At 45.0% G+C, this 288,358-nt stretch overlaps 7 protein-coding genes and 5 pseudogenes across 10 annotated transcripts; 9 read left to right on the plus strand and 3 right to left on the minus strand.

Annotated features, from left to right (window-relative positions):
* Positions 1-2,217: 2,217 nt before the first annotated feature.
* H1-1 (H1.1 linker histone, cluster member) lies at positions 2,218-2,879 on the plus strand. The gene has a single exon (XM_048348282.1). The coding sequence runs from the start codon at positions 2,218-2,220 to the stop codon at positions 2,866-2,868; it is 651 nt and encodes a 216-aa protein (XP_048204239.1). The 3' UTR covers positions 2,869-2,879.
* An 8,020-nt stretch (positions 2,880-10,899) lies between these two features.
* On the minus strand, positions 10,900-116,641 carry LOC125352944 (E3 ubiquitin-protein ligase TRIM38-like). Of its 3 annotated transcripts, none has more exons than XM_048348333.1 (7): positions 116,596-116,641; positions 22,312-22,758; positions 19,157-19,252; positions 16,572-16,802; positions 15,625-15,647; positions 15,416-15,528; positions 10,900-12,728 (listed from the first exon to the last, which is right to left on the minus strand). In XM_048348333.1, the coding sequence occupies exons 2-7, from the start codon at positions 22,726-22,728 to the stop codon at positions 12,211-12,213; spliced, it is 1,398 nt and encodes a 465-aa protein (XP_048204290.1). In that variant the 5' UTR covers positions 22,729-22,758; positions 116,596-116,641; the 3' UTR covers positions 10,900-12,210. The 3 variants fall into 3 exon arrangements, with proteins under 3 accessions (XP_048204290.1, XP_048204291.1, XP_048204289.1); XM_048348334.1 differs by lacking the exon at positions 116,596-116,641 and adding an exon at positions 25,203-25,299; XM_048348332.1 differs by lacking the exon at positions 116,596-116,641 and adding an exon at positions 24,834-24,883.
* On the minus strand, positions 99,877-100,190 carry LOC125352946 (ubiquitin-like protein 5). Its single transcript, XM_048348337.1, has one exon. It carries the CDS (start codon positions 100,188-100,190, stop codon positions 99,981-99,983), a length of 210 nt encoding a protein of 69 aa, XP_048204294.1. The 3' UTR covers positions 99,877-99,980.
* A 3,847-nt stretch (positions 116,642-120,488) lies between the features above and the next one.
* On the plus strand, positions 120,489-129,313 carry LOC125352945 (ubiquitin-like protein 5). Of its 2 annotated transcripts, none has more exons than XM_048348335.1 (2): positions 120,489-120,502; positions 128,942-129,313. In XM_048348335.1, the coding sequence occupies exon 2, from the start codon at positions 128,996-128,998 to the stop codon at positions 129,215-129,217; it is 222 nt and encodes a 73-aa protein (XP_048204292.1). In that variant the 5' UTR covers positions 120,489-120,502; positions 128,942-128,995; the 3' UTR covers positions 129,218-129,313. The 2 variants fall into 2 exon arrangements, with proteins under 2 accessions (XP_048204292.1, XP_048204293.1); XM_048348336.1 differs by having other exon boundaries at positions 120,495-120,502; positions 128,949-129,313.
* Positions 129,314-136,009: 6,696 nt separating this feature from the next.
* LOC125353647 lies at positions 136,010-140,720 on the plus strand (annotated as a pseudogene).
* A 1,000-nt stretch (positions 140,721-141,720) lies between these two features.
* Positions 141,721-149,680, plus strand: LOC125353648 (annotated as a pseudogene).
* A 16,379-nt stretch (positions 149,681-166,059) lies between these two features.
* Positions 166,060-167,349, plus strand: LOC125352239 (annotated as a pseudogene).
* A 10,881-nt stretch (positions 167,350-178,230) lies between these two features.
* Positions 178,231-179,904, plus strand: LOC125353650 (pre-mRNA-splicing factor SLU7-like). The gene is given in 1 exon segment (XM_048349316.1): positions 178,231-179,904. A coding segment is annotated over 1 exon segment (1,674 nt).
* Positions 179,905-184,136: 4,232 nt separating this feature from the next.
* LOC125352240 lies at positions 184,137-184,517 on the plus strand (annotated as a pseudogene).
* A 10,524-nt stretch (positions 184,518-195,041) lies between these two features.
* Positions 195,042-199,714, plus strand: LOC125353651 (smad nuclear interacting protein 1-like; the record flags this gene model as incomplete). The annotated part of the gene is given in 5 exon segments (XM_048349317.1): positions 195,042-195,093; positions 195,393-195,760; positions 195,763-196,255; positions 196,258-196,578; positions 199,689-199,714. Coding segments are annotated over 5 exon segments (1,260 nt in total), but the record flags the coding sequence as incomplete, so codon positions are not given.
* Positions 199,715-230,511: 30,797 nt separating this feature from the next.
* Positions 230,512-231,866, plus strand: LOC125352242 (annotated as a pseudogene).
* A 49,422-nt stretch (positions 231,867-281,288) lies between these two features.
* LOC125352243 (E3 ubiquitin-protein ligase TRIM38-like) lies at positions 281,289-286,749 on the minus strand. Its single transcript, XM_048347363.1, has 6 exons — positions 286,345-286,749; positions 285,146-285,241; positions 283,172-283,402; positions 282,546-282,568; positions 282,337-282,449; positions 281,289-281,892 (listed from the first exon to the last, which is right to left on the minus strand). Exons 1-6 carry the CDS (start codon positions 286,747-286,749, stop codon positions 281,372-281,374), a joined length of 1,389 nt encoding a protein of 462 aa, XP_048203320.1. The 3' UTR covers positions 281,289-281,371.
* Between the last annotated feature and the right edge of the window lie 1,609 nt (positions 286,750-288,358).

Raw genomic sequence — 288,358 nt, forward strand, 5'->3', positions numbered from 1 at the left:
TTTTGTGCCTGTGAAATCAAAATTATGAACTTTCATAGTATTGTTCTTGTCCAATACTTAGTTTTAAGACTTAGCTGTTGGGGGGCAAGGAACAAGTGAATGGTGCCCACCGTTCCCAAGAAATATTTATGCTTCCTTGCTGGTTTACACAGTGAAAGCATAGGTCTCTGCCATCCCAGAGGGCCATGAGGAGATAATCACAGGCAGAAGAAGGTTCATAAGGTTTATTAGGGGGGGCCATAGTTCCCACGGGAGAGGGAGCTACTTGGCGTCAGCATCTTATGCAAGTGGCAGCTTCTCTCTCTGGGGGTAAAGGGGAAGTAGTTAGTGAGTAGGAGTGGCTCATTAGGTATGGGTGGATCTGGGGGCTAGTGGGAGGAGCTGAGGACCTGAGACTGGGGAAATGTTAACACACAGTATGGAGACAAAAGCGTTGTCTTTGTCAGGGAACCATCGCTGAAATTTACAAAGTATAAACTCATAGTAAGATTACATGATTGCTTAAAGAACATTTTCTTTGCAGGACATTTTTTAAGTTATATATCCATACTCAACGTTATTAGGTATATCAGCCGTTCTCAAGCTGTTATATTTTTAAAGGGAAAAGGTATATCTTGGCACATGAAAAAATAGCTGGAACTAGCATCACTCAATGACACTTATATGGGCCACATTCAACCAGATAAAAGTTGTCATCCCTGTGATGCAAGGGAGAGACAGCCCAAGAGCCACAACAGTCCAGACAGTAAAGGGAATAATCTTGAGCTGAAAGAGTTTACCGGGTAGCTTTCTCAGACATTAAAATACGATTCTTTTACATTAGCAGGAGGTTTCCCAGACACTACCTTTTGATTGGCTTATTTCCACTTAACTAAGTAGCCAGTAAGAAAGTTGATCTAGGATCCTTCATTTGCATGGACCGTCCATTATGTGTAAAGGCAACAACACAATAGGAAGCAGGAATCTGTTTGAATCTGAAAGCACAGCTGCATTTGGACTGAAGCTTTGCTCATTACATTAAGAATACTCCTAGAACCCTTTTCTGTTTCTCAAAAAGGATTTAAAAATTCTTTGTAGAGCTTTGTCTAGATCCTTGGCGATCGTTCCTGATTTTGTTTGCAATTGCTCCCTTCCAAATTCTTAGAAAGTACAATGACACATTTGGAAACCAATTCTAAATAAAAATGAATTGGAAATGGGCACGAGTCTGGGACTTTGACATTATTTACTTCATAGTTTGTTTAAATCCTCAAACTCAGGTTGCTTAGACTAGTGCGGAGTTGTTTGAAAACCGCAACAATTCGTGGGAGAATAAGCTGTGGTTTCTTGGCATTTGGCACTTAGGACTGTGGATAAGGATGTCCATCGTAGGATTTTATTCGCCCTTTAGTTTGTTGATTCACAATGTGATAGCATGCTATTTGCTCTTAAATGCTCTTTACAGTCATAAACAACTAGAGAGGTGGGACTAAAATCTTGCAATATTGCTCATATCTCAAAGGAACCAAAGTTTGGGACAATGCTGGTCAGGAAAATAATCCAGAGCCTCATAAATCTTTTTTCATACAACAGGTAACACGTGCTGATAGCCAACAGGAAGAAAACATTGTCCATTTGGGACTATAATTATAAGGCGAAACATTAAAAATTGTACTACTGAGCTGGAAACATTTGCTCACTCTTTCCCACATAGTAAGAATGTCAATTTAGGTCAGTGAATCCCGAAATCTTCTATTCACTTTTCTGGCTAAATCATATTAAAAGTTCACCACACCGCTCTTCAGCTTTATCAGGAAAGACAAGAATGGCCTACTGACAATGCCTACAACCACATTTTCCTCTTTTCTTCACTATTCAGGACAATCTCACATTTCCTTTGAAACCCACTAGTGAACATCTCCAAGGGCTTTTCTAAATCCAAGTTAAACGAGGTGTGAGTTGTGGGAAGTGGGATCTTTTGCTGTTACAGTGCAACACGGCTCTCCAAAGATTTTATTTCTCAACAAGTTGACCTGGAGGCTCTGGGGTGCATTTGCGCGGGAAAGCGCCTAAACAATCCTCTAGGGACCTTCAGGAGGCGCGAGTGTGTAGGGGCGGGATTTAAAACGCCCACCAATCACAGCACAACCCCCTCTATAAATATGGCTCACCGCGCTCGCGGAGTCATTCAACTTTGCCAGGTTTTGCTTATTTGCTGAGTTCTTTGCTGCAGCCACTATGTCGGAGACACCACCCGCTACCCAGGCCACTTCCACCGTTGCGGAGAAACCGCCGGTCTCCAAGAAGGCAAAGAAGCCAGCTAAGGCTTCAGCCGCCGCCGCTAAGAAGCCTGCCGGCCCTTCAGTGTCGGAGCTGATTGTGCAGGCCGTTTCCTCTTCCAAGGAGCGGAACGGCGTGTCCCTGGCTGCGCTCAAGAAGGCGCTGGCGGCTGCCGGCTACGACGTGGAGAAGAACAACAGCCGCATCAAGCTGGGTCTGAAGAGCCTGGTGAGCAAAGGCACCCTGGTGCAGACCAAGGGTACCGGTGCTTCCGGCTCCTTCAAGCTCAACAAGAAGCCCGCTTCCGAGTCCAAAGCCAGCGGCACGAAGGCCGCCAAGCCCAAGGCAGCCGGCGCTGCTGCAAAGAAGCCCGGAAAGGCGGCGGGGGCCGCGGCTAAGAAAAGCGTCAAGACCCCAAAGAAAGCCAAGAAGCCCGCGCTGCCCAAGAAGCCCTCCAAAAGCCCCAAGAAGCCGAAGGTCGTGAAGCCGAAGAAAGTCGCCAAAAGCCCTGCTAAAGCCAAGGCTGTAAAGCCTAAGGTAGCCAAGGCGAAGGTGACTAAACCAAAGACCCCTGCCAAGCCCAAGAAGGCGGCACCCAAGAAAAAGTAAGCAGTTTTGGTTGGAAGCTTCTAGTAAACCAACGGCTCTTTTAAGAGCCACCTACACTTGCGCAAAAAGAGCTGCAAGCGCTATGCCACAAGCTTTTGCACTCTAAGCACGTTTGTCCTTTTCCATATTAGACACGTGGAAAACGTTAGTACCCGTAGGGAAGATCCCACACCTGCAAAGCAGCCACCAATCAAAGCTGAGGATTTTGAGATTGCATTTGTGAGTTTAGCACCTACTGGTCACCAAAGGCGGGGTCCCCTAAAGTAATGAATGCTGCGGTGAACATGGAGTTTTTAAGTGACCCTAGAAACTAGGAGGAGGCCAATCCATATTTCCCTAAGCCCTTCTGCTCAGGTGTGGCTGGAGAGGTCCCGCGGGGTCATCACAGATGGGAGCGCCTAACTTGCTGGGACATTGCAGGGACATTGCTGGGACTTTAGGATTCAAGACTGGGCTTGATTGGAGCCATTGTCAAGTTCAGCTGTGGTTTCTCAGCGCTAAAGCTCAAAATTTACTGGGTTTCTCTGTTTAAAGAAACAAGTGTTCTCAATGGATATGAGTGGGTGGTATTTCATCTGAAGATTCTCACCCACTAAATCTAGTGGCCTGTTAGTGGAATGCCCCTTTAGATGGTTGCAATTGTAACTCTGGGATTCAAATACCAATAGCTTTCCCTTCATATTTGATGGAAACACATCAGATGGACACCATATGGGTGAGGCAATTTTAACTTTTATTTTTTTGCCACTCGTGGGGCTCGAACTCAGGGCCTGAGCACTGTCCCTGGCTTCTTTTTGCTCAAGGCCAGCATTCTACCACTTGAGCCACAGCACTTCAGCTTTTTCTGTTTATCTGGTGCTGAGGAATTGAACCCAGGGCTTTAAGCACTCTATGACTAAACCACATTCCCAGCCCAACTCAGTTGTTTTGAAGTTCCATTTTCACATACATGCAAATCAATCCTACTTCCTGGGAAAAAAAAAGGGTTTTTAATCATTGCTTTCTTCCCTCAGTTTGCATACATGCAAGCACACACTTGTGTGTCATACGTGCATGCACACACCTGTGTGTCATATGCGCATGCACACACTTGTGTCATAAAATGTGAACTGGGGGTCTGAGTACTATCCCTGAGCTTTCCTTGCTCATATATATTTCCTTGCTCCACATATATACTTTGAACTTTTTGCTGGTTAATTAGACATAGGAATTGCAGGGACTTTTTGTCCTGGGCTGGCTTGGAACTTCAGTCATCATGTTTAGTGACAAACTAAAACTAGTGAGGGAACAGGTCAGGCTGCTTCTCAATCCTTGTAAAGTCCATAATACAAGCATTTCATGTCATTGCTCCCCTCTCCCAAACTCATATCTCTAACCACATTCATGGTTATTTTTTTCCTGGTTAAGATTATTTAAAAAATAAAGCTGAGAGGTGGGCCGCTTGGTGGCTCATACCCATAATCCTAGCTACTCAGGAGGCTGAGATCTGATGATTGCTGTTTAAAGCCAGTCTGGGCAGGAAAGTCTGTGAGACTTTTATCTCCAATTAACCACCAGAAAACCAAGTCAGGGAGAGTGCCTAGGCCCTGAGTTCAAGCCATCGACTGACAAAAGAAAAAAAAAAATAAAGCTGTGCGCTGATAGCTCACACCTGTAAATCCTAGCCATTCAGGAGACTGAAATCTGAGAATCATGGTTTGAAGCCAGCTAATTCTCTTTTCCCCATTTAGCCAGCAAACAGGCAAAAGAGGAGCTGTAACTCAAGTGGTAGAGCACTAACCTTGTGCAAAAGGGCTAAAGGAGAGCTTACATAAGGCCCTAAATTCAAGCCCACATACACACACAATAGTATCCACATTTCTACATCTTGTTTCTCTATTTTAGCAAAACTAAGAAATCAAGTCTTGTATGGCAGCACAGGCCTTTAAGCTCCAGGCCAGCCTGAATTACATAGTGAGAATGATGCTTCTCAGAAAAAAGGGAGAAAGGAGAGAAGAAAAAAGAAACTGTTGCCACAAATTCTCTGCTCTAGGTGTCAAGATCATATTCCTCTACTCACAGCCGCTAGGCAGACCCTTGTCAGCAGGTTTCTATATGTTAGTGAATCATTCATTCATTCAACAAATATTTGTAGTGCATCTAATCTGAAATAAGTACTTTGCCGACTAACACACTTGCCTACTAACCCAACCTCAGTTTACACAGACTTTCTTACACAGACAAGTATAGTTTAGCAAGCATGTTACTTTGAGTCCAAGAGAAAAGGGAAAAACATACCAAAGTAATAACTACACAGGAGCTTTGCTTACTGTTACTATGCCTGCCTGGCCTGGCCCAAGCCTGGCCCCCTTTCCTGCCTGATCACAAGGGCCAGCATTTATCCTGGACCTCATGGGGTGGAATATTTTTGACAGTACCAATCTTGTTAAGTAAGTGTAATAACTGATGTTATTTTTAGTTTTTGCTTTTTCAAATCAACTTCATTGAAAAGTAGCTTACATATAATGAACTGTACAGAATTTAAATGTACAGTTGAGGAAAAGGTTAAAGTGTTTTTTTTTTTTTTTCTCTTTTTCCCACAGTGTATTTAGTTGAGAAATATTTGTTGAAAAGATCTCCGGTGAGTTTTGGTAAATGTGTATGTACAACCACGTTATCACCAACCAAACCAAGATATGAAATATTTTAAAGACTCCAAAAAGTTTTTTCTGTGTATCACTGAAGTTAATTCTAAGATCTAAATAAATGGAAATATCATGTTCAAATGTTAGAATCCATATTCATGGATTGGTAAAATGCCGACTTCCTTCAAATTGATAACTTTTTAAACAGAATTACAGTAAAAACTAGCTACCTTGGGTTTTTTCTTTGTTTTCTTTAGGTAGAAATTGTCCCCTTGATTTTAAAATATAGAAATGAAAGGACCAAGGAAAACCAAACCAAAGGTCTAAGTAAGGACTTGCTAATTCAATTTTAAGACTTTTTTTTCCCTAAAAAGTGATAGAAATTAAGATAGTATATCAGAGCACATTGATCTAAGAATAAACACAAAGGTCAGTGGAATAGAGATTCACCAAATAGATTCACACATATCTATGGTGAGCTGGTTTTTTAAAAAGATGACTAGGATATTACAGGAAAAGGTCTTTTCAATAGATGTTCTTCAAACATCTAAATGTCCTGTGGAGAGCACAAAAATTCAACTATTGCAACATGTGAAAAATTAACAAGAAAAACCTACCCAATGGACCCAGAAAATTTGGTAAAGGATATTCTCTGGCAATATAAGGATAAGAAAATTGAAGTGCTAAAGAGATTATTTAAAGAGATTTAAATAACATAGTAACAATAATATGGTAACTTTTTAAAGCAAATTTGCCAACATGGGGGGGAAACTGCAATACAAGAATGAGAAATCACTTTACTTCTGTTAGTCTGGCAATAAATTAAAATGTTAAAACTGCAATAGGCATTTTAAGGATATGGGCAGACAGAAAATTCTCAGTCACCGGCACAAGAAGACCAACCAGAGCTGGGCGCTGGTGGCTCACACCTGTAATCCTAGATACTCAGGAGGCTGGGTTCTGAGAATTGCAGTTCTAAGCCAGTCCTGGCCGGAGAAGCTGCAAACTCTTATCTCCAATTAACCACCAGAAAACTGGAAGTGGTGCTGTGGCTCAAGTGGTAGAGCACTAGCCTTGGGCAGAAGAGTTCAGGAACAGCACCCAGGGCCCTGAGTTCAATTCCAACACAGAAGAAAGGAAAGGGAGGGAGGGATGAAGGGAGGGAAGGGAGGGAGGGATAAAGGGAGGAAGGGGAGAGAGAGAGACAGAAACAGAGAGACAGAGAGAAAAGAAGAGAGAGAAAGAATGAATACAGGAATAAGAAACACCACTCTCCAAAAACCACACGTGCAATACACCCTTTAAGTGTTCATCAATGGAGAACATATCAACACATTATCACTTATTCTTCATGAGAGTTCCAGTTGGTGGAAAAGATGCAAATGTGGGTATCTATCTACATAGCTCAAATAAAATCAATACCAAGCCCTCCCCAAATAGGGAAGGAGCTGGGAAGGGCCAAAGAAATGACATAAAAGTCTGTATAAGACAGCAATTGGTAGATACTAATTTACCTGTCCTTAAAAATTCATTTAAATGAGGGGATATGGCATATAACATGTGGGGAACCTTTTAATATCAATAAAAGCAGGCACCGAAAGAATACAATAGATTTTCAGAGGCATGGATGCCAGGATGTCACATTAAACATCATCTGAAGCAAATACATCTGAAGTCACATGTTAACCTTCAAAAATTGGTGGTGGGGCCAGAATACCCATAGTACCACTACATGATTTTTTTTTCAACCTATAGTCTCTCATAGGAAGGCTCAATAAACTGTGGGGTGCAGCTAGGAGGCTGGTAGGGGCACCAGCCTAGCCCCCTCCATTCCTGGCCTCTATTGTCTAGTCTGGTCCACCCACCTGCTGTGACCACCTACTTTACCCCTCGTACCTCTAGCGGACTCACACCTGGGATCCCCATCTCCAGCACCTAGAAATCTCCTCTCCTGGAGCTCTTGCCGTTAGAACTAGTTATAAAATTTGCAGCAGAGACCACCCGGAGCTCCCTTCAGGGTCTCAGATTTTCAAAGCGGCCTATCGGGTGAAAGGACGCTGGTCTGAGCAAAGAAGGCGGCCAATCAGAGGCGCCAGAAGACAAGCTGCTTGGCGGAGTGCGCTGAGCACACGGGGAGTATTGATGCCCATTGGCCCCAAAGCAGCACTGGCGCTGGGTCTGGGTCTTGCTGAGGAGTCCTGACTACTCCTCACCTTTGGGCCCGGGGAGGGCATTTGCTGTGCCCAGACCCTTGCGTTGGGCCTGGGGCAGTCTCTTCTCTTTGAGTTCATTGTGGCGTCTGACCTAAGGCTGCAATCCTATAAATTCTCCTCTGCCTTGGAGCTATATGGCTCTTCCCTGAGCATATCTAAATAGCCAGAAATTTTAGGTTTGAAAGCCACTGAGGCATCAAGGACGAATATCTTTGGAATAAACTTATGACTACGTTGTCCGGAGTAGGCTGGACATCAGTAGGTTAAAGCTCCTTAGACAACCAGAATATGCTGCCAGGGTCAAAAGCTACTGGAGGATGAGCCCTACCCAGCAGCAAATACTCTATCTCTAAAATTGAGTTTTCTAGAGTAATGAAAGGCCAGATAAGAGGCTCATGTATTGTTGATCCTACAGAGTGATGCTGACCCAAGAATTCCTCTTTAACAAAGGTTCTGTATATCAAAGTGCTTTTTCTATCATCTTATAAATTAACAAAGGTTCCTTGTGTTGTGTGCCTTGATGCCTTATCTGTCAAATGGATTATTGGCACAAAATTTACACTTACGAAAACAAACCAGAGTTGTTGTCCCTTGTCCATTCCCAACCACCTGGTATGTGTAATCAGAAAAGAAGCACAGATCTGGTTGTTCCCCAAAAAGGTATTTTGGAACTTAACTCTATTATCTTTAATGGAGCCAGAATACCCAGTGTTTGTGGGGTCCACGGATCAACAGGCAATGAGACACTCAGATTAGAAAAATTAAAAGATTTTATTGAGCAAGAGAGTACTGGTGCGCCAGGACTGCGGGTGGTGATCCCAAGATGCAGTCCCAGTCCATCTTATAAGACTGCTTATATACCCCCAAACTACAGGACTTTTGCTTTTTGCTTAACTTTAGGGGTGTTACTTCCAAGAGACTAAAATCAGATGCTTAGAAGTAGTAAGGTGGAAAGTCCAGCACAATCCTTATAAAGCTTGTGTGTTAAGAGATGTGATGAAGGCAGATACAATGCTAAGATAGAAGACAAGCAGCTCTGATGTCTGAGGACATGGCCTCTACCACCTTGTTAGAATATATTAGACATTGCCAGAAACAACGCAGACATCCAGGTACAGCAGAACAAAGGAAAGGTTTATTGCCAGCAAAGGGGCTGGCAAGACCCCTCCTCACTGGGAGAAGTGAGAAGTGTGGTCTATTGTCTGGGGTGACAAATATAACCTAGGAGGCCTTGGAGGTGGGGACTGTGGTGTGGAAATAGAGACCAGGAGCTTCACCATATCAGGCTAAGATAGATGGCTGGTGTCAAGGGTTTGTCCTGCAGCTGCCTTGACCCTGGAGGTCACTTGTAAGGAGATCTTGTTGCCTTACATGGTCCTAATTGCCCTAAAGGAGTGCCATCTCACAGAAGAGGGGGTGAAGGCTAGTTATTGTCCTTACTAGATGGGCCTAGTGTTGCCTAGGGAAGGAGCATGCTAAAGCTATGGGAGAGTAGGCTATCAGGCTTACACACCTCATTTATGCTTCCTAAGACAGGATGGCTAAAGACTTCTGATTTCCAGAACAAGAGGGTGGAGGGGTTCCTTCTTCACAAAGATATCATTACTTTCCTAGACACACACACACACACACACACACACACACACACACACACACACGTCCTGAGGCTTCAACTCCTGGGCATTCTTCCTGCAGTTTTTGCTCTAACTTAGTGCGCTACCAATTGAGCCACAGCACTACTTACAGCTTTTTGTTCATTGGAGATAGACTTTCCTGTTTGGACTTGGTTTGAACAGTGCTCCTCATATCTCAGCCTCCTGAATAGCCAGGATTTGGGGCATGAGCAACCAGTGCCTGGGTAATGTATCCATTTTATGCAGACATTAGGAGTTAAAGTGATTTTGCAAATTAGAAATTAAATTTCGGGCTGGGGATATGGCCTAGTGGCAAGAGTGCCTGCCTCGGATACACGAGGCCCTAGGTTCGATTCCCCAGCACCACATATACAGAAAACGGCCAGAAGCAGCGCTGTGGCTCAAGTGGCAGAGTGCTAGCCTTGAACAAAAAGAAGCCAGGGACAGTGCTCAGGCCCTGAGTCCAAGGCCCAGGACTGGCAAAAAAAAAAAAAAGAAATTAAATTTCAATAGTGATTGTTTTAATTATCTGAATGCCACTGGACATTTAATATTTATTTAATAATAAAATTAATAATTAAAAATAAGGATGGCAAATTTTAATTGGTTTTTGCATTCTTTTAGTGCTGGCAATCGAACCCAAGGTTCTTGCCTAGTCTAGGCAAATGCTCTTCCATTAAGCTATACCCTTCACTGATGTTTTAAAAAGAAAACTGACCAGTGATACAAAACTGAATGGATTTGAAAAGCAATGACTAACACAATAAGGAAACAAAGACGATGAAAGAATATCACAAATTTAAAGACAGACAACTGGCTGGAATGTGCTATAGATAAAACACCAAAATTGTTTATTGAAAACACTTTTAAGATGTTAAAGTGAATATTAAAAGCCATTTTCTTCCAACATGGTGAGTCTGATAAGGATTTTCCTTCCAAAAGTGTTATTTCCTTGCCTGAAATAATGCCAAATACTCAACAAAAAATTTTAATAGGATATGACTACTAACTTTCACTAGCTATAATATGGATTGAATTCTTGCACACAAAAAAGAGATAGCCAATAGAAAATAGTGTTTAAGATATGGGAACTTTATTACAAAAATTATGAGAAAACTGAAAAATATTTTTGTAAAAACAAAGTTTGAGTCACCGAACAATTGCTATAGAAACCTTCCTAAAAACAGCAAGTATTAGTTCAAAATTTCAAAACTTGAGATTACTTTTCTGTAGCTTTAGAGTAAACTTGTGATAAAAGAGGGTATATTTTCTCATACCTGCAAATTTTCAAAGAAATGCTGAACACAGACACCAACTGAGAAAATGTTTGCTAAAGGCATCTGTTTATTTGTTTTGTTTTGTTGCCAGTCCTGGTGTGTGAACTCAGGGCCTGAGCATTGTCCCTGGCTTCTTTTTGCTCAAGGCACTCTACCTCTTGAGCCACAGCGCCATTTCCAGCTTTTTTTTCTATATATGTGGTGCTGAGGAATCGAACCCAGGGCTTCATGTATATGAGGCGACCACTTTACCACTAGGCCATATTCCCAGCCCCTGCTAAAGGCATCTGACAGAAGACTGTTATCCAAAATATATGAAGAACATGAAAAGAAAATTAGCAACCTAATTTTACAATGGTCTAACTATCTGAACAGTTATATAACCAAAGTAAATATAAAGATGACAAGCACACACAAAAGATATTCAACATCATTTATCTTCAAGGAGTTGCAAATTACAAATATTCTATAACTCAGGAATTGTCTTTCAAAACCAACCTGAGACAAAATAAGAGAGGTTAAGACCTATTATGTATAATGGAGTCATTCTGGATATTAGTTATAATTGAAAAAAAAACACAAATGTATATGTAAGTGTTTGAGTAATGCTAGAGTGATATAAAATCACGTTAAAAAATACTTTGGGAAATTCACACTGAGAATGTCAAGATCTAACATACATGAGGTAGGTGCTTTAATCACATCAAAAATATTTGTCCTTTAGTACAGGAACATATTTTGCAGGACTCCACAACAAGTAGATTAACAACCAGGAAGCTATATGTTTCTGTATTTGCACACTGAAAAAGAACAAGTAACAGTAATGTGGTCTCTGAAACACTGACTAGGACATGACCATGGTTAAAGCAGTTATTAAGATGTGACCTCGGCACCAGAGGTGCCAGAATAGGGAGACTAAAGCAGAGATGGTGGCAAAACCAGTGCTATGTGCATTCTCAACACAGTCACCACCACCATGAGCACCTTGGGCTCAAAGCACCCCACTGGATAAGACTCTTAGGAAACTGTGCTTTAAGCTCTCAGGATTGTTCTTCTGAAGGGCAGTAAGCTGGAGCCGGGTTGAGGGTTCTCTCCTAGTGTTAATTCCCCCTCACTTTCACTCTGCCTAGCTGGTGATCTTAGTGAACTCATCTATCTTCAGAAAAAAAAAAAAAGCCCCAATAAAGAAAAACAAATAGGAAAAGACTGTGTTGAACCAAAAACAAGGGCTTGGTCAAAGGTACTGGGGCCAAAATGATTTTGACATTGCCAAAGAACAGAGAAAGCAATAGAAATTAAAGACCAAATCCCTGAAACCCTCTGAAGAATGATGTGGGTCATCATGACTATGTAGTAACTAGTGAATTAACAATCACTATTATCTTGCTTTTTCCCTCATTGAGACTAACCATCTGTAGGATTATCAGTCTTTATATTCATGAGTCTAAAAAACATTTATTAAATGCCAACTAAAAGCCCAACACTGTTCCAGGAACTATAGTGGCAGCAGTGATGAAAATGGACCAAATTTCTGCCTTTGTGGGAATTACGTATTTTCTCTTCTGGTTAAAGCAAGGAGACTTTGTTCCTTTCCTTACTCATCAGGAGGAGGCAGGAACAAAGGAGAATGCTGATAAACCTGGAAATAGGGGAGGAGAGTATCAGAGAAGGAAACTCTAGGGAAGGTAAACATATGAGAACCAGTAGTCATGTTGTAAAAGGACACCACTCCCGCCTCATAGTCTACAAAAATCCCTACAACCAGGGGCTGCTCATTCAGATGAAGAGGAGTTGGGGGAGAGGTAAGTGCCACAATTTGTTTGCACAATCTAATGGTCCAGAATCCAAACTCAGGCTCCTGCCTCATGTCAGTGCCCCTCTGTACATTTTCCAAGCAAACTCCCAAATCCCAACCAGTTCCTTCTCCAACATCCACTTCAAAGTAGTGTCTTCCTGAAGTGAAGCCCTCACAGCCCAGGACACAGGGAAAGGCAGTAAATCTCTTGGACGAAACCTCAAGATACTCCTTGGAGCATCCGCGAGTCACTTGTCTCCGATCATCAGACAGTAATAGGTCGGGATGTGCAGTGCTTGGATCCAGAGTCACACTGACTGCAAAACAACCACCACCAATCACCAACGGAATAAAAAAATGGTTTTTGAGGCTGAAAACATAATATTTTTCTTTAAAGTGTCTTCCTTGCTACATTGCCTACATTTGTCTTGAACTTACAGACCTCCTATCTCATTTCAGCACACAGGAATGTATCACCCCACCCAACCAAAATTTATTTTAAATAAAACAGTCTATATTTAAAAATCAGGCCTTCCTTCTTACTAGCTATATTAGCTAAGTACCAAGTGAAAATTATATCTATTATAGACAATAGCAGTAAGAACTGGCTTGTAAGTACCTAATTAGAGTTATAAACTTTGGATAATACATATATATATACATGTAACACATATGTATATATGTATATTCACATTTCAGATTTATAATACAAAGTGTTACATTTTACATGTATATATTTTAATAGCTTTACTTAAAAAGCCAGTCTATTATATACTCTACATGTTCTAACACATAATTATAGCATTATAAATTATAATTAAAATATAAACTATAAATAAAAATATGTATATTACATAGAAACATACAATCTATTTTATATATGTCAAAATTTTAATATGAATTCAATAACTGATATAACTCACTCACTGATAAAATATACTATTCAGACATTATTGAGGTCTCCTGAATCTGAAGTCACCATAAAGGAAAATATATCTAAAGTTGGGTCTCAGCTGTTCATTCCTGTAATCTTAGCTACTCAGGAGGTTGAGAACTGGAGGATCATATAGTTTGAAGTCAGCGCAGGCAGGCAGAAAAGTCCATTAGACTCCATCTCTAAATTAACCAAAAAAGCAGGGCTGGAAACATGGTTCAAATGGTAGAGTGCCAACCAAGCAACTGAGAAGCCCTGAGTTTAAACCCCAGTAGCAACAAAATATTGGGGGGGGAAGACTATGTCTACCCTCAATATAAAATTCTATTGACGGAAAAACAGGATGAAATAGTAAAATACCATTCACAAGTCAGGATACTGCCTACGATAAGCACTCAGTAATCAATAAAGAATCTAATAAAAATGTTAATACCACAGGGAATTGTGAGTAAATCACAAAACCCTGAGTGAATGCATATAAAGAAAAAAAACTCAACCTCACCAGTGAAACTATAGATACATAAGTCCATGATTAGTATTATTTGAAGCCTTTAGATGAACATACATTATCAATTATAAACAAAAATTCAGGGAGCTGTATGGTTGGGGGTTTTATGTTGCTGGTATGATACAATTTCAACAACTGTAGTATTTAGTGAAATTATGAGATACATCCCTCATATCTGCATTTTCATATAGGCATGCTACTCTAAAGGGTGTCTACCATATCAGGATATAAGGCAGAGTCCTGTAAGTAAAATGCATCAATATTTCTGCAATAAAACATACACTCAAAAGTGAGACAAAGAAAGACTTGAAGTGATCGCATACCATTGTACTTCAGATTTGGCCACTGTGAGAGACAAACTCCGGGGTGGCCTTCCATGTTCCCTGCCTTCTCATTAAATACAGGCAGAGCCTGAGGACTGTTTCTGACTAATAGACTGTGGCAAAGATGATGGGATATAACTTCTGTGATTTCATTTTATTGGTCAACACACCAGCTAACTAGCAGATCTGTCTTTCCTGAGCTCACTTTGAAGAAAGAACTGGTCACATCAAGAACCCATCTATACTCTAGTTGAGGGCAGGACAGGCTTTAATCAACTGTTAATAAACAGAAAGAGCCCAAAGTTCTATTGCCTTTGGAGAATAATTCTACCATAAACCTAAGTGACCTTAGAAATAAGACTAGTTTCTAGATCAATACCAAATTATAGCATAAGGTTGTCCACTCTATTTCTAAATTCCCAAAACAAAAAAGGTGACAAATTTGTATTATTTTAAACCATAAATCTGTGGTAATTTTTTGGTAGCAACACAAAACTCACAGTCACAAAATAATGTGAAGCTAGTTCCAATATTGAAGACAAATATATCATTATAAAACTTTCTCTTTTCAAAACAGACATAATGGTGCGTGTCTACAGTTCTAGTACTTGAAAAGCCAGCCTTGGATAAATACCAAGATAGAAAACTCTATAAATCAAGAGTATTTTGAATTTTATAAATATAGATAAATTGTGCAAAAGGCCCAAGCACTGATTAACACAAAGAAGCAGACGCTTCAGCCTTAATTTCAGCAAAAATCACTTTTGCTATGATTCTAACATTTACTGAATATTCTCAATTAGGAGCCTAACATGACTTAAAATATGTCTCATAATACTTACATAGCTTGCTTTCATAGCTCTAGAAATTCAAGATATTCACAGTAAGTCTAATCAGGTCTAATAGCATGATGTGTCCCTGATTCAGATGACAGTGACTGTGCTATAGACAACCATTAATGCACTCATTTTTCAGAAGGGGAACCTGCTTGACTAGTATTATCAATAGTGGCATGGTAATCCAAGAAGATCAGGATCTAGAAGGGTCAGCAAAGATAACCAGTATACATAGCATACTAAGTATGGGAATACAGCACAAAGGGAAAGTATATCAGTGCACTGAAAATAAGTAAACATACTATGGTTGAGAGCCTGTCCAGGACAGACTGTGATCCTAATTCCTACTTAAAGACCCTCCTGACCATCCCAGCCATAGCATTTAGGGATTGGGTTCACATACCTTGATAGCGCTTTACTGTTTTCTTCACATCAAAATAAAGCTCAGAGACATTGCACATAGTATGGATCTCCAGGGAAAAGTTCTCAGGGTTTTCCAGCTTCACCGCTGAACTCCTACAAGCAGCAGAGACCACAGACTTCCTCAGTGTTACAGTCCCTTCAGATCCCTATGTCCTCTAGACTCCCTTCCCACAATCCTGCAGGGCTTACCTGACCAAAGTGTCTTTCACACCCTGTTGTGGAAAAAAGAAAAGCAAAACAAAAGGTAAGTGTGTTAACATCAAAAATTCATGGGCTGTTTTCTATAAACATTCCTCCCAAGGAAGGAAAGAGAGCTGCCCAGCCATCAATACTAATGGACACTCAGATGGAATGATCCCCATCCCAGCGTCTGGGCAGACTCAGTAAGAGTCTGTAACCATCTTCTGGAACCCTGTGGGAAACTATTATCTGCAATGAAATCAGCCTATATGCTTTCTAAGAAGGCCAAGAACTTTCTCATCCTCCCTGTGGCAAAATTGGCTTCCAGTGAGCCCCTGTTACAGGTCACTTATCACACAGGTCTTTTTCAGGTTAATTGAGCCACAGCCTGTGAGACTGGGACCCTGAGGTCAAGCAGCAGGTATTGAAGTGTGGGTTTTTAAACAGACATGCTCCATTCTCAACCCTGGAGAGTCACCACCAGTGACTTTTGTGGAGCCTGGATTATGAGTCTCAGCTATTTATATCTTAATAGGACACAATCATGATGCAGTTGCATGAAGCATGACTTCTACAAGTAAATAAGGGAACAGGTCAATCCTTATGTTGGCTGCCACACTGTCACCATTTGTCACCTGGAAGAGTACTTCAGGAATGAGTCTCTGGTGGGAAATCTGAGTGCATGGACCAAGGGGAATATAGTGGCTAGAGTTAGCCCAGGGTTCCAATTGGCCTCTGTACCTCTGCATAATGAACAGAAAGTTACTCTATAGTCTGGTGGAGGCCATCTTGATGATACTAATGCAGCATCCAAAAGAACATTACCTTACTTCCTCAGACTAATGTGCCCTTTTGGTGGAGGTAGGCCTTGCCAAGCCTTCCATGCTTCCTTACCCATTCTCTTACCAAGCCAGTGACACACACCTTCTTTGCCTGCTTTAAGCCCACATCCTTACCTGAAGCATGTTCTGGACTGAGCCTTGACATTTTGCCTCCAGTTCCAGGATATGGCTCTTGAGTTCATTGCTCTTCTGCTCCAGACTGGTCTCACTGCTCCTCATTCTCTTCAGCATCTGCTCTTCTTCTTTTTCCAGCTTCCAGATGTAAGATTTCTCCTCCTCATGCAGAAAGCTCCGGAGGTTCTTGAAGTCAGACCTGATTTTTTGTCTCTTTATGTTTATCTCTTCCTAGAGTCACAAAAGTATGGATGAAAAGTAGAGAAGAATCAAATATCTATTTGGATACATAAAATATGGCACAGAGAATGGATATTCATTCTTAAGAAAGAATGACCCACGCTACGAGGATGAACCTTGATGATATTCTGCTAAGAAGAAGAAGAAAGAAAATAGACAACAAATATTTTAAGTTCTTACTTATGTAAAGTACTAGTAATAGTCAAATTCATAGTCACAGAAAACAATACAGTTGTTAAGGGTATTGGGAGAAAAGCATCATGGGGAAGTTCATGTTTAGTGAAACAGAGGCTCTGTTTGGAAGATGTATAAGTAATGGAGATGCACATGGCAATGCTGAGGAAGACACAAATACTTAATGCCCCTGAGGTGCAAACTTAAAGCGGCAAATTAGCCAGGCGCTGGTAGCTCACGCATGTAATCCTAGTTATTCAGGAGGTTGAAATCTGAGGACTGGGGTTCAAAGCCAGCCCAAGCAGGAAAGTTCATTGAGACTTATCTCCAGTTAAGTAGCCCTCCCCTTTCCCTCCCCCCTAAAAAAAAAAAAGCTGGAAGTATAGTTGTGGTTCAAGTGATAGAGTGGATTTAGGTCCAGAGTTTAAGCTCCAGTACTGGCACAAAAAAATTGAAATTTTGTGTTATGTATATATTTTGTCATACACAGAAACAAAGAAAGGATGTTCTGAGGTATTAACTTCATGTGGAAGAATTTCAAAGTTTCTTGCTGGCACCCAGCAAGAATCTTTCTGATTCTCTATGGTCATGTGATTTCTTTTTTTTCTTTTTAACCAAGATATTAGAAGGTAGGACAAGAATATTTGATAATGTAATTTGGGCCAGACTCAAATACCAGTTCATATACTGACAATCTTTATACATTTGGGACACATTTGAGTTATAAGAAGATGTCTCAGTCTTAGGGTTGTTTTTTTTTAATCATTAGCTGGCAAAACACACTAAGTAGATTTTAAGACAACCAGACTGGTAGAGTTTTTACACAGAGTACTGATATGGTAGACCTGGTCAAAGGTAAGTGGGACATATTCACCACGCTATGGTCCTGTTCATCATCCCTATTGCTGTGTGAGGTTCCCATGGAGACTGAAAGGAAGCACATTCCCGTGAAAGGGAACCATGTCTACAAACCAAAGAATAACCCAAATCGCCCATCTTTTCAAGGGAATGAGTTTTAGTTGGGGTTATTTACAGAGCAATGGGTGACTCTGAACAGCCACTCCACTGACATCTCACCACTCCTTGATTATGTTCTTTGATCTCTGGGCAGTAATATTTGGTGGGAGTGATGACCAAGCAGGGAGGGAGTGGTGACTAATCATCTCTCCTAATGATCATTCCAGGAGGGCAATTGTAACTACCCTATGAAAATGATCAAATCTTAGTATTGATTAGCCCATGATTCATAAACATTATGATCATTATTATGATTCATAAACATTTTGTTTATGTTCTTGCCCTAATGCCAAGATCTTTGGTCTATTATCATGGCAGTTTCTGCCTCAAACTGTGAGATTATGTTAAAAAAAGGATGGCCAGTTTTTCCACCTAAAATATAAAAAAAATCAACTTCATGAGATTTGGTTCACATTCAAGATATTAAAGTACAGTTTCCCAGTGTGCTTTCCAAATCACATAGTATTTTATTGACCATGTTTTTGAGATAGTACAATTATTGACTTAAGGAAAAGTGAATGGTTTAGACAGGAGACAAGTGCAGATCTATACATACATAGTATATGATGGGCTTTCCATATGCATTAAATATAACCAAAGTCTTCCCAGGGCCCCAAATCCAGAATTGAGGGAAGAAAGAGCTTCACTGTCCAACTCAAGTTTTAACATCTACACATAAGAGGTAAGGTTGGACAGGATCCCTTGAAAGGCAAAATGAGGAATCTGACTGCAAGTTAACAGATGGCATACATTTACAGTAAAGGTGTATCTCGGACATGTGGACAATCTCTACCTTCAGCCATGGAAATTGTCTAAAAAAATTGTACCGTATGTACATTCATGCAGTAGCTACAATGCTCCTTATAATCAAATAGATTTCCTTCTATGTGTTCATATAGGTCAACTTGGAGTGATCTTGCTTCCCAATGTTCTCAAAGATTAGTTTCTGATCCTGGAAGCTCTCATAGACATATTCAAACCATTGTATAAAAGCAATGCTTTTTTCTTTGGGTTCTATCTATCTATCTATCTATCTATCTATCTATCTATCTATCTGGTGCAGTGATAGTCAACCATCATTGTGCTTTGTTCCAATCATCCTCTATGCCTAAACTCCACAATAGGAAATACCTTCAGATTCATGAGCTCATTACCTTCCAGTCATTCATCTGCATCGTCACGAACACTTTGTGATTCAAACATTCTTCCTGGAGTTGATTCAAGTTAACCATAGCATTCTGGAGCTGTTCCTGAATGAAAAAACTGGGTAAGTAAAGTTCAAGCAATTAAACTTTTTGTTACCTACCTAACAGTAATCCCTGCACTCCAAGCTATATTCAAATCCCAGGAAACACTTGAGTTCTTAACAAATTTCCCAAGGACTATGCTGAAGGCTATGTATAGTAACACATAGATCATCTGTGCATCCTTCAACAGGTGGTATGATATGTGATATCATTTCTGTGATGTAGAAAATAGGCCTTAGAGAGAGGTTGAATGATACTTCCAAAGAGCTATAAATGATAGGTAGGAAGCTATGGTTCAGTTTCATCTGCTGGCCCAGGACCTGAGTCCTATCTATGACAGTCTTACCAGGAAAAAGCATGCATAGAATATGATACCACCAAAAAAGGAGATTTTTTGAAATAATGTTGACCCAAACACAATATCAGATGTGTGTGGGGGGAGGGGGAATACAAGGGGCTTTTGAAGGGTTAGAAATGAAAGCTGAGTATGCCAGCTGAATTTATAAGAATTCATGAAGGAGAGTTCTCATGAGTTTTGAAGAATGGTATTAAGAAACCAATGAGAAAGGACTCAATATCCTGATCAAGCTTCTAGGATATTTTCCAAAATCATTTCTTATATTCTCATTGGGTGACCTGAAGCTACTCCAAATTTCTCATTGTGGTCAAAGGTAAAAGAACTGGCTCCTGTCTTCTATAAACACAAGTACACTCACTAATTTCCAAGCATTCTCAGTAAAGGGCACAGTGTAAAATGACTTAGCAAAAGACTAAGTTGTCCTTTCTAGATGCCAAGTACTTTATACATTATAATGTCCTTAAAGTTTTTACAACTCCAAGGCCATGTGTGTTAAGAAGGCAGGTGTCTACTATTATCCCCATTTAAGTGGGGTGGACCAAGCATGAAAACTTTAAGTAACCTCACCCAATACTAATAAGTGCCAGAGCTTATTGAGGCTTATAACAATTACTCTGTGCTGTTCTTTTTTCTTATCATTTTGTGGAAAAGTACTGCAAATGGGAACAACCTCATTAGTTATGGAGTCAAAGGAAGAGCCTCAGGTGCTGAGGGGTGATCAGGACTGAAAGATCCTTATGAAAGATTTGGGCCCTTCATAAGAAACAATGTCTGCTTTATGGAAGACAGAACAAAAAACCCCACACTGAGCACATTTCCTTCACATCAAGCAAGGCAGTGAGAAAGATTCAGCAGGGCAATCTTGCCATTGCACAGGTCTCTGGCCTTTAAAAGCTCTCCAGAAAACCCAAATAAACCCTTTAGCTTCCCTTGATCTTAGCTGACTTAAAATAAGTTGATTTTGTCATGACCTCCTTCATGTTGGAGGCCACATAGCTGAGCAATACTTTATTACTTTCCTGGTAGCCTTTGCTAGCAGGCAATGGTAGCAAAACCTTTGCAATGTAGAATATGGTAACAGTTGCAAAGACTACTTCTCAGGGGCCCAAAGGCTGCTTTTTTTTTTTTGAAAACACTGACTTCACTTGGGTCTAAAGATGTCTAATAGCTGAACCTGAACAAGAGGAAAATATTTAACATCTCTGTCTTCATATTATGTGTATGTCTTTTGTTGCCTTATTAATCTCTGGGTCTGATACTATCTGTCTCTGTATGTTGATATGTAGGTCATTTGAGAAACATCTTGTCCTGAACTATAACACAGGGTTACAGATCTCTTCAACTCTTCAGGGCTAAAGACCACTACCAGCCACCATTACTGGAAACACCACATGAAAAAGGAGTGAAAAGAAGTGACATCTAAGCCCTTGAAAAACCTCTGCCTATTTCCAGAAAAGACATGAATATTCATCCAATCTGTCTCCCCAATTATTCCAATATTCCTATTTTGTATCTGTAACCCTTCAACTCCACTGAAGTGGAAAAGCTCCACTATTTGGCAACTAAATAAAGCCTTGCTTCCTCAACACTTATTTCTGCACTAAGTGTTTCCATGAGATGAGCCCCAATACCATGAACTAGTAACAAAAAAGAAACCTATGACTTACCCAAAATGTCTTCTTCCATTTTACTCTCTACAACCCCTAATTTCTAAACCTTTGTGTTATGGTTTGGATATGAAATGTCTCCTGAAGGTTATGTTGAAGGCTTGGTTCCCAAGGCAATGTTCACAGGTAGAGTATTAAAGAACTGATTAGCTCATAATCGCTCTGTACTAAAAATGGATTAACTCAATGATAGGTTCACAATTTGAGGGACTATTTGGAAGTGACAGAAACCTTAAAAGAAAGGACCCAGTTGAAAGGAGTGGGTCCTTGGGGCATGCCCTTGGGGACTCCCCACCCCCCTCATTGCTTCTAGGCTGCCATAAGGTGAGCAGTTCCCTTTAAGACTACATGCTCCTGCTGTCATGAAATCCTGCCATACCTCAGGCCCAAAACAGCTGAACAAACCATGCTTAAGACTGAAACCTCTGGAACAAAGAGTCATGCCAATGGCATGTCTGTAATCCTAATTACTCAGAGGCTGAGATCTGAGGATGGCAGTTCAAAGTCAGGCAGAAAAGTCTGAGATTCTTATCTCCAATTAACCACAAAGAAAAAAAAAAGCCAGAAAAGCTGTGGGTCAAGTGGTAGAACACCAACCTTGAAGGGAAAAAAAACCAAGGGACATTCCCAAAGGCTCTGAGTTTAAGCCACTGTATCAACGCAAAAATAAATATAAATGAAGTAATTAAATAAAATTGTCCTCACTTGATTTCTCTGAGGCACAGGAACAAAAAGCTCACTAGCACACTTTGACTCTCCTAAATCTTGTTTGAAGTGTTTTCCCCCTCTCAGGGAGAATTTTTCTGTGGTAATCAGCCTTTTGTCACAAATATCTGAGAGAAACAATTGAAACAAAGGATTTATTTTGGCTCATGGTTCAGACATGTTTGACCCGGGATGGGCTGGACCTGTTACTTCTGAGCCTGTGGTAAGATTGAGCATTGGTGCAAGAGACAGTGGAACAAATCTGCTGGTCTCTGGTCTTGTGAGCAGCATGAGAGCAGATACCTGACAAAGCCCCAGAACGTCATACTCACCTTGTAGCCCTGGTATACTTCTTCCACAAGAGCTGTGGCATGCCCCTGGTGCTCCGACCGCTCACAGCGCCAGCAGATGAGCTGGCCTTCATCTTCACAGAACAGGTGGAGCTTTTCTCCGTGTTGCTTGCATAGCACTTCCTGGTCCAGCTCTTCCATCTCCTTGATGACTTCAATTATGTTTTCCAGCTCCTTGTTGGGCCTCAAGCTGTTTTTATCAAATAGGCCCCGACAGAGAGGGCAGTCCAACTTTGTTACTGCTGGATGTAACAGGTGCACCCTGTTAAAGAATTCCACTATGCACAACTGGCAGAAGTTATGCCCACATTTGATGCTCACTGGATGAGTCATCAGGTTCATACAGATGGGGCAGGTGGCTATGTCTCTCATCTTCTTGGTGCTAGGAAATGAGGCCATGGCACTTCTTAAGAAGTTCCAACAATACCTCTAGAGATAGAAATAAAGCAGGAAAAATTTTCCAGTGTTAATGCCTGTGGGTAATGGCCTCCAAAAGCCTTGAAGATCTCCCTCTAGAAAGATTGGAATTTAGATGATGCATAAATATCTCAATGGTTTAACAAAGGAACCACTGTAATGTGGGGCTACTTATATTTAACTAACTGAAGATTTAATACAATTTAAAAATCCATGTTGTCACTCTTGATTTCACTTACCTAAAAGCCACATGTGGCTAATGATTACATGAGAGCCCAGACATAGAACATTCCATCCTTGTAGAATGTTCTCTTGAGTCAAGTGCTGAGATTAGAAGGCAGAGTTCCTCACTGAAGTTGTAGCAAGGGCAAGAATTCAGTGAAGGCCTTGCAAATGTGGTTCAAGCCCATTCCTAGCTGTTGGGAAGGCTGAGATAACTGGTCTTGTATTTTGATGCCAGCTTTGGTAGAAACAATGGTTCTCAAAATTCTTTTTGTGTGTGCTGGTATTGGGACTTTGAACTCCGGGCCTGGGTACTATTTCCTAGCACTACCACTTGAACCATACTTCCACTTTCAGCTTTTTGCTGGCTAATTGAAGAGACTCATAGACTTTTCTGCAGAGACTAGCTTTGACCCAGGATTCTCAGATCTCAGCCTCCTGAGTGGCTAGGATTATGGGTGTAAGCCACCAGGGCTGGTCTCAAGATCACCTCTTAATGAAAACTTGGACCCATGGTAGTACATGCCTTCTATCCTACCTAGCAGGAAGCCTAACAGGTGAACTGCATCCAGATGAACACTTCTAAGAACAGGGCTGGAGGTCTGCCTAAGCCATAAGCACACTCACTTAGGAAGCCCAAGGCTTTGAATTCAAACCCTAGTACCATCACCACCACCACCAACAACAAAAAGCCTCAAAGCCTTAAAGTCTCAGTGAAGTATGAAACTCTTTCCTAATTCTAAAGAGCTCAAAAGCAATTAATACCCAAACTATAGCTTTATCATAGGTAGAAACACTCAAGTAAATTGAGGGGTGGATGGAGGATTCCAGCTAGACTACCAATTTGACTCCAACTTGACCATGATTCCCAACCTTACATAGATCACAAGATATCGGGTTAATAAAGTCTCAGTGGTGAGCCAATCAGGAGGAAGGCAAATAAAACAATGAACACCAGAAGAACTGGTTTAGTCTTCTTGTGTCCCAACCGTGAATTGAGGGGAAAGAGGACTATGGAGGAGAGGACACTGTTCCTGGTGAGCACTTATTCTGGGATTCTGTTTTAGCAGAATTAGGGAGTTTTATGTGTCTTCTAAAGACAGGACTATCTCGCAGAAGAAGTGCAGCAGGTTGGAGTCTCTCTGCTATTAGAAAGGTGGGAAGGAAGGTGGGGGAAGTCAGGCCTAGGTGGGATCCTTGTGCTGGGCTCCATCACGTCCACCACTACCTGGCAACCAAACGCGGAGGAGAAGTTGACATCTCCTCCTGCAGTACTTCACCCTCACCTACTCCACCCATCCCACGGCGAGCATTTGGTCTACCAGAAAGGGATAGGAAGTTTGGCCAGTGACTTTTCCTCTGAAATGGCGGTGCCAAGAACTGAAAACGGGAAGTCGCTGGGCGCCAGCCAAACGTAATGTTAGCTATTTTGGAGGCTTGAGATCTGACAATCACGGTTGGAAGCTAGCCCAGACCGAAAAACACTGTGAGGAGAGAACTCATGTCAAACTATTCACTGCTGCCCAGACAGAGAAGCAGAAGTACGGATCAAATGGCAGAGCTCCAGCCTGGAGTGTCAAAGGCTGCGTCCAGGCCCGGAGTTCAATCCCCAGTACGGGACGGACACACGGACACGGACACGGACACACGGACACACACACACACACACACACACACACACACACACACACACCCAAGGCCAGTCTTCCGAAGCCACGAAACCTCCATTTCTTGTAAAGCCTTTGCTTCGGGGCAGGTTATTATTTCCCCAGAAGAACGACCTCTCGAACGCCTCCTCCCCGGGACAAGGCCCTCCCTCACCCCGCTTCGTTGGCTCTCGGCGAACTTTCCCCGGCCTCACCCACCTGGCAGCCCGGCCTTCGGGGATGAGATCGGGAGGACTTCAGAGAGCCCAGAGAGGCCCAGAGTGTGAGGCTAGGGTTCGGTGGCGTCGCTAGGGAAAGTGCCAGGGGCGGGGCCCGGCTCCGAAGCGATCGCTCCGCCCCTCCCGCGCCTCGCATCCATGCACCCACGGTCAACAAGCAGCAGCTTCCCCTGCTCCCCCCCACCCCCCACGCACGACTTTCACCTTCACGGTTGGCGAGGGGCGGCAAGTTTCCCCGCCCCCTCCCCACGCACGACCTTTCACCTGCACGTGCACGCCAGCGAGGGGTGGGGCAATTCCCCCCAACCCTCCCCTCAGGCTGTGGCTTCCCAAAGTTGAACCAACTTACCTCCCAGGCAGCAACTCCCAAATGAAACTATCGCGGGAGGCGGGGCCTCGGGACTTTGGGCCAATGAGCGCCCTCGCGCCCTGCGGGGTCCGGCTGGTCCTGGAAGGGAGGGGAAAGGGAAAGGGAAAGGGAAACGAAACCTGGGAAACGAAACCCGCTCTCCCAAGCGAGCTCTCGAGCTCTCTTTTTTATTTCTTTTTTCTTCTCCCTCCCCTCCTTTTTTTTTTTGGGGGGGGGGGCCGGTTACTGGGACCTTGAACTCAAGTACTCAGGGCCTGGCTGTTAGCTTTTCCAGTTCAGGGTTGGTGGCCACCAATTGAGCCTGAGCCCCACTTCCGGCTTTTGAGTAGCTAATTGGAAAGAAGGGTTTCACTGCCCCGGCTGGTTTCAAATCATGATCTTCAGATCTCGGCCTCCTGAGTTGCTAGGATTACAGACGTGAGTCACTGGCACCCACCCAGGACGTGAGATCTTTACTTTGCCTCCACTTCTGTGAGGGGGTCTATAAGCCTTGCTCATTTATTTGCTCACGGAAAAAAAAAAATAATGAACAGATTGGAAGGATACATTGAACAACCCACAAACCTCATCACCAGATCTTATGGCAAAAGACAGGAGCCACAAGGTCACTCAAGCACTACCCTGTTACCTTCTCTAGGAATACCAATTGCTGAGAGTGTAGCTTTTCCAGTGCAGTAAAACCCCTCAGTCCTCAGAAATGGTTTCCAGTAGGGACTGCACATCAGAATGATGTTTAAGAGGAGAAATTTCTGTTAAGAAATGTATGCCGAGGAGAGGTTCCATTAATGGGATCCCCAGGATGGGGTTTTTGAAGAAGAAGGCAGCCATCTACAGACAGGGTGCCAAATCACCGAAACATTATATTTGTCTTCCTAGACTCTAGAGACTTAAGTTTTGCAAGTCATTATCTATATTTTGCAATAGTACCCCAAACTAAGGTAGTTACCAAATGGATTAAAACACCCCCATGCCTGACTCGCTGGCTATAAAGTTGGCACCCTCGAAGACCTTTTCAAATTCAATAATTCACTAGAATGACCTACAGAACTAAGAGATGAGTTACATTTACCGTGCAGTTTTATGAGGAAAGATACTAGTCAGGACCACTTAAAAGAATAGATCTGCAAAACAGTATCTGTGAGGCCCTGCTGACTTTGTGGGGGTACCCTTCGGGCCTCTCAAAGCCACGCAGTGTGCCTGAGCTTCCTCATCTGAAGATTTTGATTTTTTTTTTCAGTGCCAGTCCTGGAGCTTGAACTCAGGGGCTGGGCGCTGTCCCTGAGTTTTTGTGCTCAGGGTGGGCTCTCTACTACTTGAGCCACAGCTCCACTTCTGGCTTTTTTCTTTTTGGTAGTTAATTGGAGATAAGAGTCTCATAGACTTTCCTGCTCTGGCTGGCTTTGAACCATGATCCTCAGATCTCAGCCTCCTGAATAGCTAGGATTACAAGCATGAGCATCTGATACCCAGATGGTCGGGAATTTTCTTTTTTGCAAGGTCTGTCATGGGGCTTGAACTCAGAGCCTGGGCTCTGTCCCAGAACTCTTTTACTCAAGGCTAGTGCTCTATCACATTGAGCCACAGCACCACGTGCCGTTTTCTGGTGGTTAATTGTAGATAAGTATCTCACAGACTTTGCTGCCAAGGATGTCTTTGAACAACCATCCTCAGACCTCAGCCACCTGAGTAGCTAGGATTCCAGGTGTGAGCCACCAGTGCTTGGCTTGGTCTGAAATGTTGATTGTGCTTTTTCTCTGGGTATGACTGGTGGAGGTGTAGGCGATATGACTGTTTGAACTCTGGGAAGCTGGGTGTCTATCATCTGCCCTGTGGAGGATTCTGGACATCATTGAGTTGAGGAACTGCTCCCTTGGCTGGCAGGAAGTGCTCAACAGAGGTCTGTGGAGAGAATGAAGGACCCCTGTGGGGTGAGTGCTCTTCATCCAATCCAGGGAAAGAGGGTTCTCTAAGGGCTCTTCCGCAAATCAGATCTGTGTCAAGACTGAAGATCTGTCACTTTGGGCCAGAGAGGAATTTCTCTCCGTGCCTCTGAGCCCTGGGGGTGAGAGCTCTTCTGGGCCCCTTTATGTGCCAGGAACTGGAACTACCCAAATAATTTCCAAGATATCTGGGCAACTTTTCTTTCTTTGGGGGAACCTCAATCAGTTATACGATAGTATGTTATTTCAAAAGGTCAGAGTGGAAGAGGAATGTCTGATTCCTAGCACATTCTGGAACTGCAATAGGAAAGAGGAAGTCTAGGTTGGCCCCGATAAGAACTTTCTGGAACTCGGAGAGGAAGTTATAGGACAGTAATAGAGATCTAAAGAGATCATGAATTCCTCGTAATACTTGTATCCAGACACGCACCATCTGTAGCTTAGCAAGCTTGAGGGTGATGGAGGGGCGGTCCATCCCTCTCTTCATCACTAGCTGTGACCATTACTAGTGACAGGCATGTTTGAGAAAAGGTTGCAATCTCTACTTTGTGTTCGTGGATTCCTGAAGCTTCCATGGTTGCATACTGCTTGCTTATCTTGTGTTATACCAAAAAACAGACTGTCCTACTGAAACAATGTCCAACTTATTCAACGGGGTATCTTCAAGGCTTCCTGGAGGCCCCATGTGTGAGCACTGAATAGAGAGCCCCAGAGAGCCCCTGAACTAGTGGTTGCCAAGGCTGAATAAACATTAGAATCACTTTGGAGAAAACACTGCTTGATGCTCAGGGTCTACCCTGTTCCCAGAGATTCAGATTTTAATTGGGTAGGGTAAAGGCTTAGGACTCCATATTTTTAAACATCTTCAAGTGATTCTTATGTACAGTTAGGGTTCAGAACTCTTGATTTTTCCCAGGCTTTATTTCACAGACAGAAAAAAATAACAAACAACTAAGACTTATCAGAGCACACAGACATGCTTAAGGTCTGATTATTTGCTGAACTACACTTGCCAAGTTCTTGTTCTCTTTGGATAACTGTTAACTCCTGTCTTATAAAGAATGAGGGAGATTTGGAAAAGAGGCCCTGGGTTTGGCATGGAGCAGAGACTTTATTTAGGTTGGAAGAAACCAAGGCTTCAAAGTCAGCCATCAATCCAGGGTTCTGGAAGCAGTGACGCAGGAGACCCTACCTGTAGAACACATGTTGAGATCTATGACACACCACAACCACTCAGCCACTGGGTTTCAAGCCTGTGGTAGGTAAAGACAAAGGTTGCCCCCTAGACTGGAGTGATTACACCTGGATCCAAAGCAAAAGGCGGGACTATGGACTCTCAGAGAACTAAGGCTGAAGGGCCCCAGTCAGCTCCACTCCTCCTGAACCTCAGCACCCATGCTGCCTTTGCCTGACACAGTTGGGGTTTGTTCCTATTGCTCGGTTAGGAACCGCAACATAAGTGGTAAAAAGTAAAAATCAATCAATAGAAAAGTAAAATATTTTAAAAATATAATCATAGTTGAGGGTATTCATTATTTGCTTAAGAATAATGTGATTTGCAATAAAATTAACTAGGTGTTTTTTTTTTTTTTCATGTGGGTAGAAAACCGGGCCTAGTAGAGCACACCTATAATTCCAGCACTTGGAGGGTTGAAGTGGAGGATTACAAATTTGGGACCAGCTTGGGGTATAATGACACCCTGTCTCAAAAAAAATTTAAATAAATAAATAAAACCACATCCAAAGTGACAGAGTGGTTACTCAGAGTGTGAGGGACAGGAGTCCTCTTGTCCCTCTGCACATGCAGAAAACTGGTTCCAGGATGGTCCTTGGCTATGAAAAGCCACCGTGGTGCCATCTTTGCGTAAAGCCCACCCACATCCTCTGCAATTTCAAACCAAATACAATGTCAGTGTTACGTAAGTCTATCTTTCTACTGTGTAGCTGAAAGAACAGAGACAAGGAAAACCAAACAAAAAGTCTTTTGCATGCTGAATCAACAGATGCAAATTTTTCCAAATATATTTGATCTGCTGTTGCTTGAATCCACAGAGACAAAAAAGTAAACAATCCAGATATTGAGAGCAGACAATGGGTTTTTTCTTGGCATTACATACTCATAATGATCCCTCAACTTGTCACCAGGTTTTACTGCTCTTCTGTATGTAGGATTCACTCTGCAATTAAAAAACAAACAAACTGTATCATCTCATGTAAATAAACCCACCATAGCGTGGTGCCGACTTATCCTGCATCTTTCTGAAGGTACATTAGCTACAGTACGAAAAAACTCGCTCAGCAAAAATCCTGAAGGGTTAAGATGAACAGTTCTACTTTTATCTGTCTGTTGCAGCTGAACATTGTTTTATAAAATTTAAAAAATTTTAAAAATCAGTTATTTTAGAATATGTCTCTTTCAAAAGTGTTACATTTGATTTTAGATTATCAATCTCTTGTTTAATGTGTACTTAAAATAAAGGTAATCTTAATGGCAAAAAAATGATAAAATAATGGCATTCACAGGGAAATGGTCAGATCTTGAATGAATAATATTGAGCGAGACAAGCCTAGAGCACAGAGGACAAAGGCGCATGGTCTCCCTGATATGTGGTTGTTGGAGGGGGAGGGGAGAACAGTAGAGATCATGTCTGTAAAGCAACAAACTTCTTTTCAAATGGTATTCCCACATATTTTGGTCAGCAACTTTACATCATCTCTCTAAAACCAAATAATTACTAAATAAACATAAAAAGGTATCAACAGCTACATACATATGATTATATAAGATGAGGCTAAGCAAAATGAACTCCAAGAGATGGAAACAGAAGGATTTTACTGTTGTCAATGTTTAATGTACTAGGTGAATTTCCTTTGACGTACCCCCTGTGGTCACTGTATATGATTCTGGTACACTGGATATTATATATATGCTTATCTGAACTGGGGAAGGGAAAGAAAAATGAAGGAGGGTGTAACAAATATGACAAGAAATGTACTCACGGGCTGGGGATATAGCCTAGTGGCAAGAGTGCCTGCCTCGGATACACGAGGCCCTAGGTTCGATTCCCCAGCACCACATATACAGAAAACGGCCAGAAGCGGCGCTGTGGCTCAAGTGGCAGAGTGCTAGCCCTGAGCGGGAAGAAGCCAGGGACAGTGCTCAGGCCCTGAGTCCAAGGCCCAGGACTGGCCAAAAAAAAAAAAAAAAAAAAATGTACTCACTACCTTATTATGTAAATACCCTCTCTGCACATCATCTTATCAATAAAATTTAATAATAATAATAAAAACAATTTTTTAAAATTGATGTATGACTTCTTAAATCTAAACATGATGAGGCATTCGTTAATTTTGTTGGTTGTATTGCACATTTATTAATGTTTCCCTTTCTCTTTCTCTTCCATTTCTCTCTGGCCCTCTCTCTCTCATTTTCTCATGTCTGTCTGTCTGTCTGTCTCCACCACTACCACCAGCACCACCACCACCACCACTTTCCAGTAGCTGTTGTGTCAGTGAGCATGGTGGAATCCGTCTTTACCGCTGATGACACCTGGCAGAAGTTTCCTGTGGTGGCTGTTCCTATGTGTGAACAGGAAGGGAATAGAGTATAAGTGTGTGCTTTTCTGAGAAAGGTAGTGGCTCTAATCTAAAGCACATGGAGAAGGGAATTCTGGGAGATATAGTTCCACTTCTCCAAGACGTACACTATAATGCTACCATGATACCAACACAATATCCCAGGCAACTAGAAATGCATGTGCTAAAGGAGAGAGGTGGGAAACAGTATGATGATCTAGATAGGCAATGGATATGTCTGCTTCTAAAAGTCACTTTACATAAGCCAGCCTTTCCACCCTGGAAAACTGCCATAGAACACATTCTAAGTTACACCTAACCAGCTCTTCCAGCTGGATTTTCTATTCTGTATCTCTGGCTTCCATGGCCTCCGGCCTTCTCTCTAGTTTTGTCCCTAGACTATCTTCATATTGGTGACCTGTTCTTGGTCCCACCCTCTGGCCTTGCTCTCTGGTTACTGGCTTCAGGCTTTCCCACAGGAAAGGATCTCAGAGATGTCCAATTGGCAAAGCACCACAAGCTCCACTCAAACAGCCTTGGTTGGCTACTAACCCCAACCTAGAAAAAGGTGTATAAATGAGTCATGCAGATAAGTAATGATGAAGACACTTAGTGCTAAGTCATTTGTCACTTACGACTTTCCATTTCTTTCTATGCTGAGTCTGGATCAGCAAGAATGAGTTCTGCTGTCTCACAGCAACTCTGGGAAACCTGTGAGTAGGGGGCCCTTGTATGAGTTATGGGTTAAAAAAAAAATCCTGTAGCCTTTCGAGACCCAGTGTGAAAATAGTCCATTCCCACCTCCCCCAAATGGTTTGTTTGCATTTGCTCATTAAACATCTATAAGTACACCTTCAAGTTCTTTTCATTTGCATTTCTGTAATTGAGAATGCCTCTTTCTGGAGATGATTTATAATCTCAATTTCCTTGAGTTGGCATTTCCTTCTTGGTTCTTTTGATCTCTTATTTTGTGGGTTTTAACCTTCTATAGTTTACCAAGGCTTCACATATTTTGGACAGTAAATATTTCTGATTATGCTTCTCAGATATATTTTCTCTTCAATGTTGACTCCTTTCTGATGTCTGTTTTATTGCTTTTTATTGTGAGAAAGTCCTTGGTTTTGTGGGTTTCAATACATCTATCATGGTTCTGATGGTATCCCCCATTTTTTTTTTTTGGCCAGTCCTGGGCCTTGGACTCAGGGTCTGAGCACTGTCCCTGGCTTCTTTTTGCTCAAGGCTAGCACTCTGCCACTTGAGCCACAGTGCCACGTCTGGGCATTTTCTGTATATGTGGTGCTGGGGAATTGAACCCAGGGCTTCATGTATACAAGGCAAACACTCTTGCCACTAGGCCATATCCCCAGCCCTGGTATCCTCCATTTTTAATATTCATAATTTATTTTCTCCCATAGTGGAGATAAATATTCTGTTTTTATTTTTTCTAGGTAAGTTTTTCTATGGGATGGACTTTTACATTTATCTTGCACCCATTGAAGTCTGTAAAGAGTAGTATTAAAGAGTCTGGCCTTTGATGTTAAGAACACATGAGTTCAAATTCCTTTTTTTCTTCATTATCTGCTATGTGACCTTGAAAATAAATCATTTGTCTTCTCAGAAACTTTTCTCAGATTAGCTCACCATACCACCTTTTCTTTCATTAAATGCTTTCAATTAATGAATACAACACACACAAAAAAGACAGAAAATATAAACTCTCACCTTGTTAACTTTTCTAGATTATTTCTACATTGGTGTCTACTCTCCCTTCCAATTGGATTCTCCTGTAAGGTGGAACCCAGGGAATTTTATCACAGGCAGCATTAAACTTCACGTTTCCCAGCACAATGCTCTCACTGTTGTCTTGAGGAATATCAAGAGAGAGTATTTGGAAGACGGATCAGTTAAGATGTCAACTACAAGTGGATCAGAATAGGGGACAAACTCATCATGACAGGATATCACAGCATGAAGGGGTGGGGTGGGGAGAATTTTGAGTCCAAAATTGGGACTTGAAATCCAGTAACTAAAAATCAGAACTAAAAGCACTAGGCAGAAATGATGATGAAAGAGAAATGAAGGAGGCAGAAAGATGTTAAGATTGGTGATTTGGTTTGGGAAAAGCTTCTGAGTTGATGACTCAGTTTGGATACAAAGGTGGTTATAGGTGAGACTTTGGGGAAATGATTGGATGGTGAGGGCTCCAGTTTTTATCAGTTGCTGAATCCCTGGATGGATTCATCATGTGACAGAGGTGCTAGAAATGTTAGGAGCTAGGATCTAGGGTCTCCATTAGATCACTAAGGCCATGTCTTCAAAGGGTATACGTATTATCCCTTGACCCTTCTTCCGTGTCCCTTTGCCTCCAGTCTATCCTGAGCTCAGCCACTTTGATCTTCCATAAAACACCCATCAGGCATCCACTCTCAACAAGACCAGGCCCATAAATAGCTGAGCCAAGCAACTGTGGATTAACACCCCAAAAATGTAGGCCAAACAAGTCCTTCCTCCCTTAAGTTGATTTTTTTTTCTCAGATATTTGGGCATAGTGACATACAATTGGCACAGAGGGCACAGGACTGAGGCTGAAGATGGCCAAGGAAATCTACATCCCTGCTGTGTTCAGTATTCCTAGGCATGAGGTGGCTTTCTGTCTCTGTCTCCGTCTCCGTCTCTGTCTCTCTGTCTCTCTCTCTCTCCCCCCATTAAATATTTACAATGCTATTTGAATAAATCTCTTATGATGCATGTTGCAATTCAATTTTGTTCTTCTTATCATAAATAAACTCTCTGTTTTCATTTTATCTTGTGTGTGCTATTGGTATATAACAACACAATTGATTTATTTTTTTTGAGGCTGCATTTTATACCCCGTAACTTCCAAGATTTCATTTATTGCCTCTTGTAATTTTTTGGTTGATTTTTAAAATTTTTCTAGTTCACTAGTAAAAAGGAATATTTGCCTTCTTTTCCCCCCATTTATTTATGTGTTTCAGAGTCTTTGCTCTCTGGCTGTTCCTGTAAGCTCTGCTGGTACTACATTGAGCAGAGGCGACCTTTGCTTTCTTCCTCTTTTGAATGGGCTTTAAGGAATGTCTCAGTGATTTTCTTTTTCCCTTCCAACTTGTACAATGTATTTTCCATCTAAAACTCAATAGATGTAGGTTGAAATGAGAAAGGTCATCAATTTTAACTCATTAACTTAAATAATCTATCCATGTAATTGTAAATCATTTAATTAACTTAAATAATGTAAAGGATCTATCCATTCAATCTATCAATCCAATTTAAAGAATCTATCTACCTAATTGTATACAAATGGATTTTTTTTGACATGTCAAAGGTTATTTCTGGTCATATTAAGACAACATATTGTCAGTGTCTTTCTAATGACATGACTAATTATATGGAGGTTTTTCATTGCTCTCTGATAGCCTTGAACTCTGTGACTAGACTTGGGTTGGGCTTAGAGAACAAGTCTCTTAAGAGGCTTATTTTATTACATTTTATTTTGGGAATTTTGCATGTGTTTTTCAGTGATTTTTATATTCTTAGAAGTATATAACACTGCCAATGCTAGCGGCTCATATCTGTAACCCTAGCTACTCAAGAGGCTGAGATCTGAGGTTCAAAGCCAGCCAGGCAAAAAAATCTGTGAGATTCTTATCTCCAGTTCATTAGCAAACAGCCAAAAGTGGAGGTGTAGAGCCAGCCGGGGCTGAAAAGTCCATAAGACTCTTATCTCCAATAAACTACTCAGAAAAAGCTGGAAGTGGCACTGTGGCTCAAGTGGTAGAACACTTGCCTTGAGCACAAAGAGGTTAGGGACAGCGCCCAGGCCTAGAGTTCAAGCCCCAGGAATGGCAAAAATAAATAAATAAATGAATGAATAAATAAATGCATGCCAAAGAGAGTATGAGAGGCAGAGTTCAAGTCCAAGGAATGGCTCTCACACACAAAAATTGTACTAAAGTACTCTTGATTTTTTTTGGAAAGTGAAGAAAACCACCTTAGGAATCCATCTAGAGTAGATTCTTTGTATGGGATAAATCTTTAATAATAGCATGCATCATTTCTTATTCAGTTTTTTTTGTTAGTCTAGTCAGGTTCTGTTTCTTTTCATCCTATTTCTTGGAATTAAAAAAATATATATATATTTATATATATGAAGAAGCATGTATCTCCAGTTAAAATATTAACTTTCTTGCCCAATATTTGAGAAAAATTGTCCCAACAAATTAAAACATACAAGAGATAAATTATTTTCTATTTACTGACATTATTAATAGTATTGGGGCCTGGGGATATGGCCTAGTGGCAAGAGTGCTTGCCCCGTATACATGAGGCCCTGGGTTCAATTCCCCAGCACCACATATATAGAAAATGGCCAGAAGTGTCACTGTGACTCAAGTGGCAGAGTGCTAGCCTTGAGCAAAAAGAAGCCAGGGACAGTGCTCAGGCCCTGAGTCCAAGCCCCAGGACTGCCCCCCCCCCAAAAAATAATATTGGAGTTAAAATCTGTTCCTTATGTATGTATTGTTTTTCTGCAGAGTCACATACAATGATATATATTCATCTGGTTTTGATTACTATCACCAAGTGCCTGAGATAGACTACTTTATAAAGAAAAGAAGTTTGCTTTAGTTTACACTTCTTGTCTAAGGACAAGAGGTTGGATCTCATGATGACCTTTCTGCCGGCAGAGTCTTGAGGTATCCTAGGGTACCAGGAGGCAAGAGACGAGAGAGAGAGAGAGAGAGAGAGAGAGAGAGAGAGAGAGAGAGAGAGAGAGAGAGAGAGAGAGAGAGAGAGAGAGAGAGAGAGAGAGAGAGTGTGTGTGTGTGTTCTGATCTCGTCCTTATAAAGCCACCATGATCCAATCAGGAGGACTCTACGTGCCTTATTTCAATCTGGTTACACTCAGGACCTCCAACTGTGCCTCCCACAGTCAGATTCTTTCTACCTTTGAGGTCTCACAAAAAGGACCCATCTTTTACCTTGCTCATGGGGACTAAACATCTGGCAGGGAGCCCACACTGATACCACAGAGAGTACACATCAAACCCATTGTCAGCAATGCATACAGAATGAGGCTCGGTGAGCCCCATTCTGGGGAATAATAAATTGAGTTGGCAAAGTTGTCCTTTTCTCTTTTATTCCTATTCAGACCCATCTTCATCATTTCCGAGTCTGAACAACATTGTCTTGTTTTTAATGATTTCTGGTTTTGTTTTTTCTTATAGACTTCAAAAAAGCAGATTAAGAAAGTAGCACAATTTTTAAAGATAATAAAAAGAATTTAAGCACAGGAAAAATGGATATTCTAAGTGCTGATAATGGCTAGATATTTGCAACAAAATGCTAAAAAACATTCATCTTTATATCTTGTGGTGGTCTCTCATAGGGTGTGCTTAATGTCTCGATGGTGTTCTGTGATTAGGTGTTGATAGGTTCAAAGTGGAAACCCTCCGGCCTCTTCTACAAGCTCTGTGCTTCCCACTCCCTCTAGTTAGCTTATGAGCTCTTGTTTCTCTTGGCTTCCTGGAAAGGTCTCTCTGCTTGAGAGCCTGGCAGAGAGCCTCAACTTCATAATGTATGTAGTAAGTCTGGGGGTGGTGGTGTGTGGAACATCAGCCCCCACAATGCAATTCAGTAATTACTATCTTTCAGTGCACTAAAAACATCAGCATGCATGGGTTTGTCCATTTTTGTATGCAAAAATTATTGTAATGACTTGGCCTTTTATTTGTCTTGAAAACAAAATGTTTTCAGCTTGGTTTTGCTGGAGCCTCTATTCAGTCATCTCTCATGTCCATTTATATATCTAGCAAATTTTAAATAAGAAATTCCTTTCAATGGGTCTGTCGAACAAGAATCCGTTGATCTAAATTGAACACATTTAATTCACCTGAAGGAGCAAATCTAATGTACGCACTTAGCTAAACTTAGTAAATATTCAAACTGTGTTTACAATGTGAACATTTTTATTTCCTCTAAAGCCTTGAAATACATTAGGCTCAAACAAGAGTAACTTCCAAGTGTTTGAACAACTGGAGTGAGCTTGTTAAACATCGTAGGCTAACCTTGGAACGTTACTAAATTTAGTCAAGTGATTTCACAGCTTTCAATTTTAAAATCATAGGACTAAAAAAAAAAATCATGCATTTCAAATTGGTTTCCTTTAACAAATACATTCCAAAGAAGCCAGAGCACTGAACTGGGGATTAAAACTAAAAAGATGAAGGAATTCATCACCATGGGTGGACTTTATGTGTGCCTGATTCAAAACACACACACACACACACACACACACACACACGCGCACCTCATGATATTCATGAGACAATGAGAAATTTGAACACCAATTGAATACTTGATGTTCTTATGAGGACTGCTAAAAACTCTACATAACAGGCCATGTTTTCAATAATTAAATGTGACTTTTCAATGAATTTCTAAGACTACCTAAGAGAGCCTATTTTCAATAAGAATCTAAACTAATAGATTGCAAAATGCATTTAGTGACTCCAAAAGTATGAACGCTAGATTTATCATCATTATTATTATTATTTTATTATTATTTCTTCTAGAACTACTCAGGGTTGGAAAACTACCCACCAAGCAGCAGTTCTGAAGCCTGGACATGGGCAAGGTTGCTTTACAGCCCCCTCCCCAGCAGGGACTCTAACAGGTAGCCCAGGCTGAGCTGCCCTGCATTACCTCCCTGTGGGAAATCGCCCCCAGGGGTTAGCACAGGCTGCAAAGGCTCATCTCCAGGGCCTGTCTCAGGAGTCTGCAATGGTGACAGGTTCCTAGGGACGAACACACTGCTGATTTAGCCTCACCTGGAGAGTTGCTACTTCAGGAGAGGTGGAGTGCTTCTTCAAGAGCATCTGAGTTACCAGGTAGATAGGGCACGCTCATTACTCCCTTATGTAGACTGAAGTTGCTCTATGTCCTGACTGCTGGCTAGACATAAAAACAGTGGCAGCCTGGGAACAAGCATGTAAATGAGAGACTGCTCATGGTTTCAGAAGAGTCCGTCCTTGGACTTGCTTTGTTGCTTTGGGCCTGAGGCCAGGCACAACATCTTGGAAGACAGGGTGTGATGGAACAAAGCTGCTTACTTCACGGTAGCCAGGAAGGAGAAAGACAGACAGAGACAGAGAAACAGTGAGAAAAAGACAGAGATAAAGTCAGACAGACTGAAAGACCGAGAGAGAAAAAAAAAATGGGAAGAAAAAGAGCAAGCAATAAGAGGGGAAGAGCCAAGATTTATCTTTCCATGGTCCCAACAACCTACTTCCTCCAAATTAGGCCCTGCCTCATTTCCCCTACTTCTCCACAGGGCCATCAAATTATGAATCCGCCAATGGATGCATCCAGCGACAGAGCCTGTGCTCTCAGGATCCAGTCAGCTTCCCCAAAGCTCTACCCATGCATACTGCTGCAGGAGCCTTTGGGGGGAACCCTTCCTACCCAAACCATAATGATTGTGAGCAGCAAGTGGCTTCTTCCTATTGACAAGTGGGAAGACCATCTTGGCAGTGATAAAATGTGATAGGTGGATGGAGAGTCAGGACCAGAGCAGCAGGTTATCACTGTAAGCAATGCATGACGACTGGGTGGTTAGAAGACCACTCTGAGATGTAAACATCTTTACATGCTAGCGTATGTGCATTATAGTTTTTTGTCTGAAAGGATTTCATGCTGGTTATATACATGCGTGGAAGTTAAATCTTAAATGTAGAAGGAAGCAGAACAAATAGCAAACCAAAATAGACACAGAGAGAACTTCATACTGGGTCACAAAGGTTCCTTCATTGGCAGGAGATTGGCTGTGAATTTGGCTGCTGACTTTGGAGCAGCCATGGAGACGAGGAGGCTCAATCCATCACTGGATTCACAGAGCTTGTAAGCTGGTTGAGGAGAACACAGCAAGTATTGGCTCCAGAAACAGAGAAATTTCTCACATGGAACCTCAGGGAGGGGAGAGAGAGAGAGAGAGGTGGGGTGGGGTTGATACTCCAAACAAAACCTTTGGTCTCTCAGGGGAATCTTGCTTCTCTGAAAAATGATTCCTTTGGGTAGAGATGAGCAAAGTCAGACAGAAAGACCAGGCATAGTCACCATCTTCTGCCCTTGATGTGAGGACAGGGCAAGCCAGTTTACCAGGCCAGACGATTTTGTAGACTGTTATCTGTCTTGCCAAAGAATTAGTTGGTTTGTTCCTAGAAACATAACTGTAACAAAAAACAAGTTGATTCTGGAGAGAGGAATGATCACTAGCCAGGCAAAGATGGCGAGATTTCACAAGCATGCTCAAAGATAAAAGATCTCTAAGACAGAAGACAGGTGCCTCTGCTGGGGGACTGAGGGCCCAGTAGGAAGTTAAACCAGTGCTCAGGAATCTGCCGGGGTCACTTGTTTGGAGGGTTGTTTAAAAGACTGGAACAGGGGGCTGGGAATATGGCCTAGTGCTTAAAGTGCTCACCTCATATACATGAAGCCCTAGGTTCAATTCCTCAGTACATATATATATAGAAAAAGCCGGAGGTCCCACTGTGGCTCAAGTGGTAGAGTGCTAGCCTTGAGCAAAAAGAAGCCAGGGACAGTGCTCAGACCCTGAGTTCAAACCCCAGGACTGGCAAAAAAAAAAAAAAGACTGGAACAGGGCATAAAACGGGAGTCATTTTGGGGGTTGGATAATGATGAGATAAGCTATCAGTTGGAGCTATATTAGGAGTGATGTTTCTGAGGGAATTTAAGAAGTGGAGTAATAGTGTTATATATAACTATTATATATAATATTCATATACAGTGAATCATATAGAATACACTATTATATATTGCATATATACCATATTAATATATGACATATACACACTACATAATATACTATATATGAAATATATTTTATTATATACGATATATTATATTATATAGTGTCTTAATATTGTATATATTATATATTTTATATTATACATGCTGTATGTATAATACTATATGTAGTATATTGTTGCATATATTGTAAATATATATTGTAATATATGATATACAATATAATATATGGTATACATTAATACACTATATAATATAAATATATTAGTGTATTAGATATTATATAACATGTAGTATATATATTATTAGTGTATATATAGTAATAGTGTATGTTATATATTAGAATATATATACTGCTTAATAGTATATTACATATATTATAATAATGTTATATTATAATAACTATATATTATACATGTATGTTATATATATTACATATATAGTAACACCATGGAGTAATAGTGTTTATTTGAACTGATTTGATTTCTTTTTTCTATTTCAAATAAGAGATCCTGTTTTCTTGGAGCTAGGTCTTCTCTTCTTCCTAGGAGTTTCTGAAGGCATCTACTCCTTTACAGTATTCGCAGATTCTTTTCATAGATAGACATGCTTTTCTATCCTCAAAGGCACCCCTGCTGGGTCACTCACCCATGGTGGCTGGGGCTGCCTTATCACTCAGCTGGGAGCACAGGGGGGAAAGAAGGTGGCAGAGTCCCCTTACACTCTCCCCCTATGTGCAGAAATGGCAACACTCCCCAAATGACAAAGTAATAGATTTTCCCTGACATTTGCTTTCAATTTCCTGTCTGGCCACAGGCCACCCTGATGAGTCGTTAATAAGGACTGGATGACAGATCCCGCTCAAAGCCTGGCCTGTGGGTTGTGTCAGCCTAGAAATCTGTGAAAAGAAATGGAGCTCTTCTTTCATTAATTATCCCTTTGGGGTGTGGGCTCACAAGCCTGCTTTCCCAGGCCCAGTGGTCCAGGCTGGGAAGAAATGTGCCTTTGATTGATGGACTGTGAGTCTCCAGGAGCTGAGGAGTAGGGAGTGCCAGGAAAGCACAGGGACGGTCTTAACAGGGGAGGAGGAGACGCAGACCCAACCTCAAGGGTCCTCTGGGCTTATTTAATCTCTCAAGGCTCAGCCATCCAGTCCCTTCCATCAGCCCCGCAGCTGACCAGAGGGAAGCTGTGGTTCCTCTGGTGTTTCCTCTCCAGTGAGTCATTCATTTTACACAGCTCGGCTGCTGCCTCTGAGGTCACACAGCATGTCCGCTCCATCCTGGCTCCCTCGTGGAACTCCATCCTTTCCTCATAGCTCCCTACCCTCACCAACTCTGAGCCCTCTCACCCTGTTATCTGTCCTTCAGTGTCAGAAAAGCATCAAGAGGGGCTGGGGATATAGCCTAGTGGCAAGAGTGCCTGCCTCGGATACACGAGGCCCTAGGTTCGATTCCCCAGCACCACATATACAGAAAATGGCCAGAAGCAGCGCTGTGGCTCAAGTGGCAGAGTGCTAGCCTTGAGCGGGAAGAAGCCAGGGACAGTGCTCAGGCCCTGAGTCCAAGGCCCAGGACTGGCCAAAAAAAAAAAAAAAAAAAAAAAAGAAAAGCATCAAGAACTGTTGACTAGAGAACTCACAACTTCCAGGACCTTCCAGGATATCACGCCATATTTGCAGCTGGCAAGAGAATGGTCCTTAGGGAATGTTCTCTGAGCCACCTAGACAAATGGCTTCCACGGCCCAAACTTAAGGGTGAAGAAATCATTTGCAAACCTTCACACCCACCTTCTCTTCACTTTCCCCCAGAAGAGCTTGCCTTGCGCTCATAAGGACTTTACTTTGGAGCAGCTCCCGTCGCTGGCATTTTACTCACCCAAAGGAAGTCATGAGGAATCGCTCCCTCTGCATCAGAGAAAATCCTGGAGCATGATGGGACAGGAGCCATGGCAAAGCAACAAACAGCCCCCTGGTTCATGCCTTCTGTGGCACAAGTGTTTCAAAAGCTCATGTCCAGCTCTTTGCCTCTCTAGACCTCATTCCCCCACCCCCCACTCCAGACAAGAAGTCCAGTCTCCTAGGCAAAAGAAATTCTCTCAGGGTCCAGCTGGCTTCCTGGCTGTCCTAGGAATCCCCTAAATATTTATCAGGCAGGGAAGAAATAAGGACAAAGATAAAAGCAGACAAACCATGACCCTCCTTCCCAACTCTCCCTCTTCCTCTAGCACCTGGCAGTGACCTCCAGTGAAGACAGGGTCAAGGCACCTGGGAGGGAAGGAGGGAGATGGTTCATTTTAGTCTACACATCAGTAACAACGGATGCTCTTGTTCTGACATGGCCCCAACCCTTTCACGGGTTCCAATCTGGCTCAGGAGACCTAGACTACCTTTGTAACTCAAAGCATTCCATCCTGCACTATTCCCACTTGTCCCCAACCCTAGGGTCCTCCTTTGCTCTACTTCACTCAGAGGAAGGAGCAAGGTGCCAAGGAAAGGCTGGGTACTGCTGTGTAGTTCATGGGTGGATTTACACTCCTGGGTGTTGAATGCACAGTAGATACCCACAGCAATAAGATGCCAAATATTAGGCAGTCTGTCCTTCCCATTGCTTCTTCTGAAGGAGAACCTCAGAATTACTGTCAAATTGCTCACAGACACTTCTAGCAGCCTGCAGAAAAGAGGACCAAGGGCCCAGCCTGCATGGGAGCCCCACTTGCCCTGTCACATGAAGGGGCCATAATCCCTCACACACAACCCTCTTTACTGCCTGGGCCAGCTGGGCCCCACTGCGCACGTTTAGCCCTTGGCTTGTTTATTACAACTTGAGCAGGACAAATAGATTACAGAATTAGACACGGCTGGTGATACACTGCAAGCCCATATTGCAAACTGGCTGTGCAAAATGATCATGCTCCCCTCTCCCCCCCTCTCCCCCCTCTCTCCCCTGGGCCCCCTGTGCCCCCTCTCCCCCCTCTCCCCCCTCCCCCTCCCTTTTCCCCTCCTTCTCCCCCCCCCCCCCTCTCTCTCTCTCCAGGTCCTCTGCCTTGTAATAGCCTATCTACTCAATCCAGGAGATAAGTGTCCCACAGAGAAACAGAGAGTATTACACAAAAAGCTTGAAATCTGAGGATCCTGGTGCAAACCAGCCTGGGTAGGAAAGTCCATGAGACTCTTATCTCTAACTAACCACCAGCAACCCGAAAGTAATAGAGCTGTAGCCATTAGAAAAACACCTCAAGTTCAAACCTATGACTGGAACTCATGAAAACAAACCTCATGGCCTGGCTCCGTGTCCAGGCTCCCACACCCGGGCTCCGCGTCCTGGGCGGCTGCGCCCACAGGTCATTTGAGGAATCCAACTGGTCATCTGAGGAGGTCTCCCCAGAACCCAACCCCAGATTTCTGTATTCAGAGACCCAGGACCATCTATGGCGTGTCCAAGAGAATATTATCATTACCGGTATGGCCTAGATTTCTGGTGTCTGTGATACTCTGGGATCATTTCAGCCGATTCCCAGCCTGGAGGAGGACCAGGCAGTTCAGATTTTCCACGCTGCTGCAAAAAGAGGCAAGTTCGAATGCAACAAATGAGGAAGTTCTTTCACCTAGAAGTCGGACAGCCCTTCATGTTCATCAGAGAACACACAGGAGAGAAACCTTATGAATACAACAAATGTGGACAGACCTTGGCATGGATAATAGAATTCACACAGGTGAGAAACCTTGTAAACATAGAAAGTCTTTCAACCAAAATTCACACTTTAGCAGGCCTAAGAGAATTCACACATGTGAGAAACGTTAGGAATGTAATAGATGTGGAATGACTTTCACCTGGAAGAAAACTCAGTTTGCATTGGAGAAACCGAACAGGATAAAAACCTTGTGAATGTAAATCCAGTTTTTTTTAAAAAAGAACTCTTAAAACAGGCTCAGATTGTGTGGTGAGCAGCAACCAGAGTAGAGAGAGCTGTGTGGTGAGCAGCAACCAGAGTAGAGAGAGCTAACAAAGAATATTGTTCATAAAGTTTACTTGCACATATGAAAATACAATTATGTTATTAATATGGAGAAGATAACATGACATCCTACATAATTTCATAGAAAAGTCCATTCTGTGCATATTAGGTAACGTAATGAATTCTACTGAATAATCAACAAAAATATTGTCTCTAAAGTAAACATAATTGTCTGCCTACTGAAAAAATAGTCAATATGTTTAATGAACTTAACAGCAAGATAAACTTAGAAATCAGACTACTCAGTAAATTTTTAATTTGTCATTGAAATCAGTTATTTTAGAATATGTCTCTTTCAAAAGTGTTACATTTGATTTTAGATAATCAATCTCTTGTTTAATGTGTACTTAAAATAAAGGTAATCTTAATGGCATTCACAGGGAAATGGTCAGATCTTGAATGAATAATGTTGAGCAAGACAAGTAAAGCACAGAGGACAAAGGCACATGGTCTCTCTGATATGTGGTTGTTGGATGGGGAGGAGAGAACAGAGATCATGTCTGTAAAATAACAAACTTCTTTTCAAATGGTATTTCTACATATTTTGGTCAGCGACTTTACATCATGTCTCTAAAACCAAACAATTCTTAAATAAACATAAAAAGGTCTAGGACAGACCTGCCAGGAGCACAATAGCTCAACAGCTACATACACATGATTATATAAGATGAGGCTAAGCAAAATGAACTCCAAGAGATGGAAACAGAAGGATTTTACTGTTGCCATTATATTTAATGTACTAGGTGAATTTCCTTTGACGTACCCCCTGTGGTCACTATATAAAATTCTGGTACACTGGATATTGTATATATGCTTATCTGAACTGGGGAAGGGAAAGAAAAATGAAGGAGGGTGTAACAAATATGACAAGAAATGTACTCACTACCTTATTATGTAACTATACCCTCTCTGTATATCACCATATCAATAAAATTTAATTAAAAATAAAATAAAATTATATTGGTTATGGAGCTTGATTGAACTCAGGCTCTGGGCTCTGTCCCTGAGCCTCTCTGTGCTCAGAGCTAGCGCTCTACCACTTGAGCCACAGCACCACTTTTGGGTTTTTTTATTTTTAGCAGTTTATTGGAGTTAATAAACTCAAGGATTTTCCTGCCTAGGCTGTCTTCAAATAGCAATCCTCAGATCTCAGCCTACAGAGTACCTAGAATTACAGGCATGAGCCACCAATGCCTGGCTTCAATTCACTTTTTAAAATTCTTTATATCTCCTAATTTCTCTTATAAGCTTTAGAAAATCAAGGTGAATAGCTCCTAGCAGAAAGTAAACCCCAATGAGAGATTTTTCAAAGGGATTGGCTATAAAGGGACAGATAGGCAGAGGGTGGATATAAGGGAAAGCCATGGGCATTGTTTTCTAGCCTGTTGGGATATGGGGTGCCCACCCCCTAGCCATGCTGTGGAATGTGTTCTCTCTTGTTTTCGTGCCAGTCCTAAGGCATGAACTCAGGGCCTGGACACTGTCTCTGGTCTTTCTTTTTGTTCAAAGCTGGAACTCTACCATTTGAGCCACAACCCCACTTCTGACTTTTTCTTTTGGTGACTAATTGTAGATTTTCCTGCCAGGGCTGGCTTCAAACCTCCATCTTCAGATCTCAGCCTCCTGAGTAGCTAGGATTACAGGTGTGAGCCACCTTTGCCCTGCTGCCTTTTCATCCGAAGACTTCTATGACAGTACCACTCCCTTACCTCCCAAGCCTCTCCATACATATAGAGGAGACCCCAAGCCTGAGTTCCTGGAGCATAGAACCATCTCTTCCCCATCACAGGCCTCCCACTGCTGGGTTTTGCTAATTGAAGAGTTAGAATGGAATATTAACCTGTGATCACCATCATTAAATCCAGATGAGCACTTTGTGGTGATGTGTTCTTACATATGTGATTCTATTTGTTCCCCAGATACCTCGCTGCCATCATTATCCTCATCATTCTGAGGACATGGACTCAAGTTGAATTAAGTGATGGGATTGGCTCATGATGGCACAGCCAGGAAGGAGCAGAGCATCCCGGAGGTGCCCTCTCCTCGGGGGTGCCCTGGTCTCCCTGTCTGTCCCTTGTGAGGCTGCCTCCCTTTCTCCGTTACCCAAGTGTATACCATAATGATGCCGTTCTGGGATCCCACAAGGGAAAGCAGAGTTGAACGGGGCACATCGAAAGTCAGAACTCCCTGGTTCTCCTAGGCAATGACCTTGCTACTGGCTGGGGTACAATGAATGGACAAGATCTGGACTTAGAGGGTTGACAATGTCTTTACGAAGTCTGGAAATGTCTGCATCCTGGTTTTTTACAAATAAAGAAAGGAGCTTCCATGAGATGAAGTAACAACTAGCTTGAGGCCTGGCCTCTAGCAAGTGGCAGATGCAAGATTTGAGTCCTGATCACCCAGTTCTCAAGTTCCAGTGACCCATGGCCTCTTGCTGGTGGTAAACAGACTCACTGTGATCAGGAGAGATTTCCTAATGGCCCCCAAGCACATTCACGTCTTCTCTATCCACTCTTGTTTCCAGACTCCAGTGGATTAAGTACCAACCTGGGAGGCCACTCTAGGAAGGATCTGCATAATTCCAAGAAACGAATGGTGTCCTGCTCTCCAGTCTCTGTGTGCTCTTCCTGTGGGTTTTCCAGTATTCTGAACACAGAAGTTTTCACGAGACGGTGTTCCAGCCCCCGGAGCTGTACACATGGCTGGCTTTTCAAAGACACTTCTGTTCTGTCCCCTTATGGGCAAATAAAAAGAAGATGTTGCTGCTACAAATGGGCCCATTTCACATTTCATTTTACTTGAGGAACTGGAAAATATTCGAGCAATACTTGGAGGTCAGCTTCCTCCAGAACGTTTGCACAGTCCCGGCTAACCTGAAACAACCAACTCTTTCTAGCCCTTACTGATTACATTCCAGTCACTCATTTTTCCCCCAAACGTGGCCCAGAGCACCCACAAATACATGCCTGCAACTAGCATCACAGTCCCCTCTGTTTTTAACATGTCAGAGTCAAAAGACCCCAATAGACAAATGGAGGCAAATTGCTCAATCCTAGTGCATTGGCCTGGCCTCTAGGTACCCATTTCTAATCACTTCTCCAAGCCTTGAGCAATACACAACAATAAAATGAGAAAGGAAGCCATTCATTTATACTGTGCCGGGTTTCCATTTTTCTGGTTTCCATACAATTATCTTTTTTTTTTTTTTTTTGGCCAGTCCTGGGCCTTGGACTCAGGGCCTGAGCACTGTCCCTGGCTTCTTCCCGCTCAAGGCTAGCACTCTGCCACTTGAGCCACAGCGCTGCTTCTGGCCATTTTCTGTATATGTGGTGCTGGGGAATCGAACCTAGGGCCTCGTGTATCCGAGGCAGGCACTCTTGCCACTAGGCTATATCCCCAGCCCCATACAATTATCTTTTATGAGCTATAGTAAAACCACATGTTTATACAGACTTTCTCCCTAAGTCCCAAACATTTTAGTAACATTATCTTATGTAACACCTGGGGTTTGAGAAAACAGAGCCTGAGCAGACTGTACTGGCTTATGCAAACAGTTTTGAAATTTCCAGATGTGTCTATTTCCTTTCCAGTTAGCAAAAAGCTGTTTTGGAAGCTAGCTCCCCTCCCCGTGCCTGCCACCCCCAGCCCCTTTCCCCTTTACCTGCAGGTAAAATTTGCATCTAAAAATGAATTTGTGCTTTGCAGTAACAAGTAACTTTTCTGATTTGTTTTTGCAACTCCCGATGAATATCTTTATCTAGGTCTCTGTTATAGAACCAGCTGTTATTGGCTAAAATTAAACCACAAAGTTGCTGTTTTAGTTCACATCCAGTCTGGGATCTGGGGCCTTCTTGTAAGGAACTCTTTTGTCTCCCTCCTCATTTGTTAAATGGCCAGGACCCTCTTCTAGGCCTCAAATGGTTTTGCATTTTTTGAATTCCTATTCAAATGGAAAATTCACAATTGGGAGGTCTTGTCTGGCTCCCACAGCCTCATATGTCAGTCTGTCCTGCACATGATGGCCGTACAAAAATTTTGTCCTTGTCCTCTCCATCCACTGCTCATGGTAAAGCTAGGCCAACTACAGCAAGTGGTGGTGGTGTGGGGTGGGGGGGGGGGAGTCCTTCAGGCTGTTTGTAAATAAAGTTTTATTGGAACAGAGTCCCAGCCATGTATTTACACCTATGGCTGCTGCCCAGTGAACTGCCCTAGCTGACTTCAAAGTCTCAGCCAATCTGGTCCTTTGCAGACAGAATTGTCAACCCCTGATGTACGGTATGAAGTCTGGGTCCCTTCGTCCAGCAGGCAGCTGGTTTGGTTTGACCTGTGTCAGCCTCTGCTGCCTGGTCTCTATGCTAGACTCCCCAGCTGCAGGCTGGCTGCCTCTCTAGTCCCATGCACTGCCAATTGCATGTTGGAGAACTTCCTTCCTTGCTTTGTTCTGTTTCCTCTGCCTGGAGGTCACTCTTGCATATAAGCTCTCAGCTGACACCAATGGCAACACAAGCCACAGCTCTAAATGCTACCACCCCTAGCCTCTCCCTCAGTCAAAGGCTTCCCAGTGAACGCTTACACATTGTTTTCTTTTTTTTTTTTCCACTGAGGCATTTCTCTCATGAAGCACCTGTCAGGATTTAATCCATTTTGACTTTCCAGAGCCCAGCACTGTGTCTGGAATATGGTAATGTAAGAGATCAGAGTGGGCACCCTAGAATATGCCTCTAGAATATGGCATAAAGATGGTTTTGAGCGAGGTATTTTGAGAAGCTGCAGGTATAGGAGAAATAGAAATCAGAGTGGAACTTATTCTTTTATAAAGAGAGCACTAAGATTGTGAAGAAAATCTCCATTTGCTATGGGTGTTTGCCCCAAGAAATTTTATCAGTGGAGACAGCAAAGACTGAAATATGCATAACAAGGTTTGTTCATGTTTGTGGGTCTCCTCCTGATACCCTTAACCATGCCCATGCCCTCCCTTCTTTGTCTCAGTGGTCACTGGTGTTTAAATCAGTCTTAATGGTGTTTATGCCTCTAGGCTAAGGCACAGCTTTAAGATGGATCATTTCTCTCATTCCTGTGTAAGGTTTCCAGTTAATCAGCTTTCTTTTGGTTTTCTCTTGCTAATATTTGTTATAAAAGATCAAATTAAGAGCTCAGAAAAGACAGAGAGAAAACTCACTTGATACCTGTGAGTCAGTGATGGAGAATTTAAAGAGCATACATATGTAATGGATAAAGAGCACACATTCATAAATATCTGCAAAATTGGTCACTAACCACTGAGCAAAATTCAACTGCCATCTCCAGAAGAGACACTTCATTTGCAATATTCTTTTTTAAGGACATACAGAGTTATAAAGTAACTCAAATACATCGTAAAGAACAGAATATAATAACCTGGCAAGTTGTACTGCAATGGTCACTCAGCAATACTCTCTTCACTCCAGAGACATCTTCCACATTTTCATAATCGAAATATATGCCCTGAATCTTAAAATACCCACCTCAGTTCTTGGCACATTTGGGGCACTTAGTACTGGGAAAATTTTCCTTTCTTTTAGTCTGGTCAAATCATAGGAAGAGACTTTAAAGCAAATCTTCTAGGGAAATAGAGATTCCACTGTAATGACTTCCACATCCACCTAGGAACTTGTTCTTGGCAGACAAAATGCAGTCACCTCAAAATCAGGGTCTTTTTTTTCTAGCAGTACATATCCTGGAGAAAATGGTAAGACCACACTACCCCAGGCACATTTCTCTGATCACTTGTCAGCTTCCAACCATGGCCATCTGGCTAGCATCTCTTCCTCAAGTGCACGGAGGTAGATTGCTGGTATTGGGAGAGAGGAATTCACCTGCTGAAAGCCTCAGCTAGTATTTGACCCAGCCAATACAGAACTAAGTCCCATGCTTCAGACTTGGAGAATGACAAATATCTACCCAACTAAGACCCCACTCCTCCCCTCAAGGCCCAAGTTTCTCTCTCTCTCTCTCTCTCTCTCTCTCTCTGTGACTCAAACTCATTTTTCCTGAACAGACATATTTAATTAATTAAATGAATTACATTAGGACTCCTAATCTATTCATCTGTGAAATATCTGCTCATATACATATGCTATAGCTCCTTCTCCAAACCAAACCCATAAGCATATGGATTTTGGAACAACCTGGAACTTGGTGCCTCCAGAATACACAAGGGACAGTTTCAGTGGACAATCCCATGGGAGAAGTGTTGGCAAGGTGCTGGAGACACATGGATTTTCTCCAAGTGTAGAATCCAGAAGCCATCCCAGGCAACAGGCCGAGCAGGAAAGCAGCCTTCACTCCCGGAAGCCCTTGCCCCTGGCCCGTTCAGTTCTTTTCGCATGCCAGACTCTCAGGGTTTTCCTCCTCCAAAGCCTTCCCTCCACCCTTCAGATTGAAACATCTCAGACTCAGGCACGCTCCCAACCACAGCATAACAGGTGCCTTTGCTTCACTGTCTGCTAACACGTGAGCCAGATCATGCCATTTTCCAGCTCGAAAAAATCAAATGGCTTCCCTGTGGCAGATTGAACTTCTTTTTTTTTTACAGATTGTGCCAGGCAATTTAGTGTGCATGATGTGTGTATTTGGGAGCATCACTTTTACATGGCTGGATGGACCTGTTACATCAACCTATGATGTATGAAGAACACGTATTTAGGGGGAAGGATGGACACACACAGGTACAGGGCTTGCTATACCTCTGCCAAGCCTACAAGGACTGTGGACCACTCACCTCAGGGCAGTGCCATGTTTCCATGCCTTCCTAGGTACTTCTCCTTTCATAATCACAAACATTAGCCCAAGCAATGTCATGTCGACAGACAGGACGATGTAGCTTCTGTCTCATTAATTCTCTGATTTCATGTTTCCATGTAAATTAAAAGTTTCTATATTCCTATCTGACAGCTTGAGGAACAATATTAGTTCAATGTATTAAGAGGAAAGTAATTAAATATTTGTTCTGGAGTAATTGTATATAAATTACACGACAATTGAGCCGGTGATATAATTAGTAAATCTTAATTGGAGGCCTTATTTTTCTTTTACAATCAATACTTAATTTACTAACAACTGTTTTGGCTTAAGTGCAAGTGAAACGCTTGTCATTGGCCATTCACACCCATGCTGTTCAGAATCAACCCACTTTCTGGCTGGCTGCAATGGAAACTTGGCTGTTACAAAGCAGCTGTGTGATATCTAGCGCGTAGTACACCCTCTGGGAGCGCTGTTTCAGGATCCACAAAAACAGGCGTTCTGGACAGAATAGCGATCACTTATATCAAGTACATACAATTAGTTGGAAATTGTGCTAAGCACACACAGGTCTGTACAGATGGGTGATGCCTTGAATCCTAACAACAACCCTATATTTAGGTGCCTCTTTATAACTCTCATCTTAGACAAAAGAAAACTGAAGCACAGGGTAACTGGTCCAAGACACCAGAGGAAAATGATTTGATGCCAGAGCCCATCATTTTACTGGGTACTACCTCTCATTCACTCACTGTAATTTTTATCCCCAGTCTTTTAGAAACCCACATCCCTCCTTCTTGGTCTCTGTCTATCTGTCTGTATCTGCATGCTTGTCTGTCTGTTTGTCTTTTTGCCCTCTATCACAGCTGCATCGCCCATCAGTATAAGCTATGTCATGGTAGGGGAACAAAGGCCCCAAATATAAATGGATTGTGACAGTTTATTTCTCACCCAAGCTTCAAATCCTGTGCTGAAACTCATGGGAGTTATGAACAAATGTCATGCTGGGTTTACTGGAATTTCCATTGTCTACTTCTGCCTTGGCTTCAAGTTGTCTTTACTCTAGAAACCAGTAGTATCCTGAGTAGAAGACTTAGAGGAAAAAAATAGAGAGCTGGTTCTAAAAGCACATGCTTAGAAGTAAGGCAGGAGAGCTTGATGCTCATTTAAAGGCTTAGAGCAAACATGCACCTGACTCTGAATCTAATAGAGAAGGGACTTTCACTTCTCTAGAGGAAGCAGTACCCCAAGTCATACATCCAAGTCCATCCTGTTGTAAGGACTTGCTTCCCCCAACCCCCAGGGGTGTGCAGCTAATATCCCACACAATGATAGAAACTGCCACTTCAATTGTCAACCTGGCCTCTGCCTTGAACTAAATCATTATCATCTTTCCACTGAACCTCAGCAACTCTGCTCCAGAGCCTAAAATCCCTTCCCTGTTCATTGCAATGCTATCTGAAAGGCATAGGGGATAGACCAGATGTCTAGAAAACAGGGCAGAATGTTCCTTTACAATTCTAGCATCAACCTGTACAATTTTGTATAAAAAGACCTGTATCTTCCCCTTTGGCCAGCCACTCTTTTCTACCTCCTTCCTGACCTCAAAACCCTTGTGCTATTCTTCCAAGGCTCTGCATAATCAAGGCTGAGTTCTTTGTTCATCTTGTAGAGGTCTCAGTGTTTGTTACATTTACCTAGGGGCAACTTCTGGACCATCAGGGATCCACAGAGAATCACCTGTCAGTGCATGGATGTCTATCTTGACGATCTCTCTCTCTCTCACGCAGCAGAACAAACTTCCTGTATAGTAGTGGTCACTTCATCTTTATCTCCATTCCTGCTCACCACACTGGGAGTATATAGAGGATAATTGGGCGAGAGAATTCTGCCACCTATTCTTAGCTTCTCTCCTCACCCCAATCAGGAGTTGCCATATTCCTCCACTACTCCTAATTTCTCTTTCATCCACCATGGTTCTTCCCATCTTTGCCTGCTTCCTCTCACTCCCTGTATTCCTTGTTTAGTCCTCATAACTTCCCTTCCACCACCATCATCATTTGCTTGCTTTTGTCTCTGACTTTATGATTCTTGGAGTTAGAATAGCAGGGGAGAATGGGTTTCAGTCCTGGAGTGAGATACTGAGAAAGTCATCAGGGATGATTTTAGATCTGCCTTGCACCTGCTACATCCCAGCACTGGCCTGGTACACAGTAGGTGGTCAGTACATAGTAGGTTATCAGTAAGATGCTCAGCCATTGTTTATTGAATAAGTAAGTATCTGGAATGGTAAACTTCCCTCTAAAAAGCAAGAGCCCTCTGATATCTGAGATTCTACAACTCTATGTGATTCGATAAAACCTCCACTTCCAGACTGTCCTTTGGGACCACCAGGGCAGAGATACTAACTCTAATGGCAGTAGATGTGCAAGAGATTTTATACCTAATTCACAAACTAAATGTAGATAAATCACTAGGATCAGATGGCACCTGCCTGAGAGTAGTGAAGGAATTCAAGGGTGAAATTGGGGAATTGTTGGCCAAAACATGCAAGGCTCATTACAACAGAATGCAGCAATGTCAGTGCACTAGAGATGTGCCTGTCACAAGGCCTTGGGGACTGCTGATGGGGGATGTTGGCTGGGAAAATGGGCTAACTGGCCAAGTTTAGAATAAAGAGAACCACCTCTAGCAAAACCACTAACCAGAGAGGGGGGCTGCTAGCTTGGATGATGAAATCATGGCCGTCTCAGTACTCCAGAATTATATGTGGAAAGAGAGCAGATTGTAGCATGGAAGTAATCAAAGTTCTCGAAGCCATACATTAAAATCATTAAGAAATGCAAATCATCTGAGACTTGCCTTTGAAGAAATTTTGGATTTAAAGCTAAGAAACCATAAAGGACTAAGAAGGATCTTTAATCACAAAGACTGCTTCAACTTCTTAGAGATACTGTGGGAAAGGCATCTGTACAATACTACAGCATTGGCAGAAAAATTTTTTAAATTAGTTATCCTCCGATAATTGAAACAGAAAGTAAATGACTTGTCCAGCTCACACAAACAACAGGCAGAATATCTTAAAACTAGTTTCCTAACTTCCTATTATATGATCTTCTAAATGAGACACTTAAGAGCGTGATACCCACAGATCATCTTTATGAAACATCTTTACTAATCATTTGAGGAAGTTGATGCATTGATGATCCATTGCCTAAATCATGGTATGGAACAATCAGCTTCAAAAATAGAGGCAATGGCATATGCCTATGCAATGAAACAGCCACTCCTTTGTTCACATGCAATGGGTCAGCTGAAAGTCTTTTGTCTTGACTGAGCCCAGCTGGCTCAATGCTGCGCTATTCCTCGTGTCTCTCATGATCTTCCTGGAGCTAGCAGGTAGGGGACATGTTCTGTGGGTGAGAGCAAAGGCATTATATAGAAACACACAAAGCTTCCTCAAACTTAACTGTACCACTAGCACAGCATTGTTTCTGTCTCATTCTCTCAGGGAACCTATGCTACATGGTCAGTCCCAAGTCAAGGGTAGGACAGTTCATCTTGCCCACATAGGAAGGCCACTGAAATGTTACATGGGAAAGGACATAGACTTGGGTCCACTGCCACTTGCCACTGCCAATCACAAAGGGTGACTGTAGTAGCACCTCTGAGCATGCGCAAGTTAAATGTTAAGCAGTCAGGCCTATTTCTCAGGATGTGTGCCTCCGCCTGCACACGTAGAGAAGAGACAGACAGCTTCAGCCTAGTTTCATCTGCTGGGTTTAGGTTTAGCAAAAAAAGTAATGAAACAATCTTAAGTGACTGACTTAAGCAAGACAGTTCTTCCTCCCATTAAATGGGGCTGGCACAGTGGCTCTGCCTTGCAAAGCTTCTGTGCTCCTTCAGTTATCTGTGTCACCATCTCTGGGATGCAGATACTGATACAATAACACCCAATGCTCCATCGCCTTGTCATTTGTGTCAGGAAAATGCCACTGCCATTACAGCCTTACATCCATTCGGAATGGAAGGGCTTACTATGCACCCAGAATCCTAGGTGCAAGGGAGTCTATACCAGAGTTCTAAGGTTAAACTCTCAAAAATATCCAGAATTAAGAATGAGTAAGGAGAGTCAATTAACCATATGCACCACACTTTTTTTTAAAGGGGAAGGAAATTCCCAGTGGGAGAACATTATTTACAAAGGACAGGGTCACAAAAGGACATCATACTTTTGGAGAATCAGGGTCTCTTGGCAAGGTTATGGCATGGCAAAGACACAGGGAACTGTTGCTTTCTCTGCCCCCTTTTCTCCTCATTCCCTTACTGAGAACAGTCACCTGTTATTCATGCTCTGTGAGCTATCCAGAGAAGAGAGGCTCAGTGAGATAAAGAATAAGAAATTTTGGAAATCTATCATGATCTTCCTTAACCTGCCCACGTGGGTCCTCAGAGAGGAGCAAATAAATACAGTGGCATATACACTAAGTGTAATTACATTGTTACTTATAGGTTCAATTAAATATTCTGGACATTTTTATAACATAATTTGAGGTGTGAGGCAGACAGCCACAGCATTAACCTTTAATCATAGTTCTTTCCCTTCAAGATGCAGTAATGATCCTATTAATTAGTAATGAAATTATTACATATGAGTAGAAGCCATTTAATGATGATTCCCCTCATTGGGTCCTCTCCCTAGATTTAAATGTAGCCTTTTGACTTTCCTCCCCCAAAAGAAATGAATCTCCAGATGTGTGTGCTTGGGTGGGGTATAGAAGAGGAGACAGCCTCTCCTCTGCAGAGACACAGAATAGAAATATGGATAAGGTAAGCTTCAGGTGATCTAGGTCAGGCAGAGCTTCATTGAAGGATTTTTGTCTGCCCCTTTATGTACTGACAATTGTTCCTCCTAGAGACCTAGAGGTAGTGATGTTGAATGATAGACATTCTGCCATTCTCAACAGCACTAGGGCTTCTCCAAGATCACTTTAGGCCTGACTGTCCTTCTCTCGTGCCTCCTTCTGAGGTCTCCATGGGCTGGTGGAGAATGCAGTCATCACCCATTCTGTGTAGCATCTAAGATGACACACTATGCTGTCCTTTGCCATGCGGTTGATGGGACTCCTATGTGTCAGGAATAATGGGATTGCATGGAGGGAATGATGCAGAATCTGCTACCTTTAGGGATCCCTGTTAGATTCAGTCACATAGTGTGCTAGAAAGGATTGATAATTACCACACGAGAGAACACAGGGCCTAGGGGAAGCTTAGAGGAGAAGGCATCCAATTCAGCCCACAAGCAGCATCAGGGAGGCCTGTCTCCCAAGCACAGAACCTCTCACAAAGAGAGCAACAGCATTCCTTCACATGGCAAGTCCGTTACAGAGCCATGTGCACTGCTGTGTGCCATGTAGCTCAGCTGTGCTGACCAGTGAGCTCAAACCAGATCCTGCTCGCTCAGCTGTGCCATACCAGGTGCTAACTGAGTTCTGGCTTGGGTTTATTATCATACACTGGCCTTTGTGGCCTGGGGACCTGAGGCCTCAGGTTAGGAACCCATGGTTACCTTCAGTGGTTTCCATAAGGTTCTCCACACTGGTTTCCTCTGCTTTGTACACTGCTCTCCTCTTGCCCCTGTCCTTTTCAGCTCCATCTCTATTTTTTGCCACCGTTTAAAATGAGACCACACCAATATATAAACAGGTGTGGATGTGCCTGCAGATACATGTGCGCACACACACGTGTGCACACACGCACACTCCCAGCTTCCCTTCTATACCTGTCGCCTGGTATAGGAGGAGGAATCCTTGGCCTGGTATATCCAGAGGGTTCATATTTTCCTTCCACTCCCACAGGGATAGTTAACCTTACAGATTTAGATTAAAATACAAGTTTGGCTCTTTCAATGGAGAGGGTGAATAATAATGGTTCAGACAAGGCAAACATTTATTTTCCTCTCACCCAGAATCTCAACAATATGGTGCTGGGTTCGTAACTTTACCATCACTAGGAGCCCAGACTCCCTCTGTCTCTGTCCTGCCAGCCTCTCCAGGACCCAACATGGCTGCCCAGCTCCTGCCCTTCCAGGAAAATGCAGAGCCATGTGTCTTTAGGATATGATTAGCAACTCACTCATACCACTCAGCTCACATAATACAAGTGCTCACTCATAAGGTGCATGGGGGCTGGATAATATATTTTGGTAGTCATTTATGTCCAATCATACATTGTATACACCCAGGGAATGAAGGAAATCTGGGGGGGAATGTAATAGATTCTGCTATAATCTTTAAAATCGTCAGTGTGTAGTTCCCAAGAGAATTGGCCTTTTCCTGTAGCTTTCCTCCCTCCTTTTCCTTTTTCAGTTGTTCATTTATCAAAATATATGCAACAAGCCTGAGGGTGGAGCTCAGGGCGCTTGCCTAGCAGGCAGGAGACCCTGGGTTCAACCCTCCACAAGGCTAAAAAAACAACAACCACTAAATACAAAACAAAGTCTATTGATTAGCTACCAAGAACTAGGCCCCAGGCTTGGTAACTGAAGACACAGAATTTACCCCATGATTCATTGTTGAAAGAAGAGGCTTTGGATGTCACTGCTGGGAATGTTCATTTAAAATGCATTACAGGGTGGGATGAAGGAAGGGCTGCAGGAATTCCAAGCATGGGGAAGTTCCTCTAGAAGCCCCTCACTGAGGGGCAGTGGCACACCGGGCCCTGGGGGTGGAGCTTGGGTTGTAGACATATGCCAGGGAAGAGCTGACAAGTCACTTTTCTCATCTTTGCTCTCAGCAAAAACTGCAAGCACCTGTCTTATCTGCACCTGAGAAGCCCATCATAGAAGGACAGGAAAGAGGGCAGCAGGTGTCCCCTGTAAGCTGTCGACACTGAAGGGGTTCTGGGGAAATCACAGAAATTGGGTTCAATCCTGCACTAGGCTCTCTGAGGCCCCACACAGAGGCCTGGTCTCAGGGTGTTTCTATAATTTCCGTAGGATTTAGAACATCAGGGGATAGTCATCAACTCTTCTTACCCATGGTCATGGAGGAGATGTAAACCAGGAAAGAATTGCTCTAGGCAGTCAGTAAAAGGCATGGGTGCCTGATTCTGATGGCTTTGTATGATGGGATACATTTCAGATGGCTCCGAGAGCTGGTGTCTCCGTGTGGTTTCAGTTGTGAATTAGTACAGTACCACAGTCTGATGTGCTCATTTACAGGATGTAACCACAAGAGCTGTGAGGCCCTGTTTGTGCAAGTGAAACCTCCAGATCTGTGCATCAGGACTGGACCGCCCTGCCACACCTGGTGGAAGGGGCTCAATTCTTCCTCAAGCACCAGCACCAACTTATAAGGAATGCCTCTGTGGCCCTCATCTCCCCCCATCCCTTGCCTGAGGCTCCATCAGGTACAAGCTCCTTGGAGGCAGTGAGCTTCAGACAATCCTGCCTGTAAATAAAGGTCAAGTCTGCTACTGCCTGGACCTGAGCCTTTCTGCAAAGCATACCTTTCTCAAACTCAGATCCCTTATCACACAATGATTTATTGAGCACCTACCTACCAGGTACCAACAATCCTCCATTCTAACCAGTTTTGTAAACCTTTTTATCTTTTACTGTCTTTTGACAACGTAGGAAACAGACTCATGGAGGTGAAGTGACTTGGGCTGAAAGTCACAGGGCTCAAAAGGTTGGATGGCATAGATCAAAATCAAACCCTTGTCTGTTTGATGCAAAAGCTGTTCTCTCAAACTCTCCATAGGCTCCAGACAGAGGCATACAGGACTCTCGACTTCTCCATGAACGTCCAGCACCACTCTTCTTGGTAACAGACCTGTTGGCTGCTTATCTTTGGAAATCTCGCTTGTCACTTGGTGGGAACCCATGCACAAGGCTCACTTCTATCTGCCCACTTCACTTTCTCTCTCCATTCCTTTCTTCCACATAGCCTCTCCCTCTTGCATTCACCCCCCTCACAAAACAAACCCTCCCTTTGCCCTCTAATTCTGCCCATTTCTGTCACCTCCCCCTGTCTTCTCCCATCCTCCTGGCTCATCTTCGCACTTGCGGGGCCATGCTCCTCAGACATCTCATTAATGTAGTTGTTGATCTGAATACCTATTGCAATGCATCTATACTTATGCTCCACAGGAGACCCAGGGAAGGGGTGGGGGGAAGAGGATTCAAAGCAGACTCTTAATCTATTCCACATGAAGCAAAAACTCCCAAGAAAGCAGTTTAATGATCATCATTAGTGGAATGTTGCTAGGCCAGCCACGGGAGATGGCACTGCCCACCTCCCTGGCATCAGCTCAGAGACATCAAAAGTCCTCTCCGAAATGAGTAGGGCTTTAGGGTCTAATTTCCTTTTCCTAGTTTATTAACTGGATGAGGAAAGAGCTGGTGAATTCTGAGAGAAGGGCTCCCTTGTCCATGCTCTCTGTCCTCTGGGCACAAGCCCCTGCTCCCACTTCCCTCCCCCATCAAGCCTGGTGAGCTTTGGTTTGACTTTCAACTCTCAGAGCAGGGTCAGCTCTAGTGAGAGCTATGGGTTGTGTCTATTTACCTGGGTTAAACCGAGCCACTGGCAAAGGCAGAAAATGCCCTTTCTCTGCCTCAACATCTCCTACCAACCTCACAGCTCTCCCATCCTTCTTCATGTATGCTGGGAGCTCGGAGTCCAGGACAGCACTGCCATCGGCATGAGTCATGCTCAGCTGCACACTTGATGCTGAGCTGCAACAGAAGCCTGGGTGCTGACACCCTCAACAGTATCCCCTGAGTTAAGGGCTTTTCCTAGAGACCACCTGGAGGGCGATCTGAGGACCCTTATGGACAGGTCTGTGCTAGTTGAGCTCATGCAGAGTCTATTATTTCACTGGTTTGCAAAAAATCAAGCATCCAACTTGGGGTGCTGATGCATGCTGGTCATCTCAGCACTCCAGAGGCGAAGGCAGGGCAATCATAGGATGGAGGGCAGTCTTGGCTACATAGCAAGACTCTGTCTCAATAAACACTACCATCATCTCAAAGGGCAGATTGAAGCCAGGTCTCTAAATCTGAGACTCAGATGCTCTGAGTCTGAGAATCTGCATTTCTTAGGAAAGTTCTCTGCCAGGATTCTCCACATGAAGAGAATTGTTTATGAAAGCATCCACTCTGGAACAGCAGCACAAGCCCTTCTCTGGAAACGCACAATGCAGGCAAAATCTCAGGCCCTGCCCAGATCAGTCAGTCAGTCTGCCGTGACTCTCAAGGGAAGTCACGAGAGCAGGAATGGGAGCAACAGGGTTTGGAGGAATGCCCTCAGGATTCCAGGTAAACGTGGAACTGGAGACAGGTGGAGAAGAACCAGTGCCTTGAAGCTGCCAGAAACATGGCAGGAAGGAGACCAGTGTCTTCCTAACAGCCTCCTATCGCTCTGCCTTAGCTACCACCATCTCCACATTCACATCCGACTAGCACCGTGAGGACCTACTTACCCTTCACTACCAGAGCCCCGACATGGGGGGGGGGGTGTGTGTGTGTGATTCCTAGAGTATTTTGCTAGGGGAGCAGACCCTGCCTGCTGCCCTGAGGCTGACAGTCATCACTTCTGTCCCCCAATGCGTTCTCATGTGTGTCCCCCAGCTCACTTCCTCACATGTTCAGCTATTATCACCCCTTTGGCTTGAGAAATCTCAACCTAATGCGAAACAGGGAAGATAGTTTTGTCTTACTGTTATCACACCCTGGCAGCCTTAATGAAAAGCCATTATGCACCACAGTCAAAATTAATCATTTCATAATCTATGTGATTTCTTCCTCAGCAAGGGAAGAAGTCATCTTTCCCAATCACAAGGAACAAAAACACGGGCTGGGAATATGGCCTAGTGGCAAGAGAGCTTGCCTCGTATACATGAAGCCCTGGGTTCGATTCCCCAGCACCACATATACAGAAAATGGCCAGAAGTGGTGCTGTGGCTCAGGTGGCAGAGTGCTAGCCTTGAGCAAAAGGAAGCCAGGGACAGTGCTCAGGCCTTGAGTTCAAGGCCCAGGACTGGCAAAAAAAAAAAAAAAAAAAAAGAAACAAAAACACCAGTCAACTTTCACATCCTAAGCCACATGAGGCCCTCGTGTCTTGTGTCTTCAGTGTTCTCTCCCTCAGAGCAACCTGACCTAAGCCAGGTATGGAGAGGCAGGGGCTCTGTTAATAGGTAAACAGCCATTTCCAGGTCCTTCTTAATTTGCAGCATTTCCCGGTGTGATTCTCTCCTGCCCCCTTAGGCTCTGGTTCACATCTGTGCTGGATTTACTTCTCCAATTACAGTTAAGTGAAACCTTATTAAACTATGTATTATTTAGTCAAAAATAGTATAGCCAAGACTAATTATGTCAGCTAAACATAACTTTATACTATGTGCCAGTCACTGTTCTGTGTTCTACAAGTTTAGTCATCTAAACCTTATCGTAATAGTTGTGGTTGACAAGGCCTTTTATCACCACTAATTATCCCCCCCATTGACCTACAGAGAATCTAAAGGCTAGATACACTGGATTATTCACATAATGTACAAGGTCACATAAGGTCATATAGTTAGCAGGCCACAAGACCTAGTATGAACACAGAAACTGCAAGTTTAGCATATTGAGACACTGTAGGATTCCAGCTCCCAAAGACTCAAAGTTTAAACATAACTAACAGTGTCAGGTAAGGATTCACATACTCAGGCAAGAAGAGGCCTAGCTCATGCCCCAAATCTTTCCCCTTATCACTTGGCCCTTCTCGATCTTTCAGGCCAGCGTTATGAAATTGGAAGCGTTTTTAGAGCCCCAGGAGTTCCAGAATTTACTACCACATCATCAACAGATGCAACTTAAGGCTCCAGATAAAGCCCTGAAGGAAGAAGAATTTGATTTTTTTGCGGCCATCTTCCTCTTCCTCCTCTTCCACTTCTTCTGTCTCCTCCTCCTCTCATCAAAGTATCCACGGATTTGAGAAGCATATAATACATTACCACATTCTGGAGTTGAAGTTATCCTCCCATCCCTCTAGAAACTTACAACATAGGGTCACAGACAAATGTAACAGCAACTATCTGCCAGGCAAACAGAGGAGATGTCAGGAGAAGGCACATGGAGCAAAGCTGAGCACCATTTCCTTCTCAGGGTGTGATTGACCATCCTGTGGCCAATCATTGCTGTTTAGAACATCCTTCACACTTGCTTGGTGAGCAGGAGCAATCACACTGGGAAATCAGAGCAGGATTCTACAGACTGAAGTAACAGTATTTTCCCCTGTGGCAGTTTTGGTTGGGGAAACCTGGGGAGTAAACACAGAAGCCAGACACATGAAGGAAACCTGGAGAGAAGAGTAAATTGATAGTGATTTGGGTTAGGAAGTAAGTGATACTTGTAGAATTGACTTTCAAACTACTACCATGCACAAGAAAAAGCAATCAACACCCCAAGTTTGATGTTTGTTCTTTCATGAAATTTCTAGGTAGAAATCTGCAGGTTACCCTGCCACAGATCATGGGGCCCAGAAAGCCACTCTCCTGCTATCCTGAGTACCCCATGTTCTGTGACTCCTAAGTCACCCTTTTCCTCCCAGATCCTGAAACTTTCTAATCCCACATCCCTGCTTTGCAAGTTTCTGCCCTGCACTGCCACCTTCCCAGGCTAGCAAAGATCTGAAGCTAAGCTAATAATCTCCAGGTGAGACTGCAGATAGAGTGCCTGGTGCACACCTGAGGTTCATTCTGCTGTGGAGGTCAGCCACCAGTTTGCTGCGAAAATAAGGACTAGGAATCCCTCCACCCCTACCCTGTTGAACCTACACAGCATTTGTGGGAGGGGATGGTGGTGGAGGATGAGAACGGAGGGCTTCCTCTCAAATCCAGAAAAGAACTGCGAATGTGAATGTTGGGATACACATAGCAGGGTAACCAAAGTAATTTCATAGACAAAAACTTTTGAAACTCAACATGGTAGCATGACACCAACTTCCCTGAAGTCACAAGCGTTGAAGATCTTTCTTGAAACCATAGACTAGGACTTTAGTCATCCTTTCCTGGGAAGAACCTAGATGACACAGGAGGGGTAGTTACAGGCACCTCAGAGGATTCCCAACTCCAAGAAAGCTAAATGAACACAGAGATGGTTAAATATTCTTTTCATAAAGAGGTTGACCCTTGTTTTTCAATTATATCACCATGAGCAGTGAGAAGTCACGTGTTTTGGCTGGGGTATGGGGTGGTCAAGCTAGAAACATCTGGCACTAAAAGGCTTCACTTCTGTTGCTCCCATTGGTTGACAGACCAGGAAATACGTCTAGGGAAGGCGGGAGTTAGCGCTGACGGGAGAGGGAGAGTGCCAATGAGATGTCAGAGGCACAGGTGTTCACCCAGAAGGCTTTGGGGCATGAGGGTGGGGTCCTAACCTCCAGTCTATAAAACCTGGGGTGTGAGGTAGAAAAGACTATTTTACTGCTTGAAGCCTGAAGGCAGTTTGTGGCCTTCCAGAAGAAGGGGAAGGGAATGGGTGCTGAGTTAGAGGGAAGAAGATGGGTGGGACTTGGAGGGTGGTGACTGCAAGACTTCCACAATAAATTGTAGAAAAAGGGAGGAAAGAATGGGAAGGAAAAGGGGGGTCATCGTTGAAAGCTAGGCTTTTCCTCTGTAGACACTCTGAAGTACCTATTCTCTGAGAAGCACATTCCTCTGCTTGCCTCTTTTATGTGTGGCCACTTGGTTGCAGCCAGCCAGTTGGCTAATGCTTAAGAGGCAGGGGCCTTTATAATCTCTCAACCTGTCCTTTTTCTGCTTGATTGGTTGTCAGAAAGTGAATTTTTCTGCATTGGTTTCCCTCGTAATTAGAAAAAGTGCCTACAGCTCTTCCATAGCAGAGGCAAAGCTTTAGTCTTTCAGAAAAACTCTCCAGGAATGACTTCTGTCTGAGAGGCTTGTGGTAGGAATGTAGTAGCCTTACTGGGGCCAGTGGTGGAGAGGATAGCTCTCCTAAAGTTGTCTTGTACAAATGAGCCTGAATTGGACTCCTGGGGTCTAAGGATAACTTGTCTTCCAGCTTACTAGTAGGATACCAGTTCCTGACTTCATAAGCTTCATATATAGATGTGCTTTCATGTGTCTTATGTTGAGGAAAGCCCTTCTGTGGGTTCTAAGACTAGCACTTCATCAAGATGGTGGTGCTTCTTGTTCTTTAGATCTAAGTCTCACTTGTTTCCAGGAAAAAGTTGCAAAACAAGAGCAGGTGTGCTATGGCAAAAGCTGATAAGCAATGTGAACTCAATCTGGCAAAGTCTCTGAAAAGGAAACAGTAGCAACCCATGTGTTTTGTGTCTTCAGTGGGAGGGAATACAAGTTGCTGTGTTGGGGCATCGGGTGGGCGTAGAGTACCAGGCTTGATGTGTTTTTCTCTCATGGGTGTGTCACTCAAGTCAAGACTGGACTGTCAAACTTGATAGGAACCATGGCTCTGAGAAGCTCTTTTGCTCTGTCATTTTTCTCTCACCCAAGGAAGAGGAACCTAAGGAGCTCTTATTATAGTACAGCTTCAACTAGTGCATTTTCAGCATTGTGGTTAGGCTTGGCTATGGCTATTGTGAGCCTCTTTTCAAGATGTATGAGAAAGTGCTGTCTGGGAACCTCTAGGAGCTTGCCTTGAAGTGCAGGTAGAGACAAACGCAGGTACAGAAGGGATCTAAATGCTGACTAGTCTGAGAGCCTAGGTTCAAACAAACTGCACAGAGCTCTAGAAAAACAAATGCAAACTGTGTGCCCAAATTGAGGTGTTCTAGGGTGCTGACCACCCATAGCGCACAGGGTGTAGGTGGCCTGAGAAAGCCAGAGGCCTGAAGATCGCTCCCCCCCCGCCCCAACTGGGGAAAGGGAGCAAGAAGCTCTGACCTGACTTTGAAAACTGAACAAGGTTAATGAAGGTGGAGTCTGCCCACATGAAGCAGTTGTCAGCCTGGTGACTGAGATCTTACAGCCTCTGTGAGGGTAGCTTCCAGGGCTTCAGGAGTTATGAATTCTGTTCCCTGAGGGAGGTGGGAGTGCTGTTTAAAGCTAGGAGAAACAGCCCTATGGCGTCAAATAATAACCTCCTGGAAGAAAATGCTTAGGATGGGAAGGTGGCTGGGGATATAGGCTTGAGCTCAGCTGGGTCAGCCTCTGTCACTAACTCAGCCTGAGAGTTACTGATGCGTGGACAAAGGTTTGGCCTGGAGTTTGGGGATTGCATAATGCTGGCTACACAACACTGCTCATCACTTGTGTTCAGGGAATACAAGTTGCTGAGTCTCTTCTGAACTCAGAACCTAAACTTGGGTTCTATTTCAGTCATTGCCCATTAGGCCTAGATTTGGGGTCCCCAAAAACCACCACGGAGCCGATTCCAATGCAAATGCATTAATCTTTATTGCAAGCTCCAGCCTGGACTCAAAAGTCACCAACACAGCAGAACTGGATTGAGAGCCCCGCCCCTTCATTTAGTAGGGTTTATAAAGGTCAAAGCTTAACACAGATGTAGGGGCTTGACAGGGGGTAGTGTAAGCAACAAACAAGCCATTTACGGAAGCAGAATTTTGGGGTCAGGTTGATCTAATAATCAAGATGGAGTCAGCTCTATTCCAACATTTCCTACCATGTTTTCCTAATCAAGATGGAGTAAGCTCTACAACAGCCCATCGCTTACTCTTGCAGCATTAGTAGCTTCTGGTTTTTAACCTGTTTTAACTTCATGTAGTCTTGCCTTCCTTTGTAAGCCACGGTGCTTTCTGGTTTGTGTATCTTTCTAGTCCTACCTATTCAGGTAGAGTTCGCATCTGAATTATAGAAGCCTGTATCCTTGATCAGTCGCTTCATATACTAAAACAATGGATGAGAAAGGTTTTTTTTGAGACCAAAAAGCATGATGAAGGAATATTACAGGGTCAGAACCTGAGCCCATCATGTAGAAAGGGTCTCCGAATGTCTCTAAAGACTAAAACTGAATTTGTAGGTTGAGGAATGACTGGCTAAGTCTATAGCTACCACTTGTTGCATCTCAATGTGCTTAAGTCCTCCCCAAGACTGTGGGGCTGTCACAGTTCATGATGGGCAGGAAGACACCCATGATATCTAAACATGACTAGAGCTCAGATGAATCTCTTGGGTCTGGGGAGAAGGGGAAGGGCAAACTGACAGGCAGCAATGGCTGAAACCCTTGATCAGCTGAGTACAACAGGCCCCTCAGGAGCTGCATGTGTGAAACCAGTTTGAGCTGCGTGGCACTGAGTTCTGTGCTGAGTGAAGTTCATATTAGGTGTTAAGGTCCAACGAGGGCTTACACCTGCTCAGTTGCTCTACCATGAGCTCAATTTTGTGAGCTTTGTCTAAGATTCAGCACCTTTACTGTGTGGTGATGTTAATGTCCCATCACTTTATTTCGTGCTTCCAGGTTGGGGGGGCTCCTCTGAAATCAATTTGTTGGGAGTTTGAGTCACTAATGGATACAGGTTGAAATTTGGTTCTGATGACTGGGCAGTGCCTTCAGTCCATGTTCAGCTAGCTCCATTGTTGGCTTCTCCTACAGCAAGACTAAAATAAGGATGCAGTGCAATCCAAAGAAAAGCTGATTGTCTCTGGGAAGCCAGGAAGCTGACTCCTGATCTTTTGGTTTCAGTTAAACTAGTCTTTGGCTTCGTGCTCTCGTCACAGCGTTTAGAAGTGCTGTGCTTACAGTAGGAAAGCTGAACAAACTTGACAGCTTTCATCCTCAAAACTAGGGGTAGGGGAGAGCGTCTTGTAGTATACTTGCCCTGGAAACAAAGGTCCAATAGTTCTCTGTATGAGAACCACAGCTTGCCAACACTAGAAGCAATGGCTACAATCTGAACTAGTAGAAATGCTTACGTTATTGATAAACTTGTCTACACACAGCCTCTGGTGACTTGGATTTGAAAAACCAAGCTAGTTTTAGACCTCCCTCTATATCTAATGTATAAATGTGTGCCCGCTGTGTAGGGGAATGATCCTGAGTCTTTAAGAGAATTGGGATTATGTTTACCCTCAACCTCCTAGATAATATTGTAGATGAGAGCCAAACGCTGTCCATAGGGAAAGGTAGGAAAAAGAAATGCCTGCTGGAGAATGCCCATTAGCCCCACTCGGCCTTATTTTGTCTGACCATTGCACACAGCTGGGCTTGGATTTGCAGAGCCCAGTAGGAGTGTCTAAATGCTCTTGTAAAGGGCTACTAAACTGCTTTCTCCCTTTGGTCCTCATGGTTCATCAGAAGTGGGCCTGAATACATGTATTTTTTTTGATGGGATATGAAAGATGCTGGAAAGATCTTGAACAAGATTCTTCAACCTATCAAATTCACTTGAGTCAACCCTTGTCTTTTGAATGAATGAGTTGTGAGAGGGAGGATAGAAACTAGTATACGAACTCGCACTTTTTCAACCGATGTCTCTGGGTCCTGAGCTTCCACCTCCAAGCTGCTCTGTAGGGTCTCATGGGGTTATCCCCTTTCCTTTCCTGACCCAAAATGCCTTTTACTCTGTAGAACTTGGAAAGTGAGCTAGCTGAAAACTTTCCAGACAAACCAGTCCAACAGCTGTTCCAAAGACAGACCTAGCTGGAATGCCATGCACTTTGTCATGGCTCAGAAGAAACAAGGAAGTTGAAAGGTTGAGATTAAAGTCGAAGGTGAAAATGACAACTTCTGCTTCCTTCTAACAATAGAAAATTCCCATTTATGGGGATACTGTGCAAAAGAGGCAGCATAGGCCAGGAGCCAAACCCATCAGATTGGGTTCTGGGATGTTCTGTGTGGAGTCCCAGATGAGGTTACCACATACCTAGGCTCTATATTTCTCGGCTTCTAAAACCTTTGAAACTTAAGGAATGACTTTTTTGCCCTTCATAGGTAAGCTTATCTCTTGAAGCTCACTTTGGATCACGTTTCAGGTTGTGTTAAGAGAAACGATGCATGTCTTCAGGTCTTTGATTCTTTTTTTCTTTGTGAAACTCAAGATGAGTCACTCAAGAGTATGTATACTCTGTTTCATGCAAGCGTTTGTGTGAAGAAATGGAGGTAGACACTATAGGCTCGTGTTCTTGCCCATGCATGTAACCTATGAAACACCTCCCTACTTGACCTTTGCCAGGCGAGCGCCTCCCGCTATAATGAACTTGAATGCAGAACTTCTCTTTCTTGGGAAGTTCTCCATGCAGACTCCTCGTGACTGGATCATGTCCCATGTCTCCTGAAGATCTGGGCTTTTCCTCTGTGGATCACCAGGGACAGACAAGCTGGCAGTTTTTGGATATGGTCTTGTGCAGTGGTCTTTTCTCAGCCTGCTTGTAGGCAGACAGATACAAGTTGAGATGTTCATGAGGCCAGGCCTAGCTGTGCCCTTCCAGCAGGGAGGACTACAGTTCCCGCTGAATCCTGCTGTCCTCTCTGCCCTTGGGTGCCTTCCCATGGTGTGGGCTCTCTCGACTTCCCCTCGCTTGGGGGGGGGGGGAAGGGGCTTGTCCGCCCCTTCCTGGGTGGCCCTTTATCGCTCTCACGTGGGAGCTATGGCCACAGGTAGCCTCGTCTCTATCTCAACTTCCCCTGGCTTGGGGGGGAAGGGGCTTGTCCGCCCCTTCCTGGGTGGTCCATTATCGCTCACGCGGGAGGGATGGCCACGGGTAGCCTCGGTGGCCTGTGGTCGCGGGGTGCCCCAAAGCCGCCAAGAACGACACGGACGCGTGGGTCCCTGAAGAAAACCTGTAGGGCTTCTGTTTATTCAAATGAGGAGCCTCCCAGATATACTCCAAAGGCGGGCACAAGAGAGGGGCCCCTGATTGGTCCCAAGGGGCTGTCCCTCAAGTGATGTCAGACTTCCTTCTCTTCCTGTTAAAAGACAGGAAGGGGAGGGACAGGCTGAGGTCAGCTGTGGCCTCTAAAAGGTGCAGCTGACCCCAACACCATGGGTCCTGGGTGTGCCCACTGTGGCACCCTTTCTGACTATTCATAATCCATGTATCTGGACTCTTCCTCCTGCCTTTTCCTTTGCTCTCAGGGGATTGGCCACCACAGGAAGCTCCCCAGGGTTGTCCTGCACCGTCTTCCATTGAATTCTTTTTAAAAGGAAGTTTATTAAAATTGGTACGTAATTAGCTGTGAGCAGTGTTTGCATGTAAGCATGAGCTCGCAAGGCGGCTATGGACACTGTGCCAGAGTTCTCAAGGGTCAACATGTGGGTAGATCTGCCTGGACTTTATCAAAAGATCACTGGACACGAGTTACTGAACACTCCTAAAATAGTGGTGGTAGAGTTGTAAGAACAGTGAAGGAAGAGGCCAAGTTGACCAAAAGTGGAGGTGAGGCTCATTGGAAGTATCCAGCTCCAACTGTTGAAGAAATTTTTAGTACCAGTGGAAGAGTATCAGGCAATACAGCCATCTATGTTCATGGGACTAAAAGGATAGCATGAACTTGTTTAGCCAAGGGAATCACTTCTCAAGAGATGGCTACTTCTGAAGCAGACTCAAGACAAAACTCCAATGTAAAAGTAGAGCTCAGAAGCTGAGGAACAGGGCAGATGGGGGGCAGGGGCTGAAAGTCTGGGGAAAAATTTTCAGCTGCAACTACACAAATCTCTGTGGCTATCCAGCAGGGATATTAGCCTTGTTAGTAGGGTGGCAAACAGATCTCCTACAAGTGAGGGAACTGCACTAGTAGAGACATTTTAGATCACTCAGATGTGTTCTCATAAAAAGCGTTGGAGGCCTCAAATTCAGGAGTTTCCTGTATTTTTCTAGACTTAAGATGCTGGGAAAGTTGGGTTTGGCTACAGAATGGCTCAGGCTACTGTTGCTCCTTCCACCCACACTTGAGATTCATGTACCCCACTGCTGGCCAGACATCTATCCCTACTCTTAGGAGCCTTCTATTTTAGCCTCTACTCAGAATTGCTATCTAGTGATGGATTTCTCTAGTTGGTCTGATAAAGGGAACACTATTTCAACTTGAAAGAATAGAAAAGTGGCTGTCGGAACTAGAAAGTAACAACTAGCTATATCATTTAAACATGGCTTGTGAGATTCTTTCTGAGGAATAAATTCTTTGAAGCTAGCTGTATCCAGGCATGCTTTTGACCTCTTTCCTATGAATTCCCTCAACCTGAATCTGCTCTGGACTTGAATATATTTTAAGGTGGTTCAAGCCTGAAAAATCCAAGTCTTTGCCCATTCTGTGCTTCTGTAACAGTAGATATGCTGCATCAAAGAACAAAAGTCTTGGTTCTAAGGGTGAAAGACAAGTACAAGACCACAGTGTGCTAAGCCCTCCTTATCACTCCTTGGCAAATGGTGCGAGGTGTAAATGTATCCACTCATAAGGAACGTGCTTATGTGATGGATGCAGTCTCCCATTTGAAGAGCTGTTATTACCACCTCTCCTAGTGATGGTCCCTCCTCCCAACACTGTTGTATTGGTGGTTGCATTTTCAGCACAGAAACTTTGTAAGTACAAACAGTACCAGCCCTTGAGATCTCTTCTGGACACTCGGGGTGAACTCACCAAGGGTGCCCAGTGTCCTTCCACAAGAGGCACTCCAGCATGTATTAAATGTCATAAGACTGCCAGCCTCAAGATGATGAATGATGTGCTCCATAAACTGATGTGAGGCTGTTTTCAAGGTCAATGATAGAACCTGGGTGGGTAGGGTTAGAGTTGAGTCCTACCTTGTATGTGCAAAGGATTGCATTGCATACCTTAGGGAAACTTTGGACTTTGTAAAGTGCTGATGCCAATTCTACGTAAAGGAACAGGTTACATTTAACTAAAGAGAAGGTATGCTGTGTCTGATCATGCAAGATGCTCAATTCTCATCCTGGCAATGTTCAGATGAGATACTGAGTTCATTCCCTGATGACACGCATCATTTTTTTCTCTACTGTGTACTTTCATCTGGTGAAAAATGCTAGAGGCCAAACAGGAAACTTTCCCACATAAGTGACATTCACTGGGCTTTTCTCCAGTGTGTGTTCCCTCATGTGTGGCACATTAAGATGGTGGAGTGAAGGCTTTCTCACAGAAATGACATATGGCTTCTCTCCAGTGTATTCTCTCATGTGCGGCACTGGACTGAGCTTAAAAGGATGCCTTGAGTGGTGTTCCTAGGACAACTGAACACTGGTGAGCTCCACAGGGGAGAGGGTCCTCTTCTCTGCTTGCCCCGTTGGTGAGAGCTTTTTGTTCAGATGAGTAAAACATGGCAAGTTCTGTCTTCAAACCAAAATAAACTGCCTCACATCCCCAGACAGCTGGTGAGGATGAGTGAGCTGGCTTGATCCTTGTTCAGTGGGCTCCAGCTTAGGCTCATTCCTGAAGGCATGGGTGCAACAGGGGCACACATTAAAGCTGCATACAGATCATGGGCTTGATGAATTTCATGCCAGCTAGATCCCTAGTTAATGCAGCTATGCTCTGCAGGTTTCTTTCCCCTGTTTCTCCCGATGACACTGTGGTACAGCTCCTCTAATTGCCCAACCTGAACATGTGGTTCAAAACCTGCAAATGACAGTTGTGCATTAGAAACGGCTGCTTCCCAAGGGTTACAGGGCCCAAGTTCAAGGGGGCCTTTGATTCTAAGCTGTAGAAGCACAAAAGCACGTGCTGACAGGGCCAGCATTTATCCACTGCCTTTCTCCCAGGGATCTCTCTGGATTCAATAATCTTTGTTTCCTCCAGCGGCTCTGTTGGTCTGTGCCCAGGAGTCTGAATAGCCTGGTCTGCTTTTCCTCGTCACCATGAAGTGGAAGCACCTGTCTCTATCCACATGAAATGCTTGCTCTCACAACTGATTTCGGGGCCATGGATGATGCTCCGAAGGAGCAGGGACCACAAGATGTAGCTGGTCATCTCAGACCAGACCCCCATCTGTCCTCTCAGGCTTTATGGGGATGTATTCATAATCCCTTAAATTGTCAGCCAGGGAATTAAGTGGCAGAGGCTCTGGATTGTGTGCTATACCCGCTGAGGGGACCATTTTCATCTGCAAAGGATTTCTAATATACTGGCCTTGAGTATGAGAATGTACAAAACAGGTCTAGATTCATGGTCATGATTTGTCAGTCTTAATGTCCTGCCCCTGTTAGGGTATGGCAACAATATAAGCTACTTCTTTGCATGCCTTCATGGTTCCATGTTGGCAAAAACATTGTTCTACTTATGATGGCATGTCTACCACATGGCGTCTTTGTCACTGGGATTTGGGAGTCTTAGGGCCTATTTTGATGTGGGGAAGGAGGGGCTGGGTGTACTGAATCTTGGATCTGCTACAGAGCCCTTGTGCACTAGGCTTCACTCAAAACTGGAAGCCTTCTGTGCTACTCAGCTGAGGAGTAGCATTTCCAAGTGAACTATACTCTGCTCAAATCCAGAGAGACTTGCCAAAGCATAAGATGTGCGAGGTGTAATAACTATGCTTGGAGTGGGCTCCCCTGCAAGCCACAACTCTGCAATAAACCATTGCCAATAAAAGGTTGCCACTTGTTGGCACACATGTGTTTGTGAAGGCACTGACAGGTTGAACATTTTTTTGCCATTGATAAACGTGGTAGGATGGTGGTATAGGGCAGCTCAGTTGAAAAGAGCCTCTGCTTAAAAAGGCCAAATTGAGTCTTCATTGGAGAACTGTTGAATTGCTGGTAGACTTTTGTCTCAAGACCAGCAGCCCTGAATGCAGCTAGCACAAAGATCTATGGAATTTATCCTAAAACAAAGCAGCAAAGACAAGGAGAACCGGAAGTACACTAAATCATGGTGTTAAATATAAGCAAAAAACAAATCAAATGTGGACACAGTGAAGGGAAATCGAGGACCAGTTATCAAAAGTAAGACTTTACTGGAACTTTACAACTTAAGAGTGGCCTCTACTAAGGCATATTCCTTAGACCCAGTGTACTTACTTGAATGGGAGTTGTTAGAATCCTAAGGCTATAAAAGTCATCTCAGCTTTTCTGGCTCTGCCATCACAATCTTGTGGAACTCAAGGATAAGGTGGTGAAACTTCTCCAAGGTTAGTGGACTAAAGACTCCCTGATCAGGACTGAGGAATGTATTCTCCTGGCCAGTAATTTCCAAGTGACTAACTTGGCTGCTGAGTACTTAGGCATCATAGTTGGCCCAGTGTCTGACTTTTGGCTAACTTTGAGATCAAACACGAAGAGATTCATCTCACTTCTTGAAGGAGACACTCTGGTAAATTGGAGGCTAGGCTCCTGTGCCATTTTCTATTTCCCATGTGAATAGCACCAGACGTATTCTTGGCTCTGGAAGGAAAGAGGAAAATGCTAAGGGGATTCTTAGTATTCCTACGCTGATGACTTTTGCTTATTTGGTCAAGGACTCTGAAAGTTCTCGGGGTGTACGTTCATCCTGATCAGATACTTGGCAACTAGGAAAATGACCACAAAGGTCTTATAGATGTTGAGCCACTAGGAGGGCCCTCATTCTCTGCTACAAACACCTTTTTTGTTCCTCATTCTATCAAGCTTGAGATCCCCTTGACAACGGTAGTAGTTCAGTCTCTCTAACGAGTCTATATTCCCTTCTGCAGTAGTGCAGTCACCCAAGGAAATAAGTCCCTGTCAGAGAGTGGGGAGCATTGTTGGACATTACAGTTCCTTTCATATATCTGCTCTAAGCTCTGTCTAGGAGATAACAACCAGACAAGCTTCACAAACAAACTGTATAATGATTGTAATGGGCTAGGCTATGTATGTACTGTCAACAACAGTGAAACAAGGTGGAAATACCTGTAATTGTGTGATCTCATACAAGCTTCTCCATGTGAAGTTTCTGGCCTACTAATCAGTACACTTGGTCAGTGGGTCAAGTGAACTGTCCTCGTTGTATATATTCTATTTTCTGGCTTGGCATACATTAGGAAAAGAAACCTACAAACTAGGTTTGTACATATGCAAGTAGAGAATAGGTGTTGTGGTTGCATGCAGCATTAACTAGGGGAAACACGTGAAAATGTTAACCTGGAATGGATGCTCAAATATTAGCTGCCACCAGAATAGGAGCATCAGTCTTGCCATCCTTCCTGGACCAGTCTTAAGATGACTTGCTTTAGCTTTTCACTTTTCCTACATGCCTTACGCATCCTTGTACAAACAGGCCATTGATAAATGATTGTTGTATTCAATGCTATGGATGAGTTCTAGTAGTCTCTTGCCAGTACTCATGACGTGTCTATAGCAGTAAAACTCTGGCTTAACTTGATGGATGCAGACTGATTTAAGTGTGACTAAGTAATGCTTCAATAATTTGTGACTCATCGTTTCTATTGGATTTTAGTTTTCCAGCCTAGAGCCCTAAAACCATCTTAGCGGAATGAGAGATCTGCTTTTTCACTTCTTATTGTTGAAGCCTATCTTGGCAAAAGACTTTGAGATTCCAGGCAACTTTAAGCATGGAGCATGATCTACTGCAGCTAAAGAATTTATGTGGACATTGAATAGTACCATGGCCTGTAGTATTAACTTCCATCCAGGTGGGTAGTAATGCCTACCCATTCCATTCAGTAGGTTTCAAGGAGGTCTTGTGGGTTTTCTGGGGTGTCTTGGAATGTATAGAAACTCAGAAGCTGGTGCATATGGTATAGAAATGACTATAGCCAAGAGTTAACACTTGTGAATTTGACCCATCGCTGCTACTTAGCAGCAAAGCATTTATACTTCTATGTCTACTTGTAGTCCAGAAGTGCCTCTCTTTTGAGGAATTCTGATACTAGGTTAAACATCCCCTTCCCAAAGATAAAAGTATTAGGAAAGAAATGTTATTGTAAAAGATTTAGAAAAATAAAGCAGAGAAGTTAACTTGATGGCCTTTAAAAATGTAAAGATGCCATTAGTGGATGAATGCTTAAACGAAATGTTGGATCTGCACTCACTGAAGCATCATTCACTATTTACAAAGGAAGGAAATAGTGTCATGTGACAATGAGGCTGAATCTTTCCTCTATTTTTCATGTATATGTGAACTTTTATGCTCATTGCTTACTGTTCTTGAATATAATGTTCATCACAGAGGAAGAAGGAAAATGGCAGTCAAACAATAGATAATTGCCTCAGTTTCTCTAGCCAAGTGGAGATTTGGGGTCCAAGCAGAGAGTTCTCCAAGAGCATACAGTTCTCCCCAAGTGATTGACAACAAATATGTGAAAAAAGTTTGAGAGTTGCAGGAACTGAAAAGGTTCATAACTTATACATGTAAGGACAGAAAATCATGAAAAGCCCTGTGCCATTCCCTCATCCCTGCCAGAAGCCCACAGGAGCTGCCCCATGCCTGCCTTGGACTTTAAGACCCACTGGAGTGGGCTGTAGCATTCTGATGCAGAGCTCCTTTTTTATATAAACTACGAGAAGCATCCCTAATCAACTGAGCAAAGGATTTAAGTTGTGGCTATTACTAGGTAGCAACCAATCAAGCTGTTTGGGTATCTTTAAGTTGAAGGAAGGAGTTCTTATAGTCTTGGACACATGTTCGATATTCATTTTGGAAAGGTCTCAACACTAGCTTTTGGGCACAAAAACACAGGGCAGTTTTTGAACAACTCTTATGGATTGATTAAGAGCCTATAGACAGAGATAGGCATGTGGTCAAGAGTAATGACCAGCTTCTCACCAGGGTGGCTGCAAGTTTTTTTGTTTTGTTTTTTTTCCGAAATGGCAAAATCAAGGCAAGGCTTTATTCAAGCGAGCTGCAACTCAGGCCTCGTCCTACCCACCAACACAGTGGAGGTTAGGAGGCAGCCCTGAGCTGCAGTTACACAGGGCTTATAAAGGCAAAAACAAAGTTACAGCAATCAGGTGTTCAAGCAAGCAAGATTAGGACACAGGTACAAATCTGATTGGCTCAGGGCTCGAGGCATTCTGGGGGCAGTCAGTTAAGCATTCTCAGCGGTTAGTTATTGACCGGCTGAACCCTAATAAGCTTGCCCTGGGTCTGCTCACAGGGCCTGCTTATCTCAGGTTCACGTGGTAAAGTGGGGCCTGACATCAAAGTCTGGCACTTCATTTCCCCTTTTTTTCTTCGGTACCTTGGGAGCCAATCATGACTCCATTCTGTCCATTTCAATGGCTTGCATGTCTAGGGGATGATAGAGATAAGGCATGGGCCAATAGGGCCCAAAGTAGTAACCAAAGGGCCTGTCACCATTTCTCACAAGTACAGTCTCTGTACCTCTGTTTTGCATGCCTCTAGTTTATCCTGCCTCATCTTCCCAAAAACGACTCTGGTCCCTCGGTTTTAAAGGGGGGCTGATGGGTGAAGATCATCCATCTTCCGTAACTTCTTCAGGCTGACTCAGGGGCATTGACCTTACCTAGCCAGGAACCTATAACCTTAGTCTACTTTACCAAGGGACTGCACACATCAAACTGGACAGGACTCCTGCTCATCACACTTGGGGTAGTCGCTTATTCAGGTTCGGGTCCAAGTGATCTGGCACATCCCTGTTGCCTGTGGCCAGATCACATAAGTCTACTACTAAGTCTGGCCACCAGGTTCATAAGGGGGCTTCCTTAGTTGCTAAAATAAGGGGGTCACCCCACTTTGGAATGAGCTGCCAAAATAATTGGAAAGGCTGGTGAGGGTTAACGTCAACATTAGCCAGGGTAGCAAGGAAAGAAGACAAAAAGAAAATTATGACAATATTCAGTCTAACTTTTCTTGAGGCGAAGGCAAAGCGGCTGAGTCGGGTGCTTGGAGACCTCCCATGTTCCATCACGGTAGTCATCGTCCAGGGCAAAGGGGTCAGCTGGCCTGGCGTAGAAGCAATGAACCCAAGTGGTGACGCCGTCTAGGGTCCCTTCCACCGTGGTTCTAAGGATTTGGGGTTATGCCTTCGGACGAACACCCAGTCCCCTGGTCTGAATAAATGGGGGGTAGAGACAGAAGCAGAATCATATAATGCCTTAAGTTGGGGTCACATATTCTTGTGCATGAGCTGCAAATAATCAAGTTTACACAAAAATTCAGCATCCAAATCAGCAAGAAATTCAGTCTGAAGGCTAGGGATAATGGGCGGGGGGTACCCGTACATTATCTCAAAAGGTGTAAAGCCAAGCTGATAGGGAGATTTTCTTCCTCTAAGCAGAGCAAAAGGAAGGAGTGACACCCAGTCTGCGCCAGTCTCTATGGCCAATTTAGTTAAGGTCTCTTTTAGAGTCCGATTCATTCTATCTGTCCTGAACTCTGCGGTCTATAAGCACAATGCAATTTCCAATCCGTCCCCAGTGTGGCGGCTATTCCCTGACTTACTTTTGAGATGAAGGCCGGTCCGTTGTCCGACCCAATGGTGGATGGGAAGCCATACCTGGGTAGGATTTCTTCCAGGATCTTCTTAGCCACTACATTCGCAGTCTCATGCTTTGTTGGATAAGCTTCAACCCATCCTGAATAGGTGTCTACAAAAACTAGCAAATATTTATATCCAAATTTTCCAGGTTTAATTTCTGTGAAATCTACTTCCCAAAACATGCCTGGCCTATCCCCACAGAGGCGAGCTCCTTTAGTAACTTGTTGATTGGGGGCATTGGTAAGCTGACAGGCCTTGCAATTTTTAACAATATCTTCAATAAGTTGATCTCCTTGTCTAATTTTCACTTTGGAGTGTCGGAGCAAGTCCTGCATTCTTCGGGTTCCCATGTGAGAAGCTCGGTGGATTCTCTTAAGGATCCCCTTACCCAGCCCTTGTGGCAAGATAAGTTTCCCTTCACAAGTTTTCCACCAGTCATTGTTTCCTTCTCTGTTCTGGGTTTTGTGGGCCATGGGATTTTCCTTTATCCATTCCAAGTCTTCTTGGGAATAATGGGGCACAGGAGGCAAAGCTTGTGGCCCTGGGTCACAAGGAAGTGTTTAAACTCTGTGGTGAAGGGCTAGTTCATGCAAAGGAAGAGGTACTACCAAGTTCATGCTTAATGAAAGGCATATAAAGATCATCTTGTTTGGAGTTCAACATGCGTTTTTGAGCTTCAATGGTATAAATCATGTAATTCCTTGCGGAGGTTTATGGTACATAAGACACTGGTTTGTTTTCTCTACCAGATGGAAATGGGGTTCAAAATGAAGGCAAACCTGTGACCTGTGTATTTTGATGACTGGCTCTACTGTCAAAACCGTGCCATCTATCAGACTTACAACACAGCAGCATTCTGTGGTGGTGCTCGGGGTGTGCATGTACTTGAGAGGAACAAAATGAAATTAATAAGCCCATTGCACTAGAATTGGCACTACTGAACTCATTTTTTAAAAAATGATGCCAGCCTAGGCTGGCTGCAATGCGGTCATCTAAATGGAATGGCTCTGATTCAGCAAGGGTGGGCTGGGGTAAAATGATTATGCAGGTCGGAGGTGTGTTTAAGAAAGCTTTTGTTTGCTGTTGGATAGCAGAAGGACTCATTACCAGGCAAGGATACCACCAGGTATCAGGTAATGGCTCCTTGTCAGCCTCATATCTGCTTTCCTCTAGGCTTCAGTCACATCTTTGGTTGTATAGCTTTGTTTAGACCCCATGTACGTACTTGTGGCCTATTCCTTTCTACGAATTGTGGCTCTCCATGCTATATTCCCATAGCAATTAAGGCCTCAAAACAAAAAAATCCCAAGATCAGATGTCCAGAGTTAGTCTTACAATTTAACTTCTCCAGATAATAGACTTATAAGTTCTATGTATCTAGGTTTGTACTTAAATTCTTTATGGCTTGGTCATTTTGTGTGAATTTAGAATAACAGCCCAGCATGGAAATCCTCTAAGTAGAATTCCCAGGGGATGATTTGGGTATTTCCAATTTCTTTGGCCAAAGGCTACTTAAAAGTAGCATATATATTTAAAGTATGCTTTCATCTTTTGCAGTAGGTGCTTTATGACTGATGGGACTGTTGGGCCTAGATAGGGTGGGTGGGAAAATGACTTAATGAGCTTGCTATTAGTGAGGTCAGCCAAAAAGAATGAGCAAGCAGCATACCTGGGAACAAGGCAACTATAAGTAGGACATTTCTCCCACAGGCAGAATGCTACTTAACTGATTCTATGGCCCAGGCTGAACAACTGAGCTATTTGTAGTGAGCAGACACATACCTCAGGTGAGCCAATGTTGGCCGTGCCACCTAGAATTTTCCTTTGACATCATAGCTAAATAGTAATTGCTTCGAGTTGGTCCAGGTCTCCTGAATACCTCCATGTACTGATTGATATCTGGGGCTGATGTTAGCTCCCAGTGGACCTGGGAGTCCCTTGAATAAACAATAGTTGCTTCCTTGTATTGATATCCAGGTATCTCTGGACTCTTAAGCAGCCTGGACTGAATTTTTTCTACATATAACCTAAAAGCCTAGACCACTGCACAGAAACAAACCTAAAGCCTACAAACAGATGAGGAAACCAATTTCTTGAGAGGCCAGAGATAATTGAAGTCAAGAGAAACGGGTAGCTGTGTGGTCAATGAATTTTACTGAAATTTGGTTTGAAGTTTCCATGGGCTGGGATTACATTGGCTTTCAGGATAAGGGAATATGATGTGTACGGAAATGTTAGTCATGTCCAAATGACAGAGGGATCTGAGAAGAGATAGGTAAACACTGCCACTCTCTCAAGGAAGGGGAGTCCCATTTTAATGATACTGGTCTGAATATTATAGAATATTTTCCTCCATTTCTGGAAACCCTACATGAAGGAAGCTTGGCTAGCCTGAACCTTAGGTGAAAATGTTGAGGTAAATTTAAGGGCGTCTAAGTCAGAATTGAGGTCAAATACTTCTGAAGGGTAGGAATGATGTGAGCTTTATCATTTTTTTACCTGGGTAGCTGACTTTAGTCTCACACATAGAAGCATAACTCCATTTTATCAAATTCTGATTTGGGGAAAGTTTTGGTGTATCCAAACACTCGAAGGTAATACCTTAAAGGGACAGTGTTTGTTGGAAGAACCATGCCCAAGAAATAGGGTCAGAAGAGAATAAAACATTCCACTTTTCATCTGAGTTAAGTCCTCCTAACATCATCCTATCACCTTTTTAATCTTATTTACAAGTATGTGGACCTATTCATAGGTTCACCTATTGGACGGAGGCATTTCAATCTTAGATTTGTTCTCACAACAGCTGGCATTTCCCAGGAGCTGATTCAGGCATCTGCTTACCTCATGCTGGCATTGCTGGTGGAAGTGTACTCAGTTTCATTATTGGGGTCAACATCTGGCTCCTGCAATGGCTTAGGATAACAAATAGGCTATGGCCACAGTTTGCATTCCTAAGAATGGGGGAGAGGGTAAGCAGGAAGGTGTGGGGGAGGGATAGAGGGGAGGTAGAGCCATGGATAGGAATAGTCTGATACAATGCCTTGTGTCTCGGTGGCCAACAGATAAATCCTCCAGTATTATGTACAGAGCATATCAGAAAGGTTGAGCATAAAAGGCCAAAGCCCTGCTGAAGAAATGGTATACCTCAATCATAGTACCCATTGTGCTTAGAATCAAGTTCAAGTGCCTTAAGAAAGCCAAAATGGCCATCATGGACTTAATTGATTGCAAAGAAGTTGTTTGAATTATGGTCCATTGTTTAGACAACCCTAAGGGAAGCCAGACTTGAGGGCCTGGCCCTGATGGTCCATGTGTCTTGTAAGTAGTTGGACATTCATTAGCTATGGTCATATGAACCATCTTCTGTATGGGGTGACATTTCACTCTAAGATCTGAGTAGTGCAGCAAACACTTGCTCTGCGGAGAGGTTGAGTTACCACCTACTTGGGGTCTCTATGTACATTCTCACATGTCCTCCTGGGGCAATTAATACTTAGTGCACAATGGGGCAGCTCTTCTGAAGCACCCAGATGATCACACTGTAGTTGAACTCAATAGGGTCAACTATTGGATACTGGGAAACTGCTCACAAAGGTCTTGAGCCACTGGAGGTCAGCGACAGATACTACCAAATCCTTAAGTTTCTCAAAGGTATAAGATTCGGCCTTCACAGCAGCCAAGATACTTTTAAACAAAGGCAACTATCAGTAGCTTAAAGGGGAACTTTTATTTCCTCTGTTCTAATTGTCCAAGCATGTGCAATTTTCATTCTAGCTGTAAGACTCTTATACATTGAGAGGGTCTAGACTTCAATTGCTTATAGTTCATGGTTGCAAGGGGGAACCCAAAGCATATGACTTGAAGGTATTGTCTCAAGTTTCCATGTATACTTTCTCATCTTAAAGTGCCTAGTTGTGTGTTTATAGTTGCAAGACAGGCAAGGAAAAGTCATTGACACTACTTTTGTGCCTAGAGGAACTTAGTTCTGGTAGCTGCATCAGTGTCAAGCTCTTCCAGAATTTCTTAGAGAAGGGAATATTTGCTTTAAATGGCTAATGGGTGAGATTCAGGCTTCTCTTCAGAGGTTCTGTCCTGAGCTGGGCATAAATTTGAGACGTTGTTTGATGCACAAGAAAAACGTTTACATCCTAAGGTAGAGACAGACTGCTGATTAAACTCAGATTTCAGAGTTTCTAAATGATTGCTTGATAAGGATGCAAAGATAACATGAACGTTAAGTTGCTTTACTCACAACGTTGAGTTTATCCTTGGCTAACTCAATCTACTAGGTTTCTAATGTGACCCAAGATTCTTTAATGCTTCTGAGGGAACATTGGAAAGTCAAGTCTTGGCTCGTGATGGTTTTGCCTCTAATTAGATTTGTACTGATAAGAGCAGAGAAACTCATGATCCAAACTCAAATATCAGCAGGCGATGTGCTGTGATGTGCTACATCCTCTGAACCAACGATGGTGCTACTTCAGACCAATCTGAAGGAAAAGCAAGGAGGAGAAAGTGATGTATAAAGAAAGCCTGACTTGGGCTGGGGATATGGCCTAGTGGCAAGAGTGCCTGCCTCATATACATGAGGCCCTGGGTTCGATTCCCCAGCACCACATATACAGAAAACGGCCAGAAGTGGCGCTGTGGCTCAAGTGGCAGAGTGCTAGCCTTGAGCAAAAAGAAGCCAGGGACAGTGCTCAGGCCCTGAGTCCAAGCCCCAGGACTGGCCAAAAAAAAAAAAAAAAAAAAAAGAAAGCCTGACTTAAGCAGCTTTCCATGCATGCACAGTAAAACATAATCTAATGGTCGCAGCATCCCATTGCTAAACCCTTATGGTGGTAACAAACATTTCTACTTTCAACATGGACTTGATTAAGCATCAGGTCAAAAACTTACGCTTTGCCTATTGTTTTAATTCTTACATAGGTCAGTATTACAATTTGTAACCTAATAAACTTAGGAAACAGACCTAGGAAGCTGACATTCATTTAAAAAAATTGGAACTGTGACCTTGAGGATCCATGGAGTTCAGACTTGTTTGATAGCACTAGAACAATCTCTAGTTTGAGATTGGAATGACCCGTCACATGCTTGAGTCTAGAACATGGAAATAGGGAAACGAAAGGATTTGCCACAGGAGTTGTGAATGGTATGCATAAACATTGCCTGCTGATGAAATTTTATCTTGTGGTGATAAATGATACTCATTTTCAACCTATACTCATTTTCAACCTATGCTATCTTTCCCTTTATCTTCTGCCAGAAGTTCCACTGGTCTGGGTTAGTTGCCTATGGGGATAACCCAATGGCATAGGCTACGGGCTCCTGAGAGTGCTAAAGTTGACTGAGTAGATGAGGATCATCTACCCAGTTGTCCAACAAGAGGACAATCAAGTGTTCCATGTGTTCATTCTGACCTATTCCCATGATACGGTGGCAACCCTAATAGTGAAGAGACATTCCTGTCAATCTTCTTCCTTTGCCTGTGGTTTCCACAGTGAGTTCAGATACTGGTAGACATTCCTCCCCTTCGAGGAACTAGAACTTTGGGTCATCCAGGATGACAATGAAAATTGCTACTCTGCACTTTCTAGAATGGCCGTTTGGAGGCTGGATACCATGACAGCCATGTATACCTTTTTCTGAAGGACTGTGCCAATATCGTTAGAACTACCGAGGTTGTTTCCTTGGTATCTTTTAAGACAATTGTAATATCTAGCCAACTTACCTATTTCTGGTAATCTGGTAGGAACAGGAGCTTCCTTAGTCACACACATCTGATGGGTCACAGTCAAATGGATTTCTTAGTCTGAGACAGTTCACTTAAAAGATGCTCTTTAGCTGAAATTATCAGCAAGAGTAGCAAGACAGTAATGGGCACAAATCTCTAAGGCAGATAAATAGCTCTTCCAGGGTAAGAAAAGAATCTGCTATCCAACTTGTCCCCAAGTGGCTGGTCAATTGTCTTGATGAATGATAATCAAGTTCATTATGAAGATACAAGTCTTGGTGCTTGTGGGCCATGTAGATAGACAGGTCTGGGTGAGAAAGTTTGTGCTGCTGAGTCTCTGTGACCTCCATTGGTACCTCCATTTGAAGAAGCATTATATATCCAAAGATTTGGACTTAAGATGGACAAGAATCTGTTGCCCTTGGTGTCTTGAGTCCTGACATCCAGATCTTTTTTGTGATGCCTTACAATAACTCCACCCACATGTCTCTTGAGAGATCTCTATGCATCTAAGAATCAATCTCCTTGTTGGGCATCTGGCCAGATACAAAGCTATTTGCTTGCAAATCTTCAGATGACTTTCATGACTGCCCCTCACTTGATGACCACTTCTAGTCATAACCACGTGCCATCCAAAACAAGGCCCCGAGTCTCTCAGATATAGGGCTCACAAATAAAGAGCGTGACTTGCTCATCGCTTGTTCATGTCTCTTTGGTATAGCTCAGAGAATCACTGGTTTTCTTGAGTCACATCGACAACAGTGGTGAAGCAGCTGATATCACAGCGTGAGTATCCTGCACTTCTATTTTTTTTTATAGGAGACTCATGTAAAAAAAATAAAAAGGCCATCTACATAACCTAGATGTGCGAGAGCAATGATTTTTCCAAGTGTGAGGTGTCTTGCCTGGATCAAATGAACATGTCACCCACATTTTGTATTCCTTTCTCCATAGCAGGGGAGGAGGGAGGCAAGATGCAGAACTTTGCTTTCTACCTTAGAGGTGACCCCATTGCCGCCGTGAGACTACAACCCAGAAATCCTCATGTGAGAGCACTACATGCTTGTTTCCTCCTCTTCATCGTCATAATGGAGGTTTTTGTCTCCTGGACTCAATTTATGAGTAACAAGAGCAGAGTTCTAGAAATGTTTATCCTGCTGTACAAAATGAGGAAAATAATGCACACTGCTATCTTGAAGTACATCCTTCAGTAGAGTGGGAAAGGGCACAGACATTTTTTTGTTTTCAAAAGTGAAGAGGGTTTTATTTACAGAGGAATTGGATTGCCATTCTCAATCCCATAACCAGAGGAGTCCATTCCTGTGGTAAATACGCAACCATACATGTTCTAGGTTGATGACTCCAGGCCTTCACCTGCCAGGCCCAACAGCAGCTCCCGCAGCACCTCCTCCTCCTTCTCCTTCTCCTTGCAGAGCTGGTGGACATGCTCTTTCTCCTGATGCAGCTGATCCAGGGTTGCTCTTCACAGGCAGTGATGGACTCTTGCATGGCTGTGTTGTGCTCTGACAGCTGGCTGCATCGATCCTGCAGGTCATCTGCTTGATTCTGGAAATCGCCCTGTCAGGCAGGTCAGGGATGAAGCAGACTTGCAGCTTTGTCTTAGGCACTTGTTGTCCTGCCTCCTCTTCTCAAACAGGCCATGGCTCCGCCTGGTGGCAAAGAGTGCCTGGTGCTCCAGCTTGGTCTGGCACTGGGCTACCAGGTTGGCCAGGCCCCTGCAGCGGGCCTGCTGCTCCTGCAGCTGCTGGCTGAGTTTTACATTTGTAGGTTCAGCAGCTGAGAGTGCTTGGCGGTGAAACTCCCTCAGGACCTGAGGGTTCTCTACATCCTCAGGGACACGCATGTGGAGTGGGCTTGCCTCCTCCCCATTTTCTTCCCTGGTGCTCACTCCTTCCCCTTCTCCAGGGAAAGCCAGGAAGCCATGATGGGCCTGTGGTTGCTCCTTCCTTTGCCTGGTTGCTTCTAGGCACTTCAGAGTGCCCTGCGACTCTTCACTTTCCATCTGGACCAGCAACTTGCTCTCTACTTGGCTCCTGCTTCAGCTGCTCCAGCAGCTGGGTCTGCCTCAGCACATGCTGCTGCAGGGCCTCCTTCTCTGAGATCAGCTGCTGATTGGCAGCTGTGTGCCGATCACAGGTGGCTCTGAGATCCTGCAGCTGGGTCAGGTAGTGGTCGTGTAGCTCCTGCAGATCCTCAGCTGCTTGGCTCGCTGTCTCAGCCACCTCTTTCCATTCTTGTAAATCCTTCTCTTGCCGCTCAAGCTTCTCCTGCAGATGTTTCTTCAGGTGCTACTCTGACATCAGGACGCAGGGCACAGACTTTTAAAGTCCAGCTGCAGAAGTTTCTAGATGCAAATGGTGAGGCATGACTTGGGGCTTCTGCCCTGATGTACTGGCATTACTCTCCAGAGCTGTTTTCTTGTTGTCCTGAAAAGTTCCTTTGCTCCTGTGGTTGCAAGAAAGACTGTGCTTGACTCTTCAGGGGGAGATGGAAAAGACTGCATTCCCTCAGGTGGGATGATTTGGATAATGGAAAGAAAAGGAAAACTTGCCCTAACAAATCCGTGTAACTGGAAGCAATGCTGGTCTCATAAAATTGAGTTATTGGGCTAAAGCAAGTATGAGAATAGGTGTCCCCGTTACAATTTGGCAAGTAGATATTTTTCAGGACAGCCAGCGAGCTTCCTGTTTATGCGCCTACCCCATTTTTTACCAGAGCCAGTTAACATGGTATCACCAGTAAGAAAGGGTTAGATTGGTGGTGTTGCATGGTGTGTGAAAGCAATCCACAACCTCTGTAAGGTAAACAGCACCAGAACAGGAGTTTAACATTTGCAAGCCTGGGTGATATACTCGCTCCCATGGAGATATGAACTGTCTTTGTATCTTATAACGGATTGAAATAAATATATGTTCTGACTCTTCAGAGCACATATGTAGTATTTGGTACTAAAGATAGCTATCAAAGCAGCTATGTTTGGAGATAATCACAGAGAGTGATGGTCTTCAGAAATTTTTAAACTCGGGGTTCAGAAGACAATGCTTGGTGTCATCACAACTCTGCCTTTTAAATCCACTGGACTGATGGTTTTGAACTGTGACTTTCTGACCCTTGTCCTGTGGGACTGATAGGGTCTCTTCCTATGCATTTGGGTAGTATAAATGACCACCGACATCCCTAGAAGCTTAGAAATACTACTTATTGTACACGTCCAGACAAACTCTTTAAACTCATAAGAGTTTCTTTCAATGAAATTTACACTCTTGGAGCAACAGGTTCTTTCAGGTTCTGAAATGTGGTATGGATCTAGAAGTCACATAAAGGATGATGATTCATTGATGTGGCTTCCTCTATCCTTCCCACTAACTCTTGATTTTGTCCATGCCATAGTCTAGAAGCCAACCAGTCCAGCTAGCGGCCCTTCTTTCTCATCCCCAGGAAGGTAACTTGCACATGAGCCATCAGAGGCCCCCTATGGGCCAAGACACGCTGGTGGCGACATGAGACTTGCTGTCATAACATTCGCTGAGCCTCTAGAAGTTGGCTTGGCCATCTCTATTACTATGGACACTAGGACGCCTGGTTCTATAGCATCTCCTAATATCATCCTGGGCCTACAGTGGACGGACACTGCTGAGCTTGTAATTGGTGCTTCACTAGTCCCTTACTCTTCGTGAGTCTGCTTTACTAAAGAAAACTTAATACTAGACAAGCATCAAAGAGTAGTCCAGCGCCATTTCCAGGAGTCCTTCCCAGAATATGAAATCCTTAACCATAGGATCCAACATCAAAGTGTCCTTCCCTGGTGATGTTAGGTCACATGACCTTTTTTCCTTGAATGAGCTGTTTAAATCTGGTGTTCTATTTTCATCTTGAAGCTGCACTGGGAATGGGCCCTAGACATTTAACCTTAAAAGAGGAAAGATGTTAAGTCGGCACACATATTAGAGAAAGGCTGTGAAGATCCTTCCTCTGGCTCAGGGAAGGAGCAAAGATTTGCATGGTTTCTCCATGCCACAATTCACTCACCAACAGTTCCTGGATGGAGTCCAGATTCACAACCAGCAGAGCCTTCTGGATTTCAGAGATGGAGTGGGACAGAATCTGCAGCTCCCTCAGGCACAGCTGAATGTGTCCTTTTCTCTCCTAGGCCCACTGGAACAAGAAGGCTTGGGAATAATTCTGGGAACCATTCATGTCGATGGTGATCAAGGGATGCTCTTCTACCATCCCTGTACAGGGAGTTAATATTAACTTGTCTGGCAAGAACCCTAGATAGGCAATTTGGGCCATGGCAGGGTACCTCTGTGTACAGATAGCTGGGTGTGCACCCCGCAGATCAAGCACTTGTAGTTTCTACTGACTGTGCTCCTTCTTGGCAAGTAGCAGATTGAGCCCATCCAGGACAGCCTTGAAAGTTTCCAGGTCTGGTGACTGTGCAAGGCCTCCCAGGGGGAGGCAGGGACGGGCCAGGCCTGAACTATGGCCTTCAGCACCTCTCTGGACCCCAGTATAAGCTTCCATGAAGAGTGAAAGGAACAGCAGCACTGGCAGATTGTCCAGGGCAGAGATGGCCTGGGCCGGGTTGCTCCAGACTCTGCATGGTGAGACACTGGAGGGATGGTGCGGTCCTGGCACTCATCTTGCTGGAGGAGATATGGATCAGGTGTGCAGGGCTCTCTCAATCCCAGCAGGGATTCTCTAGCTCCCAGCATCTTAATTCTCTACCTCGAGGAGTTTAGCATTCCCTCAGACAATGAGCAATGGCTCTCCATTTGCAGAAGGTAGGGGCTTGCTTTCACTAAGTGAATTTGAGTGAATTATCAGAGTCCTGAGTTCATCTGCATAGACTGACTTTCAGTATTAATCCTTATTGGGTCCCTGACTTTATCGTGGAGACCTGCTAGCACTGTATTTTGCCTTTTATTGTAGCTCTGCTGTGTTTGAAGTCTAGAACCTAAAACTCTTTAGTGTTAAGATTTGTTTATGGGCTGGGGATATAGCCTAGTGGCAAGAGTGCCTGCCTCGGATACACGAGGCCCTAGGTTCGATTCCCCAGCACCACATATGCAGAAAATGGCCAGAAGCGGCACTGTGGCTCAAGTGGCAGAGTGCTAGCCTTGAGCGGGAAGAAGCCAGGGACAGTGCTCAGGCCCTGAGTCCAAGGCCCAGGACTGGCCAAAAAAAAAAAAAATTTTGTTTATGCTTGAGGCTAGTTTGGAGACCTTCTGGCAAATGTGGTTGTCTTGAGTCCATTGGGCATTGGCCAGTCAACCTTTGCTGCACATTGTTGTATTCCAAGAGCAAGAATAATCCATCAAGGAACAACTTAAGGTGGGAAGGGTTTTATTTATAAAAGGATTTTATTTACAATCTAAAACTCAGAACCAGAGGTGTTGGGATCCATCTTTCCCCTTGATGGAAGGGGCTTGATTCCCCTCCCCTAGCCCTGGGGAATGCGGCCCTGCTACCCTCTCTGGATCCGAATCCAGAGAAAATGGTTGGGCAAACAGCCCCCAACCCTCTAGCCAGCTCGGCGCCTACCAACCCCGCCCTGGCTCGGAGCGCTCGAGTGATGTTAGCCCTTGGGGGTCAGATGATACCTTTCAGCCTATCGACATCCTGGCCAAACCCCTCCCTCGGAATCATCTCCCATTGTCCTTGTCTCAATAAAGTTAGTTCACTCTAAGAAGCTAGCCCCGTTGCATGTGTACATCAGATTTCTAGCGATAAGGAGGCGGGCACACATCTGTGGCAGATCACGTGCGCGACAGGTCAGAGCTGACTCCCCCATTGCCCTCTAGCTTATCTGCAGGTCGGATGACTAGGGGAGAGGGCGTGAAAGGGAGGGTGGAAAGAAAGAAGTAAGAGTCCAAGCCGGGAGGGGCAGAAAAGCCCAACACAGAGCCACCTTCCACCTCCTAATGCTTGTCTGTGACTACCTTGTCCTCGGTTAGTAACCCAGAACCCACACCTGAGCCCTGTCTTGACCTGAACTCCAAACTTCCACCTTCATTTCTTTTTTAAAAAAAATAACTCTTTAATCATATGCAAATATGGGAAACTAAGGGTAGCACCAGGCTGACTGGGGAGAAGGAGCCAAGTATTCTCCATTTGGTACCATGTCTGCTTGGTACAGTTCTGCGATCACACACACAGTGGGGTACGTTGGAAGTAGAGTAAGAGATGGGACTGAAGACACAAAGGCAAGGGGAAGAGGCAGGGCTTGCAGTAGTCTCAATCAGTGGACTCCAACACAGATTCACTGAGTGCGAGGTCCCAGTAGTGTTCAGCTCCATGCTTTTTGAAATGCTCTCAAGCCATGTTCTCTGTGAGGCACTGTTTAAACTTCATCTCTCAAACTCTGGTCTTTGGCTGTACCCTCCCAAACAAGTATACATTTGTTTTCTTCACAGCTTCCTCATCAGACTCTTCATCTCCCTTCCTGTTAGATATCTGTTCATCCCACTGTATCCGATGCAGCATGAGTGTTTCGACTTGTTGATCTTGGCTAGCTTGAAAGCAGAATGTTAGTACAAAGTGGTCTGTTTGGGGATTCATTTCCACCGAGCAAGAGTTAAGGGAGTTGAGCTGCACAATGGAGAGGACTGTGTGAGATAGAATTCACTTTCCTGGGCAGTGGGAGCTGCATTCCACTGACACCTCCTGGTTAGGAGGTGGGTGAAGGCCTCTTGTCTCACTGACAACTGGAAACTCAGGAAGCAGGGGCAGTGACCTAATGAGATTTTAACTGGTAGGCCATTGCTTCTAAGATTTTTGCCTGTCATCTATTAGGATATTATAGTGGAAGGAAAACTAGGAGTTTTTTTTAAAAAATTCATTCTGTTGCTTTCTACCTCAGTTTTTATATGTTGGCTCCCAGGAAACTGTTGGAAGCTCTGCTCACTCTCAACCTTGTTCACCTTCTAGCATTTACCTTTCAACAGACTGGTGCTGTTGTAATTAAACTAAGTTGAAGACTCAGTAATTTGCTCCAGGGAAGCCTTTCCACTGTGTTGGCTCTGTGCTGCTTCTCAGGCCGTACTTTTCTGGTCAGTTTGAGTTTCCAGGAAGTCACAGCTGAAACTGAACCGGGGAAGGTATATACAGGCTACCCAGGTTGGACTTGAACCCAAGACCAAGTCACCAACAGTCAATTGGAGAACTCTTGAGCTTCAGCAGGGCTGTTTTTAAAGGCAAAACCCACGTGCAGATGGCAGTGTACATGAAAGCAAGCAGGTGTACTAAAGCAGAGCTGGCAGTTAGTGAGTCCCAATTTCAGGTTGAATTGATACTGATGAGAACACATTCCAAGTTTACCAGGCTTTACCAGAGTTTTACTATTTTCTGAGTTCCAGTAACTGGTGTTGAACTCCCTAAATTTAAGTATTTCTAGCATGTTCCTCACCCCCAATGGGTCTTTGTATATGGGCCAGTGGTGGGAATGGGGAGAGGTGATTATTACAGTCTGAATGTCACAAAGAGATCACATGACAACAGACATCTGAAACATCCTGCTATAACTGTTCACTAAAAATACTTGGATTTTGAGAGGCCACCTCGCAGTCTTTTTGTTTCAAGAACTTTGTGTTGACAACCCCAGATAAGAGGCCTTTCTTCATACATGGAAGATGTTACGTGGCTATTTGAATGCTATAACTATTACAACAGAGCTATTTACAGACAGTCTTCAGTATGCATGTAAGTGGAATCCTGAGACCACTGAAATTGTGATCTAAGGCAGCCTTACTAAGGAGAATTGAAGTAGTATGTTCAACATGTTCCTGTCCTCTCTTTAACTGAAGTATTTCTATACATACTTTTTTAATTAGTGGAAACTGTGGAATTGATCCTGCCAGTGCCACGCGTAGAGTACTTACTAGATGAAGTGCCAGTGCATGGAAAACCTCCTTTGAGATTGGCATATTACCTTTTAACATGTTTGTTTCCGTTGTAAGGAAACTCAGTTGAAAGAGGCCACCACTTGAAAGGCCAGAGTGTGAGTATTTATTGGAGAGCTAGTGGACTGCTGCTGGGCTTTGTCTCAAAGACCAGCAGCCCCGAATGCAGCTAACACAAGCTTATAAAGCTCAAAAACCACAGCAGGTTTATGGAATTTATCCTAACAAAAGTAGCAGAAGAAAACCAGATGAGGACACTTAAGAAAGGTGTTAAAGAATAAGCAAATCAAATGTGGACACAGTGGAAGGAAATGGAGGACCAGTAGTCAAAGGGAAGTAAGACTTTGCTGGAACTTAACAACTTGACACACTTGTAAACCAAAGAATGTCCTCTTCCCAAGGCATATTGCTTCGACCCAATCTCCTTACTTCCGTTCAATAGAGACTTACCCAAAGGCTCTTAGCCTCAATGTTACCCAAAATTTGTTCTTAATGGCTACACTGGATTCATTTGGTGTCAGCTTACAGTAGAAAGAGGCCTTACAACCTACAAGATAAATCTTCAAGATTCTGAGGTCTAAGAGCCTCTGCTGACTGCCTCTTTGTAAATTTCATCTTTCCATTCTCATAGGGTAGGGTGTTCTTCTGTGAACACCTAAGATGCTGAATAGGTGGGACAGCAGGGCAAGGAAAGATCAGAGGGACTTAGGGGACACTTCTGTGTTAGCATTTCCCTAGCCTTAGCTCCTCAGCTCCTCCCATTAACCCCCAGATCCACCCAAACCTGAATTCCCTACCCTAGAGCTATAGTGGGCCACTCCCACTCACCTTTCAGACATACCCACTTCCCCTTTAGTCCCAGAGCAATATAAACTTCCACCTGGATAAGGTGCAGATGCCATGTAGCTCCCTCTCCCATGGGAACTATGGCCCCACTAATAAACTTCCTTATGAACCTTCTCTTCCTGCCTGTGATTATCTCCGCATGGTCCCCTGGGATGGCTGGGACATATCTGTTCATCCTGGACTCTTGCTACCTCTAAGCTCTGCCTTCCCAGTCTGATCCTTGCTCACTGAATCCACTAGCAGGGGAGTTGATATCTCAAGGTACAGTTGCTTCACAGCAGAGTGCCCTATTTATCAGCTGTCCATGTGTTTCTGGGGGCAATATACTCTTGTCTCAGAGCTAAGCAGAGCATTCCAAATAAGAGTGCAAGCTTACATTTCTGGAACAAATACCGAGGTCAATAAAGGCTGTAGCTATCATGTTAAGATTCTTTTTCCAGCCACCTTGTGTTAATGAAGTGCTAGTGTACACTATAAATAATCTTTAAAGCAGTTTTAAAATGGAGATCCTGGAAGACGACAGTGGAGGCCTGCCCTTGGGCCTAGGCTCTAAGATGGAAAGCACGTTCAGGGCCTTGCTTCTTTCTCTTTTCACTTGGTAGTGGCAGTGGGTACCAATACCCATGTCAACCCTGCAGCCTCTTCTTCAACTTCCTGCTTTCACAGGGCAAATAGACATTTTGTACATGTAAATACGAATTTTACATGATTTATTTGACTTGTTGCACTGGCTTTGGCCTCTCATGCAATGGGTAGATATGATGAGATACACTGCTGCCTCATTGTGTAATCTTGGGGGGCAAAGATGTTACGATGAATATTTTGAGTGGCAAGCTTCTACAAGCCAAGGGTTTCCTTTTGTATTCCCACTTTGTGCTGAACCACTGCATAAATATTAAACCCAACCTGTCTTGTCCTTGAATGTAGTGAGGTGATGTCTAGTCTACTAGGTATTCCTGGAATAAATTCCACATGGGCATGCTGGTGTGAGTGCCCTTGCTGGGCTTGGCTTGCTGGAAGCTGATGGATTTTCTTGCAATATCTAGGTAGACAAGGCATGTGGGCACGGTTTCACTTAGTTTTAGGTAATGATGTTGGAATTACTGAATCATCAAAACAAGTTTGGGAACCTTATCTGAAATCTTAAGATCACTGAAGCATTCAATGTATAAGGAATTGTATAAACTTAGGATATGTGATAATCAAAGTCCTGCAAGATGTGAAAACTAAGCATGCAGTGAAAGTTTTAGGGGAAACACTAAGAGGAAGATGGAAAGGATCCTAGAATCTGAGAGCTGTCAGCAACCTGTGACTATCTCTGTAGCTAGAGCAATGGAGACAGAAGAGCTGAACAGTGAGTGAGTGACTGGGCAGGAGACTCCTGGCCTGCAATACAGTTTTAAGGAAGTTCTCAAACCAGAGGTCAGCAGGAGGCTCACACCTCCAAGGAACATCCTTGAATCAGTATTTATGCCATGTTTGTTTTAGTCAGTAAGCCATGAGAAGTTTGGCCCCAAGATGAAGCAGTGACTTCAAAACCCAGCAGCAGGAGACCTTGCTTTCACGTGGGCTATAGTCCCATACTTGACACAGATGACTCTTTATACTTATGTCAGGCTTGTCTCAGACATAGCTTCAGACCTAGAAGGGAAATCTGCATGACACTATCCTAATTCTTTAGGCTACCTGCTCCTGATGAACTGGAGCAGATTTCCTTGGAAGTGAGACAGCACTGATGAATACAGCATTGTGCTTTCATGCTGGTCACTGCTGCCACTGTTCAGGAATGAACGCCTCGTCTCCTGGGTTTTAGGCTGGTGTGGGGCTCCTATGTTCAGAGCTGTGTTGTGCTGATGCATTGAGGAAATGGATGGCCCAAATGAGGGTGGGGTTCTAGGAAATGGGGAACTAGCACTGAGCAACCTGCCTCAGGCAAAGTGGCCTTGTTGGGTAACCCAGATTGTGCATCCTACTCAGACCTGACATCAACACCCATCTGCTATAATTCGTTGGAACAGAAAGTACATGGAGTTCTTGGGCTTAAGGACTCATGTGTTACCATTCCTGATTTGAAGGAGCATGGCCACCATCTTCAGGGCACTAAGTGCTCAGGCTCTGTGCAATTAAGAGACAGCTGGAGAAAGAATGCAGCCACAGGTGCCACATTCAGTCTTTAATCCTCTTGAGTGGCCCTTGGTCAGGGCTGTAGTGTATCAGAGAAGAGCTATTCTCCTCTTCCTGCAGTGTGATCCTGCATTACTCCTGGCACTAGGATATCCCACTGATACTGGACTTGAACACAGCTAATCTTAATCTTTCTCCAAGGGCTACCATAATTTTGTCTTACCTGGAGTTATTATCTTGGCCAATGGCCTACCTTGAAAGATAAGTTGACTCCCATAATAGATGCAAGGTGAAGTCAAGGATTTGACTCATTTCTCCTTCAGGTTATCTATCAACACCAATCTTAAAAAAGATGTCCAAGTACGGAGTATATGAAATCTTGGCACATGCAAGATTCTCCCAGGCGTTTGCAATCATACTTAATTTCTGGAAGGAAACTTGAGATGGGTTTATACTTTTGTCATGTTCACCATAGAAGTCTTGGAGGTTCTGAGTCTTGATTAAAATCCTGAACCTCTCTTGAAGTTGGGGCCAATGAACAGCAGTTACTACTTCATGTCCTGGAGGAAAGCTCTCCTCTCCAGCATAGACATAAAGCAGGACTAACTTCGTCAGCTACTATTTGCTGATGGAAAGGATTTTTATCTTCAGGTGTAGTGTTGTACAAGGTCTTAGGCTACAGCTTGATTCTTTTTTTTTTTCTTGGTTATTTAGCAATAACAGGGGAGAAACTTGTGTGGGGCATCTTCAAAAATGAGTACTTGTGGCTCAAGCTTTGTCCTCTTGATACATTTCACCCAAAGTAGATTTTGATAGTGGCAAGAATTGATGGCAAGACTGAATTAATTGGGTGGGATGATGGAACTCAAGATTTTGGTGTGATCATGCCAGAAGATTTCTATAGCACTTATGGACTTTTGTCCTCAGGTATGACTGGTAGTCAAGTCCAGCTTGACTTAAATCTCAAAGATGCCCATCAAACTTGGGTAATGACATAGCTCTCATCCTAATTATGCATCATTGAACAGTTACAAGACCATTGGCCTGACTAAGGACTATGTAGAAACCTTAGGAATATACCAAGTTCCTGGATGAGAGGTTCAAGGACTGGGATCTGAAGATGTAACCACTGGACTAGGTTTTCTGGAATATGTCTTTGTCTCTATATGAGAAATCATTTACACAAGTCATATTCCCCATTCCATAGGCTTGTTTTGATATTGGCTCATAATCTTTAGGAAAAGGATGATTATGGCATGGAAGTTAATTCAATCTAGGATATACTACTGATGAACTTCAAGTTGGTAAGAACCTTCTGCTCCGAAGTTTGTTCACTTTGATGAAGACTCAGCATAGGTGACAGTGGTGAATGCTCACAAGCCAACTGTTAGAACATCTCTACCTCTGAATAAGAGGTGGAATTTGGTTCTAGAGTTAACTGTGGTGTGAATAACTGACAAAAATAAGATTGCCGAGACATGCCATCTACATAGAAATGAGCTTGTTGTTCCTCTGCCTAGAAAGAGGCCTTATTAGCAAGACTTAAATTCTATAAAATACCTTGGCTTTTACTGAGTTTTTATGTGGTGGCGATGTGGGGTTATCAAGTATCATAAAGCTAAAATACTTTTTCTCATTGACACATGACAGGTGACTAGGCAAGTGTTCAGATTCCAGAAAGAACTTAACAAGGGTGGCGATTCACTACTTAAAATCGAATGTACACACTCCCCACAGTAAGTGAAACGTTATATGGGACCATATTTAGGTCCCAGACCTGAGCACTCTTCCCCTTGATGCAGAAGGCTATATAGGGATTTCTAATTTGATGTGTGCAGTGTAATTTTCAGAGATAAAACTCTGCATATCTTCAGGGTAATGCCTCTAAATCTGATGTATTGTCACCCCAGGACTCTTTAGCAGGTTGTAAGGCTGTGCCAGGTTATTGCTATAGAAAAGGCAGTCTCTCTGGACCCCCAGGGACAAGTACTCACTGAAGTTCTGTGATCATCTATTGGTAAGAACTCATTGTTGGCCCTTACAGGATGGAAGGGGCCTAGTAGAGTTAACTGCCCAATAGCTGGTCCCAATTGCTGTTATGTCAGCTGCTCACTGTCAGTTTCCTAGGACTTGGGGATTATGCTTTCATGGCTTTGCATAGCCATTATCTCTGCTACTGTGACAGCTAAACCCAGGTTTAACCATCAGGGTAGTTCTTTGGTGATCAGTAATGAAGCCAATACCAAATGGTCAAGAGACTTTTACCTGCTGGATTACGTCTACCAGGAGGCCTTATTCAATAGTGTATCTGATGAGGGACCATTTTATAACAAGGACCATCTGAGTATGAATGGGACATACAAAATAACGAGTGAGGCTGATGCCCACCAACAGCTGATAAGAGGCATACATTATTTGTCCCACTGCATACCAAATGATTGAGTGGGCTAGAGACAATCCACAGGCCACATGTCCCCTACCCTGTCAGGCATCTGTCAGGACTCTTTTGCCTATGATAGTTCAGTTCTCACCTTTGTAATGCCTGACAAGTCAGGGAAGAACTTGAAGCTGCCTTGAAGGCTCTATTTTTTTCTAAAGATTACTTCCTTCCAGGGTGTGTGGATGAGTCTTCCATTGGGGGAAAATTTTCCCTTGTCTCTATATTCCAAAGCCCTCCTCAGTGTATCTGTTATACTAGATCTGTGAACTAATGTAAGTGGATGCTCTATCTGGCAATGCACCTTGTAGTTTCTCTCATAACTGGCCATAATGGGCCCCCAAGTGTCCATAGATATAATATCAATGAATGACCGTGAGGGAAGCAATGTGGGTGAAATGGAAAACCCAGCATTTGTGTCTTGGTCCCTCTGGTATTGCTTGGGTTGTTTGGATTTCACCATTTTTATCTCTAAAAGATAGATCCTGGGTTTGGCTCAATTTGATGTCCAGGGTCTCACTGCTCCTCTGGCATGTAATGGAAATTTTCAAGCCTGTAGTCTCTTGACATGATGTGGTTTAGGCTCCCATTTGGCAGGCACTAGTGGGACTTGAACCATTTTAAAAGACTTGTCTACTGGTGGTAGCTTGTGACTACTGGTGGTCTTGAGCCCCAGGATATTTTTCAAGTTTCACTGAGGCCTGAAAAGTTCCATATTGAGACTTCCACCATTTAGTCATTCTTTAATATGTGATCCATTTTTTTCTAAATGAAATTCCTGGGAAGTCTCAACTTTTTCATCAAACAAAAATGTATCATTGGTTTCCCTTCGTATTGTTCTGGATATTTCACGGATGTTTAGAAGCAGAAGAGATGGGAAAATTACAACAGTTGTAATCACAGTTATTGAGCAATTTATACTCCCAAAGAAAACACTTTGGCAGTTTCATCACAAAATGACAAATGTTTGAGGGGATGATCTGTACCAGGTCATAAAATGGCATCACAATAGTATGTACACTTCTTGTTTATCTCAGTTAAAAATATTTAAAAAAATGTATGAATAAATTGAACATTGAAAGCTGAATGATTATCTCCAAAAGGAGTACAGCTACTATGCTAATGTTCATGAGAACAAACTACCAAAATAATTATGAATACTCGGGGTAATATTTAAGTTACTAGCCTGTCTTTTCAAAGATGCCAGTAAACCAAATTTCCTCATGGTGCTGGTGCATGAATTGAAATATGATCAGAGATCATCGATTTATCTTTCTATATTAACTTTTCCTGGAAAGTAGAGGTCAGATTCACTTGCCTAGATGGGCAGAAAGGACTGGGAGTCGGCCTGGAATTAATTCATGTACCACTTGGAGATGCAGTGCCGAAACTCATGAGCCATTGATTCCATGCAGGAGCTCACTCAAATTTTTATTTTTTTTATCCCTAGAAATGGAAACCAGAGCCTCATGCATACTAGGCAAGTTCGTCTACCACTGAGCTAGAGCTGAGCCCCATTTTTTAAATCCATTTTTGAAAAGAGTGAGGAAGTTTTATTGGGGATTAATCATGCATATGGAAATAGGTTTCCTGAGTGACTGCTCATTTCCAGGTGTGAGAATTCCAACTCTTTAAAGAGAGACCACTAAGAATCTGTACCTTAAGACACCTGACCTACCTTTCCCTCTCCAAAATGTTCCCCCCTCAGAGTGCAAGAGTCCCCAAGGACAATGCTCAGATAAGTGAGGATCACAGCCTCATGATATCCCCACTGTCAGAGGGTAGGAAATGAGATAAACACATACTTCTGGAAGAGTCTAGTTCAGTGTTGTCTCACTGCCTCCAGTTCAACCATGTTGTTCTAAAAGCCTTCATTATAGTTTCTCTAGGAATGTCTTTAGGACTAAAGTGGGGAAATGCTGGTTAATACTTACCATTCTCTCGGGTGCCTTCCCACATTTATGGATGGGATTACAAAGTAGTCTCTGTTCAAATTCCCTTCCAGCCTGAATCTCTGTATTTGGGAAGGAAAGGGGAGGAACACAAAAGCCAAAAGGTACCAAGGTCACTGGGAGCAGAGTTTCCTCCTTTTTCTTTTGATACGGAAACCTGGGCATCCTGGGAAGTTTCCTAACCACTAAGAGGTCAACACAAGGCTTGGTGTCTAAACCTGAGGAAGATGAACTGCAGTCCCTGCTCTCAAACTCTGCATCTTCGTCTCCATGGCTGTATTCAAGAGTTGTGTCCTTCACCCTCGTCTCCATATTCCTTCACTCTGGATCTCTGAAAACAATGAGTTGACACAAATGACTGACTCTACCCTTAGAGCACTGATGCTGTGGTTCACACGCCCTGGTAAGATCTTAGCTAGTGAACTTGAGCATGTGGGCCTGGTGTCATGGCCACATTCTTAGCATGGGTTGCTTCTGTCACCTCAGGAACATGCTGTGTACAGAGGCTGACTCCTGAGCCAGAGATCCAGGTCCACAGGGCACTGCCATGAGCTTCTAGCTTGTTCTTTTCAATGTCTAGGTTCTGCAGGATGCTTTGCCTACATCTGACAGTTACTACTGTAAGGGATGACCTGAAAACTGGAGTAACTAAATGTTTTAGTGTTAAAATTATAACACCTTCTAAACTCTGGTGATGACTCCATGATAGAGGGCTGCACCCCCACTCATGAGACTAGTTTATTGTTTGACATTAAAAAATGTAGGGAGCACTTGTTCACCTCTACCTGGGTAGCAACCATGATAACGGACAGTAAAAAAATGATCTTAGTCATAGACTATATAAATAACTACAATAGTAATAGAAATGCCATGGTAACTGTCAGGTTGGTTTACTTATGATTGAGTATTGGATTGTTTTAACCCACTCAAGCTTGCTTAGTGGTAATGGGAAAACATGGTCGCAATTGTTAAAATAAAGTTGGTACTAGGTCAGCCTGACCACATATTCTGCTTCTGTAAATGGCTTGCTTAACCCATTTGTGACTTGCTCTACCCTCTGTACTAACCCCCTGCGTCAGTGCTACGTGACCACCTGTTATCAATTCCTGATATTGAGGCCAGTTCCCGATATCAAAGCACAAATAGATAACTGAAAGGGTAGATAGCCAATAGAAGTAGGCTAAGACTTGCTTGCTAAATGCCATCCAATCAAGTATCTGCCAAGTTGGCAATACCCTGACCCTGTTATAATCACAATAAAAATCCTGCCTATCTGAGGGTCGGGGCTCTCAATTCAGATCCACTGTGTCTGTGACGGTTGGGAGTCCAGGCTAGAGCTTGCGATAGACTCTTGTGCGTTTGCATCAGTATCAGCTCCTTTGGGAACCGGAAATCTGGCATAACACTACCAGGATGAAATGTTTGGCCAAGAATCTTGGTGACATTTGTAATACCTGCTTATAAAAGGTCTTCTTGGGGCTGGGGATACGGCCTAGTGGCAAGAGTGCCTGACTCATAGACATGAGGCCCTGGGTTCAATTCCGCAGCACCACATATACAGAAAATGGCCAGAAGTGGCGCTGTGGTTCAAGTGGCAGAGTGCTAGCCTTGAGCAAAAAGAAGCCAGGGACAGTGCTCAGGCCCAGAATCCAAGCCCCAGGACTGGCCAAAAAAAAAAGGTCTTCTTGGATTTTGCAAAGAAGTTTCACTTTCTGAGGGTTGCTCAGTTTCAGGACTTTACAACTGACCTCCTGTCTAGCAGGAGAGGAGCATTAAAAGGGGGACATCCAGGATTTTAAAAGGCCATCCTATAAAAGCAAAACCCTCAATGATAGGTTTTTGTTCCAGTCATGCTCCCAGAGGAGAGCTAGGGTACTGCCTTCCTGGGAGGAGGGGAGGATATAGAACTTGAGGGAAAAAGTACAGCAGTGAGCTGATGGCGGGGGGAGATCACAGAGAGTTGAGATTGCCATAAGTGGGTTGTACTGAGGTGCCCTGCACAAGTGGATGCTCCTGAAATGCAGATGTCGCACCAAGAGCTCCAGCAGAGGACAGCACTGAGCTTGCAGGGATGGCGAAGGCCCCTTTTTACAGATATTTTGCCAGTTGTCTTTTTTTTTCCCTTTTAACATGTAAATCTTTATTAATGTGAGTTTTTAAAAACAAGCATCCATAGCAATGGGAGAGGTGAAGCTAGGGGATGAGGAGAGGACAGAAGGAGGAATTCTTCTCTACTGGTAGTAAAGTTCCGGGTTCATTCCACCATGGATTTCATAATCCCCCAGAGACACACGATCCTTGAAAACCATGTACCATTTGTTAAGGACAATCTTGTTCCAGCGGGTGCCAGTTAGGGCAGCAATCAGCTTCTTAAGGTCCCTGATGGTTTCGTCAGTGTTGCACTTCTTCCCCAGGCGGTCCTTGCAAACAACCTTGATCATCCTGGCAGGAGGTCGAATCTCCTTGAACCTTCTCCCAATGAGACAACCTCCTCACTGGAAAATACTGAGAAACCAGAGGTGGAAGTTGCCTGACAGAAGCTTCCTCCACCTGTGAGTCCCAGTAGTTTTTTGTTTGTTTTTTTTTGCGCCAGTCCTGGGCCTTGGACTCAGGGCCTGAGCACTGTCCCTGGCTTCTTTTTGCTCAAGGCTAGCACTCTACCACTTGAGCCACAGCGCCACTTCTGGCCATTTTCTGTATATGTGGTGCTGGGGAATTGAACCCAGGAACTCATGTATACGAGGCAAGCACTCTTGCCACTAGGCCATATTCCCAGCCTATCCAGTAGTCTTGATTAAAGGCATGCGTGTCCTCACAGCCCATAAATCTGCTGGTTTCTTTGACCTTACACAACCTATCCACTCTACGGTGCCCACCTCTGTTCAGAGGTCTTTCTTACTGAGGAGTTCAATTCTAAGCAGGTAAAAGTGCCTATGAGCACCCACTGTTATATTCTGGGAGAGAGAATAATCCATCAAGGCACAACTTAAAGGGAAGGGGTATTATTTACAACCTAAAACCCAGAACCAGAGCAGCCCTCCACCTCCAAATGCTAGCCTGGGGCTACCTTGTCCTAGGCTAGTTACCCATAACACAGACCTGAGACCTGACCTGAACTCTGAACTTCCACTCCTTAATCTCCAGCAACCTCAGCCTTCAAACCTCTGGAGGAGCAAGCTTCCTTCCTGTAGGCCTCTCCTCTCCTCAGGCTTTAAGCCTCAAGCCTCCCCACAGGCCATAGGCTTCTCTGTGGTTCTCAGGCTCCGGACTCTTCCTCAAGCCTCAGGCTCCAGACTCTTCCGCTGGCCTTAGGCTCTGGACCAACCCTGGCCAGCCTGGTGAGGCTCTGCTCAGCTTCACTCACCTCCTACTCTCCTCCTCCTGCTCTTCTTTCAACCCCCACCCCTTGCAGCCTAGGCAGGCAGTATATGATGTACTGAAAGGAGTAGGATGGTCTGGAGCCTTCAAACAAGAAGTCTTGGAATCCAGTTGTAGAAGGCCCTCGGAGGTCCTGTTGTTACTTGCTATTTTCTTACTGGTTTCATAGGACACCAGGGCTTGAGGAACATACAAACTCTTCAGACACAGTAGGAAGTGTTTATCCTGGATTAAAGACAATGAAGAACCCCAAAGGCACACAATAGCCTAGGAAGAGTCCTTTGAGGGAGAACGATCTTGAGAATTGTATGTATAGCAGTAGCAGTAGCCATGAGACCAGGAAACTACATAGGCCAGATGGAAGAAGATACAATGACGTTAGACAAACAAAGTTTCTCATGGCCCTTCACTCTAAAAAAAGGACTGCATGATGATCCACTTTCTTAGTGATACTGTCTACTTGTATGGATAGAAGCATGGCTATGCATGACTTGGAGGTTCTAGTCGAAGGAAGAGGTTATGTCCTTAAGATTGTAAGTATGTGTCTCAAGCCATCTTATTCCTGGACCATAGAAAAGGCAACCACAAGAGCAATTCTTCCTTGTGCTAGATTTATATGGAAGCCTGCACTAATGCTGAGTTAGCTGGCAAGTAGTGATTACTAGAATGAGTACAGTCATAGGTTTGGTGTTAATGAGTTTTCTGGCTGCTAACTGGAGTAAATGACAATATGTAACCTAACTTCTGAGAGGAACAATTGCAACAGGCATGAGCATTAGAGCCATGCCTTAGCCTTCAGGAGTACAGTTTCCTCATACCTGCTTGTTGTTGAGACTAGAAACTGGCTTGAGGAACAAGAGTAATTTCTAGAGCTTCACAAGTGAAGGAGCCTCTCTTACGGAGAATTACTCCATTGCTGGGCATTGGGAAAGGCATCTGGAGAAGGCTTAAAGTAGGATGCTGTCTCTGTACACTTGACTTCAACCTTCTTGTTTTTAGTAACAAGCATCCCCTTGTCAGAGGGATAAACTGACTGCTTATTATGTCTAATTAACAGGTTAAGCTGCTTGATGTCCTAGATATTTACTTGCTGTTTATGATTAATGGTGCATTTATTAAGATGCCTCCAAGTGTCCTGTGTGCTGAACATTGACCCCTGCCAATTGAAAGAGATAACAATGTGATGGCTTATTGTTACAAATAAAACAGCTGAACAATTCAGGTCCAGTCGGGAGAGTGGGGTCAGGCTAATTAGTTCAACATAAGGAACTTACTGTGGGTGATGGGCTACCAAGCTTTTAAAAGCTAGAGGTCAACTAGGAAATGCTGAAGAAACCCATATAAATGGTAGAAGCTACTTCTGAAGAAGCTATGGTGCTGCTACACTGAAGATGTATCCCAGAAGTGGGCTCGGGGAGATGATGGTCCTTTCAGAATGTACCTGGAGGATCCTGGGAGGGAATTTCAGAAGTACCATGGCCGCTGTAGCCGACTCTGCTGAGGTGGGAGAAGATGTGGTTCTGAATTCCTGTTGGCCTCCAGTTCTCCATGTGTCCCACTAGCCAAATCTAGCCTAGAAGCCTGAATGACAGCCTAGGAAATGGAGGTCACTCTTAAGTTCCTCTGCCTTACATTTTGTAGCACGTAGCAGATTTTTATCTGGACTGTGCATGAGGTACCACGGGACTAGGACAGCACCTGAACGCTTAGAGAAGACTCCTACTAAAACTTGTCTATTATGCAGAGGGAAGCATGCCCTCACCTTCTCTCCTCCTGCTTCATTTGAGAAAATGGATTGCCCATGAACTGGTACAGTTTTTATCACAAGATAGTGTGATACTGTGGGTTGACCATCGGTGTGAAACACCAGGAACCTGGTAGTCATGAAGAGCTATTGAAAAGCGGATCCCATAATAAGCAGCCACACAATGGATTTCTGCATTCTCCTGTTTTACAGTAGCAAGATGCTGAACTCGGCGGGCATTAGCTACCTATGGAGAAGTTGAGTAATTCAGCTTTGGGAGGCAGCACCAAGAGCCCTTACAACTCCAGAAATGAGCATGGCTAAATGTCTTAGTGACAATGGCATACATCATTTTTTAATATTCTCTAATTTTGGAGTTCATCTCAATAAGTGTTGTGTATGATCAGCCACACATAGGCACTGTGGCCTTTCTGTTCCTGTAAGAGCATCCTCCTCTGGTCTCACTGTGTGAATTCCTAGAGATCTACATAAATATGTCCCCATGTATTTTAGGTCTAGCTTCTCCATATGAGAGAACATGCACCATCTGTCTGAGCTTTGCTTACTTAACATTGCTATGGGGTCCAGGGAAAGGTATCCCAAGTGGGACTTGAACCCACATCCCTCCAAAGTCCACCACATAGAGACAGTCTCAAGGATGGATTGATTGGGGAAGTAAAAAGCGAGCTGATCTGCTACGGACACAGCACAGGCTCAAGAGCTGAAACTGCCACCACAAGGCCACTCACGCAGGTGGCCAGTGGGGTTACAACATGTCACATAGTATCTGTTTGAACTAACCATATAATTGTGGTCCAAATGGTGCGCGTATCTTGTTTGGTAAACAAGTGTTTGCAGGGTCCCCTCACAAAGGGAGCGGATATGAGAATTGTTAAGCCACAGCTATTGACCTTACTCATGGGGAAGGGGGGATTAGGCTGCTCCTTCCTGGAAGGGCAAAGGTGGCTGGGCTGCTTTACTATTGCTTATCCCTAACATTCCCTCCTTTTATGTCCCTGAATCAAATCTTTGATTCATGGTCTTCCTGATGATGAAGGGGGTAGTATTTGGCCCTTAAGACCCTTAGTTTTATGGATCCAATTCTCTCCTTCTTGCTTTGTTATATTTTTACCAAACTCTAAGCTTTTTAATTTTTTTTTTCACAGTTGAGGTGCACCGATGTACACTCTTTTCCTTTTCGTGTGTGCCAGTCCTGAATTCAGGGCCTGGGCTCTGTCTCTGAGCTTCTGCCAGATGCCATTAATTATGGATGTGATCTTAAAATTATTCACTTGGAATGATTTCTCCCTCGATAGGCCCCTTTCAATTTCCACTTTTTTGTCACATCCAGGAATAGATGCAATTAAACATCAAAAAAAGTGGGAGTTAGTTATGGGAAAGGAAAGGTAAACTGAACATTAATCACTTAAAAAAATTTTTTTAGTCCTAAATTAGCGGAATTGTGTGGATGACCAGGAAGCAGCCAGAGACGATGAGAGGACCAGCCTCATCTTCTCCATCTCTTCTTCCTTCCGGTCTCAGGGCATGCTTCCGGAATGCCCCATTCTGCTGGGAAGGAGGTGGCTGTTGCTTTCTTAGGCCGGCTCCCCCAGAGTAGATAAGGATTGAGGACTCACTGAGAGCCATGTGTTTAAGAAGTGGGAAGGGAGTGGGGAGCAGGGTAGGAGGCCCCAGCCTCTGCCTAGTCCCGGGGGGAGCCCTGTGCATGGCTTACAGCGCAGCCACTGGAAGACTCGGGTGGGACTGTCCAATGGGGTACATATCAGTGGTTTGACCACAGCCGAGGCGGGTAAACTCCCAGATGTCCCCTGCCTGCAGACCCAAGGGTAGACAAAGCAGCTGTAGGGATGGAATGAACAGGTCCTCCAGTGAGCATGAGGCCAGAGCAAGGAGGCGGGAAGCTGTGGATTCTGGGGTCCCAGTGTGATGCCCACACCTATCAAAGGGATCCAGATAAAATCCAGTAGTCGACCCTAAAGAGAGGAGTTGCACCGCCAATGCTGGTGGCTCATGCCTCTTATCCTAGCTACCCAAGAGGCTGAGATCTGAGGACCATGGTTCAAAACCAACCTGGGCAGGAAACGTCCATGATGCTCTTATCTCCAATGAACCAGCAAAAGGAACAGACAGGAGGCATGGCTCAAGTGATAGAGCACCAGAGCACAAGGCCCCAGGTGCAAAGCCTGGGTAACCAGCACATATACCCCAAAATATCAAGCAAATGAAACCATCCTCCTATCTCCTTGTTCATTTGAGCCTTGAAATAGGATCCTGGGGTGGTTTTAAAAACTACCATTTTCCATGTCAGAAAAACTGATGCTTTCTTCTGCACTATTCACTATAGCCAAGTTGTGGAAACAGCCCGGAAGCTCTGCAACAGGCAAAGGGATCCAAAAGTACGTGGTACCTATACACAATGGAATTTTACACAGCCATTAGAAAGAATAGTATGTCATTTGCAGGGGAGTGAATGGAAGACTGATCATATTAAGTGAGGCCAGCCAAATTCAGACAATGCAGATGGCACGTGTTTTCTAGCAGAAGCTAGATATAAAGTATTGGGCCCTAGTGACATACAGGTCTGTAGGCATTCACACACAGTGAGACCAGAGGAGACTCCTAGGAGAGGACCACAAAGGCGCAAGGCCTCTGTGCCTCTGATCATACAAAATAATATTTATCAAAATGAACCCCAGGAAATGGAAACAAGAGGGAATTTTTTCTTTATTGCTGCTTGTTTTTCTTTTCTTTTGGTCTTGTATGTTCATTTATCTTTCTTTGTGAGGGTAAGAAGAGGCATAGAAATGGACAAAGGGTGAACAAATGCAGCAGTGGCACTCACTAGATACTGTGTTGAAAATGAACTACACAGCTTGTGGGTGGGGATGGGAAGGGAAAACTGGGAGAGGGTAAGGCAAGGGGTGACACTGTACCAAAACAAATGTACTCTTTGCCTGGCTTATGTTACTGTAATCCCTCTGTATATTGCAATAATAATAATAAAATTTAAAAAAAAAACAACAGGCTCAGAAAAGTGATAGGATAGACTTCGACTTGCCCTGGCTGCTCAGGTGCAGTAGGTCAAACCTGAAGGGCCCAGTGGTTGGCACGCGTGCATGCCCAGTTTCACCCAGCGGTCCGAGAGACAGCAGCCATGAGTCTCAGCGATATTGAAAAGCCACAACACACCTGATTGGATCCTTTGTGTCCCTGTTCTCAAAGAATGCTGTTTCATACACATCTCTCTCCCTCTGTGTCTGTGGAGTCAAAGATTCCATGAAGGAAAAGATCAGCAGAGCTCCCTCTGTCTGGGAGGGGTCCTACAGGAGGGCGTGGTATGGGGTGTACTGTGCCATGGTTAGCGGATAATGTGTCTCCAGGACAAACCAGGAAAACTCTGGTGATCATCCAACTGAATGGCCCAGGGCCATCTCCACTCACAGGCCTGATCCATCAGAGCTTCCTCCTCACTCTTCCCCAATCCCTCCAGCCCCCCTGACTTGGTGCCAGTTTCAGGGCGCACCTCTGGGGTCCCATCTGTCTACTGCCTGCATGCAAACTTTCCAAGGAAGATTGTGCGCCCCTGGCGTGCTGTGGGGGAGGGGGAGGCTTGTGTGGCTGCTCAAGCCCATGGTGAGGCCATGTCCAGGGCTCAACATCCCCGCCCCCACGGACTGCGGAAGACCACTTCTGTGTGCAGCGGCCGGGGGTGGGGGTGGGGGAGGGCTCTGAGCTGATGAGGCAAACCAGCTTTGTCTCTACTCTCCTTAAAGCTAGCAGTTACATGTCAGCTGCTGACTACTGCCGGAAGACAGGGGGCCAGTGTCTGTCGTAGCCCAGATGGTCCCTTGTTGGTCCCAGTGACTGCTCCTGTCATCACACTGTCACCAGAGGATCAGCAGAAACCCTGGCTCCAAACACCTTTGAAGACAATGCGCTGCTCAAAGCAGGATTCTGTGGCGCCAGGAAGGACTTGGGAGCCACACTCCACAGCAGAGGGCCAGACACCTTAAGGATCTTCCCTCCTCTCCTCTTCCCCAGCCCTGCTGGACCTACTGAGTCACACACTAGGGGTGGCAGGCAGGGGGAGCCCCTCCCCTCCACCTCTGGGGTTGATTCAGACCTAGGCCAAAGGAAGAAGCCCCAGTGGGTGGCGTTTTGCCAGGGTGGTGGGTGGATCTGAGCCTTGGGAAAAGCAGGGATGAAGGTTTGGGAAAATGTCTAGGACAGGTGTGTGTGAGGGGAAGAGGGGAGACCCCCAAGATCTCTTCCCTTTGGAGCATATCCTTTTCTGTTCAAAGCAAAGTAGGGATCACAAGAGCTGGGCCAGCTCCACATGGCGCCTCCACATCTCCTCCACACTGGTGTCTGAGCAAGAGAAGGTGGCAGGAGGGGCTGTGGAAAAACTTCCCAGACCCAGGACTTGCCATGAATGAGGCCGGGTCAGGAGGGTCTCCTTCCCTGTATGAATTCATTCTCTCCAGCGGACATCTCATTTTCTCAATGGTAACCTGTGGCACCTGGCTCCCTGCCTCCCCAATTCACTTTCTCCCTCCTTCCCTCCCTCTGGCCAGTCAGGAAATAATGAGGCAGCCAGAGCCACTGCAGAGCCTTCTGGTCTTTGGAAAAAATAAACCACTCCCTCTGCCCCACCCCCTTAATTATGGGCCCCACCTATAATTACAAAGCTGAGAAAGGGAGGGGAGGCCCCTGATCGCCCACCCCCCCTGCCTGCACCACCCCTCAAGGTTCCATGCTCAGATCAGTGCAGCTATCTTTCCTTCCACTCACTGTACTCTTCCCACTGTATTAATTAATTCATTCAACATTTATTGGTGGAGCGCATCCCAGCTTCAGGTACAGTATGATGGTGGGAACCAAAGCTCTGGACAGCTGCCCGTGACCTGAAAAACATACTTGGCAGGCAGAGCTGAGCCCCAACAGCTTTGACCAAGCCGCCTAGGCATAGGGTGATCAGGAAGGAAGCAAAATCCATGGTATCAACTTAGAAACTGGTTAAATGAGCAGATATGTGCAGAGAACTTCATAAGGGGTTCAAGCCAGGCAGCCCATGTTCCTACCTTCCAATCTTGGGGTTCCAGACAGAGGGAGGGGAACCCCAGTGGAGTTCTCCCTGTGTTTTCCAGGAGGCACTGGAAACATTGTATATACATATCTGTCAGTCTATGTCTTTATCCATCTGTCTATCTGCCTATGCATGTGGACAGCTTTGGGGGAAAGGAAGAAAACAGCAAGTGCTGTCAGAGGAGAGGCTACTGATAGAAACAGGTAGAATTTATCCACAGTGGAAGGCAGAGGTTGGGGTGGGGGAAGGGATAACCACCATGCAAAGGCCCTGGGATAGAATGTGTGTTAGTAATGGAGAGGAGGGTGGGTCCCCAGACCCTCAGGAATTTTTCTATTAGCTGCTGGTTCAAGACAGGCATTGGTCCACCTTGTCTTCTGTGCAGGTGTTATTGATGGTGACATAAAAAGGAAAGGTGGTAACAGTCCAAAGCCCGCCCTCCCTGGTTGTGTTGGTGTGTGTTTCCTGAGGTCTTTGGTGGGCACAGGTGAGGTGAGGGGCTTGCCACCAGCCTGCTTTCCTCGATGGCAGGATTTACACTTTGGGAATAGATACCATTGTGTCAGGAGGGACGATGAGGCTGTTCCCGGCAGAGGAAACAGCCTTTGTAAAGGTTCCAGGGGCAGAGGAGAATGGCGTGGCTTTCAGGCCATGTCTCCAGAACAGACAAGGAAAACTCTGGTGATCATCCAACTGAATGGCCCAGGGCCATCTCCACTCCCAGGCCTGATCCATCAGAGCTTCCTCCTCACTCTTCCCCATCCCTCCAGCCCCCCTGACTTGGTGCGTTTCAGGGCGCACCTCTGGGGTCCCATCTGTCCAGCGCTCGCATGCAACCTTTCCAGGGAAGATTGTGCGCCCTTGGCGTGCTGTGGGGGAGGGGGAGGCTTGTGTGGCTGCTCAAGGCCATGGTGAGGCCATGTCCAGGGTTCAACATCCCCGCCCCCACCCCAGACTGTGCCAGGCCACACTGGAGATGCAGAACCTCTGTGGGCGGCATGGCGGGGCAGCTCTGATATGACGACGCAAACAGGCTCCACACGTATCCAGATGGGTGGCTTTCTTCACATCTTCACCAGCTCTGGAGAGGCCAAACCTTCAGATGCTGCTAAAGGGTAGCTTGGCAAAAAATAGCTGATTGTTAGTGTTGTGGTGGAGTGACTTAAGTCCCAGAGCACACAAACTTGGGCTCAGACGTGTGAGACAGGAAGCCTGGCTTGGTGCAGGCCTGGGACTCAGCATTTCCCCCACATGTGTCTCTAGCAAGACTGGGTAATCGGGGCTGATGACATGGTGTCAGGGGGTGGGGATGGCTGCGAATGACAGTCTGGACGTGCTCTGTGGTCACTGGGAATCTGCTATCCTGGTCAATCTCGGAGGAGTAGTGGATGTGCTGCTACCCAACGTCCGTTGTAAGAGCATCTATGCACGAAGTTCCCCCAGAATGACAAGTTGCTTTTTCTGAATTTTGAGCAGAGACCACCTGCTTCATGGGGGGTGGGGGGTGGGGGGGAAGGACTCTGTCTCCAAATAAGCATGCTTGCCTGCTTTTATCTGCTACTGTGTAACCTGACCACTGGCGTCTGGGGGTAGAGGGTGGGGGGCTGTGTCCTGTCATTTCAATGTGACTCCACGTAAAGAGATGCAGAATGCAGGAAGGCCCCAGTGGAAATTTCCATTGAAGCTTCTAGCAGTCATTCTTCCTAGAGAAGAAAAATATACTCCCGGACAAGATGATAGAAAGCTTTTTGTTTGCCTAGAGTCTTAAAGAGAAGACTGCTGTTGAAAGAAGCCCAGGGGCTCCCAGTTTCCCTAGGGTTCTGGAGGTTTGGAGGATGGTAATGGCTCAGATTCCTCTGTGAAGAAACAGGAGCGCTGCTGGTGTGGGAACCCACATCTCACAAACGAATGGAACAGATGGAGTCGGGTTTGAGAATTACAGGGGAACCACAGGAACCAACGTGTGCACCCGGAGTGCACCCATGGTGAAAATACAAGGTGTGTGTGGGCGGGGGGGGGGGGGGAGGGTGAAGTCTGAGTATAGAGGGCTCCCTGCCTAGGGAGAGAGGTGAGCCTTTTGCACATCCTATTATTAGGGGTTGCTCTTCCCCAAATTATAATGTCTTCCTTCCTTCCCCATTCTTTTCTTTTTCTTCCTCCTTCCTGTCCTTCCTCCCTCCTTTCCTCCTCCTTTTCTCCTTCCTTCCTCCCTCCCTTTCTTGCTTGCTTCCTTCCTTCCTCCCTTCTTTGTGTCCTTTCTTCCATTCCCCCACCCCTCAAACTAGGACTTGAACTCATGGCCTTGCATTCCCATTGGGCTTTTTTCACTCTTGGGCAGGTGTTCTACCATTTGAGCCAGTCACCCACTTCTGGCTTTTTGCTAGTTGATTGGAGATGAGAGTCTCATGGACTTTTCTGCCCAGGATGACTTCAAACTGAGCTCTTCGGGCCTCAACCTCCCAAGTTGCTAGTATCACAGGTGTGAGCCATGGCACCTGACTGTATTTTCCTTTGTGCTTGGGCCTCTGGGGCATTCAGAGGTAATATTCATGTTCTGTTGGTAACCGGACATAAATCTATCCAGATACCTGACACATCTATTTCTTGGTAGTTCTTCCTTTGGTCCTTGTTAAGATTGTGCTAAAGAAAGAATACAGACAATGCACAATACCAAAAATGTAAGTGTACTTCAGAATAGATACCTCTACCTTCAATGGGTAACTCTGATGTTGTCTTGTTGTTTCAGAAAACAAAGGAAAGCAAAATAAGACAAGTGGGGATATAGGAACAAAAGGAACCCTCACATGCTTTGTGTGGGAATGTAAACTAGTACAACCATGATGGAAATCAGTGTGGAGATTCTTCAAAAAGAACCCCTGCATACCACTGCTGTACATTTATCGGAAAGAGACAAATCCATGTACAAATATCTGCACACCTATGTTCACTGCAGCTCAGGGCACAAATGCTAGAAATCAGCCAAGGTGCTCAACAATGTAATTAAAGAGCCTATGGTATAACGTGTGTGTGTGCGCGTGTACACACGCGTGTCCCGGAAAATTATACAGACATATAGAAAAATGAGAACACATCATTTGCAGGAACATGGATGGACTTCTAGGCAACCATGTTGAATAAGCTAAAAGCTCATTTCTAAAAACATCTCATGCTTTCACTCACAGAAACTAGACCTGTGGGACAAGCACACTGGATTCACAATTCAGCCACGCACCTGTCCGCCCATCCATCCATCTCCCTCTCTCTCTCTCTCTCTCTCTCTCCCTCTCTCTTACCATCCACCCTCTTAACCAACATTAAGCATTTTCCTTTTATCGGGAATGGAGCCCTAAGAAGCTAGCACCTGCCTCCCAGAAGCCTTTACAAGGAGGAGGGGCTAAGATTCGTCGGTAGGCAACTGGAAAGGTGTTCAAGGACAGTTGGAAGAACCATCGCTACAGTCCTCAGACCACAAAGGAATCCCAAATTCCACTCAGAATCCCAAATCCTTATTGTCCCGTGCATAGCTGGGTGACTCATCTCACCCTGGAAGGTAGAAACCCACGCCCCCGCCCAACATACACACACAGTGATTGCTCATCCCATCCTATCCTAGCATGCGTGACAAAGTCCCTGCGCCATTTCAAGCCAGGTCATTATTTGGGGGCCAGTGATTAGAACTGGGCTGTTTGCTTGGTGCCATGTCAGGAGAGTGCCCGCCCTACCATTGCCCCTCTACCATGGCCTCTCCCTACCATGGCCTCTCTCTACTATGGTCCCTCTCTCTGCCTTGGCAATCCCAGTCCTTTTTGCTTTTCTTGTTCTTGTTTGGGTGGGACTTGAATTCAGGGCCTCATGCTGGTGAGGCCACAACTATACCACCTGCGCCACACTCCCAGCCCTCTTGTGTCGTAGTTGGCTCCTCAGAGAGCATCTTGCACATACTTGCCCCACAGTAGTGTCCAAGTGCAACACATCTGACCCCCCAAGTAAACTGGGCAATCGGCATGAACCACGATGCCCAGCTCGTTTGTTGGGAAAGGAACTCGCTCATCTTTACCCAGGTTGTTGTTTACTGAGCTCCCCTTCTCGGCACCTCCCCAGTTGCTATAATTATAGGCATGTACCACCATACCCCTCCTCATTTTTACATTGTATATGGGGCTCCCAAGAAGCCAATCCCCAGAGATGGGAGTGGAAATTGCTGGTCTCTAAACGCGCCTGCTCAGATCTGTCTACCCCAGGCTATGAGGAGGGAAAGCACGGGCCCTGGAGTGGAGGATGGCAGAGCAGCCCCCTCTCCCTCCTGTGAGGATGGAAGAGAGGCACAGGCGTTCTTACAGGTGCTATGATGACACGCAGAGGGGACAAGCTGATGGCGTGAGAAGCAGCAATGAGGACCGGGGTCCCGGCTAGGTGGGATTCCCACAAACCCCCCTCTATGGTGGCAGTGTCCCCATTTTTGTGAGTTGCTCCCAGAAACCACCCAGGCAATAGATGGGAAGAACCTGCAACCGATTCAAAGCATCCACAGTTCTCAACCCGGTCCAGGATGACCCGAAATACCCTGGGGGGACACGCAGAGGGATGGGGAGCCCAGCTCTCAGCACTGGGGGGATCCTGGGCTCATGCCTCCCCGAATGTACAGATAAGCAGAGTGGGCACCTGCCCGCTGTCAGCTCAGCCCCACCCCCCCCCCACCTCGGCCCCTTCCTAATTAGAAGGAGCCATTTCGACATCTTAGCAGAAAATGGAGCTTTTCTTTCCTTGATGCCGTGATCTGACTGGGAGTGAGGAAAGCATCCGTACAATCAGAAATGTCTACTTTAAAAAATATATAATAACATAAAATCCAAGGCTCTCTCTGGATCTGGCCCAGGGCTCCCCGCTTCCTCGGTGGGGGGGGGACATAAAGGGCTTTCATGCGTGTCCTCCGCCTGCGAACGAGGCTCGCTTCACCATCTCTGGTGATGGCTTGGCGGTGCCAAGCATTTTATCCATTGCCAGTAACCGTTCCTGTCTTTTTAATGGCTTCTGTGGGAAGCAGTCACAGTGGACAGGCAGAACACTGGCTGAGCAAGCCTGGGGAGGAGGGTGCGGCAATGGGGCAGGTGCAGCCACTGTGTGCTCACAGCCTCACTAGGCCTTTTATGTAAATGACCTTCCCAATCCTCACCGAAGAGGTGGGGGGGGGGGGGCGAAGGTTGCTTCTATCCTCTTTTAGAGTTCAAACACTTGGATCCCAGAAAGGTCATGCCCACAGGGTGCACAGTGCTGAGATGTCCAGGCCAGCGTTGCTGCTGGAAGCTGTGCTTTCTCCCCTACAGGGAGGACTTTGGGGTCTCTACCAGCTCCTGGCCGTGGCCCTTCACCCCATGACTAACTTCCATACCGAGGAGGGTCCTGGACCTCAAGCAGGTGTCTTGGGTTTCCAGAAGAGAATGGGGCTCCCCAAGGTTCCTGGACAGCCCTCCCCTGCCCTGCCCTCAGTTCAAGGGCGCAGCCCTTCATTTACCTGGCTGCAGATTTCCCCCGCACTTGTCCTCACAGGGAGGCAGGCTTATGGCTGGGGCCCTTTCCGGAGCCAGGTGCTATTCTTGTCCTTCACCCAGATTCATTTACCCCACACCACTACCCCTGGAGGCAGGTGTGGACGGAAGCCTAATGGACAGAGGATGACAGACGCTAGGCGGTCCTGGTGCTTCCTCCAGGATCATGGGGCGGGTACAGGGCTTTGAGGAGGCAGATGCTCACATGTGTCAGCTTTCCTGGAGGTGAGTGCCAGGCAGCTGGGACACCTCTGCCAGCCACATGGAAGGAGCCTGCTGGGATGGACAGCTGGAGCTCAGTGTGAGGAGGCCAAGGCGGGCAGGTCCCTGTTTCCACTGTGCTAAGCCACTGGCAGACGATGAGCACAGGGGAGACAGTGGGGCTCAGCCATTGGCAGACAATGAGCGCAGGGGAGGTAGAGGTGCTCAGCCATTGGCAGACACTGGGTGGGGGGGCGGCAGAGGTGCTCAGGCATTGCCAGAGGCAGAGGTAGCCCCTGCAGGTGCGAGCTCTGCTTCCCACATCTGAACAACCTCCAGGGCCAGCCATGCAGCTAGCCAGTGAACCAGGATCCAAACTCCAGTGGCCTGGTGCCACGTGTCTGAGCACTCAACCTTTGGTGGACATGGAGCCTATGCTAGGATGGGGTATGGCTCTGGTAGGTATTGAACAAAGATGGGTTCCCTCAGGACCCCTCAATGGAGTATGGAGGTCCCAGAACAGGAAAGATGGGGCTGGAGGAGCTCCAGAAAGCCAGCCTTGGGTCACTGAGTCTCCATGACTAGGACCAGGACATAGCCCTCTTCGAGAGAATGAATGGGACCACGTGAATGTAGACATGGGTCCAGTGGCCAGCCAGCTCCCTCCCCACCCAGGTGACCCACTCCATCCCTGAGCTGCCTCCCCAGGGAGCACCCAGGGTGCCCTTCCTGCCCTCCCTGCAAGGAGTCGGGGTTGACAGGCAGGCAAGCAGGGCAGGAAGCATTCATGAAGCAATAGAAACCCATCTGTTTATGGAGGAGTCCCAGGGAAATCAGTACTGTCCTTTGAAAAAGTCCCTCACCCAAGAATTCCCTCAGTCCTTCCCTCAGCTGGCCACGTTCCTATCTATGACCTTGAAGAAGCCCCTTATCTTGCTGCCAGTGATGACTAGGAAAATCTATGCTCAATTACACAAGCCAATGTCCCTCTCGCGCTTTTCACTTAGGCTGTCTTAAATAAGCTCCGGCTGCACCTACAGGCAGAGACACAGGGCTCTTGGCTGTGTTTTCCATCAGGCTGAACATTGTCTCCCCCTAGCACACCTTTCGGGGCCCGCTTATTAAATCAACAAGACCTCTGTGCTCCCCAAATGAACTCCCGATGATGCGATAATAGCAATTACCGTGGAGAATTCCAGTTGGTGCAAATCACCAGGAAATGTCAACAGCAGCAAGCATCCGGGCTAAAACAGCCCAACAGGTAATGTGATGGTTTATCACCACAGAAGGTAAGAAAACACCAAGGGGGCCAAGTAGCCAATGGGAAACTTGACAGAAAATAGTTTCCCTCGCCTCAGCTAGGGCACTTCCATGCTGTAGATTCTCTCTAGCCATCGTTAGCTTGTGTAGAGGAAAACAGAGGCAGCCTTGTATATCTGCAGGGTGCGTATCCATGGATTCAACCAAACCTCACATAGAAAATATTTGAAAAAAACAAGAAAAAACCTCGCATCTGAACAGAGAATGTACAGGTTGTATTCTCCTGTCATTATTCCCCAAACAATATCTACAACAACTATTTATGTTTGTTGAGGATAAAGTCAGTGGTGTCCATGTTCAAGGCAAAACGAGACTCTGGATGAAAATTACCAAGGAGCTTGCTTACCCAATGACGTCACCGTGTATCAAAAGGTTCAGGTGAGCTGGGCCCCAGTGGCTCATGCCTATCATCCTAGCTACTAAGGAGGCTGAGACCTGAGGATCAAGGCTCAAAGCCAGCCCGGTCAGGAAAACCCGTGAGGCTCTGATCAATAAACCACCAGAAAACCAGAAGTGGCGCTGCAGCTTAAAGTGGTAGAGCATTAGCCTCAGAGATACTATTCAGGTCCCGAGTTCAAGACCCACAAACAACAACAAAATGGTCATGCACCTAGAAGCACCTAGACAAATAGAATAGGCAAATGGAACTTTAGAAGGGACCAACTCGCACAAGAGAGGGTGGACCAGTGAAAAATAAAGAAAAAACTATACTCGCCAGGATGCAAAAGCCTTCCTGTCACAAGAGAAGAAAATGTAGACAACCAAGACCCCCTTCTGAGACTCAATCAACCCCAGAGGTGCACATATTAAAACTGCTGAGTAGAAAACATTGATTCTTAGGTGACGTCTGGGAAGATTGTACACCCTATAGTACGTAGCCAATCAGGGACTGGGGAAAGGGGCTTGAACATTGGGGGATAAGAAGCACTGGCTGGACCTTCGCAGTACATACATAGCCTTGCTTTCTCAGTGCTTTGTAAGAGTCCATTCTGGGGCTTGGATGGAGGAGTATGCTGCTCCCAGGTTGTGCTGGTGTTATACTGGGTATAACCAGAAAGGGATAGAAGTTTGGCCAGTGACTTTTCTTCTGAAATGGCAGTACCAAGAACTGAAAACGGGAACTCGCTGGGCGCCAGCCAAACGATTACGTTAGCTATTTTGGAGGCTTGAGATCTGACAATCACGATTTGAAGCTAGCCCAGACCGAAAAACCCTGTGAGGAGAGAACTCATGTCAAACTATACTTCTGCTTCTCTGTCCCGGCTGCAGTGAACAGATCAAACGGAAGAGCTCCTGTATCCAGGCCTGGAGTTCAAGCCCCAGTACGGGACACACACAGGCACGCGCGCGCGCGCGCACACACACACACACACACACACACACACACACTTCCCAAGCCAGGAAGCCTACATTTCTTGCAAAGCCTTTGCTCCTGGGCAGGTTATTATTTCCCTGGAAGCAGGGCTGGAGAGCCTCCTCCTGGGGACAAGGCCCTCCCACTCCCCTCTTCTTCGGGCGGCAGGCGGCGGAAGGTCCCTGGCCTCACCCACCTTGCAGCCCGGGCCTTCGGGAATGAGGTGGGGAGGACTTCAGAGAGCCTGGAGAGGCCCAGAGTGTGAGGCTAGGGGTTCGGTGGCATCTCTAGGGAAAGTGCCAGGGGCGGGGCCCGGCTCTGAGGCGATCGCTCCGCCCCTCCTGTGCCTCCACATCCAGGCACCCATGGTCAACCAGCAGCGGCTTCCCCTGCTTCCCCCCACTACACAGGACCTTCCACCTTCACGGTCGGCGAGGGGCGGCAAGTTCCCCCACCCCCCTCCCCAAGCACGACCTTTCACCTGCGCGTGCACGCCAGCGAGGGGAGGGGCAACTTCCCCCAACCCTCCTCAGGCTGTGGCTTCCCAAAGTTGAACCAACTTACCTCCCAGGCAACAACTCAGAAATGAAACTATCGCGGGAGGCGGGGCCTCGGGACTTTGGGCCAATGAGCGCACTCGCGCCCTGCGGGGTGTGGCTGGTCTTGGAAGGGAGGGGAAAGGGAAAGGGAACCCGCCCTCCCAAGCGAGCTCTCGAGCTCTATTTTTTCTACTCCCTATCTTCCGATTTTTATTTATTTATTTATTTTTTGTGCCGGTTACTGGTACCTTGAGCTCGAGGACTCGGGGCCTGGCTGTTAGCTTTTCCAGTTCAGAGTTGGTGGCCACCAATTGAGCCTGAGCCCCACTTCCGGCTTTTGAGTGGCTAATTGGAAAGAAGGGTTTCACTGCCCCGGCTGGTTTCAAATCATGATCTTCAGATCTCGGCCTCCTGAGTAGCTAGGATTACAGACGTGAGCACTGGCACCCACCCAGGACATGAGATCTTTACTTTGCCTCCACTTCTGTGAGGGGACTATAAGCCTTGCTCATTTATTTGCTCAAGGAAAATAGAGATTGGAAGGATACATTGAACAACCCACAAACCTCATCACCAGATCTTATGGCAAAGGACTGGAGCCACAAGGTCACTCAAGCACTACCCTGTTACCTTCTCTAGGAATACCAATTGCTGAGATTGTAGCTTTTCCAGTGCAATAAAACCCCTCAGTCCTCAGAAATTTCTCCTCTTAAAGCATCATTCTGATGTGCAGTCCCTACTAGAAACCATTTCTGTTAAGAAATGTATGCCGAGGAGAGGTTCAGTTCCTGAAGAATGGGATCCCCAGGATGGGGTTTTTGAGGAAGAAGAAAGCCATCTACAGACAGGGTGCCAAATCACTAAAACATTGTTTGTCTTCCTAGACTCTAGAGACTTAGTTTTGCAAGTCACTATATTTTGCAGTAATACCCCAAACTAAGGTAGTTACCAAATGGATTAAATTATTTTTTTTATTTGGTTGATCCTGGCACTTGTACTCCCAGCCTTGCACAAGCTTGGCAAGTTCTCTACATTTTCACTACACTTGAGACATGCACCAGCCTTTGTTTAGTTTTGCAGAAAGTCTGTCTTTGTCAAGGCTGGCCTAGAACCATGATTCTTCCATCTTTGCTTCCTGAATAGCTGGATTGCAAGCATGTACATACCACTCTCAGCTCTTTTTTTTGAAGTTTTTTAGGTTCAAGGCTTTTGTTTCTTCAGTCTATTAATGAGGACAATTTACATATCTGAGCAGAGATTATTAGATGTCTAACCCGCTGCCTTTTGTCACCCCTCAATAGGAAAATCTAATTTTTAACTTGCCACCCTTAAATGTTTGTCAGAACTTTTAGTTGTAGTTAAAGACTAAGTTCTTGCTAATGTATGCACAAGGTAGAATGGTAGGTTGGAAGAAGTTACATTGAAAGCTGGCTGGGATACTATTGATTCAAATTCATATGCTGTAAAAATAAAAGAACTTAATCTGGAACCTTAGGAATTTAATTCAGAAGATACAGGTTCAGGCACCTTAAAATCAGTGTTCCTAGGCAATCAGAAAAGTAGGAGTTCATACAAAAAAATTGAACTTTAAGATGGGACAGAAGCAAATGGCAGAAGATTGAAGAGTATATGAACAGAATGGAAATATCCATCAAACAACAGTGCTGCAAATGCTTGATAAGACTTTACACTCATTGTATTTTTATAGGTTTTCTGTATATGTGTGTTAGTACTGGGGTTTGGACTCAGGGCCTCTGCGTTCTCTCTTAGCTCAAGACTCATGCTCTACCACTTGAGCCACACCTCCACTTCCAGAATTTTGCTAAGTTGAGATAAAATTCTACTGGATTTTTCCAGCTTGGAACTAGAATCCTACATCCCAGCCTCCTGAGTAGCAAGGATTACAGGCCCATGTCTGCAATCCTATACTGTAAAGGTATGTTTGTAATCCACATACTCTAAAGATATCTATCCCCCAAGCAGGTCTGAGATCTGGATTTTTACTACGTATAGGATATGAAGAAGTATGTTATGTATGCTGTCATAAAAGCTTTTCATTGCAAAGGGAGATTTTCAGGAATTAGTGCTGGGAGCCAAATGGCTGTCATATTGTAACATGAAAAATCTATAGGGCTTAACTGAAAAGAATGTTTGGTTCCTGTGATATCTCATCCATGCAGGTTGGTCAGTCTTTTTTTTTATTTATTGTATTAATTGAACATAAATTTTTTTACAAGGTGTTGTGCAAAGAGGGTGCAGTTACATAGTAGGGCAGTGTGTACATTTCTTGTGATATCTTACGACCTGTTTTTCTATCCCTTGTCTAGGTCAGGTAGACATATATGCAATATACAATGTATCAAGAACATATACAGTATTCACAGACTTGGTCTCTACTGTCTCTCCGTCTCCCTTTGTTAACAGTCATATATCAGGGAGATCATGCCCCTTTGTTTTCTGTGTTCTAGGCTTGTCTCACTCAACATTATTTGTTCGAGTTCTGACCATTTCCCTGCGAATAACAATATTTCACCATTCCTAATCGCTATGTAGTATTCCATTGTGTATAAGTACCATATTTTTTGGATCCATTCGTCTGTGGAGGGGCATCTGGGTTGTTTCCATATTTTGGCTATTGTGAATTGTGCCGCGATAAACATGGAAGTACAAATGTCTTTTTGATATCTTGGGTTTTGCTGTTTAGGATAGATGCCTACGAGTGGTATGGCTGGGTCATAGGGTAGGTCTATATTGAGCTTTGGAGAACAGTATGGAGGTTTCTCAAAAAGTGGTTGTACTAATTTGCACTCCCACCAACAATGGAGAAGGGTTCCTCTTTCCCCACAGCCCCTCCAGCATTTGTTGTTTCCTGAGTTCAGAGTATAGGCCATTCTAACTGGGGTGAGGTGGTATCTCAGGGTTGTTTTTATTTGCATTTCCTTTACTAGCAGGGATGTTGAGCATTTCCTCATGTGTTTCTTTGCCATTTTTATATCTTCTCTTGTGAAGTCTCTCTTTAGCTCTTTTGCCCATTTCCTAATAGGTTTATTGGGCTTGGAGGGGCTTAGTTTTTTGAGTTCTCTGTAGATGACCGATATCAGGCCTTTGTCTGTTGCTGTGCTGGTAAATATCCTTTCCCATATTGTTAGCTGTCTTTCTATTTTGGTGGCTATGACCTTAGCTGTGCAGAAACTTTAATTTGTAGTAGTCCCATTTGTCGAGTCTTTCCCCTATTTGTTGTGCCACTGGGACTCATAGAACTTTATTCAGGAAGTTCCTTCCTGTGCCTAATGTCTTTCCTACTCTGTCCTTCAGTAGTTTCAAGGATTCAGGTCTGATGTTGAGGTCCTTGATCCATTTTGAGTTGATCTTGGTGCATGGTGATAGGCTTGGGTCTACTTTGAGTTTTCTGCATATGGCTGCCCAGTTCTCCCAGCACCAGTAGTTGAAGAGGCTATGTTTATTCCATTGTATGTCTTTAGCTCCTTTGTCGAATATCAGTTGGCTGTAAGAGTGCGGTTTTATTTTTGGGTCTTCAATTCTAATCCATTGGTCTTCCGATCTGTTTTTATACCAATACCATGCTGTTTTTGTTATGATGGCCTTGTAGTAGAGCTTGAAATCTGATATGGTGATACCTCCTGCACTATTTTTTTTGCCTAGAATTGCTTTGGCTATTCTAGGTTTTTTGCTGTTCCATATGAATTTATGGATTGGTTTCTCTATTTCCGTGAAGAATGTGGCTGGGATTTTGATAGGTATTGCATTGAATTTGTATAACAATTTGGGCAATATGGCCATTTTCACTATATTGATTTTGCCTACCCATGAGCATGGGAGGTCTTTCCATCTCCTTGTGTGTTCTTTGATTTCCCTTATTAGATTTTTGTAGTTTTCATTGAATAGGTCCGTCACGTCCTTGGTTAAGTTGATCCCTAGGTACTTTATTCTTTTTTTGGCTACTGTAAACGGAATTGTTTCCATAATTTCCTTTTCCGTTTGTCTATTGCTGGTGTACAGAAAAGCTGCTGACTTTTGTGGGTTGATTTTGTATCCTGCTACTTTGCCAAATTGGTTTATTAGGTGTAGGAATTTGGGTACTGAGTTTTTTGGGTCCATCAGATATAAGATCATGTCGTCTGCGAATAGGAATAACTTGATTTCTTCCTTGCCGATGTGGATCCCTTTGATGTCCTCCTCTTGCCTTATTGCTATGGCTAGGGATTCCAGCACTATGTTGAACAGAAGTGGGGAGAGTGGGCATCCTTGTCTTGTTCCTGAGTTTAGGGGGAATGATTTAAGTTTCCCTCCATTTAATATGATATTAGCAGTTGGTCTGTTGTATATGGCTTTTATTGTTTTGAGGAATGTTCCATCTATTCCTGTTCTCTCCAAAGCTTTTAATAGGTATGGATGTTGTATTTTGTCAAAGGCTTTTTGGGCATCGACTGAGATGACAATGTAATTCTTAATTTTAGATCTGTTTATGTGGTGAATTACGTTGATTGATTTACGGATGTTGAACCATCTTGTGACTGAGGGATGAAGCCTACTTGGTCATTATGTATGATATTCTTTTTTTTTTTTTTTTTTTTTTTTTTTTTTTTTTTTTTTTTTTTGGCCAGTCCTGGGCCTTGGACTCAGGGCCTGAGCATTGTCCCTGGCTTCTTCCCGCTCAAGGCTAGCACTCTGCCACTTGAGCCACAGCGCCGCTTCTGGCCGTTTTCTGTATATGTGGTGCTGGGGAATCGAACCTAGGGCCTCCTGTATCCGAGGCAGGCACTCTTGCCACTAGGCTATATCCCCAGCCCCAATGTATGATATTCTTGATCAGTTTCTGGATCCTGTTAGCTAATATTTTATTGAGGAGCTTTGCGTTTGTGTTCATTAGTGATATTGGTCTGTAGTTCTCTTTTTTTGTTGGATCTTTGCCTGGTTTGGGAATGAGTATGATATTAGCTTCGTAGAATGAGTTTGGGATTTCTCCCTCTGTTTCTATTTCGTGGAAGAGTTTGAGGAGTATTGGAATTAGCTCCTCACTAAAGGTTTTGTAGAATTCGTTGGTGAATCCATCTGGGCCTGGGCTTTTCTTAGTAGGGAGGTTCTTGATTACCTCCTGCATCTCACCGTAAGTTATTGGTTTATTTAGTTGATTTATTTCTTCTTGGTTCAGTTTGGGCAGTTTGTACTTCTCTAAGAATTGATCCATTTCTGTAAAATTATTGTTTTTTACTGAGTAGAGGTTTTGGAAATAGCTCCTTATGATTGTTTGAATATCGTGGGTACTTGTTGTAATTTTTCCGGTGGAGTCCCTGATTTTACGTATGAGTCTCTTCTCTTCTTTTTTTTTGTAAGTCTTGCAAAGGGTCTGTCAATTTTGTTTATTTTCTCAAAGAACCAGCTTTTAGTCTTATTTATTTGTTGAATGGTCTTTCTATTTTCAATCAGATTTATCTCTTCTTTAATCTTTGTGATCTCTCCCCTCCTAGTCGTTTCAGATTCTGTCATTTCTTGTTTCTCCAGTTGTTTTAGTTTCATCGTGAGGGTATTCACCTGCTGTGCTTCCATTCTTTTAATGTGGGTGCTGAGTGCAATGATCTTGCCCCTCAGTACTGCCTTAGCTGTGTCCCATAGGTTTCTTTGTGATGTGTTTTCTTTGTCATTGTGGCTTATGAATTCGTTGATTTCATCTTTAATTTGGTCTGTGGCCCAAGTGTTGGATAGCAGCGTGGGGTTTAGCCTCCAAGAGTGTGTACAGGCTCTGTGGTATCCTTTGTTGTTGAGGGTTACCTTTAATCCACTGTGATCAGATATAATATATGGGATGACGTCAATACTTTTGTATTTTCTGAGGTTCTTTGTGTGGGCTATGACGTGGTCTATTTTGGAATATGATCCATGGGCTGCTGAAAAGGTGTATTGGGTCTCTGTAGGGTGAAAGGTTCTATATAGATCTGTTAGATCCATTTGGGAAATGGTGTTATTTAGGTCCTCAGCTCCCTTACTAATCCTCTGGGTGTTTGATCTGTCTCTTGGAGAGAGAGGAGTATTAAAGTCACCTACTATGATTGTGTTTGCGTCTATCTTGCTCTGTAATTCTTTGAGAATTTGCTTGACATATGTCGGGCCTCTTTTGTTCGGTGAGTATACATTTATCACCATGATGTCTTGATTCTGGATTTTTCCTTGTATTAATATGTAGTGTCCTTCTTTGTCTTTTTGAGTGGACTTTAAAGAGAAGTCCAGCTTGTCTGAGATCAGAATGGCTACACCTGCCGTTTTGGTGGGTGCATTTGCTTGGTAGATCTTGCTCCATCCTTTCATTTGAAGCCTGTTTTTGTCCCTTGCTGTAAGGTGGGTCTCTTGTAGACAGCAGATGTCAACTTTTTGTTTGTGAATCCATTCTGCCAGTCTGCTCCTCTTTATCGGGGAGTTTAAACCATTTATATTTAAAGAGATCAAGGATAAGGGTGTTTTTTCTCCTTCCATTTTCTTGTTGGGCTGTTTTTTCCTCTTTTTTTTTCTTGTCTTTAGTGAGCTGGTCTTTCTGCTGGACTTTGGCTATTGAAGTTTCTTTCTGATTCTGTGTCTTTTACGATCTCTGTTGGGTGGGGTTCCCCTCTTAATATTCGCTCTAGGGCTGGTTTTTTATTCACATACTCCTTTAGCTCTTTGGTGTGGAAAGATCTGGTTCTCCCTTCGAATGTGAACTCCAATTTCGCTGGATATTTGATCCGAGGTTGTAAATTGTTATTCTGGAGTACTTGGATGGTGTTCTTCCACTCACTTCGAGCTTGGTAAGTTTGTGTAGATAAGTCGGATGTTATTCGAATCCTCTTCCCATTGAAAAAAGTTTCCTTCTTCGCTTTGGCTGAATTCAGAATTTGCTCTTTAATCTTGAGGTCTGTAGTCTTGAATATTATGTGCCTTGGGGTGGCTTTCCTGGGGTCTGGCCTGCCAGGTGTCCTATAGGCTTCGGTTACCTGGATGGGGTCCCCTGTGAGATTGGGGAAGTTTTCTGCAATAACTTTATTGAGAACATGATTAAGCCCTCTGTTCTGGTATTCTGCTCCTTCTATTCCAATTATGCGCAGGTTATATCTCTTGTCTTTGTCCATTAGCTCCTGAATTAGTCTTCCCTGAAGCTTCACCTTTTCTTGGAGTGTGGTCATTTTCTGGTTGTTGTCAGCTGCTTCATCGTGCAGGGGAGAGATTCTGGATTCTATATGGTCCACTCTTTGTGTTATGGTTTCAATTGCGGAGTTTATGGATGTCAGAGAGCTATTTATGGTTGTCATATCAGCTCTGATCGTGGAAATTTCTTCCTTTAAAGAGTTGTATTTTAAATATTTTTTCATGCATTTCAATTCTCAGGATGTGGAGATTTTCCTTAAAGGTGGCTTGCATTGTATCCATTTTTGCTTCCATTTCTTTAAAGCAGGCTTGCATTGTATCCATTTTTGCTTCCATTTCTTTCTCGGCTTCCTGGGTGTCCTTCCAGATTTCCGCTCTAAACTCCTGGAATTGTTTTCTGATTTCATTTCTGACGCTTTCGATCATTCCTGTTAACATGGCCTCATTTACTTTTTTAGTCTCCATCTCCTCTTCAGTCGTGCTGCTTTTTGGAGCTGGCGAGTTGGCTTGCCCTTTGATGAACTGAGTTATGTTTCTTTGTGATTTGCGCATCTGGAGATCTGTGGATAGCTTCTCAGGTTTGGTTTGTAGCTCTTTCCTCCCTCCTGTGTAGGCGTGTCTACGGCAGCAGGTGCTGCCGCTGTGGCCCCGCCCACCAGTGCAGGGTATGCCTACCAGAGCGGGCGCTGTCGCCGGGGGCCCCACCCTCCTGTGTGCTGTGCGTCCACTACTACAGGCACTTCAGCGGGATATGCCTCCCAGAGCAAGTTCCGGGTTGTTGCCCTCCCGCGAGTCCGTTGGGGGGGCGGTATGTGTGGGGCCCAGTGGGATCGACTGTCCGGGTGTGGCTTGGCACCCTCAGACCTCACCTCCGCTGCGAGGGGGGGACGTGATCAGGCTCAGGTGACCCTGCTGGGCTGGTATTGCCCACCAGCGCCTGTGATTTTAGTTGTAAGAGTCTGCGAGGTCCAGGTGCCTCGGGTGGGGCTTGCACTGCAGGCCGTCTCCCAGCCCCTGTTGGGAAGGGGGCGGGGCCGGTTCTGCCAGTTCAGGAACCTGTGGGGTGTTGGGGCTGCTCTGCCCTTCCCCTTCTAAACTGACTTCCCAGCGCCTGATGGGAGCTCCCCCGCCTGATTTGGGGGTTCTTTGTTCCCTCGGGGGGTGGGGAGGGGGAGGGAGGGAGATCTAGCTTCTTTGTCGGGCTTGGGTCTCTGATAGCTGGTCTCCCGTTGGGGGAGGGGATAATGGGGGACTCACTTTTGCTGCTTTGTGTGTGTGTCCCGCGCAGCCATTGGCCCTCCAGGGGTTGGCGAAGTGTCGTGGTGGCTTCCCCGGTTCCCTCTTTCTGCCGCGCTGGGTTCCCTTGTCCGAACCTGGTGTGGACCCGAATTTCTCGTCGCTGCCGGTGTGTGTCTTGGTCTGCACCCTGCCTTGTGTCCGTGGGGTCTCCTGCTGTATGTATTCTGCGCTCCTGGCAGCCTGTCTACCGATCGCCGGGTTCCCCTTTCCCAGCCTGACCCTGTTTGGGCCAGGGTCGGCTGGTGGGGGGAGGGTGCCCCGGTGAATCTCCGGCTCCGTGTAGGTTTTCGGTTCTTCTTTTTTGCTCCTTTTTGTTTTCCTGCGTTTCTCCACTGCTTCTGGCTGCTGGTTTTGCTGGGTTCTTGATGGGGTGTTGGGTGTTGGAGTTCCCAGCTCACTATTCAGTTGGAGCGAGTCGGGGTGCCTCCCTATTCTGTGGGCGCCATCTTTCCTCGGGAGGTTGGTCAGTCTTGATATCCTGCTTGGCAGTACATACAACCCTTCATTGAAAATCACCCACCCATAACCTTCTTGTAATGTACATTTTGGAGTTTAGTAACCTAGCAACCTAATGGCCCTGCTTATGTTAGTTACCCTTTGCTAATCACTATATAAGCTGCCGTGCAAAAAATAAAAGTTTGAGACCTTGATCAGAATCATGTCGGTCTCCTTCCTTGTGTCTGGTTTGTCTCTCATTCAGGTCAATTCCCCCTCGGGCTCCTGTTGACAAAACCCTGCCGGCCAAGGCAAATTAGAGTGCCAACTTTTTCCTCCCTAATATTTATAATCCTATTTCTCATAGTGCCTTTGGATGTGATTGTTTATAACCTAGGGTCATCTCAAGTGTTAAAGTGACATCAGAGCAGATGGAGCCCTCTGGAGCCATGCATAGACGGTTGGGAATATATGTGATTTGAAGGTCGGCAGCTAGAAGTGTGTGCTTGTCTGGATTCAGCCTTTGGCTTTTGCAAGCAAGCAGTGTTTCACAGACAGGACAGCAACTGGCTATTCCTCTTTTCAATAGCTCTTCATGACTACCAGGTTCCTGGTGTTTTGCACCCATGTCAACCCACAGTATCACACCATCTTGTGATAAAAACTGTACCAGTTCATGGGCAATCCATTTTCACAAATGAAGCAGGAGGAGAGAAGGTGAGGGCATGCTTCCCTCTGCATAATAGACAAGTTTTAGTAGGAGTCTTCTCTAAGGGTTCAGGTGCTCTCCTAGTCCCGTGGTACCTTGTGAACAGTCCAGATAAAAAATCTGCTACATGCTACAAAATGTAAGGCAGAGGAACTTAAGAGTGACCTCCATTTCCTAGGCTGTCAGTCAGGCGTCTAGGCTAGATTTGGCTAGTGGGACACATGGAGAGCTGGAGGCCAACAGGAATTCAGAACCACATCTTCTCCCACCTCAGCAGAGTCGGCTACAGCGGCCATGGTACTTCTGAAAATTCCCTCCCAGGATCCTCCAGGTACATTCTGAAAGGACCATCATCTCCCTGAGCCCACTTCTGGGATACATCTTCAGTGTAGCAGCACCATAGCTTCTTCAGAAGTAGCTTCTACCATTTATATGGGTTTCTTCAGCATTTCCTGGTTGACCTCTAGCTTTTAAAAGCTTGGTAGCCCATCACCCACAGTAAGTTCCTTCTGTTGAACTAATTAGCCTGACCCCACTCTCCCGACTGGACCTGAATTGTTCAGCTGTTTTATTTGTAACAATAAGCCATCACATTGTTATCTCTTTCAATTGGTAGGGGTCAATGTTAGCACACAGGACACTTGGAGGCATCTTAATAAATGCACCATTAATCATAAACAGCAAGTAAATAGGACATCAAGCAGCTTAACCTGTTAATTAGACATAACAAGCAGTCAGTTTATCCCTCTGACAAGGGGATGCTTGTTACTAAAAACAAGAAGGTTGAAGTCAAGTGTACAGAGACAGCATCCTACTTTAAGCCTTCTCCAGATGCCTTTCCCAATGCCCAGCAATGGAGTAATTCTCCGTAAGAGAGGCTCCTTCACTTGTGAAGCTCTAGAAATTACTCTTGTTCCTCAAGCCAGTTTCTAGTCTCAACAACAAGCAGGTATGAGGAAACTGTACTCCTGAAGGCTAAGGCATGGCTCTAATGCTCATGCCTGTTGCAATTGTTCCTCTCAGAAGTTAGGTTACATATTGTCATTTACTCCAGTTAGCAGCCAGAAAACTCATTAACACCAAACCTATGACTTTACACATTCTAGTAATCACTACTTGCCAGCTAACTCAGCATTACTGCAGGCTTCCATATAAATCTAGCACATACAAGGAAGAATTGCTCTTGTGGTTGCCTTTTCTGTGGCCCAGGAATAAGCTGGCTTGAGACACATACTTATAATCTTAAGGACATAGCCTCTTCCTTTGACTAGAACCTCCAAGTCATGCATAGCCATGCTTCTATCCATACAAGTAGACAGTATCACTAAGAAAGTGGATCATCATGCAGTCCTTTTTTTAGAGTGAAGGGCCATGAGAAACTTTGTTTGTCTAACGTCATTGTATCTTCTTCCATCTGGCCTATGTAGTTTCCTGGTCTCATGGCTACTGCTACTGCTATACATACAATTCTCAAGATCGTTCTCCCTCAAAGGACTCTTCCTAGGCTATTGTGTGCCTTTGGGGTTCTTCATTGTCTTTAATCCAGGATAAACACTTCCTACTGTGTCTGAAGAGTTTGTATGTTCCTCAAGCCCTGGTGTCCTATGAAACCAGTAAGAAAATAGCAAGTAACAACAGGACCTCCGAGGGCCTTCTACAACTGGATTCCAAGACTTCTTGTTTGAAGGCTCCAGACCATCCTACTCCTTTCAGTACATCATATACTGCCTGCCTAGGCTGCAAGGGGTGGGGGTTGAAAGAAGAGCAGGAGGAGGAGAGTAGGAGGTGAGTGAAGCTGAGCAGAGCCTCACCAGGCTGGCCAGGGTTGGTCCAGAGCCTAAGGCCAGCGGAAGAGTCTGGAGCCTGAGGCTTGAGGAAGAGTCCGGAGCCTGAGAACCACAGAGAAGCCTATGGCCTGTGGGGAGGCTTGAGGCTTAAAGCCTGAGGAGAGGAGAGGCCTACAGGAAGGAAGCTTGCTCCTCCAGAGGTTTGAAGGCTGAGGTGGCTGGAGATTAAGGAGTGGAAGTTCAGAGTTCAGGTCAGGTCTTAGGTCTGGGTTATGGGTAACTAGCCTAGCTAGCCCCAGGCTAGCATTTGGAGGTGGAGGGCTGCTCTGGTTCTGGGTTTTAGGTTGTAAATAAAACCCCTTCCCTTTAAGTTGTGCCTTGATGAATTATTCTCTCTCCCAGAATATAACAGTGGGTGCTCATAGGCACTTTTACCTGCTTAGAATTGAACATCTCAGGAAGAATGACCTCTGAACAGAGGTGGGCACCATAGAATGGATAGGTTGTATAAGGTCAAAGAAACCAGCAGATTTATGGTCTGTGAGGACACGTGTACATTTAATCAAGACTACTGGGACGCACAGGTGGAGGAAGCTTCTGTCAGGCAACTTCCACTTCTGGTTTCTCAGTATTTTCCAGTGAGGAGGTTGTCTCATTGGGAGAAGGTTCAAGGAGATTCGACCTCCTGCCAGGATGATCAAGGTTGTTTGCAAGGACCGCCTGGGGAAGAAAGTACGAGTTAAGTGCAACACTGACGAAACCATCGGGGACCTTAAGAAGCTGATTGCTGCCCTAACTGGCACCCGCTGGAACAAGATTGTCCTTAACAAATTTTACATGGTTTTCAAGGACCATGTGTCTCTGGGGGATTATGACATCCATGGTGGAATGAACCCGGAACTTTACTACCAGTAGAGAAGATTTCCTCCTTCTGTCCTCTCCTCATCTCCTAGCTTCACCTCTCCCATTGCTATGGATGCTTGTTTTTAAAAACATTAAGATTTACATGTTAAAAGGGGAAAAAAAAAGACAACTGGCAAAATATCTGTAAAAAGGGGCCTTCGCCATCCCTGCAAGCTCAGTGCTGTCCTCTGCTGGAGCTCTTGGTGCTACATCTGCATTTCAGGAGCATCCACTTGTGCAGGGCACCTCAGTACAACCCACTTATGGCAATCTCAACTCTCTGCAATCCCCCCCCCCCCCCATCAGCTCACTGCTGTACTTTTTCACTCGAGTTCTATATCTTCCCCTCCTCCCAGGAAGGCAGTACCCTAGATCTCCTCTGGGAGCATGTCTGGAACAAAAACCCATTATTGAGGGCTTTGTTTTTAAAGGGTGGCCTTTTAAAATCCTGGATGTCCCCCTTTTAATGCTCCTCTCCTGCTAGACAGGAAGTTAGTTGTAAAGTCCTGAAACTGAGCAACCCTCAGAAAGTGAAACTTCTTTGCAAAATCCAAGAAGACCTTTTATAAGCAGGTATTTCAAATGTCACTAAGATTCCTGGCCAAACATTTCATCCTGGTAGTGTTATGCCAGATTTCTGGTTCCCAAAAGAGCCGATACCGATGCAAATGCACAAGAGTCTTTATCGAAAGCTCGAGCCTGGACTCCCAACCGTCACAGACACAGTGGATCTGAATTGAGAGCCCCGACCCTCAGATAGGCAGGATTTTTATTGTGATTACAACAGGGTCAGGGTATTGCCAACTTGGCAGATACTTGTTTGGATGGCATTTAGCAAGCAAGTCTTGGCCTATTTCTATTGGCTATCTACCCTTTCAGTTATCTATTTGGGCTTTGATATCGGGAACTGGCCTCAATATCAGGAATTGATAACAGGTGGTCATGTAGCACTGATGCAGGGGGTTAGTACAGGTGGTAGAGTGTTGGGATGGGTCTTTCACCTTGATGGAAGGGGCTTGATGCCCCTCCCCCAGCCCTGGGGAATGCGGCCCTGCTACCCTCTCTGGATCCGAATCCAGAGAAAATGGTTGGGCAAACAGCCCCCAATCCATCCTAGCCAGCCCGGCGCCTACAAGCTCCGCCCTGGCTCCGCACGCTCGAGTGACAATAGCTCTTGGGGGTCAGGTGATACCTTTCAGCCTATCGACATCCTGGCCAAACCCCTCCCCTCGGAATCATCTCCCGTTTTCCTTGTCTCAATAAAGTTAGTTCGCTCTAAGAAGCTAACCCCGAGGCATGTGTATGTCAGACTTTCGTGGTAAGGAGACGGGTGTACATTCTCGGCCAGGCCTCATGCAGGACAGGTCGGTGCTGACTTCCCTGCTTCACCCTAGCTTATCTGCAGGTCTGATAACTAGGGGAGAGGGCGTGAAAGGGAGGGTGGAAAGAAAGTAAGTAAGTACCAGAGCCGGGAGAGGCTAACGAGCCCAACAGTAGAGCTAGTCACAAATGGGTTAAGCAAGCCATTTACAGAAGCAGAATATGTGGTCAGGCTGACCTAGTACCAACATTAACAATTGCGACCATGTTTTCCCATTACCACTAAGCAAGCTTGAGCAGGTTAAAACAATCCAATACTCAATCATAAGTAAACCAACCTGAGTTACCATGGCATTTCTACTACTATTTTGGTTATTTCTATAACCTATGACTATGATCATTTTTTTACTGTCCATTATCATGGTTGCTACCCAGGTATAGAGGTGAACAAGTGCTCCCTACATTTTTTAATGTCAAACAATAAGAAACTAGTCTCATGAGTGGGGGTGCAGCCCTCTATCAGGAGTCATCACCAGAGTTTAGGAGGTGTTATAATTTTAACACTAAAACTTATAGTTACTCCAGTTTTCAGGTCAGCCCTTACAGTAGTAACTGTCAGATGTAGGCAAAGCATCCTGCAGAACCTAGACATTGAAAAGAACAAGCTAGAAGCTCATGGCAGTGCCCTGTGGACCTGGATCTCTGGCTCAGGAGTCAGCCTCTGTACACAGCATGTTCCTGAGGTGACAGAGGCAACCCATGCTAAGAATGTGGCCATGACACCAGGCCCACATGCCCAAGTTCACTAGCTAAGATCTTACCAGGGCATGGGAACCACAGCATCAGTGCTCTAAGGGTAGAGTCAGTATCCTGGGGCTCAAGACCACCAGTAGTCACAAGCTACCACCAGTAGACAAGTCTTTTAAAATGGTTCAAGTCCCACTAGTGCCTGCCTAATGGGAGCCTAAACCACATCGTGTCAAGAGACTACAGGCTTGGAAATTTCTATTACATGCCAGAGGAGCAGTGAGACCCTGGATATCAAATTGAGCCAAACCCAGGATCTATCTTTCAGAGATAAAAATGGTGAAATCCAAACTGAACCCAAGCAATACCAGAGGGACCAAGACACAAATGCTGGGTTTTCCATTTCACCCATATTGCTTCCCTCAGGGCCATTCATTGAGATTATATCTATGGACAGTAGAGGGCCCATTATGGCCAGCTACTAGAGAAAATACAAGGTGCATTGCCAGACAGAGCATCCAATTACATGAGTTCACAGATCTAGTATAACAGATACAATGAGGAGGGTTTTGGAATATAGAGACAAGGGAAAATTTTCCCCCAATGGAAGACTCATCCACACACCCTGGAAGGAAGTAACCTTTAGAAAAAAACAGAGCCTTCAAGGCAGCTTCAAGTTCTTCCCTGACTTGTCAGGCATTACAAAGGTGAGAACTGAACTATCATAGGCAAAAGAGTCCTGACAGATGCCTGACAGGGTAGGGGACATGTGGCCTGTGGATTGTCTCTAGCCCACTCAATCATTTGGTATGCAGTGGGACAAATAATGTATGCCCTTATCACCTGTTGGTGGGCATCAGCCTCACTCGTTATTTTGTATGTCCCATTCATACTCAGATTGTCCTTGTTATAAAATGGTCCCTCATCAGATACAATATTGAATAAGGCCTCCTGGTAGACGTAATCCAGCAGGTAAAAGTCTCTTGACCATTTGGTATTGGCTTCATTACTGATCACCAAAGAACTACCCTGATGGTTAAACCTGGGTTTAGCTGTCACAGTAGCAGAGATAATGGCTATGCAAAGCCATGAAAGCATAATCCCCAAGTCCTAGGAAACTGACAGTGAGCAGCTGACATAGCAGCAATCGGAACCAGCTATTGGGCAGTTAACTCTACTAGGCCCCTTCCATCCTGTAAGGGCCAACAATGAGTTCTTACCAATAGATGATCACAAAACTTCAGTGAGTACTTGTCCCTGGGGGTCCAGAGAGACTGCCTTTTCTATAGCAATAACCTGGCACAGCCTTACAACCTGCTAAAGAGTCCTGGGGTGACAATACATCAGATTTAGAGGCATTACCCTGAAGATATGCAGAGTTTTATCTCTGAAAATTACACTGCACACATCAAATTAGAAATCCCTATATAGCCTTCTGCATCAAGGGGAAGAGTGCTCAGGTCTGGGACCTAAATATGGTCCCATATAAGGTTTTCTACAAACTCACTGTGGGGAGTGTGTACATTCGATTTTAAGTAGTGAATCGCCACCCTTGTTAAGTTCTTTCTGGAATCTGAACACGTGCCTAGTCACCTGTATGTGTCAATGAGAAAAAGTATTTTAGCTTTATGATGCTTGATAACCCCACATCCCCACCACATAAAAACTCAGTAAAAGCCAAGTATTTTATCGAATTTAAGTCTTGCTAATAAGGCCTCTTTCTAGGCAGAGGAACAACAAGCTCATTTCTATGTAGATGGCATGTCTCGGCCATCTTATTGTTGTCAGTTATTCACACCACAGTTAACTCTAGAACCAAATTCCACCTCTTATTCAGAGGTAGAGATGTTCTAACAGTTGGCTTGTGAGCGTTCACCACTGTCACCTATGCTGAGTCATCATCAAAGTGAACAAACTTGGGGGCAGAAGGTTCTTACCAACTTGAAGTTCATCAGTAGTATGTCCTAGATTGAATTAACTTCCATGCCATAATCATCCTTTTCCTAAAGATTATGAGCCAATATCAAAACAAGCCTATGGAATGGGGAATATGACTTGTGTAAATGATTTCTCATACAGAGAAAGACATATTCCAGAAAACCTAGTCCAGTGGTTACATCTTCAGATCCCAGTCCTTGAACCTCTCATCCAGGAACTTGGTATATTCCTAAGGTTTCTACATAGTCCTTAGTCAGGCCAATGGTCTTATAACTGTTCAATGATGCATAATTAGGATGAGAGCTATGTCATTACCCAAGTTTGATGGGCATCTTTGAGATTTAAGTCAAGCTGGACTTGACTACCAGTCATACCTGAGGACAAAAGTTCACAAGTGCTATAGAAATCTTCTGGCATGATCACACCAAAATCTTGAGTTCCATCATCCCACCCAATGAATTCAGTCTTGCCATCAATTCTTGCCACTATCAAAATCTACTTTGGGTGAAATGTATCAAGAGGACAAAGCTTGAGCCACAAGTACTCATTTTCTAAGATGCCCCACACAAGTTTCTCCCCTGTTATTGCTAAATAACCAAGAAAAAAAAAAGAATCAAGCTGTAGCCTAAGACCTTGTACAACACTACACCTGAAGATAAACATCCTTTCCATCAGCAAATAGTAGCTGACGAAGTTAGTCCTGCTTTATGTCTATGCTGGAGAGGAGAGCTTTCCTCCAGGACATGAAGTAGTAACTGCTGTTCATTGGCCCCAACTTCAAGAGAGGTTCAGGATTTTAATCAAGACTCGAACCTCCAAGACTTCTATGGTGAACATGACAAAAGTATAAACCCATCTCAAGTTTCCTTCCAGAAATTAAGTATGATTGCAAACGCCTGGGAGAATCTTGCATGTGCCAAGATTTCATATACTCCGTACTTGGACATCTTTTTTAAGATTGGTGTTGATAGATAACCTGAAGGAGAAATGAGTCAAATCCTTGACTTCACCTTGCATCTATTATGGGAGTCAACTTATCTTTCAAGGTAGGCCATTGGCCAAGATAATAACTCCAGGTAAGACAAAATTATGGTAGCCCTTGGAGAAAGATTAAGATTAGCTGTGTTCAAGTCCAGTATCAGTGGGATATCCTAGTGCCAGAAGTAATACAGGATCACACTGGAGGAAGAGGAGAATAGCTCTTCTCTGATACACTACAGCCCTGACCAAGGGCCACTCAAGAGGATTAAAGACTGAATGTGGCACCTGTGGCTGCATTCTTTCTCCAGCTGTCTCTTAATTGCACAGAGCCTGAGCACTTAGGAGTGCCCTGAAGATGGTGGCCATGCTCCTTCAAATCAGGAATGGTAACACATGAGTCCTTAAGCCCAAGAACTCCATGTACTTTCTGTTCCAACGAATTATAGCAGATGGGTGTTGATGTCAGGTCTGAGTAGGATGCACAATCTGGGTTACCCAACAAGGCCACTTTGCCTGAGGCAGGTTGCTCAGTGCTAGTTCCCCATTTCCTAGAACCCCACCCTCATTTGGGCCATCCATTTCCTCAATGCATCAGCACAACACAGCTCTGAACATAGGAGCCCCACACCAGCCTAAAACCCAGGAGACCAGGCGTTCATTCCTGAACAGTGGCAGCAGTGACCAGCATGAAAGCACAATGCTGTATTCATCAGTGCTGTCTCACTTCCAAGGAAATCTGCTCCAGTTCATCAGGAGCAGGTAGCCTAAAGAATTAGGATAGTGTCATGCAGATTTCCCTTCTAGGTCTGAAGCTATGTCTGAGACAAGCCTGACCTAAGTATTAAGAGTCATCTGTGTCAAGTATGGGACTACAGCCCATGTGAAAGCAAGGTCTCCTGCTGCTGTGTTTTGAAGTCACTGCTTCATCTTGGGGCCAAACTTGTCATGGCTTACTGACTAAAACAAACATGGCATAAATACTGATTCAAGGATGTTCCTTGGAGGTGTGAGCCTCCTGCTGACCTCTGGTTTGAGAACTTCCTTAAAACTGTATTGCAGGCCAGGAGTCTCCTGCCCAGTCACTCACTGTTCAGCTCGTCTGTCTCCGTTGCTCTAGCTACAGAGATAGTCACAGGTTGCTGACAGCTCTCAGATTCTAGGATCCTTTCCATCTTCCTCTTAGTGTTTCCCCTAATACTTTCACTGCATGCTTAGTTTTCACACCTTGCAGGACTTTGATTATCACATATCCTAAGTTTATACAATTCCTTTTACACTGAATGCTTCAGTGATCTTAAGATTTCAGACAAGGTTCCCAAACTTGTTTTGATGATTCAGTAATTCCAACATTATTAGCTAAAACTAAGTGAAACCGTGCCCACATGCCTTGTCTACCTAGATATTGCAAGAAAATCCATCAGCTTCCAGCAAGCCAAGCCCAGCAAGGGCACTCACACCAGCATGCCCATGTGGAATTTATTCCAGGAATACCTAGTAGACTAGACATCACCTCACTACAGTCAAGGACAACACAGGTTGGGTTTAATACTTATGCAGTGGTTCAGCACAAAGTGGGAATACAAAAGGAAACCCTTGGGCTTGTAAAAGCTTGCCACTCAAAATATTCATCATAACATCTTTGCCCCCCCAAGATTACACAATGAGCCAGCAGTGTATCTCATCATATCTATCCATTGCATGAGAGGCCAAAGCCAGTGCAACAAGTCAAATAAATCATGTAAAATTCATACTTACATTTATAAAATGTCTATTTGCCCTATGAAAGCAGGAAGTTGAAGAGGAGGGTGCAGGGTTGACATGGCTGTTGGTACCCACTGCCACCACCAAGTGAAGAGAGAAAGAAGCAAGGCCCTGAACGTGCTTTCCATCTTAGAGCCTAGGCCCAAGGGCAGGCCTCCACTGTCGTCTTCCAGGATCTCCATTTTAAAACTGCTTTTAAGATTATAGTGTATGCTAGCACTTCATTAACACAAGGTGGCTGGAAAAAATCTTAACATGATAGCTACAGCCTTTATTGACCTCGGTATTTGTTCCAGAAATGTAAGCTTGCACTCTTATTTGGAATGCTCTGCTTAGCTCTGAGACAAGAGTATATTGCCCCCAGAAACACATGGGCAGCTGATAAATAGGGCACTCTGCTGTGAAGCAACTGTACCTTGAGATATCAACTCCCCTGCTAGTGGATTCAGTGAGCAAGGATCAGACTGGGAAGGCAGAGCTTAGAGGTAGAAAGAGTCCAGGATGAACAGATATGTCCCAGCCATCTCAGGGGACCATATGGAGATAATCACAGGCAGGAAGAGAAGGTTCATAAGGAAGTTTATTAGTGGGGCCATAGTTCCCATGGGAGAGGGAGCTACATGGCATCTGCACCTTATCCAGGTGGCAGTTTATATTGCTCTGGGACTAAAGGGGAAGTGGGTATATCTGAAAGGTGAGTGGGAGTGGCCCACTATAGCTCTAGGGTAGGGAATTCAGGTTTGGGTGGATCTGGGGGTTAATGGGAGGAGCTGAGGATCTGAGGCTAGGGAAATGCTAACACAGAAGTGTCCCCTAAGTCCCTCTGATCTTTCCTTGCCCTGCTGTCCCACCTATTCAGCATCTTAGGTGTTCACAGAAGAACACCCTACCCTATGAGAATGGAAAGATGAAATTTACAAAGAGGCAGTCAGCAGAGGCTCTTAGACCTCAGAATCTTGACCATTTATCTTGTAGGTTGTAAGGCCTCTTTCTACTGTAAGCTGACACCAAATGAATCCAGTGTAGCCATTAAGAACAAATTTTGGGTAACATTGAGGCTAAGAGCCTTTGGGTAAGTCTCTATTGAACGGAAGTAAGGAGATTGGGTCGAAGCAATATGCCTTGGGAAGAGGACATTCTTTGGTTTACAAGTGTGTCAAGTTGTTAAGTTCCAGCAAAGTCTTACTTCCCTTTGACTACTGGTCCTCCATTTCCTTCCACTGTGTCCACATTTGATTTGCTTATTCTTTAACACCTTTCTTAAGTGTCCTCATCTGGTTTTCTTCTGCTACTTTTGTTAGGATAAATTCCATAAACCTGCTGTGGTTTTTGAGCTTTATAAGCTTGTGTTAGCTGCACTCGGGGCTGCTGGTCTTTGAGACAAAGCCCACCAGCAGTCCACTAGCTCTCCAATAAATACTCACACTCTGGCCTTTCAAGTGGTGGCCTCTTTTAACTGAATTTCCTTACAACGGAACCAAACAGTCTGTTAAAAGGTAACATGCCAATCTCAAAGGAGGTTTTCCATGCACTGGCGCTACATCTATTAAGTACTCTTTACGCGTGGCACTGGCAGGATCAATTCCTCAGTTTCCACTAATTAAAAAAGTATGTATAGAAATACTTCAGTTAAAGAGGACAGGAACATGTTGAACATACTACTTCAATTCTCCTTAGTAAGGCTGCCTTAGATCACAATTTCAGTGTTCTCTTAGGATTCCACTTACATGCATACTGAAGTCTGTCTGTAATTAGCTTTGTTGTAATAGTTATAGCATTCAAATAGCCACGTAACATCTTCAGTGTATGAAGAAAGGCCTCTTATCTGGGGTTGTCAAAACAAAGTTCTTGAAACAAGACTGTGAGGTGGCCTCTCAAAATCCAAGTATTTTTAGAGAACAGTTATAGCAGGATGTTTCAGATGTCTGTTGTCATGTGATCTCTTTGTGACATCCAGACTGTAATAATCACCTCCCCTCCCCCACCCACCACTGGCCCATATACAAAGCCCCATTGGGGATGAGGAAAATGCTAGAAATACTTAAATTTAGGGAGTTCAACACCAGTTACTGGAACTCAGAAAATAGCAGTAAAACTCTGGAAGAGCCTGGAAAACTTGGAATGTGTTCTCATCAGTATCAATTCAACCTGAAATTGGGACTCACTAACTGCCAGCTCTGCTTTAGTACACCTGCTTGCTTTCATGTACACTGCCATCTGCACGTGGGTTTTGCCTTTAAAAACAGCCCTGCTGAAGCTCAAGAGTTCTCCAATTGACTGTTGGTGACTTGGTCTTGGGTTCAAGTCCAACCTGGGTAGCCTGTATATACCTTCCCCGGTTCAGTTTCAGCTGTGACTTCCTGGAAACTCAAACTGACCAGAAAAGTACGGCCTGAGAAGCAGCACAGAGCCCAACACAGTGGAAAGGCTTCCCTGGAGCAAATTACTGAGTCTTCAACTTAGTTTAATTACAACAGCACCAGTCTGTTGAAAGGTAAATGCTAGAAGGTGAACAAGGTTGAGAGTGAGCAGAGCTTCCAACAGTTTCCTGGGAGCCAACATATAAAAACTGAGTAGAAAGCAACTGAGAATGAATTTCTTAAAAAACTCCTAGTTTTCCTTCCACTATAATATCCTAATAGATGCCAGGCAAAAATCTTAGAAGCAATGGCCTACCAGTTAAAATCTCATTAGGTCACTGCCCCTGCTTCCTGAGTTTCCAGTTGTCAGTGAGACAAGAGGCCTTCACCCACCTCCTAACCAGGAGGTGTCAGTGGAATGCAGCTCCCACTGCCCAGGAAAGTGAATTCTATCTCACACAGTCCTCTCCATTGTGCAGCTCAACTCCCTTAACTCTTGCTCGGTGGAAATGAATCCCCAAACAGACCACTTTGTACTAACATTCTGCTTTCAAGCAAGCCAAGATCAGCAAGTCCAAACACTCAGAATTAGCTATCTAGGACTTCTTCCTCCTGGCTCAATCTCACCCCACCCCCACTGCACACCACCTCAAAGCTCAGGACCTCACAGTGCCTGGGACTGACCCCCGCTTCCATCGCACTGCCAGGCAACAAGGCCCCCAAGAATTAGCTATCTAGAACGAGGGCCATTTGGTGGCACCAAGCATCTCAGTCCTGAAGATAAAAGAGCAGCGATAACTCCCATGAAGTGGCACCATGCTATCATGTTACCCACTGAAAAGGAAAAACCTGGGCACTGGGCCAAGTTTTACTCAGGTCTGAGTTCTGGGTAACTACTCCAGGACAAGGTAGTCGCAGGTAAGCATAAGGAGGTGGAGGGTGGCTCTGGTTCCGGATTTTAGATTGTAAATAAAATCCCTTTGCAAATAAAACCTCTTCCCACCTTAAGTTGTGCCTGGATGGATTATAATACATAAACAGCCATGTCCAATGGTAATCAAGTTTTGGGGAATACTTGCTAACCATGGAAATGAGTGCTAATGTGTGTAATAACCTGAGGGGCAGAAGCCCCTCCCCAGGTTGGCATAATTGCCACACCCCACTGTGGAATGAGGAGATCCCGCCCCCACGTTGAGGGGACCGGAAGCTCCACCCCTGGACAGCCTGGGCAGAGAGATAAAAAGAGGAAGACTTCCAGAGAGGGGGATTTGCTGGGTCTATGCTACTGGAGGAAGGAGGGGAAGGAAGAGCCAGAGCGCGGGCCCGAGGAGGCACAGGAACGGAGACGGGGTGAAGATGGCACCGGCTGTGGTGGTGAAGCAGGAGCACCTCAGCCCGGAAGCCATGCCACCAGTCCCTAGCTGTCCCGACCTCGCCAGCCATGGCAGCCCAACCTGCCACCCGGCAGCCACTGTGGGAGCCGAGCCCAGAGAACGAGCTGGTCCCCATCAAAAAAGAAAATCAAGTCCTCAGGGAGAAGCAGCAAGTGTCTTGGAACTAAGAGAAGCCGCAGTCCTCCCCACTCAATAGTCAAGGTGAAGGAGGAATGTGAGTGTCACCCCCAGAGAGGACTAGAGGACCAACCGCACCCGGACCCATCACCCCAGGAACACAGGAGATATAGAAACAGTGATGGAGACAAGCATGGTGACCACTCATGCCAGAGGAGGAGCTATGATGAAAGGCCTGAAGGTGGCCGGCATGGAGGTAGCCAGGACTTGCAGGCTCTAGAGGAGGAGCGGGAGTTTTATAATGCCAGGCACCAGGAACACCGCTTGAAGAATGAAATCAGTGGTTGCAACAGCAGAAGCAAGGAAGTGCCCATTAAAGAAAAATCAAGCTTCGAACTTTCTGGGACTCTTCTTGAAGACACTAACACCTTTTGGGGTGTGGTCACTAAGTACAGTGAGCCCCTAGAAGTGCATATCCCCAAGAAATGCTGGTGTGTATACCCCTTTAAAAACAATGAGGTACTTCGTCATGTACATTCATCGACAGAGTGCCTATCTTTTGTGTCGACACCAACGCATTGCACACATTCCCATTGATCATCCCTCTTGTTCAAAGCAGCATGCACATGTCTTTCAGTATCCGTTTGTAGAGTACACCTGTGCTGATGGTACAGTTGGCCGGAGGGTAAAGCCCTACATCATTGATCTTGGCTCAGGAAATGGAACCTTCTTGAATAACAAGGTATTGAGCCACAGAGATACTATGAACTGAAAGAGAAGAATGTACTTAAGTTTGGAATTAGTAGCAGAGACTTTAGTAGCAGAGAGTATGTCTTGCTCCATGTATCATCGGATACCTCTGAACTACACAATGCTATCATGCATCTTTGGGTTTAAAGAACAGGCTACACTTTCCAGAGCGTCCATGCGGCCGTGCAGCCTGGCTCCTTGGACAGTGAGTCAGGAATCTTTGCTTGTGCTTTTGACCAGTCAGAACCTCGGTTACTGACAGCGGAAGTAGATAAAACCATTAAAGTGTACAGACAAGAAACGGCGACAGAAGAAAGACATCCAGTCAACTGGAAACCAGAGATTATCAAGCGAAAGAGATTTTAGTGTGACTTTGTATACAGGGTGGTTTCCTTTCATTTTTAAGCTTGACATTGATAAGAATGTCCAGTTGTTCTGTGTGGTGGTTAGGAATATGAAGCTGAAACTCAACTTGCTAGAATTGTGGCTGCTTTGTGTTGTACAATAAACTGTCCCTTGCCTCCACAAAAAAAAAACAACAAAAAAACCCAGAAAATAAAAAATTAAAGTGGAGGTTCGGAGTTCAGGTCAAGACAGGACTCTGGCTTGGGTTCTGGGTAACTAACCCAGGACAAGGTAGTCGCAGGCAAGCATTAGGAGGTGGAGGGTGGCCCTGGTTCTTGGTTTTAGATTGTAAATAAAATTCCTTAGCAAATAAAACCCCTTCCCACCTTAAGTTGTGCCTCGATAGATTATTCTCTCTTGGAATACAACAATGTGCAGCAAAGATTGAGGGGCCAATGCCCAACAGACTCAAGACAACCTAGATCAGCAAGTCCATTCAGAATTAGCTAGCTAGGACTTCTGCCCAGCTCAATCTCACCCTACCCCCACCACACACCACTGCAAAGGTCAGGACCTCACTGGGGCCGGGACTGCCCCCACCAGTCACCTGAATTCAGGTAGGCCAGCGCACTGCCAGCCGACAAGTCTCCCAAGAATTAGCTATCTAGAATGAGGGCCATTTGGTGGCATCAAGCATAACAGTGCTGAAGATAAAGAGCAGTGGTAACTCCCAGGCATGGTACCCACTGAAAAGGAAAAACCTGGGCAATGGGCTATACATTCATATAATACATAAATAGCCATGTCCAAAGGTAATTGTAATGGGGTCCCCCCAAGGGAGGGGACCACAATGTAATAGGATCTGAGGGGGATGAAGTTCCCCCATCCCTGCAAGAGTCTACCACTCAGTCAGTCTCAAGTAAAAAGATGGATTTATTGGGGAAGTAAAAAAGTATACTGACTATTATGCCAAGTTGCAAGAAGATCACCAAGAAGGCCACCAAGACTCAGACGTTCCGAAATGCAAAAGCAAGGCAAGGCTTTATTCAAGTGAGCTGCAACTTGGGCCTTGTAGTACCCACTGACACAGTGGAGGTTAGAAGGAAGCCCCGAGCTGGGATTGCACAGGGTTTATAAAGGCAAAAAACAAAGTTACAGCAATCAGGTGTTCAAGCAAGACAAAAAACAAAGTTACAGCAATTGGGTGTTCAAAAAAGCAAGATTAGGATACAGGTACAAATCTGATTGGCTCAGGGCTCAAGACATTCTGGGGGTGGTTAGAGTTAAGCATTCCCAGGCGGTTAGAGTTCTTGACTGGCTGGGCCCTAATATGCTTGCCCTGGGTTTGCTCATAGTTTAAACAGACAACAAAACGTGGGCTGCCTGAAAATGGGTTTACTTTAATTCTTCATTCCCCCCTTTACTGACCAGCCAGGGTCACGGCCCAGCAACCATAAAAAGCAGGCTGGCTGGCCAGGGCCACAGCCCAGACTCAGGAACTGGGACTGGGTGCCCCAGGCTGTGCTCAGGGTTAGGTTAGAAAGGCAAACACCACATCATGCCAGGTCACATGCAGGTGGCCAATGGAGTTACAATCTGCCTCATAGCAACTGTTTGAACCAACCTATCATTTTAGTTGGATTTGGCGGGGCTCACATGATGTAGCTGGAAACGCCTACTCAAGGGAGGGCACAGGATTAACCTTGAACATTCCACTACTCAGGTGGTCAGTTTATACAATCTTATCAAAGCAAAGGGGAACTTCCCTGGATAGGATGGGGAGATCTTACTGAAGATGGAACCAGCATCTACTCTCTGAGATGGAGTCAATCTGACACCCCTCAACAGCCAATGATGGCGCTGGCCAGATCTGACCTCCATATTACAGTAATCAAGTTATGTGGAATACTTGCTAACCATGGAAATGAGCCCTGATGTGTGTAATAACCTGAGGGGCAGAAGCCCCTCCCCAGGCTGATGTGATTGCCACGCCCTACTGCCGAAGCAAGAGGAGATCCAGCCCCACATTGAGGGGACTGGAACCTCCACCCCCAGACTGCTTAGGCAGAGAGATAAAAAGGGCAGGACTTCTGGAGAAGAAAAAGGAGAGGGGGAGAGGAGCAGGAGCAGGAGAAAGGAGGTGACCATCCAGCCGGAGGAGCAGAGCAGAGAAAAGCAGACAGGCCAGAGGATTGGGGCGGAGCCAAACCAGACCAGAGGAACTGAGCCGAACCAGGCAAGAAGAGCTGAGAGCCAAATGGGGCCTTACAACAGAGAGAATTGAGAGCCTAGGGTCTGCAGAAGGGTCCCAGGCCTAAGGGAGAGTTCAAAGCCTTAAGGCCTGAGGCCAGCAGAGAAGCCTAAAGCCTGTGGGGAGGCTTGAGGCTTAAGCTGGAGGAGTGGCTAGGACTACAGGAAGGAAGCTTGCTCCTCTGGAGGTTTGGAGGCCAGGAGGCTGAGGTGGTTAGAAATTAAGGTGTAGCAGAGGCTGAAGTGAGTTTCTTTTAAGGTATATTGAGTCGTAATTGAGCTACTACTGTTCTCCTTTTCCTGAAAGATGGCACTAAGAGGGAGCTGGATGAGCTGAAACCACGGATAGAGAAGACAGTCAAGAGAGTGCTAGGTTTCTCAGAGCCCACCGTGGTCACAGCAGCGTTGAACTGTGTGGGGAAGGGCATGGACAAGAAGGCAGCTGACCATCTGAAACCTTTCCTTGATGATTCTACTTTCCAATTTGTGCAAATTGTTTGAGGCTGCAGTGGAAGGCCGAATCTAGGCATTCCAAGTCCAGCAGTGACAGGAGCAGAAAACGAGAGTTCAAGGAGGTGTTTGGTGATGACTGAGATCTCCAAGGAATCATCAGGAGTAAAGAAACGACAAATACCTTGTTTTGAGGAGGTAGAAGAGCCACAGATGATTCTTGCGCTTCCATCAGAAGGCCCTGGCATGTTGACTAAACTTCAAACAGATGATGGAAGCAGCAACACGACAAATTGAGGAGAGGTTAAAAAACAGTTGAGCTTCATTAGCCCTCCTACTTCTCAGCCAAAGATTACTTCTTCCTCCCAACCAGAGCGACTTCCAATTGGCAATAATATTCAACCCTCCCAGGCTGCCACTTTTATGAATGATGCCATTGAGAAGGCAAGCAAAGCTGCTGAACTACAAGCTCAAATTCAAGCTCAGTTGGCATGGAAGCCTGGGCTAATTGGCAATGCCAACATGGTGGGCCTTGCCAATCTCCATGCCATGGGCATTGTTCCACCGAAGATAGAGTTAAAAGATCAAACTACACCTACACCACTGATCCTGGATGAGCAAGGTCGAACTGTAGATGCCACAGGCAAGGAGATTGAGCTGACACATTGTATGCCTACTCTGAAAGCCAATATTCGTGCTGTGAAGAGGGAACAATTCAAGCAACAGCTAAAAGCAAAGCTACCCGAAGCCATGGAGTCCAATACCTTTTTTGACCCCCGAGTCTCAATTGCTCCCTCACAGTGCCAGTGACGTACTTTTAAATTTCATGACAAGGGCAAATTTGAGAAGATCGCTCAATGATTACGAACAAAGGCTCAACTGGAGAAGCTACAGGCAGAGATTTCAGAGGCTGCTCGAAAAACAGGCATTCATACTTCAACTAGTCTTGCCCTCATTACTCCTGAGAAGGAACTAACGAAAGGGGATATCCCTGAAATTGAGTGGTGGGACTCTGACAATTCTCAATGGCTTTGACCTTACAGAGGAAAATCCCAAGAGAAAAGATTATTTTGGAATCACAAATCTTGTTGAACATCCTGCCCAACTCAATCCTCCAATTGACAATGATACACCAGTTACTCTGGGAGCATATCTTACCAAGAATGAACAGAAGAAACTTCAGAGACAAACAAGGAAGGAAGCACAGAAAGAACTACAGGAGAAAGTCAGGCTAGGCCCGAAACCTCCTCCAGAGCCCAAAGTGAGAATTTCTAATGATGCGAGTATTAGGAACAGAAGGTGTTCAAGACCCTACAAAGGTGGAAGCCTATGTTAGAGCTCAGATGGCAAAAAGACAGAAAGCGCATGAAGAGGTCAACACTGCCCGGAAACTTACAGCAGAACAGAGAAAGGTCAAGAAAATTAAAAAGCTTAAAGAAGACATTTCACAGGGGGTACACATATCTGTATATAGAGTTCGAAATTTGAGCAACCCAGCCAAGAAGTTCAAGATTGAGGGCAATGCTGGGCAGCTGTACCTGACAGGGGTGGTGGTACTGCAGAATGATGTCAATGTGGTAGTTGTGGAAGGGGGCCCCAAGGCTCAGAAGAAATTTAAACACCTCATGCTGCATCGGATAAAGTGGGATGAACAGACACCTAACAGGAAGGGAGATGAAGAGTCTGAAGAGGAAGCTGTGAAGAAAACCAACTAATGTGTACTAGTTTGGGCAGTTACAGCCAAAGAACAGAGTTTTGGAGAGATGAAGTTTAAACAGTGCCTCACAGAGAACATGGCTTGAGAGCATTTCAAAAAGCATGGAGCTGAACACTACTGGGACCTCGCACTCAGTGAATCTGTGTTGGAGTCCACTGAGACTACTGCAAGCCCTGCCTCTCCCACTTGCCTTTGTGTCTTCAGTCCCATCCCTTACTCTACCTCCAACGTACCCCACTGTGTGTGAGATCGCAGAACTGTGCCAAGAATACATGGGAGCAAATGGAGAATACTTGGCTCCTTCTCCCCAGTCAGCCCGGTGCTACCCTTAGTTTCCCATATTTGCATATAATTAAAGAGTTATTTTTTAAAAAAGAAATGAAGGTGGAAGTTTGGAGGTCAGGTCAAGACAGGTCTCAGGTGTGGGTTCTGGGTTACTAACCGAGGACAAGGTAGTTGCAGACAAGCATTAGGAGGTGGAGGGTGGCTCTGGTTCTGGGTTTTAGATTGTAAATAAAATCCTTTTATAAATAAAACCCTTCCCACCTTAAGTTGTTCCTTGATGGATTATTCTTGCTCTTGGAATACAACAATGTGCAGTAAAGGTTGAGTGGCCAATGTCCAATGGACTCAAGACAACCACATTTGCCAGAAGGTCTCCAAACTAGCCTCAAGCACAAACAAATCTTAACACTAAAGAGTTTTAGGTTCTAGACTTCAAACACAGCAGAGCTACAATAAAAGGCAAAATACAGTGCTAGCAGGTCTCCATGATAAATTCAGGGACCCAATAAGGATTAATACTCAAATTCAGTCTATGCAGATGAAAGCCTATGCAGATGAACTCAGGACTCTGATAATTCACTCAAATTTACTTAGTGAAAGCAAGCTCCTACCTTCTACAAATGGAGAGCCATTGCTCATTGTCTGAGGGAATGCTAAACTCCTCGAGGTAGAGAATTAAGATGCTGGGAGCTAGAGAATCCCTGCTGGGATTGAGAGAGCCCTGCACACCTGATCCATATCTCCTCCAGCAAGATGAGTGCCAGGACTGCACCATCCCTCCAGTGTCTCACCATGCAGAGTTTGGAGCAACCCGGCCCAGGCCATCTCTGCCCTGGACAATCTGCCAGTGCTGCTGTTCCTTTCACTCTACATGGAAGCTTATACTGGGGGCCAGAGAGGTGCTGAAGGCCATAGTTCAGGCCTGGCCCTTCCCTGCCTCCCCCTGGGAGGCCTTGCACAGTCACCAGACCTGGAAACTTTCAAGGCTGTTCTGGATGGGCTCAATCTGCTACTTGCTAAGAAAGAGCACAGTCAGTAGAAACTACAAGTGCTTGATCTGCGAGGCATACACCCAGCTATCTGGACGCTGAGGTACCCTGCCATGGCCCAAATTGCCTATCTAGGGTTCTTGCCAAAAAAGTTAGTATCAAGTCCCTGTACAGGGATGGTAGAAGAGCATCCCTTGATCACCATTGACATGGTTCCCAGAATTATTCCCAAGCCTTCTTGTTCCAGTGGGCCTAGGAGAGAAAAGGACACATTCAGCTGTGCCTGAGGGAGCTGCAGATTCTGTCCCACTCCATCTCTGAAATCCAGAAGGCTCTGCTGGTTGTGAATCTGGACTCCATCCAGGAACTGTTGGTGAGTGAATTGTGGCATGGAGAAACCACACAAATCTTTGCTTCATCCCTGAGCTAGAGGAAGGATCTTCACAGCCTTACTTTCTCTGTGTGCCGACTTAACATCCTTCCTCTTTTAACCAAGGTTAAATGTCTAGGGCCCATTCCCAGTGCAGCTTCAAGATGAAAATAGAACACCAGATTCATAAAGCTCATTCAAGGAAAAAAAAGGTGACCTAACATCACCAGGGAAGGACACTTTGATGTTGGATCCCATGGTTAAGGAGTTCATATTCTGGAAAGGACCCCTGGAAATGGCGCTGGACTACTCTTTACACATATTCTTTAGTGGAGTAGACTCAAGAGTAAGGGACTAGTGAAACACCAATTACAAGCTCAGCAGTGGCTGTCCACTGTAGGCCAAGGATGATATTAGGAGATGCTATAGAACCAGGCGTCCTAGTGTCCATAGTAATAGATTAGAGATGGCCAAGCCAACTTCTAGAGGCTCAGCGAATGTTATGACAGCAAGTCTCATGTCGCCACCAGCGTGTCTTGGCCCATAGGGGGCCTCTGATGGCTCATGTGCCAGATACCTTCCTGGGGATGAGAAAGAAGGGCCGCTAGCTGGACTGGTTGACTTCTAGACTATGGCATGGACAAAATCAAGAGTTAGTGGGAAGGATAGAGGAAGCCACATCAATGAATCATCATCCTTTATGTGACTTCTAGATCCATACCACATTTCAGAACCAGAAAGAACCTGTTGCTCCAAGAGTGTAAATTTCATTGAAAGAAACTCTTATGAGTTTAAAGAGTTTGTCTGCAGGTGTACAATAAGTAGTATTCCTAAGCTTCTAGGGATGTCAGTGGTCATTTATACTACACAAATGCATAGGAAGAGACCCTATCAGTTCCACAGGACAAGGGTCAGAAAGTCACAGTTCAAAACCATCAGTCCAGTGGATTTAAAAGGCAGAGTTGTGATGACACCAAACATTGTCTTCTGAACCCGAGTTTAAAAATTTCTGAAGACCATCACTCTCTGTGATTATCTCCAAATATAGCTGCTTTGATAGCTATCTTTAGTACCAAATACTACATATGTGCTCTGAAGAGTCAGAACATATATTCATTTCAATCCTTTATAAGATACAAAGAGTTCATATCTCCATGGGAGCGAGTATATCACCCAGGCTTGCAAATGTTAAACTCCTGTTCTGGTGCTGTTTACATTACAGAGGTTGTGGATTGCTTTCACACACCATGCAACACCACCAATCTAACCCTTTCTTACTGGTGATACCATGTTAACTGGCTCTGGTTAAAAATGGGGTAGGCACATAAACAGGAAGTTTGCTGGCTGTCCTGGAAAAATATCTACATGCCAAATTGTAACAGGGACACCTATTCTCATACTTGCTTTAGCCCAATAACTCAATTTTATGAGACCAGCATTGCTTCCAGTTACACGGATTTGTTAGGGCAAGTTTTCCTTTTCTTTCCATTATCCAAATCATCCCACCTGAGGGAATGCTGTCTTTTCCATCTCCCCCTGAAGAGTCAAGCACAGTCCTTCCTGCAACCACAGGAGCAAAGGAACTTTTCAGGACAACAAGAAAACAGCTCTGGAGAGTAATGCCAGTACATCAGGGCAGAAGCCCCAAGTCATGCCTCAGCATTTGCATCTAGAAACTTCTGCAGCTGGACTTTAAAAGTCTGTGCCCTGCGTCCTGATGTCAGAGTAGCACCTGTAGTAACATCTGCAGGAGAAGCTTGAGCAGCAAGAGAAGGATTTACAAGAATGGAAAGAGGTGGCTGAGACAGCGAGCCAAGCAGGTGAGGATCTGCAGGAGCTACAGGACCACTACCTGACCCAGCTACAGGATCTCAGAGCCACCTGTGATTGGCACACAGCTGCCAATCAGCAGCTGATCTCAGAGAAGCAGGCCCTGCAGCAGCACGTGCTGAGGCAGACCCAGCTGCTAGAGCAGCTGAAGCAGGAGCAAGTAGAGAGCCAGTTGCTGGCCCAGATGGAAAGTGAAGAGTCGCAGGGCACTCTGAAGTGCCTAGAAGCAACCAGGCAAAGGAAGGAGCAACCACAGGCCCAGCATGGCTTCCTGGCTTTCCCTGGAGAAGGGGAAGGAGTGAGCACCAGGGAAGAAAATGGGGAGGAGGCAAGCCCACTCCACATGCGTGTCCCCGAGGATGTAGAGAACCCTCAGGTCCTGAGGGAGTTTCACCGCCAAGCACTCTCAGCTGCTGAACCTACAAATGTAAAACTCAGCCAGCAGCTGCAGGAGCAGCAGGCCCGCTGGAGGGGCCTGGCCAACCTGGTAGCCCAGTGCCAGACCAAGCTGGAGCACCAGGCACTCTTTGCCACCAGGTGGAGCCATGGCCTGTTTGCGAAGAGGAGGCAGGACATACAGGTGCCCAAGAGGAAGCTTCAAGTCTGCTTCATCCCTGACCTGCCTGACAGGGCGGATTCCCAGAATCAAGTGGATGACCTGCAGGATCGATGCAGCCAGCTGTCAGAGCACATCACAGCCATGCAAGAGTCCATCACTGCCTGTGAAGAGCAAATGGAAACCCTGGATCAGCTGCATCAGGAGAAAGAGGAGCATGTCCACCAGCTCTGCAAGGAGAAGGAGAAGGAGGAGGCGGCGCTACAGGAGCTGCCGTTGTGCCTGGCAGGTGAAGGCCTGGAGTCATCAACCTAGAACGTGTATGGTTGCGTATTTACCACAGGAATGGACTCCTCTGGTTATGGGATTGAGAATGGCAATCCAATTCCTCTGTAAATAAAACTCTTCACTTTTGAAAAAAAAAGTCTGTGCCCTTTCCCACTCTACTGAAGGATGTACTTCAAGAGAGCAGTGTGCATTATTTTCCTCTTTTTGTACAGCAAGATAAACGTTATTTCTAGAACTCTGCTCTTGTTACTCATAAATTGAGTCCAGGAGACAAAAACCTCCATTATGACGATGAAGGGGACGAAACAAGCATGTAGTGCTCTCACATAAGGATTTCTGGGTTGTAGTCTTTCACAGTGGCAGTGGGGTCACCTCCAAGGTAGAAAGCAAAGTTCTGCATCTTGCCTCCCTCCTCCCCTGCTATGGAGAAAGGAATACAAAATGTGGGTGACATGTTCATTTGATCCAGGCAAGACACCTCACACTTGGAAAAATCATTGCTCTCGCACATCTAGGTTATGTAGATGGCCTTTTTATTTTTTTTACATGTCTCCTATGAAAAAAATAGAAGTGCAGGATACTCATGCTGTGATATCAGCTGCTTCACCACTGTTGTTAATGTGACTCAAGAAAACCAGTGATTCTCTGAACCACACCAAGGAAACATGAACAAGCGATGAGCAAGTTACGCTCTTTGCTTTATTTGTGAGCCCTATGTCTGTGAGACTCAGGGCCTTGTTTAGGATGGCACGTGGTTATGATAGAACTGGCCATCAAGTGAGGGACAGTCATGAAAGTCATCTGAAGATTTGCAAGCAAATAGCTTTGTATCTGGCCAGATGCCCAACAAGGAGATTGATTCTTAGATGCATAGAGATCTCTCAAGAGACATGTGGGTGGAGTTATTGTAAGGCATCACAAAAAAGATCTGGATGTCAGGACTCAAGACACCCAAGGGCAACAGATTCTTGTCCATCTTAAGTCCAAATCTTTGGATACATAATGCTTCTTCAAATGGAGGTAGCAATGGAGGTCACAGAGACTCAGCAGCACAAACTTTCTCACCCAGACCTGTCTATCTACATGGCCCACAAGCACCAAGACTTGTATCTTCATAATGAACTTGATTATCATTCATCAAGACAATTGACCAGCCACTTGGGGACAAGTTGGATAGCAGATTCTTTTCTTACCCTGGAAGAGCTATTTATCTGCCTTAGAGATTTGTGCCCATTACTGTCTTGCTACTCTTGCTGATAATTTCAGCTAAAGAGCATCTTTAAAGTGAACTGTCTCAAACTAAGAAATCCATTTGACTGTGACCCATCAGATGTGTGTGACTAAGGAAGCTCCTGTTCCTACCAGATTACCAGAAATAGGTAAGTTGGCTAGATGTTACACTTGTCTTAAAAAGAACCAACCTCGGTAGTTCTGATATTGGCACAGTCTTTCAGAAAAAGGTATACATGGCTGTCATGGTGTCCAGCCCCCAAACGGCCATTCTAGAAAGTGCAGAGTAGCAATTTTCATTGTCATCCTGGATGACTCAAAGTTCTAGTTCCTCGAAGGGGAGGAATGTCTCTACCAGTATCTGAACTCACTGTGGAAACCACAGGCAAAGGAAGAAGAGTGACAGGAATGTCTCTTCACTATTAGGGTTGCCACTATATCCTGGGAATAGGTCAGAATGAACACATAGAAGACTTGATGGTCCTCTTGTTGGACAACTGGGTAGATGATCCTTATCTACTCAGTCAACTTTAGCACTGTCAGGAGCCTGTAGCCTATGCCATTGGGTTATCCCCATAGGCAACTAACCCGGACCAGTGGAACTTCTGGCAGAAGATAAAGGGAAAGATAGCATAGGTTGAAAATGAGTATAGGTGGAAAATGAGTATCATTTATCACCACAAGATAAAATTTCATCAGCAGGCAATGTTTATGCATACTGTTCACAACTCCTGTGGCAAATTCTTTCGTTTCCCGATTTCCGTGTTCTAGACTCAAGCATGTGGCGGGTCATTCTAATCTCAAATTAGAAATTGTTCTAGTGCTATCAAACAAGTCTGAACTCCATGGATCCTCAAGGTCACAGTTCCAATTTTTTTAAATGAATGTCAGCTTCCTAGGTCTGTTTCCTAGGTTTATTAGGTTACAAATTGTAGTACTGACATATGTAAGAATTAAAACAATAGGCAAAGCGTAAGTTTTTGACCTGATGCTTAATCAAGTCCATGTTGAAAGTAAAAATGTTACCACCGTAAGGGTTTAGCAATGGGATGCTGCAGCCATTAGATTATGTTTTACTGTGCATGCATGGAAAGCTGCTTAAGTCAGGCTTTCTTTATACATCACTTTCTCCTCCTTGCTTTTCCTTCAGATTGGTCTGAGGTAGCACCATCGTTGGTTCAGAGGATGTAGCACATCACAGCACATCGCCTGCTGATATTTGAGTTTGGATCATGAGTTTCTCTGCTCTTATCAGTACAAATCTATTTAGAGGCAAAACCATCACTAGCCAAGACTTGACTTTCCAATGTTCCCTGCAGAAGCATTAAAGAATCTTGGGTCACATTAGAAACCTAGTAGGTTGAGTAAGCTAAGGATAAACTCAACTTTGTGAGTAAAGCAACTTGCATCCTTATCAAGCAATCATTTAGAAACTGTAATCTGAGTTTAATCAGCAGTCTGTCTCTACCTTAGGATGTAAACGTTTTTCTTGTGCATCAAACAACATCTCAAATTTATGCCAAGCTCAGGAGAGAACCTCTGAAGAGAAACCTGAATCTCACCCATTAGCCATTTAAAGCAAGTATTTCCTTCTCTAAGAAATTCTGGAAGAGCTTGACACTGATGCAGCTACCAGAACTAAGTTCATCTAGGCACAAAAATAGTGTCAATGACTTTTCCTTGCAACTACGAACACACAACTAGGCACTTTAAGATGAGAAAGTATACATGGAAACTTGAGACAGTACCTTCAAGTCATATGCTTTGGGTTCCCCCTTGCAACCATGAACTAAAACAATTGAAGTCTAGACCCTCTCAATGTATAAGAGTCTTAAAGCTAGAATGAAAATTGCACATGCTTGGACAATTAGAACAGAGGAAATAAAAGTTCCCCTTTAAGCTACTGATAGTTGCCTTTGTTTAAAAGCATCTTGGCTGCTGTGAAGGCCGAATCTTATACCTTTGAGAAACTTAAGGATTTGGTAGTATCTGTCGCTGACCTCCAGTGGCTCAAGACCTTTGTGAGCAGTTTCCCAGTATCCAATAGTTGACCCTATTGAGTTCAACTACAGTGTGATCATCTGGGTACTTCAGAAGAGCAGCCCCATTGTGCACTAAGTATTAATTGCCCCAGGAGGACATGTGAGAATGTACATAGAGACCCCAAGTAGGTGGTAACTCAACCTCTCTGCAGAGCAAGTGTTTGCTGCACTACTCAGATATTAGAGTGAAATGTCACCCCATACAAAATAAAGTGGTTCTTATTACCATAGCTAATGAATGTCCAACTACTTAAAAGACACATGGACCATCAGGGCCAAGCCCTCAAGTCTGGCTTCCCTTTGAAATCAATTAAGTCCATGATGGCCATTTTGGCTTTCTTAAGGCACTTGAACTTGATACTAAGCAGGACAGGTACTATGATTGAAGTATACCATTTCTCCAGCAGGGCTTTGGCCTTTTATCCTCAACCTTTCTGATATCATGTTCTGCACATAATACTGGAGGATTTATCTGTTGGCCACCGAGACACAAGGCATTGTATCAGACTATTCCTATCCATGGCTCTACCTCCCCTCTATCCCTCCCCCACACCTTCCTGCTTACCCTCTCCCCCATACTTAGGAATGCAAACTGTGGCCATAGCCTATTTGTTATCCTAAGACATTGCAGGAGCCAGATGTTGACCCCAAGAACTAAACTCAGTACACTTCCACCAGCAATGCCAGCATGAGGTAAGCAGATGTCTGAATCAGCTCCTGGGAAATGCCAGCTGTTGTGAGAACAAATCTAAGATTGAAATGCCTCAGTCCAATAGGTGAACCTAAGAATATGTCCACATACTTTTAAATAAGATTAAAAAAGTGATAGGATGATGTTAGGAGGACTTAACTCAGATGAAAAGTGGAATGTTTTATTCTCTTCTGACCCAATTTCTTGGGCATGGTTCTTCCAACAAACACTGTCCCTTTAAGGTATTACCTTCGAGTGTTTGGATACACCAAAACTTTCCCCAAATCAGAATTTGATAAAATGGAATTAGGCTTCTATGTGTGAGACTAAAGTCAGCTACCCAGGTAAAAAAATGATAAAGCTCACATCATTCCTACCCTTCAGAAGTATTTGACCTCAATTCTGACTTAGACGCCCTTAAATTTACCTCAACATTTTCACCTAAGGTTCAGGCTAGCCAAGCTTCCTTCATGTAGGGTTTCTAGAAATGGAGGAAAATATTCTATAATATTCAGACCAGTATCATTAAAATGGGACTCCCCTTCCTTGAGAGAGTGGCAGTGTTCTACCTATCTCTTCTCAGATCCCTCTGTCATTTGGACATGACTAACATTTCCATACACATCATATTCCCTGATCCTGAAAGCCAATGTAATCCCAGCCCATGGAAACTTCAAACCAAATTTCAGTAAAATTCATTGACCACACAGCTACCCGTTTCTCTTGACTTCAATTATCTCTGGCCTCTCAAGAAATTGGTTTCCTCATCTGTTTGTAGGCTTTAGGTTTGTTTCTGTGCAGTGGTCTAGGCTTTTAGGTTATATGTAGAAAAAATTCAGTCCAGGCTGCTTAAGAGTCCAGAGATACCTGGATATCAATACAAGGAAGCAACCATTGTTTATTCAAGGGACTCCCAGGTCCACTGGGAGCTAACATCAGCCCCAGATATCAATCAGTACATGGAGGTATTCAGGAGACCTGGACCAACTCGAAGCAATTACTATTTAGCTATGATGTCAAAGGAAAATTCTAGGTGGCATGGCCAACATTGGCTCACCTGAGGTATGTGTCTGCTCACTACAAATAGCTCAGTTGTTCAGCCTGGGCCATAGAATCAGTTAAGTAGCATTCTGCCTGTGGGAGAAATGTCCTACTTAGAGTTGCCTTATTCCCAGGTATGCTGCTTGCTCATTCTTTTTGGCTGACCTCACTAATAGCAAGCTCATGAAGTCATTTTTCCACCCACCCTATCTAGGCCCAACAGTCCCATCAGTCATAAAGCACCTACTGCAAAAGATGAAAGCATACTTTAAATATATATGCTACTTTTAAGTAGCCTTTGGCCAAAGAAATTGGAAATACCCAAATCATCCCCTAGGAATTCTACTTAGAGGATTTCCATGCTGGGCTGTTATTCTAAATTCACACAAAATGACCAAGCCATAAAGAATTTAAGTACAAACCTAGATACATAGAACTTATAAGTCTATTATCTGGAGAAGTTAAATTGTAAGACTAACTCAGGACATCTGATCTTGGGATTTTTTTGTTTTGAAGCCTTAATTGCTATGGGAATATAGCATGGAGAGCCGCAATTCGTAGAAAGGAATAGGCCACAAGTACGTACATGGAGGTCTAAACAAAGCTATACAATCAAAGATGTGACTGAAGCCTAGAGGAAAGCAGATATGAGGCTGACAAGGAGCCATTACCTGATACCTGGTGGTATCTTGGCCTGGTAATGGAGTCCTTCTGCTATCCAACAGCAAACAAAAGCTTTCTTAAACACACCTCCGACCTGCATAACCATTTTACCCCAGCCCACCCTTGCTGAATCAGAGCCATTCCATTTAGATGACAGCATTGCAGCCAGCCTAGGCTGGCATCATTTTTTAAAAAATGAGTTCAGTAGTGCCAATTCTAGTGCAATGGGCTTATTAATTTCATTTTGTTCCTCTCAAGTACATGCACACCCCGAGCACCACCACAGAATGCTGCTGTGTTGTAAGTCTGATAGATGGCACGGTTTTGACAGTAGAGCCAGTCATCAAAATACATAGGTCACAGGTTTGCCTTCATTTTGAACCCCATTTCCATCTGGTAGAGAAAACAAACCAGTGTCTTATGTACCATAAACCTCCGCAAGGAATTACATGATTTATACCATTGAAGCTCAAAAACGCATGTTGAACTCCAAACAAGATGACCTTTATATTCCTTTCATTAAGCATGAACTTGATAGTACCTCTTCCTTTGCATGAACTAGCCCTTCACCACAGAGTTTAAACACTTCCTTGTGACCCAGGGCCATAAGCTTTGCCTCCTGTGCCCCATTATTCCCAAGAAGACTTGGAATTGATAAAGGTAAATCCCATGGCCCACAAAACCCAGAACAGAGAAGGAAACAATGACTGGTGGAAAACTTGTGAAGGGAAACTTATCTTGCCACAAGGGCTGGGTAAGGGGATCCTTAAGAGAATCCACCGAGCTTCTCACATGGGAACCTGAAGAATGCAGGACTTGCTCCAACACTCCAAAGTGAAATTTAGACAAGGAGATCAACTTATTGAAGATATTGTTAAAAATTGCAAGGCCTGTCAGCTTACCAATGCCCCCAATCAACAAGTTACTAAAGGAGCTCGCCTCCGTGGGGATAGGCCAGGCACGTTTTGGGAAGTAGATTTCACAGAAATTAAACCTGGAAAATTTGGATATAAATATTTGCTAGTTTTTGTAGATACCTATTCAGGATGGGTTGAAGCTTATCCAACAAAGCATGAGACTGCGAATGTAGTGGCTAAGAAGATCCTGGAAGAAATCCTACCCAGGTATGGTTTCCCATCCACCATTGGGTCGGACAACGGACCGGCCTTCGTCTCAAAAGTAAGTCAGGGAATAGCTGCCACACTGGGGACGGATTGGAAATTGCATTGGCTTATAGACCCCCGAGTTCAGGACAGATAGAATGAATCGGACTCTAAAAGAGACCTTAACTAAATTGGCCATAGAGACTGGCGCAGACTGGGTGTCACTCCTTCCTTTTGCTCTGCTTAGAGGAAGAAAATCTCCCTATCAGCTTGGCTTTACACCTTTTGAGATAATGTACGGGTACCCCCCGCCCATTATCCCTAGCCTTCAGACTGAATTGCTTGCTGATTTGGATGATGCTGAATTTTTGTGTAAACTTGATTATTTGCAGCTCATGCACAAGAATATGTGACCCCAACTGTTGGGGTCCATCTTCCCCCCTAGATGGAAGGGGCCTGATGCACCTTCCCCAGCTGGGGAATGCGGCCCTTCCATCCTCTACATTGGAATCCAGAGAAACCGGTTGGGCAAATAGACCCCCGACTTAGCTGGCAGCCAGCCTGGCGCCTACCAGCCCCGCCCTGGTTTGGCGCGCTCAGAGTGACGTAGCCCCTTGGAGGTCAAGTGACCAGCCCCTTGGAGGTCAAGTGACAGCCTTTTGGCCTATGGGAATCCTGGCCAACCCCCTCCTTCGGGATCATTTCCCCTTGACCTTCTCTCAATAAAGTTAGTTCGCTCTCAGAAGCTTACTCCGTGGTCTATGTACGCTAGCTCCCAGGGTAGGATAGCAGTCACATTGCCATGCGGGTCGCGCGCACGCCAGGCCGGAGCCACCCCTACGTCTCACCATGACAGACCTGCAGGCCGAGGGTTAGGGGAGAGGACGATACGAGGGTAATAAGAGAGAAAGGAATAAGCATTTGAGCCGGGTCAGAGAAAGCAGCCCCGACACCCAACTTAAGGCATTATATGATTCTGCTTCTGTCCCTATCCCCCATTTATTCAGACCAGGGGACTGGGTGTTCGTCCGAAGGCATAACCCCAAATCCTTAGAACCACGGTGGAAGGGACCCTAGAAGGCGTCACCACTTGGGTTCATTGCTTCTACGCCAGGCCAGCTGACCCCTTTGCCCTGGACGACGACTACCATGATGATACATGGGAGGTCTCCAAGCACCCGACTCAGCCACTTTGCCTTCGCCTCAAGAAAAGGAAGTTAGACTGAATATTGTCATAATTTTCTTTTTGCCTTCTTTCCTTGCTACCCTGGCTAATGTTGACGTTAACCCTCACAAGCCTTTCCAATTATTTTGGCAGCTCATTCCAAAGTGGGGTGACCCCCTTATTTTAGCAACTAAGGAAGCCCCCTTAGGAACCTGGTGGCCAGACTTAGTAGTAGACTTATGTGATCTGGCCACAGGCAACAGGGATGTGCCAGATCACTTGGACCCGAACCTGAATAAGCGACTTCCCAAGTGTGATGAGCAGGAGTCCTGTCCAGTTTGATGTGTGCAGTCCCTTGGTAAAGTAGACTAAGGTTATAGGTTCCTGGCTAGGTAAGGTCAATGCCCCTGAGTCAGCCTGAAGAAGTTACAGAAGATGGATGATCTTCACCCATCAGCCCCCCTTTAAAACCGAGGGACCAGAGTCGTTTTTGGGAAGATGAGGCAGGATAAACTAGAGGCATGCAAAACAGAGGTACAGAGACTGTACTTGTGAGAAATGGTGACAGGCCCTTTGGTTACTACTTTGGGCCCTATTGGCCCATGCCTTATCTCTATATCATCCCCTAGACATGCAAGCCATTGAAATGGACAGAATGGAGCCATGATTGGCTCCCAAGGTACCGAAGAAAAAAAGGGGAAATGAAGTGCCAGACTTTGAAGTCAGGCCCCACTTTACCACATGAACCTGAGATAAGCAGGCCCTGTGAGCAGACCCAGGGCAAGCTTATTAGGGCTCAGCCGGTCAAGAACTCTAACCGCTGAGAATGCTTAACTCTGACTGCCCCCAGAATGCCTCGAGCCCTGAGCCAATCAGATTTGTACCCGTGTCCTAATCGTGCTTGCTTGAACACCTGATTGCTGTAACTTTGTTTTTGCCTTTATAAGCCCTGTGTAACTGCAGCTCGGGGCTGCCTCCTAACCTCCTCTGTGTTGGTGGGTAGGACGAGGCCCGAGTTGCAGCTCGCTTGAATAAAGCCTTGCCTTGCTTTTGCCATTTCGGCAAAAAAAAAAAAAAAAAACAAAAAAAAAACCTTGCAGCCACCCTGGTGAGAAGCTGGTCATTACTCTTGACCACATGCCTATCTCTGTCTATAGGCTCTTACATCAATCCATAAGAGTTGTTCAAAAACTGCCCTGTGTTTTTGTGCCCAAAAGCTAGTGTTGAGACCTTTCCAAAATGAATATCGAACATGTGTTCAAGACTATAAGAACTCCTTCCTTCAACTTAAAGATACCCAAACAGCTTGATTGGTTGCTACCTAGTAATAGCCACAACTTAAATCCTTTGCTCAGTTGATTAGGGATGCTTCTCGTAGTTTATATAAAAAAGGAGCTTTCTGAATCAGAATGCTACAGCCCACTCCAGTGGGTCTTAAAGTCCAAGGCAGGCATGGGGCAGCTCCTGTGGGCTTCTGGCAGGGATGAGGGAATGGCACAGGGATTTTCATGATTTTCTGTCCTTACATGTATAAGTTATGAACCTTTTCAATTCCTGCAACTCTCAAACTTTTTCACATATTTGTTGTCAATCACTTGGGGAGAACTGTATGCTCTTGGAGAACTCTATGCTTGGACCCCAAATCTCCACTTGGCTAGAGAAAGCTGGGACAATTATCTATTGTTTGACTACCATTTTCCTTCTTCCTCTGTGATGAACATTATATTCAAGGACAGTAAGCAATGAGTATAAAAGTTCACATATACATGAAAAATAGAGGAAAGATTCAGCCTCATTGTCACATGACACTATTGCCTTCCTTTGTAAATAGTGAATGATGCTTCAGTGAGTGCAGATCCAACATTTTGTTTAAGCATTCATCCACTAATGGCATCTTACATTTTTAAAGGCCATCAAGTTAACTTCTCTGCTTTATTTTTCCAAATCTTTTACAATAACATTTGTTTCCTAATACTTTTATCTTTGGGAAGGGGATGTTTAACCTAGTATCAGAATTCCTCAAAAGAGAGGCACTTCTGGACTACAAGTAGACATAGAAGTATAAATGCTTTGCTGCTAAGTAGCAGCGATGGGTCAAATTCACAAGTGTTAACTCTTGGCTTTAGTCATTTCTATACCATATGCACCAGCTTCTGAGTTTCTATACATTCCAAGACACCCCAGAAAACCCACAAGACCTCCTTGAAACCTACTGAATGGAATGGGTAGGCATTACTACCCACCTGGATGGAAGTTAATACTACAGGCCATGGTACTATTCAATGTCCACATAAATTCTTTAGCGGCAGTAGATTATGCTCCATGCTTAAAGTTGCCTGGAATCTCAGTCTTTTGCCAAGATAGGCTTCAACAGTAAGAAGTGAAAAAGCAGATCTCTCATTCCGCTAAGATGGTTTTAGGGCTCTAGGCTGGAAAACTAAAATCCAATAGAAACGATGAGTCACAAATTATTGAAGCATTACTTAGTCACACTTAAATCAGTCTGCATCCATCAAGTTAAGCCAGAGTTTTACTGCTATAGACACGTCATGAGTACTGGCAAGAGACTACTAGAACTCATCCATACCATTGAATACAACAATCATTTATCAATGGCCCGTTTATACAAGGATGCGTAAGGCATGTAGGAAAAGTGAAAAGCTAAAGCAAGTCATCTTAAGACTGGTCCAGGAAGGATGGCAAGACTGATGCTCCTATTCTGGTGGCAGCTAATATTTGAGCACCCATTCCAGGTTAACATTTTCACGTGTTTCCCCTAGTTAATGCTGCATGCAACCACAACACCTACTCTCTACTTGCATATGTACAAACCTAGTTTGTAGGTTTCTTTCCCTAATGTATGCCAAGCCAGAAAATAGAATATATACAACGAGGACAGTTCACTTGACCCACTGACCAAGTGTACTGATTAGTAGGCCAGAAACTTCACATGGAGAAGCTTGTATGAGATCACACAATTACAGGTATTTCGAACTTGTTTCACTGTTGTTGACAGTACATACATAGCCCAGCCCATTACAATCATTATACAGTTTGTGAAGCTTGTCTGGTTGTTATCTCCTAGACAGAGCTTAGAGCAGATATATGAAAGGAACTGTAATGTCCAACAATGCTCCCCCACCCTCTGACAGGGACTTATTTCCTTGGGTGACTGCACTACTGCAGAAGGGAATATAGACTCGTTAGAGAGACTGAACTACTACCGTTGTCAAGGGGATCTCAAGCTTGATAGAATGAGGAACAAAAAAGGTGTTTGTAGCAGAGAATGAGGGCCCTCTTAGTGGCTCAACATCTATAAGACCTTTGTGGTCATTTTCCTAGTTGCCAAGTATCTGATCAGGATGAACGTACACCCCGAGAACTTTCAGAGTCCTTGACCAAATAAACAAAAGTCATCAGCGTAGGAATACCAAGAATCCCCTTAGCATTTTCCTGTTTCCTTCCAGAGCCAAGAATACGTCTGGTGCTATTCACATGGGAAGTAGAAAATGGCACAGGAGCCTAGCCTCCAATTTACCAGAGTGTCTCCTTCAAAAAGTGAGATGAATCTCTTTGTGTGTGATCTCAAAGTTAGCCAAAAGTCAGACACTGGGTCAACTATGATGTCTTTTAAGTACTCAGCAGCCAAGTTAGTCACTTGGAAATTACTGGCCAGGAGAATATATTCCTCAGTCCTGATCAGGGATTCTTTAGTCCACTAACCTTGGAGTAGTTTCACCACCTTATCCTTGAGTTCCACAAGATTGTGATGGCAGAGCCAGAAAAGCTAAGATGACTTTTATAGCCCTAGGATTCTAATAACTCCCATTCAAGTAAGTACACTGGGTCTAAGGAATATGCCTTAGTAGAGGCCACTCTTAAGTTGTAAAGTTCCAGCAAAGTCTTACTTCTTTTGATAACCGGTCCTCGATTTCCCTTCACTGTGTCCACATTTGATTTGTTTTTTGCTTATATTTAACACCATGATTTAGTGTATTTCCGGTTCTCCTTGTCTTTCCTGCTTTGTTTTAGGATAAATTCCATAGATCTTTGTGCTAGCTGCATTCAGGGCTGCTGGTCTTGAGACAAAAGTCTACCAGCAATTCAACAATTTTCCAATGAAGACTCATAATTTGGCCTTTTTAAGCAGAGGCTCTTTTCATCTGAGCTGCCCTATACCACCATCCTACCACGTTTATCAATGGCAAAAAAATGTTCAACCTGTCAGTGCCTTCACAAACACATGTGTGCCAACAAGTGGCAACCTTTTATTGGCAATGGCCATGTTTGGTTTATTGCAGAGTTGTGGCTTGCAGGGGAGCCCACTCCAAGCATAGTTATTACACCTCGTACCTCTTATGCTTTGGCAAGTCTCTATGGATTTGAGCAGAGTATAGTTCACTTGGAAATGCTACTCCTCAGCTGAGTAGCACAGAAGGCTTCCAGTTTTGAGTGAAGCCTGGCGCACAAGGGCTCTGTAGCAGATCCAAGATTCAGTACACCCAGCCCCTCCTTCCCCACATCAAAATAGGCCCTAAGACTCCCACATTCCAGTGACAAAGACGCCATGTGGTAGACACATGCCATCGTAAGTAGAACAATGTTTTTGCCAACATGGAACCATGAAGGCATGCAAAGGAGCAGCTTATATTGTTGACATACCCTAACAGGGGCAGGACATTAAGACTGGCAAATCATGACCATGAATCTAGACCTGCTGTTTTGTACATTCTCATACTCAAGGCCAGTATATTAGAAATCCTTTGCAGGATGAAAATGGTCCCCTCAGAGGGTATAGCACACAATCCAGAGCCTCTGCCACTTAATTCCCTGGCTTACAACCTAGGCTTTATGGGGATTTATTCATAATCCCTTGAGAGGACAGATGGGGGTCTGGTCTGAGGACCAGCTACATCTTGTGGTCCCTGCTCCTTCGGAGCATCATCCATGGCCCGAAATCAGTTGTGAAAGCAAGCATTTCATGTAGATAGAAACAGGTGCTTCCACTTCATGGTGACGAGGAAAAGCAGACCAGGCTATTCAGACTCCTGGGCACAGACCAGCGGAGCCGCTGGAGGAAACAAAGATTATTGAATCCAGAGTGATCCCTGGAACAAAGGCAGTGGATAAATGCTGGCTCTGTCAGCATGTGCTTTTGTGCTTCTACAGTTGGAGCTGGATACTTCCAATGAGCCGGACCTCCACTTTTGGTCAACTTGCCATCTTCTTTCACTGTTCTTACAACTCTACCACCACTCTATTTTAGGAGTGTTCAGTAACTCGTGTCCAGTGATCCTTTGATAAAGTCCAGGCAGATCTACCCACATGTTGACCCTTGAGAACTCTGACAGTGTCCATAGCTGCCTTGCGAGCTCATGCTTACATGCAAACACTGCTCACAGTTGATTACGTACCAATTTTAATAAACTTCCTTTTAAAAAGAATTCAATGGAAGACTGTGCAGGACAACCCTGGGGAGCTTCCTGCGGTGGCCAATCCTCTGAGAGCAAAGGAAAAGGCAGGAGGAAGAGTCCAGATACATGGATTATGAATAGTCAGAAAGAGTGCCACAGTGTTACACCCAGGATCCATGGGAAGGCGCCCAAGGGCAGAGAGGACAGCAGGTTTCAGCGGGAACTGCAGTCCTCCCTGCTGCAAGGGCACAGCTAGGCCTGGCCTCATGAACATCTCAACTTGTATCTGTCTGCCATTCACAATACAAGCGGGCTAAGACCACTGTACAAGACCATATTCAAAAACTGACAGCTTGTCTGTCCCTGGTGATCCACAGAGGAAGAGCCCAGATCTTCAGGAGACATGGGACATGATCCAGTCACGAGGAGTCTGCATGGAGAACTTCCCAAGAAAGAGAAGTTCTGCATTCAAGTTCATTATAGCAGGAGGTGCTCGCCCAGCAAAGGTCAAGTAGGGAGGTGTTTCATAAGTTACATGCATGGGCAAGAACACCAGCCTATAGTGTCTACCTCCATTTCTTCATACAAACGCTTGCATGAAACAGAATATACATACTCTTGAGTGACTCCTCTGAGTTTCACAAGGAAAAAAAGAATCAAAGACCTGAAGACATGCATCGTTTCTCTTAACACTGAACCTCAAACATGATCCAAAGTGAGCTTCAAGAGACAAGCTTTCCTATGAAGGGCAAAAAAGTCATTCCTTAAGTTTCAAAGGTTTTAGAAGCCGAGAAATATAGAGCCTAGGTATGTGGTAACCTCATCTGTGACTCCACACACAGAACATCCCAGAACTAACTGCCTATGGCCATACTACCCTGAACATGGCCGATCTTGTCTGATCTCGGAAGCTAAGCAGGGTCGGGCCTGGTTAGTACTTGGATGAGAGAACATCCCAGAACCCAATCTGTTGGGTTTGGCTCCTGGCCTATGCTGCCTCTTTTGCACAGTATCCCCATGAATGGGAATTTTCTATTGTTAGAAAGAAGCAGAAGTTGTCATTTTCACCTTCGACTTTAATCTCAACCCTTTAACTTCCTTGTTTCTTCTGAGCCATGACAAAGTGCATGGCATTCCAGCTAGGTCTGTCTTTGGAACAGCTGTTGGACTGGTTTGTCTGTGGAAAGTTTTCAGCTAGCTCACTTTCCAAGTTCTACAGAGTAAAAGGCATTTTGGGTCAGGAAAGGAAAGGGGATAACCCCATGAGACCCTACAGAGCAGCTTGGAGGTGGAAGCTCAGGACCCAGAGACATCTGTTCAAAAGTGAAGTACTAATTCGGACACTTTTCTATCCTCCCTCTCACCACTCATTCATTCAAAAGACAAGGGTTGACTCAAGTGAATTTGATAGGTTGAAAAATCTTGTTCAAGATCTTTCCAGCTTCCTCCATACCCCCCTCAAAAAGAATCCCTGTATTCAGGCCCAGAGTTAAGGAGTCAGGCCATACTTCATTCTCTTTCAAAACACATTAAGTCTGCACACCAATGTCTAACTTTAGAACTCTGCTGATGTAGAACTCTTATTGTATCTCTCCTCTCCTCTACCACTTCAGAAAGAACAGTTTCCAGAAGAGAAGGAATTTAAGGTCTGGGGTTTGGTTCCAGGGGTGGGTGCCTGTCCAGAAAGTGCCAAGCCCTGAGTTTTAAGCTCAGTACTGCCACAAAAATAAAGAAAATGAATAACTGAACTGTGCGGGAAGCACGTGTACCAGAATGAATCTGAAGGCTTAAAATACGATTGGGGGTTCGAGTGGGGCCAGGCCTCCAGGTTTCCGCCTCGGGCCTGAATTGCAGCTCCATCAGGTGAAGGCATCCTGTTGTATTCTAGGAGAGCAAGAATAATCCACTGAGGCACAATTTAAGGCAGGAAGGGGATTTACAAAGGGATTTTATTTACAATCAGACCCCAAACCAGAGCCACCTTCCACCTCCTAATGCTTGCCTGCGACGACCTTGTCCTGGGTTACTTACCCAGTACCCAGACCTGAGACCTGACTTGACTTCTGACCCTCCACCTTAATTTCTAACCACCTCAGCCTCCGGTCCTTCAGATCTCCAGAGGAGCAAGCTTCCTTCCTGTAGGCCTTGCCTCTCCAAGTGTAAATCCTGAAGTACCCCCACCCCTCCCCCCCCAGGCTTTATGCTTCTATTCTGTCCTCAAGCTTCACAGTCTCCCTCAGGCCTCAGGTTTCAAATGCTTCCACAGGCTCAAGGGCTCAAGGCCTCGGGCCTAAGACCCTCCCTCAGCGCTCCGGCTTCACACCCTCCCTCAGGCCTAGGGCTTCGGTGGGTTCTGCCCCTTCCTCCGGCCGGTCTGGTCCGGCTCAAGGCTCCACTCCTCCATCTGGCCCGGTTTGCCTCACCACTACCCAGCCTCTCCTCCTCCCGCTCTTTTCTTCCTCTGACCGGCTGGGCTCTGCCGCTCCCCTCGTTGCCGGTCCGGACTCGGGCTTCTCACCTTTCCTCTTCCTTTCTTTCCTTCCTCCTCTCCCCAAGTACTCCCCTCAATGTCCCTGCACCCGCAGTCCGGGGTGGAGCTTCCTGTCCCCCCCAGGTGGGGCGGGATCTCCTAGTCCTTCCGCAGTGGGGCTGGGCCTCTGCTCCTCAGGTTGTGACAATCCTATTCCTTCAAGTTTCCTATTCACTCTATTGTTCCTCCCCGGCTGCAAAACTCAAACTGGTGAGACTTTTCATTCCAATCTTGCCAGGCCTTGCCTAAGCAATCCCCTCCTTCCCAACGAGGAAATTGGCGATCTAGCCAACATGCAATCCTCGCGCGATTGAGAACCCAAGGACCGCCAAGGCACAGGCGCATAAGTAGCAGTCCCACCGTCCTCGGCTCACACACTGCCGGCCTGTCTAGCTCGGGCATAGGTCATCTCTGCCAGCTGCGCAGTCGGGTCGGAGTTACTGAGGAAAGCGGGTTTTCTTGCTAGTGGTCGTTGTGCCTCGTTTGGGATTCGTCGAGTTTGGGGAAGCACTGCGGCTGGGGTCGACATGTCGATGCCAAGCGCGCTCATGAAGTGGCTTCCTCTCCAGTTGACAGCTGGGGCCGTTCCGGCTCGCAATGAGAAAGGTGAGATTTCTATGGAGAAAGTGAAGGTGAAACACTATGTATCCGGAAAGAGGCCAGACTACGCCCCTATGGGGTCCTCAGATGAGGAGGACGAAGAATGTGTTCCTAAAGCAAGCCAGAGAACAAGCAGCAGAGCCTGAGGAGCAGGACGAGGACTAACCTAGTAACCCTCGTGGGCTGCGCTTACAGAAACGAATCAGTGAAGATGTGGAAGCCAGATTGGCTCAACATCGGAACATAGTGGAACCTGAAGTTGTAGGAGAAAGTGACACCAAGTAGGAGATGCTTGGCGGATGGAACGAGAAGAGCAGTGAAGGAGAGGAAGAAGAAATTGATGAGGAAATAGAAGGCGTCGTGCCATGATGCACCAGCGAGCACAGGTAACAATGAAGAGATGGAAGTCATGGAGGTGGAAGATGTAGGACGTTCTGGGGAAGAGTCAGTCTGAATACGAAGAGTACACAGTCAGTGAAGAGCAGATGGAGCCTCGCCTGAAGCCAGTCTTCATTCAAAAGAAGGACGGAGTGAAAGGTCAAGAGCTTGAGGCTGAAGCCCCAAAACAGAAGGAGTTCGAGCAGGAAGCTAAATGCTTGGCTGAGGAGAGGCACAAGTACACACTCCAAGATTGTCGAAGGGGAGACCAAGAAAGAGCTGGAGGAGAACACACGGGCCCTGGCTGCACTGGACGCTCTAAACACTGATAATGAAAACGATGAGGGAGACTGAGGCGTGGAAAATTCGAGAGTTCAAAAGAATCAAGAGGGACCAAAAAGTCGGAGCAGCACTTGAAAAGGAAAAAGCAGAAATTAAACGCATGCAAAACCTGACTGAGGAAGAGAGGCGAGCTGAGCTCCGGGCAAATGGGAAAGTTATCACCAACAAAGCTGTGAAAGGCAAATACAAGTTTTTACAGAAGTATTATCACCGAGGTGCCTTCTTCATGGAAGAGGATGAAGAACTATACAGGAGAGATTTCAGCACACTGACCCTTGAGGATCATTTCAACAAAACGATCCTTCCTAAAGTCATGCAGGTCAAGAACTTTGGACGTTCTGGTCACACCAAATACACCTTGTGGATCAAGACACCACTTCCTTTAACTCAGCATGGGGTCAAGACAGTGCCCAGAACACAAAGTTCTTTTAACAGAAGGCAGCTGGAGTAAGATGTTATTTGAACTTCCATCAGCCCAGAAGTGGAAAATGACCTAAGATCCAACTATATTCCAATTGTGGACACACGGATTCAACATCTGGTCCTTGGTTTCCTTTTACTACCGTTTAAGTGGTTCTTGTATGCAGCCTATTGAAATAACTGCCACCCCCCCTCCCCCGCCTGCTTCTGGGCTGCCCAGTCTTTGAAGGTGTTTTGTGAGGTCTGGACTCATATTGAGAAACCCACAGAAAAGTACTATCCGGATAGGCTTAGAGTCTTACAACTTGAGAAATGTTAGGTTTCTCTGTGTGATTTCCCAAATTTACTTGGGACCGTTTCAGGTTTCTTTCTCTAGCACCTTCACTTGGGTTAGTGAGCATGCAAGTGGACAGTGTATTACTTCTACCTGAGGGTTAGGAGTACTTATTAATCTCTGCTCACTGAAATCTGTTCTGCATTTTTGGGTAGAGTTAACTTTTCTAAGTGAACGTACTTTGTGATTCATTTCATGTATATATGTGTCAAAAACTCAAACATTAAAAAAAACAACACATTAAGCACAGTGTAAAAAGTCTGCCTATAAAGAAGCTATGTCAGCTCCTGAGATGACATAGGTCTGCAGGTGACCAAGTCAAGGAATGTCCAACATCCTGCAGACTTAAAAGCATTTTGAACTGAGAGCCAGGAAAGGAGTGTTTATTCCTGGTGACAAAGTCCTAGTCACTGAAGACTCATGCCCTGCAGTCTACCCAGATTCTTGTAGAACTGGAGGGGAACAACTCAAAGATTAGGGAACCAACACAAGGTGACTGCTGCTCTCAGGAAAAATCAGAAACCATCTCTACTTTCCACTTGCAACCAAGGCAGAAGTGTGAAGGTCACCAACAGATACTAGATACAGTACTGATGACCCATGAGGGCCAAAGGGAGAAAGCACTTTAGTATCCCTTTAGGAGAGCATTTAGACACTACTACAGGGCTCTGCAAATTCCAGCCCAGCTGTGTGCAATGCTCAAACCAAGGCCGAGTGGGGCTACTGGGCGTTCTCCAGTAGGCATGCCTTTTTCCTAGCTTTCCCTATGGTCAACGTTTAGCCCTCATCTAGTTCAAGATTATCTAGGAGGGTGAGGGGTAAACTTATACCCAATTCTCTTAAAGACCCAGGATCATTCTCCTACACGATGGGCACACATTTATAGATTAGGTATGGAGGGAAGGTCTAAAACTAGCTTGGTTTTTCAAATCCAAGTCACCAAAGGCTGCTTGTAGACAAGTTTATCAATACTACTAACTCAGATTCTAGCCATTGCTTCTAGTGGGCAAGCTCTTCTTGGAGGCTTATGCCTGTCTCCCAGAGGTTAGGAAGCTGGGTTTGTTGCTGGAAGGCAACAAGAGCTAGCTTAAGCCTTTCTCACTAGGAATTCTAAGGCAGAGAAGCAAGTTATTTTGCCTACATTTATACATGAGAAAGATCCCCCAAAGCAATTCAGCTTTGAGAAAGCACCCAAAATGTGATTCTCAGGTGTTTTAGTTTCCTGGCATGTGACTTTCAATGGCTGGAATCTCTGTAGTATTGTCTTACATGCTAATGAGATGACTGGGGCATCTACATAGGCTCTGGATGGGGAGTGGTCACTGGAGACTCCAAGACATTAAGATTGGGGCTTCCAACATCCACCCGCCCCCCCTCCCCCCAAGAAAAATATGAGGTGAGAAGGTTGGGGAAGTTACCACTGGCTAATAATTGGCCATCCACTATAATGAAAGCTCAGTTAACTCAGAAAAGCTTGCTTCCAGATCACCGAACACAGAGAACTTCCTGGAGACACAGGTACCCCCAAAAGGGCCCCTTTCCACAAGCCTACATTTGCCCTGCATCTCTCCATCTTGCTGTTCATCCTATAGTTCTATTTACTACAACAGAGCAAGTGACTTCTGAGAGGCGTGATAGCAAATCAAATGAACTGGGAGGCGATATGGACCCCGATAATTGTCCATTTCTAGTGTAGGTGACCACCTACGACTTGCAATTCGCATCTAAAATGAGACGACTCCCAGGACTAGGACTAACTCACAGGATAGATGCGGTCATCAGACAAACCATCAGGCTGAACTAAAACCCTGAGCCGGTGTTCAATGGAGAACACACCCCTGGTGTCAAATACTTTTTACATGGAGGACAGCCACTTTTCCGGTAGCTCACTCCTAAGTGCCAACCGCTAGCTCTTCCATGCCAACACGGAGGACTTCTAAATTTGAAGGAGTGAAAAATATTAACTGACATTAACCGCATATTCTGCTTCTGTAAACCTGCTTGCTGTCCCCTCGATTCCCCCACTTCCCCTTTTCCCTAGAAGCAAATAATACGGTTCCCATAGCTGGGTGACAAATACACTTAGAAACCCTTCCAGAAAGAGCCTCTGGCTGAGTTCAGAGTTTCGAGAAGAGCAATAAAACTTCCTGACAACTACCCCACCTGGGAACATTCCAGAATGCTGTCAAGTTGCCTTAGAATCATAAGAACCAGTAGTCAGGAACAAACAGATGCTGGCAAACAGATGCGAGTCAAGATAGGGAAGCAAGAGACCCCCTAGACTTCCTAACCAATCATATAAGGGAGTATTCTCCAGTAAGCAATCCTGTAACACCAAATGCCTATGAACTCATGCGACCCTTGCTTATGATTTTTTGTCTTTAAAAATCCCCTGCTTTGAGAGTTAAGTGCCGCTCGTCCACACCCACTATGCCGAGTGCTGGCGGACGGCCCAAGCTCCAGCTTGGTCGCGTTACTCTGAGGGTCGTCACGGGGGTCTCGAATTCAGGGCACTTCAGTGTCTCCCCATTAGGATTCTGGCTCAGTTTCCCAGAAGCTCTGAGGATGTGAAGCAGTTCATTTTGGTTTGGAGACAGAACTTGCCATAATTTACTCATCCAATAAAAGTAAATCTCTGCTACTGCTGGGGCAAGCAGAGGTGAAGAGCTCACCAATGTTGAGCTGTCCTAGGAACATTCTATGGGGCATCCTAGTCCAGTCACCTCAGGTCCTTCCAAGAACAAGGGTGGCCTCATTTAGTCTTGTGTTTATATTCGGCAGCATTCACTAGCAGCCAAGCATTTGGGCATCTTTCATGATCAGACACAGCATACCTTCTCTTTAGTCAAATGCAAACTTTCCTTTTACATAGAATTGGCATCAGTACTTTACAAAGTCGAAGGTTTCTCTATTGTATGCAATGCAATCCTTTCCACACACAAAGTAGGACTCAAACTCAAACCCTACCCACCCAGGTTCTATCATTGACCTCGAAAACTGCCTCACATCAGTTTATGGAGCCCATCATTCATAACCTTGGGGCTGGCAGTCTTGTGACATTTAATACATGCCGGAGTGCCTCTTGTGGCAGGACACTGGGCACCCTTGGTGAGTTCAGCCTGAGTCTCCAGAAGGGATCTCAAGGGCTGGTACTTACAAAGTTTACTTACAAAGGTCTGTGCAATCGCAGCTCGGGGCTTTCCTCCTAACCTCCGCTGTGTCAGTGGGTAGGACAAGGCCCGGGCTGCGGCCTGCTTAAAGTCTTGCTTTGCTTTTGCCATTTTGGGATGTCTGAGTCTCAGTGGCCTTCTTTGTGGTAGTTTTGTGACTTGGCATAACATCGACAGCCAGTTTTCTATTCTTTCAAGTTGAGAGTGTTCCCTTTATCAGACCAACTAGTCAAGAGAAATCCATTGCTAGATAGGAGCCTTCTATTTTAGCTTCTACTCAGAATTACTAAGAGCAGGGACAGATGTCTGGCCAGCAGTGGGGTACACAAATCTGAAGTGTGTGTGGAAGGAGCAACAGGAGCCTGAGCCATTCTGTAGGTAAACCCATCTTTCCCAGCATTTTAAGTCTAGAAAAGTACAGAAAACTCCGCAGTTTGAGGCCTCCAAGCCTTTTTATGAGAACACATCTGCTTGATCTAAGATGTCTCTACTAGTGCACTTCCCTCACTTGTAGGAGATCCGTTTGTCACCCTACTAACAAGGCTAATATCCCTGCTGGAGAGCCACAGAGACTTGTGTAGTTGTAGCTGAAGAGTTTTCCCCAGACTTTCAGCCCCCTCCCCCATCTGCCCTTGTTCCTCAGCTTCTGAGCTCTACTTTTGCATTGGAGTTTTGTCTTGAGTCTGCCTCAGAGTAGCCATCTCTCAGAGAAGTGATTCCCTTGGCTAAACAAGTTTATGCTGTCCTTTTAGTCCCATGAACCTAGATGGCTTTTTGCCTGATACTCTTCCACTGGTATTTAAAATTTCTTCACCAGTTGGAGCTAGATTCTTCCAATGAGCCTGACCTCCACTTTTGGTCAACTTAGCATCTTCCTTCACTGTTCTTACAACGCTACTACCACTCTATTTGAGGAGTGTCCAGTAACTCGTGTCCAGTGATCGTTTGATAAAGTCCAGGCAGATCTACCCACATGTTGACCCTTGAGAACTCTGGCACAGTTTCCATAGCTGCCTTGCGAGCTCATGCTTACATGCAAACACTGCTCACACCTAATTACAGACCAATTTTAATAAACTTCCTTTTAAAAAGAAGACTCTGCAGGACAACCCTGTGGAGCTTCCTGCGGGGGCCAATCCTCTGAGACCAAAGGAAAGGGCAGGAGGAAGAGTCCAGATACATGGATTATGAAAAGTCAGAAAGGGCGCCACAGTGGGCCCACCCAGGACCCATGGGAAGGTGCCCAAGGGCAGGAGGGCTGACTTGCTCCACAAGGGCAGAGCAGACAGCAGGATCCAGTGGGAACTGTAGTCCTCCATGCTGGAAGGCCTCGTCTCACGAACATCAACTTGTATCTGTCTGCCATTCACAACACAAGCATGCTGAGAAAACCACTGGACAAGACCCTATCCAAGAAAAGCCAGCTTGGCTGTCCCTGGTGATCCACAGACAAGAGCCAAGATCTTCAGGAGACACAGGACATGCTGCAGTCAGGAGTCTGCATGGAGCACTTCCCATGAAAGGAAGTTCTACATTCAAGTTCATTATAGTGAAGCGCACAGCACACCAACATCAAGTAGGGAAGTGGTTTATAGGCTACATGCATGGGCAAGAACATCAGCTTATAGTGTCTACCTCAATTTCTTCACACAAAAGCTTGCATGAAACAGATGAGTTATCACTCAGGAGTATGTATATTCTGAAAGACCTGAAGACATGCCTCGTTTCTCTTAACATTGAACCTCAAACATGATCCAAAGTGAGCTTCAAGAGACAAGCTTACCTATGAAAGGCAAAAAAGGTCATTCCTTAAGTTTCGAAGGTTTTAGAAACTGGGAAATATAGAGCCTAGGTAGGTGGTAACCTCATCTTTGACTCCACACAGAGAACATCCCAGAACCCAATCTGATGGGTTTGGCTACTGGCCTATACTGCCTCTTTCGCACAGTATCCCCACAAATGGGAATTTTCTATCGTTAGAAGGAAGCAGAAGCTGTCATTTTCATCTTCGACTTTAATCTGAACCCTTCAACTTCCTTGTTTCTTCTGAGCCATGAGAAAGTGCAAGGCATTCCAGCTAGGTCTGTCTTTGGAACAGCTGTTGGACTGGTTTGTCTGTGGAAAGTTTTCAGCTAGCTCTTTTTCCAAGTCCTACAGAGTAAGAGGCATTTTTGGTCAGGAAAGGAAAGGGGATGAGCTCATGAGACCCTGCGGAGCAGCTTGGAGGTGGAAGCTCAGGACCCAGAGACATCTGCTCAAAAGTGAAGTGCTAGTTCATAGACTAGTTTCTATCCTCCCTCTCACCACTCATTCAAAAGACAATGGTCGACTCAAGTGAATTTGATAGGTTGAGTGTATTACATTCTAAAATTGGTACAACTCATGTGGTTCAGAGGAATCTTGTTCAAGATCTCTCCAGCATCGTCCATACCCCCTCAAAAAAAAAAATGCCTGTATTCAGGCCCAGTACTGATGATCCATGAGGGCCAAAGGGAGAAAGCACTTTAGTATCCCTTTACGAGAGCATTTCGACACTCCTACAGGGCTCTGCAAATGCCAGGCCGGGTGTGTGCAATGCTCAGACAAACCAAGGCCGAGGGGGGCTACTGGGCGTTCTCCAGCAGGCATGCCTTTTTCCTAGCTTTCCCTATGGTCAACGTTTGGCTCTGATCTAGTTCGAGGTTGAGGGGTGAACTTATACCCAATTCTCTTAAAGACCCAGGATCATTCTCCTACACGATGGGCACGCATTGATTGATTAGGTATGGATGGGAGGTCTAGAACTAGCTTGGTTTTTCAAATCCAAGTCACCAGAGGCTGCGTGTAGACAAGCTTATCAATAACATAAGCATTTCTACTAGCTCAGATTGTAGCCATTGCTTCTAGTGTTAGCAAGCTGTGGTTCTCATACAGAGAACTATTGGACCTTTGTTTCCAGGGCATGTATGCTACAAGACCCTCCCTCACTCCCAGTTTTGAGGATCAAAGCTGTCAAGTTTGTTCAGCTTTCCTGCTGTAAGCACAGCACTTGTAAATGCTGTGAAGAGAGCAGGAAGCCAAAGACTAGTTTAACTTGAAACCAGAAGATCAGGAGTGAGCTTCCTGGCTTCCTGGAGACAATCAGCTTTGGTCTGGATTGCACCTCAGCCTTATTTATGTCTTGCTGTAGGAGAAGCCAACAATGGAGCTAGCTGAACATGGACTGAAGGCACTGCCCAGTCATCTCAGTGCCAAATTTTAGCCTGTATCTGTTAGTGACTCAAACTCCCAACAAATTGATTTCAGAGGAGCCACCCAACCTGGAAGCACGAAATAAAGTGATGGGACATTATCACCACACAGTAAAGGTGCTAAATGATAAGACAAAAATCTCACAAAATTTTACTCAAGGTAGAGCAACTGAGCAGGTGTAGGCCCTCGTTGGACCTTAACACCTAATATGAACTTCACTCAACACAGAACTCAGTGCCACGCAGCTCAAACTGGTTTCACACATGCAGCTCCTGAGGGGCCTGTTCTACTCAGCTCATCAAGGGTTTTAGCCATTGCTGCCCATCAGCTTGCCCTTCTCCCCAGACCCCAGAGGTTCATCTGAGCGCTAGTCATGTTCAGATATCATGGGTGTCTTCCTGCCCATCATGAACTGTGACAGTCCCACAGTCTTGGGGAGGACTTAAGTACATTGAGATGCAGCAAGTGGTAGCTATAGACTTAGCCAGTCATTCCTCAACCAACAGATTCAGTTTCAGTCTTTAGAGACATTCGGAGACCCTTTCTACATGATGGGCTCAGGTTCTGACCCTGTAAGATTCCTTCATCATGCTTTTTGGGCTCAAAAAACCTTTCTCATCCATTGTTTTAGTATATGAAGCGACTGATCAGGACACAGGCTTCTATAATTCAGATGCGAATTCTACCTGAACAGGTAGGACTAGAAAGATACACAAACCAGAAAGTGGCTTACAAAAGGTAAGACTACATGAAGTTAAAAGACGTTAAAACCAGAAGCTACTACATGCTCCAAGAGTGCAAGCAATGGGCTGTTGAAGCTGACTCCATCTTGATTAGGAAAACATGGTAGGAAATGGAATAAAGCTGACTCCACCTTGATTACTAGGTCAACCTGACCCCAAAATTCTGCTTCCATAAGTGGCTTGTTTGTTGCTTACTCTACCCCCTGTCAAGCCCCTCCATCTGTGCTACACTTTGCCCTTTAGAAACCCTGCTAACTGAAGGGGCGGGGCTCTCAATCCAGATCCTCTGTGTGGGTGGCTATTTGAGTCCAGGCTCCAGTTTGCAATAAAGACTCATGCATTTGCATCGGAATCGGCTCCGTGGCGGTTTTTGGGGACCCCAAATCTGGGCATAACAGGCAAGACTGAAATAGAACCCCAAGTTTAGGTTCTGAGTTGAGAAGAGATCCAGCCAGCAACTTGTGTTCCCTGAACACAAGTGATGAGCAGTGTTATTTAGCCAGCATAATGCAATCCCCAAACTCCAGGCCAAACAGGGGCCCAGCATCAGTAACTCAGGCTCAGAGTTAGTGACAGAGGCTGACCCAGCTGAGCTCAAGTCCATATCCCCAGCCACTTTCCCATCCTAAGCATTTTCTTCCAGGAGGTTATTTGACATCATAGGGCTGTTGCTCCTCACTTTGAACAGCACTCCTACCTCCCTCAAGGAACAGAATTCATAACTCCTGAAGCCCTGGAAGCTGCCTTCACAGAGGCTAAAAGAGATCTCACCAGGCTGAGACCTGCTTCTTCTGGGCAGACTCTACACCTTCATGAACCTTGTACAGTTTTCAAGGTCAGGTCAGCGCTTCTTGCTCCCTTTTCCCAGTTCAGGGCGTGGGGGGGAGGAGGAAGCTATCTTCAGGCCTCTGGCTTTGTTTCCTAGGCCAACTACACCCTGTGGGCTGTGGGCAGTCAGCTCCCTAGAACACCTTGATTTGGGCACACTAAGCCTTCATTTGTTTTTCTATGGCTCTGTGCAGATTGTTTGAACCTAGGCTTTCAGGCTAGTCAGCATGTCTCTACCTGCACTTCAAGCCAAGCTCCTGGAAATTTCCAGACAGCACCTTCTCATACATCTTGAAAAAAGGCTCAATAGCCATAGGCCAAGCTTAATCACAATGCTGAAAATACACTAGTTGAAGCTGTATTATAAGAGCTCCTTCTCAGAGCCTTGGTTCTTATCAAGTTTGACAGTCCAGTCTTGACTTCAGTAACACACCCATGAGAGAAGCACATCGAGCCTGGTACTCTACCACCTGCTGCCCCAATTCAACACAGCAACTTGTATTCCCTCCCACTGGAGACAAGAAACACATGGGTTGCTACTGTTTCCTTTTCAGAGACTGCCAGATAGCTCACATTGCTGATCGGCTTTTGCCATAGCACACCTGCTCTCGTTTTGCAGTTTATTCCTGGAGACAAGTGAGACTTAGATCTAGAGAAAGTAAGAAGCACCACCATCTAAATGAAGTGCTAGTCTTAGAACCCACAGAAGGGCTTTCCTCAACACAGGCACGTGAGAGCACGTCTATAGATGAAGCTTGTGAAGTCAGGAACTGGTAGCCTACTAGTAAGCTAGAAGACAAGAGTTATCCTTAGACTCCAAGAGTCCAATTTAGGTTCATTTGTACAAGACTGCTTTAGCAGAGCTAGTCCCTCCATCCCTGGCCCCAGTAAGGCTACTACGTTCCTACCCCAAGCCTCAGACCGAAGCCATTCCTGGAGAGTTTTCCAAAAGACTAAGGCTTTGCCTCTGCTATGGAAGAGCTATAGACACTTTTTCTAATTAAGAGGGAAACCAATGCAGAAATTCACTTTTTCTGACATAACCAAGCAAGCAGAAAAAGAGGACAGAACTCTCAAGAGATTATAAAGACCCCTGCCTCTTAAGCATTAGCCAACTGGCTGGCTGCAACCAAGCGGCCACACATATATGAGGCAAGTAGAAGGAATGTGCTTCTCAGAGAATAGGTCCCTAAGAAAGTTTACAAAGGAAAAGGCTAGCTTTCCACGATGAACCCCTCTTCCTTCCCATTCTTTCCTCCCTCTTTCTACAATGTTTTGGAGAAGTTTTGCAGTCACTGCCCTCCAAGTCCCACCCGTCTTCTTCCCTCTAACTCAGCACCCATTCCCTTCCCCTTCCCCTTCTTCTGGAAGGCCACAAACTGCCTTCAGGCTTCAAGCAGTAAAATGCTCTTTTCCACCTCATGCCCCCAGGTTTTATAGACTGGAGGTTAGGACCCCACCCTCCTTCCCCCAAAGCATTCTGGGTGAACACCTGTGCCTCTGACATCTCATTGGCTGTCTCCCTCCCCCATCAGTGCTAACTCCCACCTTCCCTAGACTTATTTCCTGGTCTGTCAACCAATGGGAGCAACAGAAGTGAAGACTTTTAGTGCCAGGTGCTTCTAGCTTGACCACCCCCACTCCCCAGCCAAAACACGTGACTTCTCACTGCTCATGGTGACATAATTGGAAAACAAGGGTCAGCCGCTTTATGAAAATATTTAACTATCTCTGTGTTCATTTAGCTTTCTTGGAGTTGGGAATCCTCTGAGGTGCCTGTAACCACCCCTCCTGGGTCATCCGGGTTCTTCCCAGGAAAGGATGACTAAAGTCCTAGTCTGTAGTTTCAAGAAAGATCTTCAACGCTTGTGACTTCAGGGAAGTTGGTGTCATGCTACCATGTTCAGTTTCAAAAGGTTTTGTCTATGTGTATCCCAACATTCACATTCAGTTCTTTTCTGGATTTGAGCCCCATGTTAGTGCCGCTTGCCCTAGGATTAGTATCCTTTATTTTTACAAGTCCTGACTTGAACACTCGTGGTTATTGTAGTAGCCAGAGAGATGGGCCACTTGCACCTCATTCTGAATCTGCCTTGGAAAGCAAGTTAACCAACAGATTCCAGCTACAGCCAGTTGGGATTTGCCAGGATTATGACTATGCTGGAGGCTACTTTGGATCTGCTGAAACTAAGATTTGGAGGGGGGGGGGGGCATTCCTTCTTTGATAACCTCCCCACTCCTCTGAGTTGACTGGAGTTGACTAGCTCTATTAAAAAACTGGATATTGTAAGAGATTTTCAAGTAGACAACTGATTATGGAGAACTCCATCTGGAGAGAGAACTTTATTCCATGGAACTGCTGGCCTGCTGCTAAATCTAAAGCACAAGTGGCAGGCTAGAGAGTCACTCCCAGGCGATGATGCCTGGGGCGGGAGGTGTGTCCAGGTGTATTAGGGTGTGTCTGAATGGATTAGGGTGTGGCCTCAGAAGGGAGGGAGGTAACTGCCTCCAGGTGTGCCAGCAACCTATATAACTGGAGAGGTTTAAACAGGTGGGAGCACCTGCTTGGAGGAAGTGGGCCTCACAGGTATCATTGGCCAATCTTAGGCACTTGGAGGCACAGGAAACAAACTGGAGAAATCCACTCTCAAGATGACTCGAGAGGACTGGAGGAAGAAGAAGGAGCTCGAAGAACAGCGGAAACTGGGTAACGCTCCTGCAGAAGTGGACGAAGAAGGAAAAGCTATCAATCCACACATCCCTCAGTATATTTCGTCAGTACCTTGGTACATTGACCCATCAAAAAGACCCACCTTAAAGCATCAGAGGCCACAGCCAGAGAAACAGAAGCAGTTCAGTCCATCTGGAGAATGGTACAAGAGGGGTGTAGAAGAGAATTCCATAACCACCAAGTTCCGCAAAGGCGCCTGCGAGAACTGCGGGGCCATGACACACAAGAAGAAAGACTGCTTAGAGAGGCCCAGGCGCGTCGGCGCCAAGTTCACCGGGGCCAACATAGCTCCAGACGAGCACGTCCAGCCTCAGCTCACGTTTGACTACGACGGGAAGAGAGATCGCTGGAACGGCTACAACCCAGAGGAACATGTGAAAATTGTGGAAGAGTACGCCAAAGTTGACCTGGCGAAACGAATGCTGAGAGCCCAGAAACTACAAGAAGAATTAGCCTCAGGAAAACCAGTGGAACAAACGAATTCTCCCAAACATTAGTGGGGAGAAGAGGAGCCAAATTCTCAGACAGAAAAAGATCCCAACAGCGAGGATGAGGATAAATATGGAGATGGTATGGACATGCCAGGGCAGAATTTTGACTCTAAAAGGCGAATTACAGCCCGGAATCTAAGGATTCGAGAAGATATTGCAAAATATTTGAGAAACTTAGATCCAAATTCTGCCTACTACGATCCAAAAACTAGAGCGATGAGAGAAAACCCTTATGCCAACATGGGGAAGAATCCAGACGAAGTGAGTTACGCAGGAGATAACTTCGTCAGATACACAGGAGATACCATTTCGATGGCTCAGACACAGTTGTTTGCCTGGGAGGCCAATGACAAGGGCTCCGAGGTGCAGCTGCAGGCCGAGCCCACAAAACTCGAGCTGTTGTACAAGTCCTTCAAAGTGAAAAAAGAGGACTTCAAAGAACAGCAGAAGGAAAGCATCCTGGGAAAATATGGCGGCCAGGAGCACCTGGATGCCCCTCCAGCCGAGCTGCTCTTAGCCCAGACGGAGTACTACGTGGAGTACTCTCGGCACGGGGCGGTCATCAAGGGGCAGGAGCGGGCCGTGGCCTGCTCCAAGTACGAAGAGGATGTGAGGATCCACAACCACACGCACATCTGGGGATCTTACTGGAAAGAAGGCCGATGGGGTTACAAATGCTGTCACTCTTTCTTCAAGTACTCCTACTGCACCCAACAGGCTGGGAAGGAGACTGCTAACTCTGTGGAGCCTGTGGGAAGTTATAAGACTGGAGAAGAGTCGGTGAAGAAACCGCAGACATTCGTGGAGATGCACCAAGAAAAACTAAAGGAAGAGAAGAAGAAGAAAAAGAAGCAGCAGCAGCAGCACTGGAAGAGCAGGACCAACCGTGATGATGAAGAGAAGAAACATGAGAAGTTGAAAAAAGCACTCGACACCGAGGAGGCCTGTCTGCTCCATGTCAAGATCGTGCAGATTGACGAGAGAAAGCGGCCGTACAACAGCATGTATGAAACTCGGGAGCCCACGGAGGAGGAAATGGAGGCCCACAGGAGGAAGCGGCAGAGGCCAGATGACCCCATGGCCTCTTTCCTGGGCCAGCAGTAACTAGCCAGAGAAGGTAGTCCAGGGGACATAGAGTCCAGTGTGCTCCTGCAGCTTCCCATTCATCATAGATAGGAAAACCCTGACCTGTCCTTGCTGCCTGACTTTAATAAAGCTTCCAGAAGTCACAAAGTTACTTCATTCCTTTCCACAGTAAGAAACAAAAGGAAGGGATTGGAGAACGTGGTGTGGAAAGAAGCCTCAGCACCCTACCACGTGTCTTCTCTAAGAGCTGAGTGCGGTGACGCATGCTTGTAATCCCAGTACTACCGAGTTTGTGGTAGGAGGATTGGAAGTTCAAGGCCAGCCTGGGCTACATAGGGAGATCCTGTCTCAAAAAAGCAGAAACAAGCCAGGCACCGGTAGCTCATGCCTGTAATAGTAGCTAGCTACTTAAGAGATTGAGATCTGAGGATTGCAGTTCGAAAACAGCCCAGGCAGGAAAGGCTATGAGACTCTTTTTTAAGTCCAATAAACTACTCAGACAAAGCCAGAAGTGACACTGTGGCTTCAGTGGTAGAGGGCTAGCCTTGAGCAAAAAGAAGCTCAGAGACAGAGCCCAGGCCCTGAGTTCAGGACTGGCACACACAAAAAGGAAAAGATTGTACATCCGGTGCACCTCAACTGTGAAAAAAAAAGAAGAATTAAAAAGCTTAGCATTTGGTAAAAATATAACAAAGCAAGAAAGAGAGAATTGGATCCAGAAAACTAAGGGTCTTGAGGGCCAAATACTACTCCCTTCATCAGGAAGACCATGAATCAAAGATTTGATTCAGGGACATAAAAGGAGGAGGGAATGTTAGGAGCTAGCAATAGTAAAGCAGCACAGCCACCTTTGCCCTTCCAGAAATGAGCAACTTAATCCTCCCTTCCCCCATGAGTAAGGTCAATAGCTGTGGCTTAACAATTCCGCTCCCTTTGTGAGGGGACCCTGGAAACACTTGTTTCCCAAACAAGACACGTGCACCAATTTGGACCACAATGATAGGTTAGTTCAAACAGACACCATGTGACATGTTGTAACCCCACTGGCCACCTGCGTGTGGCCTGGCCTGACTATGCGGTTTTCTGTGTGTGTTGTAACCCCACTGGCCACCTGCGTGAGTGGCCTTGTGGTGGCAGACTCAGCTCCAGAGTCTGTGCTACGTCCCTGGCTGGTCAGCTCGCTTTTTACTTCCCCAATAAATCCATCTTTATTTGAGACTGTCTCTGTGCGGTGGACTCTGGAGGGATGTGGGTTCGAGTCCCACTTGGGGTACCTTCCCCTGGACCCCATAACAATGTTAAGTAAGCAAAGCTCAGACAGATGGTGCATGTTCTCTCATATGGAGAAGCTAGACCTAAAATACGTGGGGACATATTTACCTAGGTCTCTAGGAATTCACACTGAGACCGAAGGAGGATGCTCTTACAGGAACAGAAAGTGCCTATGTGTTGCTGATCATACAAAATACTGATTGAAATGAACTCAAATTAGGGAATGTTTGAAAAAGATGTATGCCATTGTCACTAGGACATTTAGCCGTGCTCATTTCTGTAGCTGTAAGGGCTCTTGGTGCTGCCTCCCGAAGCTGAATTACTCAGCTTCCCATAGGTAGCTAAAGCCCTGCGAGTTCAGCATCTTGCTACCGTGAAACAGTGAGAATGCAGAAATCCACTGTGTGGCTGCTTATTATGGGATCCTCTTTTCAATAGCTCTTCATGACTACCAGGTTCCTGGTGTTTCACAGCCATGTCAACCCACAGTATCACACCATCTTGTGATAAAAACTGTACCAGTTCCTGGGCAATCCATTTTCACAAATGAAGCAGGAGGAGAGAAAGTGAGGGCATGCTTCCCTCTGCATAATAGACAAGTTTTAGTAGGAGTCTTCTCTAAGGGTTCAGGGGCTGTCCTTGTCCTGTGGTACCTCATGCACAGTCGAGATAAAAATTCTGCTACGTGCTACACAATGTAAGGCAGAGGAACTTAGGAGTGACCTCCATTTCCTAGGCTATCAGTCAGGCGTCTAGGCTAGATTTGGCTGGTGGGACACATGGAGAACTGGAGGCCAACAGGAATTCAGAACCACATCTTCTCCCACCTCAGCAGAGTCTGCTACAGAGGCCATGGTACTTCTGACATTCCCTCCCAGGATCCTCCAGGTACATTCTGAAGGGACCATCATCTCCCTGTGCCCACTTCTGAAGAAGCTATGGTGCTGCTACACTGAAGTAGCTTCTACCATTTATATGGGTTTCTTCAGCATTTCCTAGTTGACCTCTAGCTTTTAAAAGCTTGGTAGCCCATCACCCACAGTAAGTTCCTTCTGTTGAACTAATTAGCCTGACCCCACTCTCCCCACTGGACCTGAATTGTTCAGCTGTTTTATTTGTAACAACAAGCCGTCACATTGTTATCTCTTTCAATTGGAAGGGGTTAACGTTCAGTACCCAGGACACTTGGAGGCATCTTAATAAATGCACCATTAATCATAAATAGCATGTAAATATCTAGGACACCAGGCAGATTAACCTGTTAGACATAACAAGCAGTCAGTTTATCCCTCTGACAAGGGGATGCTTGCTACTAAAAATAAGAAGGTCGAAGTCAAGCATACAGAGACAGCATCCTACTTTAAGCCTTCTCCAGATGCCTTTCCCAAGTGCCCAGCAATGGAGTAATTCTCCGTAAGAGAGGCTCCTTCACTTGTGAAGCTCTAGAAATTACTCTTGTTCCTCAAGCCAGTTTCTAGTCTCAACAACAAGCAGGTATGAGGAAACTGTACTCCTGAAGGCTAAGGCATGGCTCTAGTGCTCATGCCTGTTGCAATTGTTCCTCTCAGAAGTTAGGTTACACATTGCCATTTACTGCAGTTAGCAGCCAGAAAACTCATTAACCCAAAACCTATGACTTTACTCATTCTAGTAATCACTACTTGCCAGCTAACTCAGCATTCCTGTAGGCTTCCATATAAATCTAGCACACACAAGGAAGAATTGCTCTTGTGGTTGCCTTTTCTATGGCCCAGGAATAAGATGGCTTGAGACACATACTTACAATCTTAAGGACATAGCCTCTTCCTTCGACTAGAACCTCCAAGTCATGCATAGCCATGCTTCTATCCACACAAATAGACAGTATTACTAAGAAAGTGGGTCACCAATGCAGTCTTTTTTTACAGTGAAGGGCCATGAGAAACATTCTGTCTGTCTAACGTCATTGTATCTTCTTCCATCTGGCCTATGTAGTTTCCTGGTCTCATGGCTACTGCTACTGCTATACATACAATTCTCAAGATCATTCTCCCTCAAAGGACTCTTCCTAGGCTATTGTGGGCCTTTGGGGTTCTTCATTGTCTTTAATCCAGGATAAAAACTTCCTACTGTGTCTGAAGAGTTTGTATGTTCCTCAAGCCCTTGTGTCCTATGAAACAGTAAGAAAATAGCAAGTAACAACAGGACCTCCGAGGGCCCTTCTGGATTCTTGTTTGAAGGCTCCAGACCACTCTACTCCTTTCAGTACATCATATACTGCCTGCCTGGGCGACAAGGGGTGGGGAATGGTGAAAGAAGAGCAGGAGGAGAGAGGAGGTGAGTGAAGCTGAGCAGAGCAGCACCAGGCCGGCTGGAGGAGCAGGGCAGAGTTGGTCCGGAGCCTGAGGCCTGAGGAAGAGTCGGGAACCTGAGAGTCTGAAGCTTGAGGCCCACAGAGAAGCCTAAGGCCTGTGGGGAGGCTTGAGGCTTAAAGCCTGAGGAGAGGAGAGAACTACAGGAAGGAAGCTTGCTCCTCCGGAGCTTTGAATGCTGAGGTGGTTGGAGATTAAGGAGTGGAGGTTCAGAGTTCAGGTCAGGTCTCAGGACTGGGTTCTGGGTAACTAGCCCAGGACAAGGTAGCCCTAGGCTAGCATTTGGAGAAGGAGGGCTGCTCTGGTTCTGGGTTTGGGGTTGTAAATAAAATCCCTTTGTAAATAAAACTCCTTCCCATCTTAAGTTGTGCCTTGATGGATTATTCTCCCTCCCAGAATACAACAGTGGTTGCTCATAGGCACTTTTAACTGCTTAGCATTGAAGATCTCAGGAAGAAAGACCTCTGAACAAAGGTGGGCACAGTAGAGTGGATAGGTTGTGCAAGGTCAAAGAAACCAGCAGATTTGTGGTCTGTGAGGACATGTGTGCCTTTAATCAAGACTACTGGGACGCAAACCGGGAGGAAGCTTCTGTCAGGCAACTTCCACCTCTGGTTTCTCAGTATTTTCTTTAGTCCGAGAATTAAGCATTTCCAGTGAGGAGGTTGTCTCATTGGGAGAAGGTTCGAGGAAATTCGAGCTGCCGCCAGGATGATCGAGGCTGTTTGCAACGATCGCCTGGGGAAGAAAGTGCGAGTTAAGTGCAACACCGATGACAAAATCGGGGACCGTAAGAAGCTGACTGCTGCCCAAACTGGCACCCATTGGAACAAGATTGTCCTTAAAAATGCTACATGGTTTTCAAGGACCGTGTGTCTCTGGGGGATTAGGAAATCCACGATGGAATGAACCCAGAACTTTACTACCAGTAGAGAAGAATTCCTCCTTCTGTCCTCTCCTCAGCCATCAACCTCACCTCTCCCATTGCTATGGATGCTTGTTTTTAAAAAACTCACATTAATAAAGATTTCCATGTTAAAAGAAAAACAAAAAGACTACTGGCAAAATATGTGTAAAAGGGGCCTTCACCGTCCCTGCAAGCTCCGTGCTATCCGCTGCTGGAGCTCTTGGTGCGTCATCTGCATTTCAGGAACATCCACGTGCGCAGCACAACCCACTTACGGCAATCTGCACCCTCCCCTGCCCCCCCGGCCCTGCTCTCACTGCTACACCTTTTCCCTCGAGTTCTATATCCTCCCCTCCTCCCAAGAAGGCAGAACCCTAGATCCCCTCCAGAAGGGTGACTGTAACAAGAGCCCATCATTGAGGGTTTTTTTTTTTTTTTAAAAGGATGGCCTTTTAAAATCGCAGATCTCCCCCTTTTACTGCTCCTAGCCTGCTAGACAGTTCAGACGTAAAGTCCTGAAACTGAGCAATCCTCAGAAAGAGAAATTTCTTGGCAAGGTCCAAGAAGACCTTTTATGAGCAGGTATTACAAATGTCACCAAGATTCCTGGTCATACATTTGCTCCTGGTAGTAACGTCAGATGTAAGCAAAGCGTCCTGCAGAACCTAGACATTGAAAAGAACAAGCTAGAAGCTTCACGGCAGTGCCCTGTGGACTTGGATCTCTGGCTCAGGAGTCAGCCTCTGTACACAGCATGTTCCTTAGGTGACAGAGGCAACCCATGCTAGGAATGTGGCCATGACACCAGGCCCACATGCCCAGGTTCACTAGCTAAGCATCTTACCAGGGTGTGGGAACCACAGCGTCAGTGCCCTACAGGTAGAGTCAGAGTTGTTTGTGTCAACTCATTGTTTTCAGAGATCCAGAGAGTGAAGGAATATGGAGACAAGGGTGAAGGACACAACTCTAGAATATAGCCATGGAGATGAAGATGCAGAGTTTGAGAGCAGGGGCTGTAGTTCATCTTCCTCAGGTTGAGACACCAAGCCTTGTGTTGACCTCTTAGTGGTTAGGACACTTCCCAGGATGCCCAGGCTTTCCTATAAAAAAAAAAAAAAAAAGGAGGAAACTCTTCTCCCAGGGACCTTGGTACCTTTTGGCTTTTGTGTTCCTCCCTTTTCCCTCCCAAATACCAAGAGGTTCAGGCTGGAAGGGAATTTGAACAGAGACTACTTTGTAATCCCATCCATAAATGTGGGAAGGCACCCGAGAGAATGGTAAGTATTAACCAGCATTTCCCCACTTTAGTCCTAAAGACATTCCTAGAGAAACTATAATGAAGGCTTTAGAACAACATGGTTGGGCTGGAGGCAGTGAGGCAGCACTGAACTTCCTGAAGTATGTGTTTATCTCATTTGCTACCCTCTAACAGTGGGGATATCCATGAGGCTGTGATCCTCACTTATCTGAGGATTGTCCTTGGGGACACTTGCACTCTGGGGGGTGGGAGGAACATTTTGGAGAGGGGAAGGTAGGTCAGGTGCCTTAAGGTACAGATTCTTAGTGGTCTCTCTCTAAAGAGTTGGAATTCTCACAACTGGAAATGAGCAGTCACTCAGGAAACCTATTTCCATATGCATGATTAATCCCCAATAAAACTTCCTCAATCATTTCAAAAATGGATTTTAAAAATGGGGCTCAGCGCTAGCTCAGTGGTAGACTAGCTTGCCTAGTATGTGTGAGGCTCTGGTTTCCATTCCCAGGGATTAAAAAAAAATGAAAACAATTTATTTGCGTGAGGTCCTGCATGGAACCAATGGCTCAGGAGTTTGGGCACTGCATTTCCAAGTGGTACATGAATGAATTCCAGGCAGACTCCCAGTCCTTTCTGCCCATCTAGGCAAGTGAATCTGACTTCTACTTTCCAAGAAAAGTTAATATAGAAAGATAAATTGATGCTCTCTGATCAAATTTCAATTCATGCACCAGCACCATGAGGAAATTTGGTATACTGGCATCTTTGAAAAGATAGGCAAGTAACTTAAAATATTGCTCTGAGTATTCATAACTATTTTGGTAGTTTGTTCTCATGAACATTAGCATAGTAGCTGTACCCCTTTTGGAGAAAATCATCCAGTTTTCAATGTTCAGCTTATTCATACTTGTTTTTTAGGTTTTTTAAAAAAATTTTATTGTCATACTGATGTACAGAGAGGTTACAGTTCCATACATCAGGCATTGGATACATTTCTTGTACTGTTTGTTACCTCCTCCCTCATTCCCCCTTTTTAGGTTTTTAACTGAGATTAAACAAGAACTGTGCATACTACTGTGATGCCATTTTATGACCTGGTACAGATCATCCCCTCAAACATTTGTCATTTTGGGGTGAAACTGCTAAAGTGTTTTCTTTTTGGAGTATAAATTGTTAAATAGCTTGGTGATTACAACTGTTGTCATTTTCCCATTTCTTCTGCTTCTAAACATCAGTGAAATATCCAGAACAATACTAAGGGAAACCAAGGATACATTTTTATTTCATGAAAAAGTTGAGACTTCCCAGGATTTTCATTTAGAAAAAAATTGATCACAAATTAAAGAATGACTAAGTGGTGGAAGTCTCAATAAGGAACTTCTCAGGCCTCAGTGAAACTTGAATTACCATCAGTAGTCCCACACTACCACCAGTAGACAAGTCTTTTAAAATGGTTCAAGTCCCACTAGTGGCTGCCAAATGGGAGCCTAAACCACATCATACCAAGAGACTATAGGCTTGGAAATTTCCATTACATGCCAGAGGAACAGTGAGACCCTGGATATCAAATTGAGCCAAACCCAGGATCTATCTTTCAGAGATAAAAATGGTGAAATCAAAACTGAACCCAAGCAATTCCAGAGGGACTAAGACGCAAATGCTGGGATCTCAATTTCACCCACATTGTTTCCTTCAGGGTCATTGAGATTATATCTATGGACACTTGGGGGCCCATTATGGTCAGCTAAGAGAGAAACTGCAAGGTGCATTGCCATTCACACTAGTTCACAGGTCTAGTGTAACAGATACACTGAGGAGGGCTTTGGAATATAGAGACAAGGGAAAATTTCCCCCAATGGAAGACTCATCCACACACCATGGAAGGAAGTAACCTTTAGAAAAAAAAAATAGAGACTTTCGGGCAGCTGCAAGTTCTTCCCTGACTTATCAGGCATTACAAAAGTGAGAACTGAACTATCATAGGCAAAAACGTCCTGACAGATGCCTGACAGGGGTAGGGGACATGTGGCCCGTGGATTGTCTCTAGCCCACTCAATCATTTGGTATGTAGTGGGACAGATAATATATGCCTCTTATCAGCTGTTGGTGGGCATCTGCCTCACTGGTGATTTTGTATGTCCAGTTCATACACAGTTCATACTCATTGTCCTTGGCATAAAATGGTCCCTCATCATATACCATATTGAATAAGGCCCCCTGGAATACATGTAATCCAACAGATAAAAGTCTCTTAACCATTTGGTATTGGCTTCATTACTGATCACCAAAGAACTACCATGATGGTTAAACCTGGGTTTAGCTGTCACAGTAGCAGAGATAATGGCTATGCAAAGCCATGAAAGCATGGTCCTCAAGTCCTAGGAAACTGACAGTGAGCAGCTGACATAACAGCGACTGGGATCAGCTATTGGGTGATTAACTCTACTAGGCCCCTTCCATCCTGTAAGGGCCAACACTGAGTTCTTACCAATAGATAATCGCAGAACTTCAGTGAGTACTTGTCTCTGGGGGTCCAGAGAGACTGTCTTTTCTATAGCAATAACATGGCAGAACCTTACAACTTTCTAAAGAGTCCTGGGGTGACAATACATCACATTTAGAGGCATTACCCTGAAGTTATGCAGAGTTTTATCTCTGAAAATTACACTGCACACATCAAATTAGAAATCCCTATATAGCCTTCTGCATCAAGGGGAAGAATGCACACAGGTCTGGGACCTAAATATGGTCCCATATAACGTTTTTTACCAACTCACGGTGGGGAGTGTCTACATCAATTTTAAGTAGTGAATCACCACCCTTGTTAAGTTCTCTCTGGAATCTGAACACTTGCCTAGTCACCTGTCATGTGTCAATGAGAAAAAGTATTTTAGCTTTATGATACTTGATAACCCCACATCCCCATCACATTAAAAACTTAGTAAAAGCTAAGTTACTTTATAGGATTTAAGTCTTGCTAACAAGGCCTCTTTCTAGGCAGAGGAACAACAAGCTCATTTCTATGTAGATGGCATGTCTCAGCAATCTTATTTTTGTCAGTTATTCACACCACAGTTAACTCTAGAAGCAAATTCTACCACTTATTCGGAGGTAGAGATGTTCCAACAGTTGGCTTGTCTGCGTTCACCACTGTTACGTACGCCAAGTCCTCATTGAAGTGAACAAACTTGGGGGCAGAAGGTTCCTACGAACTTGAAGTTCATCAGTAGTATATCCTAGATTGAATTAACTTCCATGCCATAATCATCCTTTCCTAAAGATTATAAGCCAGTATGAAAACAAGCCTATGGAATGGGGACTATGAGTTGTGTAAATGATTTCTCATACAGAGACAAAGACATTTTCCAGAAAACCTAATCTGTGGCTACATCTTCAGATTCCAGTACTCGAACCTCTCATCCAGGAACTTGGTAAATTCCTAAGGTTTCTACATAGTTTTAGTCAGGCCAATGGTCTTGTGTAACTGTTCAATGATGATAATTAGGATGAGAGGCTATGTCATTACCCAAGCCTGACAGGCATCTCTGAAATTTAAGTGAAGCTGGACTTGATTACCAGTCATATCTGAGGACAAAAGTTCACAAGTGCTAAAGAAAGCTTCTGGCATGATCACACCAGAATCTTGAGTTCCATCATCCCACCCAATGAATTCAGTCTTGTCATCAATTCTTGCCACTATCAAAATCTACTTTGGGTGAAATGTATCAAGAGGACAAAGCTTGAGCCACAAATACTCATTTTCTAAGATGCCCCACACAAGTTTCTCCCCTATTATTGCTAAATGACCAAGAAGAACCAAAGAAAAATCAAGCTGTAGCCTATGACCTTGTACAACACTACACCTGAAGATAAACATCCTTTCCATCAGGAAATACTAGCTGAAGAAGTTAGTCCTGCTTTAAGTCTATGCTGGAGAGGAGAGCTTTCTTCCAGGACATGAAGTAGTAACTGCTGTCCATTGGCCCCAACTTCAAGAGAAGTTCAGGATTTTAATCAAGACTCAGAACCTCCAAGATTTCTATGGTGAACATGACCAAAGTATAAACCAATCTCAAGTTTCCTTCCAAAAATTAAGTATGAGTGCAAACCCATGGGAGAATCTTGCATGTGCCAAAATTTCATATACTCTGTATTTGGACATCTTTTGTAAGATTGGTGTTGACAGATAGCCTGAAGGAGAAATGAGTCAAATCTTTGACTTCAACTTGCATCTATTATGGGAGTCTACTTATTTTTCAAGGTAGGCCATTGGCCAAGATAAGGTAAGACAGAATTATGGTAGCTCTTGGAGAAGGATTATGGTTAGCTGTGTTCAAGTCCAAGGTCAGTGGGATATCCTAGTACCAGAAGTAATATAGGATCACACTGGAGGAAGAGGAGAATAGCTCTTCTCTTATACACTACAGCCCTGACCAAGAGCCACTCAAGAGGATTAAAGACTGAATGTGGCACCTGTGGCTGCATTCTTTCTCCAGTTGTGTCTTAATTGCACAAAGCCTAAGCACTTAGGAGTGCCCTGAAGATGGTGGCAATCTATAGTTCATGCTCCTTCAAATCAGGAATGGTAACACATGAGTCCTTAAGCCCAAGAACTCCATGTACTTTCTGCTCCAAGAAATTATAGCAGATGGGTGTTGATGTCAGGTCTGAGTAGGATGCACAGTCTGTGTTACCCATCAGTGCCCACTTTGCCCGAGACAGGCTGCTCAGTGCTAGCTCCCCGTTTCCTAGAACCCCACCCTCATTTTGGCCATCCATTTCCTCAATGCATCAGCACAACACAGCTCTTAACATAGGAGCTCACACCAGCCTAAAACCTAGGAGACTAGGCGTTCATTCCTGAACAGTGGCAGCAGTGACAAGCACGAAAGCACAATGCTGTATTCATCAGTGTTCTCACTTCCAAGGAAATCTGCTCCAGTTCATCAGGAGCAGGTAGCCTAAAGAATTAGGATAGTGTCATGCAGATTTCCCTTCTAGGTCTGAAGCTATGTCCAAGACAAGCCTGACATAAGTATTAAGAGTCATCTGTGTCAAGTATGGGACTGCAGCCATTTGAAAGCAAGATCTCCTGCTGCTGTGTTTTGAAGTCACTGCTTCATCTTGGAGCCAATCTTCTCATGGCTTACTGACTAAAACACACATGGCATAAATACCGATTCAAGGATGTTCTTTGGAGGTGTGGGACTCCTGCTGACCTCTGGTTTGAGAACTTCCTTAAAACTGTATTGCCCAGTCACTTACTGTTCTCCATTGCTCTAGTTACAGAGATAGTCACAGGTTGCTGACAGCTCTCAGATTCTAGGATCCATCTTCCTCTCAGTGTTTCCCCTAATACCTTCACTGCATGCTTAGTTTTTCACAACTTGCAGGACTTTGATTATCACATGTCTTAAGTTTGCTTCGGTGATCTTAAGATTTCAGAACATTTTCCCAAATTTGTTTTGATGATGCAATAATTCTGACATCATTAGCTAAAACTAAGTGAAACCGTGCCCACATGCCTCGTCTACCTAGATATTGCAAGAAAATCCATCAGCTTCCAGCAAACCAAGCCCAGCAAGGGCACACACACCAGCAAGCCCATGTGGAATTTATTCCAGGAACACCTAATAGACTAGACATCACCTCACTACATTCAAGGAAAACAGGTTGGGTTTAATATTTATGCAGTAGTTCAGCACAAAGTGGGAATACATAAAGAAACCCTTGGCTTGTAGAAGCTTGTCACTCAAAATATTCATCATAACATCTTTCCCCCCCCCCCAAGATTACACAATGAGGCAGCAGTGTATCTCATCATATCTACCCATTGCATGAGAGGCCAAAGCCAGTGCAACAGGTCAAATAAATCATGTAAAATTCATATTTACACATACAAAATGTCTATTTGCCCTATGAAAACAGGAAGTTGAAGAGGAGGCTGCAGGGTTGACATGGGTACTGGTACCCACTGCTACCGCCCAGTGAAGAGAGAAAGGAGCAAGGCCCTGAATGTGCTTTCCACCTTAGAGCCTAGGCCCAAGGGGAGGCCTCCATTGTAGTCTTCCAGGATCTCCATTTTAAAACTGCTTTTGAGATTGTTTATAGTGCACACTAGCACTTCATTAACACAAGGTGGCTGGAAAAAGAATCTTAAACATGATAGCTACAGCCTTTACTGTCCTCGGTATTTGCTCTAGAAATGTAAGCTTCCACTCTTATTTGGAATGCTCTGCTTAGCTCTGAGACAAGAGTATATTGCCCCCAGGAAAACATGGGCAGCAGCCAACTAGGGCACTCTGCTCTAAAGCAACTCTACCTTGAGATATCAACTCCCTTGCTAGTGGATTCAGTGAGCAAGAATCACAATGGGAGGGCAGAGCGTAGAGGTAGGAGGAGTCCAGGATGAACAGATATGTCCCAGCCTTCCCAGGGGACCATGCAGAGATCACAGGCAGCAAGAGAAGGTTCATAAGGGCCATAGTTCCCATGGGAGAGGGAGCTACATGGCACCTGCACCTTATCTAGGTGGCAGCTTATATAGCTCTGGGGCTAAAGGGGAAGTAGGTATGTCTAAATGGTGAGTGGGAGTGGCCCATTATAGCTCTAGGGCGGGGAGTTCAGGTTTGGGTGGATCTGGGGGCTAAAGGAAGGAGCTGAGGACTTGAAGCTAGGGAAATGCTAACACAGAAGTGTCCCCTAATTCCCTCTGATCTTTCCTCGCCCTGCTGTCCCGCCTATTCAGCACCTCAGGTGTTCACAGAAGAACACTGTGCCCTATGAGAATGGTAAGACTGAAAGTTACAAACAGGCAGTCAGCCAAGGCTCTTAGCCCTCAGAATCGTGACCATTTACCTTGTAAGTTGTAAGGCTTCTTTCTATTGTAAGCCTACACCAAATGAATCAAGTGTAGCCATTGAGAACAAATTTTGGATGACATCGAGGCTCAGAGCCTTTGGGTAATAAGTCTCTATGGAACAGAAGCTAAGGAGACTGGGTTGAAGACATATGCCTTGAGAAGAGAGGACATTCTTTGCTTTACAAGTGTGTCAAGTTGTTAAGTTCCAGTGAAGTCTTACCTCCCTTTGACAGCTGTGTTATGCTCGCGTTCAGGACTCCCGGAAAGACCACCAGAGACCAAGACCGATGTAAACAGCAAAGAGGCATTTATTGAGAGCTAGCTTGGACCTCCGCTGATAACACTCAGAGGTCCCGAGTCACAATCTAGCAGTCTTTTTATATCATGAAACAAACAACTCTTAAGCAATCTGGAGAAACTTCCACACAGTCAGGCATATGTTTGATTAACAATACATCACACTAAGCAAGTAGTGGGAAATAGGCTAATCTTATCTGTAGTTAACTTTGTTAGCAGAGGGCCATAGTTAACTCTGTTAGCAGTGGGCTATAGTAAAACTTTGTTAGCAGAGGGCTAAACCTCATTCCTAAAGTTAAACTTCAATCTCTGTTTATATCTAATACATACATCCTCCATTTGAGACATTCAGCAGTTTTTCTCAAAAAATGTTTTGTGCACGCTTTCTGTGTAACCTCCTGATTTAGGGGTGAGCAAGCTTAGATTTTTAAGATGGAGTCACTTAGGCCTTTTCAAACTGGTCCTCCAATTCCTTTCACTGTGTCCACATTTGATTCGCTTTTGCTTATTCTTTTAACACCTTTCTTAAGTATCCTTATCTGGTTTTCTTCTATTTTTGTTAGGATAAATTCCATACACCTGCTGTGGTTTTTGAGCTTTATAAGCTTGTGTTAGCTGCACTCGGGGCTACTGGTCTTTGAGACAAAGCCCACCAGCAGTCCACCAGCTCTCCAATAAAGACTCATAATCTGGCCTTTCAAGTGATGGCCTCTTTCAACTGAGTTTCCTTGCAACAGAACCAAACAGTCTGTTAAAAGGTAATATGCCAATCTCAAAGGAGATTTTCCATGCACTGGCGCTTCATCTAGTAAGTACTCTTTCACTCTTGGCACTGGCAGGATCAATTCCTCAGTTTCCACTAATTAAAAAAGTATGTATAGAAATACTTCAGTTAAAGAGAGGTCAGGAACATGTTGAACATACTACTTCAATTCTCCTTAGTGAGGCTGCCTTAGATCACAATTTCAGTGAAGTCTCTTAGGATTCCACTTACACACATACTGAAGGCTGTCTGTAAATAGCTCTGTTGTAATAGACATAGCACTCAAATAGCCAATGTAACACCTTCCATGTATGAAGAAAGGCCTCTTATCTGGGGTTGTCAAAACAAAGTTCTTGAAACAACAAGACTGGGAGGTGGCCTCTCAAAATCCAAGTATTTTTAGTGAACAAGTTATAGCAGCATGCTTCTGATGTCTCTTGTCATGTGATCTCTTTGTGACATCCAGACTAATAACCACCCCCTCACCCCCACCACCGGCCCATATACAAAGCCCCATTGGGGATGGGGAAAATGCCAGAAATACTTAAAATTAAGGAGTTCAACACCAGGTTACTGGAATTCAGAAAATAGCAGTAAAACTTAGGAAGAGCCTGAAAACCTTGGAATGTGTTCTCGTCAGTATCAGTTCAACCCGAAATTGGGACTCACTAACTGCCAACTTTGCTTTGGTACACCTGCTTGCTTTCACATACACTGCCGTCTGCATGTGGTTTTCGCCTTTAAAAACAGCCCAGCTGAAGCTCGAGTTCCCCAATTGAGTGTTGGTGACTTTGTCTTGGGTTCGAGTCCCACCTGGGTAGCCTGTATACACCTTCCCCAGTTCAGTTCCAGCTGTGACTTCCTGGAAACTCAAACTGACCAGAAAAGTATGGCCTCAGAAGCAGCACAGAGCCCACACAGTACTTTGCCTTTCCAAAGGGAAGCCTTTCCACTGAGTCTTCAACTGAGTTTCCTTACAACAGCACCAGTCTGTTGAAAGGTAAATGCTAGAAAGTGAACAGGCTCTTGAGAGTGGGTGAGCAGAGCTTCCAACAGTTTCCTGGGAGCCAACATATAAAAACTGAGATAGCAAGCAATTGGGAATAAATTCTCTTAAAAAAAAAATCCTAGTTTTCCTTCCACTACAATATCCTACTAGACTCCAAGCAAAAATCTTAGAAGCAATGGCCTACCAGTTAAAAATCTCATTAGGTCACTGCCTGAGTTTATTCTGCTTTCAAGCAAGCCAAGATCAGCAAATCCAAACACTCAGAATTACCTCACAGGGCTGCCCCCCACCTCCACTTCCAGCACGCAGCCAGGCAACAAGGCCCTCAAGAATTAGCCATCTAGAACCAGGGCCATTTGGTGGCACCAAGCATCTCAGTGCTGAAGATAAAGAGCAGCGATAACTCCCAGGTAGTGACATGTGGTGGCACCACGATATCATGGTACCCACTGAAGAGGAAAAACCTGGGCAATGGTCCAAGTTTTACTCGGGTTTGGGTTCTGGGTAACTAATCCAGGATAAGGTAGTCACAGGTAAGCACCAGGAGGTGGAGGGTGGCTCTGGTTCTGGATTTTAGATTGTAAATAAAATCCCTTTGCAAATAAAACCCCTTCCTACCTTAAGTTGTGCCTCGATGGATTATAATACATAAACAGCCATGTCCAATGGTAATCAAGTTTTGGGGAATACTTGCTAACCATGGAAATGAGCGCTAATGTGTGTAAAAACCTGAGGGGCAGAAGCCCCACCCCACGTTGGCATGATTGACATGCCCCACTGTGGAAGAAAGAGGAGATCCCGGAAGCTCCACCCCCGGACTGCCTGGACAGAGATAAAAAGGGCAGGACTTCCGGAGAGGGGGTGTTTGCTGGGTCCCAGCAGCGGGAGGAAGGCAGGGGCCGGAGGAGGCACCGGAACGAAGCCGGGGTGAAGATGGCACCGGCTGTGGTGGGGAAGCGGGAGTGCCTCAGCCCGGAAACCCCGTGCCATCCCGACTTCGCCAGGGGCGGCAGCCCCACCCCGCCACCGGGCCGCCACCGCGGGAGGCAAGCCCGGGGAACCAGCCAGTCCCCATCCAAAAAGGAAATCAAGTCCTCAGGGAGAAGCAGCAAGTCCCCTGGAACTAAGAGAAGCCGGAGTCCTCACCACTCAACAGTCAACAGGTGAAGCAGGAAGGGGAGGGTCGGCCCTGGAGAGGACGAGAGGACCGACCGCACCCAGCCCCATCACCCCAGGAACACAGGAGATCTAGAAACAGTGATGGAGACAAGCATGGTGGCCACTCACGCCACAGGAGGAGCTCTGATGCAAGGCCCGCAGGTGGCCGGGATCGAGACAGCCAGGACTTGCAGGCTGTAGAGGAGGAGCCGGAGTTTTGTAATGCCAGGCACCGGGAGCACCGCCTGAAGAATGCAATCAGTGGCAGTGCTAATGAGGCTGGAGAGACGGCTCCTCAACCTGGTGGCAACAGCAGAAGCAAGGAAGTGCCTGTTAAAGAAAAACCAAGCTTTGAACTTTCTGGGGCACTTCTGGAGGACACTAACACCTTCCGGGGTGTGGTCATTAAGTACAGTGAGCCCCCAGAAGCACGTATCCCCAAAAAACGCTGGTGGCTATACCCTTTTAAAAACGATGGGGTACTTCCTGTCATGTACATCATCGACAGAGTGCCTATCTTTTGGGTCGACACCGGCGCATTGCAGACATTCCCATTGATCATCCCTCTTGTTCAAAGCAGCATGCCGTCTTTCAGTATCGGCTTGTGGAGTACACCCATGCTGATGGCACAGTTGGCCGGAGGGTAAAGCCCTACATCATTGACCTTGGCTCGGGAAATGGAACCTTCTTGAATAATAAGCGTTTGGAGCCACAGAGATACTATGAACTGAAAGAGAAGGATGTACTTAAGTTTGGATTTAGTAGTAGAGAGTATGTCTTGCTCCATGAATCATCGGATACCTCTGAACTAGACAACCCCACCATGCATCTTTGGCATTAGAGAAGAGGCTACAATTTCCAGAGAGTCCATACGGCCATACAGCCTGGTTCATGGTACAGTGAGTCAGGAATCTTTGCTTGTGCTTTTGACCAGTCAGATACTCGGTTACTGACAGTGGAAGCGGATAAAACCATTAAAGTGTAAGGAGAAGAGGAAATGGCTACGGAGGAAACACATCCAGTCAACTGGAAACCAGAGATTATCAAGCGGAAGAGATTTTCCTGTGACTTTGATACAGGGTATTCCCATTTTTCCTTTAAGCTTGACATGAGAATGTCCAGTTGTTCTGTGTTGTGGTTAGGAATATGAAGCTGAAACTCAACTTCCTAGAATTGTGGTTGCTATGTGTTATACTGAAGTGACAGACTTTGAAGTCAGGCCCCATTTTACCACGTGAACCCCACTTTACCACGTGAACCTGAGATAAGCAGGCCCTGTGAGCAGACCCAGGATAAGCCCATTAGGGCCGAGTCAGTCTAGAACGCTAACCGCTGGGAATGCTTAACTCTGACCACCCCAGGGGTGCCTTGAACCCTGAGCCAATCAGATTTGTACCTGTATCCGAATCTTGCTTGCTTGAACACCTGATTGTTGTAACTTTGTTCTTTGCCTGTATAAGCCCTGTGTAATCACAGCTCAGGGCTCCCTCCTAACCTCCGCTGTGTTGGTGGGTAGGACGAGGCCCGAGTTGCAGCTCGCTTAAATAAAGCCTTACCTTGCTTTTGCATTTCGGAATGTCTGAGTCTCGGTGGTCTTCTTGGTGGTGGTTTCGCGACTTGGAACAACAGTACAATAAACTGTCCCTTTCCTCCAAAAAAACAAAACAGAAAATAGAAGAAATTAAAGTGGAGGATCAGAGTTCAGGTCAAGACAGGTCCCAGGCCTGGGTTCTGGGTAACTCACCCAGGATAAGGTAATCGCAGGCAAGCATCAGGAGGTGGAGGGTAGCTCTGGTTCTGGGCTTTACATTGTAAATAAAATCGCTTTGGAAATAAAACTCCTTCCCACCTTAAGTTGTGCCTCAATGGATTATTCTTGCTCTCGAAATACAACAATGTGCAACAAAGGTTGAGTGGCCAATGCCCAGTGGACTCAAGACAACCAAGATCAGCAAGTCCATTCAGAATTAGCTAGCTAGGACTTCTTCCACTCAGCTCAATGTCACCCCACCCCCACCACACACCAGAGCAAAGGTCAGGACCTTACAGGGGGCCAGGACTGCCCCCACCAGTCACCAGAATTCAGGTGGGCCAGCACGCTGCCAGCCGACAAGGCCCCCAAGAATTAGCTATCTAGAATGAGGGCCATTAGGTGGCACCAAGCATAACAGTGCTGAAGATAAAGAGCAGCGATAACTCCCAGGTAGTGACGTGGTGGTACCATGATATCATGGTACCACCTAAGGGGAAAAACCTGGGCAATGGGCTATACATTCCTAGACTACATCAACAGCCATATCCAATGGTAATTGTAATGGGGTCCGCCCAAGGTAAGGGACCAGAATGTAATGGGGACCGAGTGTGTGTGGGGGAAATCTATCCCTCCAAGAGTCCACCACTGAGACACAGTCTCAAGTAAAAAGATGGGTTTATTGGGGAAGTAAAAAGTATACTGACCAGCCAGGGTCATGGCCCAGCAACCTGAAAAAGCAGGCTGCCTGGCCAGGACCCAAGCCTAGACTCGGGCCCCAGGTCACACCCAGGGTTGGGTTCTAAAGGCAAACACCATGTGGTCAGTGACCTTACAACCCTTACAGAGCATGCCAGGTCACATGCACGTGGCCAATGGAGGTACGGTGTGCCTCATAGCAACTGTTTGAAGCAACCTATCATTTGAGTTAGGACTTGGGGCATGGATTTGCCGGGGCTCACGGGATGCAGGTGGAAACGCCTACTCAAGGGAGGGCACAGGTTTCACACTACTCAGGTGGTCAATCAGTTCACACAATCTTATCACAGGAAAGGCAGACTTCCCTGCATAGGGCTGGGGAGATCTTAGCGAAGATGGAGTGGGCTTCTGGCTCTTTAACTGAGATGGAGTCAACATGACACCCCTCAATGGCCATTGATGGTGCTGGCCAGATCTGACCTCCATATTACAGTCATCAAGTTTTGTGGAATACTTGCTAACCATGCAAATGAGCACTGATGTGTGGAATAACCCGAGGGGAAGAAGCCCCTCCCCACATTGGTGTAACTGCCACGCCCCAGTGGGAAAGAAAGAGGAGATCCTGCCCCACCTTGAGGGGACCGGAAGCTCCGCCCTCAGACTGCCTAGGTGGCAAGATAAAAAGGGCAGTACTTCCAGAGGAAAAGGAGGAGGAGAGAAGAGAAGAGCACAAGGAGGAGGAAGGAGGTGACCAGCCAGCCAGACAGCCAGCCAGCCAGCCGAGGGAGAGTGCGGAGACAAGCAGACCAGCCAGAGGAGAGGGCCGGAGCCAAACCAGGCCTCTGGAGGTTTGGACGCCAGGAGGCTGTGGTGCTTAGAAATTCAGGTGGATCCGGGTCTGAGGAGCTGTCGCTCTAGCCATCATGTGGCAGGAGGAGCAAGAGAGGAAGTTGCGAGCCTTCTCAGAGATGGCGCGTGAACAGCTGAAACGGTTTGATGAACAGCAAGCACTGAAGCGACAGAAAGAATTACAGGACTTGCGGGAAGTCATGGAGAAGAATACTAGACAAGCCCTGAGCCAGCAGGAGAAGCTCAAAGCTGAGCATCGCCACAGAGCCGAGATTCTCGACCTGAAGCTTCGGGAGGCAGAGCAACATCGCAGGAAACAGGCAGAGCTGGAGCGGCTGCAGGAGGAGGAAGGCCAGGTGCGGCTTCGGAGCCTTTTCGCCCTCCAGGAGGAGGTGCTGCGGCTGAGCCAGCAGCTGGACGCCTCTGACCAGCAGCACAGGGACCTACGGGTGGGCGGCCTGGCTGCCTTCCGCACCCGGGGCAACCAGCTCTGCAGCCTGATCTCTGGGATCATTGGTGCTGCATCAGAGAGTGGCTATCCCACGGCAGAAAACCAAGCTGAGGCTGAGCGAGCCTTGCAGGAAATGCGGGATCTTGTCAGGAACTTAGCCCGGGAAATGACCAGGGCCTGTGAAGACAAGAAACGGCAGGATGAAGAGGAGGCCCGACTCAAGCTGCAAGAATGGCAGATGCAACAGGGGTCGTGGGCCCCCACCCCATCCCCAGTCCCCAGCCAGGACCCAGGAGGGACACAGAACGAAGAGCTCCAAGTGAACGGTGAAGACAGTACCATGCAGTGGTACCAACAGCTGCAGGAGGCCTCTGCTCAGTGTGTGTTGTCCTTTGAAGGCCTGAGCAGCAGCAAGGACAGTCAGATGAAGAAACTAAAGATGGACCTGCACAAGGCCGCCACTATCCCAGTCAGCCAAATCTCCACGATTGCAGGCTCGAAACTAAAGGAAGTCTTTGACAAGATCAACGGTCTGCTCTCTGGAGAGCCGGTGCAGTCTGCTGGGCGCTCTGTGTCAGTCACCCTTCACCCACAAGCTCTGGACTTTGTTCAGTACAAACTGGCAGAGAAGTTTGTGAAACAAGGCGAGGTGGAGGTGGCCTCTCACCATGAAGCAGCGTTCCCCATGGCAGTGGTGGCGTCTGGGATCTGGGAGCTTCACCCTAGAGTGGGAAACCTCATCCTCGCTCATCTCTATAAGAAGTGCCCTTTCTCGGTTCCATTCTACCCTGCTTTCAAGGAGGGCATGGCTCTCGAGGACTATCAGCGAATGCTTGGCTACCAAGTGAAAGACTCCAAGATGGAAGCGCAGGACAACTTCCTGAAGCGCATGTCTGGCATGATCCGTCTGTATGCGGCCATCATCCAGCTCCGCTGGCCATATGGAAACCAACAAGCAATTCACCCTCATGGCTTAAATCATGGCTGGCGCTGGTTAGCACAAATCTTAAACATGGAACCTCTAGCAGATGTGACAGCCACCCTCCTTTTGGACTTCTTGGAGGTGTGTGGGAATGCCCTCATGAAGCAGTACCAGGTCCAGTTCTGGAAGATGATACTTCTCATTCAGGAAGACTACTTCCCCAGAATTGAGGCCATCACAAGTCCAGGACAGATGGGTTCCTTTGTACGTCTGAAGCAGTTCTTGGAGAAATGTTTGCAGTGCAAGGAGATTCCTGTCCCCAGGGGCTTTCTGACTTCTTCCTTCTGGGGCTCCTGATCTCACTGTGTCACTATCCTCACCGTAAGGTTGCAGAGAGGCAACAGCAATGCAACTGAAGACAGCTGTATCTGGAAGAAGTCATGTCTGATTTAGAATTTTAGTGTGCTTTAATACCTGCACTATGTAACTAGAAGAGGTTTGCATGGGCTACAATATCTTGGCTGTATCTTTGCAGGTTCAGTAACTGCTGAAGGTGTCCACATGATTGACTCAATAGAACTGGCCTTGCTTAGTTTTGCAAAAGTTCTCAGAAGAGGTTTTAGCAGTGTGGGACACGCCCAGGTCACATGGGAGAGGAAGTCAACTAGCTGGCTCTGCCTGTTTCCCAGCCCTGGGGCCACGTGTGGCTAAGATGGCATCTGACAGTGAAACTGGAGGGGCGGTTCTGTGGGCTGTGATGAAAAATCAGGCCGCCTCAAGGGTTGGTCTCCAGACATGCTCAGGCCTCCCCTTGCAGTCCCTAGATAGGTGCAGTACACCCCTGCCGATCTTTGACCCGATTGGCTCCTGTGCCTTGTATTAGTTACACGTGTTCCCCCCAATAAACGAGATCTTGCACCGACTTGACTCCGACTCGTCTGATTGTCCACCGGTGAGGGAGGGCTGGGTGGGTGTGGTCTGTTGGCCCCTGCCTTCCTTGGCTTGTATGGTGGGGGGCGTGCCTTCCCCATCTCTTCCGCAGGTCTGGGGAGCCCGGGGTGGGGGGAAGGGGGGCTTGGGGGGGAGCTAAAAACCCCTACAAGCACTTGATCAATTTTATCTCTATTGTCTCTTCCTTGTTGTCCAGTATGTTTCAGAAAGTTGGATACTTTAGTCATTTCTCTGAGCTGGTCTTAGGCCACAATTTTTACCTCTCTCCCTCCATCGCACCCCTGTTCAGATAAATTCCCCAAACAAGAAAACCCCATAAGATCCCCTTTAAAGTATGCAAAACCAGGTGTCCCTGTCTCACACGTGTACACCTAGCTACTGAAGCTGATCTGAGGATAGAGCATCCAGCTGTGCCCAAGGGAGCTGCGGATTCTGTCCCACTCCGTCTCTAAAATCCAGAAGGCTCTGCTGGTTGTAAATCTGGACTCCACCCAGGAACTGTCGGTGAGCAAATCGTGGCATGGAGAAACCACGCAAAGCTTTGCTCCTTACCCGAGTCAGAGGAAGAATCTGCACTGCCTTCCTTTCGCTAATATGTGTGCCCACTTCTTAACATCTTTCCTCTTTTAACCAAGGTGAAATGTCTGGGGCCCATTCCCACTGCATCTTCAAGATGAAAATGGAACAGCAGATGCACAAAGCTCATTCAAGAAAAAGGTCATGTATCCCAACAAGGACACTTTGATGTTGGATCCCATGGTTAAGGATTTCATATTCTGGGAAGGACTCCTGGAAATGGTGCAGGACTACTCTTTGAAGCTTGTCTAGTATCACGTTTTCTTTTGTGAAGCAGAGTCACGAAGAGTAAGGACCTAGTGAAACACCAGTTACAAGCTCAGCATTGGCTGTCCTCTGTAGGCAAAGGATGACAGTAGCAGATTCTATAGAACCAGGCTTCCTAGTATCCATAGCAATTAGAGATTAGAAATGGCCAGGCCAATCTCTAGAGGCTCGTCAAATTTTATTAGGACAGCAAGTCTCATGTTGCCACCAGTGTGTCTTGACCCATAGGGGGCCTCTGATGGCTCATGTGCCAGCTACCTTCTGGGAATGAGAAAGAAGGGCTGCTAGCTCCATTGGTTGACGTCTAGACTATGGCATGGAAAAAATCAAGAGTTAGTGGGAAGGGTAGAGGAAGCCACATTGATGAATCATCTTCCCTCATGTGACTTCTAGATCTATACCACATTTCAGAACCCGTTGCTCCAAGAATGTAAATTTCATTGAAAAATCTCTTGAGTTTAAAGAGTTTGTCTGCAGGTGTACAATAGTATTCCTAAGCTTCCAGGCATGTCAGTGGTTATTTATACTACACAAATGCACAGGAAGAGACCCTATCAGTCCCACAGGGTCAGAAAGTCACAGTTCAAAGCCATTAGTCCAGTGGATCTAAAAGGCAGAGTTGTGATGACACCAAGCATTATCTTCTGAACCCCGAGTTTACAAATTTCTGAAGACCACTCTCTATGTGATTATCTTCAAACATAGCTGCTTTGATAGCTATCTTTAGTACCAAATACTACATATGTGCTCTGTAGAGAGAGAACATATGTTCATTTCCATCCTTTATAAAATACAAAGACAGTTCATATCTCCATGGGAGAGAGTGTATCACCCAGGTTTGCAAATGTTAAACTCCTGTCTGGTGCTGTTTAGACTACAGAGGTTGTGGATTGCTTTCACACACCATGGAACAACACCAATCTAATCCTTTCTTACTGGAGATACCATGTTAACTGGCTCTGGCTAAAAATGGGGTGGGGGAGAGGCAGAAACAGGAAGTTCGCTGGCTGTCCTAGAAAAATATCTACATGCCAAATTGTAACAGGGACACCTATTCTCATACTTGCTTTAGTCCAACAACTCAATTTTATGAGACCAGCATTGCTTCCAGTTACAGATTTGTTAGGGCAAGTTTTCCTTTTCTTTCCATTATCCAAATCATCCCACCTGAGGGAATGCTGCCTTTTACATCTCCCCCTAAGAATCAGCACAGTCCTTCTTGCAACCACGGGAGTAAAGGAACTTTTCAGGACAAGAAACAGCTCTGGAGAGTAATGCCAGTACATCAGGGAAGAAGCCCCAAGTCATGCCTCAGTATTTGTATATAGAAACTTCTACAGTTGGACTTGAAAAGTCTGTGCCCTTTCCCACTCTACTGAAGGATGTACTTCAAGAGAGCAGTGTGCATTATTTTCCTCATTTTGTACAGCAAGATAAACATTTTTTCTAGAACTCTGCTCTTGTTACTCATAAATTGAGTCCAGGAGATGAAACCCTCCATTATGATGATGAAGAGGAGGAAACAAGCATGCAGTGCTCTCACATGAGGAGTTCTGGGTTGTAGTCTCTCATGGCGGCAATGGGGACACCTCCAAGGTAGAAAGCAAAGTTCTGCATCTTGCCTCCCTCCTCCCCTGCTATGGAGAAAGGAATACAAAATGTGGTTACATGTTCATTTGATGCAAGACACATCACACTTGGAAAAATCATTGTTCTCGCACATTTAGGTTATGCTGAAGGCCTTTTGTTTTACATGAGTCTCCTACAAAAAAAAATAGAACTGCAGGATACTCAGGCTGTGATATCAGCTATTTCACCACTGTTGTCGACGTAACTCAAGAAAACCGGTGATTCTCTGAGCCATACCAAGGAGACATGAACAAGTGATAAGCAAGTCACACTTTTTTTTTTGTGAGCCCTATGTCTGAGAGACTCGGGGCCTTGTTTTGGATGGCGAGTGGTTATGACTAGAACTAGCCAAGTGAGAGACAGTCATGAAAGACATCTGAAGATTTGCAAGCAAATAGCTTTATATCTGGCCAGATTGATGCTTAGATGCAAAGAGATCTCTCAAGAGACATGTGGGTGGAGTTATCATAAGGCATCACAAAAAAGATCTGTATGCCAGGACTCAAGACACCCAAGAACAGATTTTTGTCCATCTTAAGTCCAAATCTTTGGTTACATATGCTTCTTCAAATGGCTGTTCATGGTGGTACCAATGGAGGCCACAGAGACTCAGCAGCATGAACTGTCTTACCCAGACCTGTCCATCTACATGGCCCACAAGCCCCAAGACTTCTATCTTGATAATGAACTTATCATTCCTCAAGACAATTGACCAGCCGCTTGGGGACAAGTTGGATAGCAGATTCCTTTCTTACCCTGGAAGAGCTATTTATCTGCCTTAGAGATTTGTGCCCATTACTGCCTTGCTACTCGTGCTGATAATTTCAGCTAAAGAGCATCTTTCAAGTGAACGGTCTCAGACTAAGAAACCCATTTGACTGTGACCCATCAGATGGAGCTACTGTTCCTACCAGATTACCAGAAATAGGTAAGTTGGCTAGATGTGACAATTCTCATAAGATTACCAAGAAACCAACCTCAGTAGTTCTGTGATATTGGCACAGTCCTTCAAAACAAGGTATATGTGGCTGTCATGGTGTCCAGCCCCCAAATGGCCATTCCAGAAAGTGCAGAGTAGCAATTTTCATTTGTCATCCTGGATGACCCAAAGTTTTAGTTCCTAGAAAGGGAGGAATGTCTCTACTTGTATCTAAACTCACTGTGGGAACCACAGGCAAAGGAAGCTTGGCAGGAATGTCTCTTCACTATTAGGGTTCCCACTATATCATGAGAATAGGTCAGAATGAACACATGGAACACTTGATGGTCCCCTTGTTGGACAACTGGGTAGATGATCCTCATCTACTCAGTCAACTTTAGCACTGTCAGGAGCCTGTAGCCTATGCCATTGGGTTATCCCCATAGACAACTAACCTGAACCAGCCGAACTTCTGGCAGAAGATAAAAAGGGAAAGGTAGCATAGGTTGAAAACCCTGCCGGGCCAGCCGGCAGGGGAACAGAAATCCTGACTGAGGGGCGGCAGGGATACGGAAAAGGAAAAATAAGGCAAGAGAAAAAAGACAAGAGACAAAGATGGGGTACGGGAGGTCTACAGCCGTAAGGTTGAACCTCAAGACTGCAGCAACAGTTTATTCTTAACTTCCAGCTTATATGCAGTTTTGGAACCAGGGAATAGCATAGGGTTGTTAAAATTCCAGAACACAAAGAGGCTTTGAAGTTTACAACATTTGATTACAGTAAACACAAGGTAACAAAGCAATTCCGGACAATGGCTGTGAACAAATGTCCTTGCCTTTAGCATATCCTGGCGGTAACAGCACAGCCAGAGGTGATAACGAACCTAGCTGCAGGTTTTGGCTCCCGATGTCTGGCGACATCGGCACAGCCAGAGGTCAGGATGAGCTTAGCTGCTAGCTTGGCTCCCGACAATTCCCCCGTCTTTTTATTAAAAGAAGCGAACCCGCCTGTCTTAGGTGGGGTGAGTACCTCAGCCTGCCTTACCCGTCTTAGGGAACAACTTCAGAGCAGTGCTGAAGGCCCTGTCTTAGGTCGGTCTAAGGCTGGTACCGCCTCATACCCGTCTCTGGCTGCGGTTCCTCTTGGGGGAAATTCATTTACTTGGAGCTTGACCTTATGCAGCTGGCTGGCTAAACTCATGAGTTTTCCAATATGCGTACAATGCAAGGAAGACATAGGCAAGCCATCAGCAAAAGTATCCCTGGGCCGAGCAATGTCATTAGCAGCCCCTTAACATTAGATAAGGAAGGGACATACTGTTGAAGTTGTTTAAACAGTTCTTTTGCTGTTTCTGCCACGTAAAGTCCAAAGGTGGAGCTTGTTCTAGTCCGGCTATTTGTCTATGGAGTTGAAAGAGATCTAAGGACAAGTTATTATGGTGCAAAATACCATTTAGATGTGCTACAACTTGTTCCCAAGGATAGCTCGACCCATTATACTTATGGAGGGTCACACAAATAAAGTCAAACCCAGCATGACAGCGCACCCGTTGCAAAGTTTGTAAGGCACGAATTTGTTCTCCCAGAGACAACAAGGAGTCATATAATGCTTCTAACTTTTGTTCTACCTTATCATCAATCCTGCCTTGAAAGTGCAGGGCTCGCGTGGTATTATGAGCAAGCTGATTAACATGGTGAGCTGTCTGCACATTTTGTGTTAAAGCCACAGTAGCCGCTGCAGCAGAGGCAGCTAAGGAAATAAAGGCTAAAATACCTGCTATTAATAGCCCTACAAATCGTCTAGGGCACATAAGTTCTTTTAAATGTTTTAACACTTGAATACCTGTTTCTTCATACCAAGCTTCAGATAAGTTTACAGGAAGCATAACAAATGGTGGTTGCTTAATAATAATTACAGAATCAGTAAGACCACTATACAAGCAATTTGTAAAAGAACAGTTAGTGCAGGTAACATCAAAGTACATGGCTCCTATAGAATTAAAAGGTCCATACATAATAGCATAAGGGGGTGTTACACAACTCATATTTTTTAAAGAAGTAGAAGTGGGCCAGGAGATATTATTCAGAGCAGCCACTAACATCCAGACATGGCGTTGAGGGCGTCCATTCATCCACCACAGACCTGGGTTGAACTTATTGGTGAGATTAGCTCCAGACCAGTCCATCAGCTGAGAATTAGTTCCTGAAATATTGGTTATAAAAGGGTGATCATGTCTACACTTTACGGGGTGCAGTTCTCCCGTGGATTCTACAATTTGAGAGGAGTTGATGCAGCGAGGTATCATGAAGGACGAGGTAGAATTGGCATGTACAGGAAACCCAGTAGGCAATGAAGTCATTTGTATATTATATACTTGACTATTATCAGGAATCCAAATTCTATATTTTATGGATTGCATTACAGTACAGCCTGGAATATAACTGTTGGAGTCAGTTGTAAAGCATAAAGGGGTTCCAATGCCAGAAGCTGCAAAGTCTCCCATTTTAATGTGTTGGACAAAAGGGTCTGGAGCTGTACCGTACGCTGATCTGTTGACATGGACGAACACCTCAGCTTCCTCCCAGGTCGCAGGGTGCACAATCGGTGGATCTGGCACATAAGCCCAATGGGTCAGCGCTTGTACCGTTCTGATGAGTTTCCACGATGCGAACACAACTCTCAGGTAGCCAGCGGGCATGATTTTCATCCTGTGAAGAAACACAGACATGTCCTCGACCCCATGTCAGTACCGGATCGGGCCTGTGCCAAGCACTTGTTAAAGGATCTTTCCACTTAACTTGAGCAAAAGCTCTTTGCTCTCTCTTTTCCCAGAACCGCTGTGCTGCGGAGTGGCCATTGCAATCCAAATTTAAAAAATTTAGTATGAATAAAGTATAAGAAAGTATATTAACAGGAGAGAAGGGGTATAGTTTCCCCCCCCTTTTAATTTAGAAATTAGGTGTTTTAACAAACCGTTGGCCCGTTCGACAATTCCTTGACCATGAGGGTTATAGGGAATTCTTGTAGAGTGAACAATTTGGTAAGATTTGCAAAAAGTTTGAAAAGCTCGTCCAACATATCCCGGACCATTATCAGTTTTAATTTGTTTAGGAAGTCCCATAGTAGCAAAGCAGCGTAAGGCATGGGAGATACAATGTTTGCCAGCTTCCCCGCTAAGTGTCTATTGTAACATGGACAAAGCGGAGCCGTCCAAAGGAGGGGATGTGGGTAACATCCATTTGCCACACATGGTTAGCGATTAATCCCATTGGGGGGCACAGGCAGGAAGGTAGCACAGTTGGGACAAGTTTTTACAATTTGACGAGCTGCCTCATGAGTAATATGAAATTGTTGACGTAAGGCACGACTGTTTTGATGGTGGGCAGCATGTGATTGCTTTGCCAAGTCAATTTGAGAAAGAAAAATTTGGGTAGCCTCATTTGTAATAGCATTGTCCTCACTTAATGGTGAGAAGAGGCAAAGTGAAGTAATTTGTTGGAGGGACAATGATGTGAAATTGTGCCCACAAAATTGGCCCAAGCAATGGCTCAGGAATCACAATGAGTATAAAGCCATTCTTGTTGTTGTAAAGTATAGGGGATATAAATAACCTGTGGATCTCATCCAAGATACTTACAAGATTCCACACGGCACATATGGACTAAGGTGGCTACCAATTCATAATAAGGAGTTAACACTTTTGAAGGAGTAGCAGGCAAGGAAAGCCACAAAAGGGGTCCCTTCTGCCAGAGGACCGCTGTTGGAGAATGAGATATAGTTAAAATATAAGCTTCCCAAGGGGCTGAGTAATCAATATAATTTACATGTTGGGAAAAAATGGCAGAATTTACTATGCTTAAGGCTTCGGCTGCTTTAGTTGTCATTTTTCTGGGAGATGTAGGGTCAGGGTCCCCCTTCAACAGACCAAACAGAAGGAAAATTTTGGCGAGTAGAAGAGAGCCCATGCTACAAAGCTTTGACGCAAGTTGGGGCTATTCGCCATGCCTTGGGGTAACACTAGCCAGTGGTACCGTTTCATGGGTTCTTTAAAATTAGTAGAGGGGACAATAAATGCAAGGTGTTTGTAATCTTGAGGAGCAAGAGTTATGGCATAAAAACAATCTTTTAAGTCAATTATAATTTTGTATGTATTTTGAGGAATTGCCATAGGAGAGGGCAAGCCTGGTTGTAATGCCCCCATAAGTTCCATGGTGTCATTCACTCGCCGGAGATCCTGTAGGAGTCTCCATTTGCCAGATTTCTTTTTAACAACAAAAATAGGTGAATTCCATGGGGAAGTAGTAGGAGCAATGTGGCCCAAGTCCAGCTGTTCCTGCACCAGCTGTTGGGCAACAACAATCTTTTCAATTGATAGGGGCCACTGATCCACCCACACCGGAGTGTCTGATAACCATGTGATAGGATCGGCATGAGGGACAGGACGAGCAGCAACCCCCGTTAAAAATATCCCAGCCCTTGTCTAGGAGGTCGGGGCTGAGGTTGAATAGGTTCTCTAATTCCTTGCTGATGGCTTCCCAATCCTCCTGAAGGCAGTAGCCCTTGACTTAGGAGTTGACGAATGACTGCGTCACTAGGGCTAAACAAATAAACTCCCATCTTTTCCATAATATCTCTGCCCCACAAATTTATGGGCAAATGATCTGGAAAGTCCCAAAATGCCCCTCACCATCTCTCCAGTTAAGGATGGCACTGCTTTGTTGGGTGTCTGTGGCATGGCCAATCCCCTACAAGGATGTAAGAGACGCAGTAAGAGGCCAGTTGGAAGGCCAATGTCTCTTGGCTATCACAGACACATCTGCTCCTGTATCTAGCAGACCTCGGAAGGGCTTTTCTTGTATATAAATTGTAAGCTCGGGCCTTTCCCAGTTTATGTTTTGAACCCAAAATATGTCTGAGGACCCAAAACTCCTTTCTCATCTTTTAATAGATCAAATAAGGGTTTTAATTCAGCTGTGGACAATTTAAGATAAGGGCGAAGCCAATTAATATCTCCCAGAAATTTTTGAAAATCATGCAAAATACGCAAATGAGAAGTCTTAACCTGTAATTTCTGACTAGTAAAATAATAAGGACCCAAAATATGACCAAGAGGGATTTTTATTTTTCTCTGCCTGGGCTGGCTTTGAACTATCCAAAGAGTCTTAGCCATAAAAGCCCTTTTTATTTCCAATTAGAGCAACAGGAGAACAAAAGGAGTTTACCTGTAAGTTGCTAAGAATTGACCACCAAGTAGTTGCCAGAGTTTTGCTGTAACACTTAAAGAACGGCAGACTGAATGGGGTCCAAGTGTCATTAAATCTAGTCATATTATTTAACCTTACCTTACTGGCACGTGAAAGAGAAAACAAATGAATAACAATAAGTCTCAGCTTCAGTGGATCTGAAGTGGCTGTGTCTTCCATCCCAAATTAGCAGGCCAGCAGGAGAGATGGTTTGCATCTGGATAATTCTGTAGTAGAGTTTCCTGGATAGGCTGTCACATTTCCTGCTTGTTGCCTGTAAATTTCTACACAGACTGGTTAAGGGCATTTTTAAACAGATTTTAGAAGGCTTGGGCCTTTAACCATCTTTCTAGTCACAAAATCCACACAGATTGAAGGCCGACCAAGTCTGCTCTCTGTAGCAGCCAGGGCAGTTTCTAAGTCACAAACAACTCCCAGTTTGGAAGCCGACTGTGGAGGCAGCTTTCTGTAGCCATAGACTGCCACGGTCCACTCAGCTAGCACACATGTTAACCTGTATCCTATAAAGCAAAATGTTAATTTGGGGTCCGGAAAATTTAGGTTAATAGTCACACCTGTGCAGTTATTTCAAAATGACTCTGGTCCCTTGATCTTAAAGAGTTTATGAAAGCACAACGAAAAAAGAGAAAAAAAATGGAGAAGCAAAATCTTAGTCTATACCAAAGAATTGTCAGGATTAGATGTACACTTGACTCTTAGCATAGATAGACATAAAGAATAACATACTGGTTGTACATCATTGCACTTATATCACGTGCTGTATATTAAAACCTTTTGGAGTTTTTCTTAGACACATTTGTTTGCTCCCAAACATATCAGTTTAGGCTTAAAACCTGTTTTTTGTTTTGTTTTTAAGTTTTACCAACAGACAGACATAGACATAGACATAGACATACATACACATACAGACAATGTGCACACGTTTTGGGGCGCGCTTAGAATTGTTCTTTAATTGGCCATGTAAGTTTTTCTGGAATTCCAGTGGCAAATGATATTATTTTGCCTATATTCTAGAACCACGTGGTTAGATAGTAAACAACAACAAAAAAATCTTTTCAGCAAACCAAAATTTTCAGATCATCTGAGAAGCCAAATTTTGAGAAACAAGTTTAGCTCACAAAGGGAGCATATGGGAGACAGGGTATGAACACAGACAGTGAGCTCACAGTAAGACACCTTCATCTTGCAGCATTTGAATTGTAAGGCACCTTTGAAATGCAAGGCCACAGGACTCCAAGTCCCAGCCTCCAGGAATTTGGCATGCTTGTTACCTGGGGGATGGGCAGGCTTTCACTCCATCCAATCCTATTGTCTACCATGTGCTCAATGCTAGAGAAAGTTTATGATTTAGCCAAACAAGCAGAATTTAACTGAGTCTCCAAAACTTAAACATCAATAACAAGAATAGAAAACCTTTCTTTGAGTCTTTTAAAGCAGATGTTAAACAAATATCAATACCCATTCTATGTCACAGGCAGGCAGGCAGAGTTTAGAGGGAGACAGAAAAAGACAGAGAGAACTTCATCTGCCTGAGCGCTCATAGAAGTTAGGTAATTCCTGCAAAATATTCCAAATATATATGATTGGGCTCAAACTTGAGCAGCTTTCCTGAAACAATTTAGACTTGAGGAGCAACCAGCTGAGCTGAACTAGAGATCAGTTATCTCCAAACACCCACAATTGCTGATCTCCTTGACCTAGCCCAGTGGATTTATGGAAAAATATAAGCTCCAGGCTAATGGTCACTCACCCTGGTTGGGGTTTCAAATCTGTCCTGGTGAATGGAAATAGAGCGCTTGGTCAGGAGAAGTTACCTCGGTGGTGTTAGCATTTCCCTAGCCTCAGGTCCCTTCCCCCTGCTAGCAGCCTGCACCTAGGAGAGCTGTAAGTCTGCCAGGACTCCCTTTAAAGGAGTTTGTTGTTCTGGATGAAGCTGTGACAATAGAGCTATAACTGATTTTAACATAGTCTCAACATAGGTCAATCTATCTTTAATAGGCTCATTGCATAATTTCTCCTCAGAGTCTGAGCCATCTGAGTCTTCCTTAATGTCTAGCTCAGTGGGTTCATGTCTTGTTAATTTTCTCAGCTCTTCCCAGGCAGCAGCATACGCTCCCAGAGCTGGGCAACACTCATCAGGTCCCTGTTCAGTTTCTCCAATCGACTGATCGAATTTAATCTGTTCATGTCTAAGATCTAAGCAATCTCAGACCAGATACCAAAGAATAATAGCATCCACTGAGGTTTTCTCAGGGCCAGTTGCATCATAATGTTCCCTTTTTTTTTTTTTTTAATTTTTTTTTTTTTTCAATTTTCTAGCAAGTTTCTAAGTTATTGGTTCCTTCCTCCAGGAACTGGGGGCATGCTTTCTCAATAAAATAAAAGAAACGTTCTAAGTTACTTTGGCCAACTTTCACTGCCCGGGCATTAAGCATGCCTTTGGGGGCCTGCATGTATAGCATGCGGCTATTACCTTGTCCCATAATTTATTACTCCCGACAATACACTCTCTCCTCCCGCTCTCCTTCCCAAGCATTCGGACGTCCTTACCTGAGCGGGGGTCACCTGCCGTCGGTCCCAGGCCTTCAAGTCCCTGTTCCAGGCGCCAAACCTGCCGGGCCAGCCGGCAGGGGAACAGAAATCCTGACTGAGGGGCGGCAGGGATACGGAAAAGGAAAAATAAGGCAAGAGAAAAAAGACAAGAGACAAAGATGGGGTACGGGAGGTCTACAGCCTTAAGGTTGAACCTCAAGACTGCAGCAACAGTTTATTCTTAACTTCCAGCTTATATGCAGTTTTGGAACCAGGGAATAGCATAGGGTTGTTAAAATTCCAGAACACAAAGAGGCTTTGAAGTTTACAACATTTGATTACAGTAAACACAAGGTAACAAAGCAATTCCGGACAGTGGCTGTGAACAAATGTCCTTGCCTTTAGCATATCCTGGCGGTAACAGCACAGCCAGAGGTGATAACGAACCTAGCTGCAGGTTTTGGCTCCCGATGTCTGGCGACATCGGCACAGCCAGAGGTCAGGATGAGCTTAGCTGCTAGCTTGGCTCCCGACAGAAAACGACTATCAATTATCACCACAAGATAGAATTTCATCAGCAGGCAATGTTTATGCATACCATTCACAACTCCTGTGGCAAATTTTTTGGTTTCCCTATTTCCATGTTCTAGACTCAAGCGTGTGGCGGGTCATTCCAATCTCAAAGAAGAGATTGTTCTAGTGCTATCAAGCAAGTCTGAACTCCATAGATCCTCAAGGTCACAGTTCCAAATTTTTTTAATGAATGTCAGCTTCCTAGGTCTGTTTCCTAGGTTTATTAGGTTACAAATTGTAATACTGACATGTGAGAATTTAAACAAAGCAAAGCATAAGTTTTTGACCTGATGCTTAATCAAGTCCATGTTGAAAGTGGAAATGTTTGTTACCACTGTAATGGTTTAGCAATGGGATGCTGAGGCCATTAGATTTTGTTTTACTGTGCCTGCATCGAATGCTGCTTAAGTCATGCTTTCTTTATACAACTCTTCTCCTGCTTGCTTTTCCTTCAGAATGGTCTGAGGTAGCACCATTGTTGGTTCAGAGGATGTAGCACATCATAGCACATCGCCTGCTGATATTTGAGTTTGGATCATGGGTTTCTCTGCTCTCATCAGTACAAATCTAATTAGAGGCAGAACCATCACAAGCTAAGACTTGACTTTCCAGTGTTCCCTGAAGAAGCATTAAAGACTCTTGGGTCATATTAGAAACCTAGTAGATTAAATGAGCCAAGGATAAACTCAACTTTGTGAGCAAAGCAACTTAACGTTCATGTTATCTTTGCATCCTTATCAAGAAATCATTTAGAAACTGAAATCTGAGTTTAATCAGCAGTCTGTCTCTACCTTAGGATGTAAACTTTTTTCTTGTGCATCATACACAGTCTCAAATTTATGCCTAACTCAGGAGAGAACCTCTGAATAGAACCCTGAATCTCACCCATTACCCCCTTTAAAGCAAATATTCCCTTCTCTAAGAAATTCTGGAAGAGCTTGGTAATGATGCAGCTACCAGAACTAAGTCCATCTAGGCACAAAAATAGTATTAATGACTTTTGTCTTGCAACTATAAACAAAAATAGGCACTTTAAGATGAGAAATGATACATGAAAACTTGAGACAATACCTTCAAGCCATATGCTTTGGTTTCCACTTGCAACCATGAACTAAAAGCAATAGAAGTCTAGACCCTCTCAAAGTATAAGAGTCTTAAAGCTAGACTGAAAATTGCTCAGGCTTGAACTATTAGAACAGAGGAAATAAAAGTTCCCCTTTAAGCTACTGACAGTTGCCTTTGTTTAAAAGCATCTTGGCTGCTGTGAAGGCCGAATCTTATACCTTTGAGAAACAAGGATTTGGTAGTATCTGTCGCTGACCTCCAGTGGCTCAAGACCTTTGTGAGCAGTTTCCCAGTATCCAATAGTTGACTCTATTGAGTTCAACTACAGTGTGATCATCTGGGTGCTTCAGAAGAGCCGCCCTGTTGTGCACTAAGTATTAATTGCCCCAGGAGGACATGTGAGAATGTAGACACAGAGACCCCAAGTAGGTGGTAACTCAACCTCTCTGCAGAGCAAGTGTTTGCTGCGCTACTCAGGATCTTAGGATGAAATGTCACCCCATACAGTGTAAGGTGGTTCATATGACCATAGCTAATGAATGTCCAACTACTTAAAAGACACATGGACCATCAGGGCCAAGCCCTCAAGTGTGGCTTCCCTTAGGGTTGTATAACCATGGACCATAATTCAAACAACTACTTTGAAATCAGTAAGTCCATGATGGCCATTTTGGCTTTAAGGCACTTGAACTTGATACTAAACAGGGCGGGTACTATGAGGTGCGCCATTTCTCCAGCAGGGCTTTGGCCTTTTATTCTCAACCTTTCTGATATCATGTTCTGCACATAATACTGGAGGATTTATCTGTTGGCCACTGAGACACAAGGTATTGTAGCAGACTATTCTTATCCATGGCTCTACCTCTCCTCTATCCCTCCCCCCTACCTTCCTGCTTACCCTCTCCCCCATTCTTAGGAATGCAAAGTGTGGCCATAGCCTATTCATTTGTTTTCCTAAGACATTGCAGGAGCCAGATGTTGACCCCCAAGAACTAAAAACTGAGTGCACTTCCACCAGCAATGGCAGCATGAGGTAAGCAGATACCTGAATCAGCTCTGGAAATGCCAATTTCTGCAGAGCCCACCCAGACCTTCATAGGAAAGCATGCGTTAGCTCTCCCAAAGAAGGGAGCCTCTGGACATTAGTGTCCTCCAAAAAGCCTACTTTTCTCCACAACACCTGTCTCTTACATTGACTCTCCATATGATTGTGCTTCCAGACCCGTGTCCAGCAACAATGTGATTACAAAACATGTCCTCAGAAGGTCAATGGAAAAACTAGGAACAAGGCTGGAGCCATTTTATCAAGTCATCCTAGGAGTCTTATTCTAATTGCAAAGAGAGGAGCAAAAGCCTATATATATATATGCCAGGAATCCACTAGAGGACGTGACCCTAGGAGAGGAGCACAGGTAGGCACAGCAGGATGGCTGGTCCCAGTCTGCATCGTTGAGATGGCATTTCTGTGTAGATTGGCAATAGGTAGCTCCTCCAGCGGAAATACCTGAGAAGCCACATAGAATGTTATCTCTCGCCTTGGGCAGATAGATGGATGAATTATTCATGGCTTTTTAAGTCCCTCATTTAATCAAGTTTGTCCCTAGATGCTATTACCCCATATTTCCCATTTGTTTGGCACGAGAGCCCAAAGGATTGCCTCTAGTAATGCAGGTCTCCAGAAAATACCTAACATTAAGAGATAATGGATATGACGCTCAGGTGAGAGGCCACTGGTTGGTAAGTACCAGCAGCTCACAAAGCAGCAGCACCAAGACAGAGAGAAGGGGAACAGCCCAGAAGGAAACCCAGATTCATAGTAAGGCACCCAAATCGCAGATCAGGTCAGGTTTCAAGTATCACAATGGATATTTCAACTCAGAGGCTAGCAGGTTTTGCTTTCAGAGGAATCCCATGTGACCAGCAGTGATGGAGGAGAAATGGACATGAGATTACTGCATTCATAATGTATCTGGGTAAGCCCATAGCTTTTAGCTGTGACAATCAATGGGCATTGACTTTCAAGAAAAAGGAAGTCATAGGTGAGGTCAAGTCTATGTTTCAAGGTATGAGAATTGTCACAACCTTAAATACAAGCTATAAAAGGCCTGAAAGATTCACTAGTTCAATATGCACAGGACTTCATGCTTTAGAAGGTGATGCCATTATTACCGTAGCGTTCCAGTGTGGCTTGTGAGCCTTAGCATGATTCTCCAGTCAGCACACCATGTTTTATTCTCTTCTGCAGAAATTTTGGTCTTTACCAGGGTCAACAGTCAAACCCTTCCAAGTGGAAGCTAAGATGGATTGAATAAAGATCACCCATTCGGGAAAAGGTTGTCTCACAGATGCTTCCCACTATTCTTAGAAGACTTGGATCAAGTTTGTCTCATCCTAGACAGTGAATGCCAGCTGCTGTGAGAACAGGTCTAATATTGAAATACCTCAGTCCAATAGGTGAACCTATGAATAGGTCCACACACTGTTAAATAAGATTAAAAAGGTGATAGGATGATGTTATGAGGACTTAACTCAGATGAAAAGTTGAATGTTTTATTCTCTTCTGACCCAACTTCTTGGGCATGGTTCTTCCCACAAACACTGAACCTTCAAGGTATTACCTTCAAGTGTTTGGATACACCAAAACTTTCCCCAAATCAATTTGATAAAATGGAGTTATGCAATTTTAGTTAATAGGCTTCTATGTGTGAGACTAAAGTCAGCTGCCCAGGTAAAAAAATGATATGGCTCACATCATTCCTACCCTTCAGAAGTATTTGACCTCAATTCTGACTTAGAAGCCCTTAAATTTACCTTAACAGTTTCACCTCAGGTTCAGGCTAGCAAGGCTTCCTTCATGTAGGGTTTCCAGAAATGGAGGAAACTGTTCTACAATATTCAGACCAGGATCAGTAAAATGGGACTCCCCTTCCTTGAATGAGTGGCAGTATTCTACCTATCTCTTCTCAGATCCCTCGGTCATTTGGGAATGACTGAAATTTTCATACACATCATATTCCCTTATCCTGAAAGCCAATGTAAACCCGGCCCATGGAAACTTCAAACTAAATTTCAGTAAAGTCCATTGACCACACAGCTACCCATTTCTCTTAACTTCAATTATCTCTGGCCTCTCAAGAAATTGGTTTCCTCTTCTGTTTGTAGACTTTAGGTTTTATCTGTGCAGTGGTTTAGGCTTTTAAGCTTATATGTAGAAAAAATTCAGTCCAGGCTGCTTAAGAGTCCAGAGATACCTGGATATCAATATAAGGAAGCAACTATTTATTCAAGGGACTCCCAGGTCCACTGGGAGCTAACCATCAGCCCCAGATATCAATCTGTACATGGAGGTATTTAGGAGACCTGGATAGGAAGGAACTAACTCGAAGCACTTACTATTTATCTATGGATGTCAAAGGAAAATTCTGGGTGGCATGGCCAACATTTGCTCACCTCAGTTATGTGTCTGCTCACTACAAATAGCTCAGTTGTTCAGCCTGGGCCATAGAATCAATCAAGTAGCATTCTGCCTGTGGGAGATGTCCTACTTATAGTTGCCTTGTTCCCAGGCATGCTGGGACACTTGCTCATTCTTTTTGGCTGACCTCACTAATGGCAAGCTCATGAAGTCATTCTTCCATCCACCCTATCCTGGCCCAACAGTCCTATCATTCATAAAGCATCTGCTGCAAACAGATGAAAGCATACTTTAAATATATATGCTACTTTTAAAGTAGTCTTTGATCAATGAAGTTGGAACTACCCAAATCATCCCCTGGGAATCCTAGAGAATTTCCATGCTGGGCTGTTATTCCAAATTCACACAAAATGACCAAGCCATAAAGAATTTAAGTGCAAACCTAGATACATAGAAATTACAAGTCTATTATCTGGAGAAGTTAAATTGTAAGACTGACTCAGGACATCTGATCTTGGGATTTTTTTGTTTAGAGGCCTTAATTGCTATGGGAATATAGCATGGAGAGCCACAACTCGTAGAAAGGAATAGGCCACAAGTACGTACATGGAGAGTTAAACAAAGCTATACAATGAAGGATGTGGCTGAAGCCTAGAGGAAAGCAGATACTGGGGCTGACAAGGAGCAATTACCTGATACCTTGTGGTATCTTGGCCTGGCAATGGAGTCCTTCTGCTATCCAACAGCAAGCAAAAGCTTTCTTAAACAGACCTCAGACCTGCATAACCATTCCACCCCAGCCCACCCCTGCTGAATCCGAGAACCATTCCATTTAGATGACAGCATTGCAGCCAGCCTAGGCTGGCATCATTTTTAAAAAAATGAGTTCAGTAGTGCCAATTCTAGTGTAATGGGCTTATTAATTTCATTTCGTGGCTATCAAGTACATGCACACGCCGAGCACCACCACAGAATGTTGCTGTGTTGTAAGTCTGATAGATGGCATGGTTTTGACAATAGCCAAACTACACAGGTCACAGGTTCACCTTCATTTTCAACCCCATTTCCATCTGGTAGAGCAAACAAACCAGTGTCTTATGTACACCAAAAACCTCCACAAGGAATTACATAATTTATACCATTGAAGCTCAAAAGGCATGTTGAACTCCAAACAAGATGACCTTTATATGCCTTTCATTAAGCATGAACTTGGTAGTACCTCTTCCTTTGCATAAACTAGCCCTTCACCACAGAGCTTAAACACTTCCTTGTGAAACTTGCAGCCACCCTGAGAAGCTGGTCATTACTCTTGACCACATGCCTATCTCTGTCTATAGGCTCTTACACCAATCCATAGTTGTTCAAACACTGCCCTGTGTTTTTGTGCCCGAAAGCTAGTGCTGAGACCTTTCCAAAATGAATATCGAACATGTATTCGAGTATAAGAACTCCTTCCTTCAACTTAAGATAGCCAAACAGCTTGGTTGGTTGCTACCTAGTAATAGCCACAACTTAATCTTTTGCTCAGTTGATTAGGGATGCTTCTTTTGTAGTTTAAGACCCACTGGAGTGGACTGTAGCATTCTGATGCAGAAAGCTCCTTTTTATATAAAGTCCAAGGCAGGCATGGGGCAGCTCCTGTGGGCTTCTGGCAGGGATGGGGGAATGGCACAGGGCTTTTCATGATTTTCTGTCCGTGTGTGCATAAGTTATGAACCTTTTTAGTTCCCGCAACTCTCAAACTTGTTCACATATTTGTTAATCACTTGGGGAGAACTGTATGCTCTTGGAGAACTCTATGCTAGGACCCCAAATCTCCACTTGGCTAGAGAAAGCTGGGGCAATTATCTATTGTTTGGCTGTCATCTTCCTTCTTCCTCTGTGATGAATGTTATATTCAAGGTCACTAGGCAATGAGCATAAAAGTTCACATATACATGAAAAAAGAGGAAAGATTCAGCCTCATTGTCACATGACACTATTTCCTTCCCTTGTAAATAGTGAATGATGCTTCAGTGGGTGTAGATACTACATTTCGTTTAAGCATTCATCCACTAATGGCATCTTTACATTTTTAAAGGCCATCAAGTTAACCTGTAACAGAAAATAGCCCTTCAGATCTTCAAATATTTCTCTGCTTTACTTTTCTAAATCTTTTACAATAAAATTTCTTCCCTAATACTTTCTTTGGGAAGGGGATGTTTAACCTAGTATCAGAATTCCTCAAAAGAGAGGCATGTCTGGATTACAAGTAGACATAGAGCAGCAAACCATTTATGCTTCTAAGTAGCAGCGATGGGTCAAATTCACAAGTGTTAACTCTTGGCTATAGTCATTTCTATACCATATGCACCAGCTTCTGAGTTTCTATACATTCCAAGACACCCCAGAAAACCCACAAGGCCTCCTTGAAACCTACTGAATGAACATGGAACAGGTAGGCATTACTACCCACCGGGATGGAAGTTAATACTACAGGCCATGGTACTATTCAATGTCTACATAAATTCTTTAGCTGCAGTAGATTATGCTCCATGCTTAAAATTGCCTGGAATCTCAAAGTCTTTCTTTTGCCAAGATAGGCTTCAACAGTAAGAAGTGAAAAAGCAGATCTCTCATTCCTCTAAGATGGTTTTAGGGCTCTAGGCTGGAAAACTAAAATCAAATAGAAACGATGAGTCACAAATTATTGAAGCAAATACTTAATCACACTTAAATCAGTCTACACCCATCAAGTTAAGCCAGAGTTTTACTGCTACAGACATATTATGAGTACTGGCAAGAGACTACTAGAACTCATCCATAGCATTGAATACAACAATCATTTTATCAATGGGCTGTTTGTACAAGGATGCATAAGGCATGTAGAAAAAGTTAAAAGCTAAAGCAAGTCATCTTAAGACTGGTCCAGGAAGGATGGCAAGACTGATGCTCCTATTCTGGTGGCTGCTAATATTTGAGCATCCATTCCAGGGTAACATTCTCATGTGTTTCCCCTAGTTAATGCTGCATGCAACCACAACACCTATTCTCTACTTGCATATATACAAACTTAGTTTGTAGGTTTCTTTTCCTAATGTATGCCAAACCAGAAAGTAGAATATATACAATGACAGTTCACTTGACCCACTGACCAAGTGTACCAATTAGTAGGCCAGAAACTTCACATGGAGAAGCTTGTATGAGATCACACAATTACAGGTGATTTCAAGCTTGTTTCACTGGTGTTGCCAGTACGTACATAGACCAGCCCATTACAATCATTATACACTTTGTCTGTGAAGCTTGTCTAGTTGTTATTTCCTAGACAGAGCTTAGAGCAGATGCATGAAAGGAACTAATGTCCAACAATGCTCCCCCGCCCTCTGACAGGAACTTATGTCCATTTCCTTGGGTGACTGCACTACTGCAGAAGGGAATATAGACTTTGTTAGCGAGTCTGGACTGCTACCATTGTCAAGGGGATCTCAAGCTTGATAGAATGAGGAACAAAAAAGGTGTTTGTAGCAGAGAATGAGGGCCCTCCTAGTGGCTCAACATCTATAAGACCTCTGTGGTCATTTTCCTAGTCCCCAAGTATCTGATCAGGATGAATGTACACCCCGAGAACTTTCAGGGTCCTTGACCAAATAAGTAAGAGTAGGAATACCAAGAATCCCCTTAGCATTTTCCTCTTTCCTTCCAGAGCCAAGAATATGTCTGGTGCTATTCACATGGGAAGTAGAAAATGGCACAGGAGCCTAGCCTCCAATTTACCAGAGTATCTCCTTCAAAAAGTGAGATGAATCTTTTCATGTGTGATCACAAAGTTAGCCAAAAGTCAGACACTGGGCCAACTATAGTGTCTAAGTACTCAGCAGCCAAGTTAGTCACTTGGAAATTACTGGCCAGGAGAATACATTCCTCAGTCCTGATCAGGGAGACTTTAATCCACTAATCTTGGAGTAGTTTCACCACCTTATCCTTGAGTTCTACAAGATTGTAATGGCAGAGCCAGAAAAGCTAAGATGACTTTTATAGCCTTAGGATTCTAACAACTCCCATTCAAGTAAGTAGACTGGGTCTAAGCAATATGCCTTAGTAGAGGCCATTCTTTGGTTTACAGATATGCCATGATAATTGGGTCCTCCATTTCCCTTCACTGTGTCCACATTTGATTCGGCTTATATTTAACACCATGATTCAGTGTCCTTCCGGTTCTCCTTGTCTTCGCTACTTTGTGTTAGGATAAATTCCATAGACTTGCTGTGGTTTGGGGACTTGAAGCTTTGTGCTAGCTGCATTCAGGGCTGCTGGTCTTGAGATAAAAGTCTACCAGCAATTCAACAATTCTCTAATGAAGACTCATAATTTGGCCTTTTTAAGCAGTGGCTTCTGTTTCAACTGAGCTGCCCTCTACTACCATCCTACCCCATTTATCAATGGCAAAAATGTTCAACCTGTCAGTGCCTTCACAAACACATGCATATGAACAAGTGTCAACCTTTTATTGAGGATGGCCATGTTTGGTTTATTGCAGAGTTGTGGCTTGCAGGGAAGCCCACTCCAAGCATAGTTATTACACCTCGCACCTCTTATGCTTTGGCAAGTCTCTGAATTTGAGCAGAGTACAGTTCACTTGGAAATGCTACTCAGCTGAGTAGCACAGAAGGCTTCCAGTTTTGAGTGAAGCCTAGCGCACAAGGGCTCTGTAGCAGATCCAAGATTCAGTACACCCACCCCCCTCTTTCCCCACATCACCATAGGCCCTAAGACTCTCACATCCCAGTGACAAAGATGCCATGTGGTAGATGCATGCCATCGCAAGTAGAACAGAATGTTTTCGCCAACATGGAGCCATGAAGGCATGCAAAGGAGCAGCTTATAGTGTTGCCATACCCTAACAGGGGCAGGACATTAAGACTGACAAATCATGACCATGAATCTAGACCTGCCATTTTGTACATTCTCATACACAAGGCCAGTATATTAGAAATCCTTTGCAGGATGAAAATGGTACCCTCAGAGGGTACAGCACATAGAATCCAGAGCCTCTGTCACTTAATTCCCTGGCTGACAACCTAGGCCTTATGGGGATTTATTCATAATCCCTTGAGAGGACAGATGGGGGTCTGGTCCGAGATGACCAGCTACATCTTGTGATCCCTGCTCCTTCAGAGCTTCATCCATGGCCCTGAAATCAGTTGTGAGAGCAAGCATTTCATGCTGATAGAGACAGCTGCTTCCACTTCATGGTGACGAGGAAAAGCAGACCAGGTTATTCAGACTCCTGAGCACAGACCAATGGAGCCGCTGGAGGAAACAAGATTATTGAATCCAGAGAGATCCCTGGGAGAAAGGGAGTGGATAAACTTGCTGGCTCTGTCAGCATGTGCTTTTGTGCTTCTATAGCTTAGAATCAAAGGCCCTTAACCTACCTTGAACTTGGGCCCTGGGACCCTTCGGAAGCAGCCGTTTCTAATGCACAACTGTCATTTGCAGGTTTTGAACCACATGTTCAGGTTGGGCAATTAGAGGAGCTGTGCCATAGTGCCATCAGGAGAAACAGGGGAAAGAAACCTGCAGTGGATAGCTACATTAACTAGGGATCTAGTTGGCACGAAGTTCATCAAGCCCATGATCTGTATCCAGTCTTAATGTGTGCCCCACCTGTTGTAGCCACACCTTCTGGAGTAAGCCTAAGCTGGAGCCCACTGAGCAAGGATCAAGCTGGCTCACTCATCCTCACCAGCTGCCTGGGGATGTGAGGCAGTTTATTTTGGTTTGGAGACAGAACTTGCCAAGTTTTACTCATCTAAACAAAAATCCCTCACCCACAAGGCAAGCAGAGGAGAGGACCCTCTCCCCTGTGGAGCTCACCAGTGTTGAGTTGTCCTAGGAACACCACTCAAGGCATCCTTCTAAACTCAGTCCAGTCCCCTCATGTCCTTCCCAGAACAAGGCTAGCCTCCTTTAGTCTTGTCACTAGGAGTTCAGCTACTTCTGTTTTCAAATCCTAACTGAGGTATTAGAGCCCCTCCCCCCCCCACTTCCCACCTTGGCCCCAGCTCAGGCTCTCAGCTTGAAAAAAGTATTGTGTTGGAGACCTGAAAAGACAGCTACCCCAGAGATTTGGTTCTCTCAGAAGTATACAGAAACATTAGACAACCCCATGTTGTGTTTTATCCTCAGCTTGCTTTCAGATGAGCAAGTCACTGGGATTTAAGAGTATTATGCATGGATGCTACAAAGATTATCAGAAAGGTGCTTTGGCAAGAGGGAGGAAAGAGGGATATTGCCTGACCACTATTACATTGTACAACTTAGCCACACACTGGACAATTATATCAGAGAGATGACACTGAGGAATGCCACAAGTCCCGTGTTGCTTGGAATGTAAAGGGATCATCTGGCAGGCCCTACACACTTGACCACTTGCTATAGCGCATGTAAACTAATGAGCCTGAATGGTACCTCACAAACTCACATGCTCAGGATTTCCCCCAGGGCCTGGATGCAATGCAAGCCACAAGTTACTTGGGAATACAGCCACTCGGCATGAAGCTGTAATCCTCTGCATTCATCTTTGGTACTCATGGTACATTCCAGTAGCTATGGATATCTGCAAGAACCTGCTGAGCTTTAAAAACTTGAAATAGGTCTTTAAGAATAGATCCTTCAAGAAAAATCTCTAGGGCACCTGGAAAAATCCCAGATGCATTTTGAATGCAGGCAGGTTGACAGTCTGAGAAAATACGAAGGTAATAACCATACAGAAGTGAGCCTCTGAATAAGGAAAAAAGTTGATGCAAAAAGAGCATCTAATATGACAAGGCCAATGATATAACAGCATTGAGCTCCGGCTATGGCGCACACTAGTGATACCCACTGTCTGGGCCACATACCTCTCAATTATTCCACGCACTTATCTGTAAGGCTGTCTTTAGGCAATCTAGACTAATACAGGGTTATTTCCTATTCAGCCAAATTAAGACACAAAACACATCACCTTGAGTTAGTTGAATAGAGCTTGAGAATCATGTGATGTGTTTGGCTCCACACAAAAGGCAACTTAGTATCCATCTTGAATGACATGCTTCAGTCACCTATCAGCAACATAACATTGTGTGAGCCCAGTTAACATAAACCTCCCCAAGCATAAGTTTTAAGGGTGGCGGCCAACAGTCATCTATAGCACCACAAGGGTTAAAACATGGCCTGATTCACCACACCAGGAATATTTGTCTCATTCTAGCTTCTTGTTCACTGCTTCATTAGCTTGCCTATGTCTCAACCTCCAGAACACAGTTTCTTCAAGTGCCATTTAGGATGCCTTTTCAGAGTAGAGTGGGATGGATGGGGAAAAAGATGAGCCAGCTCTTCTCTGGGAGACAGGCATAAGCCTCCAAGGTTAGGAAGCTGGGTTTGTTGCTGGAAGGCTAATAGAAGAGCTAGCTTAAGCCTTTCTCAATAGGTATTCTAAGGCAGAGAGGCAAGTTACTATGCCCACATTTACACATGAAAAAGATCCAAGGAATTCAGCTTTGAGATAGGACCCAACCTGTGATTCTCAGGTTTCTTCATTTCCAGACATGTGACTTTCAATGGCTGGAATCTCTGTAGTATTGTCTTCTATGCTATTGAGATGACCGGGGCATCTACATTGGCTCAGATTGGGGAGTGTTCACACTGGAGACTCCAAGACATTAAGATTGGGGCTTCCAACATCCACCCCCACCCAAGAAAAATATGAGGTGAGAAGGTGGGGAAGTGATCACTGGCTAATAATTGGTCATCCACTATAATGAAAGCTCAGTAACTCAGAAAAGCTTGCTTCCAGATCACTGAACACAGGGAACTTCCTGGAGACACAGGTACCCCCAAAAGGGCCCCTTTCCACAAGCCTACATTTGCTCTGCATCTCCATCTTGCTGTTCATCTGAATCCTATAGTTCTATTTACTACAACAGAGCAAGTGACTTCTGTGAGGCGTGATAGCAAATTAAATGAACTGGGAGGCGATATGGACCCCGATAATTGTCCATTTCTAGTGTAGGTGACCACCTACAACTTGCAATTCGCATCTAACATGAGAAGACTCCCAGGACTGAGACTAACACATAGGATAGATGCTCTCAACAGACAAGCCTGATGGCTGAACTAAAACCCCCAGCCAGTGTTCAACGGAGAACACACCCCTGGTGTCAAATACTTTTTACACAGAGGACAACCACTTTTCCAGTAGCTCACTCCTAAGTGCCAACCACTAGCTCTTCCATGCCAACACAAAGGACTTCTAAATTCTTCCCATTAGGATTCTGCCTCAATTTCCCAGAAGCTCTAGGGATGTGAAGCAGTCCATTTGGGTTTGCATACAGAACTTGCCATAATTTACTCATCAGAAAAAAGTAAATCTCTGCTACTGCTAGGGCAAGCAGAGGTGAAGACCTCACCAATGTTGAGCTGTCCTAGGAACATTCTATGGGGCATCTAGTCCAGTCACCTCAGGTCCTTCCAAGAACAAGTATGGCCTCATTTAGTCTTGTTTGTATTCGGCAGCATTCACTAGCAGCCAAGCATTTGGGAACCTTTCATGATCAGATACAGCATACCTTCTCTTTAGTCAAATGCAAACTTTCCTTTTACATAGAATTGGCATCAGTACTTTACAAAGTCGAAGGTTTCTCTATTGTATGCAATGCAATCCTTTCCACACACAAAGTAGGACTCAAACTCAAACCCTACCCACCCAGGTTCTATCATTGACCTCGAAAACTGCCTCACATCAGTTTATGGAGCCCATCATTCATAACCTTGGGGCTGGCAGTCTTATGACATTTAATACATGCCGGAGTGCCTCTTGTGGCAGGACACTGGGCACCGTTGGTGAGTTCAGCCTGAGTCTCCAGAAGGGATCTCAAGGGCTGGTACTTACAAAGTTTACTTACAAAGGTCTGTGCAATCGCAGCTCGGGGCTTTCCTCCTAACCTCCGCTGTGCCAGTGGGTAGGACAAGGCCCGGGCTGCGGCCTGCTTAAAGTCTTGCTTTGCTTTTGCCATTTTGGGATGTCTGAGTCTCAGTGGCCTTCTTTGTGGTAGTTTTGTGACTTGGCATAACATCGACAGCCAGTTTTCTATTCTTTCAAGTTGAGAGTGTTCCCTTTATCAGACCAACTAGTCAAGAGAAACCCATTGCTAGATAGTAATTCTGAGTAGAAGCTAAAATAGAAGGCTCCTAAGAGAAGGGACAGATGTCTGGCCAGCAGTGGGGTACACAAATCTGAAGTGTGTGTGGAAGGAGCAACAGGAGCCTGAGCCATTCTGTAGGTAAACCCAACTTTCCCAGCATTTTAAGTCTAGAAAAGTACAGAAAACTCCGCAGTTTGAGGCCTCCAAGCCTTTTTATGAGAACACATCTGCTTGATCTGTCTCTACGAGTGCACTTCCCTCACTTGTAGGAGATCCGTTTGTCACCCTACTAACAAGGCTAATATCCCTGCTGGAGAGCCACAGAGACTTGTGTAGTTGTAGCTGAAGAGTTTTCCCCAGACTTTCAGCCCCCTCCCCCATCTGCCCTGTTCCTCAGCTTCTGAGCTCTACTTTTGCATTGGAGTTTTATCTTGAGTCTGCCTCAGAGTAGCCATCTCTCAGAGAAGTGATTCCCTTGGCTAAACAAGTTCATGTTGTCCTTTTAGTCCCATGAACCTAGATGGCTGTATTGCCTGATACTCTTCCACTGGTATTTAAAATTTCTTCACCAGTTGGAGCTAGATTCTTCCAATGAGCCTGACCTCCACTTTTGGTCAACTTAGCATCTTCCTTCACTGTTCTTACAACGCTACTACCACTCTATTTGAGGAGTGTCCAGTGATCGTTTGATAAAGTCCAGGCAGATCTACCCACATGTTGACCCTTGAGAACTCTGGCACAGTTTCCATAGCTGCCTTGCGAGCTCATGCTTACATGCAAACACTGCTCATAGCTAATTACGGACCAATTTTAATAAACTTCCTTTTAAAAAGAAGACTCTGCAGGACAACCCTGGGGAGCTTCCTGCGGGGGCCAATCCTCTGAGACCAAAGGAAAAGGCAGGAGGAAGAGTCCGGATACATGGATTATGAAAAGTCAGAAAGGGCACCACAGTGGGCCCACCCAGGACCCATGGGAAGGTGCCCAAGGGCAGGAGGGCTGACTTGCTCCACACATGGGCAGAGCAGACAGCAGGATCCAGTGGGAACTGTAGTCCTCCATGCTGGAAGGCCTTGTCTCACGAACATCAACTTGTATCTGTCTGCCATTCACAACACAAGCATGCTGAGAAAACCACTGGACAAGACCCTATCCAAGAAAAGCCAGCTTAGCTGTCCCTGGTGATCCACAGAGAAGAGCCCAGATCTTCAGGAGACACAGGACATGCTGCAGTCAGGAGTCTGCATGGAGCACTTCCCATGAAAGGAAGTTCTGCATTCAAGTTCATTATAGTGAAGCGCACAGCACACCAACATCAAGTAGGGAAGTGGTTTAGAGGCTACATGCATGGGCAAGAACATCAGCCTATAGTGTCTACCTCAATTTTTTCACACAAAAGCTTGCATGAAACAGATGAGTTATCACTCAGGAGTATGTATATTCTGAAAGACCTGAAGACATGCCTCGTTTCTCTTAACATTGAACCTCAAATATGATCCAAAGTGAGCTTCAAGAGACAAGCTTACCTATGAAGGGCAAAAAAGGTCATTCCTTAAGTTTCAAAAGGTTTTAGAAGCTGGGAAATATAGAGCCCAGGTAGGTAGTAACCTCATCTTTGACTCCACACGGAGAACATCCCAGAACCCAATCTGATGGGTTTGGCTACTGGCCTATACCGCCTCTTTCGCACAGTATCCCCACAAATGGGAATTTTCTATCGTTAGAAGGAAGCAGAAGTTGTCATTTTCATCTTCGACTTTAATCTGAACCCTTCAACTTCCTTGTTTCTTCTGAGCCATGAGAAAGTGCAAGGCATTCCAGCTAGGTCTGTCTTTGGAACAGCTGTTGGACTGGTTTTTCTTTGGAAACTTTTCAGCTAGCTCTTTTTCCAAGTTCTACAGAGTAAGAGGCATTTTTGGTCAGGAAAGGAAAGGGAATGAGCTCATGAGACCCTGCGGAGCAGCTTGGAGGTGGAAGCTCAGGACCCAGAGACATCTGCTCAAAAGTGAAGTGCTAGTTCATAGACTAGTTTCTATCCTCCCTCTCACCACTCATTCAAAAGACAATGGTTGACTCAAGTGAATTTTATATGTTGAGGAAATCTTGTTCAAGATCTTTCCAGTATCTTCCATATCCCCCAAAAGAAAAAAATCCCCGTATTCAGGCCCAGATTTAAGGATCAGGCCATACTTCATTCTCTTTACAACCACATTAAGTCCGCACACTGAGGTCTTCAACTTTGGAACTATGCTCCTTTAGACATATGCTCATTGTATCTCTCTACCACGTCAGGAAGAGCAGTTTCCAGAAAACAGAAGAATTTTAAGGTCTGGGTTTGGCTCCAGGGGTGGAGTGCCTTTCCAGAAAGCGCCAATGCCTGAGTTTTAAGCTCAGTACAGCCACAAAAGTAAAGAAAATAACGGACGGAACCACGCAGTTAGCACGTGTACCACAATGAATCTGAAGGCTAAAAGTAGGACTGGGGGTTTGAGTAGGGCAAGGGTCCAAGTTTCGGCCTCAGGCCTGAATTGCAGGTCCTTCATCAGGTGAACGCATCCTGTTGTATTCCAGGAGATCGAGAATAAACCACTGAGGCACAAGTTAAGGCGGGAAAAGGATTTACAAAAGGATTTTATTTACAATCTGAGACAGGGAACCACCTCCTAACGCTTGCCTGTGACTACCTTGTCCTGGGTTAGTTACCCAGTATCCAGACCTGAGTCCTGACTTGACCTCTGAACTTCCACCTTAATTTCCGACCACCTCAGCCTCCCGGCCTCCAAACCTCCAGAGAACCAGCCTGTAGGCCTCCCCTCTCAAGTTTTAAGCCTCAAGCCCCCTCCCCAGGTTTCCGACCCTCCCCCTCAGCGCCCAGGATTCCGACCCTCCCCCTCAGCGCCCAGGATTCCGACCCTCCCTCAGCGCCCAGGATTCCGACCCTCCCTCAGCGCCCAGGATTCCGACCCTCCCTCAGGCCTCAGGCCTCGGACGCTTCCGCAGGCCCAAGGCTTCGGTCGGTTCTGCCCATTCATTCCTCTGGCCGGTCTGGTACGGCTCCGCTCCTCCTCCAGCCGGCCTGGTTCGCCTCACCGCTCTACCCAGCTTCTCCTCCAGTCTCCTCCTCCTGCTCTTTTCTTCCTCTGACCGGCCGGGCTCTGCCCCTTCCCTCATTGCCGGTCCGGACTCGGGCTTCTTCCCTTTCCTCTGTCTCCTTCCTCCTCCTACCTCCAAGTACTCCCCTCTGATTTCCCCACACCGGCAGTCCGGGGGTGGAGCTTCCGGTCCATCAACAGAGGGCGGGATCTCCTCCTTCCGCAGTGGGGCGTGGCCATCACGCCAACGTGGGGCGGGGCCTCTGCCCCTCAGGTTATGACCATCCTAGTCCTTCAAGTTTCCTATTCACCATCGTTCCTCCCCGGCTGCAAAACCCAGACAAACGGCTGAGACTTTTCACTCGAGTCTTGCCAGGCCTCGGGTAAGCAATCCGTGTCCCCCTCCCATCACGTGGAAATTGGCGATCGAGCCACCTTGGAAGCCTCGCGAGACTGAACGCGAGGACCGCCAAGGCACAGGCGCATAAATAGCCGTCCCTCCGTGCCGGGCTCGCATACTGTCGGCCTGTCCAGCTCGGGCGGAGGTCCGGAGCGGGTGTTCTTGCTCGTGGTCGCTGCGCCTCGGTTGGGATTCGTGGAGTTTGGGGAAGCACCGCCGCTGGGGTCGACATGTCGGTGCCGAGCGCGCTCGTGAAGCCGCCTCCACTCCAGTGGGCGGCCAGGGCCGTCCCGGCTCGCCATGGGAAAGGTGAGCTTTCGATGGAGAGAGTGAAGGTGAAACGCTATGTATCCGGAAAGAGGCCAGACTACGCCCCTCTGGAGTCCTCAGATGAGGAAGAATGTCAGTTCCTAAAGCGAGCCAGAGAACAAGCAGCAGAGCCTGAGGAGCAGGACCAGGACTCATCTAGTGACCCTCGTGTACGGCGCTTACAAAACCGAATCAGGGAAGATGTGGGAGCCAGATTGGCTCGACATCGGCAAAGAGTGGAACCTGAAGTGGTAGGAGAAAGTGACTCCAAAGTGCAGGGAGATGCTTGTCAGATGGAACCAGAAGACAGCCGTGAAGGAGAGGAAGATGAGGAAATAGAACGGCGCCGTGGCCCGATGCGCCAGCGAGCACAGGAAAGAAGAAGAGATGGATGTCATGGAGGTGGAAGAGGAAGGACATTCTGGCGAAGAGTCCGAGTCTGAATATGAAGAGTACAAAGACAGTGAGGACGAGATGGAGCCTCGCCTGAAGCCAGTCTTCATTGGAAAGGAGGACCCAGTGACAGGTCAAGAGCCTGAGGCCGAAGCCCTGAATCAGACGGAGTTGGAGCAGGAAGCTAAACGCTTGGCCGAGGAGAGGCCCAAGTACATGCTCAAGATTGTCCAAGGGGAGACCCAGAAAGAGCTCGAGGAGAACACACGGTCCCTGGCCGCACTGGATGCTCTAAACACTGATGATGGAAACGATGAGGATGACTATGAGGCGTGAAAAGACCGAGCAGCACTTGAAAAGGATAAAGCAGGAATTAAACGCATGCGAAACCTGACTGAGGAAGAGAGGCGAGCTGAGCTCCGGGCAAATGGGAAAGTTATCACCAACAAAGCTGTGAAAGGCAAATACAAGTTTTTACAGAAGTATTATCACCGAGGTGCCTTCTTCATGGAAGAGGATGAAGAACTATACAGGAGAGATTTCAGCACACTGACCCTTGAGGATCATTTTGACAAAACGATCCTTCCTAAAGTCATGCAGGTCAAGAACTTTGGACATTCTGGTCGTACCAAATATACACACCTTGTGGATCAAGACACCATTTCCTTTGACTCAGGATGGGGTCAAGACAGTGCCCGAAACAAAGTTCTTTAAACAGAGGGCAGCTGGATTATGAGATGTTATTTGAGTGACCATCAGCCCAGATGTGGAGAACGACCTAAGATCCAACTATATTCCAACTGTGGACACAAGGACTCAACATCTGGTCCTTGGTTTCCTTTTAACATCCTTTACGTGGTTCTTGTATGCAGCCTCCTGGAATAACTGCTCCCCTGTGCTTCTGGGCTGCCCAGTCTTTGAAGGTGTTTTGTGAGGTCGGGACTCCTATTGAGAAACCCACAGAAAAGTACTATCCGGATAGGCTTAGAGTCTTACAACTTGAGAAATGTTAGGTTTCTCTGTGTGATTTCCCAAATTTACTTGGGACTGTTTCAGGTTTCTTTCTCTAGCACCTTCACTTGGGTCAGTGAACATGTAAGTGGACAGTGTATTACTTCTACCTGAGGGTTAGGAGTACTTATTAATCTGTGCTCACTGAAATCTGTTGTGCATTTTTGGGTAGAGTCAACTTTTCTAAGTGAACATACTTTGTGATTCATTTGATGTATATATGTGTCAAATAAAAGTCAAATGTTAAAAAAAAATAAAGCACAGTGTAAAAAGTCTTCCTATAAAGAAGCTATGTCAGCTTCTGAGATGACTTAGGTCTGCAGGTGACCAGGTCAAGGAATGTCCAACTTCCTCCAGACTTAAAAGCATTTTGAACTGAGAACTAGGAAAGGAGCGTTTATTCCTGGTGACAAAGTCCTAGTCACTGAAGACTCATGCCCTCCAGTCTACAGATTCTTGTAGAACTGGAGGGGAACCACTCAAGAGATTAGGGAACCAACACAAGGTGACTGCTGCTCAGGAAAAATCAGAAACCATCTCTACTTTCCACTTGCAACCAAGGCAGAAGTGTGAAGATCACCAACAGATACTAGATACAGTACTGATGACCCATAAGGGCCAAAGGGAGAAAGCACTTTAGTAGCCCTTTACAAGAGCATTTAGACACTCCTACAGGGCTCTGCAAATGCCAGCCCAGCTGTGTGCAATGCTCACAGACTAAACAAGGTCGAGTGGGGCTACTGGGTGTTCTCCAGTAGGCACCCCATTTTCCTAGCTTTCCCTATGGTCAACGTTTGACTTTCATCTAGTTCAAGATTATCTAGTGTTAGGTTTTTTTTAAAGTAGGTAGCCGGTAAAGGTTTTTTTAAAGTAGGTAGCCGGTAAAGGAGAACGCACGCGGTACTCAGGCAAGAGAGAAAGTGTATTACCGAACTGCTGGCCTGTGGCCAAGATAATCCATGGCCAGAGAGAAGGGAGAGAGGAGAGCGACCCCCACCCAGCCCTGCTTTATTTAGGGCAGGGGCAAGGGGTGTGGCCAGGTGGATTAGGAGGTGACCTCAGGGAAAGGGGAGGTAACTGCCTCCAGGTCTGCTGGTTACCCAGGTAACTGGGTGGAGACTTAATGAGGTGGGGGCATCTGCATGTAGCCCTCAGGGAGAGGACCTAACATCTAGGAGGTTGAGGGGTAAACATACATAATTCTCATAAAGACCCAGGATCATTCTCCTACACAATGGGCACACATTTATAGATTAGGTATGAAGGGGAGGCCTAGAACTAGCTTGGTTTCTCAAATCCAAGTCACCAGAGGCTGCTTGTAGACAAGCTTATCAATAACTACTAGCTCACAGATTCTAGCCATTGCTTCTAGTGGGCGAGCTCTTCTAGGGGAGACAGGCATAAGCCTCCAAATTTAGGAAGTTGGATTTGTTGCTGGAAGGCATATAGAAAAGCTAGCTTAATCCTTTCTCACTAGGTATTGTAAGGCAGGCAGGCAAGTTTCTTTGCATACATGTACACATGAAAAAGATCCCCCAAAGCAATTCAGCTTTGAGATAGCACCCAACCTCTGATTCTCAGGTTTCTTCATTTCCTGACATGTGCCTTTCAATGGCTGCAATCTCTGAAGTATTGTCTTATATGCTAATGAGATGACTGGGGGGCATCTACATAGGCTCAGGATGGGGAGTGGTCACTGGAGACTCCAAGACATTAGGATTGGGGCTTCCAACATTCCCGCCCCCCCCCCCAAGAAAAACGTGAGAAGGTTGGGGAAGTGACCACTGGCTAATTGATTACTATAATGAAAGCTCAGTAACTCAGGAAAGCTTGTTTCCAGATCACTGAACACAGGGAACTTCCTGGAGACACAGGTACCCCCCAAAGGGCCCCTTTCCACAAGCCTAGCCTTGTCCTGCATCTCTCCATCTTGCTGTTCATCTGAATCCTATAGTTCCATTTACAACAGAGCAAGTGACTTCTGTGAGGTGTAATAGCAAATTAAATGAACTGGGAGGTGATATGGACCCTGATAATTGTCCATTTCTAGTGTAGGCGACCACCTACGACTTGCAATTCACATCTAAAATGAGAAGACTCCCAGGACTGAGACTAACCCATAGGACAGATGCTCTCAGACAAGCCATCAGGCTGAACTAAAACCCCCAGCCAGTGTTCAACAGAGAACACAGCCCTGGTGTCAAATACTTTTTACACTGAAGACAGCCACTTTTCCAGTAGCTCACTCCTAAGTGCCAACCGCTAGCCAACCGCTAGCTCTTCCATGCCAACAGAGAGGACTTCTAAATTCACCCAGTTAGGATTCTGGCTCAATTTCCCAGAAGCTCTGGAGATGTGAAGCAGTCCATTTTGGTTTGGAGACAAAACCTGCCATAATTTAATCTGAGAAAAAAAAAAAAAGGAAATCTCTGCTACTGCTGGGGTAAGCAGAGGTGAAGAGCTCAACAATGTTGAGCTGTCTTATGAACATTCTATGGGGCATCCTAGTCCAATCACCTCAGGGCCTCCCAAGAACAAGGGTGGCCTCATTTAGTCTTGTATTTGTATTCGGCAGCATTCACTAGCAGCCAAGCATTTGGGCATCTTTCATGATCAGACACAGCATACCTTCTCTTTACTCAAATGTAAACTTTCCTTTTATGTAGAGCTGGCATCAGCACTTTACAAAGTCCAAAGTTTCCCTAAGGTATGCAATGCAATCCTTTGCACACACAAGGTAAGACTCAACCTCTAACCCTACCCGCCCGGGTTCTATCATTGACCTTGAAAACAGCCTCACATCAGTTTATGGAGCACATCATCATCTTGAGGCTGGCAGTCTTATGACATTTAATACATGCCAGAGTGCCTCTTGTGGCAGAACACTGGGCACCCTTGGTGAGTTCACCCCGAGTCTCCAGAAGAGATCAAGGGCTGGTACTGTTTGTACTTACAAAGTTTCTGTGCTGAAAATGCAACCACCAATAATACAACAGTGTTGGGAGGAGGGACCCTCACTAGGAGAGGTGGTAATAGCAGCTCTTCAAATGGGAGACTGCATCCATCACATAAGCACGTTCCTTATGAGTGGATGCATTTACACCTCGCACCTTTTGCCAAGGAGTGATGAGGGCTTAGCACACTGTGGTCTGGTACTTGTCTTTCACCCTTAGAACCAAGACTTTTGTTCTTTGATGCAGCATTATCTACTGTTACAGAAGCACAGAATGGGCAAAGACTTGGCTTTTTCAGGCTTGAACCACCTTAAAATATATTCAAGTCCAGAGCAGATTCAGGTTGAGGGAGTTCATAGGAAAGAGGTCAAAAGCATGCCTGGATACAGCTAGCTTCAAAGAATTTATTCCTCAGAAAGAATCTCACAAGCCATGTTTAAATGATATAGCTAGTTGTTTCTAGTTCCAACAGCCACTTTTCTATTCTTTCAAGTTGAAATAGTGTTTCCTTTATCAGACCAACTAGTTAGAGAAATCCATCACTAGATAGCAATTCTGAGGCTCCTAAGAGTAGGGATAGATGTCTGGCCAGCAGTGGGGTACACAAAACTGAAGTGTGGGTGGAAGGAGCAACAGTAGCCTGAGCCATTCTGTAGCCAAACCCAACTTTCCCAGCATCTTAAGTCTAGAAAAGTACAGGAAACTCCTGAATTTGAGGCCTCCAACGCTTTTTATGAGAACACATCTGAGTGATCTAAAATGTCTCTACTAGTGCAGTTCCCTCACTTGTAGAAGATCTGTTTGCCACCCTACTAACAAGGCTAATATCCCTGCTTGAGAGCCACAGAGATTGTGTAGTTGCAGGTGAAAAATTTTCCCCAGACTTTCAGCCTCCCCCGCCCCCCCTCCCCTCCCGGTATCTGCCCTGTTCCTCAGCTTCTGAGCTCTACTTTTGCACTGGAGTTTTGTCTTGAGTCTGCTTCAGAGGTAGCCATCTCTTGAGAAGTGATTCCCTTGGCTAAACAAGTTCATGCTATCCTTTTAGTCCCATGAACATAGATGGCTGTATTGCCTGATACTCTTCCACTGGTACTAAAAATTTCTTCAACAGTTGGAGCTGGATACTTCCAATGAGCCTCACCTCCACTTTTGGTCAACTTGGCCTCTTCCTTCACTGTTCTTACAACTCTACCACCACTCTATTTTAGGAGTGTTCAGTAACTCGTGTCCAGGGATCCTTTGATAAAGTCCAGGCAGATCTACCCACATGTTAACCCTTGAGAACTCTGGCACAGTGTCCATAGCTGCCTTGCGAGCTCATGCTTACATGCAAACACTGCTCACAGTTAATTATGTACCAATTTTAATAAACTTCCTTTTAAAAGAATTCAATGGAAGACGGTGCAGGACGACCCTGGGGAGCTTCCTGCGATGGCCAATCCCCTGAGAGCAAAGGAAAAGGCAGGAGGAAGAGTCCAGATACATGGATTATGAATAGTCAGAAAGGGTGCCACAGTGGGCCCACCCAGGACCCATGGGAAGGCACCCAAGGGCAGAGAGGACAGCAGGTTTCAGCGGGAACTGTAGTCCTCCCTGCTGGAAGGGCACAGCTAGGCCTGGCCTCATGAACATCTCAACTTGTATGTCTGCCATTCACAACACAAGCAGGCTGAGAAAAGACCACTGGACAAGACCATATCCAAAAACTGCCAGCTTGTCTGTCCCTGGTGATCCACAGAGGAAAAGCCCAGATCTTCAGGAGACATGGGACATGATCCAGTCACAAGGAGTCTGCATGGAGAACTTCCCAAGAAAGAGAAGTTCTGCATTCAAGTTCATTATAGCGGGAGGCATTCGCCCGCCAAAGGTCAAGTAGGGAGGTGGTTTATAGGTTACATGCATGGGCAAGAACACCAGCCTATAGTGTCTACCTCCATTTCTTCACACAAATGCTTGCATGAAACAGAATATACATACTCCTGAGTGACTCATCCGAGTTTCACAAGGAAAAAAAGAATCAAAGCCTGAAGACATGCATCGTTTCTCTAACACTGAACCTTAAACATGATCCAAAGTGAGCTTCAAGAGACAAGCTTACCTATGAAGGGCAAAAAAGTCATTCCTTAAGTTTCAAAGGTTTTAGAAGCCGAGAAATATAGAGCCTAGGTGTGTGCTAACCTCATCTGTGACTCCACACACAGAACATCCCAGAACCCAATCTGATGGGTTTTGCTCCTGGCATGGGTTTTGCTCCTGGCATATGCTTCCTCTTTCTCACAGTATCACCATAAATGGGAATTTTCTGTCAGAAGGAAGAAGAAGTTGTCATTTTCACCTTCGACTTTAATCTGAACCCTTCAACTTCCTTATTTCTTCTGAGCCATGAGAAAGTGCATGGCATTCCAGCTAGGTCTGTCTTTGGAACAGGTGTTGGACTGGTTTTTCTATGGTCAGCTAGCTAACTTTCCAGGTTCTACAGAGTAAAAGACATTCTGGGTCAGGAAGGAAAGGGGATAACCCCATGAGACCCTACAGAGCAGCTTGGAGGTGGACGCTCAGGACCCAGAGACATCTGTTCAAAGTGAAGTGCTAGTTCCTAGTTTCTATCCTCCCTCTTACCATTCACTCAAAAAGACAGCGGTTGACTCAAGTGAATTTGATAGGTTGAGGTTGAGGAATCTTTTTCAAGATCTTTCCAGCATCTTCCATACCCCCTCAAAAAGAAATACCTGTATTTAGGCCCAGTACTGATGAAACATGAGGGCCAAAGAGAGAAAGTTTAGTAGCCCTTTACAAGAGCATTTAGACACTCCTACTGGGCTCTGCAAATCCAAGCCCAGCTGTGTGCAATGGTCACAGACAAAACAAGGCCGAGTTAGGCTAATGGGCGTTCTCCAGCAGGCATTTCTTTTTCCTAGCTTTCCCTATGGACAACGTTTGGCTCTCATCTACAATATTATCTAGGAGGTTGAGGGTAAACATAATCCCAATTCTCTTAAAGACTCAGGATCATTCCCCTACACAGTGGGCACACATTTATACATTAGATATAGAGGGAGGTCTAAAACTAGCTTGGTTTTTCAAATCCAAGTCACCAGAGGCTGTGTGTAGACAAGTTTATCAATAACGTAAGCATTTCTACTAGTTCAGATTGTAGCCATTGCTTCTCGTGTTGGCAAGCTGTGGTTCTCATACAGAGAACTATTGGACCTTTGTTTCCAGAGCAGGTATGCTACAAGACCCTCCCCCCACCCCCAGTTTTGAGGATGAAAGCTGTCAAGTTTGTTTAGCTTTCCTGCTGTAAGCACAGCACTTCTAAATGCTGTGAAGAGCACAAGGCAAAGCTAGTTTAACCTGAAACCGAAAGATCAGGAGTCAGCTTCCTGGCTTCCCAGAGACAATCAGCTTTTCTCTGGATTGCACTTCAGCCTTAGTTTTGTCTTGCTGTAGGAGAAGCCAACAATGGAGCTAGCTGAACATGGACTGAAGGCACTGCCCAGTCATCTCAGTACCAAATTTCAACCTATATCCATTAGTGACTCAAACTCCCAACAAATTGATTTCAGAGGAGCCCCCCCAACCTGGAAGCACAAAATAAAGTGATGGGACATTATCACCACACAGTAAAGGTGCTGAATGATAGACAAATCTCACAAAATTGAGCTCATGGTAGAGCAACTGAGCAGGTGTAGGCCCTCGTTGGACCTTAACACCTAATATGAACTTCACTCAGCACAGAACTCAGTGCCACGCAGCTCAAACTGGTTTCACACATGCAGCTCCTGAGGGGCCTGTTCTACTCAGCTGATCAAGGGTTTCAGCCATTGCTGCCTGTCAGTTTGCCCTTCCCCTTCTCCCCAGACCCAAGAGGTTCATCTGAGCTCTAGTCATGTTCAGATATCATGGGTGTCTTCCTGCCCATCATGAACTGTGACAGCCCCACAGTCTTGGGGAGGACTTAAGTACATTGAGCTGCAACAAGTGGTAGCTATAGACTTAGCCAGTCATTCCTCAACCGACAAATTGTTTTAGTCTTTAGAGACATTCGGAGACCCTTTCTACATGATGGGCTCAGGTTCTGACCCTGTAAGTGTTAGGTCCTCTCCCTGAGGGCTACATACAGATGCCCCCACCTCATTAAGTTTCCACCCAGTTACCTGGGTAACCTGCAGACCTGGAGTCACTTTGTCTCGCCCTTTCAAAATTAATCAGAGCTGGGGATCAAGAGATAGTAGCTTGTCCATCTAATGTCCATGCCTGAGTATAAGAACTGTCCAAGTAATCCAATTTTTAATTTTGTGCCCTAAACCCTTCCTTTTGCCTTAATATTTTTTTTGTCCAACCCCTGCCTCATGAGACTTCTTCCAGGCTTCATTCAAGGATTGGCATCTACCACCAAGGGACCTTGCTGCTCGCCTTCTCCAGGAGAGGCCACATTTCTGCCTTTTACCCCTAATGCCGACGCCCCTTGTCAGCAGGAAGCAGCCAGAGAGAGTCTTCGTCCTTTTTCATTACTATTAAAAGGCTGGAATGTTAGGTCCTCTCCCTGAGGGCTACATACAGATGCCCCCACCTCATTAAGTCTCCACCCAGTTACCTGGGTAACCTGCAGACCTGGAGGCAGTTACCTCCCCTTTCCCTGAGGTCACCTCCTAATCCACCTGGCCACACCCCTTACCCCTGCCCTAAATAAAGCAGGGCTGGGTGGGGGTCTCTCTCTTGCTCTCTCCCTTCTCTCCGGCCACGGATCATCTTGGCCACAGGCCAGCAGTTCGGTAATAAACATTCTCTCCTGCCTGAATACCGCGTGGCGTTCTCCTTTACCGGCTACCTACTTTAAAAACCTAACAGTAAGATTCCTTCATCATGCTTTTTGGGCTCAAAAAAACCTTTCTCATCCATGGTTTTAGTATATGATGCGACTGATCAGGACACAGGCTTCTATAATTCAGATGCGAACTCTACCTGAACAGGTAGGACTAGAAAGATACACAAACCAGAAAGCACCGTGGCTTACAAAGGAAGGCAAGACTACATGAAGTTAAAACAGGTTAAAAACCAGAAGCTACTAATGCTGCAAGAGTGTAAGCGATGGGCTGTTGTAGAGCTTACTCCATCTTGATTAGGAAAACATGGTAGGAAATGTTGGAATAGAGGTGACTCCATCTTGATTATTAGATCAACCTGACCCCCAAATTCTGCTTCCGTAAATGGCTTGCGTGTTTGTTGCTTACTCTACCCCGTCAAGTCCCTACATCTATGCTATGCTTTGACCTTTATAAACCCTACTAAATGAAGGGCTGGGGTTCTCAATCCAGATCTGCTGTGCCAGTGACTATTTGAGTCCAGCCTCGAGCGTGCAATAAAGTCTCATGCGTTTGCATTGGAATCGGCTCCGTGGTGGTTTTGGGGGACCCCAAATCTGGGCCTAACGGGCAAGACTGAAATAGAACCCCCAAGTTTAGGTTCTGAGTTCAGAAGGGACTCAGCCAGCAACTTGTGTTCCCTGAACACAAGTGATGAGCAGTGTTGTGTAGCCAGCATAATGCAATCCCCAAACTCCAGTCCAAACCTGTGTCCACGGATCAGAAACTCACTCAGGCTCACAGAGTGACAGAGGCTGACCCAGCTAGGCTCAAGCCCATATCCCCAGCCACCTTCCCATCCTAAGCATTTTCTTCCAGGAGGTTATTTGATGTCATAGGGCTGTTGCTCCTAACTTTAAACAGCACTCCTACCTCCCTCAGGGAACAGAATTCCTAACTCCTGAAGCCCTGGAAGCTACCTTCAGAGGCTAAAAGATCTTGTCACCAGGCTGAGAACTGCTTCATCTGGGCAGACTCCACCTTCATTAACCTTATACAGTTTTCAAAGTCAGGTCAGAGCTTCTTGCTCCCTTTCCCCAGTTTGGGGTGGATCTATCTTCAGGCCTCTGGCTTTGCTTCTGAGGTCAACTACACCCTGTGGGCTGTGGCAGTCAGCTCCCTAGAACACCTCGATTTGGGCACACAGTCTTCATTTTTTTTTCTAGAGCTCTGTGCAGTTTGAACCTAGGCTTTCATACTAGTCAGCATTTAGATCCCTTCTGTACCTGCATTTATCTCTACCTGCACTTCAAGGCAAGCTCCTGGAAATTTCCAGACAGCACCTTCTCATACATCTTGAAAAAAGGCTCAATAGCCATAGGCCAAGGCCAAGCTTAAATCACAATGCTGAAAATGCACTAGTTGAAGCTATGCTATGATAAGAGCTCCTTAGGTTCCTCTTCCTTGGGTGAGAGAAATGACAGAGCAAAAGACCTTCAGAGCCATGGTTCCTATCAAGTTTGACAGTCCAGTCTTGACTCGAGTAACACACCCATGAGAGAAAAGCACATCAAGCCTGGTACACTACCACCTGCTGCCCCAGTTCAACGCAGCAACTTGTATTCCCTCCCACTGAAGACACAAAACACATGGGTTGCTACTGTTTCCTTTTCAGAGACTTTGCCAGATTGAGTTCACATTGCTGATCAGTTTTTGCCATAGCACACCTGCTCTCGTTTTGCAGATTTTTCCCTGGAGACAAGTGAGACTTAGATCTAGACAAAGAACAAGAAGCACCACCATCTTGATGAAGTGCTAGTCTTAGAACCCACAGAAGGGCTTTCCTCAACATAGGCACGTGAGAGCACGTCCATAGATGAAGCTTATGAAGTCAGGAACTGGTATCCTACTAGTAAGCTGGAAGACAAGTTATCCTTAGACCCCAGGAGTCCAATTCAGGTTCATTTGTACAAGTGCTTTAGCAGAGCTAGCCTCTCCATCCCTGGCCCCAGTAAGGCTACTATGTTCCTACCACAAGCCTCTCAGACAGAAGTCATTCCTGGAGAGTTTTTCTGAAAGACAAAAGCTTTGCCTCTGCTATGGAAGAGCTGTAAGCACTTTTTCTAATTAAGAGGGAAACCAATGCAGAAATTCACTTTCTGACATAACCAAGCAAACAGAAAAAGAGGATAGATTGAGAGATTATAAAGGCCCCTGCCTCTTAAGCATTAGCCAACTGGCTGGCTGCAACCAAGTGACCACACATATATGAGGCAAGCAGAGGAATGTGCTTCTCAGAGAACAGGTACTTAAGAAAGTTTACAGAGGAAAAGCCTAGCTTTCAATGATGACCCCCTTTTCCTTCCTTTCTTTCCTCCCTTTTTCTACAACGTTTTGTAGAAGTCTTGCAGTCACTACCCTCCAAGTCCCACCCATCTTCTTCCCTCTAACTCAGCACCCATTCCTTTCCCCTTCCCCTTCTTCTGGAAAGCCACAAACTGCCTTCAGGCTTCAAGCAGTAAAATGCTCTTTTCTACCTCACACCCCAGGTTTTATAGACTGGAGGTTAGGACACCACCCTCCTGCTCCAAAGCCTTCTGGGTGACCACCTGTGCCTCTGATATCTCATTGGCTCTCTCCCTCTCCCGTCAGTGCTAACTCCCGCCTTCCCTGGACTTATTTCCTGGTCTGTCAACCAATGGGAGCAAAGAAGTGAAGTCTTTTAGTGCCAGGTGTTTCTAGCTTGACTAACACCACTTCCCAGCCAAAACACGTGACTTCTCACTGCTCATGGTGATATAATTGAAAAACAAGGGTCAGCCTCTTTATGAAAAGAATATTTAACCATCTCTGTGTTCATTTAGCTTTCTTGGAGTTGGGAATCCTCTGAGGTGCCTGTAACCACCCCTCCTGTGTTATCTAGGTTCTTCCCAGGAAAGGATGACTAAAGTCCTAGTCTATGGTTTCAAGAAAGATCTTCAACGCTTGTGACTTCAGGGAAGTTGGTGTCATGCTACCATGTTGAGTTTCAAAAGTTTTTGTCTATGAAATTACTTTGGTTACCCTGCTATGTGTATCCCAACATTCACATTCTCAGTTCTTTTCTGGATTTGAGAGGAAGCCCTCCGTTCTCATCCTCCACCACCATCCCCTTCCATGAACGCTGTGTAGATTCAACAGGGTAGGGGTGAAGGGATTCCTAGTCCTTATTTTCACAGCAAACTGGTGGCTGACCTCCACAGCAGAATGAACCTCAGGTGTGCACCAGGCACTCTATCTGCAGTCTCACCTGGAGATTATTAGCTTAGCTTCAGGTCTTTGCTAGCCTGGGAAGGTGGCAGTGCAGGGCAGGAAACTTACAAAACAGGGATGTGGGATGAGAAAGTTTCAGGATCTGGGAGGAAAAGGGTGACTTAGGAGTCACACACCATGGGGTACTCAGGATAGCAGGAGAGTGGCTTTCTGGGCCCCATGATCTGTGGCAGGGTAACCTGCAGATTTCTACCTAGAAATTTCATGAAAGGACAAACATCAAACTTGGGGTGTTGATTGCTTTTTCTTGTGCATGGTAGTAGTTTGAAAGTCAATTCTACAAGCATCACTTACTTCCTAACCCAAATCACTATCAATTTACTCTTCTCTCCAGGTTTCCTTCATGTGTCTGGCTTCTGTGTTTACTCCCCAGGTTTCCCCAACCAAAACTGCCACAGGGGAAAAAAATGTTACTTGAGACTCAGTCTGTAGAATCCTGCTCTGATTTCCCAGTGTGATTGCTCCTGCTCACCAAGCAAGTGTGAAGGATGTTCTAAACAGCAATGATTGGCCACAGGATGGTCAATCACACCCTGAGAAGGAAATGGTGCTCAGCTTTGCTCCGTGTGCCATCTCCTCTGTTTGCCTGGCAGATAGTAGCTGTTACATTTGTCTGTGACCCTATGTTGTAAGTTTCTAGAGGGATGGGAGGATAACTTCAACTCCAGAATGTGGTAATGTATTATATGCTTCTCAAATCCATGGATACTTTGATGAGAGGAGGTGGAGACAGAAGAAGTGGAAGAGGAGGAAGAGGAAGATGGCCCCCCAAAAATCAAATTCTTGGGCTAGGAATATGGCCTAGTGGCAAGAGTGCTTGCCTCCTACTACATGAGGCTCTGGGTTCAATTCCCCAGCACCACATATATGGATAACGGCCAGAAGGGGCGCTGTGGCTCAGGTGGCAGAGTGCTAGCCTTGAACGGGAAGAAGCCAGGGATGGTGCTCAGGCACTGAGTCCAAGGCCCAGGACGCAAAAAAAAAAAAAAAAAAAAAAAAAAAAATCAAATTCTTCTTCCTTCAGGGCTTTATCCGGAGCCTCAAGTTGCATCTGTTGATGATGTGGTAGTAAATTCTGGAACTCCTGGGGCTCTAAAAACGCTTCCAATTTCATACCGCTTGCCTGAAAGATTGAGAAGGGCCAAGTGATAAGGGGAGATTTGGGGCATGAGCTAGGCCTCTTCTTGCCTGAGTGTGTGAATCCTTACCTGACACCGTTTGTTATGTTTAAACTTTGAGTCTTTGGGAGCTGGAATCCTACAGTGTCTCAATATGCTAAACTTGCAGTTTCTGTGTTCATACTAGGTCTTGTGGCCTGCTAGCTATATGACTTTAGGTGACCATGTACATTATGTGAATAATGCAGTGTCTCTAGCCTTCAGATTCTCTGCAGGTCAATGGGGGGATAATTAGTGGTGATAAAAGGCCTTGTCAACCACAATTATTACTATAAGGTTTAGATGACTTAACTTGTAGAACACAGAACAATCACTGGCACATAGTATTAAGTTATGTTTAGCTGACATAATTAGTCTTGGCTACACTATTTTTGACTAAATAATGCATAGCTTAATAAGGTTTCACTTAACTGTAATTGGAGAAGTAAATCCAGCACAGATGTGAACCAGAGCCTAAGGGGGCAGGAGAGAATCACACTGGGAAATGCTGCAAATTAAGAGGGACCTGGAAATGGCTGTTTACCTATTAACAGAGCCCCTGCCTCTCCATACCTGGCTTAGGTCAGGTTGCTCTGAGGGAGAGAACACTGAAGACATGAGGGCCTCGTGTGGTTTAGGATGTGGAAGTTGACTGGTGTTTTTGTTTCTAGTGATTGGGAAAGATGATTTCTTCCCTTGCTGAGGAAGAAATCACATAGATTATGAAATGATTAATTTTGACTGTGGTGCATAATGGCTTTTCATTAAGGCTGCCAGGGTGTGATAACAGTAAGACAAAACTATCTTCCCTGTTTCGCATTAGGTTGAGATTTCTCAAGCCAAGGGGGTGATAATAGCTGAACAAGCAAGGAAGTGAGCTGGGGGACACACATGAGAACGCATTGGGGGACAGAAGTGATGACTGTCAGCCTCCCCTAGCAAAATACTCTAGGAATCACACACCCACCCCCCCATGTCGGGGCTCTGGTAGTGAAGGGTAAGTAGGTCCTCACGGTGCTAGTTGGATGTGAATGTGGAGATGGTGGCAGCTAAGGCAGAGCCATAGGAGGCTGTTGGAAAGACACTGGTCTCCTTCCTGCCATGTTTCTGGCAGCTTCAAGGCACTGGATCTTCTCCACCTGTCTCCAGGTCCACATTTACCTGGAATCCTGAGGGCATTCCTCCAAACCCTGTTGCTCCCATTCCTGCTCTCCTGACTTCCCTTGGGAGTCACGGCAGACTGACTTGTAATCTGGGCAGGGCTTGAGACTTTGCCTGCCTTGTGCGTTTCCAGAGAAGGGCTTGTGCTGCTGTTCCAGAGTGGATGCTTTCATAAACAATTCTCATGTGGAGAATCCTGGCAGAGAACTTTCCTAAGGAATGCAGATTCTCAGACTCAGAGACCTGGCTTCAATCTGCCCTTTGAAATGATGGTAGTGTTTATTGAGACAGAGTCTTGCTATGTAGCCCAGACTGCCCTCCATCCTGCAATTGTCCTGCCTTCGCCTCTGGAGTGCTGAGATGACCAGCATGCCCTCTAGGAAAAGCCCTTAACTCAGGGGATGCTGGTGAGGGTGTCGGCACCCAGGCTTCTGTTGGAGCTCAGCATCAAGTGTGCAGCTGAGCACTCATGCCGATGGCAGTGCTCTCCTGGACTCTGAGCTCCCAGCATACATGAAGAAGGATGGGAGAGCTGTGAAGTTGGTAGGAGATGTTGAGGAAGAGAAAGGGCATTTTCTGCCTTTGCCAGTGGCTCGGTTTAACCCAGGTAAATAGACACAACCCATAGCTCTCTCTAGAGCTGACCCTGCTCTGAGAGTTGAAAGTCAAACCAAAGCTCACCAGGCTTGATGGGGGAGGGAAGTGGGAGCAGGGGCTTGTGCCCAGAGGACAGAGAACATGGACAAGGGAGCCCTTCTCTCAGAGTTCACCAGCTCTCTCCTCATCCAGTTAATAAACTAGGAAAAGGAAATTAGACCCTAAAGCCCTACTCATTTCAGAGAGGACTTTTGATGTCTCTGAGCTGATGCCAGGGAGGTGGGCAGTGCCATCTCCCGTGGATGGCCTAGCAACATTCCACTAATCGTGGATATTACGCTGCTTTCTTAGGAGTTGTTTTTGATTCATGTGGAATAGATTAAAAGTCTGCTTTGAATATTCTTCCCTCCATCCCAACCCTGGGTCTCCTGTGGAGCATAAGTATAGATGCATTGCAATAGGAATTCAGGTCAACAATTACATTAATGAGATGTCTGATGAGCATGGCCCTGCAAGTGCAGAGATGAGCCAGGAAGATGGGAGAAGACAGGGGGAGGTGATAGAAATGGGCAGGATTAGAGGGCAAAGGGAGGGCTTGTTTTGTGAGAGAGGTGAATGGAAGAGGGAGAGGCTATGGGGCAGAAAGGAATAGAGAGAGAAAGTGAAGTGGGCAGATAGAAGTGAGCCTTGTACATGGGTTCCCACCAAGTGAGAAGCAAATTTTCCAAAAATAAGCAGCCAACAGGTCTGTTACCAAGAAGAGTGGTGCTGGACGTTCATGGAGAGGTCGAGAGTCCTGGATGCCTCTGTCTGGAGCCTATGGAGAGTTTGAGAGAACAGCTTTTGCATCAAACAGACAAGGGTTCGATTTTGATCTATGCCATCCAACCTTTTGAGCCCTGTGACTTTCAGCCCAAGTCACTTCACCTCCATGAGTCTATTTCCTACTTTGTCAAAAGACAGTAAATGATAAAAAGGTTTACAAAACTGGTTAGAATGGAGGATTGTTGGTACCTGGTAGGTAGGTGCTCAATAAATCATTGTGTGATGAGGGATCTGAGTTTGAGAGAGATATGCTTTGCAGAAAGGCTCAGGGCCAGGCAGTAGCAGACTTGACCTTTATTTACAGCCAGGATTGTCTGAAGCTCACTGCCACCAAGGAGCTTATACCTGATGGAGCCTCAGGCAAGGGATGGGGAGAGATGAGGGCCACAGAGGCATTCCTTGTAAGTTGGTGCTGGTGCTTGAGGGTGGTTCGGTCCTGATGCACAGATCTGGAGGTTTCACTTGCACAAACAGGGCCTCACAGCTCTTGTGGTTACATCCTGTAAATGAGCACATCAGACTGTGGTACTGTACTAATTCACAACTGAAACCACACGGAGACACCAGGTCTCGGGGCCATCTGAAATGTATCCCATCATACAAAGCCATCAGAATCGGGCACCCATGCCTTTTACTGATTGCCTAGAGCAGTTCTTTCCTGGTTTACATCTCCCCCAGGACCATGGGTAAGAAGAGTTGATGACTATCCCCTGATGTTTTAAATCCTATGGAAATTATAGAAACACCCTGAGACCAGGCCTCTGTGTGGGGCCTCAGAGAGCCTAGTGCAGGATTGAACCCAATTTCTGTGATTTCCCCAGAACCCCTTCAGTGTCGATAGCTTACAGGGGAGATCTGCTGCCCTCTTTCCTGTCCTTCTATGACGGGCTTCTCAGGTGCAGATAAGACAGGTACTTGCAGTTTTTGCTGAGAGCAAAGTTGAGAATAGTGACTGGTCAGCTCTTCCCTGGTGTATGTCTACAACCCAATCTCAACCCCCAGGGCCTGGTGTGCCACCGCCCCTCAGTGAGAGGCTTCTGGAGGAACTTCCCCATGCTTGGAATTCCTACAGCCCTTCCTTCATCCCACCCTGTAATGCATTTTAAATGAACATTCCCAGCAGTGACATCCAAAGCCTCTTCTTTCAACAATGAATCATGGGGTAAATTCTGTGTCTTCAGTTACCAAGCCTGGGGCCTAGTTCTTGGTAGCTAATCAATAGACTTTGTTTTGTATTTAGTGGTTGTTTTTGTTTTAGCCTTGTGGAGGGTTGAACCCAGGGTCTCATGCCTGCTAGGCAAGCGCCCTGAGCTCCACCATCAGGCTTGCTGCATATATTTTGATAAATGAACAACTGAAAAAGGAAAAGGAAGGAGGAAGGCTACAGGAAAAGGCCAATTCTCTTGGGAACTGCACACTGATGATTTTAAAGATTATAGCAGAATCTACTACATTCCCCCCCCCCCCAGATTTCCTTTATTCCCTGGGTGTATACAATGTATGATTGGACATAAATGACTACCAAAATATATTATCCAGCCCCCATGCACCTTATGAGTGAGCACTTGTATTATGTGAGCTGAGTGGTATAAGTGAGTTGCTAATCATATCCTAAAGACACATGGCTCTGCATTTTCCTGGAAGGGCAGGAGCTGGGCAGCTATGTTGGGTCCTGGAGAGGCTGGCAGGACATAGCTAGAGGGATTCTGGGCTCCTAGTGATGGTAAAGTTATGAACCCAGCACCATATTGCTGTGATTCTGGGTGAGAGGAAAATAAATGTCTGCCTTGTCTGAACCATTATTATTCACCCTCTCCATTGAAAGAGTAAAACTTGTATTTTAATCCAAGTCTGTAAGGCTAACTAGCCCTGTGGGAGTGGAAGGAAAATATAAGCCCTCTGGATATACCAGGCCAAGGATTCCTCCTCCTATACCAGACGACAGGTATAGAAGGGAAGCTGTGATTGTGCGTGTGTGTGTGTGTGCGCACGTGCACTTGCATGCACATGCACGCCTGTTGATATATTGGTGTGGTTCTAGTTATCTCTTCATGCAGCTATCTCTGTCTCATTTTAAACAGTGACAAAAAATAGAGATGGAGCTGAAAAGGACAGGGGCAAGAGGAGGGCAGTGTACAAAGCAGAGGAAACCAGTGTGGAGAACTCTCATGGAAACCACTGAAGGTAACCATGGGTTCCTAACCTGAGGCCTCAGGTCCCCAGGCCACAAGGACCAGTGTATGATAGTAAACCCAAGCCAGAACTCAGTTAGCACCTGGTATGGCACAGCTGAGTGAGTAGGATCTGGTTTGATCTCACTGGTCAGCACAGCTGAGCTACATGGCACACAGCAGTGCACATGGCTCTGTAATGGACTATCTATGTGAAGGAATGTAGTTTCTCTCTTCATGAGAGGTTCTGTGCTTGGGAGATGGGCCTCCCTGATGCCACTTGTGGGCTGAATTGGATGCCTCCTCCTCTAAGCTTCCCCTAGGCCCTGGGTTCTCTCGTGTGGTAATTATCAATCCTTTCTAGCACACTATGTGACTGAATCTAACAGGGATCCCTAAAGGTAGCAGATTCTGCATCATTCCCTCCATGCAATCCCATTATTCCTGACACATAGGAGTCCCATCAACCGCATGGCAAAGGACAGCATAGTAGGTCATCTTAGATGCTACACAGAATGGGTGATGACTGCATTCTCCACCAGCCCATGGAGACCTCAGAAGGAGGCACAAGAGAAGGACAGTCAGGTCTAAAGTGATCTTGGAGAAGCCCTAGTGCTGTTGAGAATGGCAGAATGTCTATCATTCAACATCACTACCTCTAGGTCTCTAGGAGGAACAATTGTCAGTACATAAAGGGGCAGACAAAAATCCTTCAATGAAGCTCTGCCTGACCTAGATCACCTGAAGCTTACCTTATCCATATTTCTATTCTGTGTCTCTGCAGAGGAGAGGCTGTCTCCTCTTCTATACCCCACCCAAGCACACACATCTGGAGATTCATTTCTTTTGGGGGAGGAAAGTCAAAAGGCTACATTTAAATCTAGGGAGAGGACCCAATGAGGGGAATCATCATTGAATGGCTTCTACTCATATGTAATAATTTCATTACTAATTAGTAGGATCATTACTGCATCTTGAAGGGACAGAACTATGATTAAAGGTTAATGCTGTGGCTGTCCTCCTCACACCTCAAATTATGTTATAAAAATGTCCAGAGTATTTAATTGAACCTATAAGTAACAATGTAATTACACTTAATAATGTACATGCCACTGTATTTATTTGCTCCTCTCTGAGGACCCATGTGGGCAGGTTAAGGAAGATCATGACAGATTTCCAAAATTTCTTATTCTTTATCTCACTGAGCCTCTCTTCTATGGATAGCTCACAGAGCATGAATAACAGGTGACTGTTCTCAGTAAGGGAGTGAGGAGAAAAGGGGGCAGAGAAAGCAACAGTTCCCTGTGTCTTTGCCCTGCTGTAATCTTGCCAAGGGACCCTGATTCTCCAAAAGTATGATGTCCTTTTGTGACCCTGTCCTTGGACACTTGGAATTTCCTTCCCCTTTAAAAAAAATAAAGCGGGGTGCATATGGTTAATTGACTCTCCTTACTCATTCTTAATTCTGGATATTTTTGAGAGTTAAACCTTAGAGCTCTGGTATAGACTCCCTTACAGCTAGGATTCTGGGGGCACAGTAAGCCCTTTCATTCTGGATAGATGTAAGGCTGTAATGGCAGTGGCATTTTCCTGACACAAATGACAAAGCAATGGAGCCTTGGGGTATTTTTTTTTTATCAGCATCTGCATCCCAGGAATGGTGACACCGATAACTGAAGGAACACAGAAGCTTTGCAAGGCAGAGCCATTGTGCCAGCCTCACTTAACGGGAGGAAGAACTGTCTTGCTTAAGTCAGTCACTTAAGATTGTTTGATTACTTTTTTTGCTAAACCTAAACTCAGCAGATGAAATTAGGCTGAAGCTGTCTGTCTCTTCTCTACGTGTGCAGGCGGAGGCACACATCCTGAGAAATAGGCCTGACTGCTTAACATTTAACTTGCGCATACTCAGAGGTGCTACTACAGTCACCCTTTGTGATTGGCAGTGGCAAGTGGCAGTGGGCCCAAGTCTATGTCCTTTCCCATGTAACATTTCAGTGGCCTTCCTATGTGGGTAAGATGAACTGTCCTACCCTTGACTTTGGGACTGACCATGTAGCATAGGTTCCCTTAGAGAATGAGACAGAATCAGTGGTGTGCTAGTGGTACAGTTAAGCTTGAGGAAGTTTTGTGTGTTTCTATATAATGCCTTTTCTCTCACCCACAGAACATGTCTCGTACCTGCTAGCTCCAGGAAGATCATGAGAGACATGAGGAATAGTGCAGCATTGAGCCAGCTGGGCTCAGTCAAGACGAAAGACTCTCAGCTGACCCATTGCCTGTGAAAAAAGTAGTGGCTGTTTCATTGCATAGGCATATGCCATTGCCTCTATTTTTGAAGCTGATTGTTCCATACCATGATTTAGGCAATGGATCACCAATGCATCAACTTCCTCAAATGATTAGTAAAGATGTTTCATAAAGATGATCTGTGGGTATCACGCTCTTAAGTGTCTCATTTAGAAGATCATATAATAGGAAGTTAGGAAACTAGTTTTAAGATATTCTGCCTGTTGTCTGTGTGAGCTTTACAAGTCATTTATTTTCTTTTTCAATTATCGGAGGAAAACTAATAAAAAAAATTGTTCTGCCAATGCCGTAGTATTGTACAGATGCATTTTGCACAGTATCTCTAATAAGTTGAAGCAGTCTTTGTGATTACAGATCTTTCTTAGTCTTTCATGGTTTCTTAGCTTTAAATCTAAAATTTCTTCAAAGGCAAGTCTCAGATGATTTGCATTTCTTAATGATTTTAATGTAATGTATGGCTTTGAGAACTTTGATTACTTCCATGCTACAATCTACTCTCTTTCCACATATAATTCTGGAGTACTGAGATGGCCATGATTTCCTCACCCAAGCTAGCAGCCCCCCTCTCTGGTTAGTGGTTTTGCTAGAGGTGGTTCTCTTTATTCTAAACTTGGCCAGTTAGCCCATTTTCCCAGCCAACCTCCCCCAACAGCAGTCCCCAAGGCCTTGTGAGAGGCACAGCTCTAGTGCACTGACATTGCCGCATTCTGTTGTAATGAGCCTTGCATGTTTTGGCCAGCAATTCCCCAATTTCACCTTGAATTCCTTCACTACTCTCAGGCAGGTGCCATCTGATCCTAGTGATTTATCTACATTTAGTTTGTGAATTAGGTATAAAATCTCTTGCACATCTACTGCCATTAGAGTTAGTATCTCTGCCCTGGTGGTCCCAAAGGACAGTCTGGAAGTGGAGGTTTTATCGAATCACATAAAGTAGAATCTCAGATATCAGAGGGCTCTTGCTTTTTAGAGGGAAGTTTACCATTCCAGATACTTATTCAATAAACAATGGCTGAGCATTTTATTGATAACCTACTATGTACTGACCACCTACTGTGTACCAGGCCAGTGCTGGGATGTAGCAGGTGCAAAGCAGATCTAAAATCATCCCTGATGACTTTCTCAGTATCTCACTCCAGGATTGAAACCCATTCTCCCCTGCCATTCTAACTCCCAGAATCATAAAGTCAGAGACAAAAGCAAGCAAATGATGATGGTAGTGGGAGGGAAGTTATGAGCAATAAACACGGAATACAGGGAGCGAGAGGAAGTAGGCAAAGATGGGAAGAACCATGGAAAGAGAAATTAGGAGTAGTGGAGGAATATGGCGACTACTGATTGAGGTGAGAAGAGAAGCTAAGTATAGGTGGCAGAATTCTCTGGCCCAATTATCCTCTGTATACTTCCAGTGTGGTGAGCAGGAATGGAGATAAAGATGAAGTGACCACTACTATACAGGAAGTTTGTTCTTCTGCGTGAGAGAAAGAGAGATCGTCAAGATAGACATCCATGCATCTGACAGGTGATTGTCTGTGGATCCCTGATGGTCCAGAAGCTGCCCCCAGGTACATGTAACACTGAGACCTCTACAAGATGAAGAAAGAACTCAGCTTTGATTATGTAAAGCCTTGGAAGAAAAGAGCAAGGGTTCTGAGGTCAGGAAGGAGGTAGAAAAGAGTGGCTGGCCAAAGGGGAAGATACAGGTCTTTCTATACAAAATTATACAGGTTGATACTAGAATTGTAAAGTAACATCTTGCCCTATTTTCTAGACATCTAGCCCAGCCCCTATGCCTTTCAGCATTGCAATGAACAGGGAAGGGATTTTAGGCTCTGGAGCAGAGTTTCTGAGGTCCAGTGGAAAGATGATAATGATTTAGTTCAAGGCAGAGGCCAGGTTGACAATTGAAGTGGCAGTTTCTATCATTGTGTGGAATATTATCTGCACACCCCTGGGGTGGGGGGAAGCAACCCCTTACAACAGGGTGGACTTGGCTGTATGACTTGGGGTACTGCTTCCTCTAGAGAGGTGAAAGTCCCTTCTCCATTAGATTCGGAGCCAGTTGCATGTTTGCTCTAAGCCTTTAAATGAGCATCAAGCTCTCCTGCCTTACTTCTAAGCATGTGCTTTTAGAATCAGCTCTCTATTTTTTTTCCCCTGAGTCTTCTACTCGGGTTAACACTACTGGTTTCTAGAGTAAAGACAACTTGAAGCCAAGGCAGAAGTAGACAATGGAAATTCCAGTAAACCCAGCATGACATTTGTTCATAACTCCCATGAGTTTCAGCACAGGATTTGAAGCTTGGGAGAGAAATAAACTGTCACAATCCATTTATATTTGGGGACCCTTTGTTCCCCTACCATGACATAGCTTATACTGATGGGTGAAGCAGCTGTGAGAGAGGGCAAAAAGACAGACAGAGAGATGCAGATACAGACAGTTAGACAGAGACCAAGAGTAGGGATGTGGGTTTCTAAAAGACTGGGGCTAAAAATTACAGTGAGTGAATGAGAGGTAGGTGGGCCTTACCCAGGAAAATGATGGGCTCTGGCATCAAATCATTTTCCTCTGGTGTCTTGGATCAGTTACCCGGGGCTTCAGTTTTCTTTTGTCTAAGATGAGAGTCATAAAGAGGCACCTAAATATAGGGTTGTTGTTAGGATTCAAGGCATCACCCATCTGTACTGACCTGTGTGTGCTTAGCACAATTTCCAACTAATTGTATATGCTTGATATATATATATATATTAGTGATCGCTATTCTGTCCAGAACGCCTCTTTTTGCAGATCCTAAAACAGAGCTCCCAGAGGGTGTACGACGTGCTAGACATCTCAAGCTGCTTGGTAACGGCCAAGTTTCCATTGCAGCCAGCCAGAAAGTGGGTTGATTCTGAACAGCATAGGTGTGAATGGCCAATGACAAGTGTTTCATTTGCACTTAAGCCAAAACAGTTGTTAGTAAATTAAACATTGATTGTAAAAGAAAAATAAGGCCTCCAATTAAGATTTACTAATTATATCACTGGCTCAATTGTCGGGCAATTTATATACAATTACCCCAGAACAGATATTTAATTACTTTCCTCTTAATACATTGAACTAAAAATGTTCCTCAAGCTGTCAGATAGGAATATAGAAACATTTAATTTACATGGAAACATGAAATCAGAGAATTAATGAGACAGAAGCTACATCGTCCTGTCTGTCGACATGACATTGCTTGGGCTAATGGGAGGAGGGAGACGAGGAGGAGGAAGTCCCCATGTTTGTGATTATGAAAGGAGAAGTACCTAGGAAGGCATGGAAACATGGCACTGCCATGAGGTGAGTGGTCCACAGTCCTTGTAGGCTTGGCAGAGGTATAGCGAGTCCTGTACATGTGTGTGTCCATCCTTCCCCCAAAATCTGTGTTCTTCATACATCATAGGTTGAGGTAACAGGTCCATCCAGCCATGTAAAAGTGATGCTCCCAAATACACACATCATGCACACTAAATTGCCTGACACAATCTGTTCAAAAAAAAAAATCAACCTGCCACAGGAAAGCCATTTGATTTTTTCGAGCTGGAAAATGGCATGATCTGGCTCACGCATTAGCAGACAGTGAAGCAAAGGCACCTGTTAAGCTGTGGTTGGGAGCGTGCCTGAGTCTGAGATGTTTCAATCTGAAGGGTGGAGGGAAGGCTTTGGAGGAGGAAAACCCTGAGAGTCTGGCATGCGAAAAGAACTGAACGGGCCAGGGGCAAGGGCTTCTGGGAGTGAAGGGTGCTTTCCTGCTAGGCCTGTTGCCTGGGACAGCTGCTGGGTTCTACACTGGGAGAAAACCCATGTGTCTTCAGCACCTTGCCAACACTTCTCCCATGGGATTGTCCTCTGAAACTGTCCCTTGTGTATTCTGGAGGCACTGAGTCCCAGGTTGTTCCAGGATCCACAGGATGCTTATGGATTTGGTTTGGAGAAGGAGCTATACCATATATATATATACATATACATATATATATATATGCAGTTATTTCACAGATGAATATATTAGGAGTCCTAAAGTAATTAATTTAATTAATTAAATATGTCTGTTCAAGAAAAATGAGTTTGAGTCACAGAGAGAGAGAGAGAGAGGGAAACTTGGGCCTTGAGGGGAGGAGTGGGGTCTTAGATGGGTAGATCTTTTTTCCTTAGTTCTGTATTGGCTGGGTCAAATACTAGCTGAGGCTTTCAGCAGGTGAATTCCTCTCTCTGGACCTGTGGTCTCCGTTAACCAGGAGTTGTCCCAATACCAGCAATCTACCTCCGTGCACTTGAGGAAGAGATGCTAGCCAGATGGCCATGGTTGGAAGCTGACAAGTGATGAGAGAAATGTGCCTGGGGTAGTGTGGTCTTACCATTTTCTCCAGGATATGTACTGCTAGAAAAAAAAGACCCTGATTTTGAGGTGACTGCATTTTTTCTACCATGAACAAGTTCCTAGGTGGATGTAAAAGTCATTACAGTGGAACCTCTTTTTCCCTAGAAGATTTGCTTTAAAGTCTCTTTCTATGATTTGACCAGACTAAAAGAAATGAAAATTTTCCCAGTACTAAGTGCCCCAAATGTGCCAAGAACTGAGGTGGGAATTTTAAGTCTATTACTTCAGATTCAGGGCATATATTTCTATTATGAAAATGTGGAAGATGTCTCTGGAGTGAAGAGAGTATTGCTGAGTGACCATTGCAGTACAACTTGCCAGGTTATTATATTCTGTTCTTTACAAAGTATTTGAGTTACTTTATAACTCTGTATGTCCTTAAAAAAAGAATATTGCAAACAATGTGTTTCTTCTGGAGATGGCAGTTGAATTTTGCTCAGTGGTTAGTGACCAATTTTGCAGATATTTATAAATGTGTGCTCTTTATCCATTACATATGTATGCTCTTTAAATTCTCCATCACTGACTCACAGGTATCAAGTGAGTTTTCTTGCTGTCTTTTCTGAGCTCTTAATTTGATCTCTTATAACAAATATTAGCAAGAGAAAACCAAAAGGAAGCTGATTAACTGGAAACCTCACACAGGAATGAGAGAAATGATCCATCTTAAAGCAATGCCTTAGCCTAGAGGCATAAATACCCATTAAGACTGATTTAAACACCAGTGACCACTGAGACAAAGAAGGGAGGGCATGGGCATGGTTAAGGGTATCAGAAAGAGCCCCACAAACATGAACAAACCTTGTTATGCATATTTCAGTCTTTGCTGTCTCCATTGATAAAATTTCTTGGGGCAAACACCCTTTGCAAATGGAGATTTTCTTCATAATCCTAGTGCTGTCTTTATAAAAAAATAAGTTCCACTCTGATTTCTTTTTCTCCTACACCTGCAGCTGCTCAAAATACCTAGCTCAAAACCATTCTTATGCCATATTCTAGAGGCATATTCTAGGGTGCCCACTGGGATCTCTTGTATTACCATATTCCAGACACAGTACTGGGCTCTGGAAAGTCAAAATGGATTAAATCCTGACAGGAGCTTCATGAGAGAAATGCTTCAGTGGAAAAAAATCAACAACACACGTGTAAGTGTTCACTGGGAAGCCTTTGACTGAGGGAGAGGCTAGGGGTGGTAGCATTTAGAGCTGTGGCTTGTGTTGCTATTGGTGTCAGCTGAGAGCTTATATGCCAGAGTGACCTCCAGGCAGAGGAAACAGAACAAAGGAAGGAAGGAAGTTCTCCAACATGCAATTGGCAGTGCATGGGACTAGAGAGGCAGCCAGCCTGCAGCTGGGAAGTCTAGAATAGAGACCAGGCAGCAGAGGCTGACACAGGTCAAACCAAACCAGCTGCCTGCTGGACGAAGGGACCCAGACTTCATACCATACATCAGGGGTTGACAATTCTGTCTGCAAAGGACCAGATTGGCTGAGACTTTGATGCCAGCTAGGGCAGTTCACTGGGTAGCAGCCATAGGTGTAAATACATGGCCGGGACTCTGTTCCAATAAAACTTTATTTACAAACAGCCTGAAGGACTCCCCCCCCACCCCACCCCACACCACCCCCACTTGCTGTAGTTGGCCTAGGTTTACCATGAGCAGTGGATGGAGAGGACAAGGACAAAATTTTTGTACGGCCATCATGTGCAGGACAGACTGACATATGAGGCTGTGGGAGCCAGACAAGACCTCCCAATTGTGAATTTTCCATTTGAATAGGAATTCAAAGAAATGCAAAACCATTTGAGGCCTAGAAGAGGGTCCAGGCCATTTAACAAATGAGGAGGGAGACAAAAGAGTTCCTTACAAGAAGGCTCCAGTTCCCAGACTGGATGTGAACTAAAACAGCAACTTTGTGGTTTAATTTTAGCCAATAACGGCTGGTTCTATAACAGAGACCTAGATAAAGATATTCATCGGGAGTTGCAAAAACAAATCAGAAAAGTTACTTGTTACTGCAAAGCACAAATTCATTTTTAGATGCAAATTGTACCTGCAGGTAAAGGGGAAAGGGGCTGAGAGTGGCAGGCATGGGGAGGGGAGCTAGCTTCCAAAACAGCTTTTTGCTAACTGGAAAGGAAATAGACACATCTGGAAATTTCAAAACTGTTTGCATAAGCCAGTACAGTCTGCTCAGGCTCTGTTTTCTCAAACCCCAGGTGTTACATAAGATAATGTTACTAAAATGTTTGGGACTTAGGGAGAAAGTCTGTATAAACATGTGGTTTTACTATAGCTCATAAAAGATAATTGTATGGAAACCAGAAAAACGGAAACCCGGCACAGTATAAATGAATGGCTTCCTTTCTCATTTTATTGTTGTGTCTTGCTCAAGGCTTGGAGAAGTGATTAGAAATGGGTACCTAGAGGCCAGGCCAATGCACTAGGATTGAGCAATTTGCCTCCATTTGTCTATTGGGGTCTTTTGACTCTGACATGTTAAAAACAGAGGGGACTGTGATGCTAGTTGCAGGCATGTATTTGTGGGTACTCTGGGCCACGTTTGGGGGAAAAAGTGAGTGAGTGGAATGTAATCAGTAAGGGCTAGAAAGAGTTGGTTGTTTCAGGTTAGCCAGGACTGTGCAAATGTTCTGGAGGAAGCTGACCTCCAAGTATCGCTTGGATATTTTCCAGTTCCTCAAGTAAAATGAAATGTGAAATGGACCCATTTGTAGCAGCAACATCTTCTTTTTATTTGCCCATAAGGGGACAGAACAGAAGTGTCTTTGAAAAGCCAGCCATGTGTACAGCTCCGGGGGCTGGAACACCAGCTTATGAAAACTTCTGTGTTCAGAATACTGGAAAACCCACAGGAAGAGCACGCAGAGACTGGAGAGCAGGACACCATTTGTTTCTTGGAATTATGCAGATCCTTCCTAGAGTGGCCTCCCAGGTTGGTACTTAATCCACTGGAGTCTGGAAACAAGAGTGGATAGAGAGGATGTGAATGTGCCTGGGGGCCATTAGGAAATCTCTCCTGATCACAGTGAGTCTGTTTACCACCAGCAAGAGGCCATGGGTCACCGGAACTTGAGAACTGGGTGATCAGGACTCAAATCTTGCATCTGCCACTTGCTAGAGGCCAGGCCTCAAGCTAGTTGTTACTTCATCTCATGGAAGCTCCTTTCTTTATTTGTAAAAAACCAGGATGCAAACATTTCCAGACTTCGTAAAAACATTGTCAACCCCCTAAGTCCAGTTCTTGAGCATTCATTGTACCCCAGCCAGTAGCAAGGTCATTGCCTAGGAGAACCAGGGAGTTCTGACTTTCGATATGCCCCGTTCAACTCTGCTTTCCCTTGTGGGATCCCAGAACGGCATCATTATGGTATACACTTGGGTAACAGAGAAAGGGAGGCAGCCTCACAAGGGACAGACAGGGAGACCAGGGCACCCCAGAGGAGAGGGCACCTCCGGGATGCTCTGCTCCTTCCTGGCTGTGCCATCACAAGCCAATCCCATCATTTAGTTCAACTTGAGTCCAGGTCCTCAGAATGATGAGGATAATGATGGAGCGAGGTATCTGGGGAGCAAATAGAATCACATATGTAAGAACACATTGCCGCAAAGTGCTCATCTGGATTTAATGATGGTGATCACAGGTTAATATTCCATTCTAACTCTTCAATTAGCAAAACCCAGCAGTGGGAGGCCTGTGATGGGGAAGAGATGGCTCTATGCTCCAGGAACTCAGGATTGGGCTCTCCTCTATATGTACGGAGAGGCTTGGGAGGTAAGGGAGTGGTACTGTCATAGAAGTCTTCAGAAGAGAAGGCAGTGGGGCAAAGGTGGCTCACACCTGTAATCCTAGCTACTCAGGAGGCTGAGATCTGAAGATTGAGGTTTGAAGCCAGCCCTGGCAGGAAAATCTACAATTAATCACCAAAAGAAAAAGTCAGAAGTGGGGTTGTGGCTCAAATGGTAGAGTTCCAGCTTTGAGCAAAAAGAAAGACCAGAGACAGTGTCCAGGCCCTGAGTTCATGCCTTAGGACTGGCAGGAAAACAAGAGAGAACGCATTCCACAGCATGGCTAGGGGGTGGGCACCCCACATCCCACAGGCTAGAAAACAATGCCCATGGCTTTCCCTTATATCCACCCTCTGCCTATCTGTCCCTTTATAGCCAGTCCCTTTGAAAAATCTCTCATTGGGGTTTACTTTCTGCTAGGAGCCATTCACCTTGATTTTCTAAAGCTTATAAGGGAAGTTAGGAGATATAAAGAATTTTAAAAAGTGAATTGAAGCCAGGCATTGGTGGCTCATGCCTGTAATTCTAGCTACTCTGTAGGCTGAGATCTGAGGATTGCTGTTTGAAGACAGCCTAGGCAGGAAAATCCTTGAGTTTATTAACTCCAATAAACTGCTAAAAATAAAAAAACCCAAAAGTGGTGCTGTGACTCAAGTGGTAGAGCGCTAGCTCTGAGCACAGAGAGGCTCAGGGACAGAGCCCAGAGCCTGAGTTCAAGCTCCATAAACAATATAATTTTATTTTATTTTATTTTTTAATTAAATCTTATTGATATGGTGATGTACAGAGAGGGTATAGTTACATAATAAGGTAGTGAGTACATTTCTTGTCATATTTGTTACACCTTCCTTCATTTTTCTTTCCCTTCCTCAGTTTAGATAAGCATATATACAATATCCAGTGTACCAGAATTTTATATAGTGACCACAGGGGGTACGTCAAAGAAAATTCACCTAGTACATTAAACATAATGGCAACAGTAAAATCCTTCTGTTTCCATCTCTTGGAGTTCATTTTGCTTAGCCTCATCTTATATAATCATGTGTATGTAGCTGTTGAGCTATTGTGCTCCTGGCAGGTCTGTCCTAGACCTTTTTATGTTTATTTAGTAATTGTTTGGTTTTAGAGACATGATGTAAAGTCGCTGACCAAAATATATAGAAATGCCATTTGAAAAGAAGTTTGTTATTTTACAGACATGATCTCTACTGTTCTCCCCTCCCCCTCCAACAACCACATATCAGGGAGACCATGTGCCTTTGTCCTCTGTGCTCTAGGCTTATCTCGCTCAATATTATTCATTCAAGATCTCACCATTTCCCTGTGAATGCCATTATTTTGCCTTTTTTTTTTGCCATTAAGATTGCCTTTATTTTAAGTACACACTAAATAAGAGATTATCTAAAATTAAATGTAATGCTTTTGAAAGAGACATATTCTAAAATAACTGATTTCAGTGACAAATTAAAAATTTACTGAGTAGTCTGATTTCTAAGTTTATCTTGCTGTTAAGTTCATTAAACATATTGACTATTTTTTCAGTAGGCAGACAATTATGTTTACTTTAGAGGCAATATTTTTGTTGATTATTCAGTAGAATTCATTATGTTACCTAATGTGCACAGAATGGACTTTTCTATGAAATTATGTAGGATGTCTTGTTATCTTCTCCATATTAATAACATAATTGTATTTTCATATGTGCAAGTAAACTTTATGAACAATATTCTTTGTTACCTCTCTCTACTCTTGTTGCTGCTCACCACACAATCTGAGCCTGTTTTAAGAGTTCTTTTTTTTTTAAAAATGGATTTACATTCACAAGGCTTTTATCCTGGTCGGGTTCTCCAATGCAAACTGAGTTTCTTCCAGGTGAAAGACATTCCACATCTATTACATTCCTAACGTTTCTCACATGTGTGAATTCTCTTAGGCCTGCTAAAGTGTGAATTTTGGTTGAAAGACTTTCTATGTTTACAAGGTTGCTCACCTGTGTGAATTCTATTAGCCATGCCAAGGTCTGTCCCCATTTGTTGTATTCATAAGGTTTCTCTCCTGTGTGTTCTCTGATGAACATGAAGGTCTGTCCGACTTCTAGGTGAAAGAACTTCCTCATTTGTTACATTTGAACTTGCTGCTCTTTGTGGCAGCTTGGAAAATCTGAACTGCCTGGTCTGGCATTCCCCCTCCAGGCTGGGAATCGGCTGAAATGATCCCAAGGTATCACCGACACCGGAAATCTAGGCCATACGGGTAATGACAATATCTCCCATGAGCTCCGTGTGCACCTTGGACATGCCATTGATGGTCCTGGGTCTCTGAATACAGAGATCTGGAGTTGGGCTCCGGAAATCTAGGCCATACGGGTAATGACAATATCTCCTATGAGCTCCGTGTGCACCTTGGACATGCCATTGATGGTCCTGGGTCTCTGAATTCAGAGATCTGGAATTGAGCTCCAGGGAGACCTCCTCAGATGACCAGTTTGGCTCCTCAAATGACCTGCGGGCACAGCCTCCTTGGATGCGGAGCCGGGACATGGAGCCGGGATATGGAGCTGGGCAATGAGGTTTGTTTTCATGAGTTCCAGTCATAGGTTTGAACTTGAGGTGTTTTTATAATGGCTACAGCTCTATTACTTTCTGCTTGCTGGTGGTTAGAGCTAAGAGTCTCATGGACTTTCAGGCCTAGGCTGGTTTGTACCAGGATCCTCAGATTTCAAGCTTTTTGTGTAATACTCTTGGTTTCCCATTGGACACTTATTTCCTGGATTGAGTAGATAGGCCATAACAAGGCAGAGGATCTGAACTGAAAAAAATAAAGAGAGAGAGAGAGAGAGAGAGAGAGAGAGAGAGAGAGAGAGAGAGAGAGAGAGGAGAGAAGGGAGAGGAGAGAGCCAATATAATTTTTTAAGTGACTTGATCCAGAAAGGGCTATTCTCCAGAGCATAATTTAAAGAGGTTGTACAAGCTGGGTCCTGGAAAGAAGTTACAGTAAGGACTTTCTGAGTCTCCTATGAGGTATCAAAAGGGAAGACAAAATCTAAAGAGAACATGAGAAGCATTCATCCCTTCAGGAGACTGAGAGATGGAGAGAAGGTCAGGCATGGGCAAGGGGTGAGAAGAATGCATGTAGCTAGCAAAGGGTTAGGACAGAGTCTCCAAGCTGGCCTCTACCCATCTCCTCTGCTTTAGCATCCTGTTGACTATCTTGTACCCTTCCAGGCTCCTCTGGCACAGGGTGGTTTGTGTTCCAAAGGACAGATAGCCCTCGGTACAGAGAAATGTGCAGGAGGGGAGGAGTCCAAGGTTTTTAGAAGAAAATTTGTATTAGAAAGAAGAGCTGGTGGAGTCTCTAGGCCTTGGTTGGCGAATTTATAGCCAGAGGTCAAATAGCATGTTGGTAGGAACCAGATTCCCTGGGCTTAGGAGGATGCTTATGTAGCAGGTAGGTGGAGGGGAGGGGGAGGACCTGATCAAACCCAGAATGCACTGCTTTGTAGGTGCATTCAACTAAACATTTCAACTTCCATAGAGAAATGTGGTCATTTTACTGGAGAGAGATTGTTTACCCAGTTATCAGACCGCAGCCATTAGGCCCTGTTCACATACCACATAAGACATACACTTCCCTTCATTTCACAATACGGAGCACACTGCTAAGTGTGCAAATCCATCTTCTGAGGAGTCTCTCCTGACTGAAAATTTCCCCATGGCTTTCCCTGTTATGAGGGAGTCTCAGTCTGAGGGGGACATGGCCTGTCCTCAGGGAGCACCCACCCCTCCCCTGTCTGCTTGAGGGATGAGCCTGCATTGCAGAAATTCTTATCTTGTAAAGGGAGTCAACTGCAAGCAGTGGTTCAGGCACGGCTAAGGTTTCTCCAGGTCCTGAGTGTGGACCGAGAGGTTCCTGGGAGCTGCTGCAGTTGACAGGGCCTGTGCCAAGGCCCCGGGTCTGTTAGTATATACAGCTCCCAGATGTTCAGCTTGCAGGCATGATCATTTTGCACAGCCAGTTTGCAATATGGGCTTGCAGTGTATCACCAGCCGTGTCTAATTCTGTAATCTATTTGTCCTGCTCAAGTTGTAATAAACAAGCCAAGGGCTAAACGTGCGCAGTGGGGCCCAGCTGGCCCAGGCAGTAAAGAGGGTTGTGTGTGAGGGATTACGGCCCCTTCATGTGGCAGGGCAAGTGGGGCTCCCATGCAGGCTGGGCCCTTGGCCCTCTTTTCTGCAGGCTGCTAGAAGTGTCTGTGAGCAATTTGACAGTAATTCTGAGGTTCTGCAGAATAAGCAATGGGAAGGACAGACTGCCTAATATTTGGCATTTTATTGCTGTGGGTATCTACCGTGTATTCAACACCCAGGGGTATAAATCCACCCATTCACTACACAGCAGTACCCAGCCTTTCCTTGGCACCTTGCTCCTTCCTCTGAGTGAAGTAGAGCAAAGGAGGACCCTAGGGTTGGGGACAAGTGGGAATAGTGCAGGATGGAATGCTTTGAGTTACAAAGGTAGTCTAGGTCTCCTGAGCCAGATTGGAACCCGTGAAAGGGTTGGGGCTGTGTCAGAACAAGATCATCCATTGTTACTGATGTGTAGACTAAAATGAACCATCTCCCTCCTTCCCTCCCAGGGGCCTTGATCCTGTCTTCACTGGAGGTCACTGCCAGGTGCTAGAGGAAGAGAGTTGGGAAGGAGGATCATGGTATGTCTGCTTTTATCTTTGTCCTTATTTCTTCCCTGCCTGATAAATATTTAGGGGATTCCTAGGACAGCCAGGAAGCCAGCTGGACCCTGAGAGAATTTCTTTTGCCTAGGAGACTGGACTTTCTTCCTGTCTGGAGTTGGGGGTGGGGGAATGAGGTCCAGAGAGGCAAAGAGCTGGACATGAGCTTTTGAAACACTTGTGCCACAGAAGGCATGATCCAGGGGGCTGTTTGTTGCTTTGCCATGGCTCCTGTCCCATCATGCTCCAGGATTTTCTCTGATGCAGAGGGAGAGATTCCTCATGACTTCCTTTGGGTGAGTAAAATGCCAGCGACGGGAGCTGCTCCAAAGTAAAGTCCTTATGAGCGCAAGGCATGCTCTTCTGGGGGAAAGTGAAGAGAAGGTGGGTGTGAAGGTTTGCAAATGATTTCTTCACCCTTACGTTTGGGCCATGGAAGCCATTTGTCTAGGTGTCTCAGAGAACATTCCCTAAGGACCATTCTCTGGCCGGCTGCAAATATGGCATGATATCCTGGAAGGTCCTGGAAGTTGTGAGTTCTCTAGTCAACAATTCTTGATGCTTTTCTGACACTGAAGGACAGATAACAGGGTGAGAGGGCTCAGAGTTGGTGAGGGTAGGGGGCTATGAGCAAAGGATGGAGTTCCACGAGGGAGCCAGGATGGAGCATGCATGCTGTGTGACCTCAGAGGCAGAAGCCGAGCTGTGTAACATGAATGACTCACAGGAGAGGAAACACCAGAGGAACCACAGCTTCCCTCTGGTCAGCTGCGGGGCTGATGGAAGGGACTGGATGGCTGAGCCTTGAGAGATTAAATAAGCCCAGAGGAGCCTTGAGTTTGGGTCTGCGTCTCCTACTCCCCTGTTACCACCGTCCCTGTGCTTTCCTGGCACTCCCTACTCCTCAGCTCCTGGAGACTCACAGTCCATCAATCAAAGGCACATTTCTTCCCAGCCTGGACCACTGGGCTGGGGAAAGCAGGCTTGTGAGCCCACACCCCAAAGGGATAATTAACGAAAGAAGAGCTCCATTTCTTTTCACAGATTTCTAGGGTGCCACAACCCACAGGCCAGGCTTTGAGCAGGATCTGTGATCCAGTCCTTATTAACGACTCATCAGGGTGGCCTGTGGCCAGACAGGAAATTGAAAGCGAATGTCAGGGAAAATCTATTACTTTGTCATTTTGGGAGAGTTGCCATTTCTGCACACAGGGGAGAGTGTAAGGGGACTCTGCCTCCTTCCTCCCCCCCTTTCCCCCTGCTCCCAGCTGGGTAATAAGGCAGCCCCAGCCACCATGGGTGAGTGTCCCAGCAGGGGTGTCTTTGAGGATAGACAGAAAAGCATGTCTATCTATGAAAAGAATCTGCGTATACTGTAAAGGAGTAGATGCCTTCAGAAACTCCTAGGAAGAAGAGAAGACCTAGCTCCAAGAAAACAGGATCTCGTATTTGAAATAGAAAAAAGAAATCAAATCAGTTCAAATAAACACTATTACTCCATGGTGTTATTATATATGTAATATATATAACATACATGTATAATCTATAGTTATTATAATATAACATTATTATAATATATGTAATATACTATCAGACAGTATATGTATATTCTAATATATAGCATACACTATTACTATATATACACTAATAATACATTATATATACTATATGTTATATAATATCTAATACACTATTATATTTATATTATATATAGTATATTAATGTATACCATATATTACATCATATATCATATATTACTATATATACAATATATGCAACAATATACTACATATAGTATTATATATACAGCATGTATAATATAAAATATATGCTATATACTATATTAAGACATGATACATAATATAATATATAGTATATCATAATATATATATATATATATTTTTTGGCCAGTCCTGGGCCTTGGACTCAGGGCCTGAGCACTGTCCCTGGCTTCTTCCCGCTCAAGGCTAGCACTCTGCCACTTGAGCCACAGCGCCGCTTCTGGCCGTTTTCTGTATATGTGGTGCTGGGGAATCGAACCTAGGGCCTCGTGTATCCGAGGCAGGCACTCTTGCCACTAGGCTATATCCCCAGCCCAGTATATCATAATATATATTATATATTTACTATATAGTATATTATATAGTGTATATATGTCATATACTAATATGCCATATATGCAATATATAATAGTATATTCTATATAATGCACTGTATATGAATATTATATATAATAGTTATATATAATACTATTACTCCACTTCTTAAATTCCCTCAGAAACATCACTCCTAATATAGCTCCAACTGATAGCTTATCTTATCATTATCCAACCCCCAAAATGATGCCCGTTTTATGCCCTGTTCCAGTGTTATGGGATTTTTTTTGCCAGTCCTGGGGTTTGAACTCAGGGTCTGAGCACTGTCCCTGGCTTCTTTTTGCTCAAGGCTAGCACTCTACCACTTGAGCCACAGTACCACCTCCGGCTTTATATATATATATATATATATATATATATATATATATATATATATATATATATATATATATGGTACTGAGGAATCGAACCTAGGGCTTCATGTATATGAGGCGAGCACTTTTAGCATTAGGCCATATTCCCAGCCCCCTGTTCCAGTCTTTTAAACAACCCTCCAAACAAGTGACCCCGGCAGATTCCTGAGCACTGGTTTAACTTCCTACTGGGCCCTCAGTCCCCTAGCAGAGGCACCTGTCTTGTCTTAGAGATCCTTTATCTTTGAGCATGCTTGTGAAATCTCGCCATCTTTGCCTGGCTAGTGATCATTCCTCTCTCCAGAGTCAACTTGTTTTTGTTACAGTTTTGTTTCTGGGAACAAACCAAATAATTCTTTGGCAAGACAGATAACAGTCTACAAAATCGTATGGCCTGGTAAACTGGCTTGCCTGTCCCCACATCAAGGGCAGAAGATGGTGACTATGCCTGGTCTTTCTGTCTGACTTTGCTCATCTCTACCCAAAGGAATCATTTTTCAGAGAAGCAAGATCCCCTGAGAGACCAAAGGTTTTGTTTGGAGTATCAACCCCACCACATCTCTCTCTCTCTCCCCCACCCTGAGGTTCCATGTGAGAAATTTCTCTGTTTCTGGAGCCAATACTTGCTGTGTTCTCCTCAACCAGCTGGAGTCCTTTTATCTTACAAGCTCTGTGAATCCAGTGATGGATTGAGCCTCCTCGTCTCCGTGGCTGCTCCAAAGTCAGCAGCCAAATTCACAGCCAATCTCCTGCCAACGAAGGGACCTTTGTGATCCAATGTGAAGTTCTCTCAGGACTTTATCTCGCTGTGTCTATTTTGGTTTGCTATTTGTTCTGCTTCCTTCTACATTTAAGATTTAACTTCCATGCATGTATATAACCAGCATGAAATCCTTTCAGACAAAAAAACTATAATGCACATACGCTAGCATGTAAAGATATTTACATCTCAGAGTGGTCTTCTAACCACCCAGTCGTCATGCATTGCTTACAGTGATAACCTGCTGCTCTGGTCCTGACTCTCCATCCACCTATCACATTTTATCACTGCCAAGATGGTCTTCCCACTTGTCAATAGGAAGAAGCCACTTGCTGCTCACAATCATTATGGTTTGGGTAGGAAGGGTTCCCCCAAAGGCTCCTACAGCAGTATGCATGGGTAGAGCTTTGGGGAAGCAGACTGGATCCTGAGAGCACAGGCTCTGTTGCTGAATGCATCCATTGGTGGATTCATAATTTGATGGCCCTGTGGAGAAGTAGGGGAAATGAGGCAGGGCCTAATTTGGAGGAAGTAGGTTGTTGGGACCATGGAAAGATAAATCTTGGCTCTTCCCCTCTTATTGCTTGCTCTCTTTCTTCCCATTTCTTTTTCCCTCTCAGTCTTTCCATCCATCTGACTTTATCTCTGTCTTTTTCTCTCTGTCTCTCTGTCTCTGTCTCTCTCTCCTTCCTGGCTACCGTGAAGTGAGCAGCTTTGTTCCATTACACCCTGTCTTTCAGGATGTTATGCCTGGTCTCAGGCCCAAAGCAACAGAGCAAGATAATCAAGGACGGACTATTCTGAAACCATGAGCAGTCTCTCATTTACATGCTTGTTCCCAGGCTGCCACTGTTTTTATGTCTAGCCAGCATTCAGGACATAGAGCAACTTCAGTCTACATAAGGGAGTAATGAGCGTGCCCTATCTACCTGGTAACTCAGATGCTCTTGAAGAAGCACTCCACTTCTCCTGAAGTAGCAACTCTCCAGGTGAGGCTAAATCAGCAGTGTGTTCATCCCTAGGAACCTGTCACCATTGCAGACTCCTGAGACAGGACATGGAGATGAGCCTGTGCAGCCTGTGCTAAGCCCTGGGGGCGATTTCCCACAGGGAGGTAATGCAGGGCAGCTCAGCCTAGGCTACCTGTTAGAGTCCCTGCTGGGGAGGGGGCTGTAAAGCAACCTTGCCAATGTCCAGGCTTCAGAACTGCTGCTTGGTGGGTAGTTTTTCAACCCTGAGTAGTTCTAGAAGAAATAATAACAATAATTCTAGCATTCATACTTTTGGAGTCACTAAATGCATTTTGCAATCAATGAGTTAAATTCTTACTGAAAATAGGCTCTCTTAGGTGGTCTTAGAAATTCATTGAAAAGTCACATTTAATTATTGGAAACATGGCCTGTTATGTAGAGTTTTTAGCAGTCCTCATGAGAACATCAAGTATTCAATTGGTGTTCAAATTTCTCATTGTCTCATGAATATCATGAGGTGTGTGTGTGTGTGTGTGTGTGTGTGTGTGTGTGTGTGTTTTAAATCAGGCACACATAAAGTCCACCCATGGAGATGAATTCCTTCATCTTTTTAGTTTTAATCCCCGATTCAGTGCTCTTGCTTCTTTGGAATGTATTTGTTAAAGGAAACCAATTTGAAATGCATGATTTTTTTTTTTAGTCCTATGATTTAAAATTGAAAGCTGTGAAATCACTTGACTAAGTTTAGTAAAGTTCCAAGGTTAGCCTATGATGTTTAACAAGCTCACTCCAGTTGTTAGAACACTTGGAAGTTACTCCTGTTGGGCCTAATGTATTTCAAAGCCTTAGAAGAAACAAATATGTTCACATTGAAAAGTACACGTGGTTTCAGGCATCTACTGGGGGGATTTGGAGACAAGGCACATGATGAGAATCTGCTGATCTCAATGTTTCTCCCTCGGCAGCCCCCCTTCCCAAATTTCTCCAGCCCAGAATCTCAGCCTTAATATGAAAGCCCACTCCCCCATCCCTACCCCGCAGTTCCTTGAAGCAGGCCACACCTGACTGAGCCATTCATTAACCTACACAACAATCTAAGCCATTTCAGGCTGTTTCAAACTCTTAAGGCACATCCCAACACTCCTTGCAACTCTCCAGCGACCTGCGACCCTGCCGCCACCTACAACCCTGCTTAAAGCCCTCCAACCCTGTCCCCACAATGCCTCTCACCTCCTGACTCTCCTCAGGTCACTGTGGCGTCCCCCTTCATCACTCCATTAAAGTGGACCTATTCTGTGGAGTTTGCTTTCTGCTCTTTCTTCCAAACCCCTCATGACCTAGCAGCAAATTCCGAGTACTCAGTCTGGAGTCATGGATGGGGAACCCATGTTTGGATCGAGCCATGTCTGGAGGTGCTGAGGAAGCTCCATGGCCCAACTCCATCCAAACAGGGTGGGCTTCTTGCTTCCAGGAGCCACATTGAACTTGGGGATTACACAGAAAGCCACATGACCCTCAGTTGCCCCCATTCCCAACTCCACAACTCCATCTCTAACTCCATTTCCTTCCTTGGGCTTTAATGCTTCTTGCCACTTAATTTCTCAGTATATTCTATTGACAACTGGCCTAGGTTTTCACCAGGAGCAATAAACACCTTGTAGCTTATAAATTTTCCTATCAATAATTGCTGGCACAAAGAAGAAAGTAATCAAAGGCTGGGCAGAGAGGATGGCAAGGATAGAAGAGTCTGTGCCATTGTGGTGCTGCCTAAGAACCTGACACTGGCCAAGCCCTGGGCCCAAGGGCCACTGGTTGTCAGTGTTGGGTCTGCCCTGGAAAAATGGCCCTTTGGGAGGTTCCCCAGGCTTGGAGGCCTCCTTGTCCTTTCCTAGAATCTCTTTGCACCACACATTCTCACTCTGCATACCTCCATCTGCTGCCGGTCAGAAATTTGGTTCTCCCAATAAACCCTTCTGCCTGAATCATCTATGTGGAGGCCGTCTTCTACATGTCGTTCCTGTGGTGATGCACAGAACCTGGGATTCATCCCATCTGCATGGAGTGCTCCATTTGCCAGCCACTTCTCAAGCATCACTGCTAATCCTCAGGATAAGCCTCCACAGAAGGATTATGGGCTTGCTTCTTACATGTCTGGGTTAAGTGGTCTGCCCAAGACCTTGCATGGTGCAAGTGGCAGAGCCTGGAGTCCAGCCTTGTTCTGCCTGTCTCTAAGCCCAGAAGGGCTGCAAATGCCACTAAGTCCTTCATGGCTTATAAATATGTGTGTGTGTGTACTGACACATATCATACATATATATGCATGTACGTATAATTTATACATATATATATACATTACTGCAATCTATGATAAGAAATTAAGTTTGCGTCTTGCTGTGCATAAAGCTGTCCCCTGCCCCAGGTAGCATCCCTGTGGGCTCTTGTCCTCCAGCTTGCAGGAGGCCTGACAGAGGGGAGCTGAAGGGAGAGATGGCATGGAGGAAATGTCCCAGGAGAGTTTCTCTTGCTTCCTTCTCACCTGTCTGTCCATGGAAGGCTCTGCTCCCCTCCAGGGCAGCCTTTCTCCACAACCCTTTGTGATCCTGAACGTGCAGCTGCGGGCCCTGGTCCTGAATCCCTGTTGTTCCCCCCACCCATCCCCAGCTCCTTGCTCATCCTCTCTCCAAATCCTGCAGTTCCTAATGGAAACACACATATGCTTCCTCTTGTAAACCTGGCAGGCAGGCTGGAAAACAGTGCTCCATGGCACACATATGCCCCTGAAAAAAAAACTAGAATGTTCTTTTCCTCCATGCCCTATTGTGCCACACCAGACAAGGAAAATTCATACATGGCCTTCATTGAAACAAAACGACATTTCCGGCTACACCCATGGCCAGGTCCTGCAGACCTGGCTGGATTTGGCGGGTGGGGGGAAAGCAGCTGAGGGAAGAAAAAAAATCCAATGGAATGGGTCCTAGAAGGGTACTGTTGATCTTCTCCAAGCTCCAAGACCAAGAGTCCTATTGGGGGATGCTGGGCCATCCTGGGTTTGTCTCTGGGTAGAAAAAACCTGGTAGGAAACTTGGTAACCAATGTTTGCCTCTCCCTGGCCCTTTCCCAGTCTGCCTCTCTCCCTTGCACTCCTAAGCGCGTTGCCAGGGTTTATGGAAGCCTGGCCTGGCACAGCAGGAAAGGGCCAAGCAATCATTCAGTCCAGCCCTCTCATTTTACAGGTGAGAAAGCATGTCACCAGCAATACGACAGGCCACTAAATCACCTCAGGCCGCACCTTGGTTAAGGCTGAGCATTGCCTGAGAGTGGCGTCCAAACTCCCCACTGGCTAGCAGGAGGCGCAAATCATGCAGCACCTCTGCCAGGAGGAATGAAGGGGCCTTCAGCCTCTGAATGGCAGGAGCTGCCCACCACGACCACCATAGCTCCCCAGCTGTAAGGGCAATAGAGAAGGGAAGGGGAGACTTCAGGCCTCGCCTTGATCCTAAGGTCAGCACTGCTGAACCAGTCAGAAAGGCGGAGGAAGGATGGAGGAAGACAAAGGATAAAAAGACAAATGACTCCAAAAGCAATACTTACAAAATCATTTGGTGTAAACCAACTGAACAACTCATGGGGAGGAGAGGGAAATAGGGTGGGGGGAAACAAATGAGGGAGGAGGTAACAAATTCTACAAGAAATGTACCCACTGCCTTACGTATGAAACTGTAACCCCTCTGTACATCACTTTGACAATAAATAAGTAATTATTCAGGACAAAAAAAAACCATGCCTAGATGACTTCTAATACCTACTATAACACCAGCACAACCTGGGAGCAGCATACTTCTCCATCCAAGCCCCAAGAATGGACTCTTACAAAGCACTGAGAAAGCAAGGCTTTAATGGCTAATGGTGGCCTCTCAAGGCTATGTACCTAGTGGGAAGGTCCAGCCAGTGCTTCTTATCCCCCAATGTTCAAGCCCCTTTCCCCAGTCCCTCATTGGCTACGTACTATGGGGTGTACAATCTTCCCAGACGTCACCTAAGAATCAATGTTTTCTACTCAGCAGTTTTAATAAGTGCACCTCTGGGGTTGACTGAGTCTCAGAAGGGGGTCTTGGTTGTCTACATTTTCATCTCTTGTGACAGGAAGGCTTTTGCATCCTGGCGAGTATAGTTTTTTCTTACTTATTTTTTAGTGGTCCAGCCTCTCTTGTGCGAGTTGGTCCCTTCTAAAGTTCCATTTGCCTACCCTATTTGTCTAGGTGCTTCTAGGCACATGACCATTTTGTTGTTGTTTGTGGGTCTTGAACTCCGGACCTGGGTAGTATCTCTGAGGCTAATGCTCTACCACTTTAAGCTGCAGCGCCACTTCTGGTTCTCTGGTGGTTTATTGGTGATCAGAGCCTCACAGGTTTTCCTGACCGGGCTGGCTTTGAGCCTTGATCCTCAGGTCTCAGCCTCCTTAGTAGCTAGGATGACAGGCATGAGCCACTGGGGCCCAGCTCGCCTGAACCTTTTGATACACGGTGAAGTCATTGGGTAAGCAAGCTCCTTGGTAATTTTCATCCAGAGTCTGTCGTTTTGCCTTGAACATGGACACCGCTGACTTTATCCTCAACAAACATAAATAGTTGTTGTAGATATTGTTCGGGGAATAATGAGAGGAGAATACAACCTGTACATTCTCTGTTCAGATGCGAGGTTTTTTCTTGTTTTTTTCAAATATTTTCTATGTGAGGTTTGGTTGAATCCATGGATACGCACCCTGCAGATATACAAGGCTGCCTCTGTTTTCCTCTACACAAGCTAACGATGGCTAGAGAGAATCTACAGCATGGAAGTGCCCTGGCTGAGGCGAGGGAAACTATTTTCTGTCAAGTTTCCCATTGGCTACTTGTCCCCCTTGGCGTTTTCTTACCTTCTGTGGTGATAAACCATCACATTACCTGTTGGGCTGTTTTAGCCCGGATGCTTGCTGCTGTTGACATTTCCTGGTGATTTGCACCAACTGGAATTCTCCACGGTAATTGCTATTATCGCATTATCAGGAGTTCATTTGGGGAGCACAGAGGTCTTGTTGATTTAATAAGTGGGCCCCGAAAGGTGTGCTAGGGGGAGACAATGTTCAGCCTGATGGAAAACACAGCCAAGAGTCCTGTGTCTCTGCCTGTAGGTGCAGCTGGAGCTTATTTAAGACAGCCTAAGTGAAAAGTGCGAGAGGGACATTGGCTTGTGTAGTTGAGCATAGATTTTCCTAGTCATCACTGGCAGCAAGATAAGGGGCTTCTTCAAGGTCATAGATAGGAACGTGGCCAGCTGAGGGAAGGACTGAGGGAATTCTTGGGTGAGGGACTTTTTCAAAGGACAGTACTGATTTCCCTGGGACTCCTCCATAAACAGATGGGTTTCTATTGCTTCATGAATGCTTCCTGCCCTGCTTGCCTGCCTGTCAACCCCGACTCCTTGCAGGGAGGGCAGAAGGGGCACCCTGGGTGCCCCCTGGGGAGGCAGCTCAGGGATGGAGTGGGTCACCTGGGTGGGGAGGGAGCTGGCTGGCCACTGGGCCCATGTCTACATTCACATTGTTCCATTCATTCTCGAAGAGGGCTATGTCCTGGTCCTAGTCTTGGAGACTCAGTGACCTAAGGCTGGCTTTCCGGAGATCCTCCAGCCCCATCTCTCCTGTTCTGGGACCTCCATACTCGATCGAGGGGACCTTGGGAAACCCATCTTTGTTCAATACCTCCCAGAGCCATACCCCATCCTAGCATCGGCTCCATATCCACCAAAGGTTGAGTGCTCAGATATGTGGCACCAGGCCGCTGGAGTTTGGGTCCTGGTTCACTGGCTAGCTGCATGGCTGGCTGTGGAGGTTGTTCAGATGCAGGAAGTAGAGTTCACACCTGCAGAGGCTACCTCTGCCTTCCCCTGCTCAGCCTCTGCCAATGGCTGAGCACCTCTGGCCCGCCCCCCCCTCAGCATCTGCCAATGGCTGAGCACCTCTGCCCTCCACCTTCCTGCGCTCAGTGTCTGCCAATGGCTGAGCACCTCTACCGCCCTCCCCCCTGCTCAGCCTCTGCCAATGGCTGAGCACCTCGGCCCCCTCCCACCTCAGTGAGTGCCAATGGCTGAGCACCTCTACCTCCCCAACGCTCAGTGTCTGCCAATGGCTGAGCACAGTGGAAACAGGGACCTGCCCGCCTTGGCCTCCTCACACTGAGCTCCAGCTGTCCATCCCAGCAGGCTCCATGTGGCTGGCAGAGGTGTCCCAGCTGCCTGGCACTCACCTCCAGGAAAGCTGACACATGTGAGCATCTGCCTCCTCAAAGCCCTGTACCCGCCCCATGATCCTGGAGGAAGCACCAGAACCACCTAGCCTCTGTCATCCTCTGTCCATTAGGCTTCCGTCCACACCTGCCTCCAGGGGTAGTGGTGTTGGGTAAATGAATCTGGGTGAAGGACAAGAATAGCACCTGGCTCCGGAAAGGGCCCCAGCCATAAGCCTGCCTCCCTGTGAGGACAAGTGAGGGGGAAATCTGTAGCCAGGTAAATGAAGGGCTGCGCCCTTGAACTGAGGGCAGGGCAGGGGAGGGCTGTCCAGGAACCTCGGGGAGCCCCATTCTCTTCTGGAAACCCAAGACACCAGCTTGAGGTCCAGGACCCTCCTCGGTATGGAAGTTAGTCATGGGGTGAAGGGCCACGGCCAGGAGCTGGTAGAGACCCCCAAGTCCTCCCTGTAGTAGAGAAAGCACAGCTTCCAGCAGCAACGCTGGCCTGGACATCTCAGCACTGTGCACCCTGTGGGCATGACCTTTCTGGGATCCAAGTGTTTGAACACTAAAAGGGGATAGAAGCAACCTTCGCCCCCCCCCCCACCCTCCCTCACCCCTTAGGTGAGGATTGGGAAGGTGATAAAAGGCCTAGTGAGGCTGTGAGCACACAGTGGCTGCACCTGCCCTGTTGCTGCACCCTCCTCCCCAAGCTTGCTTAGCCAGTGTTCTGCCTGTCCACTGTGACCCCTTCCCACGGAAGCCATTAAAAGACAGGAATGGTTACTGGCAATGGATAAAATGCTTGGCACCGCCAAGCCATCACCAGAGATGGTGAAGCGAGCCTCGTTCGCAGGCGGAGGACATGCATGAAAGCCCTTTATGTCCCCCCCACCGAGGAAGCGGGGAGCCCTGGGCCAGATCCAGAGAGAGCCTTGGATTTTATGTTATTATATATTTTTTAAAGTAGACATTTCTGATTGTACGGATGCTTTGCTAACTCCCAGTCATCACGGCATCAAGGAAAGAAAAGCTCCATTTTCTGCTAAGATGTCGAAATGGCTCCTTCTAATTAGGCAGGGGCCGAGGGGGGGCGGGGCTGAGCTGGCAGCTGGCAGGCGCCTGCTCCGCTTATCTGTACATTCGGGGATGCATGAGCCCAGGATCCCCCCAGTGCCGAGAGCTGGACTCCCCATCCCTCTGCGTGTCCCCCCAGGGCATTTCCGGGTCATCCTGGACTGGATGAGAACTGTGGATGCTTTGAGTCAGTTGCAGGTTCTTCCCATCTATTGGCTGGGTGGTTTCTGGGAGCAACTCACAATAATGGGGACACTGCCACCATAGAGGGGGGGTTTGTGGGAATCCCACCTAGCCGGGAACCCCTGTCCTCATTGCTGCTTCTCACACCATCAGCTTGTCCCCTCTGCGTGTCATCATAGCACCTGTAAGAACGCCCGTGCCTCTCTTCTGTCCTCACAGGAGGGAGAGGGGGCTGCTCTGCCATCCTCCACTCCAGGGCCCGTGCTTTCCCTCCTCATAGCCTGGGGTAGATGGATCTGAGCAGGCGTTTAGAGACCAGCAATTTCCACTCCCATCTCTGGGGATTGGCTTCTTGGGAGCCCCATATACAATGTAAAAATGAGGAGGGGTATGGTGGTACATGCCTATAATTATAGCAACTGGGGAGGTGCCGAGAAGGGGAGCTCAGTAAACAACAGCCCGGGGAAAGATGAGCGAGTCCCTATCTCAACAAACTAGCTGGGCATCGTGGTTCATGCCTATACTCCAGTCTACTTGGGGGATCAGATATGTTGCAATTGGACACTACTGTGGGGCAAGTGTGTGCAAGAGGCTCCCTGAGGAGCCAACTACGACACAAGAGGGCTGGGAGTGTGGCGCAGGTGGTATAGTTGTGGCCTCACCAGAATGAGGCCCTGAATTCAAACCCCACCCAAACAAGAACAAGAAAAGCAAAAAGGACTGGGATTGCCAAGGCTGAGAGAGAGGCCATAGTAGAGAGAGACCATGGTAGGGAGGGGACATGGTAGGGAGAGGGGCTATGGTAGAGAGAGGCCATAGTAGAGACAGGCCGTGGTAGGGAAAGGCCATGGTAGGGAGAGGGGCCATGGTAGGGCGGATGCTCTCCTGACATGGCACCGAGCAAACAGCCCAGCCCTAATCACTGGCCCCCAAATAAGGACCTGTCCTGAAATGGCCGGGGGACTTTGTCACGCATGCTAGGATAGGATAGGATGAGTAATCACCGTGTGTGTGTTGGGGGGTGCCATGGGGTTCTGCCTTCCGGGGTGAGGGGAGTCACCCAGCTATGCACGGGACAGTCAGGATTTGGGATTCCCTTGTGGTCTGAGGACTGTAGCGATGGTTCTTCCAACTGTCCTTGAACACCTTTCCACCTGCCTACCGACGAATCTTAGCCCCTCCTCCTTGTAAAGGCTTCTGGGAGGCAGGTGCTAGCTTCGTAGGGCTCCATTCCTGATAAAAAGGAAAATGCTCAATGTTGTTTAAGAGGGTAGATAGTAAGAGAGAGGGAGAGAGAGAGAGGGAGATGGATGGATGGGCGGACAGGTGCGTGGCTTTGAGTGAATTGTGAATCCAGTGTGCTTGTCCCACAGGTACAGTTTCTGTGTATGAGTGAAAGCATGAGATGTTTTTGAAAGTGAGCTTTTAGCTTATTCAACATGGTCGCCTAGAAGTCCATCCATGTTCCTGCAAATGATGCGTTCTCATTTTTCTTCATGTCTGTGTAATATTCTGGGACACGCACACATGCACACACACACATGCACACACACACACACACACATACACACATTACACCATAGGCTCTTTAATTACGTTGTTGAGCACGTTGGCTGATTTCTAGCATTTGTCTGTTGTGCCCTGAGCTGCAGTGAACATAGGTGTGCAGGTATTTGTACATGGATTCGTCTCCTTCCAATAAATGCACAGCAGTGGTATGTGGGGGGTTCTTTTTGAAGAATCTCCACACTGATTTCCATCATGGTTGTACTAGTTTACATTCCCACACAAAGCATCTGAGGGTTCCTTTTGTTCCTATATCCCCACTTGTGTCTTTTGTTGTTTCAGAAAACAAAGGAAAGCAAAATAAGACAACATCAGAGTTACCCATTGAAGGTAGAGGTATCTATTCTGAAGTACACTTACATTTTTGGTATTGTGTATTGTCTGTATTCTTTCTTTAGCACAATCTTAACAAGGACCAAAGGAAGAACTACCAAGAAATAGACGTGTCAGGTATCTGGATAGATTTATGTCTGGTTACCAACAGAACATGAATATTACCTCTGAATGCCCCAGAGGCCCAAGGATAAAGGAAAATCAGTCAGGTGCCGTGGCTCACAGCTGTAATACTAGCAACTCGGGAGGCTGAGGCCTGAAGAGCTCAGTTTGAAGTCATCCTGGGCAGAAAAGTCCATGAGACTCTCATCTCCAATCAACTAGCAAAAAGCCAGAAGTGGGTGACTGGCTCAAATGGTAGAACACCTGCCCAAGATTGAAAAAAGCCAAATGGGAACACCAGGCCATGAGTTCAAGCCCTCGTTTGAGGGATGGGGAAATGGAAGAAAGGACACAAAGAAGGGAGGAAGGAAGGAAGGAAGGAAAGAAGGAAGGAAGGAAGGAAGGAAGGAGAAAAGAAGGAAGGAAGGAAGGAAGGAAGGAAGGAAGGAAGGAAGGAAGGAAGGAAGGAAGGAAGACATAATTTGGGGAACAGCAACCTCTAATAATAGGATATGCAAAATGCAAAAGGCTCACCTCTCTCCCTAGGCAGGGAACCCTCTATACTCAGACTTCATACACACACACACACACACACCACACCTTGTATTTTCACCATGGGTGCACTACGAATGGCACACATTGGTTCCTGTGGTTCGCCTGTAATTCTCAAACAAACCTGACTCCATCCGTCTGTGAGATGTGGGTTCCCACACCAGCAGTGCTTGTGTTTCTTCACAGAGGAATCTGAGCCCTTACCATCCTCCAAACCTCCAAACCTACTAGGGAAACTGGGAGCCCCTGGGCTTCTTTCAACAGCAGTCTTCTCTTTAAGATTCTAGGCAAACAAAACGCTTTCTATCATCTTGTCTGGGAGTACATTTTTCTTCTCTAGGAAGAATGACTGCTAGAAGCTTCGATGGAAATTTCCACTGGGGCCTTCCTGCATTCTGCATCTCTTTACGTGGAGTCACATTAAAATGACAAGACACAGCCCCCCACTCCCTGCCCCCAGACGCCAGTGGTCAGGTTACACAGTAGCAGATAAAAGCAGGCAAGCATGCTAATTTGGAGACATGGAGTCCTTCCCTCCCGCCCCCCCATGAAGCAGGTGGTCTCTGCTTAAAATTCAGAAAAAGCAATTTGTCATTCTGGGGGAACTTCATGCATAGATGCTCTTACAACGGACGTTGGGTAGCAGCACATCCACTACTCCTCCGAGATTGACCAGGATAGCAGATTCCCAGTGACCACAGAGCATGTCCAGACTGTCATTCGCAGCCATCCCCACCCCCTGACACCCTGTCTTGCTGGAGACACATGTGGGGGAAATGCTGAGTCCCAGGCCTGCACCAAGCCAGGCTTCCTGTCTCACACGTCTGAGTCCAAGTTTGTGTGCTCTGGGACTTATGTCACTCCACCACAACACTAACAATCAGCTGTTTTTTTCCAAGCTACGCTTTAGCAGCATCTGAAGGTTTGGCCTCTCCAGAGCTGGTGAAGATGTGAAGAAAGCCACCCATCTGGACACGTGTGGTTCCTTGCAAAGCTACGCCATTCTCCTCTGCCCCTGGAACCTTTACAAAAAGGCTATTTCCTCTGCCCGGAACAGCCTCATCGTCCCTCCTGACACAATGGTATCTATGCCTAATTCCCAAAGTGTAAATCCTGCCATGGAGGAAAGCAGGCTGGTGGCAAGCCCCTCACCTCACCTGTGCCCACCAAAGACCTCAGGAAACACACACCAACACAACCAGGGAGGGCGGGCTTTGGACTGTTACCACCTTTCCTTTTTATGTCACCATCAATAACACCTGCACAGAAGACAAGGTGGACCCATGCCTGTCATGAACCAGCAGCTGGTAGAATTCCTGAGGGTTTGGCAACCGGACCCGCCCTCCCCTCCATTAGCAACACACATTCTTTCCCAGGGCCTTTGCATGGTGGTTATCCCTTCCCCCACACCAACCTCTGCCTTCCACTGTGGATAAATTCTACCTCTTTTCTATCAGTAGCCTCTCCTCTGACAGCACTTTCTTCCTTTCCCCCAAAGCTGTCCACATGCATAGACAGATAGCTAGACATATGGATAAAGACATAGACAGATATGTATATACAATGTTTCCAGTGCCTCCCTGAAAACACAGGAAGAACTCCACTGGGGTTCCCCTCCCTCTGTCTGGAACCCCAAGATTGGAAGGTAGGAACATGGGCTGCCTGGCTTGAACCCCTTATGAAGTTCTCTGCACATAATATCTGTTCAGTTAACCAGTTTCTAAGTTGATACCATGGATTTTGCTTCCTTCCTGATCACCCTATGCCTAGGCGGCTCGGTCAATGCTGTTGGGGCTCAGCACTGCCTGCCAAGTATGTTTTTCAGGTCACGGGCAGCTGTCTGGACCTTCAGTTCCTACCATCATACTGTACTTGAAGCCGGAATGAAAGGGGCCTATGGAGGGAGAAAACATTCCAAGTGAATAATTTTAAGGTCACATCCATAATTAATGGCATCTGACAGGCTTCCTGTGGAAGCTTAATCATAGTGTGCTGCCGTGTGCTAATTAGAGCAGTTTGGTGCAAATCAATCGGCCAGGTGTGGCTGAGCCTCTTCTGTTCTCTCTCGGTATCTCGGCCTGGGCCACTGGGAGCAAGGCGCTTGGGCTGGGTGGGCTCAGGGTGGTAGCGGACCACCTGGGAAATGCCTTCCGTGTGAAATGAGCCTCTCTTCTCCTTGGAGCACAATGTGGGGATTCAATCTGGTGACACCATTATTCCAGATGACTAGAGGTAAAAGATGGATGTGCCATTATCGGGGAAGAGCTAGGACCCGTAGATACCCTGAGTCCTGAAAAGCTTTCTCAGTGTTGCTTTCATATTTTTCCTTTAATTTTTTCCAGAACAAGAAATAGTGAAGAACTTAAGACTTAACTGACTTAGAATGTGTGGTTGGAAGACTCACTACGGGTTTGACTTTCCTGCCCTTTTGTTGAACTGAACGATGATTGCTTTCTTTCATCCCCCACACAGGAGTTCAAATGGTATCAAACAACATGAGAGGATCCAGATAATCTAGTTATTAGTATCGCCCTACTCAATATCCAACCACTATTGAAAAACCTAAGAGCCAAATACTCTAAAGAAACATACAGGACAAGGTATATTCATCACTTGCTTTCACCTTATTGAGGATGACCATCATTGAGACAGACTTTCAGTCTTTATTAGTTCAATGTACATTTATTAAATAAATATCTTAAAAGAGCAAACACTAATCTAGGTACTAGAAAAATAGGAGTGAAGAAAATGGACCAAATGCCTACCTTTATGGGATTTACACATATTCCCTGTTGGTTAACAAAGAAAAAGAGACTGTTCCTTTCCTTACTCATCAGGAGGAGGCAGGGACAAAGGAGAATGTGGATAAAGCTGGAAAAAGGGCAGGAGAGTATCAGAGAAAGAAGCCTTTGGGAAGGTAAGGATATGGGAACCAGTAGTCATGTTGTAAAAACAAACAAGTCCTGCCTCGTAGTCTAGAAAAACTCCTACCACCAGGAGCTTTTCATTCAGATAAGTAAAAGTTGGAGAGGTAAGTGCCACATAGTCATTCTCCTTTTGCAGCCGGATGGTCCAGAATCCAAACTCAGGGTTAAGATTCATGTCAGTGCCCCTCTGTACATTTTCCAAACAAACTCCTAAATCCCAATCCGTTCCTTCTCCAACACCCACTTCAAAGTAGTATCTTCCTGAAGTGAAGCCCTCACAGCCCAGGACACAAGGGAAGGGAGTAAATCTCCTAGGTGATGCCTCGAGATTTTCCTTGGTGGATACAAGAATCACTTGTCTCTGGTCTTCAGACAGAAGTAGATCAGGATGTGCAGTGCTTGGATCCAGAGTCACGTTGACTGCAAAATAACATAAAACCACCATATAACCAAAATAATCTTACTGAGGGCATGAGAACACATGGTATTTACTGTTAAATAATTGATTTAATTAATTCATTTTCCAGTACCAGGCCTATCTAGCACACCTCCAGTCCACACAGGAGTTTCAAGGCTGCCAGTATTCTCAAATCAATCTTTGTTTCTTATGAGATGTCAGCCAACTATAAAATGAAAATAATTATATTTGCCTAATCAAAAGAGACTGGGATCTAGAAGGGTCTATAGATATAACTGGTATGCATAGCATACTAAGTATGTGAGCGCAGACAGGAGAGTCTGACAGCACACTGACAATAAGTGAACACATTGTGGTTGAGAGCCTGTCCAGGACAGGTGGTAACTCTGATTCCTACCTAAGGAATCCTTCCAGCCATAGCATTAAGGATTGTTGAATTCACACACCTTGATAGCGCCTTAAGGTTTTCTTCACATCAAAATAAAGCTCAGAGACATTACACATAGTTTGGATCTCCAGGGAAAAGTTCACAGGATCTTCCAGCTTCACTGCTGAACTCCTACAAGCAGCAGAGACCACAGACTTCCTCAGCATTACAGTCTCTTCAGATCCCTATGTCCTCCCGACTCCCTTCCCACAATCCTGCAGGACTTACCTGACCAAAGTGTCTTTCACATCCTGTTGTGGAAAAAACAAAAGCAAAAAAACAAACAAAAGGTAAGTGTGTTAACATCAAAAATTCATGGGCTGTTTTCTATAAACATTCCTCCCAAGGAAGGGAAGAGAGCTGCCCAGTCATCAATACTAATGGACACTCAGATGGAATGATTCCCATCCCAGGGTCTGGGCAGACTCAGTAAGAGTCTGTAACCATCTTCTGGAAGCCTGTGGGAAAATAATATCTGTAATGAAATCAGCCTATATGCTTTCTATGAAGGCCAGGAACTTTCTCATCCTCCCTGTGGCAAAATTAGCTTCCAGTGAGCCCCTGTTACAGGTCACTTATCACACAGGTCCTTTTTAGGTCAAGGGGAATATAGTGGCTGGAGTTAGTCCAGGGTTCCATTTGGCCTCTGTACCTCAGAAAGTTACTCTATAGTCCGATGGAGGCCATCTTGATGATACTAATGCAACATCCAAAAGAACATTACCTTACTTTCCCAGACTAATGTGCCCTTTTGGTGGAGATAGGCCTTGCCAAGCCTTCCATGCTTCCTTACCATTCTCTTACTAAGCCAGTGACACACAACTTCTTTGCCTGCTTCAAGCCCACAGCCTCACCTGTAGTATGGTCTGGACTGAGCCTTGACATTTTGCTTCCAGTTCCAGGATATGGCTCTTGAGTTCATTGCTCTTCTGCTCCAGACTGGTCTCACTGCTCCTCATTCTCTCCAGCATCTGCTCTTCTTCTTTTTCCAGCTTCCAGATGTAAGATTTTTCCTCCTCATGCAGAAAGTTCCGAAGGTTCCTGAAGTCAGACTTGATTTCTTGTCTCTTTATGTTTATCTCTTTCTAAATTCAAAATTACAGACAAAAGTGCAGAAAAACTAAATATCCATGTTTGTACACCTGGATAAACTAACTATGGTATAGAGAATGAAGCATTTCTCAATCTTAAGGAATGAAAGTCTGACCAAGGCTACAATAAGAATGAACTCTAATAACATTCTACTAATAAAATGATAGAAAATAGGGAATGAATACTGCAAGTACTAACATTTGTTAAATTCATAGTCACACAAGACAGTTGCAGGGATTTCAGGTACTGGGAAAAGAGGCTATTGTTTAATGGAGACAATGTCATTTTAGAAGCTAACAAAACAGAGCTACCCATGGAGATGCTGAATGTGAACATCCTTAATGCCTCTGACCTCTGTGTTTACAGTAGATAAGAAAGCAAATTTGGGGGCTGAGAATATAGCCTAGTGGTAGAGTGCCTGGCTCATATACATGAAGCCCTGGGTTCGATTCCTCAGCACCACATATATAGAAAAGGCCAGGAGTGGTGCTGTGGCTCAAGTGGTAGAGTGCTAGCCTTGAGCAAAAAGAAGCCAGGGACAGTGCTCAGGCCCTGAGTTCAAGTCCTAGGACTGGAAAAAAAAAGCAAATTTTGTGTTATATTTTAGCTCTCTCTCTCTCTCTCTCTCACACACACACACACACACACACTAAAATAACATGCATGATCAGCTATTGTGACATAATTTTCTTCTGAGTTACTTCAGCTTGAAGAATTTCCCAAGTAACAGCTTCCTGCTGGCACTTTTATGTGGGAGAGGTTGTTTTTCATTTTCTGTAGTAGATTTTCTTCTTTTTCCACCAAGATCTGGGAGGGAGTTGGGCCTGGAATAATAGGTGACTTAATCACCAAACTAGGACTAGGTTTTAATCTGTTATCCATTACCATGATCAAAACTAGTTTTCAGACTGCCATAGTAGCATATACCTGTAATCTAAGCAGGATTGAGAATTTGAGGGCACCCTAGACCTGTGTATAAAATGAAGTATCTTATTGGACTGAGCTTTCATTTGGGAAGATACAAAACTGTAATTTCCATGGGTAGATTTTCTTGTAGGAGACAAGTTCAGTTTTAAGCCCTTGAATTGATGTGCTTTCACAGAGGTTTTAAGCAGGGCCTTCTACCTTCTATCTCTCAAAGAAGGAAAGAAAGGACCTCTGCAAGAGGCAGAACAGCTCACTGCCCTATGGATTTTGAGTACAAGCTAATGGCTTGCACAAGGGAATAATAATCTGGAGGCTGATCTAGTATTTTAAGTTACAATGAGGTTCCATGAAAACTACTTAGGTTTCTTTTCTGGCCTCATCAACCTCAACCTGTTCAGGCTTTCTGAATGCTCTCTAAGGTTGGTTTCTGACCACAGAAGGCTGAGAGTCAGAAGCTGTCTATATAAGCAGGTGAGACATTGATGCTTATATACCAGGTTGATGAATGTAAAGTGTGAAAAATCAGTAAGGCTCGTTCTAAGAGATTAGACACAACAGTTCTGCTTCTCCACTATGAGTTATGAAGGATCCTAGCCATTACTATTAAGAAGATTGAAGGGCTTGGTGAGAGAAATCTCGCAGATATTAACAAGCCATTGTAATGCCGCCCCCCGCCCCCAACCTTTGAGTTTCATTGATCTAGTGTGGCATGGTGACAAACAACCATCAATGTGATTGGTCTCAATCATCCTCTGTGCCTAAACTCCAGAGCAGAAAATACCTAGAGATCCATGAGCTCAGATTCTTACCCTCCAGTCAGTTTTTTGCATTGTCACAAACATCATTTGATTCATACATTCCTCTTGGAGTTGATTCAAGTTAGCCACAGCTTTCTGGAGTTTTTCCTGAATGAAAAGTTGGATAAATTCAATTAAATCCTTTGTTATCTACCTAATAACAATCCTTGCACTCCAAGATATATTAAATTCACAGTAAGCACTTACTGAGTTCTTAAAATTTTCCCAAGGAGCATATTAAAAGGCAGAGTGTTGTATGTATAATAATGTATTGATAATATCTGCAACTTTGGACAAGTGGTGCTGTAGAAAATGAGGCCTAGTAGGTAGTGGAAATGGTTTTTCCAGTCTTATTGACTAACCCAGTGTCTGAGCCATATAATTGATGACAGAAATGCCAGGGTAAAGTTGCATATATAGTACGATAATCATCTAAAAGAAGATCTTATAAAATTGGTTAAGTGGTAAACCTAACATAATAATATCAATGGTTAATCACACATTAATTACTATAGATATTCTGAGTAAGTCATAAAAGAAAGACCAGAGTGACAGCTGGAATTAGAGTTCATTAAGAAAAGTAGTCCTGAAACATTTTAAAAAATGGCATCAACAAACCAATTACAAGGGACCCAGTGTCCTCATTGAGCTTGTCAGTTATTTCCCAAAATAATTTCTCCTTTTTTTTTGTTATTGTTGTTGATGTCAGTATTGGGGCTTGAAGTCCAGGCCTGTCCTTTAGCCTTTTCGCTCAAGGCTGGTGCTCTACTCCTTGAGACCACATCTGCACTTCGGGCTTTTTGGTGGTTAATTGGAGATAAGACTTTTATGGACTCTCCTGCCCTGGCTGGCTTTGAGCCATGCTTTTTAGGTCCCAGTCTCCTGAGTAGCTAAGATTACAGGTGTGAGTTGCCAGCATCTGGCAATTCAAATTTTGGGTTTGGGGACAATATGTCATCGAGCAGGGGGAAGTTACTACTCATGACATGCAAAGAAGGGGAAAATGTCTGAATAGCTGCCAAATGTCAAGATGAACACTATAGACTTGATTCTGCAAGTACACATCACATCCTAATTTTTACCACCAGCTATTACTAATGATGAAAGTTGTGTTTCAGGTTCATAACCTTAGGCTTCAGGCTAGGCTTCATGCTCTCTTGCAAGAATCATGAGAACAGGTATTTGCAAAGATCCTAGGCCTGCCAACTCACCTTGTATCCCTGCAATACATCCTCCACAAGCACGGTGGCATGCCCTTGGTGCTCTGACCTCTCACAGCGCCAACAGATGAGCTGCCCTTCATCTTCACAGAACAGGTGGAGCTTCTCCCCATGGTCCTCACACAGCATCTCCTGGTCCATTTTGATGACTTCAATTACATTTTTCAGCTCTCTGTTGTTCCGGAGACTCTGTATACTACATGGGGCACGACACAGAGGGCAGTTGAACATCTTCATCCCTGCTTGCCTTTGGCTTAGCATCTTAGAGAAGACCATTATACATGATTGGCAGAAACTGTGTCCACATCTGATGCTCATTGGGTGGGTCATCAGGTTCATGCAAATGGGGCAGGTAGCTATCTCTCTCATATTCTTGATACTAGAACCTGAAGCCATGGATTTTCTTGAGATGTTCCTATATTGTATCTAGTGGTAGAAATGAAGTAGGCATAGAGTTCCACTGTGATGGAAATACACCTCACTTGAGATGGTAGCTACTGGCCACCACAGGTCCTGATGTTCTCCTCACCCCCTAGAATGAAGAAACAAAATCGTATTTAGAAAATAAATATTTAGATATTTTGTTAACTACAGTGGCTGATATCACGTGGAGGCATTTCTCTTAATGCAAACTTGATCAGAATTAAAATCCAGTTTGCTTTTCTTGACTTCATTTGCCTAAATGCCACTTGTGCATAGGAGTTGCCTGAGAGCCCAAAGAAATTGTTATTGTAGAATGTTCCTTGAGCCAAGTGCAGAGAGAAACAAAGTAGGATTTCTCACAGAACTTGGTGAGTAAGAATTCAATGAGGAAGTGTGAAACTCATTCCTATTCTAAGGATCTCAACAAGAATTAGTACCAGAACTATAGCTTTATCCTTAGAAGGAACACTTGATTGAGTGCCCTATGGCGGAGTCAAACGAAAATACCAAATTTGACTGCAACTTGACCATGAACCCCCAACCTATATAAATTACAAGGTATCCAGTTAATAAAAGTCACAGTGGTGACCCAACCAGGAAGATGGAAAATATAGCCAAGACAACCAGAAGAATTGGTTTAGTCCCCAACATTAAACTGAGGAAAAGAGACTGGAAAAGAGGACCATGGTGGGGAAGACTGTTCCTGGTGAGCAGTTGTTCTGGAAGGCAGAGCTCCTTCAGAACTAAGCACTTTTAGATATCTTCTGAAGAGGGACTATCTCGCAGAAGTGTAGGTAGCTGGCACACAGTGACTTTACTGAGCCTAGGACACAGAGGATGGAGAGGAGGTAGAAGAGGCCAGGTCAAGGTGGCATCTGGGATTCTAGATCCCTTCATGTTCTACCACTGGCCACTGGGACCAAAACCTGTTTGTCCCCTCGCTATAGGTTGGTGCTAGCTACTTCTGAAAAATCACCTAGGTTCTTCTGGCTTCCCCTAATGTGGGGCAAGTTTGTTTGAGAGCAGAGAGGAAATGGACAAACGTTTGATTGGTCATTTCCTTTGAAATGGAAACCTCTAGAGCAGAAAACAGGAATTCAAGGAACTTTACCAAATAGGCTATTGTCTCTCAAATGAGGACCAAGCTTCTGGAGAATGCCACTAAGGATTTGTTATAAAAACCTTCACTCCCTGGCAATTTATTTCCCCTGCAAGGATTCACAAGGGACCTCACACATTTTTATAGTCTGGATATTTAGAGGTTTCATGTAGACACTGGTGCAAGCAAAGGCAGACAAAAGGTGAGAAGTATAAAGCAAAGCCCGGCATACTTTCACGGTCGGCAGTGGGGCTCTGTTATACATTTCACATCCTTCCCTCTGCTCCCCTCCTCCTACCTTGGCACCATGTGTACCTTCCACACAGAGAGCACAGGTCTGGGTTTGGATCTTTCCTGAAGAACAAGGATTTGCTGCTAGTCCTCTCTTGGTATGCCACTTCCTGAAATCTTGAAGCTTAATAAGGAGTCAGTTCAAAAGTGAAAACTGCTGTGGGAAGCAGATTCTGGGGATTTAGGACTAAT

This window comes from Perognathus longimembris, chromosome 6 (assembly GCF_023159225.1).
Source record: "Perognathus longimembris pacificus isolate PPM17 chromosome 6, ASM2315922v1, whole genome shotgun sequence".
In the NCBI taxonomy this organism is placed as follows: Eukaryota; Metazoa; Chordata; class Mammalia; order Rodentia; family Heteromyidae; genus Perognathus; species Perognathus longimembris.

Bases quoted from the DNA above. Each gene is read 5' to 3' on its own strand.
- H1-1 (XM_048348282.1), top strand. From the start codon at position 2,218: ATGTCGGAGACACCACCCGCTACCCAGGCCACTTCCACCGTTGCGGAG.
- LOC125352946 (XM_048348337.1), bottom strand. From the start codon at position 100,190: ATGATCAAGGTTGTTTGCAAGGACCGCCTGGGGAAGAAGTGCAACACT.
- LOC125352243 (XM_048347363.1), bottom strand. From the start codon at position 286,749: ATGGCTTCAGGTTCTAGTATCAAGAATATGAGAGAGATAGCTACCTGC. The intron at 285,242-286,344 runs GTGAGTTGGCAG...CTTTTCATTCAG, and splicing joins ATGTATTGCAGGGATACAAG to GAAAAACTCCAGAAAGCTGT. The intron at 282,569-283,171 runs GTGAGGCTGTGG...TTTCCACAACAG, and splicing joins CAGTCCAGACCATACTACAG to GATGTGAAAGACACTTTGGT.
- LOC125352944 (XM_048348333.1), bottom strand. From the start codon at position 22,728: ATGGCCTCATTTCCTAGCACCAAGAAGATGAGAGACATAGCCACCTGC. The intron at 16,803-19,156 runs GTAATGAGCTCA...TTGTGACTCTAG, and splicing joins TGCAGATGAATGACTGGAAG to GAAGAGATAAACATAAAGAG. The intron at 15,648-16,571 runs GTAAGGATGTGG...TTTCCACAACAG, and splicing joins CAGTCCAGAACATGCTTCAG to GGTGTGAAAGACACTTTGGT.
- LOC125352945 (XM_048348335.1), top strand. From the start codon at position 128,996: ATGATCAAGGTTGTTTGCAAGGACCGCCTGGGGAAGAAAGTACGAGTT.